At 40.3% G+C, this 288358-nt stretch overlaps 11 protein-coding genes across 16 annotated transcripts; 7 read left to right on the top strand and 4 right to left on the bottom strand.

The window, feature by feature from the left end:
* The first annotated feature begins 79558 nt into the window (after positions 1–79558).
* Positions 79559–103062, top strand: irag2 (inositol 1,4,5-triphosphate receptor associated 2). Its single transcript, XM_087787872.1, has 39 exons — positions 79559–79648; positions 80331–81055; positions 81690–81800; positions 82625–82805; positions 82882–82940; positions 82999–83074; positions 83251–83409; positions 83477–83594; positions 84418–84468; positions 84535–84612; positions 84729–84785; positions 85017–85076; positions 85207–85268; positions 86324–86417; positions 86687–86833; positions 87142–87231; positions 88117–88268; positions 89868–89979; positions 90200–90434; positions 91177–91214; positions 92181–92280; positions 92397–92559; positions 93780–93867; positions 96305–96351; positions 96974–97050; positions 97128–97279; positions 97672–97747; positions 97823–97874; positions 98137–98164; positions 98292–98432; positions 98493–98627; positions 98699–98846; positions 99271–99314; positions 99389–99448; positions 99517–99575; positions 99688–99786; positions 101124–101228; positions 101941–102077; positions 102425–103062. Exons 2-39 carry the CDS (start codon positions 80386–80388, stop codon positions 102565–102567), a joined length of 4404 nt encoding a protein of 1467 aa, XP_087643998.1. The 5' UTR covers positions 79559–79648; positions 80331–80385; the 3' UTR covers positions 102568–103062.
* A 9-nt stretch (positions 103063–103071) lies between these two features.
* Positions 103072–107269, bottom strand: dnai7 (dynein axonemal intermediate chain 7). Its single transcript, XM_087787873.1, has 15 exons — positions 107135–107269; positions 106980–107068; positions 106635–106739; positions 106424–106561; positions 106215–106340; positions 106037–106140; positions 105611–105769; positions 105407–105548; positions 104830–104917; positions 104595–104758; positions 104239–104389; positions 103977–104185; positions 103765–103923; positions 103593–103706; positions 103072–103363 (listed from the first exon to the last, which is right to left on the bottom strand). The coding sequence occupies exons 1-15, from the start codon at positions 107235–107237 to the stop codon at positions 103088–103090; spliced, it is 2127 nt and encodes a 708-aa protein (XP_087643999.1). The 5' UTR covers positions 107238–107269; the 3' UTR covers positions 103072–103087.
* A 191-nt stretch (positions 107270–107460) lies between these two features.
* On the top strand, positions 107461–108242 carry lyrm5a (LYR motif containing 5a). The gene is made up of 3 exons (XM_087787871.1): positions 107461–107582; positions 107697–107763; positions 107832–108242. The coding sequence occupies exons 2-3, from the start codon at positions 107719–107721 to the stop codon at positions 108042–108044; spliced, it is 258 nt and encodes an 85-aa protein (XP_087643997.1). The 5' UTR covers positions 107461–107582; positions 107697–107718; the 3' UTR covers positions 108045–108242.
* Positions 108089–113809, bottom strand: slc5a8 (solute carrier family 5 member 8). The gene is made up of 17 exons (XM_087786079.1): positions 113576–113809; positions 113174–113293; positions 112735–112800; positions 112627–112678; positions 112498–112565; positions 112037–112075; positions 111598–111713; positions 111372–111512; positions 111178–111307; positions 111017–111105; positions 110053–110162; positions 109917–109984; positions 109760–109846; positions 109507–109678; positions 109108–109254; positions 108954–109042; positions 108089–108883 (listed from the first exon to the last, which is right to left on the bottom strand). Exons 1-17 carry the CDS (start codon positions 113807–113809, stop codon positions 108770–108772), a joined length of 1842 nt encoding a protein of 613 aa, XP_087642205.1. The 3' UTR covers positions 108089–108769.
* Positions 113810–114861: 1052 nt separating this feature from the next.
* utp20 (UTP20 small subunit processome component) lies at positions 114862–138561 on the top strand. Its single transcript, XM_087787847.1, has 60 exons — positions 114862–115019; positions 115586–115666; positions 115733–115799; positions 116079–116211; positions 116278–116466; positions 116530–116611; positions 116683–116820; positions 117379–117534; positions 117612–117764; positions 117857–117991; positions 118068–118145; positions 118397–118563; positions 118633–118782; positions 118878–118966; positions 119091–119196; positions 119264–119414; positions 119728–119790; positions 119923–120087; positions 120378–120454; positions 120527–120606; positions 120885–121134; positions 121886–122053; positions 122167–122257; positions 123404–123489; positions 124072–124197; positions 124335–124501; positions 124569–124777; positions 125076–125219; positions 127802–127881; positions 127954–128189; positions 128285–128429; positions 128503–128590; positions 128714–128911; positions 128976–129128; positions 129405–129560; positions 129638–129778; positions 129843–129980; positions 130049–130188; positions 130255–130337; positions 131877–132169; positions 132259–132398; positions 132651–132807; positions 132876–132974; positions 133045–133212; positions 133275–133441; positions 133557–133704; positions 134105–134221; positions 134283–134453; positions 134520–134651; positions 135421–135531; positions 135590–135739; positions 135797–135979; positions 136652–136783; positions 136862–136994; positions 137101–137282; positions 137352–137423; positions 137491–137757; positions 137855–137981; positions 138051–138196; positions 138265–138561. The coding sequence occupies exons 1-60, from the start codon at positions 114969–114971 to the stop codon at positions 138418–138420; spliced, it is 8361 nt and encodes a 2786-aa protein (XP_087643973.1). The 5' UTR covers positions 114862–114968; the 3' UTR covers positions 138421–138561.
* Positions 138562–139383: 822 nt separating this feature from the next.
* On the bottom strand, positions 139384–142838 carry arl1 (ARF like GTPase 1). Its single transcript, XM_087787846.1, has 6 exons — positions 142760–142838; positions 141969–142106; positions 141306–141387; positions 141011–141122; positions 140184–140362; positions 139384–140110 (listed from the first exon to the last, which is right to left on the bottom strand). The coding sequence occupies exons 1-6, from the start codon at positions 142761–142763 to the stop codon at positions 140080–140082; spliced, it is 546 nt and encodes a 181-aa protein (XP_087643972.1). The 5' UTR covers positions 142764–142838; the 3' UTR covers positions 139384–140079.
* A 449-nt stretch (positions 142839–143287) lies between these two features.
* Positions 143288–148436, top strand: LOC148084702 (DENN domain-containing protein 11-like). The gene is made up of 9 exons (XM_087787844.1): positions 143288–143886; positions 144284–144383; positions 144513–144671; positions 145394–145550; positions 145608–145746; positions 145807–145938; positions 145998–146152; positions 147187–147251; positions 147635–148436. The coding sequence occupies exons 1-9, from the start codon at positions 143496–143498 to the stop codon at positions 147828–147830; spliced, it is 1494 nt and encodes a 497-aa protein (XP_087643970.1). The 5' UTR covers positions 143288–143495; the 3' UTR covers positions 147831–148436.
* Positions 148437–148563: 127 nt separating this feature from the next.
* Positions 148564–155594, bottom strand: LOC148084701 (FYVE, RhoGEF and PH domain-containing protein 4-like). Its single transcript, XM_087786078.1, has 15 exons — positions 155435–155594; positions 154601–155141; positions 153507–153900; positions 152909–153054; positions 152513–152669; positions 152099–152237; positions 151965–152023; positions 151743–151886; positions 151510–151682; positions 151372–151402; positions 150989–151072; positions 150805–150930; positions 150598–150741; positions 150395–150526; positions 148564–148845 (listed from the first exon to the last, which is right to left on the bottom strand). Exons 1-15 carry the CDS (start codon positions 155592–155594, stop codon positions 148639–148641), a joined length of 2637 nt encoding a protein of 878 aa, XP_087642204.1. The 3' UTR covers positions 148564–148638.
* Positions 155595–160507: 4913 nt separating this feature from the next.
* Positions 160508–163731, top strand: trmu (tRNA 5-methylaminomethyl-2-thiouridylate methyltransferase). Its single transcript, XM_087786009.1, has 11 exons — positions 160508–160673; positions 160799–160964; positions 161033–161139; positions 161281–161403; positions 161481–161653; positions 161936–161989; positions 162070–162136; positions 162201–162301; positions 162578–162722; positions 162801–162883; positions 163319–163731. The coding sequence occupies exons 1-11, from the start codon at positions 160592–160594 to the stop codon at positions 163451–163453; spliced, it is 1236 nt and encodes a 411-aa protein (XP_087642135.1). The 5' UTR covers positions 160508–160591; the 3' UTR covers positions 163454–163731.
* A 797-nt stretch (positions 163732–164528) lies between these two features.
* Positions 164529–220287, top strand: celsr1a (cadherin EGF LAG seven-pass G-type receptor 1a). 5 transcript variants are annotated; one of them, XM_087787841.1, is made up of 37 exons: positions 164529–168140; positions 188658–189013; positions 189458–189746; positions 192215–192437; positions 193285–193400; positions 194437–194525; positions 199077–199157; positions 203408–203565; positions 204116–204279; positions 205139–205264; positions 207352–207518; positions 207639–207824; positions 207948–208061; positions 208136–208310; positions 208377–208518; positions 209721–209841; positions 209905–210088; positions 210604–210705; positions 210775–210869; positions 210979–211188; positions 211254–211437; positions 212059–212202; positions 212274–212454; positions 213160–213327; positions 213394–213520; positions 213585–213785; positions 215518–215692; positions 215797–215909; positions 216054–216133; positions 216415–216541; positions 216625–216750; positions 216822–216958; positions 218090–218190; positions 218249–218392; positions 218705–218962; positions 219028–219400; positions 219784–220287. In XM_087787841.1, exons 1-37 carry the CDS (start codon positions 164726–164728, stop codon positions 219809–219811), a joined length of 9180 nt encoding a protein of 3059 aa, XP_087643967.1. In that variant the 5' UTR covers positions 164529–164725; the 3' UTR covers positions 219812–220287. The 5 variants fall into 5 exon arrangements, with proteins under 5 accessions (XP_087643967.1, XP_087643968.1, XP_087643965.1 ...); XM_087787842.1 differs by having other exon boundaries at positions 212271–212454; positions 216822–216916; XM_087787839.1 differs by having other exon boundaries at positions 212271–212454.
* A 3751-nt stretch (positions 220288–224038) lies between these two features.
* On the top strand, positions 224039–260727 carry gramd4a (GRAM domain containing 4a). Of its 2 annotated transcripts, XM_087787830.1 has the most exons (20): positions 224039–224316; positions 234106–234319; positions 237370–237490; positions 252343–252463; positions 254018–254076; positions 254711–254849; positions 255091–255116; positions 255227–255318; positions 255759–255850; positions 256290–256338; positions 256408–256479; positions 256539–256582; positions 256642–256751; positions 257721–257875; positions 258035–258052; positions 259408–259552; positions 259636–259729; positions 259834–259924; positions 260006–260074; positions 260322–260727. In XM_087787830.1, exons 1-20 carry the CDS (start codon positions 224288–224290, stop codon positions 260430–260432), a joined length of 1851 nt encoding a protein of 616 aa, XP_087643956.1. In that variant the 5' UTR covers positions 224039–224287; the 3' UTR covers positions 260433–260727. The 2 variants fall into 2 exon arrangements, with proteins under 2 accessions (XP_087643956.1, XP_087643957.1); XM_087787831.1 differs by lacking the exon at positions 258035–258052 and having other exon boundaries at positions 224040–224316.
* The last annotated feature ends 27631 nt before the right edge of the window (positions 260728–288358 follow it).

Here is a 288358-nt window from a genome sequence, read left to right as displayed (position 1 = left end):
TGATTGTACGTGTAAAATGTATACAAATCAAAAGTTGTGTACGATTACATGACATTTCAAGTTTTACCATTAATTAATGCAAGGAATAAGATGGGATCGAAATAAACAATAAACAACAACCTGCCAAATTGAACTTGATCATCTAAAATGTGAACAGTGTGCAAGCTGGTGTGGCTTCTTGAAATCAACTAGAGTAGACAAAAAACCCCCTTCACAAAACCTAGAAACCATGACACAAAGAAAGTTGCTGCATATATTTGGCTGCCGAAATGTAACGAGCAAGGATTGTTGATCATGTTTGCATTTAGTCTCAGATGCACCACAACAAGACTTCACAACATTGAACTCATTCAGTGAAAACATGGCTTGAAACAAAAAGCAAGTTAAAATGTTATTTTAAAATGTTAATTATAATGAGTTTGAGAATGGCGTCTCTAAAGAAAATGAACACAACGAGGGTCCTACATAGAGTCATGAGATCCGGACATTGCTGCCTGGCCCCTGACTTGAAAACCAAACCAACACATAGTGATTTCTTTCGAACTGATGGGTGAGCATTCCATCAATTCCAGGTGTGTGTAACGTGTCTGTTTTTATGTGAGGTCTTCTCCTTCTGGTCTGTGTTACAGACAGGAAGTGTCTTTACTGTCCTTTGGCGAAAGGCACTTCCACACAAACTGAAGAGCACGCACACACACCTGACAGGGCCCGGGGTGCCATCTCCACATCTCTTTGGGCGCCATTGAGCAGCGCCAGCTCACCGAGGGCTAACGAGGGAGGATCAAAGAGCACATTACCATGCCTCCTCGCTTCCTCTCACCACGTCTTTCTGTCTCCATTTCTCTCGCCACTGTTCACGAGCAATAAGAGGCCTGCCGGCCGCACGTCCTTGTGCTTGTTAAGCAGTGACAATAGAACGTGCCCTGAGCCAAAGGAAATGAATTATTTACCCAGCTTTCACTTGTACTTATAAAATAGAAAGAAAAACCTTTTCTTGTTTTACCATTGAACTTGCTGCCTGTGTGTTACACATAAGCCTTGTTCTGCAGCCTTGGATGTTAAACGCTTGAAATAATTCTCTGCTCAACTGTCAGTGAACATATCCGTCCCTGGATCGCACACGCACACACCAAAGGACAAAATGTACATGTATTATGTTACGAAAAACTTATGAGCTCTTCAAGGTTTTTGCGGAATGTAACCTTGTTTGCGCCGAGGGCAAACACGCCACGCAACACAGACGCAGATGAAGCGAAGGCGATACAATGGAGGTTAGAGGGTAGGTGTCGTGGGCGGCTATGTGTTTGAGTGCGCGCTCAGCAGCCGCCCCTGACAAGCATACGCCTGCTAATTAATTTGATTATGACGAGACAATTAAATCCATCATGAGGCTTCATATCCCATGACCCTCGGCACTGCAGCAGGACCCTCACTCACCGGCCTTGCGCCGAGCGCTGACACGAGCTGACATGAGTGTGTGTGCTTAAAACTACTTTCTCCATGCCCTTGGTCAAGTTCTCTCCATAATTATTTTAGCTGTCCCCCTCCCACACCCTCCCAATCACATCTTCCCTCATCACAATTCTCCATCACCCCCATTCCTCTTCTTCTCCTTCTCTCAGCCAGCCCTCTTCTTTTCGGTCTCCACTTATCTTCCCTTGTATTTTCTGACCTCTGATGGTATGAAGAATCACTGTTTGACCAAATGGATTTTGGCTTTGGCAAGGAAGGTAATGGGCTGTTTAACCAATGAGGTGAGAGAGGTCTGTATTGACCATGACCTGATGAGAAAGGACATGATTATTTGGATTGGGACAGTAAGGAGGAAATGAAGTAGAAGATAAAAAAAGGAATGAAGGTCAGGAGAGAGAGGCAGGATTATGAGGAGTGTATACATAGTTAATATTTGAGGTATTTCATCCAGGATAAGGGACAGACACCAAGGAAATACAGTAAGAGGGGATGCATAGGCAAAGAATGTCATTGGGACAAGATCAGAAATTAGAGTATACTAGAACGACAGCTCGTGTGGAAGTTTCAAGATGTTAAGGAGAAGAGAAAGTTTAGAAGGAAGGAGACGAGAAACACAGTGGAACCAACCAGGTATGATAGCAGGTGATGGGTGTCGTACATGATGGCATGAAGAGGTGGGTTTGATTATGAAGGATGATCAAGAAAGGTGAGGGTGGAGGGGGCTTTTGTAAAGATTTGTTGGAAATATTAAAGAATAAATACAATTATTCTGTTCCTATGACATGTTTCTATGTCCAGTTTTGTGTGTCTACACGTGTAATGACTGACTCAATGATAAATCACTGTTAATTCCCTTGCCATGCCCGCAAGGAAATCGTGCTACACTGTAGGAATCAAGGTGGGGAACGCTGGTCCATCTAAGGATACATGCAAACCAGTAGCCACTCACATACACATATCACGTCCTGTTAACTTAGCCCAAAACCTGGAGCTGGGTTGAAACATTCTTATTGTAAGGCGGTATCATGCTGCTGGTTTCTGGGATGTACGATGACAATAATGCAATATGTGGTGTGCCTGAGCTGTCGGCTTTTACATAGATAATAGTTTGATCTATTAATTTATAGATAAAAAAGATCATATTGCGCTCACCCAGTTTCCACTCCTGACTGTAAATTAACAAAAGATTGTCTTTTTGTCTAACTGTTTAGTTCTATCATATTTCCCTAGTCAGATCAATACTCCTGTGCTGGGAGACACACTGGGGTTTATGTGGGCCCCAGACAATCCGTCTCTACACATGTCCACTGGTGGGGGACATGAAAGCGCCTTCATTAGCCCCACCAAAAGACTCATATATTTCTCACAGGGCATAAAAGACCATTGTAAAATCTCCCTCTGTTCTCTTTCATACATAAAATGTGTCAGACAGCACAAAGGGATTCCAGTCGTCACAGCAAGTAAGGATCATTACCAAACAAGCCGACGGACGAATGAGAGGCGAGGGGACCAGTGAGAGGAAATCATGATTGTAGTTGCACTTGCAGATAGAAAAAAAGGAGTAAGAGTTCTGACAAGCAACCCTAAGAGAACGATACAGATGCACAGAAAACTAGTTTCATAAAGGCTTTTATTCTGTTTCTTCGCCTTCCTCTGTGTACAAACCTTGAGTTCGGGGAGCATCCGCTCTAAAAGCTTCTTTCAGGAGTCCTTGGGCGGATAATGACTGCACCGCTTATCTATTATCCAGCGCGTAGGCTTTGCTTGCTGCTGTGTCAGACACTCCCAAGCAAAGCCCTCACAATAGATCTGGCTCCGGAATTTTAAAGCGAACTCCATTTACAGCGCACAACTGCCCCAAAAGTGACCCGTCGCCCAACTGGCAACAGAACTCAATTACTGGTATGTAGCCGTGTGTCAGAGGTGCCTCCATTTCCCAGTGCCCAAGCTGGCATTGTTAGGAAGCAAATCACTCACTTGTTGTGGGGTTGCCCCTCTGGAAATATACTCGGAATTCATGTATGCAGAGTTCTACAGAGACAAAAGAGGAGTAAAATGGCCCTTTGGATATCAGCATGGCGACCCCGTGCCCTTGACAGATTGAGAATGACCTCTGAGATATATGCAGCGTCTCTTACACAAGCTCTTTTATGCGACCAAACGCAGAGAAAAATGAACTTACGATCCACAGCAATATTCAACCGGAAATTATTTTCTGCTTTTAACCCAGCAGAGTTGTCCGCAAATAAAGGGCTGCAGGAGAAAAGGTGAATGAAAGGATGAGGAATTTCAACAAATAGGGGAGATAAACAGTCTGGCGTCAGCTTGTTTTTAAGTGCAAAATACTGCTTCATTCTACTTCCTCGTACATCCAGTCTGCAGAAGAATTGTGAAAGATAATTAGTTTTATTCAATATTTCTTGTTGGTTATAGCTGGATTTCAAGGCCGGTCGCCCTACTGATGGTCAGCTTTTGGTAAATTAAATAATAGCTTGTGGTGTTCATGACTCTAGACCAGTAAACCACTAAAGAAATCTTAATATTTGTAACAAAAACATGACATGGTTCTTATTTGCATCATTAGTTGGATTTCATAATGTTGTGAAACTCAACTTTGTTATTATTATTATTATTAGAACGTTTTTCTTCCTCATTCCGAAATCAACATGGTCCTCATTTAGTTGTGTGACTTTCTGTTCGGAAAAGAACTCAGAGAACTATATAACATTTGAAGCGAAGGAAGTTCAAAACAACTTGTTTTCTCAGCAGCTCCGTTTGACTCATGGGATCCACATTTCTTGGTAGAGTTGAGGGAGTTGGTCTCAAATGATTAAGACAATAACGTGTTTCTTAAAATCGCCCACTTCCTTTCATCTAATTGTGTCTTGTACCTTCGAATTGACCTATTTAGAGAAATTAGTGCGGCACTAAGACAACAAAAACAACAGGAAGAGGAGGGGTCAGGGAATGAGCTAAATAAGTTCTCATATTTGTGCCATGACGGATCATCTTGTCTGCACAGATTAAAAGACTCATTACATTGTTAAGCCACACTGCTGTGATTTGTTTTCAAGTACAACAAGTTGTTCTGTGCTCCACATCAAGTGCCCCGCAGGAAGAGGAGAGGAGGAGGTAGCAGGAAACAAGCATCTCTGCAGACATGTTCAAGATGGGAAAGCCACAGCTGACCCGTATTGGGAAAGACACGTTGTATTAGTCCAACAGCAAAGATTACATTCTACTTACACAAGGTCACAGCCCTGGGAGAGTGTGCAGAGAAGGAAATCAAAAAAGGGGGGAAGGGTTTTGGACGACGTAGTTACTGTTCTGAGTGAAGGATTAGTGAACGTCTGCTGGTGATTGTAACTTGTCAAATATGAATAACAGCTGGTACACTCATAATGTGTCAAGTTCTGAAGTCTTTTTTATTTCTTGTAAGTACAGCTTTGTAGCTTCATATTCTCACATGGAAGATTAGAGGCTGGGTTACGAGTTTAATTCAGGGAAGTGAGGATCAAATCATTCTCATCAACTCTTGTCTTTCACTGTGATGGAATTTCATCACTCATTTAGTTTACTTTACTCACCTTGACCTTGAGATAACATAAGGGGTAACAGACTGACAAAGACATGTCTCTAGTACAACACTGCAAAAAACTGACCAAACTGTTTCCTTCAACTGAGAAAAATCTCTTAATTTTGGAAAATGATGTCACAACATCCCAACTGGTGTCAGGATATTTAACTCTTTACTTTAAATATCCTGATGCTAATCCGTAGTGTGTTTTTCTTCTCGTGTGTTTTTTATTTTATTTTTTTTCCGTTTTTTATTTCTATTTTATTTTATTTTTATTCTATTTTATTTTGTTAATAGTGTCAATTTCTAATTTTGTAAATAATTTGTGTATTTTTAAGATCGTTTTTATTTTATTTTGTATTATCTCTTGTATTATTTCTTTTTCCTTGCACTTTATTTTCTTCCAACTGCGATGTTGTGAAAGTGTGTTTCCCCTCTGGGGATGAATAAAGCTTTTCTATTTTCTATTTTACAACATGATCTGGATCTTATAATCCATGCGTTTGTGTCTTCTCGTCTGGACTATTGTAACAGTTTATTTTCGTGCTTAAACAAGATGGAGCTGTCTCGCCTGCAGTTGATTCAGAACTCTGCAGCAAGAATTCTGAGACGCTCTAGTAGAAGAACTTACATTTCTCCGATCCTCCGACTCTGCATTGGCTTCCATTTTCTTTCAGGATCAACTTTAAAATCCTGGTTCTCACTTTCAGAGCTATTCATGGTCAGACTCATCCTTACATCACTGATCTGACCCAGCCTTACACCCCAGCTCGGACTCTGAGGTCTGTGGATCAGAATCTACCGATGGTTCCTCGCACACGGTTCAGGACCAGAGGAGAGAAATCCTTCCAGTCTGCTCTTAAGATTTGGAACAATCTTCTTCTCACTCTTTGTATGATAGATCTACTGACTCCTTCAAGAAACATCTTAAGACCTTTTTATTTGTGCAGGCTTTTTCCTAATTAACTGAGACTGCTGTGTTTGTCTTATGTGTCTTGGCCATTAAGAGTTTTTAAATATGTATGTATCTTTAACTGTGTATTGCCTTCGATCGTTCAAGCGCTTTGTGGCCCTGGTCTAGAAAGGCGATATTTACAAATAAATATTATTTACTTACTTACTTACTACTAACAAAGTTTATTCTTGAGGATAAAAAATAAATGCAAACAAAAATGACGAATGAAAATAAACAATCAATATTTGGAATTAAATTACAATAAAATACAATTGACATGTAACTAGCAGATATTTTCCATTAAACAACTTAATAACAGAATAAACACTAGTCATTATAGGCCACACTTTGCCCAGAGGATCCTTCTAGAGGAAACTCTTCCAACAGTTGATTTTGTGTGACCACCAAAGAGAGTTGACAGTTGAGAGTTGAAGTGGACAGGTCAATATACATCTTTTCGCCGAGAGCGTGTAACAAGAACATTAAAGAAGTTTTAAGCTGAAAATCTGCTAACTAATTTGCCTCCATCTTTTCCCCAACTGCCCGTATCTCTCTCTTCTGTATTTTCCTTTACGTTTTCGCATCTCCTTCGGTCCAGGTAAAACCAAATTTCTTGGCCCAGCTGTGACACCCATCACATCCAGCTCTGCCGCCTCCTGGCTACACCACTGTCACTGGAGGGGCCTTGGAACGCTTAAAAGTGGAGTGGAGGGAGAAATAAAAGACAACCGGTGGGGATCAGCAGGTGTTCCTTCATCGTCAAGCCTTTAGAGGCATCCCTAAAATAACCATTTCCTTTAATGAGTGCCCAAATCCTTTTACAGCCCCTGTCTGGCCAAAAAGCTGCACTCACAACTTTTTAACACATTTTTTATGTTGACTCTAGTGAGGCGTGTGCAACATGTGACATCATGTGTCCTGCTGCAACTAAATTGTACATGGACCAGCTCAAATGCGCCTTTGTTTGGAGTATGTTGCTCTAATATCACGTCATGTGGTTTTTTTATTGCATGAATGTCGTGATTGTTTCCACGTAAGTGTTATCAGATGACAATAGGGAACCAATGGAGCTGCTGGCGAAGTGTGTGATGTTGAAAGTGCAGGAGATGATGAGATCACCACGCTGGTCCAGGGAATACTTCTGTTACTTGGCCGGAGCCTGCGATGTGGAGCATAAATGCAGATTCTATCATCTGCTGGGGAGTCGAGAAGCTTATCAGGAGTTTGCAGCAGCGCTGCAATCCACCAGCTCCTGTTGAAAAGAGTCGCTGTGTCTGACGGTAACAGGCGAGCAAATTGTGAGTCAGTTTTAGTGGCTGTGACAAAAGAAGTTACAATATTAACAATTCTTTGACCTGTTGGGAGGAGGAATTAGCCAGACTCGGGACAAGAGGCGGACGTCCAAAATTCAGCAGCATTGACTTTTAACATGTTTTAACACCTCCTTAAGATTACATTTTAAAATGTTACTTAATACATTTAAAGCTCAACTTTGTCTGGCTCCTACCTTTCCAGTATCTCCAACATGTCGACCACCTATGAGCCTAAATCTAAAGGGTACTGAGCCTCTTCCATGTGGGCAACCCGACACTGGAACAGCCTGCCCGAGGAGATAAGACCGACTGAGTGTGTGCCTTCTTTTAAACCTCTTTAAAAACACACTTTTATAGACTGTCTTTTATATGATGTAGTCTTTTAACTGTTAACTGGATTCATCAATGGGTTTTAAGTTTCTTTCAAGCGTTTACCGTGTTTTACCTCAACATGTTATTTAGTTGTGTGGATAGTATAATTAAAATATAAATTATTTATATTTATATTCATATCCTTACAATAGTATGCATCTTTTTTATATTGTTTTACTATTGTGCTGTGTTGTTAATTGAATGTGCCATTTTTTAGTTTATTTTTATTTATTAAAGCAAGTTGTGACACTTATTGTTGAAACATGCTCTGTAAATACAGTATAATTTATATTTTATTATGATTGTGCAATGAAACAGAACCCACTTGTGAGTCAAGTCAACCTCCCCTAAAAATAAATGCACTTTTGTCTTTTAACCTCTGAATAAAATATATCTTTGCATAAAGTTCCTTTGGTGAAGTCTGGTTAATGGAATGCCAGGCAGAACACATAACATGTACTTCATCCATTTGAACACCTCATCGAGGAAAGAAAGCTGAGCCAAGTCATGTGTCACATACAGTGGGAGAACTGTGACAGGAAGTGGTGACATAATTAAGGATGACTTTTACTTTTTTGATTTGACAAATAAAGACAACTTGATTGACGAATGAGCACTTTTTACTTCGTTTTCTTCCTAAAGTGAGTCACATGACTGGTTAATCTTCAAGGGGTCAATTGAATGAACTGTGGTGTTTTCATATTGGTCACAAGTTGAGATGGAATTTCATCATTATTCAAGTTGACTGGGCAGAGCTGTCGTGCTGAGTCGTTTGCAGTTCTCTACCAAGTGAGTTTGGGTGAGAACATCTGCTCTTTGAGAACTGTCATTACGATGGCTTCCAAACAGCAGCGTCATGCTAACTGTTGCGAGCGCATCATGATCCAAAACCAACATTCCCTGCTTTTGGTTGGAACCGAGACTCATTCTCACACTCTTGCAGTCCCCATCTGTCTCTCTCCTACTTCCACGTTCTCCTGAGCGCTCCTTTTCTCCCCTCCTACTCTTGTTCCCACATCTTTCTCTCACTGCGCCCAGGGCCATGTGTCCAGGCGAGGTAGCAGGGTGACAGCAGCCGGACCCTTTGGTGTCACAAGTTCCTTATCTCGCTTATGAGGTGCCGCCACGCTTGTGCACTGTGTGTGTGCGTTTGTAAGAATGTGAGTGTGTGTGAACGCGGCGCTGTTCTCGAGGGCAAAGAGAAGTGTGAGAGGATGATGCACTTGATACACTGTGAGGAGAAGAGGAATAAGTGAGGGAAAGAAGGGAGGGGAGAAGGGCAGGACTGTGGCGCTCGCTCTAAGTACGCCTCCTACTGGACGCTCTTTCACGCATCATTAGGACTCAAGTACGCTTTGAGCTCAGTTCCACCAACACCTGAGTTTACAGAAGCACCGCATCAGGATAGATGAGGAGACCACAGGGCAGACCCACAGCAAGAGCAAGATCCTTTTAATATGATGATAGGACTTTTATTTGCTATACCACACAACCATCTCTCATAATTATGTTCTATTTATATGAGGACGTTCATTAAAAAAATGTTTTATCATAGTCAAGACATGTATTTCATATTAGTCAAGACATATATTTTCAAGACAACTGTAATAGTGTTGTAATTATAATAATAGTTGAGAGCTGTGATAACCATTAATAGTGGTAATTACAATATATGTTCTTGTATTTCAAAAATATGATTTCATAATCATTTCACTGAGATATTATATTGATCATAATTGTTTAATTAGATTTTATATGACAACACTTCATAACAGGAAATATCTGTTATAAGATATCATTTGAATTCTAACCAAAATTTAGCTTAACTTCTACTAAATTAAACAATCAATGATCATCTGTTTTTCATTTCCATTTTATTAACTTATTTAAACATCCATCCTCACTATCATATTTGGCACCGTGTCGTGATTTCACTGACAGGGAGAGGCTTCAAGTTATGTGCAATTCTCAATTTCTCTGAAGTGCCTCAGTTATCTACTGATAAATGTATGATTAATACATCATAACAATACATCATTTTTCAGTAATTCAAATATCAATTCGACTTCCGTTGATCTTTCATTACCAACTAAAATGATGTTATTAGTTAGGTATTTATGAAATTGTACAAATATAGATGTATATCTTGAATTTAATTCTCTACAACGAAGCACAAAAGCTGGTGTAAACACGCAGTGTTGCCCAACACTAGTGTCTCACCAACCTAACTATCTGGACTTCCCATAAAAGAAGTAGAGTAAGCTCATTAGTTACGTGTCTCCTTAACTTGGTTTAATTACAAGTCAGATCCATTGAGGAAGCGGGTGAATGCGAGCAGGACCAGAGGTCTTGTGCTGTTTTCCAGCCGGTAGCTGACAGACAGAGCAGAATGTCTTGACTTTTGGATTCGAGCCCTTTTGTGTGCGGCACAGACGCTGAGCAGACATTGCACAGCCGTTGCGTGGACGTGGAGGCCTCGGGTCGCGGCTACACTGTTATTAAAAACAGTGTGATAGCATGTGGGCTGTTCCCGCTCCTCTCCCTGTTGCTGTTTACTTGTCTCTCCACTTGAGCATTAACTGTCGTTTCTCTTTTGCCCTCTCTTTTCGCAGAAGATCTACACGGTCGCCTGTCTTTCATGGTGTTTAACACGTCTTTCCATCCGCAGACCTGTTGACTTTGTTTCACGGAAAACATCTCTGGGGCTGCGTCTCTAAACGTACCTTTCACTGACTGTTTATCTCTGATGCCTCTCCCATCATCCTCCGCTTGTCTCGCCGTTTCTTATCACAACACACTCGGCGTTCAAACATCCGGGCTTGAAACAGGAGACCTGTTTTGAGTCGACTTGATCACCCACACACCCCCAATTGGGAGACAAGTGCTTTTCAAAGACGCTCTCTTGGAGGTCCTTGAAGAGAACGTCACAACTCCAGACACGAAACAACTTGGATGGTTTAGAGGAAAATACGCTTTTTTCAATCTCTGTTGGTATTCCTGTAAAAAAATACCAGACGCCATCCACAGTGTGTTTTCCAGAGTCAGATACTAAAAAGATGAAAATTCACTGCTTGTTGGTTGTGGGGTTTTGAAGTCCTTTCACTTGGGGAATGACTGCCAGTATCTAGACGAGAATGTTGCAGGCCTTGTTTTACTCTCAATTTCTACCAAGAGACAATATTTTCTATCACAAAACCGTCACGTCAGGAGTCATTTTAAACAACTTTACAGATGACTGTACACATAAGTATCAGGACCTGCAGTGGATTAAACACTTAATTTTGGTCCAGGTCTCCCGTTTCAACTTCCTTGATTCTACATTCATGATATACAATTTTCCTATTGTAAAACATGAATCAGTACGTTCTTTGATCCCTTTTTCCAGTCAAGTCAAGCCCATTGTTCATAACAAATTTTTTTCAACTTCATAACATGGTAAAGACTCTAAAATGAATGGTTAAACAGATGCAGCAGATTCAAACATTGAACAATTGAACAAATTTTAAATAAAGATACAGTGCCGGTGTTTTATATTTTTATATAACTATTATATATTATCTCATTATAAGTGCAATGTGTTGGTGTGATTAGCTTGACAAACAGGCTGATCAAATGACTCATTCAGATCTCAATAAAGCAGAGATTGTAAATCATGGAATAAATCCTCTCTGAGAAGTTTTCTTCAGCCTCTACTTCAGTGTCTAGATACCTTTTTAAGAGCCACAACTATTTGAGGAAGCCAAGAGTCAGTCAGATACTGATCATCGAGGAGAGGATTGCAGTAACCATGGAATTGTAGAACCTGTGACATGCTTACAGTTTCATGAGTCTTACAGGCTCATGGAATTGATGAGTCTGACTCATTTCAGTGAGTCTGTTTGGAAGGAAGTCACACAGACTCACAAGTGTGAGCAAGATGAGCAAGTTCGAGAGAGTCACAAGAACCAATGATGGGAATCCCGTCCGGATTAACACCACCGCTGGAAAACTCATTTAAGGTGGGACCACAATGGATCTGATCAAGCTTCAAGTGCTGCTGTCACACGTCTATCCCACCACCCGGAGCCGTCCCTTTTCACTGTCCCTCTTGTTCTGTGACACTTGTTCAATCTCACTTACCTTAATCTCCCCCTCTCTCCCCTCTCCCGCTCTCTCGGCCTAGAAAGGGGAAATCAGATGTAAATAAAGCCCAACGCCAGCTACTAATTAAATAGATGAGCGGTATTAACATAACCTGAAAGCCCAAGCCAATATCCCCCCGCTCCTCCCCACACACCTCCCTTTAATTCCCCTCCCCCTCATCTCTCCATCCATTTTTTCCCCTTGTTGTGATCCGAGCAGTGAGCGCCAATTGTGGGCAGTGTAATTACCATTAGGACAGAAAAGCCTAGCATGTCTTTGATATGCTAATGATGCTACATGTACACGCTGTGCACCTTCCAACACCCTCCGTCCCAAGCCGGCGCACACACATTCAAAATTACCTCCCTATCTGATCGACTTCTTACGTCTCCTCTCGCCGTAATGACAGACTCAAAATGAACGATGGACAGAAAGTTTTGTCAATGGCAAGTATTCGCATCTTGTCTACGGTAGCACCAGAGGACCAGAGAGCCAGGATGCAGCATTTCTGGAGAAACTAGCGAGGAGGTTAGACGGTTGAAAAGAAGTCCAGTGTTCACTTCAGTGTATTGTATGTGTTGTCAGATCTAGGCAGGACGCCTTCCAATGCAGAGCCGTATCAGTTGAAATTGACCATAAACAGAACTAAACAAGTGTTTCAGTACCACAGCCGCTCAAGATGATTTGTGTAGCTGTGAATGTCATTTTACCAAACCCTTTCGATAAGATTCCGACATGTTCTTAGCTGTAATACAGGTCAACTCATAGGTTTTTCTAGAAACTATACAATTCTAAGATTGAGCCAGCAAGTCTCAGCTCAAGGACAAGGCATGAGTAATTCATGCGATAAGCTGAGGTGCTTCCTGTGTAAGAGGATTTTGCAATATAAGGCTTGTGACCAAGGATCAGGGTTTAACTGAATATATATGCTATGTAAGATCAGCCATTTTAACCTTAGCAGCTGGACACTTCACTGCGTTAAAATTCTACTTAACTTGATCATGTGTTTTAATTTTTGCCATGGTTAGTGTTTTTAGTGTTTTAGCTTTGTCATTCCCCAATGATAGGTTCCATAGCAAAACAGGTGATGTGTTGCCATCTTTTAAATCTGGAAGACAGTTGTAAAAACCAAATCTAGACATTGTTTTTTGTGTTCATGATAAGCCTCTCGTACCAGGGCAGTGCAGGCTGTCTCGAAATTGTCATCATATGTGCTGACCAGTCACATTGCTGACAGTCATGGTTCCCACTCACAGCATCTCACAGGGCAGATGTTCCTTTAGAGAGAGTGAAGTTGAAGGTGAGGTGTCAGAGGAGATCGTTAAGGTCAGAGGTTTTGACAGGTTACACATGGAGACAGACCCATAGTGGCGAACCATTTACAAAGTAGTCATGAGCGAGGTGGAAGGACAGCTTGAAAATCTTGTTAGACCTTTTGTTAATTATGAATATGCTTGTCAGGCTTGTCAGCGCAACAGTTCCAAGACATCACTATCAGGGACATGAGGTTTGTGTTAACCAGGAAAGACCAGCCAGCTGATTTCTTTATAGTTTAGTGTTTTTGAAGTTTTAATATTATGAATCATTATTTAATAAAATAATTAATAAATAAAAAACACTCACAATAGTAAAAATAAAATTAGAAAAAAATTACAAGGCTAAAAAAGAGGCCACACATTTATTATTTTATTTGTGTTGTTCTATAATAGAGACAAAATAGAAGTGCCATAAAAAAAGCATATATTTTTAACATTTACACAAAATAATTAAAATAGATCATTCTTTTTTTTTTTAATCAGGGAAACATTTTTGGAATAAATAAAAATATTTAGATAAGAGTTTAGAAAGGTGGTTTTTATTTTTGTTTTGACAGGGAGCTGTTTCAGGTCAAATACAGGCTGTTTAAAAAAAAAACTTTCTTTAGAATTTTGTCATTTGCTTTTCTGTCTATACTAGGGGGCCCTGGGCCTCTATTATTCCCTCGTCCTCTATGTCCAAGCTCTGGCTTCAGGCCCACCAGTGGAACAGGAACAAACCGACCGCCCAGATCCCTGCTGTCTCTCTCTCATCCCGACTACACAGACCATCCCTCCCTGGTCTCCATCCTTCCAAATCCCACAGCCTTTCCCCTCCTCAACACCGCTCTGCTTGGTCCAGCCACTCAAAATTGCCATAGACCTGATTTCCATGAAGAAGAGAGCGGGAAATCTCCCGGGGACACAATGCACGATGTCAGTTGCACACAGTGTCCTGTACATTCAACCCAAACCCGCTGGCGCGCAGACATGAAGCCGATGCCAATAAAAAGATTGGACGCAACACAAAAAATGACCCAATTAAACTTCAGAAAGGAAGCTGTGTATGCACAGCATGCCGTCATACATGAACACTCACTATAGCTGGAAAAAAAGCCTTATGCTTTTATTGAATACGTAGCCATGACTAGCGCACAAGGACGGTGTGATAATAACACAAGGACTGTTGTAATCACAATACTACGTCACTGCAACCATGAAAAAAAAAACACTATTTAAAGAAAGAATTAAAAATATGATATATTTCCTTTAAGATGTGAAGGAACATTATTCCACTATTGTCCCCTTGACGCCTCCATATCCTTTTTTTTTTTACTTATAAAGAATCTCATATCGATGAAAAATCACAAAACCCGTTAGTAGCAACTGTCTCTTCCTCCTACACTCCGGTTTCCTCCCGTATTTCAAAGGACACCTAGTCAACTGATGACTTTGTCGGTTATATGTGAAGGTGTGTTTAAGTAATTGAGTTTGTGTCACTCTCCAACTAGTTTGATGGATTAAAACATTTGTTTGTATTAGGGGTGGATTGACCTGGGTCTTATTTATTTCTGAGGTATTTATTTAGTTTTAATTTTGGTGCAATTTTTACATATGAAGGAGCTTTTTTGTTAAAACACATACCTTTACATAAAAACTATATCAATTTAAACTCAGCTTATGCCTTTGTGGCTTTCCCCCTTGTCCATGATGGGGGGCTGTGGGTGGGTCGGTCTTGGGGTGGATGCCTGCTGCGGCAGTGGCTGTGTCTCTCTGCATGTGCCCGGGAGGTTGTGCTGCACAGTGGGCAGGGACGTGGCATAGCAGTAAATAATAAACCATGAATCCACAGATTAAAACTTTGTAAATATTGATATCATGAAAAACTGTTGTTGACAATTCCTCTGACAGGATGAACACAATATAAATAATAATAAAATAAAATAATCTCAGTATTGTTTCAAATGTATAGGAGAAATTACAATAGTGTTTAGATGCCATGCAAATTGAACATTCAGGTGGTTCAAGGGTTGAAAAAAGGGAAAAATACCATCAGAATTATATATAATTTGAGTTCAATAAATAGTATGGAAATGAACAATACAATAATTATTGAATGTTTGAATAAACAATGATGGACTCAGCATTGTTGTCGACATAGTAAAGAGCCTGCAGTCGTCAAAGACGCTGAACAATAATCCTAATGCTACATATGAAACCATTCCACTGTAAAGGTGTCAGAGGAGGTGAGAGGACGGAGGTCTCATTCTGCTGGCTCCCCAGTGGGGCTCGGGAGAGCAGAGGGAGCCCCGGCCCGATCAGAGGGGAGCCCAGATGGACTCGCACTCTAACACACACACACATACTTGTTCAGTCACTCACATGTCATATGTTATCCCATCTGCACTGTCACCAAGCTGCCTGTAACCCCAGGGCCGTGTGGGGAGTACACACACACACTCGAGGAGTATATACATAGACATAAACACGGTCAAACATTCACACACAAATGTGTTGAGGCACGGACACACACAGCAGAGGTCTAGCTTTTGTGTGTCGTGAAGTGAATATAGAAATGCACGTCCTCTAGCATACACATTGTAGCAGCAACAGTATAGTATAATGCAATAAAGACAAAGTCTACTTTCATTAGTTGTGGGTATCGGCAGGTCTAGTATGTAGTCACAATGTCATTGATTTAAGTGTCTCTTAAATAGATCTTGGACCTCTGTTGTTCTCATCAGTATGTGTCTGTTTGTACAAAACTCTCTTTGCATTGAAATATTTACAATATTAACATGGGCCAAAGGGCTAGTTGTGTTAACAAAGCAGGGTGTGATAACCGTTGGCTGGAGGAGGAGTGAAGCCATATTACATCATAATGGATTTCACTCTCGTAACCTCTCGTTCGCCCACATTTCAGACGGGGGAGAACTTTATAAAGTAATTACTTCAAACAAGGTCATAAAGAGAGACTTACTGCATCTTTGAGAGGAAGACTTCAACATTCCAACAGCAAGATGGTTGCATGGTTTGCTTCCTGGTAGGGAGGGAGGCAACTTGTGACCTTTCTGTGTGGAGTTTGTATGTTCTCCCAATGTTGTGTGCAAACACAAAGGAAACTCTGGTTTCCTCCCACAATCCAAAAAAATACAGAGGTCGATTGGGAACTTTGGGATATTGTCGGTAAATATGAATGTGTGTGTGAATGGTTGTGTGTCCTCGTGTGCCCTGCAAGAGACTGGTGTCCTGTCCAGGGTGTCCCCCCCTCTCACCCGAAGAAACTGAGATAGGCTCCAGTCCCCTCCCTCTCCCATAAGGGAACAAGCGGTAAAGAAAATGAATGAATGATGACACTTTGACATGCGGTCTAGACGCACTGGCCAATGCTGTTCAGTCTTTCTGAGCATCAGACTACTGCAGGATATTGGAAGAGAACTATCCAAAATCCTCTGTGGTTTATTTCCACCTCCTTCACCCTCCAACGCTAATCCTTGATGTGGCAGGTCTCTGATGTCCGGCTAGCACTGCCCCTCCTCTGGTGGTCCCCATGTCCTCTTTGTCCAGTACCTTAAAATGTGTTTAAGGAAGTCTAAAGCTTATCATGCGTTGGATTATGTCTAGTCCTTTTTATTTGGCAAAACTGGTAAAGTACATAAAACACACAGACTGATTTCCATATGTTTCCAAAAATATTCACTTCCATACTTCAGCATTTTAAGCTGAGCAACAAAAAGTTAATCTGTTGAAAAAGTCAAGTGACAACGATTACGATGCAAACATTCTAGAAAGGGAGAATAAATAGAGAATGCTGCTGAACATTTGAACACTGTTGTTCACACAGATGTGAACACTGACTCCGTCCCAGTTAGTTACCATCATCCGCACAAGAGGAAGAGCTAAAGGGCCTGGAAAATTTACATGCCGAAACAAAACACGCGGGCCTTTGTCTAACAGAATGAGACGAGTAATCTCTCCTCCACTTATCTTGGATGCGTCAGCCAAATGGGAAGTGAAAAGTCAAATATGAGATGTCACATTCAGTTTACCTCCCTGCCTACTCCCTCACTCCCTCTCTCTCCATCCCTCCCTCTTTTCCATCCATCTCTGGTTTTGTCCTGCACATCTCAATTTGATTGCATCTGCCTCCGCCTCGACACGATGCTCACACAATACACTGGCTGCCTCCATCTGTGGTGCGTAGTGGTGTACTGAGTTAATGGATTTTACACAGAGCATGCAGCGATTAATTGGAGCATGGAGTACCGTGGTCTTAAGAGAGTGACAAAAGAGTGGGAAGCAAACAAATGAAGGGCGCAGAAACAAAGCTGATGTGCCAGTTAGCTTGTCTTATGAATAGCTGTGTCCCAGATAAGCTTTATACTGTCATGGTGGTGTTAATAACATCGTACAATTTCTATATCACCAATGGTGAACTTCAAGTTTAACCAAGATTCTTCGTTTCCAACGTCAATGTATTCGTCTCATTGAATTTGTGGACAGAAATTTGACTCTTCTGACTCTTCTCTTCAAGTTTTTGTAAATATGGCTCTAAATGTAAACTCAAGAAATGGAAGTCAAACCTCAAGGGTCTGGTCCACTCCCTCCTGAAGTGTTCTTGTGTCTAACTTGGAGGAAGCTGATCAAATATATCATTGCCTTCTCTGTAAAGTGGACTATAACATTTAAGCATTTCCTTTTTTTTATTGTTAACACCCTCTATCACCCTCGCACACTTTTAAATTCCACCTTCAGTTAAAGACAAATCTTACGTTTAACTTTGATAAGTAAAGCCAGGAAACCATCTCCTCTATTCTACACTGTTCCTCGGGATCTGAAATAAAATATTGTAGGTGCTCCTAACTCCATTTTGTGACTCATACCAGGGTATTTTAATGGAACACAAAATAGAACCAGAACTGGAAATATGAGCAATTTGAAGTTATATTTAGTATTTATAAGAAAAAACATTTTGAGGATGTTCTGCACAAGTAATTTAGAGAGAAAACCCACAAGATTGGTATGTTTATTTTAGGCCAAAAATAAACTGAAAAATAATCCACCAAATAACAACTTTACAGAATTATACATTTTTGTCTTGAATGTCGACCATGCTTGTGTATCAATACAGTTAAGTTTGCCATTCATCAGCCGGCCTGTCGATCCTCCTCTCCCTCTTTTCTCCTGAGCGATTGTTTCTAAACTTGGTTAATTACATAACACTTTGCAGGTGTAAAAAGCACCGCTGTGCGCTGAAAGGTCCCTCTGGAGACTCCATCCAACAGGAAAATTGCGGTAAAGAGTTTAATTGTAGAAGTGAGAACACTGGGAGGTATAAACTCTTTCTTCGGCACTCTAGAGAGCGTTTTCTTTGTTCCTGTCTGTGGGAGAGACATAACAATTCCTCCCACCGCTAACTACCTGCCTGCCTGCCGACCGGGTTTTGTTGTGTTTTGTTGTTGCTAATAGGCCTAATTGGCCATAACCCAGACACCCGGAAAAAAAGGGAGGGTGGGAGGGATAATGAATCTACCTGCTTTTTACCTCTCTCTTATTTTATTCTTCAACTTTGTCTATGGAGAATGGGAATTCCTCAGAGGGTCTGCATTAAGAGGCTCAGGAGAAGCCTCTCACACACACACACACAAACACACAGGTAGAGTGTAGTACCGGGAGAAAGTCGGCAGGTAAAACACAAGAGAAGCCATTTTTTTCCCGCCCGAGAGAACAAAGCGTGTAATGTTTATGGATGATGATCTTAAAAGGCCTGCCGTTTTTGGAGTGCTACTTTGATACTAGAAAGACCCCCGATTACCATGGCTCTGTCCATAGGATCCGAGCTCTTGATGTTTAATTGATGTGGCTGTTTTGTGGTGGTTAGCGACGTCACGCACCTTTTGTTTTGATCTCGGGTCCACACGACATCCTATGTAAGCAGCGCGAGTAGCTTTTCAACTGGTTTGATCTGCACGTGTGGGGTCAAACCATCCAGCTCATCTACATACAACTGAACTTTTGTTATCGAGGGGCCTCTGTTAGAACTAAAAAAAAGGATCCAGTTAACAGCTCATCGGGCGCTTAAAAGTACATGCCAAACCTCTTATTTGAGTCTCTTTTTTTTCTGTTTTCATGATAGAAAATAGTCCGAAAATATTAATAATATTCATTAATTTATAATAATTTAACATTAGTCAAGTTATTCTTTTTCTTCTAACCTATAAAGCTGGCAAAATATTATGTTATTTGAAATATGTGATTAGGTTACAAATGAAAAGACAAAATGACACTGCATTAAATCAGCCAAGCATCCATCACCTAATGCTAAAGAGTACTAAAGCACATCAAGGACAGTATAAGTGATACAACAGCAGACAATCGTGGTGGGTGATGATGGACTCAAGGTGCCAATAAGTTCATCATAGCGAGAGAGGGTTGTTCATAATGCTGTGTCATTCGTCCCTGGTCTTCCTCTCCATCACCTCCTCCAGACTTTCTTTTTAGGTGGCCAATGAAGAAGGGACAGTGGTCAGAAGAAGGACCTTGATCTCGATTTCAATTTTGAAAAGAGTCGATCAGATGTTTGTTCACATTCTCATGTCTCTGGCTCAGGATGGATGCTGGATGACTCCTGTTTGGCTAGAAATCCACCTGCTCTGGAAGAATAAAACCAAGATGGTTTCTGAGATAATAAAGGACATGAAGAGAACACATTTGATACGATGAGAACACAACTTATATATATTGAGACACACATTACGGCTTCAAGTGGTTAATCAGAAATCACATCATCTGTCCACTGATCTGCTCTGTTCAAAGAAGGGTGAAGGTGCTTCAGAACTCCAAAGTTATGTGCTTCTGTTTTGAAGGAAACTAACATTTACACTCAGAAAAACAGGGATCATGATTAAAAAAAAAGGACATTTTTATTTCCGTTTTATACAACACTTCAGGCCGACGGACAAAACGGGGCAGACCAATCATAGCAGCATCAGCCCTAAAAATATGTACCTCATTTACCAAGCTGTTTACCCGACTCGTTTTTAAATCCCAGACATTTATCTTCAGGGGCCACAGCTTGTTATCATAGTGGGTCTTAATGTAAGACCAGTGCTCCTGATTTAATGTATTACACGTAGAGAAGCAACACCCAGATTACATTCAAAACCATAATGCTAAAAATAAGACAGACAACCACAAGTATGACACCTCGAAACCGAGACACTGTCGATCCCAGTGTGTAGAGTTAATGCTCCTCCGAGATAAAGGCTACAAGAGCGTCCTTCCTCAACACTCCTGGGGAGTAATATGAGAGCAGCATGGCGGCGGGCAGATTGTTTGTCTGTGTGTGCATTTGGTTTTCTTTATCAAGCATGTGTGTGTCAGGAGCAATGGGACCTGAAGGAACACCGCAAGGACAATCTGTCGCCCCTCTGCCCCGGCCCTGGGTGACAGATGATGTGCTCCCACTGTTGCGAGTGTGTCTTGTGTGTGTGTTGGGGGTGCACAATATGGAGACATGACAACAATAGCTTTATACTATAAAGGTTTTCACATGGTACATGGAAACATAAAAGTTGACTAAATAACTGCAGAGAAGAGATGAATTTAATGTGGTCTGAGATTACTTTAATAGTTGATATTAGTAATGTAGGAAAACAGAATAATATTTATATTAGATTAGGATAAATTAGAATAACATACATTTAAAATAAAAACATGATTATTACTTTTATTTAAAGAAAATATATTATTTAATGTATTGCTCTATAAAGAGAAATTGTATAAATAAAAATTAATTTAATTTAAAAAATATTTGTGACCATTTCTGCCATTATTGGTTTGATTTTTAAATAAAAAGTAAAAAGGGGAGTAAATGGTAAAAGAAAAAAAAAAATAATAATAATAATAATACAATGTTAAAGAAATAATGAAAGTAAATATTATTTCTTTAGATAATAAATTAAATGTGATGTAAAACATGAAATAAAATGGAAAATAAAACAAAAGACATCAAGAAATATGAATGATTTAATCCATACTTGTAGTGCCTGTGAAATTACTTGTTTTGGATAATAACAATAATAATATGAAGTTGTGAATCAAAGTTGACGGTATATGAGTCATTCAACTAGTTTTAAGTTGATGTTCATCACAAGTTTTATGAAAATAATTTAGTACAAAAATATTATTATGTACCAAAACTACCCACAGCTGGTTTAATAGTGAAAATACAACTAAACCTCAAAAGAGATACTGAAGCAGACCAGCTTCTTTTTATGGTTTTGTTGGTAAAAGCGCCTCTAAAAGTAGTGCATCCTTTTTAAAGTCACCTTTTCTTCTCGTCCACGGTCTTTGTGCGATCTGCTGGTGACCACAGGCGAGTCTCTGCAGCGTTACTCACTCATTGTATTAACAGTGAGACCCTGCAGTAAACTTGCCCTTTGTTACTGAGCACTTAGGACCTGACGTGAGCCGTACACACACAACAGAGCGGTGTATCTTTGTGTATGTTTGTGTGTGTGTAGCATGCTGTTGAGCAACTTCCAGGCTGCAGTTTGTCTCTTAAACTCAAACAAAAGAGAGTTCATCCTCCATCATAGTTTTATCTGTTTATGCCATCAGTTCCTCAGCACCCACGTGTCCGTAAACATATCCACCCACCCACCGTGACACACACACACACACTCACAAACACTTGGTGTGACACAAGTGTGGAAGGTCTATGTCGGCCTCTTTGAATTGTTTGTTGCCTCTAAGCTTGGGGAAGATGGTTTGAATCTTTTGGATCCCTATATTTCCACTGGAATCCCTTTCTCTGCAGGTTCTACAGTCCTGTGACTCTTATAACCCTTAACATATTCGAACAAAGGTACCAAGAAAGTTGACTTGTCACTATGAACTCCACACACAGGAAGTTACTTTGACCTTTGATTCTGACCCAGAACGTGAGAGCGGCAGCCCAGTTAGCCAGGGCCCTGGAGTGTTGCTTGAATGGAAACTGGACATTCTGGAAGCTGTCAATCACATAGGGCTCCACGCTGGGCTTCCCTACCCCGACTTGTTTCCTGGACGATCTACAGAGTTGACCCCCATATCTTCGACCCCCAAGTGTACCATGTCGTCTATATCTGTCTGGGCTCTACAGTGCGCACTCTGGCACACTATCCACATTTATATGTGTTTATTAAAGTCATCTAATCATAATTTTCTTTTATCCAATAAACACCTAGATCATCTTTGCTTCCCCTGTCTTCTTCCTGCCCTGGCCTTCCCTTTATATAATCTAGTAATTGTCCGACAGCAGCCATATGTTCTAAAAGAAGAGCCAGCCATTACATCTCACGCCTGCTTGACCATTCCAAACCTGCCTTTGCTCTTGAAAAACCATTCCCCAACTTTCCCAAACTGAAGAGTCCATTCTGCCGCTCTCATCAAGTGACCTCCATCTTTTGTCTCAGCTGTCCGTTTGATTCCCATGGCCTTCCCTTCCTGACAAACAATCCCTCCGCCCCTGACCTCCATATGGTGAACCACGTCTGACCATCGCGTTCTTTTAAAAATAATATATATTTCAGTCGCAACATCACCTCTCCAGCTCCCAGTGTCCCAGTTTAACTCCGGGCGGCTTAAAAATTCACTTTGTTTCACATTGTTGATGAGAAAAGTTAATTAAAAATATCTTTCTTTTTAGCTTTAGTCCTAAAGTACTTTACATATTACATTAAAAGGCTAATTTCTGCTGAATAGTTTTACAGATTTAGTTACAGTTTGCCTGGCTGCATGAGGGGAAGCATGAACTTCTTGATGAATCCCACCAAGGTCCCTCAATGTTCATAGAACTTGATCAATATTTAAAAAATAATAAAACAGGAATTAAAAAAATCACCTCTATACTCTAGAACAGGTGTGACCAACATGTTCATGGCCCGGCCTCCAGATAATTAAAAAAAATTTAATCGTATTGAGTTTGTTTTTCTCTCATTTTCACTTGTTTAAACAATTGCCTTGACATGTTTTTTTACTTTAAAGAAAATACCATATTTCTGTCAAGACAAAACACATTTCAGAGTAATAATCAATAATCTCTCTGCGACCCATAAACAATTACCTCATGGACCGGTCCCCATTTATAATATATATATATAGTATAGGAGAGATTGTAAAAATGTTATGTGTTAATAAAGGATGTTTTATTTTTAGTTTGGGTGGTCATGCGGTACATCTCCGCAAGTTGTGGTGGTTTGATACCCTAATATAGTTTCACGAAAGTTACTTGCTTTTGTTTAAATAGGAGAAAAGTTCTCTGCTGTTTCAAATAAGTGAGATTAAATACATTATTATATTATTTAAATACTATTCCTGCCACTATAAAGTCAGTTTGAACCAAACTTCTGTCGGACATTTCAAAGCACGAGCATATCTGGTGTCTGTTTTTTTGTCATCTTTACTTAGCTTGTTACTCTGTGTTAAACTGCCCACGTCCGCATTTGAATTTAGATCCTCGCCTTCTTAGATACCTAAAACATCAAGAAGGAACAGCTTTGTGATTGAAATTTTGGAGATTTGAAAGGTCTCTGAACGGATGCACGCAGCAGGCCAGATGTACAGATACGCTGCTCACGGAGGCCAGCTGAGAATGCAGATTGGCTGGATGCTGACCGTGTCGCCATGGAGACGGACTTCAACCTTGTGCATGAACCCATGATGGCACATGAAAGCCGTCTGAGAGAGAGGACGTCGAATTTTGTATTGATCATTCGCTGCTCTTGTTAATAGCAAGTTCCGAGTGACGGTGGAATACTGTACTTGTGTGTGTGTGTGTGTGTGTGTGTGTGTTTTTGTTTGTGGGGTATGAAAACAGCAGCTGACCTACAAGATTCCTTGGGGAGATGGATCTGTGCAGCAGTGGAATCCCATCTGACAGACTATTCTATTAAAGGGAAACAAATGGCAATTTAGCTGGATTTCCCAGCCAAACATCCAGGTCCTCATGCACACACACACCCCCACAAACTCACACACAGAGCAAGACAATAAGCGATACTGCAGGGATGTTACTGTCAGAGATAAGAAAGTCGACAGGATCATCAGAGAAAATGAAAGAGCTTGCAGAGCTCTGCGCTCAAGAACAAACGAGAGGAAAATCAATGAGTAGAGATGAAGACGGAGAGGAACTCCTTGTGAAAAGGGGAAGGAGTAAACACTGAAGAGGAACATCAAAATGTGTCAGAGGCTTAATTTGATCTTGAGAACGGATACAAACCTATAAATTTAGAGGAGAATTATTTCTGGTTTTAATCATGATCGTGGCTTCACTCTGATGTTACTGCAGGTCATGACCTCTGCACTGGGGAACATCTCTCCTGTGCTTAAGGACCTGAAGACCTGGATGTGTCCTGACGGCCAGAAGCTGAGATATGTTGGAAGAAGAATATCGGATAATGGGGGTACCAGGGAGAAAAGAGAGAACACCAGTTAGATTCATGTTCAAGTTACACAAACCAACAAATAACTTGCACAGGTCAACAAAACATGTATGAGTAAGATAATCGATTGTTAGCAGTCCTCAATCCCTCCTCAGCCATCCGGTCAAACAAATAAACGCACACCGGTCCATTTATTAATCTTACAAAAGGTCATGTGTCTGGCTAAGTGCAGGGCACTATTGATAATGTTATGCATAAACAAATGGCAAATATGCAGCACATAAATATGCATTAGCGATTAATGACCCTGGCGTGTGTGAGGGGAAGCCAGGTGCTGTGCTGTTGGCCGGCTGCAGGTCATCAACTGGTGCTCTTCTTCTTTTTTTACGCTGACTAGACACACTCTTACTGGAGCACACACAAGAATTCCTCGTGGTTCCCCGGATTGCAATCCAGACCCCGACAGTCTTTGGAAGGATATGTCAATCAGGACCATTTGCAAAACTGCTTTGCAAAAGGTTTTTTTTCCACTCAACTAAGCACAGAAATATTATTTTCAAAATAAATCAGTAGAAGCATGGGTCAATAATGAGTTGTTTAATGAATGTTGAAACTAAATAGTCAAACATATGCAGAAGTAAACTTTTTATTTAAAAAGGAGACTTGAACCCCTTTGGAGACACATGACTCTAATTGTCTGTCTCTCAACGTCAAAGAGCTTTAAAGAGTCTCCTTCTAACAGAGCCGCAGATAAAGTGTTCCCCCAGTGAGAGAACTTATCCATCAGGACACTTTTCATCACATTTCATTGATCAATTTGACTTGGATTTGCCCTGGCTAGCTGGGGCTCCAGATGATGTCTTAATACTACTGCTCATTGGCTGTGATGAAGGGATAAATTATCAAGGTAGGAAAACACTGAGAGAGATAGCTTTATTTCAGGCAGTGAGAAAAACAGATATTTAATAAAAGATGTTGTGAAAGAGTGTGTTTGTGTTTGTGTGTGTGTGTGTTTGTGTCCGTCTGGCGTGGAGAGAGCAGGCTGGCTCCCCTGTAGAGCACAATCACTCTGCTTGGCTAAACACAATCACACAACCTAAACCCTGCATACACAACCCACTGGGAGACACAGGATATATTGGATACGTACTGACTGTGTGTGCGTAGGTGTGTGTGTGTGTGTGTGTTGTGTCAGCGAGTGCACTTGTAGGACAAAAGGCGAACCCATCTGTTCCATTGTCACAGGGTCTTTAATACGGATCAGAAAAACATGACATTTGGGATGAGTGGCCCGGCTCAGATTATAATCCCCGACATCAGACCTTCACTCAGGTGTTCACTCGTGTTCCGTCTACTCACAAAATCAACAACCGGGAACTGATTAAAACTGAAGAACACAACTGTGAAGTCCACTCTTGGGTAACGTGTTCTGGCGACGAGACGTGCGGGCCGCGGCGACACACCCTGAGAGGATTAAAGGTCCATTGGCCTAATCAGAGGAGGTAATCAGACGGTTCTGTCTCTCATGACAACAATCAGCCCAGAGTGACACACATCTGCCTACTGAGCTGAGCCCTAATGCCATAATAGTGATGAAACATCTGCTGGTTCTGGACATAATCAGGAGCCGGGACTGGGACAGATGGCAGACCTGTGGTCATTATCTGCTCACAAGAGGCTGATATACTGCCATAACTAGATTTGGGTGAAGTTAAGACGGATCTGTGAGTCATTGATCTGCTCTCCACTGACTCTGATTCTTTTGAGTCACACACACAATCGGAGAAAGTTTGTCTACCAACAGGGGGCACAAGACATGGACAGAACCACAGCCCATAGAAGAAAATATACAGTTGCTCACAGAGCAGGACACATGGTTCTTTGAGATTTACTCTCACTAGAACCAATGTATGATACATCAATAGCTAAAGTTTTTCCTGCATGGGTTTACTCCTGGCACTCCGGTTTCCTCCCACAGACCAAAAACATACAGGGGAAATTGTCCATAGGTATGAGTGTGTGTGCCCTGGAACAGACTGGCATCCTTTCCAGGGTGTCCCCCACCTCGTGCCTGATGAAACTGAGACTCTAATCCCCCGCAACCCCATAAGGGATTAAGCGGCATAAAAATCGAATACATGAATGTTGAAATATTGAAATTTATCATAGAACACCAGATACTTTTGCAATGGTATCAGGTGTAAGATCAGTATCATACATGAAAAATGATCATGAAGCCATTCATGAGTTTTACATCCATTGAGTCCTACACATCCAAGTCCTGCTGTCAAAAACAACCATGCTTACTTTTAAGCTGACTTAACAGGACATCTGATGGAAATGCAATTATTTTGATTTAGGAAAGCTCAAACTTTTCCTGAGATGAGTGTGAGAAATGTTGAGGAAGAAGAAGAAGAAGGGAAAGACAACTAGTGTGGTTTATGTGTGTCGTGCATGAGGTCCATGATTGGAGCATTCCTTAAAGGGGGATGAACAGTCTTCATGTGTTCATTACCAAGTGGGTCGTCATTTTCAAAAAAGTAATAGTCTACTTCAGCCCCTAAATCCAGCGGCCCCGACAATAGCAGGCGATGTGCTTGTATCTTGATGGCAATGTTGCCAGGTTGGTTATATTCATGACCAAACAGACCTTTTCTAAATATGTTGTTTTGGGAAAAACTACTTCATTGTGTTTTAGTGTTAATTTATTGTAACACAATAGCAGTTGTGTTTTCATTTAGCTCTATTGGGCTGGTTTTATGTTGTTTTTGGGCTCGATTTGGAAACCCTTTCTAGAAGGAAAGATTTGACAGTCTGGTATGGTTGCTGGTTTTTAGAATTTCCTTCAAGTAATGTTTTCTTAGATAAAGCATTTATTTTTGTTGTGTTAATCAGATTTTTATCGATTACCAATGTTATTAACGTTGCAGGTTGTTTATCATTCTCTTTGCGCAGCTGTTGAAGCACAGCAATGTCACATCTAAAAAAGGATTGGTCCCATTTATGCAACAAAGATAAGTGCGTCTCAAAAAACTGAGTATTCATTATTCACATCATTTCCAGTTAGTGCGTAGCAGCAGTGTTTGATTTGAGACATACTATCTGTAAAGAATTTGCGTGCTAGTTAGTACGTACACTGTCCTGATGCATACTAAACGCCAGTGCACTAAGAGAAGAATTGAGATACAGCTATAGATCTAGATCATGGTCATATGTAGGGGTTAGATTTAAGTGGAGTTTGTGGTCACACGCTCGCAAGAAAGCGACATCTGAATGGAAAAAGAAGAGTAGACGAGGTTCAACAACACAAAAACAGTGACAACATTTACACTGAAAAGACTGAATTAAAAGACTAAAAGCTGTTCATTTGATTGTTCAGTGTGAAGTTTAGCTTGAAAAATCTTTCCAACAAAACAATGAATACTATACAAATACATTACATTCAACATCTACACTTGTGTTCACCCCTCGTTCTCGAGTCTGTCTGGCTTCTGTCTCATGTTGAACATTTTAATACCATATGTTTTTCCTCACTGTCTCACACAACTGCTACCTATTTCCACTCTGCAGATCACAAATTACCAACATCACACACTTGTTAGTCGTGTACGTGTGTGTGTGTGTGTGTGTGTGTGTGTGTGTGTGTGTGTGTGTGTGTGTGTGTGTGTGTGTGTGTGTGTGTGTGTGTGTGTGTGTGTGTGTGTGTGTGTGTGTGTGTGTGTGTGTGTGTGTGTGTGTGTGTGTGTGTGTGTGTGTGTGTGTGTGTGTGTGCTCTCTGAAACACAGGGTCCAGTCAAACGCTTAGTGCCATAAAAGAGCCATTGTTCACCCAGGTGGTCCCAGGAGGACCTGGTCAGGGACCTCCACACACACACATGCACAGACGTGCATGTACTCACAGACACACAAAGTCTGACAAAAGCACACAGTTTTTAATATGTCATCATAGCTGCTTGTTGGAGGCTTGCAAAGGTAAATATTTGGCTGTAGGATGTAAGAGCTGCTCTGTAAATCTCTCTCTCTCACACACACACACACACACACACATCTGTGTAATTCAGACACGGCTACTTCCTTCCTGTGGGGTGATGATGTTTAGTCTCCCCGCACCACAATCTGATTGGTCGTTTTGATCACTTCCTGTTTAGTGCCAAAGCTCAGCTGGTTCGTCTGTGAGCAGAATCATGAGCAACACATGTGAGCCGGACCTCGCCACGACCACCTGTCTGCTATTGAGTCAAGTCACATGATGTAAGATGAAAAATAAATGATGCTTCATGGTCATCAAATAGTTGTCGGGTTGCTTTAAACATTGTATCATTCATGTTAGCTTGATGAGGCTCACAGACCTGCTTGACCTCTATAAGGTCAAAGTAGAATCAAAAGCAACTGTGTAAAGGGATCTAGTATTTATTTTTTATTTTTCTATTTTTTGCGCTTGGGTAAAGTTTGTTTAATTCTTTCCTCTATATACTTTGTTGACTATTAATCTTAATAAGGGGTACTTAAAAATATATATATATATATGAAATTATAGTATTATGTTATGTTTAGTTTTGTGATGATGTTTACCAATTGAAAACTATTACTTTTTAAATAAACTTGATGTAAAATGAATTCAGTATATCCATTTTTTAAATGTTTTTTAAAGCATCTCCTTTTTCTTCTTAAATACTTTTAACTTCATTTTGATTATGTTCTTTATTTAAAATAGAATTCTCAAATTAAAATACTGACCTATTTTTTTTTTTTATGTATTAATGAACAATTATATTCACAATATATAACTGTTCCTCCCATTCCCTTTCTAGTATAGTTAGCTGATTTGATTTTTTTTTTAAACAAAGTTTTTATTTAAGACTTTTTTTTCTCTCATTTTTCTGTTATTCCATGCTCCTACAATATCAACATATAGTCATGTAATTCTTAACTTTAAAAAAAATATTATTTGTTTAAGTTTACGTAAAGCGAAACGTAAATGTGGTCATTATTTATCATTATATATAAATATTTCAATAACAAGTTCTATTGTGAGATTTATTTTAACAATATAGAATCAGACTCTATTTTGTCTCTACGTTGTCTTGGCCCTTTTAAAGTATGTATTTTAACTGTGTATTGTCTTTGATTGTTTGAGCTCTTTGTGACTCTGGTCTGAGAAAAGCCCTTTCAAATTAATTTACTTACTTACTTACTAACTTACCCTTTTTAATCTATTTTAGTAAAAGTAGAAGATGCAAAAATATAATGTGCTGAATCTCAAAATCCCCAGTTTTCTCGCCAGACACTTTAAAGAAAAAGCCCACAGTGATCAACTTTAATAGCTCTTCTGGTCAACTTCCTCCTGTTTTACTTATGCTCTGTCAAAACGTGATCAAATAAGGAGAAGTTTGGCAAATCCACACAGCTAAAAGTGTTTGTCTGAACACACCCTTTAATGTAACTGGTTATGTTCATCATTTAAATAAAGGAACAGAAGGTCAGGACCTCTGTGGTGCTTTAATAAAGAAGCTATATTTGTTTTATGTGAAAATAAATATACATCGAGGGGGTTCGTACATTCAAAGTCTTGACTTTCATAGACGATACACATCAGTTATGAAAACAATCCTGTTTTCTAATACCTGACTTTGCAACTGCTAGTCCTTGAATCATGGCCCCTGCTGACCCCCTGGACCTAACCCAGGTGTGGATGATCCCGGGGCACCTCCGCCTCTCTACGACTGCCATTACCTTGAATAAGCAGTAGGAGATGAATCGATTCAATAAATACAAATTATGCACAAAGAACATAATGGGCATTATTTTAAAACTCTTATCGGTCAAATTTAAGAACAGGAAGTGGAACATGTTTATATGTTTCAGAAAAACAATGAGTTTTTCTGTCAATCACACTTCCGAATCTGCCTCGTTGTCAAGAAAAATTAAACACTCAGTTCGAAACCTCGAGTTCCCAAAAAGAGGAAGTGCAGTTAGGCCACAAAGGAAGGTCAGTGCTGCGGTTTGACAACGCGTTCTGAGAAATAACAAAGAGAACATTACAGTCAAAGCAGAGGTTGGGAGACGCCCCAAACATGACACCCAGCATCAAGCTCTTTTTTGTAGACATTTGTCTTTCAGAATCGAGTAGATGGTAGAAAAATGTTGGAATTCTGTTTGATTTATTTGAATCAGGACTTTACTTTTGTTCTCTGATCCTGAAATGGATGGATGGATAATGACAGGGTAACACAGGGTAGTTACTGTTCAGGTGCTTGTGCTCGAACTTTTGAAGCAGGTTTGAAAAAGTGTCAGTGGTGGAGAATAATATGTTATACATTGTCAAACCAACCAAAGTAATGTCTTGCGTTGTATTTAGTCTTTATTCATGTAGACCGATATAATGTTTTAAATCCCCTTCCCTGTGTTTGAAGATACAATAAATACACCTTTTGATTGGCTGGCAACTTGGACACTGAGTTCACATGATTGACCTCAGCATAATTTTCTAAAAGTATCTGAAACATGGCTTACATCTACGAACTAACTCCTGACCTGTCGTCAGCTGATCTTTAACGCTCTCTTTTTTTCTCCCACCGAAGATGTGAATCATTGTAGCAGCAGCCTGATATTTAACATATCAAGTGTTTTCTGCCAATAAATTCCGTGCAAAAGCTGAGAATCCCTGACGTGTGTTTCCTGTGCAAGAGCACAAAAGTGCTTTCCAAGAAGAAAAGTGAAACTATATGGAGATATTAGAGACACAATTGAGCCATTTGGCAAATATTTGAAAACGATTGTGTGTTGTCCTAATATCTGTGAGGTAAAGATCTTGAAAGTCAGAAACCCGCAGCAGAAAGTGATAAGTAAGTGCTAATTCCTCTTCCAAGCCTTAATCAAAGAATTAATGAAGACAAGAAGCAGTTGTTATGATGTTCTCGTCCTCCTACTACAAACCTGTTGCCTGTATTTTCCTGCCATCGGCAGAAACAAAGCACGCAAGTCTGGGAGCGCGAGGATATGAAGGAGGCTTGATAAAACACTTAGGGCTGTCTCGTCGCTGACAGGGTGAGTAAAACACACCGAGCACGTATCTCCCCCGGTGTCCACACGAACACACACTGATCTCTCTATTCATTTAGACTGTCACACTCACACACCCCCGAGAGATCTCACTTCCTCTGTCAGTCAGCTAAATTACAGCTCTCCTTCTTCCTGTCGTTTTCATTTTCTCCATCTGTCTTACCTCTTGTCTGGCAGATCCGCTGCAACAGAGACGCAGTCGTGTTGTCCCCAGATTCAAACCTTTACATGTGATGCTAATGTCCTAACTCGATTTGATGACCCAAGACGACACGCAGCGTCAGAGGGAGAAATATTGTTTTGCATGGGTTGACAAGTCACTGTCCTGGTCTGGCCTCGGAAGAAAGACCGCCACTGTCTTCTCAGCCGATTCCTCAATTACAATGATCAGACGCCCCCTGACTGTCTGTCTCACAAATTATAAAAAGCAACAACAAATTAACCTATTATGTTAGAATATGTAGAGTTAGACAGCTCTAAGGTAATCCTTTAAAAAGTTGTAGAAAATGTTTTTGCTACACCAAGATCTACTTCTTTTCCCTACCATTGTCTGGGACCAACAGACAACTGACAGCCAGTATTGTGCCTGAACAGTTCAGTTTTTTTGGCAGAATGTGAATTAGACATAGTGTATTTTGCTTGATTAACTCTTCTGTAAACACCTTCATCCTGGTGTCCGTGAATGTCGCACTCTCTCCGTTTATAGTCGTACATTAGGTTGTCAACACAAGCCACCGGTGGCGCAAAACTGCTTACATCATCAAAAAAACAAGCATTCAGGCACGGTAAAGCTACAGCAGCATGTAGTGGATACACTCGACAAGGTATCAAGGATTCTTTCTACAATCATTTAAACAAGTTTCATGACAACCTCGACAAGGATTGAAAACATTCTACATTTATTTGCAAACTTGCCCGCAGACTTTAAAAAATATATAATTTTGCAAGTCTGGACCATGAATGCATCACTGCTACTGTGGACTGAATAGATTTCTGATATAAGGAAATCTGATGAATATTTTTAATTTTAAAACAAATATAATAACTGCTGACTTGGGTTATACATGCTTAACTTATGCTTTGGCAATCATTTTGAAAAAAAGAACCTCATAGAAATATATATGTTAAAAAAAATAAATAACAACTACTTTGTGTGGTAAACTTCAAAAAAAAAATTATTAACCAGTTTAGTTCAACAATTATAACTAAACTTGAACTAGTTTAAAAAGGGAACTTTCGCAACACTGGCTACAAAATCCTATCAGATCAGATTTGGAAATTGGAAAAACTGAACTTTGTATGGTTGCTGGAAAGTGGAAGTGTTTTAGGCAGAATTAGAAAAAGAAAAAAAATTTAATGTTGAGGAGTTGAAGTATCTTGGGATCTTTTTCATGCGGGAGAAAAAGGAAAGAACACAAAATGCAAAGTGTCTTCTCTGTTTCCTCCGGGAGACTCAATTCTTGTCAGACTAGGCCACAGACTTTGTTTTAGTTTCTTTACGCTGTGTCTTTGATCCAAAATGGATTAGTATTGTGTTGTTTTTTGTTTTATGTGGTTTCACTGTGATTTTGGGTCATTTTTATTTGATTTTATGAGTGATTCTGTTTGCAAAATGTGTTTCATCTTAATTACATGATCAAAGTGATATAAATGATATGATTTCATCTTCATTCCTTAACTATCTGACACGGCATTAAAACTTAGAAGTCAAATGGAGGGCAGCAGAATATCACTGGGTAGTGACCAAAAGAAAAAGATCGCAGACACATGAGGCTTAAGCAAGTTTTCCCCAAATGGTGTCTGGACTGTCCCTTAGATATTGGGTGAGGAGCTTGGTGATTCAGGAGAGACTCGGAGTAGAACCTTCTCATTAAGAAAAGGGCCTCTTTGCTCCATCCTACATATGTTGTTATATATGGATGCTTTTATATTCAGCAGCATGCGTTTAAATTCATCTAAATATTCAACATGTTATTTCTTTAAGGCTTGTGTCACATCATTTTCATTTTCTTGTATGTTTGTTAGGCTGGTTTTAGACTATATCCAGCAACATGCTTCTTCCTCTGTGATCTAGAGTCTTCCATAATTCTTCTAGCAGCACTTTCACAGAAACACAGAAGTGGAACATGAGCTTTAATTCTATCCCAGCGTGGTAACAAACGCTATTTAAAGGAGATTAATTCCACAAGAGGATTATTCTCCACATTGCAGATAATAGGAAGGAGGGTGGGAGAGCGGGGGGCAACATTTGATCTCACAAACAGCGATCTAATCCCAGGTGTAATTCGTGTTCAAAAGACTCTTGAATGAGAGCGCTGCATCCTTGTTTTGTGTTTACCAAGCTATTGACGCATCATTACACGTAAACATGTTGGAGAACAGAAGGTTCAGCAGGATGTTCTGATCCGTTTAAGACTTGTTCTCTAATTTTAACGGGATTGTTGCTTGTTTGTTTACACAGCTCGAGACCTTTTTTAAATGTTTGAAGCTCCGTGATGTGAGCCATCTATATAAATAGATGATGTGTCACAGAGGAGGGCAACTGAATCTCCGTCACACACCAGGGCTGACGTGAGGGACCAGCGTTAGATCTACTGGAACCACATATTGGTGCCGTCCAGATGTTGGACTCCTGACAAGAAATCTCTGCATGGTCACTTTTTAAAACTCAATGTTGCAAAAGTTGCCATTACAAGGCAGTGTGACATTTTCACTTGACTTGATGATTCGATGAACCTCTGGCACACGACGGAATAGGAGTGTGCTGTTCTGGACTCCTGACACTCCACGCTGTCTGTAGCTCATGGTAACCATGGAGAGACAGACTGCATTTTAACTATGTTTGTTGGAAATAACAGAAATAATGTTGCTTACAAAATCAACCAACATCACCTTTATCTTTAGATATATTTGCAACGTGAAATAATTTGCCTCAACCCTTAAGTAATGGTTAAGAATCGGAATCTATTTGCCTCAAACACCTATGAGTCAGTGGTAACTATTGCCGCAGATGTGCATTGCAAGTGTGTGTGTATGTGTGAATGTGTGTGTGAACAGGTTGCAGGTATTGTGCGTCTGAAACAGCTTGAGTGAAAACAAACTGACAGAAAACATTTGAAGCAGAAAAAAACTGGGTGGGAAGCGAACACACACACACAACAACCTGTCAGGAGCGAAATGCCTCTAATTTTTCTGTCATCTGCCAGACGTTAAACGGGACGAGCGCTCTGCCCCCACACAGCACAGGAAGAGGGGGGTGAACGAGGGTGGAAGGGAGGCGCAGGAAGACATATATTTTACCTATCGCACATCATTAAACTTTTTCTCCCTCTCCAGGTTGTGATTTGTCTCTTTGTTGCACCTCAGACAGAACAAAGTGTATATTTGTAAGTGTCAAGGGAAGCAGGCTAATAAGCACTTAGCCACCGGCCTCGTCTCCCCACCTGTCGCCGTCTCCCCCCTTGCTCAGGGAGAATGGTGTTTCTATGAAAGGTCCTGCTCATGTTAATTCTGCACATTACGCTGATGCTCCTGTCAACGTGCACGCCACTGGTGTGTTTAAGTTTCTCAGCGTGTGTGCCGCCAGTTCCAGTGAGACCGACGATTGGCGGAGACTTAGCATGCAGAAGAAATGTTTAAAAGTTAAACATTTCGTCTGCATGTGCTATTTTCATGTTTATAGGTGTCGTCACTCTCGCAGGAAATGTTTGTCAAAGACTATCTGAGGACAACTCAATGAGGGTAAGGTAAAGGGGGCACAACGTGTACAGAAGATTCCTGCAGAAATACAATATTTTTATGAAATGTATTCATAAGTGTAATATACTTCATATGATATTTAATGTCCCAAATATAATTTTTAAGACCCATAATCTACATGAACCTGCATTAAACTCTCTCTTTAGAGTTTTCATTTCTTATTTTCACCCAATCACTGCCCGGTATTTGCAGTTGGTAAGAAGAAGAGTTGCTCCTTCAAGATATGTGTGGATCCAGATTGTTATTACAAACACCACCAACATTTAGTCATTTAAACATTTACCCATTATTACCATTAATAATTTGAATTGAATTTGGTCCATCCATTAACACTGAGATACTAACTATAAAACACACACATTACCTCCTGAGCGAGGGTGAACCGTGCACTAATGAAGAGGAATGAAAAACATCAGTTATTATTGTATATCATGTCTGTAAAATGGACAAAAATATACACTTGTCCACATTACACAAATGAGAATGTGAAAATCACATATTGGCAGAACCATTAAATCAAAAACTACAAAATGACCAAAAATAAACTAAGAAACCCAAATCGATAGATTCATTGACGGATGGAAACCGCACGGGGCCACAGACTCACAAAACAAAGGTGAGGTTGTTGACAAATGGAGCTGGACCAAGTTTGTGAATTAAATGTTTAACCATGAGAAGAAATGCAAAAATACTGAGAGGAAATTGACAAAGATAATGGATGTATGTTAACATCGACCAATAATGGATTCATACCAAACAGTGTTTTGATGGTTGCTCTTGACTTCCGCTGTGTTGTGCAGCCAGACTACTATTTGTTCTGATTATCGCGATTAAAGTGTCAAGTTTACACTTCTGCAACACTTATCATCATGCTTGGCTTCCAGTTGTATCCCCAAAATGACCACAGTCTGCTGCTCCTAACTGGATAATGAAATCATATCACAATGGTGCTTTTCGTTCACATCCAACTTCTGAATGCTGCCATAACTTTTCTTATTTAAACCAGTTTTCTATGAATCAAGGGAACAGTTAATTGACTTAATAAATAAGTCTGCCGGAAATAGTCATTTATCAAGACAGAAAGACAGATGTGGAGTCAACTGTAGCTCCAAATAGTCGTATGAAGACACAGGAAGTTCAAAAGTCAACACAAAGCCTGCTAATGGATTAAGCTCCATCTAGAATTGATCTATTGGCTCATGCTGGTCCACTACCATGTTATTCAATCAGTTAGTGCTGCTTCAACTAGCTTCTCTTGGAGTAGAAATGGCTCTACTTTGAAGCTATTCCGGAGGATTGGGCTTCACACCAGAGGAACATTCATGGACTGGGAATTATGGAGCATTACACAGTGAGGTCATAACATGTCACAGACCCAGATAAATGGACATTAAACAAAGATTTGACAAGGCCATTTTTAAGCGTTGTAGAAAGTCTGAAACTGATAAGGCTGATGCAAGTTGAAATCGTTGACACAATATTATGTTTGTGACACCATCAATAAGAAAATCTAGGAAACAAGAAGGAGATATTATTCCATTAAGGAAGAAGAGATTGCGACTGTAAAGAAGGAAGTATGAAATCCAATTTGGAATTTAAAAAAATTAAATGAGGAAACACAAAAAACCATGAGGAAACTGCACATATATAGAAAGAAAATTATAAAAGGCATAGTAAACTCTCACCATAGATACAATAGATAAATAGGAACAAGAAAACAACCACAGTTCTTGGGGAACATTACTAGGTACTGAGTGTACAAATAGACATGCCAAAGTCTATCTCCAAGTTTGTATATGATCTCTTGGGAACTGGGGTTGCAAAAAACGGTTGCAAGTAATTACCTCAGACCAGTTCAGGTTGTCTTTATATAGGGCAGGCTAGCTGGTGGACGGTGGTATAACACAGCCACAACATAAATTAAGTTCCGGACAGCTCAGAGCAGTCCAGCTGAAACGGTCCGCTCCCATTCTGTCACAAAAAAAACAACAAAAGCAGAATGGTTATCTTGACATTGGGGATCATTAGTACAAGTGTGGTTCTGTTGGTACCAGCATGTTAGTCGCTGGGTGTCTGGGAGTCCAGTGCTTGTCGGAGGGAACGAAATTTCAGTGGAATGGACGGTGTGTTTTCTACTGTTATTTCAAAAAACTATATTTGTAAGGTAAGGTAAGGTATAAATTAACCCTCATGGTTTAATTTTTACGATGTGTATGACCATACTGGTTTGATTTAATTATTTCTTCGTAAATGCTTATTTGTGTATTTTATTTAGTTTATCCATTCGTTTTTTTGTTCATTTGTTTATTTAGTATTCATTTTTTTTCTTTTGGAAAGTATTGTTTTGTAAGGAAATAATCGCTGTTTTCTCGATGAATGTAAAAGAAAGTAGAAATAATTATTCAGGGGTCGATGATTAAATGCCTTACAGCAGTTAAACCTGATGTTTAACATATGCAAACCAAGTTGAATTATATTCAGTTAGCCAAAGGTGTGTTATTATATTATGTATACAGTATATCCTTTTATTCACCTCGAAAATGAAGACGTTGTCAGCACCATGTTTTTCTAATGTTTTTCTTCATTTTTGCAAACTCCAATTTTTCTTTTATTCTTGGAAGACAACATTTTAGGAGTGTGTTTACCTGTTAGTGTGTGTGTTCTTGTCAGAATATCTGAATGACGTCCAGACAGAAGATGATTAAGTCAAGAATCATGACAGCTGTCAGTTGGACCTACATCAGTGTATACACACACACACACACATACACACACACACACATCTATGTACGTACACAGAGACTCGTACATGTGTGTGCACGTACACACGCACAAACACACACACAAACTTACACAAGCATACAGTCATGCATATACACACTCATGGATGTACACACACACACAGACACATGCGCGCACACACACACCAATTAAGAGCCATGTGGAGCTGAGCAGCAGTGCGCTGATGGGTCACATGTTCACCCCCTGCAGCCACTGTCAGAAACACACTGACAATACAACAGACGTCACATGACACACACACAAAGAGAGACGAGTGCACGTCCATCGCACACACAAACACACATCTCAGCGTGTGTCGGGAGAACATCTGTCAAGAAAACACATATACTTTTCATATGTGCAAACAAATACATGGCAGGGAAATGCATGTTTCCTCTCATAGATCCCACAGATATGGTGAAGAACTGCTGAGTCATTATAATAATGAGTGAAATGTGGCAATGACCTAAAGTATGCAGCTCCCTCGTAGAAGAAGACCCCCCTCAATGTACCTGCTTCAATCAACCGAGATTAACTGTCATAGAAAGATAGTTTTTAAATATAACAAAATTATTTTATTTTTGCATCACCAGTTCAATTGTCTACAGTCCCCCAAAGTTGAACCTCTTTACCTGAGAGCTCTCAGCTCATTTTATCCTGGTTTCTGATTTTATTTTCTATTCATATGCATCCTCTTGGAAAGATTTAATCCCACTATCATGTCTATTATAATGCGTTCGCGCACAACAACTATATACTGTATATGTTCCACTTAGAGACTCTCGAGGCCTAGCTGCTGTTTTGCCTTGTCTGTGACCAGTTGGATGGCTCAGAATTCTGTTCAACTCCATTTCTGAATTCCCCCTCTTCAACCTCACGCTTCTCAATATTAAACTCACAGCCAGAAACCTTGGTGGCATTTTAGATGAATCCTTTTCATTTGGCCTCCACATAAGGAAAAAAGGTATATATATATATATCAAATTAAAATTATTAAATCCAACTCATGTTAATAAACCCAATCATGCTGGCATCTCCCAAAGATCTCTCTCCTGCCTGCAACTGAATTCAGCAGTTAATATGTTCACATTGACATGTTCACAGTCTTAGATACTCTGGTCACTGCTAGATAGACCGACTGAGTCTGAGGCTTCTCTTAAACTACTCTTTTATAAACTGGCTTTAACTCTTTACTGGAGTCATCGAAGGGTTTTTACTTTTTTATTGTTGTATTGTGTTTAACCTTTATATCTTAATATGTTTTTTATTATGTAAATAGATTCATATTGTTTTATCTTGTGTTACTAATACGCTGTTATTAATGTACTGTGCCATATTTAGAACGATTGTGTTTTTTATGTAAAGCACCTTGTGACACTACCCTCTAAATAATGATTATTATAGCCAACAATACATTTAACCACCACAGCCAAATGGAAGTTTTTTTCTTATAAAAAGGGCTTTCTTCTTTTCCTCTTATTAAAGCACCGCAGCTGTTGGGAGAAATAAAAAAAAATCAGTGATAAATCCTCCCGAGAACATCTGGATCTGCATGGTAGTCGAAACAACCAAACTAAAAAGTTCAATTAAAATATTAAAGACCTCGTAACTTTTCAAGTTATTTTTCCCGACAGGGTCCTTACAAACGTATAGTCAACCTCACTATTATTTTTCTGATACAGTTTGAGGTTGAAGACCAGACAGGCCGTGGATGTGCTGCATAGTTCTAATGATATACAAACTCTGGCTTCTATATCAAAAGGCTCCTTCAGGTGTTGTTTAGCTTAAATCTGTTTGATAGGGTCGTTGCAGCTCTGTCTGCAGAGCCTGGTCGTTGAGGAAGAGTCGAAGGAGAGTTCCTCAGTCTTGTCTGAAGATTTTTAAAAGACATCCAACATCTAGAACTTTTCAAAAACTTCTTCAAAGGTGAGGGTATATGTGGAGGTTGAGCTGAAAAGAAGCTGTTGATTTGCAGATGAGCAAAACAATTGCTGCTTTTCCATGTCCAGTGGCTGTGACACTCCATCCCTGCAACCTGCAGGATTGCCAAGTGTAGGTTGGCAAAGTGTGAGATGGAGAGGCGTTGGTGTCCAGCGGTGAGCGGCATGGGGTCGCGTCATTAAAACAGAGCAGATCAGACATGCAACTGACAAAAAAAGACGAAAGCGGGGACACAGGAAGAATTAAGAGAATGTGGGCAACAGATGGAAGAGGGTCACGTAACAATGCAACAAAAGACTTGAAGAGAGAACCAGCCATTGCGGGAGACAGAGTGATGAACCGTGTGTGTCTGTTTGTATTCATTATAAAAGTGTTCTGATTGTTTTGGCGTCCTATCAGGTGGCATCAAACCCGTGCCCGATCAGGAGGGGGAACTACAAAGTGGATCCTGGGGCCCGTGGAAAGAAGCCTTTTTGATCGCGCTAATTAAAAGCCATTTTGTTTAAAACAAACAGACACAAGTCTAATTGGCTCCTTTCCATAAGAAAGAGATGGATGTTGAAAGTGTAAGAACGTGTGGAGGAGGGAGGTGGATCAGAGGCTCAGTCTGGCACATGCAACGCTTTCAACACGCACACACAGACGCTCTTCCTGCATCCCACTATTAGAGGCGACCATTAACAACCTGAACATAGAATAAACAGCCAGTGCATAACACATTCACAAAAGCCCAAAATTCAAAGGAAACTCTTTTAATGTGGAGTTAGACGACCGCCAACTGCGCCATTATTTGCTCTTTTCTCAAACAACAACATCTTGTCAACTTGAAGTTTCCCTGTGTCTGCTCGTCCACCTCAAAGGGAGCAAACTTTCCTTAAATCAGAAATCCCGGAGCCGCCGCTGGACGGCTCTCGGCCATTGAAGATGAAGCCAAGTACAGTCAGCTGCAATTGTTTGACTTCACCACTAAAGGGTAAGACCAGTTTCGCCATCAATGTCTTTCCCTGTGTCACAGCATTCCAGGGTCACGCCAGGACACCCTGGATTCATGCTGGGATGCATGGGCTGTTGGCAAAGGGTGTTCGCTCAGTCTAAGTTTATTCAGTATTCTATTAAAAATTCTCTTTTTTTTTCTTCCAAATTTGGTATAATTGTACAAAACTAATTTTCTCTAAACAATCCATATTCATTTTTGTCTTTATATTTGAATTCCCTTCGTAAAGTCACATCATTAAAAGTGCCTAAAAGGGTCTTTACTCAAGAGCGCCATACAAGAGTATCTGACTGTGTGCAATGTTGTGTTAACAAACAAAATTTCTCAACATTTTTGACATACAACCTGTGTACACACACTCGTGCGTCATAAGGAACATAATGTCTTCTTCAATATCTGAGTCGTTTTCATCTCAGCCAAGCAGTCTGCTTGACTTCACGCTGCTCTGCCTAAAGTGACTGAAGTCATACTAAAGTGTGTCGGATCTCGAGTGTAAATGACACATCAGGTGCTAACAGAGATTCAAACATCTGGCAATTACCATGAGAGGTCCAAATATGAACAAATCAGTTCCTGTTAAAATGTATGCAGAGTTGCTTGTCTGCATTAACACATGGACTGCTGGTTCAATAATACACGTGTCACTCAACACTGGATTCCACAGAAAGCGGACATCATGTGCTGATGTGACACTTTGTGACAATAACAAGCATGATTTTGCGAATTATGGCTTCCCACTCTGAGAAACCCTCTTCCAAGCCTCATGAAAGCCTCCACTAATGGGCTTAAGTGGTTAGTCCCGACATTGTCTCCCTCCAACACAAAATATTTACAAAGAAAAAGAGTGAACTGAACCCCCCTTCCTTTATTTCTCCTTTTTTTCGAGGTCAGGATTAAAATTCATCAGACAGAACAGTCAAGACCCCCCCCTCCCTAAATTATAATCTAAGTCATCTTTAATGAGGTGTGGAAATCTATACTTAAGAAACTCTTATTGTACTATCATTCACGATTCACGTCTTGAGAATCATCGGCTTTAATCCAAATATCCTCCTCATCCCGGGAATATTCCTGTAGGTGGTTTGACCTCATCTTTTAGTTTAATGACTGAAAGATTTTGTAATTCCAACTCTGATTCCATCTTAAGATGGAAGATGAAAAATCCAACATTACTGAAAAAAAACATTTTGAATGATACATTTTAGGATTTAAACCCTTTTTCTCTTGACTTTATTTTCAGATTCCTTTACTTATTATCTCCCACCAGAATCTTGAAATAAAGATTTTGACTTTCAAATTTTTATATTGTAATCTAATGGTCAATGATTTCATTGCGATTGTTATTTCATTCAGAGGACTTCAGAGTCTCATTCTGGTTCTGTCAAGTTTGTGAATTTGGACATTTCTATGCCCTCGGTGGTCCTAAGTCCTACATGGCTCAATGTATGGGATTCAGAGATCTGAATCTACAATGTCTGGTTCTGGGTTCAGATTAGGGAATAGTCTTAGCTGCTGGTCTTGGTCTCTGAAGCCCCGTCTTAGATTGTCTGCTCTTAACTGTGCCTAAATTAACAGCTGAATGAAATTAAGTTGAATTGAATCAAACATTTCTAGTACGCAGAGCTCATCCTAGGTTATAGTATTTCGAAAAATAAAAGTAACACCAAAGACAGGTCTGTACTAGCAAATATTGTATCCAAACTGAAGCGCTAGAAGACAGAAGATATGAGATACCTGTGCCCCAAACCCAGACGTGGTGTTCTTGTACACATGATGATGGGAACCTCACAAAACCGCAACTTCCACTAGTGTGTTTACCACTGTGTACCAGCAGACTGATCGATGCTCACACGCGATCCAAACACAAAGCACCAGTTTACAACCGTGCTACTCTTGTCGCCGAGCACAAACATTCACTTATCCATTTGATAATAGCGGGTCGTGGATCTCCCCCTGACAACGAGAGCACAATCACGAGTGGCGCCGGGAGACACAAAGATCTGAGATGTAATCGTCTCTGTGGAGAACAAGAGCGAGAAGAAAGGGAAAGAAAGATCACCGCTTTCTAACACAACACAATCCGTAGTTGGATTGACAACAAAGCTGCCGGCGACAAAGTGGAGACAACAGCCTATTGTCGGGTGCGTCTACTTGATGGCATTGGCGATGCAGAGTTGGGGATGAAAGAGAGGAAACAATGTGGCAGACAATCTTGGCAGTTCTTACAATAGCAGCCAATAGTGGAAGTGGAGGATGATGATAGATCTGGTGCAATCAGCAGGAATAACTGTTTTCCTGTTACTGAATGTGAGTGGGGATGATGGGAAAAGTGGGATTGCAAGCAGACGAAAGATCACAAACATGGACATACCATGTGACACTCTCAAATTAACAATCCTACAAAAAGGGGAGTCATTTCCTCCTAAAGAGTTTCCAAGAAGGATTGGAATTTGGTGACGGAAAAATATGCTAGTGGAGCGTTTTGAAGGTCCTGTAGCATCAATTTAAAGCAGCTCTGGGTAGTTTTGGTACCTTAATATTTTGTACTTAATGTTCTTAATGTACTTAAGTTGAATGACTATATATCGTGACTTGAGGTGTTTTGTGTGATTTTAATTTTCACTGTAAAAGTTCTTGGGAATGGTGTAAACATGCTACATATGGCGCTGGTTGTGGTGGGGGAATACTTCATTCAGCCATGGGATATCTGGAAACAGAAAATCCGTCCAACTGCTGCAAACCGGCACATGGCAACTTTTGTGACGCTTAGCGAGTGCTCATGGGAAATGTGGTCTCCCATCGGGCTAAACACTACCACTTTAGTCCACTGGCGTCGCTCGACTTCAAATCGCATAGAGCTACTTTAAGGTAAGATTGGTATGGGAATTAGGTATATATAACTGCTCATATGATAGTGATTACATATTTATGTTTAATTAGATAATTCATTATTAGTAAATAAGTAAGTAAGTATTTTTATTTGTAAAGCACCTTTCACAGACCAGGGTCACAAAGCACAATACACAGTAAAAATACATTTATACATTTATTTCGGATAAAACTTTTACAAAATATAAAATTCTTAAAATGCTGATTATTTCAGATTTCTAAATTAAATATCTATTTCAATCAACCAAGTCTATTGAAGCAAGACTACCTAGACTATTGACATGAGTGGGTCAGAATAACTGTCTTCCTATTGTAGATTACTTTAAGTAACTTGGTATTTTGTTTATAAGTCGAAAAAGGGTGTACAGTAACAGGTAAAGCGGCTCCAGTAATGAGCCATTTACCCTCTAAGTACCACCTTGTGTCATTTCTCTTGGAGAATCTGCCATCGCTGAGGGACTTGTAGTAGAACTGTTCCTCCTTCACATTGAGAGGAGTAAGTTGCGGTGTCTCATGAATCTTATGTCTCCTGGACGCCTTCCGATGGTTTAGGTACTCTAGGCCTGACTGAGGCCAAGAACACTGGAGAAATGATGTCTCTCAGATGAGCTTGGATCACCTCAGTATTACACTGGAGGATCCAGAGAATGATTCTGCAGAGAGGGAAGTCTGAGCCCTGAGATGGAAGTCAGAGATTAAATTCAGTAACTCTCTTTAACTTTAAGGTCACAGACACTCAACAAACGTACGGAACGGAAAGAAATCGCAGAGGACTTCCACTTTCTCTCGCACTATGTGATCTATTATTAATCTAATTTGGTGTGGACCCTGTAAAAAATTTGGGTTTGGAAAGAGGGGGGGCATCAGAAATTAATGAGGTAAACGTAATGATCTGAGATGATCAAAGGATATCAGTGTTGGGCAAAGTATAGCCACCAATTAGTAAAACAAGCGCAGGAAAGGGACTAAAATATGCACCACTATGCCTGATGAAAAGACAGGGTCAGAGAGAATGGACTAATTTCACAAATGAAACACCAAGACGGGCCCACGTGTGTGTGTGTTCCAGGAAGGAAGGGGGGGTCTTGTTTAGATTCCCCCTGGGTCGACGAGCACAGAGGTCCCATAAGAGCAGCAGGAGAGGAGCTGGCTTCACTTTGATAACAATAATAAGGTATTTCTCTCTCACTAGCTCTGCTCTGCGTTGGCACAATGAGCCCTGACGCTCTCGTTTGATCCATAAAAGAAGCTTGTTATGTTTTTTGAAGAGTTTGATGCACAAAGGAACAAGAAAATACAAAAAAAAAGTTTGCAAGTAGCCAGCCTCTGTCCGACTTGGACTGGAGTTCATTAGGGAAGCCTCCGGGGGTCTACTTTTTTTTTTTCGAGCTTGATTCGTTAGTTCCATCTTTATTTTCGGGGATCTTTTCTGTCTTTTGGAGCTTTGTTATGTCTGATATGGTGAGTCTTCAGAATACAGAGGAGATGCAGAAGTGTTCTGGTTATTTGATTCTTACTAAAACATTTAATATAGAACTGCTCTGGGGTGTCCAGAATGACAGTTTTCTTCCTAACTTTTTGGTGTTATTACTTGAAAAACTGTAAAATTTGCCCATGACTTTCTACTAATATTTCTACCTAAGAAGACACCTATAAACACTTTGAACCATCCTCTGTGAACCCTCTCCTGTGTGATGCCATGACACTGCAGCCAGGGCTTCAATACAGTAGGATCTGCTCCCCTCCTAGTGCTACCAACACACACTGTCAAGGCCCGTAAACTGTGGTGTCAACAGGCCGTATTAAATATTTGACGGGAGCTTTTTGTTACAGTTTTGAAGCTAATCTGTGGTCAATCAGTTTTTCATCATTGCCTTCACTTTTCTAAATGGGACGATGTCACTCAGTTGCGTCACACAAGAATCTTTTACTTAATTTTAGGCTCTTGTGAGGTTTAGTTTGACACCACTGTAATAAGGACATAGCATTGAGATTTGATGTTATTTTGCGTCAGCAACAATTTAACATCAGCCCCCACAGTCACATGTCAAGTTGAGACCATGCCTCAAAATACTTCAGAACACAATTCAAGACTTGTTTTATTTATATACCAATGGTTGATCAGCAATGTTCCCGAGATTAAGCTGGAGCACCTGCTGTGATTTATACCACGCAGGTGCAAGAAGGCCAAATATATATTTGTTTTGACCATGAACAAGGCAGAAATGGAATATCAAAAAGAAACTTAAGGAACAATTGCAAGTGAACGGCCTCAGCTTTACTTTGCATGTTCTGTCATTTACTTTGAGTGAAGAGTGCAATCAATAGTTCTGACTTGTTTATGGTTCGCTCACTCAGTTAAATTTCTCAAAGCTCAGCAACATATATTTTATTGTACTTTATTTGTTGTGTTGATGACTGCTGAGTGAGCAGGAATATTTTGGCGTTTCCCTGCCGCTTCCTGGTCATTACTGTAAGTGAAAATGCTGTTGAGTCAACACATTGAGCGCTAATTGTTATAGCGATAATTAGAGTGAAAGTGTTAATGGATTCTGACGCTCGCCTTTCAAGGTGTCAACACTCTTTTGAAAACCTTTATTGTTAATGCGGAAGTTGAGAAATAACTCATTTATGTTAACATTCAATTTCAGCACACTTTTGCTGTTTTTTCTAATGTCATAGCAAACTGTACGATCCTGAGGTGTTTTGTTTTTTTGCAGAAGGATGCATTGATACAAATGCATCTGGCTAGTTCTGGTTGCAGGACAACCACTGTTTCCTGATGAGTTCCACTGACGAGGCTAGAACTAAGAGTTGACAAGAAAAAAGAGAGATTATGGAGTATGATTGCTTTCTTGACACATTCAGCGCTGAAGGCCAAGTTCTCACTCACCATCCTAGATCTTAAGGAGGAACTTCCTCATGATATGTCACCTTTGCAGTCACGAAAGATATATAAATATTGGACAATCTACTTAATCTGTATGTCATATCATGGTTTTCATCATCTTTAAATACAAGACATGTACTTTTGATGATACAGTGTCTTCTTCACATCCCCCCGCCGTGGACGTGTCCCACTTTGATCCTCAGTTTTCAGTTATCAGTATCCTCTAAAGTCAAATATTGTCAGAGAGCTCCCTCACTGGGAGCATCCGCTGGGAACAAAGTCTCTCAGCACCTCAGTTTAATAACAATAGATCACTTTGCGCTTTGAAAGCAGACAGAGATGGTAGCGTGGGGAGGGGGGGGGGATCTTGACTGTTCTGTCTGATGAATTTTAATCCTGACCTCGAAAAAAAGGAGAAATAAAGGAAGGGGGGTTCAGTTCACTCTTTTTCTTTGTAAATATTTTGTGTTGGAGGGAGACAATGTCGGGACTAACCACTTAAGCCCATTAGTGGAGGCTTTCATGAGGCTTGGAAGAAGGTTTCTCAGAGTGGGAAGCCATATTTTGCACATTGGAATCATGCTTGTTGTTATTTTTCAGTTAAAACAATACATTTAACCGAGAACACGCCACAATGAATACTTGAAACCTTCATTTGATAACTTGTTGGAGAAGCTATAATAAAGTTGGTGCAACTTTGAATTGGTAAAAGAGAGGTTCATGGAAAGTATTTCAAACATTTATATTTAGTTAGCTAGATAAAAGAGGATTGAATAGTCTGGTCAAGCTAGATCAATGAAGTTATAGTATAAGTGTACTTCCTATTTTACTTTATATTTTTCTTGGGGGGGGAGTTGTTTTTCTTTTGCCAAGAGAAGATTACCGGTACGCTTCCAGGTCGGAGGGAGGCAACTTGTGACCTTTGTGCTGCGTTTGTTCTCCCTGGGTTGTGTGGGTTTACTCCAGGCACTCCGGTTTCCTCCCACAGTCCAAAAACATAATGATTTGGAGATTGTCCGTAGGTATGAGTGTGTGTGTGTGTGTGTGTGTGTGTGTGTGTGTGTGTGTGTGTGTGTGTGTGTGTGTGTGTGTGTGTGTGTGTGTGTGTGTGTGTGTGTGTGTGTGTGTGTGTGTGTGTGTGTGAGAGAAAGGTTCTATGTCTTTTTGTGCCCTGCGACAGACTGATGTCCTTTTCGGGGTATCCCCTGCCTCTCTCCTGAAGAAAATGGAAAAGGCTCCAGCCCTCCGCGACCCCCATTAGTGGAATAAGCGGCAGAAAAAGAAAGAATGTTGTTTGGTTCTACATTATTTAGTGACGTATTCGATTCATCCGAGTATGTTTTGTGTAGTTTTTTTGTCCATGGCTAAATAACTCAAACTTTTCTTTTTTTCTAAGAATTCCTATTGTTAATCTTCAGTTTTTATGTGAGTTTTCTTATCCACTGAGTGGATATTTATAAAGTATTGAGTCTATTTTTTTCGTTAAAATGTTTTATGTTTACGGTTGATAAAACAAGATATATATTGCTTTGATTAGAGGCAACTTACTTACAATGAATCACAAACATTAAGTTAACATTGTTGAGATGACGCAATAAGAGCCATGTTTGACTCACTTGTTGCCATTCCTCAATTACATCTAACATCACTAAAAAGTTTATTACATTATTAATGACATTATTAATCGACAGAACAAGAATCCATTTATTTTTCTTTTCAGTTCAAGCGTTTATGATTTATCCAGCCATCTTCTACTTCGTTTTTACAGTTGTGTCGTGGGGGTTAAGCAGGAGATAAACAGTATAAAGTGTATACATTTTACATGACTTTAAGACAAACAGGTGTGGAATAAGGCTCAGGTGCGTTTTCTGACTTGTTTGTTTGGAAAAGTTGTGTGTGAAATATTATAAAATTGAGATCAAAACTCTGACACAAATTGTTTTTTCATCAACCAAATGGATTGTTTACACAGTTTAAACAAATGTCATTGAGTTATCTTGCAAAACATTTTTTTATTTTATCTTCTCGCTTATAATATTAGCATCAGACAAGAAAAGTAAACGGAAAAGTTTTGTTTGACTTTTTTGCAGGAGATTTTTTAAAGTTTGTTCATAATTAGCTTCATTTGTCAGGAAAAAGAAAATAAGACTAATTTGCTAACAGCTGCTGTTGACAAGACTGGATGCAGACAGAGAATATTTTTATTTAACTGTTGTTACATTTGTGACTTGAGCTTCACTTTTCCCATCACCTCCCATCAGAAAGTTATTTTTGACAAAAGCCTCCCCACACTTGTCAAAACTCCTATTAGTGTGCCTTCCTCACTAAACATGTCAAACAAGTTCCCAAACATATCTGTATCATTTCATCTGCCTCACGAGTCACACAGACATTGACAGAAGAAGAGCGCGGCACGCTCCAGAAAGCCTCCACATGTCCACCAATTTGTTTACTGCCTGTGTGAGATCAACACCCTGTTAGAGCAGCAGCACACACATGCACAGCTGTCTCACCTGTACCTGTGTGTATGTGCTTTATTTTGCTCATCAGTTGCATTAAGAGAAGACCTCTGACTGACACATGTCCATCCGTCCATTCCCTGCGTCTAACAATGTGTCTCGCCTCCTGGCCCCCCGGACATTGTTACAACCCAGCAGAAACACGTTCTGATGTCCTTATCCCATCACTGCCTAAAACGGAGCGGAAACCGTTCCCTGATGCTTTGTTCCGATAACAGCCTCCGCCAGTGCCAAGCTCTCAGGATCTGAGTGAAGAATGAGTCCACGTCTGGAAATAGCCAACAAACTCAAGCCTCCAATACAGCTTAAGAGGTTGACTTAAGATGGATGTGTTGGCAAGAAAAAACCTTGTGTTTCGACCACTAACATCTAGAACTGGTCATAGTTTTCTTTAATTGTAGCAGACAGAATAAACATCAGCACATCTTCTGGTTCTCAGTCAGAAGTTGGAGATGAGGTACTTTCAACTTTCAAATGCTTGTACATCCCACAGAGTCGAGTGCTGGATGCTCAACCAAGAAGTACATAGAAAAAACACAGGTGAAGTTCAGGTCCAAGGCCTTCATCAGAGGATGGAGAGACTACCCTTCGTACTGAAGCCATGGTAGAAATGATTGTTACCGCTTAAAAAATATCAAATACAATAAATTATGTAAGAAATGTAGCATAGTGTTTTAATGTAGCCATTAGTTCAACAATGCCAGATTGCACAAAGCTACTAATGCTTACCACCACTTCTTTGCTATGCGTTCAACTATTCGCAATTAAACATTTATTAAAGATTGTTAAAAAAAAAAACTTTTAAGTGGACAGTTCTTTCCAAAACCGGTGCAAGAACATGAAATAATCAACTTATTAACAACATTCTTAACCCAGTAACAGCCTCAAATATTAAAAGCTAACTTGTGGTTCCTCTTGCTTCGCAGACACCTTCCAATTATTAAAGGTCTATCTTATGATTGGAGGATAACAGCCACCAATCCTGTAGCCTTGTCATGGGTTTCAAAGAGCTGAGCAGTGGCCTGAGAAGAAGCTTTTCATTAGAGTTTAAGGACTTACTTCTGGAGATGCTGGTCATCACCGTAGACCAGGAAGGTGCAGGTTGCTGTGTGTTTTAGAGTGATGATGGAGACGATGACGGATTCAAGTGATTTGTGTCTCATCCTTGTGCATCTTGCAACCTCTTCCCTGCCTCGCTCGCTCTCTTCTGCTCCCATCACTTCACATATCGCACACTTGCCTGCACACACATGGAGATTTGGACCAGGGACAAGAAAGAGAGTCAAGTATTTGAGCTTCATAATTTGTTTTGTGTCAAAGACAGGATCTGTAGGCGGAGTGCGGAAAAACAAACACGGCTTCTGTGGAAGACAAGTCTTTTCAGCTCTGATGCTCAGTGCTGTGATGAAGGGAATCACCTGTGGCGGAGGAGCAGTGATGAAGCAGAGTTTGTCAAATATGAGCTTTGCCCATGAGCAAGACTTGACAGGCTCTTTTAGCTAAATCTTAGAGTGTTTCAAAACTCTTTGCAGACACATTTGTCAAAATTAGTTGTGAAAGTCTGAGTTGGATACAAGGATCCACAGAAAACATCCTTACAAACATAAAATTGATGGAGTGATCCCAGAGATCTGACCCAGCAAAGGCTAAGGGGTTGACGTTTAGTCTAATCTTGTGAGACACTGACTCCTCTGAGCTTGTGGCTTTTCCTCCCAAACACAGGTCATTGTTTTATCGACTCCTTTATTTACTCCACGCACTGTTTCCCTCCAAATGATTCACAATTGCCTCGCTGTACCCCCCTCAGCCCCTCTGAGCTTGCTCGGGTCTAATGCGCTTTCTGCTGCCCACTGTACCTTGTAAATGCCACAGTGTGCCTGTGCTGCGGAGAAAAGTGCTCCGGGGCAGTAGGCAAACGTGCAGGGGCCGATTGATGCGCTTGAAAGGCTGTTAAAACTGTATAATGTGTTTGATCCCGGTCCAGTTGACTTTCACACTCCAACAGCTACTGTATGTTGAAGACAAAAAAGACCTAAGTAAAGTTAGTGTGTGTATGTGTGTGTCCAGCTCTGACATATTTCAGTCACCTGGAAATAAAGTGAATTATATGTGGGGTGTCATAATCATAATTATTTGAAAATGTATATTTTATAATGTTTTTTTAGAATTTATATTCATTTGATTTATTTCATACACCTGTGTATAACATGTGTAACATATTTTTTTAAATACCGTGTGTGTAGTTGTGTGTGTGAGAGAGAGAGAAAACTAAAAGAATGTCTAAAAGGAGTGACCACATAGGTCGGCTTTGACACACTTTATTATTCATTTGCTGTCTGTCCTCAGCTGTGCTTAGCTCATCAGTGAACACTCTTACTCTCTGTCCGTCTCTCTTTCTCTGTCTTTCTTTCTCTCTCTCTCTGGATGTGCCAGAATGAAACACAAACGTCAGAAGTTATCACAGCGCCATCAGTCCAAACTGTCCTCAGTTCAAAGACCTGTCTGTCTGCCTCCTGTCTCCCTCCTTCTCTCTGTGTAGATTGTTAGATATTGATGGCATAACTTACTTTACACCACCAGAACATTACGGAGTATTCAGATTCTATTGTGGCTACTTTTTCTGCACTGATCAAAAGTCACTTGAACCCCACTATTAACAGTAAAGGTTTAAGTGATCTTGGAGTGTTGAGTCCATGAGGACCAAGTCCTTGGATATGGACAAATTTTTAAAGTTATCGAGCACCAAACATGGAAAAACAGTTGTGTTAAAGTGTCACCCAACTTCCAGTAGTACAATGAGTTCATCTTGATCTGGTTGTGATATAGGACAGAAACGTGTTCACACAATGTAAAGAGGTGAGCATTTATCTGTTCATTTCACTGCGTTAATTTGTGTGTCAATGTTGTTTGGGTCTTAATGTAATTTTGATGTCCTGTTGAGGATTATCTTAATAAAACACTAAACAATGAGCTTTTAATTCTGTTTCAAGCATTCCATTACACCTTTTAGATTATATATGTTTATGATCTTGGTGTTTAAATCTGATAACTAAACATTACTGCAATGTTTACTCTACAAAGCCTTTCATACACTTGTTTTGTTTCCCCCAAAAAAATAGTGTTCTGGACGTGCCCCTGGGTGAGAGAAGGCACCCTGAACAAGTCTTCATTCCATCGCAGTCAAAAGTAAACTCAAACAAAGCTGAATTTGAACCCAGAGGTTTCTTGCTGTGCCTCACAATATTCAAGGTAAATTAAATAAAAACAACAAGAAAGAATGTTTAAAAAGAACATAACATACATCAAAACAATAATGTCTGCAATGGTTTCTGTTGGAACAAGTTCAGAATCATTTGGTCGACATGCGAATTGTCCTACTTAACTTGAGGTTGACCCACATTGGGATCATGTGCCTCACTCTTTACTTTTTGGGAAGACTGTGTTTTTACAGAGAAATCTTTTTTTAAAGTTGCCAAATAATTAACTTATATGTGATGCATGGATGGATGGCTCCATAAGGTTTATCTATTCTATTCTATTCTATGAATGGAAAGATGAATTAATGAATAAAAGGATTGATGGAAGGATATATAGAAGAATAGATCTGTGGGTTGAAGGGTGAATGGTAGGAACAGTGAATAAATCCATGGATGGATGGAATGAGGGATCAAGCAAGGATTGATCCAAGGATGGATAGAGGAATACAAAGAAGGCTGGATCCATGGGTAGGTGGAAGGATGATGGAAAAGGTAGATATATACTCATCACTGCTAGCTTATTTAGAATGAGTTTGTTCAACATACATCCAAAAAGTCAGATTAAATCCACATTAAAAGCCTTTACAAATGTACCCGCTGTCATCAAGTTTGACTCCCTCTAGTGTGAACAGACTGCTACTGCAGTTGGGAAGCAGACATTTCTGCTCAGCACCAACACAGCTGCTCCAGACTCATACATCAAGCTGTGGCCACTCTGCTCTGCTCCGAAAAATGCAGGAAGTCGTTTTAACATAAACAAGGCGCAATGAAGGAAGCGAGGGTCAAGGTGCCACTTCCTGTTCCGAGCCACCTCTGCTCAGACACACACACACACACACACACACACACACACACACACACACACACACACACACCAGCCGGCAAAGACATAATGATGTGAATGACCACACACTTTCACTGTCTTATTTATGTGATTAGTCCTGATTTTGAAATTGTCAGAAGGCAATTGGTCATGGAAGAATAAAGTAAATGAAGTAGTATGAATGACTCATAACATTATGACCACCTGTATCACCTCTACCACTGTTTGAGATGTATGCCATCCACAAGACTGATCCTTAATCCATTTCTTTATTGTTGTTTTTTGGATTTGATAATGTGACATTTTATTGTAGCAGCTTCTTTTTGTTATATTTGGACCATTATAATGATAAGAAGAAAATGAATTGAATTAAAACCTTATTTGGACATTTTACATGTTTTATTCATAACAACCACTTAGGTTCTGACTTCAATAGATATGACATTTGATGATGTTGTCCGTACCACTTACGTTGCCACTGATCTGGACAAACATTATATGACCCCTCTGCCCCACCTTCTCTATGAAAACAAGTCTAGATAAGATGATGTCCACATGTCAGGTAAGAAGAGGAACTCAGTGTACAAATCTCTTTCAAGACATTGTTACTGTACTATCTATCTATTGATCCTCTCCTTGCCTCCGTCTTTATTCTCTTCCTTAACGGCATCAGAAATGACATTGACGAATGACAAAAAAGAGATTTCAAACAGCGTTGATATCTTAGAGATCCAAGGATAATGATAGCTCAATAATGAATAGATTAAATCTTGTGTTTTTCTTTCGGAAAGAAAACAACTACTTGCTACCTCCTCCATATGACTTGTGACCTTAAATACCCTTTCTTGCTGTGTCTACCACATAGAAACACACCGCAACTATAGCTTGTGTAACAGTCCCAAAATCAAAGTCATGGGTGTGGTGTAATAACCTCCATTGTCAGATGTCCCTCTGGGATTAGGTTTATTCGCAGTATGGACACAACAGCGACATCTGGCCGGTATTATTACAGCATATCATAATGAATTCATAATCTGGTATTATTGGAGCATTTTTGATAATTGTCTGGTTCAATTACTGTAAAAGGGAAGCATTTTTATTCCCACGCTCTGAAGTTTGACCAGATGTTCTGGATTCAAAGTGACTGTTCTACCTCAGCAGTGAGTGACAGAACTTCCAGGTATCTTCTATCTCCACCCAGGAAAGGATCTTTCCTCCAACCAGGAAGGACAGTGCTTAAATCGATGTTAGGTTTCCTTGCTCCAATTGAGCACAGTTATACTTTTTCTCTCTAGCTCAGGAACGTCCTACGACTCCATGTAAACCCAGAAATTAGCTTCAAGATATTTCAGCATTAGCACTAGCTGCATCAGTACTATAATGCCCATCATCTGTGGTGCACCGAGAATGTGAATGCTCTTCAAAGAAAGGACAAGATAGCATTTGTGTCCCATCAAGCAGCGTGTAAGATCCGGAGGAGTAACGAATATATGTATTTGGTCGCCAGCTTACATCTGTCTGCTTATGGATTTGGAACTTCAAAACTATTTGGGGGGAGGGAGAAAAAAAGGAGCCCCTCGACAGAGCCAGTGACTAATAACTAAAACCGACAAGTGTGGCAGGCACAACACATGCACATTTAAACACACACACACAGACACAGAGAGAGCATAAGGCTTTGCGACAAGGAACAAAGGAGTCAAAATCTGACACATTCTCTCTGACAGAAGGATGAAACTTTTTCACCCCTCGAGCCACAAACACACACTGACGCACACATTGATGCTTGAACTAACTTTTAGCTCGTCCGGTATATAGAGAGCTTTGCCTTTTGGCTTAGCTCTCTCTTCACCATCATGTATCGGAGTTGCTGATGCCTCACCCATCTGCCTGTCGATCTCACGCTCCATTCTTCCCTCACTCGTGAACAAGGCCCCAAAATACTTCAACTTTGACACTTGAGACATGATCTCATTCTCAACCTGGAGACGGCTCCAAAACTTGTTCCGACTAAGAAACACGGACTTGAGTTAGGAGATGCTGATTTTCATCCTTGCTGCTTCACACTCGGTTGCAAAACTTTCCGGCAAGAGTTAAAGGTCACGGTCTGATGAGGCCAACAGGAAAAAGCAGTGAAAAAAAAGCAGTGACCCAATCCCAAACCCACCAAACTGGACCCCCTCAACATCCTGGCTACACCTAGAAATTCTTTCTATAAAAGTTATGAAGCTTTTGGAAGCTCTTACTACTGTCCATTTAAGCTGCATTCTCCATCTTAAAGCAATAATACGCAAGTTCTAAAAGGTTTTTTCTGGCTCCTCCATGAACAGTGCAATTGCACCATCACATCTCTCTCGATGTTAGTGAAAATTAATTAAAGAAGAAATAAAGGGAATGTGAAGAAACTCGAGCCAGAGGTATCATCCAAATATTTTTCTTTATTTTTTTTACACTTCCACTTTAGATAAAGGGCAACCATTCTGCAACCTTTATTTACCATTTTTACTTTTCACTCACCTCTTGCAAGCACAATATGTCTCTAAATCACCCTTGAACTCACAGTTATTGCTACTCCAGAGTTGACGTCATTATGTTCCACCCTTGCTGCACTTGCTTCTTCACCTTTGATAATTGAAGGAGTGTAGGTTAACTTGATGTTATTTTTGGATCTTTTAAAATGCATTATATATCGTTATAAACCCTGTTCTATGAGACACAGAATGTCGTGAATGGCTAAAGGACAACTAATGTGTCAATTTAAGGGACTCCTTAATAGATCTTGGACCTCTATTGTACGTATCAGTTTGGAGAAAGAGTGAAGTCAATTATTACGTCATTGGCTCCCGTTCTGTAACCTCTCGTTTGCCGAGATTTCAGACGGGGGAAAACTTTATTAAGTTATAGCTTCAAAACATGGTCATCATGAAAAACCTGCTGCATCTTGGAGAGCAACACACTTGAAATGTATTTAAAATGTAAGTCAGGAGACTTGCCTTTCCACATTAGTTGCCCTTTAAAACCTGATTAGTGCCTGCACGTAAAAAATGGTAATTTGTCCTTAAAATAAGGACATTTAGGATAAGAATCTCTTGATGCCCAAGAATATTTCCATGTGTATTAACAAAATGTAGCGTCTACTCCAAGAGAGTGTAGAGCTTCTATGGACTTGAAAGTTCAAAAGAGTTGTCCAAAAGATGTGTAAGGCGTGATCAGTATGGAACGGTGGATGGTGGCCGCACAACTGCTGCAGACTGATAATAATGCATGAGGATGGTGAGATGCAGAATTTGGCAAAAAGATGAAAGAGTGTCGAGGACAGAAACAGAAGGGGTGAGGAGCAGTAGGAGGTGGAAAGGTGAAGAAGATGAGAAGATGTGGAGGCAGATTGTGTGTGAGAGAGGCGTTTAATCCCCAGAAGCATCCTGACAGCAGCTGCTCTGTACAGATGGGGATGGAGGGAGACTGAAGCACACACACACTCAGTAAAAAAAAAGGCATTGTCGGGTTTTAGAACCCTCGAGGATCAGACAAAACATAAGGTAAGGGAGTTTGTTTCATTTTTCCCTCTCCGCTCTGGCCAGCGGCACCGTGTCATCAGCTAATTAATAACAATGATGCCTTTTCTTTGTGCTCCAGAGTTCCTCCACTTAAAACAATGTTTTTGGATTTCTCTTGTGTTCACGCACGGTTCCTCTTGCTATGAGCTCCCACCTGTGTTAAAATGTTGCTTTACTAGTAGCAGCAGGCACATTAAAAGAGAATATTGGACCCCATCAACTATCAGAGATGATCTTCCCTTATGTTCGGAGAACCTCCTCTGAGTCCATATAATCACAGATGCTTCCCAAAAAATACACCCTCGCGCCATTGTTAGTTGGTTCTTCACATGGCCCCTGCTGTTAGGCCTGGGCAAATTTTACAATGTGCACTGTTTACTCTTATTACCGCAATTAAACATTGGTTCCTCATATGCAGTTCTAAACTGAAATAGCAGAGATGTTGAAGATTTCATTTATTGAGTCTTTTTCCCAGCAAGTGTCTGTTCTCAGAGCCAGTATTGTTGTCAAGAGGGAGCAGTAGTGTGTCGGGTACAAGCCCAATGCTCCCACTCCTAATCCAATAGATGGTGACCAAATAGTTGAACTCTTCTTTTCTTTTAAACTAGCTTGAAAAGCTTCACACCAATATACCTTCCAAGGAAGTTCTTACACATGATCAGTAGGAATTGCTATTGATACTGTGCTAGTCAGTAATAACTAGAAAAGCAACACATAATTTGGTCTTTCAATTCTTCTTTGGTTTTATTCATGAGATATAAATCGTTATCTTAAATACACACATGCAATACATTTCTAGAGGTACAGTATATCACGTTAGAATCATCTGTAACAGCACCTGGACCTGGAAGTACCGCGGGTAATATCACGAGCGCTTCCAGTGTAGACGGTGGACTTGACCCTGAGATAATACAAGGGTAAACACTAGAACATGGTAAATAATTAGCTCAGATATTCTTTATTACACAAAAATAAAAACAACAAATGTTGATTCTTCAAACTTGTTGATTCTTCCACCATATTATCTTCATCGTCATTAACTCTATTTAATGGAAGTAAAACATGAGCTCAACACACTTGATATCGGCTTCTGTGTACTTCCCTGTGTTTTACTTTTACTACTTTCTAAAGCAATCCCTGGAGTTTACCTGTGGTTTTTCCCTCTGCTCCAGCTAAGTTTCCCACGACTGTCCCTCACAGGGAAACCACCCAAACAATGACCAACAATACCTGAATGCTAAATGTTCCATTTTCGTCTGAAACGGCACTATTCGAGAATCTTTTTCACCATCGCTAGTTCGGCGCCGTCACCTTGTTAATCCATCACCGCCGTATCCTTTTTTAAGGTTCTGGATTTATTGTCAGCTTAGACGTGGAGGTGAGGTCATACCGTATCAGGGTGATGCAGTCGACGACAACAGCTATTGTGGCAAGGACCAAAAGGAAGTGTCTGACTGGGACTTCCTGCTGCTGATTGTGTAGCGCTAGAGGGCACTGAGGTGTGTGGCATAAGTGAATAGAGTCATGGTATTGTGTTTTTATCTGAGCTTTTGTTGTCTGGCTGTACAACAGAGCTCAACAGTTTCTATCGTGGCAACTATGGAGCCGTTTATATTTCTCAACTGGTGGGTCGTGGACCTACTTTTATGAGCCTAAACACCAGCTGGCGATGTTGGCGACTTGGAAAAAGAGCTACCTTCGGACCACACCCATCAGAAATCAGATCCAAGGTGACATCGCAGACGAGGACAGGCAGGTTTACTGGCTTCTAGCCTGGAAAAGAATATGAAGTTCCATTGGCCAAAAGGACAAGAACATAATGAACACATCATTAGCGTCATCCGCCCTAGGGACTAGAAAGTAGAACAGAACTTCAAGTGATACTGATGCGATAAGATTGAGGAGACAGCATCTTGAGGTATGAAGCTTAAAGGTCGATGTTTTATTTTTTTTCAAAACAAAATGATGTTTCGGTAAGTTTTTAATGAAGGCTAAATAAAATCCTCTCATTAAACTAATCTATTCCTGTGCTCAAGATCTTTATCTCTCAAACATCATTTCTTGTCAAATATCTGTTTGGATGTCCCTATTGAAGTGAAAAGAACGTAAGTCACAGGACCTTTTACATAAAGACTTTAATGACTTAAATGTTCTCAGATTTTGGAACTTAGTGAGCCATGAAGGACATGTTTGTGAATCAGACCCAGTGAGGGGAAAACCTCATGAATTTCAGAAGAATGTCATATAGTTTTATCCTGACAGATCGGTTTGCACCGAGAAAAATAACCACTTTACTCACTGTGTATCACCGGGCCTGACTTTACAATAAAGGATCCTGTTCCCCCTCTTCTCTTGCGCTTGTAAAATTATAGATCAATTTTGGTAATGCAAGCAAGCGCTCTATCCCAAAAAAAAATAACCATCATTATTATTCGTCTTCAATAAAAATTTCTTTCAATTTCTCTACTTTCTTTCCTGCTCCGAGATAATGGGAACAATTTTCTGCCCTTATCGAGGCCCTTTTGGTGATATGTTTATCTGTTGTCTCTTCTCTGCGTTTAGTTTTCTGAAAGCCTTTTGACCCACAAAGTAGGGTTTTTGCTGACAGATTGATACTTTCACACTGACATTAGCTGAACCGCCGGTGTTCAGGGACCCGCAGTGCCACTCAGGAACAAACGCCCCCAGAATTTTCCCAAATAATCCGCTTGTGTGCATCAGTGTGGCATCCTGTTGATCTCCGGAGGAAAATAGAAGGCATGTATCAAATACCTGTCTACGCGGTCGGACTGTCAGCTTTTAATCATTGTGAGGAAAGAGGTTAAATGTTTGTAGGTGCTGATGTCTCAACAGTGATTCCCTGACAGGCGATGTTTGAAGAATTAACCATTTTTTGCTTGTTGCTGGATTTGAGATGTGCATTGAAATCATTTCATCTTCTTGTTCAATAGTGGATGAGTCAAGTGCTTCATGAGCAGGTATGATACCGTTTGTTTGGATAAACCAATCTATGAGCTGTGTTTGTATTTTTGTTTTATATCCTGTTGCCTTGTCTCAGTCGGATTTTAGGAAGAGAGATGAAGGAAAAGAAAACCTTTAATGGAAGTGTGATGAATAATTTGTTAACAAAATCAAGACATTCGAATGCATTTATGAGGGTTTATAGATTATAAAGTTATGACGGTTAAGGATCATGTCAAGGTATAACAAGGTTTATAAATGATTGTGTTCACATTTTATTAATCGATGCCAAAATGATAAAAGTTGTTTGAAAACGAAAGCGAGCACATTTTAACATTTATATAATAATGTCATGTAATTGTCCTGTATGGTATAAACAACTTAATATGACATTTGTAAAGTGACCTGTAAACTGCAAAGTGTCTTGAGAATTTTTTTTTATGATTTGACGCTTTAAATGAAATTGAATTAAATTTACAGCACCACAATTACTCTTATGTAGTGGAATTAATCAATGAACACCGGACAACAAACTTGAATAGGACTGTGGAAGGTTAGTGCCAATGGTAAAACAAACAGGATTGCTCAGCGAGACAGAAATATGAGTTGTTTTGGAATTGAGAATCACTCTCTCATCATAATTTTTGTTTGTAACTGACTTTTTGTCCAACGAAACCAAAGAGTAAAGAAATGGGAGTTTTAGACCCTTTTTTTTTGTTTATAGTTATGTTCACTAATTTGTTCAGCTCTGAGAATTGTCAGTTAATATCTCATCGATACTTAAACCTCACCAGCTGGGGGTCACAGTTGAGGTGGAGTTCACAGGGTCCAAGACCTGCACCCAGAACCCCCCTCTACCCAAACACACACGCCGACATCGGCGTGTCAATGGGCTCTTTGTGTGCAGTTGTTTTTACAGGGAAAATACTCTCTTTATACCTCTACTGAGAGCACGGAGCAGAGATCACCTAATCACGGAGGGACCAGGTCGAGCCCGCACACACACACACACACATGCAGCACTAAAAATACATATGTTCAGCAGTGACACCCCCCCTGCACACCAGCATCACAAAGACTCATTAAGGTCTTGAGCTTTGGATAGTCTGGTGGTGGCGCTGTTGTGCCTTTCTTGTATCTTATCAAACCTCTCTCTGCCAAACTAGTCATATTTACTTTGTGTCATACTAGAGGCTTTTATAGTGACCTAGGAAGGCGGAGAGGAGCAAACAGAGCGAGCAGAGATTTAACCTAGAAAACCTTCAGGTGCCCGAAGGCAGAGTGTAATATTGATGGGATGGTTTGAGAAGCACATCTCAGGTCTGTGTCAAGTAATGACTCAAACATCTGCTATTTTCGGAGCTTTAGTTTAAAGGACAGTGTTGCTCAAGTGCACAAACAATAACCAAATAAAAAAAATCTATAAAATATACATTCTATACTATAACTTGGATTACTTTTATCTGAACTTTTATATTTCTTATTTTTACAGATGGTCCAAGTCCAGATGATATCTCTTTTTAACGTGTAACACTTTATTTTTGTAGCCTCTAATTAAAATTGATAACAGCGTCTTTTCTGCATTTACATCTATTTTTCTAAATATTATATTGATTTATAAACTTGGAATCATCTTTTTGTTATTGAGCATTACTGCTGATTGTTGCTAAAACACATCACTTCTTCATCTTTGTTTACCATTTCACCTGTTAAGTCCATTCCATATCTAATATGTCTTTGTTTAAAATATGAAAAGTAATGAATCAGTGGATGATTTAATTGACTCTGAGTAACAATAAAGTATCATCAAACTTAAAACCATGATTGGAAAGGTTGAAAACAAACTTAGACATAAAAATCTCATTTTTACTGCACCTAACCTAAGGGGGTTGTGGCATTATTTTCAAAAAGTAATCGTTAGAAAAAAAGAAATACTGTCTCTATATTCTGTGTTGACAAATGTTTTTTAACAGGGGATTCAATCAACCAGAAGGAGACTCTTGATTTCTTATTAAATTATTTAATGTTCACATCACAATGAGACAACACAAACAACTTTGTGGATGATTTAAAAACATTTCATATTTTTTTTAGAAAACATAAAATGAATAGCTAAACACATGTTCAATTACAGTCCAGAATGAAAAAGAGTATACTGTTAATGTTAAAATTCAAAAGGATCCATTAAATATCATTATATTTTATTTTTTTAATGAAACTGAAAAAGAAAATAAATCATACTTCACCTTGACTTTCTGGGAGGGTTCTGGATTCCCATGATCCTCACATCACCAAGATGGTCCATATTCAAACACCTGAATGAATGTTACGCTAAAGGAATACGTGTGACGTACAGAATAAGAGTGTTTGACTGACTTGACGTCTCGCGGGAACACACCAGCGCAGCTGAGACCAAACAGCAATTACTGCGTTTAAGCATTTTAGCTGCGCTCGGAGGCGAGACCCCGGTACATGGCAGGTTCCACCGAACGTTACGCAACAAACACACACACTGTCACATCTCGTCTGGGGGTCCTCCACGCCTGTCACATCCTCATTGCTCAACTCTGATGGAGTGATACAAACACTGGCAGACATTTAATAATAATCCGACTCATGTGATGTCTAATCAGGAGGTGGTGGAGATGGAAACACGATATAACTCCAGTAAAACAGGTTTCTTTTCTCCTATAGTTAGTGTAATGGGCCCCCATCATATGAAACCCTTTGATGTGATAGGAAGAGCAAGAACAAGGTAGGGATCCGACGTCAGTTATTTTGATGGATAGAAAGAAAAAGAGGTGAAGAAGGGAATGCAGTCAGTGAGATTTGACAGTGAATGTTGATCATTTATTTCATTTTGCTGGTTATTTATTTGTATTTATTTTCTTGAATGTCTTAATGTCTGTTTAAGTCTTTAATTGTTGAGTCTTTAATTGTTTTAATTGTTTAATGTCTGATGTTAAGTAATTTCAATGGTATTCTTGTTTTGCAACGTAGGTCAGAGAGGACCACAATTTAATTTATGCTGTATGTCTTAATACATGCATATTTGACAATAAAAGAACTTGACTTGACTTGACTTGAAAACTCTGTTTACAGGACAGCGATTTAAGGTCCAGATGAGGCGAATGACAAATGTTTTGCGATTTTAAAGAAAGGTCACAGCACAGGAGCCTGCAGACAAGCAACAGCCATCATCAACATTTTAGGACATTTTCTTGAGTAATAATTACAATATAATTAATGTTTAAAGTTGAGGTTTGAGTCAGACTGGAGAGATTTAAAAAAAAAAAGGTGAGCTGTTTTCACCTAAATCTAAGTTGGCATTTGACAAAGACACGTGTAAGACCAGTGTGAGTAATGAGAGAACCAATGTGTGTTTTTACGAGTGTGTGCTGCTGCGGTGGTATTTGCTGCTGCTTCACAGACAGACAGTCGTTCTCCGGCCAGTTGGCTGCTGCGTCCGCTGGCACGTCGAGGTGGTCAGCATGAAGTGTGTGTGTGCCTGTGTGTGACTCACTCCCCACCTGCAGGGGGGACAGAACAGTGCCAGCCGCCAGGCCTGGAGAACATTACTCACCGTCAGGACCGTCCTCTCCTTCTTCAAACACATGTACACAAATATTCAGCACATCAGTGAATAATAATCCAGTGTTCCAAATGTGACCACCTGCACACTCCACTGACCAAGAAATGTTTTCACTTACAGTACTTCTATGAATCTTTTCTAGAACATGTAGAGCTTTCCATTGAACTTTTAAGTAACTATCAACCCTTATTGGAAAACCCTCAGAAGCTTTAGAGTCATCAATTAGTATTAGTTTGTTTCATGACCAAACAAAAGACCCAGATTCCCTCCAAGCCTCAATTGTTTTAAATCAAAATTTAGTTGAGACATACAGTGTAGACAAGAGTTGCAGAATGTCTCTACACTTGCGGATTTATAGCATCTCAGTATTTCGGGCAGCCAGTGATAATATAACAGCCGCTGAGAATAGAAACTAGTCGCACACAAAGGGCGTCTCATAAAGTCAAGGCACATAGAGATCCACCCTAGCTTGCTAGTAACACCCACTATACCTGTGATGAAGAGTCAAGGCCAGAGCCACTATTATAACGTTGTGTTTTTGTGTTTTTGTAGAGGCTGATATGAGACTATTTTCTGTTGTCGAAAATAAAGGCTAAAGGAAATGTTTATTTTTATGAAAAGAAGTTCAACAGTTTAAAGGTTGTGAATGGATGAGAGTCATAAACCATTTAAAAATGATCCTGCGATGTTATTAAATAAAAATAAATGAAAAAATGTTAGTGTATTATTTTTGATTTTCATATTATTTGTCTTGAATGATCAGTGTTTTTTATCACATACTAATTACTAGAAAACCAGGTTAGGTTAAAAGGCAACTGATGTGTTGATTTAAGTGTCTCATGGATTGGACGTCTATTGTACTCATCAGTATGTGTCGGTTTGTACAAAACTCTCTTTTCATTGAAATATTTACATTTGAAAATTTACTTAGGCCCCACCAACTGAAAACACTTCCATTTTTCAAACTCCCACAAGAAAGACTTGAAGAGCTGAAACATGTGAGTGAGACAGGAGAGTTGGGTTTTCACTTTAATTGCCCTTTAAACCTGAGGGAAAATGTTGCTTTATTTTGGTTCTTGGTATGGCGTAAAAGATGGCAGGGGCCCCAGCAGGGAGAGCTCCTACGCAAATAATGCAGCATCTACAGGGGGATTGAGTTATACTGTTGATTTGGAACAATGCTAGCTATTTCTAAGGGCCTCCAACAAGCCAGAGCCAGCTAGTAAGGGGCCCCACACAGGGGATTTAAGACTTGTTTTCATCAGCAGCATGTTTTGTCATTAATAGACGGACAGATCTCTGCATTGGCAGCATTGTGACTCAATACCCAGACTGTAGGGAGGTGGTAGCTTCAATGGATGTCGGGTTATTATTAACTAATCGACTTATTTGGATAACTTGGCTGCTCTCTTAAACATGGAGGGTAGGTCAGCCGAGCTAAAAGCATCAGAAGAAAGTCAAACTTACTTAAATGTGTTTGTCATGTTTTGGGTGCAGTTTTGTAAGCAAAAAGTTGCAAGTAATTATAAAAACCAAAAGGATATTTTTACAAATAAAAATTGTAAATAAACAGAATGAATACATGATATCGTTGTTGTAGTTCAATTTTTCTTTCTTGTCTCCCACTGTTATCTGAGCCATGAGTCTGGTTCTCTAAAGGAGTTCAGACCTCACAGTCGGACGTGTTAAGTTACTTCCATTCTTTATACAATTAAACTGAATCACAGTAACACAGTATCCGAACATCAAAATGGCTGATTCTTTTTCCCCAGCTGGTCTTGAGAATGAAGCGCAGCTTCAAGTGACAGCCGAGCGTCTCCATTACACACTGATGAGAAGTAAAACAGCTTTTAGTACAAAGCGAATCAGACTCTGACACCGGCGCTGTTTGAATGACACTGATCTATGCGTGTGCAAAAATGTGTGTGCACCACCGTCTTCATCCGTCCATCTATCCATCCATCCCTTTAAGCTCTTAAGCAGCGCTGCTGTTTAAAAGTCCCCTAAAACTCTAAGCTAAGAGAGATAACATGAGCGGCAGAAGGATCACGTTGATGTAATGTCAGACACACACAACTGACACCCAGTGTTACTTCCGTGTTAACAAAACCCATCAGCGCTCTGTCTGTCCGTCTGCGTGAAGGCGAGCCTTAATCTGCTCTTAATCACCGGCTCTTATTTACAAAAAAATACATTTTTATTAATGCTCTGGAGGGGGAGGGGAGGGCGCTGGTGATGATGATTTTGTGATTAAATGATGCCATCGTTGTGTTGCTGGATTAGGGCGAGCATGGAATTAGATTAGTTCTGCAATGGGTTTCCATCATGATTGGCAGGTCTCCAGTAACAATCCTGTTGTCTTTTTGCTTTTTTCATCCTTTCTCTGGATCTGTGATGGGTTCGGTTTGTTGCCTGTGAGCACCACCTGTCGAGGAGGGGATGCATCGCGCCTAGAAGGCCTGGTTTTACGTTATAGCTCTTTTGGGAGCTTTATGGTTTTTAAGTTTTTAATCCCAGGATGTTTTTTAATGATAATTAACATTATAGCTTAAAGACTAACAGAAACTGATGTGAAAATATCTGTTTACATTATTATTTTAACTATCGTTACATAATGATTACCCATTGAAATACGAATATATTACAATACAATGTTGATATTATAGTCAATCAATGCACTTTCTGCCTCGTTGTATTGCCTTTTAATAAAAGTAAACTTTAGTGTCTAAATAAGGGGTCGCGATATTTTAGCCGATCACAAGTTGGCCCCCATGCTGCCATTTGATATCCGTGTATGTGAAATATATATATATGATTTAGCTTAAACACATTAATAATATTGTTCATGATTATTATTTTATTATTAAACTATAAATAAATAAGATGCCATAAAATTGTATTTACCGTATTTACTTATGTTAAATTATTTGTAGTTAATATTTGTTCTTCAGCTTCAGCAAATACAATTAAGTGGAAACACAAATACGGAGGGAACAGCTTTATGAAAATTCTAGATAACGTGCTAATGGTTAAATATTAGTCAATTGAGTAAATATTTACCTAAAATTGTAGTTTGGCTGCATTATTGGGGATTTCGGATTATTCAACCTTCTGAGGTGTTTTGAGTCTGTCCGTGGAGTGTTTGAGACTAAGATCCAGGCGCAGAACTAACGTTTAAAGAACTTTCTAAACCTTCGTCTTTCTCTTGTTCTGATATGAGACTTGACCAATTAATGTTGTTCAGAAGAGGGAGGGCGCCCCCTTCTGGAAATATGAAAATGACACCACAGGTAAGGAAGGTAAGTAAACAAACGCGGCAGTGGATAATATTTTGTTAGATCGATGTAAGAAATATCGTTCATTTTATTTTCGAACATTTTAGAAAATTGAAATATTTTTAATACATGAATATACAGTAATGATAAAACATCATGTAATGGTGGTTTGGGACTTTTAGGTTGTAGACTGTATATGGACAAAAGTGGTCAAAACAATGTATTTATTATAATTACAATTACATTATGAACCATTTTTTATATTTCATTGTATTTGTTTTGTGTTTTGCTAACCCTAAACATTGCCTTTTATTATTTTCATGAGGGAAAGTGTTTGTGGAAGATGAAGAAGGTGGAGAATAGTAATGATCTCTGCTCATTATCTTGTTTATCGGATATTAAAATGCTGACATACAGTGTTTCGTTCTTCTGCCAATACGTACGGGTTGTTGTTTTCATAGAAAGTAAAAACTAGTTTGCTGACCTATATGTTGTTTTATGCATGATTGTCCAAGTTTATCCTCGGAGGCCGAAGTGTGCGATGTCCTCAAAACTGAGACCCATTCTCCAGCCTTCAGAAACCAGCACATTTCACTTTCTCCCCGCTCATTAGCAATCTGTGCAAATCGGCGACAAACGCACACATAAAAGCAAATGTGGTGCAGAAACACAGTTTGACTCTAATTGGCTGACCCAGAGCCATTGATATCATCTGCGGTGGTGAGAGACCACCATTTCACCCACAGCAACTGGCGTCTGGAGGAAGGAAGGGTAAAGAAAAGACAAATAGAAGGCAAACCATCCTGTGATAAGAAGAACTAAAAGTGGTGCAGAGTTCATTAATTATCATTTCAAATTGGACAAACTGAAGATGACAGCGGTGTGCTTGTCAAATCAGATCATGCTCCGCAGGGGTGAAGGGGAGGAGGACGCACTGCTCTGAGCCAAATACCACTCTTCAAAGCTGAATGGATGACACACATAAACACCAACATCAACCTCATTCTCTCTCTCTCTCTCTCTCTCTCTCTCTCTCTCTCTCTCTCTCTCTCTCTCTCTCTCTCTCTCTCTCTCTCTCTCTCTCTCTCTCTCTCTCTCTCTCTCTCTCTCTCTCTCTCTCTCTCTCTCTCTCTCTCTCTCTCTCTCTCTCTCTCTCTCTCTCTCTCTCTCTCTCTCTCTCTCTCTCTCTCTCTCTCTCTCTCTCTCTCTCTCTCTCTCTCTCTCTCTCTCACACACACACACACACACACTCTCTCTCTCTCTATCTTGTCTTCCTCCCCCCTCCAAGCCTCCGTGAATGTCAGGGCTGCCTTAACCAAAAGTGACAATTACAACATCATCTGTGTCTCGTGGGTGAACCACGGAGGTCTGACGCTGCCTCTGTCATGGGGAGACGGAGAAGGAACAGAGAAGCTAGAGGCACCGAGATGGGAAAAGTGACAGGTGAAGAGAGAACATTTGGCAATTGTGCTTCACTTGGTACTCCAGGTCCATCCATCATGTTGTCGGACATCAATAGAGTGCTGACCGGATTACACACAGGCTCCAACTGGGAAAGCTGGACTAAGATAGTCTAGCTGCTCCCAAACATAATCAAATCCTCCCTTTGGTTGTGATTTTCTGCTTCCAAATAATATGTTTTAACAAACACAGATGTGTATTGTAGGCCTTTTAGGTCTTCTTTAGAGACCAAGCAAAATAATGTGCAAAATACCTTTTGTCACATCACATCCAGGACAGTGGTTTTTGTGCATTGTATGGATAGTGAAGTGTAGGACCAACTCTTAAATGATGATAATGGTATCACCTAGAGAAGCCAATTCAATTCAGTTAAATTCAATTTAAGGTGACTTATCATAACAAAGTTATCTCAAGATACTTTACAGTTTAAGTAAGACTATATTGGAGAAAACTCAACAATGAAGGCAGAAACCTCAAGCACAACCAGACTCAGTGTTGACTGCCTCCTGCTGCACTGCGCCTGGAGGGTTGATGGGGGGGGGGGGGGTAGACAGATGGACGGAGAGAAGAGTGAGGGAGGATACAGTGAGAGAAAAGAGGAGAATATAGAAGAGTCCATGGAGGTGCTGGAAAGAAATCTGGATCTGTTGAGATGTTGGAGATCATGGATCCAGCAGCAACTCTGGAGGTGGAGCCCTGGAGCTCCAGGAGAGAAATAAAACGTGTGGGTTTAAACTGCAGGATATAAAAAAGGATATACAGAGAGAGAGCTTGGTGACTGAAGCCTATAGCAGCATCGGAAAAAGGGCTGGTTCAGGCAGAGCATGAGTAAAGTTACACCAGGTATGCTAAGGTGTTGTCTGTGGTGCTACTGTAGCATGTTAATAAAGGTTATATTATTTATGATTCTTTCCTCACTGCAGAAATGACTTGCTCTCATGGAGAACATGTAGGTACCTGTCAAATAGGAGACTCTCTCCAAAGAGCCCTGCGTCTGCTCAAGGTCTCCACCCAGCCCTTACATTGGAGTGTGATCTAAGAAGGTGTGCATGTCCACCCAACTGGCTTCCCTCCGTGTCGAGGAGCGTCTGTTCTTCTTTGAGTGTCTCCCTAATGCCTCAGAGTTTGGCACGTGAATTCTGGACGGTTCATAAGTTATCTCTACTACACCTGACCAACAATTTATTTTTTTAATGTTATGTAGGCGTAGAAAACCCTGTAACCCCCAATATTCAAATGCAGGCTTATTCAACTGAAAGCTACATGAAAAGGAGTCAATAAAATGCAACCCTCCAAGAATGAGAAATTATATTTTAATTAAAGAAAATCAAGAACTTTGCGGTAATAAAAAGTGGGAAAAGTTTCAAATACGGTGTTGTCTTAGCTCTGTAAGTTATTATGCATTATTGCATTAAATTAAATTTTCTTAATTATAGTTTTTAATTAAAGAGTAACAAAAGTTCAGTGCAAATCCATTGCAGTCGCACTGAAACTGTTGCGTGTGGTTGATTGTTAAATGGGTCTTTCGGCAGCTTCAGACGTGCACACCAGTGTTGTGTACAGAAAGAAAGCAAATGCATGTTTTGGACCCAAAAACTTGTGTCACTGAGTAGCAAACTTGACTCCCTCATAAACCACTTAATTGCAACAAAAACTTTCAAAGCAAAAAAAGCAAACCTCAAATATCCGTCAGCAAATCTGCAAACTCACAGCAGATAATAAAAATCAAAACAAAATGTTCCCCAATCCGTGACAGCCGGCAAGACGAATCCAATTATTTGCGTCTCATGTTGCAAATTTGTTCTAATGGTCCGAGTGAGAAAGTAAATAAACGCCTGCGAAGGGGAAACAAAAGGATGCGATTTCTAATTAACTTGAAAAGAGGAACAGCAGGGCGACTTAGTAAACCCATCTTTCATCTCCTGCCTCAGACCACTCATTTGTTTGTTGCACAATGTTGTCGTGGCGAGGGCCAGGATAACGCTGTGCCGCTTCCCTGCAAATGAAATGTCAACAGATTTAAGAGCGCCATGAAAAGAGCGTGGCGCTTTCCAGCGTTTTGTCGATTTTATTGTTCATTAAGCTTAGCGTCCCTCCTCCTCTTCCTCTCTCACTCAGTACCAAGCTTCATTTGCAGTGTCTTGGCTTTGAAGATCACAAAAGGCTGAGGCAATTATTGGGTTTTTGCAATTACACAGCGCTTAATGAGAGAGCTGGAGTTTGTTTCACCACCATCAATGGCTCGGCTTGCTCAATAGTTGACCATAGTGGGAGATTATATAAATTATGATCGTGTCTTATAAATACATGAGAGAATGGCAAAGTTTTGTGTAGTTTGTGTGGCGCTACTTTTGTACTTGCGGGACATGGAGGTGCAACCCCAGAAAAACTGAAAGAAAAAGTTAAATTAACTGTTTAAATGTTTCATACTATGACACTAAGACTGAGATGCCCTAAGAAAAAACCAGAGAGAGCTGCATGTCCATGGCCCTAAATCCTGTCACAGCCTGGTCAGCCCCTAGTGAAAAAACACTAAAGAAAACAATTAAATGACCAGACATCCATGTGATAATGGTAAAAATAACATTATCCATAGTGAGAACAAGAGAACAAGTATTATTATTATTGTCTTTGGCTTTTTCGTGTTAAGGGTCAGCCAACACAGGTAAGGGTCCCGTGTTGACATACACTAAATGTGTGTTACTGCTGTCGGGAGGATACTGGTGTGCCTGGAGGAAACCTCACATCACCCACTCATCACCACCAAACAATATCAAAGGCAAAACATGAATCAAGTTGAAATGAATGAGATTGTTAAAACAAGAAATAAATAACCAATAACAGTGTTGATGTATCCAATAAGTCATTTTGAGGACTCCCCATTTAAGTAAGGAAGTAATTTATATTTGTAGAGCACTTTTCCAGACCAGGGTCACAAAGCGCTTAAACAATCAAAACAATATTCAATAAAGTATATACTTTAAAGTCAAGATAATACTGAGAACAAGACAGGAGTTCCAGAAAATCAATGAAAAGCCTGCACAAATAAAAATGTCTTGAGATGTTTCTTGAAGGAGTCAGTAGATCCATCAATTGCAAAGAGAGAGGAAGATCATTCCAAATCTTAGGAGCAACAGCCTAGAAGGATTTTTCTCTCCTCTGGTCCTGAACCGTGTGCGAGGGGTGTCTGATAATAATATAAATTTAGTCAGAAATATAATAATGTTCGCAGCCTATGAGTTGCGTCAGCAGCAAAAGTGATTTTATTTTTAAAGACAGCCCTTTACTGACCTGCTGTACAATGAGTCCGTGTGCCCTACCCAGTTGACTGGGATTAGAAAGGACCCTTATCTCCTTGTGCCTGCTGCACACAACCTAATCCCAGATTACAACACAGCAAGCATCCACGACATGGGAGAGTCAAGTTATCATTTCTCCATTTACAGGGTGATTTGAACAGTATGCACTTATGTTGGCCTTGCTTCAGAAGTTTAGTATTGCAAAGCACAACTCACAGGTATCTGCTGTTTACAGTACACACTTGTAATAAATCAGATTAACACTTCTCACTTTCACTTCATGTGAGGTTTAGTCGGTGTTATAAATATGAGCACACGTCTTATCTTCCTGTGTTTTTTCGTGAGAAAAAATGATTAAAACTAAATCCAACCAAAGACAGGAGGAGAGCTCTGACAGTGAGTTAAAATGTGAATTATTGAACGAAACCCTGATGGTGATGAAAGAAGAAAAAAAAAAAAAATTGAACTCAAAGAACTGAAGGAGCCTCTTCAAAATGCGATTGATGAAATCAAACAGATCCAGGAGAACGACACAAAGAAAGATCTGCTTTTTAAAATTTTGGGGAACAGAATCGAGGAGTTGGACCATTAGGGAAAAATCAACAAAGTAATTGTGACTGGACTAAAAATCCGGCCTCCAAGTTATGCGAGAGCTGCAGCCGCAGCTACAGAGCCTGATGACTCTGAGATCAAATCTGTGGAGATGCAGGTGTCCGAGTTCCTGAATGGAAGAGGCATCGATCTGGATTTCAACAACGTTAAAGTATGTTTCCTCTCACCCAGAAAGAGAGAGTCTGGTATCCGAGCTGTTGTGCTGAGATTCACCAACAGAAAAAACAAGTCTGGATTGCTTAAGCTGGGACGAAAGCTCGAAGGTTCTGATGTTTATATCAATGAGAAAGCTCGCCAACTAAAGAAGGGAGGCAAGATACAACACACCTGGACAGCAAACTGCAGGATCAACATCAAAACCAATGGAGCATCAGCAGAAGAAGTATAAATAATCTAGATCAGGAATGAGGAAGATTTTTGTGGAGCTTTTTTTTTTTCATCAACATGTGAAACATACCTTATCTGACCGGAATGAAGGAATTGATCCAGATAATCACTTCTATTATAACAAGTCTGAGAAATGCCACAACTACACTGAAGAACAATTCAACGCCAGCATTGACATGGATGGGAAACTATCTTTAATTCACTTTAATAACAGGAGTCTATACACCAACTTCAGTCACATCAAGAAATACCTAAATCACTTCAAAAGACACTTCAGTATAATTTTGGTGTCGGAAACATGGATTAAAGAAGACAAAGGGACATATTTTTTTCTAGATGGATATAATCTTGTATGTGTTAACAGGAAAATAAAGGTGGAGGAGGAGTGGCCCTATTCATCTACCTAAGACCATCAAGTATGAGACTTTACAAAGCATGTCAAAAGATCTTTTATGAAAGAGAAAATAAGCCGAATCTCAGAGTAAATATGAATTTAAGACGAAAGAGGACTACTTTAAAATCCTTTTCCATGTCGGTCACAAGATGTCAAACATTCAGCAACACTTAATGTCTTCAAGAAAAAGTTTAAAAATTCAACCATTAATGATAAGCTTCTGCTTCTCCCGCTTTCCCTTTCAGAACATGCATGTTATATGTGAACTACTATGAAGTGTGATGTTGATGATTTAAACTGCATGCTGAAATAAACAATATTTATTCATTAATTCTCATAGAGTGGTGGGGAAATAATCCAGATATCAGGGGCAGTTTTCTAAACATTAATGGTTACTCAACTTAATCTAATCACGATCATTCATTTGCCGATTTACAACAGCTGGAACACGTGTGAAGTTTAAATCCCGGGGGCCAAATCTTTAATGTGGGACATCATGTTGTTGGCAAAAAGTCAAAGTTGATAAAAGTTTCTGCCGAAATAGCTTTTTTATTTCATAGAAAATATGTTTTTAGGATCGGAAGGGAGAGGAGAAAGACCTGTTTATGTTATATCTGCCCCTTAATATATATTATGCTCATATCACTTAAGATATGAGCTCATATCACTTAAGATATGTCTCAAGCATCACGGATCTATGATTAGTGTTGTTGTTCGAAAGAACGAATCTTTTGAGTGAACGTACTGAACCGAATCACTTCATGAAGTGATTCGTTCCTTTCTAAGTTCAGTTGAAGTCACTCAGCCGCGATCGTGCCGGTGGGAGGATTCTATGATGATGATTATCATGATATGATGATGATGATTCTATGATTCTATGACTCGCTGAATCCTCGGCGTCAGCGAACGACGCAGCTACTCGTGGGTGCGGGGGGAGGGACTGAGGAGGGAGAGAGGGACTTCGCTACAGAACATTTCGTTTTAAAGGATTTATTATTTTAATATTTGTTTTTACTTAAACGAGGCCTTTTTAATTTATTGTTGATTGCATTTAAGTTTATATTACATTTTATTATAATTATTATTATTGTTTTATTTTGAACGAGGTGTCTCATCCGGGGATTCTCAAAAGAGTCGTTCAGTGAAAAGGATTCTCTTCCGGTGATTCGCGCGTCAGGGATTCGGTCAGTGAACGAGGATTCAAGTTCGGCTGTGATCACACCTCAAGATCTTCTCTATTTGCTAATTCCTCGCGAATGTCACTCGTCCTTGTCCGTGAACGCACCGGGCGTCTTTTTTTTTTTTTCTTTTTTTTTGCATTGTCCCTGAAGTGCAGTGAACGTGAACCTCGGGTCTGAATCATTGAAACTAGTAACGGATTGTTTGGCTGCGTTCAGGAAGTAGAAGAAATTGCAGTCAGGGCTCCATAAGCACAGAGTTATTGATTTGATGAATGAACGAACTGAACGAATCTTTTGAACGAATCATTTTAATGAACTGATTCTAGTGATTCAGTACAGTCAAAAGAACTGCCGTGCCCATCACTAGTCAGGATGAGACGCGCAGTCGCGATCGCGCGGAAGAACTCTGACGTCATCGGACGTCATCGATGTTTGATCGACATTCCTCTCGCTGAAGAGCGTGACGACACGTCAGCGCTGCCGTCTGCCCAGACCTCAACGAAAGGTGGTAAGATTTTTTCATTTCCTCTCTTTAATTCGGCTTTTTCAACCGAGTTGAACATGAGTGACAGCTGGTACTCACGTGACCGCTGTTCGCTTCAAAAGATCCCGCTCTGCGCGCCTGTCAGTGACGTCATCGGTGCTGAATGTAGGACTTCTGAATGTTCGCTCCATTACTAATAAATTCTTTATTCCTAATGATATTTTCACAAGAGTTAATTTGGATGTATTATGTCTTTCTGAGACTTGGCAGAGAGAGGAAGAGTTTATTCATCTGAACGAACTCTGTCCAGTAGGGAGCGCTGTCCTGGGAAAGCCTCGCCTCTCTGGTATTGGGGGAGGTTTTGCTACAGTCTATAAGGAGAGTTGTTCTTGCAAAGTGATTCAGACACAGGAATTCACTTATTTTGAGTCTCAGATGATCTTGGTTGGTTCTACAAGACCTTTCTATTGTGTGTCAATCTACCACCCGCCTGGTCCTGCGGCGATGTTCTTGAAAGACTTTAGTGACTTCTTATCTTCCATTATTCAAATGGAATCTATTCTTATTCTTGGAGACTTTAATCTTCATGTTGATGATGTCACATCTTGCTCTGCTAAATAACTTTTAACTTGAATCCTTTAATTTTGAGCAACATGTTTCTGAACCCACTCATCAAAAAGGCCACATTTTAGACTTGGTTTTTACTCTTGGCCTGGACATTTCTAATATATCTGTACATGATGTCCATCTGAAAGATCATTCTCTTGTCTTGTTTAATCTGGACTTCATCCCTGAACCTAAGCCTTTGAAAGTTAGGTCTCAGAGGCGTGTCATCTCAGCTGATACTGCAGACAGTTTTTCTGCTCTGTTTGACTCTCTTTCCTTTGATGACTGCCCAGACGTGGACAGTTTCATTCACTGTTTCACTACTCATTGTGTTGAAATACTGGATCAAGTGGCACCTGTTAAATCTAACTTGAAAATTCAGAAAAAAACGTGCCCTTGGACAAATGAAGATCTCCTGAGTCTTAAGAGACTTTGTCGAAAGACTGAGCGTCTCTGGAAGTCCACTAAACTTGAGGTGCACAGACTTCACCTCAGGGATCTGATGTCTTCTTACAATGAGATTGTAGAAACTGCTAGATCTGATTACATCAGAAAACTGGTAGCAGCAAATAAAAAAATTAAAAAAAGTTTTGTTTGACACGATTAATTCTCTCGTGTCTCCTGCTCCTCAAATCACGCCTGTCTTCTGTGAAGCTGACAGCAATTCATTGTTGAGATTTTTCATTGACAAATTAAATTGATCAAAGAGAAAATCTCTCCCCCTTTGTTTGGAACCCCTACTGTCTCTGAGCCTCTCTCCTCCTCTTTGTCTTCCTTCACTGCTGTATCTTTGGGTGATATTTCGGCACTAGTGAACAAGATGAAACCATCCTCTTGCTCAGATGACGTCCTTCCTTGTAGGCTTTTTATCAAAGTATTTGATGTAATTGGCCCCTGGGTTACCAATATGGTGAACCTCTCCCTTTTCACAGTTTTTCCCAATGCATTTAAACATGCCATTGTGGAGCCTCTGCTCAAAAAAACAGGCTTAGATCCAAGTGACCTCAGTCATTTCGGGCCTATTTCTAAGCTCCCTTTGTCCAAGATCTTGGAGAAGGTGGTGTCTGAACAACTCTCTTTGTTCCTGGATCAGAGCGACATCCATGAGAAGTTTCAGTCTGGCTTCCGTAAACATCACTCTACGGAGACAGCTTTACTGAAAGTGTCCAGTCACATCATGATGTCGGCTGACTCGGGTAAATTCACTGTTCTGGTTCTCTTGGATCTGTCCTCAGCCTTTGACACAGTTGATCACCAGATCCTGCTGAGAAGACTGAGGGATGAAGTGGGACTGTCTGGGTCTGTGTTACAATGTATCTGCCAATCAAATGAGGTCTGAATCGGCAGATCTGTCGTGTGGAGTCCCTCAAGGTTCTGTTCTGGGTCCTTTTTGTTTTTGCTGTACTTGATTCCCATCGGTAAAATCATTCAGAGATTTCCTGATGTTTCTTATCACATTTATGCTGATGACATCCAGCTCTACTGCTCTTTTGATCCAACTCAGCCCCAGAGGCTGAACAGCTTAGTCAATTGTCTGCTAGAAATCAAACAATGGCTGAGTGAAAACACTTTGCAGCTAAATGTGGACAAAACTGAAACTTTGGTGATTGCTCCTAATGATAAGGTTCCAGGGTTGAGTCAGTACTTGGGTGACTTAAGTCAGTCTGTCAAACTGAGCCTGAGAAACCTGGGTGTTGTATTTGATAAAGACATGTCTCTTGTTCAACACTGCAAGAAACTGACCAGAAACTGTTTCCTTCAACTGAGAAAAATCTCTAAACTTAGGAAAATGGTGTCACAACATGATCTGGAGCTTGTAATCCATGCGTTTGTGTCTTCTCGCCTGGACTATTGTAACAGTTTATTTTCATGTCTTAACAAGAAGGAGCTGTCTCGCCTGCAGTTGATTCAGAACTCTGCAGCGAGAATTCTGAGGCTCTCCACTAGAAGAACTCACATTTCTCCGATCCTTAAAACTCTTCACTCGCTTCCAGTTTCTTTCAGAATCAACTTTAAAATTCTGGTTCTTACTTTCAGGGCTATTCATGGTCAGGCTCCTCCTTACATCAGTGATCTGATCCAGCCTTGCACCCCAGCTCGGGCTCTGAGGTCTGTGGATCAGAATCTACTTATGGTTCCACGCACACGGTTCAGGACCAGAGGAGAGAAATCCTTCCAGGCTGTTGCTCCTAAGCTTTGGAACGATCTTCCTCTCTCTTTGCGCTTGATGGAGTCCTTTAAGAAACATCTTAAGACGTTTTTATTTGTTGATTTTCTGGAACTCCTGTTGTATTATCAGTTTTATCTTGCCCTTTAAAGTATATACTTTATTGAATATTGTTTTGATTGTTTATGCACTTTGTGACCCTGGTCTGGAAAAGCGCTATACAAATAAAAATTACTTACTTACTTACTTAATGTTACAGATTGCTGTCTTAACCATGTCCTTTGGTCATTTACTTGGAAGATTATATGAACATTTCATGTTAGCTCATTTTTTAATGCCCACGACTTTTTAAATATTTACGTCATTTGTATCAATTCGACACCCCTGAGCTACAAGGTCTGTTATGCAAGGTTAGCTTGTGGAGTTCGAGGAAATGCCTTGACAAGACTGTATCATCCAGGATGCCACCCATCTTCATGGTCATGGGAGCAGCAGAAGACAAAGTTTCTCCATTTGGGTCTCCTCTAATTAAAGACATTTCGTAAACAAAACTATTATAATCTAAATAATACTAATACTGCTCAAGTGCCACACCTTTTATCAATATTACTTTAAAGACAGCTTATATGAATACACAATCTTCTGCGGCTGTAAAAGTCCATCTGCAGATCGATCTGTAGATAAAGAGCCATGAGTAAAGATGCTGCACTCTGTTAAACAAGCAAACAATAACCCCATCACCCTCATGAGGTATTGTTCCAGTATTTACTGAGGTCAAAAAAGATCAAAGAAAGTGGTTATAAAAATTTCACATCATGTATTTTTTTTTAAACCTTCTTTTGCTAGAAAATATGCACCAAATTAAACATCACATTTATGCCTATGAAAAGACCAGTGTGTGTGTCAGGGAGAGTGAGAGTCCAGTCTAATCTCCACCTGCTACACGCTGTTCAGGCATTCAGGGTCAGAAAACAAGTAAAGCTGCAGGTACTTAGCGTGAGCTGAGAAGGTGGATTCCTCACAGCACGGGACTCTTGTTGCTTCGGTCCTCTTCAAAGCGGCCACAACAGTGAGAACATGGTCAGAGTCTTACTGGAAATGACATAAAGAACATGTAGCTGTCACTCAAGATGCTGAATTTAGAGCTGCAATTATGGGTGAGTGTCATCATCAAGACCCTGTGAATGTAGACCAACAAAGTACACCCTGAAACACCCTGAAATAAGAAATGCTTTGTGCACGATTCCTATTTTAGCTTGTAGGTGTTTAGTGGTTGAAGTCTAGGTTTCAAGCAAGAAAGCATGAAGAACTATCGTCTATTGAGTGCCACATTCATTCTACCAGCTTAACCCTTGCTGCAGTTTGTTATTAGAAATATAAAGGACTTTTAAATATTTCATTTGCTTTCCTGACATACTAGCCTGCTGTCTTTGTAATCTTCATTGCAGTTTAAAGCTAAGCTTGTGCCCAGGCTGTTGGCCTGCCTGTGGACGATATAGCTGAAATGAGCCTTAAGGGACAAACAAATATTAAGATTTCTGCAGTTGTTCACAGTATAAACATAGACCTACAGGTGGTTTTGTTAACAGGACTTGATTTTTAGAAAGGACAAAAGACTCATTGCAACATAGCAGACATTGTTTAGCTAAGACTTCAGGTTGTTCAAGGAAACATCTTCATGAACCTGACTAAATAGTATAAAACATTTACTTTTGCATTTCTCTGTGTAAACCAGGACCAATAATATCATACATTAAATTACATTAATTAAAACAAAATACTTTAAAATCTGAATTGATTCCTAAAATGTTGTAGCCAGGACCAATTAAGTAAATCACAATGATGATATAAAGTGAAATTATGTAACTATCTGTATCTATCTTATTTTAACAAACAGAAACACGTTTTTAAACTCACAACAATATGATTTTTCACCATTTCACTTGTAGATTAAATTCAATCATTTCAGACATAATTAAAACAGCTGGTAACAAGCGGTTTTTTTTACCCTTGACACAAGATGGCGCTACTGCACCACTTTCTCTTACTGACCAATCAGCGCTCTTTAATTTGAGACGTGTGGCCGCGCGCTCTGCATCTGCTGCTGCCAAGACGCAAACATTTGCTCGTGAATTTGAAGTCTTCGTTAAAATAACTCCAACTCAAGTGAGACTCAAGAACAAGAGCCGCTCAGGAGCAGCATCACGACGAGTCATACCCGCAGGTGTGTTCGCTGGTCGCCGCTCCATAAATGATGACCATTTTGAATGCGTTTATTGAGGCTTTACTGAGGAGAGTTAATGCCATGTTGAGTTATGGTTTCTGTTCCTCGATGGTAGGAAAATGTTTGGTTTGGTTTCATAGTGTTTGTGTGTTGATGAGCCGAAGCTGAACACCTACAGCAGAAGCTTGTCACTGAGGTCTAAGAATAAAAGACGCACATTTGCTATCTATACCTTTTAGTTCGCCTCCATCCACGGAGTGTCTGCTTTAAAAACGGTTTCAAAATGACTAAATTAAATATTTTTTATGGTTCACAAAACACAGCTAAAATCTCGACTTATCCTGAAGGATATATGGTTTGATTCACAGTTAAAGTTATAGATTTAGATGTATTTAAATTGTTGACTGGAGATTTCCTTTGTTACTTCTGATGGTTTGGAGGAAGTCAAAGAACGTACCTATAACAGTGATTTAATCCCCTATGACCCAAATGTAAGTATAATAATCAAGCAACTGTTCTGTATAACAAAACAAAAATGCATTGCTGGTAAAGAAGTTTAAACCATCTCTTGTAAAATAGATTTAACTTGGGCTCAGTTTCTTAACATCACAATCATTGACCTTTTACTTTCCCTTATTTATGTAAAACTGATTTTTAATTTATCTTCTGTCTTCTTCTTCAGTCTTCAGCCTTTCCTCGTACCAGGAAGCCCACCTCCCAGCCTCTGCACCAGCACCATGGACTACTACACCCCACAGCCAAACCGTCGCCACAACCCGGTCGACAGCATCTGCCGAAAGTTGCAAACCATTCAGTGGCGTGGTGACCGGGAGCCCAACTCGCCGTTCCAGATCCCCAAGCTCTCTTCCAGCAACTACGACAGTCCTCAGAGCGGCCTTCACCACAACTTGGAAGCCCTCTTGAAGAAAGGGTCTAAATATAGAAACGAAGACGGTAACGGTAGGGAAAAATCAATGGGGATGCCATGTCCTCCATCATCTAAGAAAAACCCTCAACCCTCCGTCCCACATGCTACCCCGGCCACCCCGGCTTGCACTCCCTCTGTCCCTGCCAACATCACCTACACCATCACCAGCACTTTGGGAGAGAGGCGAGGGGCTGATGGGAGCGATTTAACACGTATCAAGACGTGGAAAAGGTATTGCTCAACGCCTACCGGCCAGACCAAAGACTCTCCTTACTTCACATTCACACAAGGACCTCAGACGGTGCATCAAGACAATGAACAATCGGACAAGACTCCCAACCTCCATCAGACATTCACCCCATCCAATAGCACCCTTACATACAACCTCAACTTCACATCTACCGACACAGGAAATGCAACAGAGTACGACGTTCCGTACCCGGCTCTGGTGGTCAAGAGGCTGTCTTTGGGTGACGCAGGTGAGTAGACCACCAGTCCAACTTCTGTTATTTTACACAGTGTCCCATTACGACATTTTGGATAGCCATAAGCCTGCATAAGACTTTTCCAGGATCTAATGCGTTTGTGGTTTAAAGGTGCAGATAAAAAACTGCTCAGCGTAAATGCTGTCTATGTATTTGTAACACAGAAGAGAATAATGACAGTAGGTGATTATGCTATCCTGACTCAACTATACATCATTTATAAAGAAAAGTTTTTTTTTTCTTTGTTTTGATTATAATTTTCAATATATTAATATATAAATGTATACCTTTTAAGTCTGTAAGCACATGCACAACTTTACACACATCCCGTATTTTAAACTATTCTTACTTCAACATCCTCAATGCAGACATCAGCTGCTATTTCACTGACCTTTCTCACATCTTTGAGTTGCGTTTATAAACTTAATCTCTTTATAATTGCCACAATCTAAGATTTGTTATTTATTTTATTAATAAGGATTACTTCAACACAGTTAGGGATTTTTCATGTGCTACTATCAGATATCAATGTAGTGTCTTGTTAAGTTTACTGAATGGATGTTTTTGTCATACTTTGCCTTAAGGACAACGTGTCATGTGCTTGTGATTGTGTGTCTCTTCTGCTCAGGAAATTCTCAAGCCAACAATATTAAGAAGGAAAATATGGCGGGGATAAGTCTCATCTGCGAGGAAAATCTGCTGGATACAATTTTCCACGCGTGCGATACACAACGGAGAGGTACAAAAGCGCACACACACACGCACACACTATCGTAACAATCTGAAGCCTGTGATACTATTGATATCCCCGGTCGGTGGTGATTGTGTAAAAACACATTCTTGTCACACAATCAAATATTTGTTCAAGGTTGGAAGTTGATTTGTGAACTCTCTGTCATAGACAATAAGTGTGGATTTGTTGTTAACTGTCAGCGTTCGGTGTTAACTTGACATTTTGGTCAACATTGTTGAAACTGGAGAATAGGTTTGGATCTGAAGGGATTTAGTTAATTGATTATTTATATTTCCCAAACCTTAATGTGTAATGAACATGTGGTTACCATCAACACTTATTAACAGATGTAACTGATGAATCTTACCTGGCTCAGTGTTATTATTCAATACTATTGTCGGCTGAAACTTAAGCCAGAAGAAACCTGGATTCCAAATTAGCCTGTGTGTGTGTGTGCGCCTGTTTGTGTGCGCACGTGTGTCCGTGCGCGTCTGGTTTCTTGGAACTTCAGTTTTCTCCCATTTTCAAATTGTGTAGGGAAAATTGATAAAATACATTTGAATCTTGTATGATTGGTTGTCTATTTATATACATTTGAACGGAAATGCCTTGGAGAATATTTTGTGATAGACTGGTGATGACTGGCTATGTTAGACTCCAGCACTTTCGTGAAAAGAAAAAGCGGTATGAAATGAGTAGTTTGTTTACTGAACTTATTGTGCTCCAACAATATTAAGTCAATGTTTCTTTCCTATTTAATTTATTTGCAATTGTCAGTTGGCGTGGTGCAGGTGATAGAAACATGTTTTCAACTTATTTTATGTGATTAGGTAAAGTCTACGTGTCTCACATCGTGGACTATCTTCGGCACACCACCAGTCGAACCTCTGAAGACAGTGGTTTGGAGGAGCTCTGCAACATGCTGGACCCAGAACAGAAGGACGTTTCTATTGACCTCGACACATACCATGCAGTGATGCGTGAGTGGATCGAAGACTGCCGCAACAACATGTATGAAATGGTAGAAGTTGAATTTGACGAGAGTTAAGTTTGGTCCCTCTGAGTGCTTCTCCTGTTGTTGTGCTAGTGAAGAGTCTTCACAGGACGTGACCCAAGATTCTGTCAGGTTGAAAGACTGTCTCTCTGGTGAGTTTAACATTTTGAGCGTTTCTGGAAGGTTTTTCATCTATTGCTGTCTTCATAGCAAAGAGATCAATGCTACTCAACATGACCTCAGGCAGCCTGGAGGCCTTTGGGGGAGAAGCATCCAGAGTAGAATTGTGAGTAAATAAAAACTAAATTAATTCATCAGCCGTAACATATAGACCACCTTCTTTGTAAATAGTCAAGAAAACCCCTTTACTGTGGTCTGTAATTGTTCTCCAGCTAGCACACGCATACGTTTCACTTCCGAGCCAGATATCCTAAACCCTAAGGTCAGAACTTCTCTTCTCAGTGAAACCTCAGAGTTGGTGCACTGCGTCTCTGACCTCCAGATGAGCAACCAGAAGCTCCAGGAGGAGGTGAAAAGACTGAAGCAGGTTGTGGAAGGAATGGAGGACAGCAACCAAAAGCTGGCTGAGGAAAATGAGGAGCTGCAGAACCAGTCCAGGATGTGAGCTGGACCATGAACATTTTTTTCTGTTCATAGCTCCTGAGTCACCGTCAATCTTCCTCCACAGCCACCAGCAGCTTGCTCAGAAAGAAAAGATGCTGAATGACGAGGTGGAAGAGATGAAGGCCACTCTGAGTTGCACAGAGGAGGGACGAGCTCGTGCGTCTGCTCACATTAAACATATGGTCAGTCCAGACCTTCCTGCTTCTTGTTGCGTAATAGAAATAATTGCATAGCTCTGGTCAAGGGAAAATTGGAGCAAATTAAAACATGTTTTATGGTTAAGTTAATTGATGGTTTAGTCCTTTTCTACAGCCAGAGCACCAGAGTTGCTATTGCTAGTAACATCCCTGGTGTTGCCATAGCAACTATAGATTTACATGCATATGAAAACATCTCTATAAGCATTAATTCTCCTTTCTTTCATCATTTCCATTTAGATTTTTCCACCTCCAAAGTATTTTTCCTTTTAAGACTTCCTCTTTATCATGCTACTTTACTATATCAATTCTCCTGATACTACCGAGCCCAACATTCTATATTAAACGTATCCACCGTCTGGCCTCTCTAAACATTAGTGTGTCATGCCTTATCCAAATCTCTCATGTGCTTTTGCCTTTATGTACTCAATTATGCTCTAACCTTTCCTATTTACTGACTGTGAAAAAAATCTCTGCATACATCATGGTAGCTCTCTCTGCTTTTAGAGCAATACTGTAATTGGTACAAATGTGTTTACAGTTAACATTTTAACCATTAATGAGCTAACAGAAAATGATTTAAAGGCATTAAACCGACTAAATAAAACTAATTGTTTGACCTTTTATTGACACTTTAAATTTGTCAGGCTAATTACAAGTAGACCAGGGGACAATTAAATAGGAAGAAAATGACATGCCAAAGAAAAAACCCCAAAATATAAACATTGTTCTTTTGCATCAAATTAAGGTATACAAAATGAATACATCGGTCAATAACTAGACCCCTCTGTTACTTTTTCCACTTCAGGAGAAGGAGAACCAGAGCCTTATCGCCAAAATCGCTTCCCTTCAAGAAGAGGTAATCGCTTAGCAGCCGTCTATCCTGAGCTGTCTAGGCATTTCTATCATTTCAATGTTTTCCCAGAACTTCAAGGTCACCATGGAGATTGACGGGTTCCAGAGAAGAATCGGCGGACTGCTGAACATCAACACTGACCTCGAGGTGAATTTTACATTGCGCATTTCTCTTCTTCCTTCGTCCTCCCACCAGCTGTGCTTCACACTTCTAACATTTGAGACTGAAAACACTAACTTCTTGTTGAACATCTTCCTCACCAGGTGCAGATTCACTCTTTTGATGGCGTGATCAGCGACAAGGACTCTCAAATTCAGGAGGTCAGTGCTTTGCTGAACTTATTCACTGCCTGTACTGACCACTGCGGTGGGTTAAAACCCCTTCAAAACGATAAGATGCAAATATTGAGGATTTTCAACTTTTTTTGAGTTCATATAATTTTCATTTCTGCTTAACAGCTGTGGCATGTGTGGAATGTGACAGATTAAATGTCATGTTGGTGTATTTCTAATGCATCTGTGGCTTTTACATCAAATGTATTTTCTCTGCAGAAAAACCGACAAATGAATGAGTTGAAGGTAGCTGTGGATGAGTACACCTCCCTCACAGAGGTCAGTGTTGCAGCATATTTTTAGTAAATAAGTGCTTATATATATATACAGTGTATATATATATATATATATATATATATATACTGTATACTATGTTTACCGTTTTCTCATTTACTGCTCCTGCTACCAGTTGTTGCGGGCGGACAAGAGCAGGCTTGAGTACCAGATGCAGATGTTGTACCCCGACCTTGCGTGAGTATACAGAAAAGAAGTGTTTATTAAACAGTATTGAAATATTATGCTTTAGCCTAAACCCTGCAGTGTTAGCAGCTAAGCTCACAATGTTTACATTGATTGCTTGTGTGTGTGGGAGTAGTTTGAGTATGAAATCAGCTGGGAAAAGTGAAGGTGAACCAAGTGAACGCATGGTTTGGGGGACATGGTTTTCTGTGCAAATAATAGGGCAACGAATGAGTTTAATATCTAATGAATACAATTTGAATCTCTCTCGAATAGATCTTGCAACTCTATTGTACTCATCAGTGTCTTTTTGTACAAAACTCTTAATTAAAAATGCACTTGAACCCTGGCCACTGTAAACTATTGTTTTTTTGTTGTTTTTTTTATTTTATTTTCACATCTTCTCTGCTGGGATAATAAAAGTGTTGAGGTTTTGACATCGCGGGTTATCAATTCCAGAAGTCTCCACCTAACGAGGGACTTGGGCGTGATTACAGCTGGCTGGAGGAGTGAAGCCCATTAAAATGACATCACGGGCTTTAATCGTGTTACCTCTTGTTTGTCGAGATTTTAAACGGGGGAAACCTTTATAAAGTGAAAACTTTAAAACAGACATCAACTTGCTGCATCTTGAAGAGGAAGAATTCAACATTTTGTGTTTTAAAACATTAGTTGCCCTTTAATAATCCTCGAATGTTTATGAGAGCCGAAATGATAGGCTTGCTTTACCATCAGAAGACGTTTTGAATATTTTCAACAACTTCCTTATGGAGTGACCGAGACGAGCTTTGTTGCCCCTTAAAATAAATCAGTCAATCGCTTGCACTGTATCGTGTACAACTTTAGTTTGTCCAGATAAGTAAGTTTTATTTGTAAGGTGCGTCTCTAAACAATATTGGTGTGTGTATATATATATATAGATATGTCCCACCCCACCTCCTATTATTATGCCCATGAACTTGGAAAATCTGCAGAAAAAGTTGCATATGGATTAATTTTAATATTGTGAACATTGTTAATTGATTGTTGTTTTCAGTCGTCATATCTTTACTCTCACCCTCTCCCAGAGCTGGTCTGTCTTTGTCGGTGGCCTACAGGTTGAACCAGAGCACATCTGGATCTCTTCAGTCTGAGCTTGCACTTGCCCAGCTGCCGACAGAGGTCAGTGCTTCTCACTTGCAGATCTATACTTGATGGCTATATAACTTTTGACTTACTGTATTTGTCCACTATCAAAGGGTTCTTGGAATTATCAGTACAGCAATGAGTAGAATGCACCTCATTTTATTTAGCTCATAAAAGGGTAGTCAAACTATATTGTTGTATAATTTGCCATTTGGGTGATGATTGACCACTCAACTACCACACAACACACATATTGTCTCTCATGCTTTTATGACCAATTTTCTCTTCCTCATGATCGTTTTTAGACGGCTTGTGAAGGAGAACATTTGTCAACCACAATGAGCTTTGTCTCGCCGCTGGATGAGACTCTGGACAAAGAAGTTCTTCTGATGTTGCAGGGGCCCAACCCTGAACAAATGGCTCTTGAGTTCAGAAACCTCCTGAATAAACTGGTAATCTTCGGATTGAGATATAAAACATTGTTTTATTAAGTAAAAAGGGTCAAACTCGGTCAAACCATCTTATTTGCTGTCTTTGTATAATTTGTTGACATGGATAATCTGTTCCTTATCTTCTGTTAAACACTTGTATCTTTGCAGGTCACTAAGCAACATGAACATTAAAGTACTTTAATTAGAGACAACCATCCAACATGTCACATAAAATGACTTTTAAGGCCAGATTTGTCTTCTGTGGCTCTTATGTGTTATTAATCTCTTTTTGTGTTGCTGTATAATCAAATTGTCTAAAATTGTTTCAGAAAAGAGAGTTCCTTGGAGAAGCCAACTCCGCCTTGTCAACTGCAGGAGTCATCCTTCAGCCTAAAGGCAATGATGAAACAAGACATCAGGTTTGTCTGAAAGTCTATCGTTCTTGAAAAATAAATCCCCTTACCTGAATGTGGCTCTTCGTCGTGGGTCATTTGACAATGTAACTCTTTGAATTAGTTGTTGCTATTGCTATGTTTCCGTCTTCTGACCCACTGCTAAGAATTGGGATTCAATTTAATATTGTAAAGCATTTCCATGTTATCCTAATTGAACTTAATATTTACCGTATGTTAATGGGTAGAATTGTGCTAAGCAACCCACTTTTGGCAGAAAGTCAGTGCACATGCTGGTAAGGACTTCAGATCAGAGAGATCAGATTCACCAACTATATTCAGAAATCACTGAAAAAAAGAGGCAATTTAGACCAACAAAATCAATGTTATCCATTCTCTCTACTCTTTGTCTCTCAGCTTCTGATTCAGCACTTCCATCCTCAAAATGCAGTTGCACCAGTTATTTATTTCAATAGCTAGTAAGGACAAAGGTCTGTTGGTAAACTAATGGATCTCAGTAACATACATGTTCTGGTTTGTAAGCAAGTTAGTTTGATACATATTTTGTTCTTTTCTTATCTGCATTTTTCTGCAAATGTGTTTTCACTGCAGTACACTCTTTATCTACCACCCACAATCCATCCACTGCTCGTCTCTCTCACTTATGTAACTCTGGTTTGTCGCTCCCATTCCTAACTGTGTTGTACTGTGAACACCCCCTCCCTCTCTCCCCCTCCTGATTGTTGCCACCGTGCATTCATTAGTCACGTACTTCCACAGAGCTGTAAAAGCAGAGCGAGACCATTAGTGGACCACAGCTTAGGGCTTAACGGAAATGCCTCGGAGCATTTATGTGTTGTGACACCTGAAAGACGCTGACCCCAAGACTTGTTGTATTTTTCGACCCCAAAGAGGCTGCAGGCTGAGCTGGATGCCAGGAGAACCAACTGGGCCCAGAGTCTGGACCAGTTGGCTCAGTACACAGATTCTCTGGAGAAGGAGCTGATTAAAATGGCCAGTAATATGAGGAGGTCCAGAACGGAGATGCTGCACCTTTCAGTCAGGTAGGAAAGTCTTCAAAGTTTGTAGGAGTTTGTCTGCTGAGTGGATGTGTTGCAGAAGGTTTTTTGATTGATGGCTCTGCAATGATGAAGTTAATAGATCAGCAGTGGTCGGTACCTATCCAACCAAGGTCTTAGAAGCTGTGGTTGGGCATTAGTTATATACGTCTCTATGGCTTAATTGTTGGCTTCGCTAGCAGTCACAGCTTGTCATGCAAGAACCTATCATGGCCCAATGCAAGCATTAACATATAAGTCCTTTGCAAAATTCTGTATCCTTTCTACTTGTGCATGTATAGGTAGGTATTTAAGAAATATTTGGAAACTTTACAATACTAAAAAATGGACTCAGGAACTAATAGTAACAGACAACATTTGACAAAAAGAATTTGAAATAAAAGTGCAAGAATGAAGATGTAAGAGTTACCATTAAGAGTCAGATATTAGTGTGTCATGGGAACTAGTAATGTGTAGACAAATTAAATTGGGACAAACGCTTTGGACACGTGGAGGGGTGAACTACCAAGAAGGCAACCAATGATGTTTATGGAAGTGGTAATTAAGTACAAAAAGAAAATGGATCTTAATAGAGGGGAGTAATACTGTATCATTGGTACCTTTTTAAATATGATATGCTATCCATAAAAAAAAATTTGATCACTAAAGTTTTGGGTATGATAGATCTTTTAGAATGCTTCACAGAAAGTTACACTGATGCAGCAGTTTTGTGACATGACACCATCCATTCTCTTCAATATCTTTCATGCTTAAAAAATGTGTATCCTTATTTTTATACATTATCAAACCTTTTAGCCAAAATTTGACCAGTTTGTCTAATAGTTCTGGATTGTGTTGGTCAGTCCCAAACTGCTAATTCACCTTCCCAACCAACTAGATGCATGGTAGACCATACATAGCAAGGGTTGGCAAATGTTAGACATTAGTTGCTTTAAAAAATGTTCTTTCTTGTTTTCCAGTGGTCCCCAACCACAAACCCGGGGCTTATTTCAAATGACCGACATTAACCTGTGGCTCTTGACACATGGAGACATACATTTTGGTAAAATTTGTTAGGAAAAAAGTAAATTAAGAAAAACAAATTTTTAATGTATTTTATAGAAGCTGATGAATCAACATATAATGTTAAATGAATAATAAATGACAAAACGTTTAGTACTTTAATGAAGGTCACTGTGCCTTTTGAGTTCTTGCCCCAGAAGGTGTGTGTATGCACGGTTTGTTTTAGATGATTGAGTGTGTGTGCTGTAGACGGACACCCCCCTCTGATATATAACGAGAGTTGCTGGATCAGAACAGAAGCTAAACGGCTCCAGCAGGAACTTTAGTTGGTGGACAAATAGGAGGTATCCTGTAGAGATAGAACTGTGAGGGCTGAGATTACTTTGGCTCTGGATTTGTACTAAGGGAGACAACGCTGGGCCAGTCGGAGAACTGGCGCTGGTCACCCTGGGCAACAGAATGGGACACTGCATGGGCCTGCGGATTGGGTACAGTATGTCCACTGTGTTGTTGTGTTCTCCCTTTGCCTGGACACAACTGATCCAAAGTTGAGTTTAGTTAAAACGGTTATCTGCGCCGTAGGGTGCAGGAGCAGGAGAACCAGAAGCGGCAGCTGTCAGAGGAGTTGGAGCAGCTAAAGACGCCTCAAGACAGCAGGGAGGCTTCATGCCAGACCCCTGTGCCAGAGGAGGAGGTCAGGTTATCAGGGTCTTTATGTATCCATCTTCATGAAAAATATTATAGATCTTTGAAAAAAATAATTCTCACTGATCGTGAGGACCGTTTTAGTTTCATGACCTTAAATGCTCTATTACTTTGGTAAATAAACATCATTAACCTTTTCAATTAAATTTGGTCTTTATAATTTGTTGTCCTTTATCTCAACTGAAGTCTGATAATCATGTGGTCTCCAGGCAGGGGATGACTTGGACTGGGATGAAGAGTTTGCCCTTCAGGATTTCCTAAAAAGCCAAGTTGCTGAGAAGAATTGTGGTGAGAAGCAAGCAGATGGCCGGTCCGAAGAACCACTACATAAAGTGACAGAAGGAGAAGAGAAGTGGACTGTGGTAGACGCACAGTTAGACCAAGAAGTTAGGGACACATCCACTCCAGTCACAAAGGAGCCTGTAGAAAGTCTGGTTGGAGCAGGTGAGTGAAGATGGTTGAAATCTAAACTAAAATATTGCACTTAAAGTGAAATACTGGCCTCTCTTATAACTAGCATTTACAGCAGTTTATTTTTCACAATAGTATGTATATTCTTTGCATTGAGTGAGTACTGCTATTTTTAAAGCGGTTTCTGGTCCTTGTCAGCTATGAACTTTGGTTCTGTACAGTTCATTCATTCCATAAATTTTGTTTTGAGCTAGTTGAGCAAAGTCTGTTTTAAAATGTTTCATTCAGTTGAACTCTGGGCGATCTTGTCCAACAAGCTGCTTCACTTGAATGACCCTGAAAAATGTAATTATTTCCTGGTCAGACAAGCCTCTGAGAAAGAGAGGTTGGATTATCGCTTTGTAATCCAGGAGTCACGGGACACCCGTTCACCCTTGACTCATGCACACACACTGAAGATGCACTCAAGGGGGCCCATGAAGCGGACCCCTACCTTCTATGGCTGTTGTGTCTCTGTTCCTGTTGAGGTTTTGTGTGCAAAGAAAAAAGTGTGGGGAATGTGGCCCTGAAGGTCCTTCTATGGCCAGGTGAGGAAAGTCTGCAAAACTGTGTGCATCCCCCCCACTGCTGCTGTGGACAGTAAAACCAGATGTGGTCAGCAGTGCCACTGTGGTTGCTGCTGGTATTTTAACCCATCCTTCACTGATCTTTTTGGTGGATAATTCTTTGAGGACCCACAGTGTTCTAGCTCTCATTCCCTTTTCTATCTTTGCAGGTTGCAGCGTGTCAGAAGGCAACAGTCAACTCGGAGAGGTAGCATCGGAAAAATCTCTTCAGAATTTGTTTTACTTTTGTTTTCTAAAAATGTACTGTTTATTGCCCACAACTCATGATGAAACATTTAAACATTTACTAGCCACCAAGTTATAAAATAACATTGATCACTGGTCACATCTAGAATGTTTAATGAATATCTATGGTGTTATTGGAAAAGGTGCCATGCTAAAAATTTGATTTCTTTTACTTTTGGTTTTCCAACATTCTGTTGCAACAAACAAGCTAAGTTTAGCCATAGACCTTTATTATTATTATTGTTCACTTTTAATGTTATTTTTAGCCTTGGGTAGTGAACCAAAGATCAAGGTCACACGAGCAGGCATGACATTGGTTTACTCAACAGAGTCTACTTCTATTAGAAGTCATCACCTTAAAGTGATACCCCTGATAAGCCGGTTAAAGTGGCTTGGCATCTTGTCAGGGTCTCTTTTGGACTCCTCACTTGTGAGGTACTCACCTGAGTGGAGGTCCCAGGACATACTGGAAATGTTAATAAAGAACCACTCAGGGCCATGTTAAGTAGCACCAGACCTTGCAACAAAAAAGTGTGAATATGGCAGAGAAAAGTTTTTTGAGGGGAAGTCTAGACCTCTTAGCGTTGTCAACTGCACATCTGGGGTTGAGGTATAGGGGCAGCATCCTGTCAAGTGAGAGATTTTTAGGAAGTGCATTTTGTGGGAAAAATCTGAAGACATGGTACAAATAATGCACATCAATGTAAGTGACAATATGTTTGTTTGATCAGCAATGAAAGGTTTAAAACATGTTTGTGGAATGTACAAGTGTTCAGAAGTCAAAGTGAGAAGTGGTCTTTGTAACGTAAAGTACAAAAGGTAAATGTGAAAGAAATGTCATCTGCTTCTTTTTGCTTTCATTAGATGAGTCATTCTTGATCCCTTCACCCTTTATCTAACATTCAACATATTCATGACTTTTTTGCAGAACGAAGCATCGGAACTCATGCTCGCCCCCTCACAAGCTGTCAGTGAAGCTCCCACTGAAGTGTTCGCGCTCGCACCGCCATCCCACTCAGAGGACTCCAGTAAGTCTCTTCTTCTTCTTTGTTTCACTTGTGATTCACTCCTTGACTGATTTGGAAAAGCTCATGTTATTTTACTGTGTCATTATCATTGTATTGTTTGTCTTTGGATATTGCAGCACAGGCAGAAACTTGTGATGCAATAGGGTTGTCTTCCAATGGTGCAAATCTGAGCAGCGCAGCGTCCCCAAACTCTACATCTGATCTGACCTCGGACCTTTCAGCAGAGGTTGTTCCTGCCAGTACCTTGCAAGCTGGACAACATGACACCCAAAGCGAGGGGTAAGTCTTCAGACATGCACGTCAAAACCTCTCAATACTGAATAAATGAGTCATTGCACTCATTATTCACTCATTGCACTAGTCTCAGTATGAGACCTGCATACTAACGATGAAAGTTTAAGTAATTATATTATTCATTATTTTAGTAGTGTGAACCTGTTGAGATTTTCTATACAGAGGATCTAACAAGTTTAAGGCAACAATATTGGAGAGGGTGCTCACTGCAGAGCTCTCTAACCCCCAGGCCGACCCCACTTGGCTTCCCAGATCAGACGAGATCTGCTATGTCTGGCTGGATTTATTAAATGTTGAGTTTTCTGCAGTGATCCTCACTGACCATTATCAGATTCATTTTCAACATGATTTAAAGTTGGTTATTGATTTTGATTTAACGGAGTGGAGGTGCTTGACGGTGCTTATGTCAAACACTGAACTGAGTTGTCGTTTACCCTTTATTTAACCAATGTTAAACACGGATTAAAATTATGAAGACAACGTAAACACTGATCCATACTAAGGCAAGTTAGGTGAGTTATAGGCAGAGTGAGGTAATCGAAAACAGTTTTCCAGTTATTTAAAAAGGCCATGGTAACCGTAACCATCTGGAAATGTATTATATAAATATGTATTCACTAAAGTCTTGCATCATTACATTTCACAAATACACTTTATCTTAATATATTTGATATTTGTGTTGATGTAAATATACAGGTATAAGTGCTTAGTCAAATGCCTCTCAGAGGTGGAAGTGAAACTAATGGGTGAGATTGGACCTGATGCAAGCTGTCCCATCGGTTCTGCAGTCAGCAGCACCTGCTTTATTTGCTTCATCCTTATTGTCATACTACTTTACCACTGACTTGTGGTAATATGGCTCCTCTAGCAATCATATCTAGTTTCAATCTAGTTTCCAGTTAACATGACAAAAGGACAGCTAAGAACAAATTTTCAATTTCCTGTTTGCTTCAATAGTCTTTGAATGGTTTTAGATTAAACTAACCTCAGATGCGTCATAAGTTTCTCCCAATGTGCTCATTTGACAGTCAAATTGTATTTGCCTCGAAGTAGGTGGAGCCTGTTGTCAAAGTGTGCAGAGGTGTTTTGCATAACCACAGAGTTACAAGGCAGAATGTGAAGCTGTTCCTCATCTTGGCCTGTTTAAATTCTCAATGTCATCAAAGTCCAGGTCAATAATATTGACCTTTTTGACCTGTGCCCAGCAGCCAGCCTACCAGTGGACCAGAGGTAGAAGAGAAGAAGAAAGACGACGCAACAGAACCATCACTCACAGACATGAGCTGCACTAAGGTGGGTCATGCACATACAGGAAGCAGTTGTATATGAATGAAACTTCCCTAAATTCACTTCTGACTTCACTTCCTGTTTTGTTTCTTTCACTCAGTTCATATATATACTATACAACAATTCTTAATTTTGAGTATATCAGAAATTACAAAAAAGAGAAATCAGACTGTTTTAAAAAAGTCACCTTTAAACTGTTTAATTTTTATTTTTAAGTAGTGAAAATTAGTATTTTGTGCAACTCTTTTTAGTTGAAACATTCAATTTCTTCACTACTTGTGTGTGTCTTGAGCAATTCATCAGCCATAATTAGGGTTCTAACCTGTCTCAAGGTCATTGGAGCTCCAGGGTCAAGTATTCTAGTTTCAATATAAGGAGGCCCGGCGTTATGCCGAATTTGGTCCACTGCCGGATTTTGTTCCCCCATTACGCCACTTGTGTGTAAACAATGTCACGTGACTCGCGTTTTACCAAATTTATAATTTACTGGACTAATAGTTGCTTGTTGGCGCATTTTTTCACTTTATTTGATGAATAAACATATACGTCTAAAAAAGTTCTGATTGTTTTCAGTCGAGTTCTCATTCTGGAAAAACGAGTGAAGGAGGTCCTGAATTCCAAACGCCTCATTTGCATATTGCCGAAATGCTCTTCCCCAGAGAAGACGCTGAGACAGAGCGTTTATAGTTGAACTTTCATGGTTGAAAACATGAGTACATGATGAACTACTTATTTTAATGTTGCCTGAATCTGTTTCCTCAGCTCAACAAGTGTTGTGAAGCAGACAAACTCTTCATGGAAACTTTAATATTACATTATAATCTTTTGTTCATTAACGACTAAGTGATCCACGTTATGTACATAAGTCCCATATTTGGTTGTTTTGGGCTTTTACTGGTGCGTTCTCCATACAAGATACTCTTGTGACTAAAACCCTACTCTGTTGCTGTGCATTTATTGATGAAAATAAACGTTAATATCCTTCCCAACTTTCATTTGACTGCCAGCTGTGTTAGAAACAATCATGGATAACTATGAACAGGTGTCCACTGTTAAATTAACCATGTCAAAAACAAATGCAAAATAGCCATGCACTTATGGGGGATTTTACAAACGCATGATTTCTTAATCGCCAAAATGTGTTTCCCTGCTCAGGGTGTGGCTGTCTTTATTGATGAACTTTAGCTGAACATACAGAAGATCCCATCATCTTGGCTGTCTTTAATTTAGCTGAAATGTGGTGATGAAGATATTTGTCAGAAGCTCTTATGGTCACATAAGTCATACAGGGCATTTCATGAAGAAGACTCATTGTACGTGTTTAAATAATGTTCTTTTATTTTAGATCAAGTCAGAGTTTTTCTGCTTCAGACACTCGTTGAGCTGAGGAAACGGATTTAAGCAACATTAAAATAAGCAGTTAGTCGTGTACTTGTGACACACGATGGTTGATGAACAAACGCTGATACCTTATGTATGATTAGTGTTTTCAACCATGGAAGTTCAACTATAAACGCTCTGTCTCAGCATCTGCTCTGGGGGAGCACATTTCGGCAATATGCAAATGAGGTGTTTGGAATTCAGGACCTCCTTCACTCGTTTTTCCAGAATGAGAACTCGACTTTAAAACAACCAGAACTTTTTTTAGATGTATATGTTTATTCATCAAATCAAGGGTTAAAACGCGCCAACGAGCAACTATTAGTCCAGTAAATTAAAAATTTGGTAAAACGAAAGTCACGTGACATTTGTTTACACACAAGTGGCGTAATGGGGGAACAAAATCCGGCAGTGGACCAAATTCGGCATAACACCGGGTTCCTCGGAACAAGTATCCCACTTTTACTTTACAATGCAACTATATATTAATTGCGAAGGTTCTTGATGATTCACGACAGCGTGGGACACATTTGAAAAGGATCCATTAACCATGACTGTAGGAGCCCTTTCTGGTGAATGAGGTTTGTGATTCTGATGGAGCAGGATCACAGTTGAAGGGGGAGTTTATGTATTCTGCAGTGTTGTCTACTTTTGTTTAACATAACATGAAATCAAGATTTATGGGTTCCCCCCCCCCCCCCTCATCAAATGGTTGTTCACCTCTTCCTCCCCCATTACACAATATCCTATTGCTTTCAACACTCACCTTATTCAATCATGTTTTGCATCGCTGCTCACCATCCGCCTCCACTACAGAGCACTTTGCCAGTGTTAATGTGTTCCGTTTCTCTTGCACGCACACACACATTACACACACAGTGCGCTGCAGGGCTGTCCATGAAGCTGAACATTACATAAGAATTCAACACGATGGTTGCTCTCCTCACTGTTTGGACTTCAGATTGTGTTTATCTGCAATGGGACAGGTAGCTCCATGTCTCTGCATCAGTGTGTGCTCTTTCTTCTCCCCCTTCCAACCTTTTCATGACTTTGTGCTTTTCAGAATTTGGCCCAGGACGTTCATCTGGACAGATCTGCAGTGGAGGACAGGTAAGTTTACACTAATTGAAATTGAAAGAGGTTATTGAGACTGAATTATTTGTAGCATTACATTATCACCGGATTAATGAAACTAAAACATTTGTGGCCAAGGGCTGTCGAGATCAAAATTATAATATGGTTTTTAATAAAGGCTACTGTGTATCAATGTATTTAGCTTCTTGGAAAACATTTGGGTACTTTTAGTTGTGAGAATAAATTGAGGGTATTAGTAGTTGGTAGATGGACCATTGAAATTAAAATGATTGGTAGTTTAAGAAAAGGTGACATTTTGAAAGGAGATGACTTGTGAATTTGGGACATGTACTATGATTTGATTATGACATACTGTAGGTCATATTTCGTCCAGCCAAAAACACTATGAAGGATTTGAGGAAATAAACAAAGTTTTTGGTGAGGTTGCTGATGCTGATTTGTGAAGCAAAAAATTGACACTATGGTTAATGAGATTATGTTCAAATTGGAGGCAGGTCGATGAGTGGTCTGGTGATGTAGATGACTGTGCATGATTGTAAAAAAAAAAGGAATAAAGTTCCTGATTTAGTATTTCTACACCCTGATATGTCCTTAGTTGCAATTGCACTGAAAACGTACTCAACCTTTAATTTGCTAGCACCAGTTTGCTCCCGGTGGTGATGGAAGAAGAGGAGAGTGTCCAGGACACTGTTGCAGCAGTCCCCAGAATGGAAGGTAGAGAAGATTCAACATTTTAGTCCTGCTTATTGAAATACCCAAGTGTTTCACCACTCACACATCATCCTCTCTAGCCAACGACCCACTAACCAGCAGTAGAGCGAACGTCCAGTTGGGAGATGGCTCTTCCACACCAACAGGTGAAGGAGGCAACTTGACCTCAGACATGGACGTCACTCCAACTGGCACGCTTGAGTCAACCTCCAGTAAGAACAAGACCAAACAGGTGGGATGTCTACCCTGCTGGAGGCTAGCAAACAAACTAGATTAAAATGATCCTAAAGTAAATCCTAAATTTATAATATATCCTATGCTTGCCCCGGTTTCTCCAAGCCGCTTGGTTCCCAAAGTACATTGACCTTACCCGTAGTTTTACTCATGATCCAGGCTCATGTTGCACTGCTCTCGGAGTGTTCCAATCGGGATAGCTGGGAGGAGTGAATAAAAGGTGGTTGTTTCCCAGGGTGGGTGTCAAAGGGTGATGAAAGTAAGATGTTCTGGATTGTAGCAAAAGAGGGAGGGCAGCTACTACTTTGACTATAACAAACGTCAGTATGTAAACAAGGAACTGAAGCTGGAACTTGATTGTTGACGGTGGTTATTGTTGGCTCTCTGCAGACCATGTCACCGAGAGTGGAGGACGCAAAGATGCAGGAAGACCTGTGTGAGACCAGCGTGGCTTCAGAAAAAGAATGTATGTCACAACCTCAACACTTTTTTCCAATACTTTTTCAACATTTTTAAATTGTGCTGCTTTGTTTGTTGGTAGCTGAGACCTCTGTGGTTTCTGCCTCTGGGGAAAACAAAGAAGACAAAAGCGGGTATGTTTGCGACAAGCAACTTCTTACTCTTAAAGTTTTATCGTAAGGCTATAATATAGAATAAAAAAAAATGGATGCCTCAGCAACTTTTTTTTTCTTTTTTTTTTGCAACTTGCATTGTACAAATTCACAATTCAAATTCATTAGCCATCCCAACTATTCATGTATGACTTGCTGGTCTTAATGAAGCCTTAAAAGATCAATATCGTTTTAAAATAAATGTAAAGCACTGTTTCAAAATAAATATTTTTTCTTTTTGCAGTCTTTCAGCCAATGAGAAGGAGATTGAGGTACGTTCTAAATGTATAGCTCTCATTATTCAGGGTGTACAATAAAAGTCTTTAAGATGGTGTAAAACCCAACAGAGAGCTCTTCACCTTTTACATTTCAAGTCATTTGGTTGCTTTTCCTTGTTAGACGGAATTCCAGCGACTGGCTCTTGGTTTCAAGTGTGACATGTTCACACTGGAGAAGAGACTCCGTCTCGAGGAGAGGTCACGTGATCTGGCTGAGGAGAACGTCCGCAGGGAAGTGTCCAGCTGTCAGGGTCTTCTCCAGGTCTGTGTCTCCGTTTGTGGACTTGGAACTTGAGGTAAAGTCTCAGTTTTTGTGCATCAGGCTCTGATTCCTCTTTGTGAGGACGACAACCAGTCGATGGAGATCATTCAGCGGCTCCAAAAGAATCTGGATATCCTCACACAGTCCATGACTAGAGTGTCCAGTCGCTCTGAGATGCTAGGGGCCATCCATCAGGTACGAGTCACTCTGGTTTCGATTAGTTAATGTATAGACGTGAAAACTAAATTGTTCACTCCTGACACCAGGAGAGTCGAATTGGTAAAGCAGTGGAGGTGATGATTCAACACGTGGAGAACCTGAGGAGGATGTACACAAAGGAGCATGCCGAACTGTTGGAGCTGCGAGAGACGCTCATGCAGAACGAACGCTCATTTGGATCACACACAGAAAGAGGTTTGAAAAAAAAAAAAAAAAGGAAGTAGTTGCTGACTCTGTAGCTTGATGCACTGTCAGGTCATGTCCAATTATTCAAATTTAGGGGCTTAACCTGTCTAAAATTCCATCAAGGGTCTAATACTTTTAAAGCTACTTTGTATTACTGCTCCACTCGATTTAAAATGTTAACTTTATTTGAGAGTTGCTATAACAGGACTACAAAAATAACTTTGTGAGTACCTTGGTCAGACTTTATCAAGCACAACCAGCCATCATCGTCCTAATGCGAGGGAAAAGAACCTGAATTATATTTGTTTGTGTGAGAGTCTTAAATAGTTTTGCCGCATCATTTATTTCTTGTCCCATTACAACTTTGAATTGCTTTCTTTCTTTCTAAACGGATACTTGAGTCTAGGTTAACTATTCTTAATATATATTCCAGATGACTTCCGTGGCAAGAAACAGTTGACGTCTCAGTACTACAAGGTCAGTTCTGGTGACGTGTGATGTCGTAAAGGGTTTCTTTAGGTGTGCTCTAATTTATTTATTTTTTCCTTTAGCCATCATCTCGGAGAGCTAGCATTACAAACTTGCCTCGCTCAAACATGCACTTCGACATTGTAAGAACACAATCTCTTCTTCACAAAGTTTTGAATTGAGCAGAACTCAAGGGTTTTTTTCTTCACAGTCCAAAACTCAAGACGGATTTGACGGGGAATCAGAAAGACTGACCAGGCGGTCTCCATGGTAGGTTTTGTGTGCATGAGGATGTCGATGTGACATTTACGGAAGAGTTACCCACAGGTGTTGATCACTTCAAGATTGTTATATGGCTGATGTGCAACAACATGGTTTTCAGGACGTTGAGTGGAAAGAACTCAGCTCGTCCTCCCTTAAAACGCTTTGTTAGCTCAGCTGCCTGGATGGAGAGTGAGGATTCTTCTTTCATGGTGAAGGGGTAAGAAAGGGAGAAGCCAGCTTGTGTTCCACTCACTGTGTCGCGTCAAGATGGTGGCTCTCTTAAATGTTTTGATGTTCAACTGATCGTATACATGACAGCAAATAAAAGAGGCGCCATCTTTTACGCATTTGTCCGTTAAATGTTTGTCAAAAGCACAAAAACGTGTCCTCAAGAGAGCGTAGAACAGTTCTAAATTCATAAATGTGATGATGTCTTGTTGTTTTTATATTGTTCAGGGCTGCACAATATATTTAACAAGTTCTAGCGGTTTCCTGCATTTTCACACTTGGAGTTATTTATGAGTAATTTATGAATGCATGTTTGCTACATTTAGAGCTATTAATTTTATTCATCATCAAATTAATTATGTTTTACATCACATGATGATATACTTGATGCATCACAGAAGTTACACCCTCTCTCAATACATCTTGTATCTTTTGATTATTTTATGATCTGGCACTTTAAATAAAATGTAATGTTTATTTAAAGATTCAACTTTAAATTGCCATGCTTGCATTCATTCTTTAACTTGATCTGACCCTTTATAGTAGTAGTTGTTGTTTTTTTTAAGAAAAAAAGTAATAATCTTTTTTTCAAGAATGACTACAATTAATATCAGAAGCTATGACTGTTTAAAATACACAGTAGAAGTAAAAACTGTAGAATTTTTCCTACTTCAGTTGACATTCATTATCATATATTTGGAGTTTAGATGGACAATTTTCTGCAGACTGTAAGAAGCAGAAGAACATTCTTATGCTAACTTTTATTTTTCACTTAACAAACATTTACTATGTGGTTTAAAAACTCGTTTTATTTTATTTTTTAATCCATGTTGTAGTTTATGATTTTATTTTTCTGAATAATCATTCTGATGTTATGGGTGTTTTATAACTTGGTGACTATACAGCACCACTCAGCTGATGAGTTTACGTCTTAATTTTGACACTAGATGGCGCTCTCTGTATTTTGTTTGGCAAGTTTCATCTAGTGTCCTTTAAAAATCAAGACACCGCATAGTGATACTGACTGACTCAGTGATGGGTTGATGAGGCCTGTTATCGGTTTCAACAGTTGTCACATGCAAGTCCCTTGACTAGATCATGGACGTTCTAAAATGTCACTGAGGTTGTGAAAAATATAGACTGTTTAAATGAGATATATACTGCTTAAATTCATCTCATTTGTCAAAACTCATTTTTAGATCATTTGATCAAGACCATGCAGCTACTCTTTGTTTGAACGCGTATCACTAAGAGCATGAGCTGCTGACTGTTGGCTTCTGTGCTGAAATGACCCCTCAGTGAGTGTGTGAACACTCGTGCCTGCAGGACGCCGGCAGACGAGGAGAAGGACGAGCAAGTGGCAGAAAGCAGGAGGTCCAGTCTCAGTGAGCTGGGAAACAAACTCACCTCCCTTGTGCTGCCGTTCAAGACGTTAGTAGCTGGAAATCAGGAACTTTTCTGCACGCGAGCTGCTGTGTCCTGTGGAAGTCTGTCACTTGTATTGTAATACGATCACTCGACGCTTGAGGGCGCCAGACATGAGCTATTCTCCTCCGTGACTCTTCCACAAACGCACTGATCTGAGGCACTCGTCTCCTCTGCTTCTCATCGACCGCGGCACGATGACGTCATGCATTTTAATAACCGCTGCTGCTACGTCAGCTCGACGTGTTGTTCCGAAACATCTGCATGAGTAACTAACGCATGAATCAACTTTTTCTCACTAACCAAAACCGTCTTTTTCTGCCTACTGCTAATGGCTCAGGACTCAGGATGAGCTGTTTGTGGTTCTGTAAGTGTCACTGCTGGTTTCAACGCAACAATCTGCTGCTTTTTCAAACATTTCATCCTGAAAATCTACAAATGTGTAGTAAAGAAATCTAAACTTTTACTGTAACTCAAGGGACTTTGGTATCCAAATCTACTGCACAGGAACATCTGCATGAGTTATTATGCATGTGACCTTGACCAAATCCAATTATCCAACCGCACATCTGAATCATAATTCCTTTTCATTGAACTTTAAACACGATTCTAAAATGATCAACTTTCTCTCAAATCTGTGCTCTACAACTGCCATTATCTCTGTGACGTCTTTTCATTTATTCAAACACATGTTCTTCTCTGGGTCTTGTTTCTACAGTCCTGGTTCAGCATCCAGCCCAGCGCCCACAGATCTGGTCCACGGTCTGTCCACGTCCAGGACCGCCTCGGCAGCAGCTGTGGCCAGAGGCAGCAGGGGAGTCTGGCTGTGGCTGGCTATGGTGCTGCTGCTGGCAGGTACAAACTAATGAACCATCATCAGTCAGAACTGGGATGATTGTTTACCCTTTTTTTAATTTGTCCTACTTATTAGCATATTGCAAATATTTCCATTTTGATTTTTAGTGTTACCGTTTCTTCTTCAGAAAGATAATTTATAAATTAGATGTTTAAGAGTTGTGTAAAAAAAAAAAAAAGTACTTGTCATCAAATTATATATTTTTTAAATGATCTCAATTGGTTCCCCTTGTCTGTTTTACAGAAACATTGTCTAAATCTGTATTTTTCTTACTTAATTTGATTCAAAGTTTCTTGATCTGTTCGATATACTCTACCCTGAAGTTTCTGACTACCGTGTCCTGCAGGTCTGCTGGCCTTGCTGGCTGGGCTGATGATGCAGCCGGCTGTGGATGCGGCTCCTGTGGGGACCGGAGACTCCTGGATGACCATCCAGCAGCTGCTGTGGCCCTACACTGGACTGAGGCACCACGGTCAGCCCCCTGTCTAGACCCAGTGGTGTGTCAGAAGCTGCTGTTCACTGGTGCCTGAAGATACTCAGGAGGGCCAGGAAACCCAACCGGGGCTTTTGCGCATCAATCACGTTTGCAGAGCTAGTTAGTGTGTGAGGTTTTGAAGAAGCTGAGTTTTTAATATGTAGTACCAGATTTCATCCACTTGACACTGATCATGTGACCAGTTCTCCATTGACGGGCATCATGGACACCTTTTAAAACAGTTTTTGCACTTGAAGATCCACGAGGACACCAGGAGGATGTCTTAGCGCTACTTCCTGTTTGTGGAGGACGTTTTATAACTTGAGTCTTAAACACTGGTAATGAATCTATAAATATACATTTATGTTTTTGTGGGAAGGGAGTATCTTATTTTTTAGTCTGTCTGAACACCAAAGCTTTTTTTAATCCGTTTGTGCTGTGACTTGTCACTGTTTTTAACTTGCACTTTTGTACGTCCCAGAGTCGAGTGGAATAAATAAAGTAGTGGACTCTACAATGTGTCAGACCTTGTCTTCAGGAGAACACCAGCAGCCTGACAGAGCACAGTACATTCTGGACCGTGTCCACAAAGCGGAAGTCTGCACTTCTGCTTCTGGCCACACCCTCTGGAGTCATGTGATCCTGCAGCATGTGGATGAAGGTGGAGTGGAAGTCTGTGCCGGGCTGGTGCTCTGGAGAGAACGTCTGGCTGGTCTCGGTCATCTGCATCTTCTGAATCCTCTGTGCTCCGATGAGGTACAGTCCCCATGAGGTGTCTGAAACAGGGTTGGGGTCCTGGTGCTCACATGCCTGTGAGAGAATATTCACAATAAAGGTTTCAATGTTTCATGGATGCTGGTTCTGCCTCATACTTCACATCCTGTCTAGTGATCAGCGTCAACGTGTTGACCTGGTTTCTACTCCTGAGAGCTATAGATGCTGTTTGGTTGTGACTCTGTAGATCTTTACTCTTGATTCAGAGGGTCGAAGAAGTCAGATCTACTCTTGATTCTGAAGAACTTCAGATATGTCAACCCACCTGCACCACCAGATGTTCTGGGCCACATTTGGAGTTCCACTTGCTCCAGGAGAAGGCACAGGAGGAGGAGTAGAGCGCCATCTGTTCGTAGGCAGCATGCTCCGTAAGCGGGTCCTGTCAGGTGGAGGGTGTGAGTGGAGAATGCTTGAAACGCCAGCTTCCACATCGCTACCTTATCACACATGCTGACATATTTCTCTGAGTGCTCGTTCACAAAAATGTTGACTCCCGCCTGGACCATGGTTCTCTGCAGGACGTCGACGCTCATCCACTTCCCCACCAAGTGTGCCGGCCCAGTCCTTCCATGCAGCTGCAGCATACACCGGCTATCCTGTGAGAGCTGCTTATTACTATCCCATAATACTCAAAGCTTCAGTCCAGTACCTTAATGGTGATGCTAAGCTCCACCTGTGCTCCTTTTATTGTAAGCAAAGCTGAGTTCTGGTCCAGTGGTTGCAGCGTCCAGCTCTGGAGCGGGAAGTTGCAGTAGATTTGCTGCATCAGCACAAAGGTGTAAAAGGAGTCCATCTTGAAGGAGATATTCTTCTCCTCCTGAGAGAAGTCTGTGATGCCGTCCATCCTCCAGTGTCTCTCTGGAACACAACGCCTCGTCAGCCTACGTTCCATACCATCTATGAGCATGTACCTGCAGCATCCCAGCGGGCGACTTGAGGCGTCGTCCAGAAGAAGACGGACGTAGGAAGCGTGACAGAGACCTTGACGAGAGGGAAGGCGAGGCTCTCTGGCTCCTCCAAGTCTGAGGGATAATGGAATGTTTCCAACCCGGAGACCAAGATCTGTGAAGGAGGGGATGTTTAAGTCTGTTTGTGAATTGATGTTGGATTCCCTTGAGTGACTTTGTGTAGTAAACACCATTGTTGAGATGACGATTGTTGAGATAGAAAATCATTCAACTTAAACTAAGAAATTGTTGCTTTTTTCTTTATCTCAAGAGTTTTATGATGCCTTTCACAAGAGTAAGCGTTTCATCAGTAATGTTACCTGTCTCATCTCCCATCCGTTGACCTGACTGGCTTGTGGAGGCAGTTTGAACACGTCAAAGTAGAAAACACCACCTAGCGCTGAATACTTCTTTAGGTCCACAATCTGGATGCTGCTGTTCCCGGTATCTGGTACTGGATCAGGGGATGTAAATTTCCCAGCAGCTTAACAGAGTCAGACACTTTTAGTCAGTAAAAAAGTATCGTCAAAAACCAAGATGCTCTCCAGGACAGACCCTCCAGTGCCTCCATCTGGGTCTGGATCTGACTTCTTCGACCCTCTGCAGGTGGGTCACTTTGTCTGGACCAAACACTGGTGGCACTCTGGGTCAATGAAAGAGGCAGCTCACTTAGATCAATTTGAATCTGCTGGAGTGTATCTTACCTGCTAATTTTTGCACTGTTGACTTTTGAGTTATTTTGTCTCTAGAAGTTTTACAGCAATCTGACGAATCATTAATGCCAATTTAAAGACAATAATACTTCACTCAGTATTGGAACCCTAATAATCCAATCAAACCAATAGAAATAGAGATTCACTTTAGCATTTCCCCTTTTATAAATGCTGGAAATTTGTATTTCCGTTAAGATTCAGTAACATTTATTGATTTCTGATTTTTGTGTGAAAATATTTTTGTACCAATTAAGAAATGGTAGAACTAAATAAATTATTTTGCAGTACTCAGTGATCCTAATTGAATGTCTTTACTCTTGCATAATGTGACTTTATTCTTGATTTTGTCTATTAGTTTTTGTATTTCGAGACGTTAAACTACACATCTTTAGCTTTTATTTTTATTTTCAAATTCTTACTTTGCTGCTGATCTCGTCGCCAGCCTGCACTAACTGCTGTCCGTCTGATGGTAGCTGCTGAGTGATGATGTCATCCGTCACCTCCTCAATCTGATCAAGTTCTGACTCTTCAACACAGACCTGATCCATGGCAGACAAAGATCTGCAGCAACAAGTGGAACATCAGATGAGAACCACAGAGCAGACCAGCTCTAGTTATTAGACCTGTGGCTTAGGTTGTGAATCCTGAGTTGAGCGAGTGTGGCCAGCACAGTCAGGTGGTCATAACAAGTGTGGAGGATCCGTACAGCAATCGGCCTCGTAGCTAAAGGTCTTGGAAGTTCAAAGCTTAGTCCGGCATCGTCAAAGTTCAAACTGTTAAACCTAAAGCAGAAAATGGATTTTAGGTTAAAAACTTCTTCTTGAACCAAATAATACATACTAGTTTCATTTATTTTCTCATGAACTATAAGAGCACACAATTTTAACTTTTTTAATTTAATTATTCATTTTGTATGTTAAACGTATTTAAAGTAAAGTGGAAAAGAAGAATTAAAGAAAGTATTAATTTTAATTGAGATTATTTTTTGAGAACATCAATGTGAGTGGAGGTGTTTATCAGTTCTTTGTGAGGACGACACGTTGACACACCTCAGGTCTTTCCTCAGGTTGGCCCAAAGACACAGTGTTACGTCGTTTTCCTTCACCAGCGTCTGCATGTTTCCTGTCTCTGTGTCAATGTTGCAGCTCGCGCCCTATGGTCAAACATTCCCAGGAGGTTGGGTAACAATTGAACAACTTATTGTGTGTGATTGTGACGGATATTTACCTTGAGAATCTCCAGTGCTGTCAGAGAGTGTTTGCTGTAGACCAGCTGAATCAAGTCAGTCAGACACTCTTGATATGTCAGACCCTTGTGTGGATCACTTACTTCTCTAAGCAAATCCTCAACCAGCTACAGAAATCAAATATATTTCATAAATATTAACAATTGAAAGTGTTTCGAGGCAGGGCTGCCACGATGGATACCTTACAGACCTGCAGAGCCAGATAACATCTTTTCAGCACAGCAGCAACATTGACCTCTGGGTCATCCCTCCACAGGCTGATGAAGGTGTTCATTTGCTTTAGATCTGCTGGGTCTGGACTTCCGTCACACCTCATGTAGCGCTCCCACTGATGGTCAGGTGTAAAATGACTCTTTATTGCCACATCAACGTGAATTAGCCGAGCTAGTAGATGAACTTACCTTGCCCTGCTCTGCAGATTCAGACTTCCATTGTTCAACTGCAGAGTGATTCTGCTCCAGGACATGAGCAAGTTCATCCAACTCTATGGACCTGCGCTGCCTGTCCTGTCAGTGGTGACCAGATATTAAACAAGAAAAACCTTTAAATAAGCCACAAGAGCCCTTTTCACCGTATCTTAATCATGTTGAGCTGTAAACTAACATCATCGTGGTTCTGTATGTGAGAATAAATGCTCTAAACAAGTTGCATGTTATATGACACTTGAGTTGTGTTGTGTTAAATATTTCATTAATAATGAAGTGCCTGGTTACTGTCTGGTGATTGAGGATCAAACAAAGACTTGCCTTCAGCTCAAGTCGTTGAAGCTCCTCCTCCTTTCTGTTCCTCTCCATCCTCTCTTGTTCTTCTCTCTCCATCAGCAGCTGTGCTTGTTCTTCAGTGGATTTCAAAAAAACTTTCTTCAATAACTTTTTTTTCTATACCTTTTCCCTCATAATACCTTCTTCTCTCACTCTTCTGTCCTCTTGCTCCTGCTGCTGCCTTGCCCTCTGGGCCTTGGTCATTTTAGGAGCCTTGGCGGGGGCCTGGACGTTCAGAAGCATGAAAAGGTCAACGAATTACCACTACATTGTTAATAACAGATATTAAGAAACATATATAATGTATACAGTTGAATGAGAAACAACAAGTTTAGCTGCTTGTCAACGAATTGAGTTTTTTTTAAAGAAAGAAAGCTAGTTTGCATAAAAAACTGTCCAAACTCACCATGCTAGAGAATTCGTCTGCTTTCTGTAACCATAGAAACAAACGCGCATGCGCCCCTTTTAGTTTATTTTTTGCGACACAGACGCCAACAAACGGCAGCAGCAGCCGTAAACTGCTGTCAACAAAACACGAAGGACACCAAATAAAACATATTTAACAGACACTCTGGAATAAGTTCTCCGGTGAGTTCGTTTATTTCTTGTATACCGTTTACGGTAGTTCGATAAAGATAATATTTTATCTAACCACAGATTATTTTGTCATAACCTTTTCTGACCCCAACTATTTTCTTCTAGTGACATTTACTATTTTTCTCACATGGCCAACCCCTTGAGAGCGGAAGTCATTCGGCTGTACAAGAACGTAAGTTACAAAATAAAAGCGTGTTTGTGTTTTCATGCTTTCCAAACGCCCTCCTGGTCCATCCACAGTTGCTGTATCTTGGTCGCGAGTATCCAAAGGGATCCGTTTACTTCAGAGAACGCCTAAAATCCTCCTTCATGAAAAACAAAGACGAGACAGATCCAGAGAAGATCCAGAAACTGGTGAGCCGGGGAGATTTTGTCATCAAGGAGCTGGAGGCTCTGTACTTCCTGAGGAAGTATCGAGCTATGAAGAAGAGGTATTATGAACCTGAAGAGTAAAATACGTCATGAGCCAAATGTCAGCGTCCAAATATTGATCACAGTTTGATCTTGTGATATTGTTTTAATTGTCAAACACTGGACAACAGATGCTTTGAAATGTGCCTGTGTCTATAAACTAGTGCAAACAAAAGTGCTAGATTGAATAATTGAGAAATGTGTATAATTGTAAATACAGGTTTTACCTCCTGAAATATGAATGTACATGAGCTGTTGGAGGGGAAAATAAACAATTATCTCTTGTTCACCTTGTTTTATGATTTTCAATATCAATCATAATACAGTCCTGATGGATATTTACAGTCACACTCTTTTAATTCTCAGCAATGTGATATTTTTGTGGTATTCTATTGTTTTAAATAATGGAGATGAGGTGATGATGCAGAACATCCTGACGCGATTCAGCCATTATTATTATTATTGAGTTCTGATCTTAACAGGTTTTTCACCCAAAATTCCAATTTTCTTTTTATTTCCTACTCACCCTCATGTCAACTAAAGTTTGGGATTATTAGTGATCTGTACTTTTTAAAAGCTATAGGCACAAATGTATGTCTGTTTTAATGTAGCAACTGGAGTTTAGTTGTCTTTGGCCTAATCTTTGTTCAAATGATGCACTTAAACTATAACTTTAAGGTTCTAACGCTAATAACAAAATCAATTATTTAAAGTGCTGCAAAAAATGTTACTCAAGAAAAGAGTTTCTGCACAATATAAGAAGCAATTCAGGTGCTAATATTGCTTGTGGTCATCTCAAAATCGCAGTAGTCCGGGTTCATGTTCCCATGTTTCTCTGCTCTGACCCTTGTCAGGTCCAGCTTTCCCCGTCGACCCAGAACCTTCAGAAACACATGTATGGCATGTATTTACAAATGTTTATTTGTTCATTGAATGTTCTGGGTTTCTTACCCTGCCTTTGAGCCCTGTGCACAAACAGTAAAAAGAGCTGTCTGCTCGTGTCAGGATGAACCTGGAGTCGACTTTGCCTGTCCAACCGCCTAAAATATGAATCAAAATTATTTCATATTATTAGGAATGTTTTCTTGGCAAAAAGTCCAGTTACCTGTGCCGACACTGACCATCATTCCCACTAGGATGGTTACTAACGTTCCGAGCGGGCTGAAGTAGAGATACGACAGAGAGTACCAGTGTGCAGCCACAGGATTTCTGGAACAGGTTTTTGCAACAAAGTGTAACTTGTTTGTTTGTTCTTGGCCCCATTGGATTGTGCCAAGAACGATAACTTAGTTAGAAATGTACACAAGACACAAGTTTAAGCTCAACCTTGACATATTTTATGTATATATATTGTTAACCAGAAAAAACGTCCTTCTATGTCAGATTCCCATACTTGTTTACTTATGCAGGCCTTCCCTGTGCCCTGTATGATCATTTCCTTAAGTAGACTGGTAGCACCAAAAAACCTGCCTGCTGCCCTGAACAGCCATCTCCATGATGGAGCTGGTCTCTGTGACACTGAAGGTCCGGTTGAGGTCTTGTGTGGTGTTGAAGTTGCAGCCTGCAGTGCTCAGTCCCAGTGGTCGACTCATCTCTGGAGGAGGCGGGTAGATCTGTGCTCCGATGCCTACCCACAGAGAGACCACCAACCCTGTCGCTAGACCAAAGAGAGCCCCCTGTAGGAAGGGAATTGACAATTGGCTCTTATTACTTGTCCCATATCAACACATCAGTGCTACAAATCCAAAATGGGTTACTTTGGAATTTGCAAATGGACAGAGGATTCCCAGAGTAAAGAGTCCAAGTAGAGGACCGCCGATGACCCCGAAGATGCTGACGGCCGCCTGAGGATCATCTTTATTAATCTTTATTGTGACAAGGATGAGTTGCTCACAACCGTGACATAACACCGACCTGTAATATTCCTCCCATGATGGACGCAATTCCGGCCATGCCGATGCACAAAACACCGTAAAACAAACCTTGACAGAAAGACCATGTGAAGCGTGAATGACTGGACTGAACTGATGTGTTTGTCTGGGGGACTCACTGAGAGTTTTAGAAATCAAGGCAAGTTTCTTTTCAGACATCTGAGTGTATGGTTTGATCAGGTCTTGCAGCGTCACTGCAGCGAGTGCGTTGATACTGGACGACACGGTGCTGCAATGAAGAAAAACACTGTTTAAGAACAGGTTTTTCAGTCAACCTTCATGTGTGCCTTGGTATGTTCCAATGGTAGAATACAAAAATGTAATTTTTATATAACATTTTTGTGTTATGTATATTAGTGTCTTAAACACGAGTTTATCAATTTTGTTTCTTTTGCTATGTTTTAATATTTTTGTTTTTTGTCTTTGGTTTTTTATGTATTTTTGTCTTGAGTGAAAACATGTGTCAGTTTTAATGTTTGTGGGGTTTCTCTTTTTTTTTTTATTTCGTACATGAAAGTAACATTATCATAATTTTTGTGTTCATTTCTATTATATATATTTCATTTTGTATATTTTACAATTTTAACTCTTGTATGAATTTTATTTATTCGTGTAACTTTGATTTTAATTCATTTTAATGCAGTTGTATTAATATTTCCATATTTTAATATTTCAGTTTGATGAATACAGTTTTAAATTTTTTTTTTGTACTTCTGTAATTGTTTTGGTATATTTCTCTGTTTTCTGGATTAATTATGTATGTATGTTTCTGTGTTGTAGGTTTAATGTGTATCTATGTGTTATTTTAATAGATTGAATATTATGTGTAACTTTTTTTAATTTCTTTTATATGTTTTGGATTTGCTTAATTTTTTACTTTCAAGAATCTCTCCAACATTCAAAAAAGATCTGAGCACAGACAGTTTTGTTCGTATTTCGAAGGTCTTTTGTACAAATATTGGAGTAATTGTGTTATACTGGGTGATCAGGTAAACTCTCAGGACTTCAATTTTCGAAGGTGGATTTCAAATGATCAGTTTTGACCTTACAGCCTAATGCTGAGCCTAATAATGAATAACAAACCTGAGAGATCCACTATAAGCTGCAGCCACAAACAGACCAGGAAGACCTGGGAAGTCGCCCAAAATGTCCATCACCAAGTACGGCATCAGCTTCAGGGAGAGAGGTCCAAGCGACTTGAAATGTGTCAGTTAATAAAAATATGCAGGTAGTTTTTTACTAACCTGGTCTGGAGCTGAAACCTGGCCGGAGGTCCATGGGTCACATGTCTTGTAAACCGAGTAGAGACACAGGCCTGCAAAGACGGAACACAGTAGGATGGACCACAGACCCAGCAGGTTGAGGAACAGGGACCTGGAGGAGCAAAATGTCTTGTTATACAATGATGGTTAAGAATATATAACTTGTCGAGGCTCACACTCTGGCTTGAGAGAGGCTCTTGCAAGAGATGTATCTCTGAACTTGGGCCTGGTTGATCCCATAGATACTGGCCCAGACGAACGCCCCTCCAAAGGTGATGGTCCAAAAAGTGTGTCTTCTCAGAGGATTGGGGTCAAAACTGCAGAACCAGATCATGATGAAGAGGATTCAGCTGGAGTCATCATTAATAAACAGGACATTATGTTCTTTCAACATTAACTCACTCCCACAGATCGAGTCTGCCTCCCTGACGAGAGTCTGAGATGATCTTCTGAACGCCTCCTTTGACAACCACAGACCTGATGATCACCGACAAGAATCCTGCGATCATGACACCAACCTGCAGAGGGCGACAAACGTGAAGCAAACAGTGTGCACGCAGCTATTTCTAAAAATGAAAATGAAAAAAAAAAAGCTCAATACTTATTATAATAATGAATACTTATTTAAATAATAAAAACAGAAACATGATTGCCAATTATTATAAACAGCTCTTTCTTAAATGTTTCTATTTTTTTCAACAGTTATTATTATGGTTGTCTTCAGTTGTCACCACTATACTAATACTATTACTGAACGTGGTTTCTAATGATAGGTTTAGCTTGAAACCACAATGTACCACGTCCTAACCCTTACTTCTATGCTGTGGTCTACGTTACCCACCTGAAACACGTCGGTCCACACCACCGCCTTGAGACCCCCCTGCATGGAAGAAAACCACACTGAGGTAAGTCAACCAAGTCAAACGTCTGTCATGCTAGTGCAGTAAACCCTACTGAGTCATGTATCTACCCATGAACCTTGAATGAGATTGAGAGATTGAAATGATGGTGCCATTTTCACCCACATACCAGTTGGACTCTGTCCCAAGTATTCAGTAAAATAACAATCCGAACACTGATTGGTTGATGGTCTTCGGGAGGCATTTGTTGCCATCAAAATCTCAGCATTGGCAGCAAACACTGACAAGCTTTGAAGACCCACGTCTGAGGGCGATCCCTGGACTAGTGATTTCACATTTGGATACATGAGTCATGTCTAAGAATCTAGAAAAATAATGGTCAACAGTGCCAATGAAGTATAAGAATAGCATGTTTATACTGTCTGTATCAATCACTACTCACCACTGTGCAGTAGAAGGTGCAGACCACTCCGGTAGAAACCACGGCACCCCAAAGATCCAAACCAGTCACTGCAGACAGAGAGTCCATATCAGCAGAATCATCAAAGTACTCCAGGTACTCCCAATCTACCTTGATTCAACGCCAGCGCAGGAGCATAGATGACAATTCCGGTGTAGAGGATCTGCACAAGCACAGCGTCAGAGTGTGGTCATTGCATAGGTTTGGTTTTGTACTCACAGTCTGAACGATGAAGAGGACGGTTCCGAGGAGGCGTGTCGCTCTGTTGAAGCGAAGCTCCAGATACTTAATACAGAGAAGTTGTGTTACATTAGAAGTTTTTTACGGGGAAGTTTTGATGTTCAGAAATTGTGATTTGATGATCCACAGCCACTTTCCACATAGCAAGTAAATTGAGGAAAGTTCAACGACAACTTCAGAACATGTTTGAGCCTGAAACAGGCTTTCTATCTATTCTTCTCTCTGGTGTGCACACATCTTTAACAATGACGTTGTTTGTGAGGGAGAAAACCATCAAAGAGTCTCCACAACGACTGATGCACTTGTCTTCGGTCTGTAATATTTAGCATGCACATATTTCGGTGGTACCAATTGGTTTTAGGAAAACTACTGAGACTGCACTAATGCAGAGTCAGCTTAAAATGTCGAGTCAACTCACCTCGTAGGTGCTTGTTATGGAGAGTCTGTAGAAGACGGGCAAGAAGATTTCCGATGTCACCAACATCGTCATCATGTAGGACACGCAGTAAAACGCTAAACTGGCACCATAACGGTACACCTGAGTGCATGAGAGGATATTTAAATAAAACATCAGTAGGAATCACATTTAGATGCCAGGTTACTAGACATTGGCTCTGAGGAAGAGGCAATGTTTGGTTGGTAAAAAGTTTTGGGGTTAAAGAATAGAAGTAGTAGATGCTTCACATCTTAATTTAGATTTAAATCAGAGTACTATTGTATTACAATACCACAGTTATAATCACCACAGAGTCTCATTCTGATGAAGAAGATTAAGAGAAATATTTCCAGAAGTTTCTTATTACTGGACACATCATCTTACCTCAGCTGGGTTGGAGAGCACAGTGATGGCTGACATAAAGCTGGCGGTCAGAGACAGAGAAACAGGCAAAGCCGTCAGTTTCCGACCCCCCATAAGGAAGTCCTGTGAGCTTTCCTGCCGACGGTCTGTCCAGGCATAGTAAACTCCGATCACAGCGGAGACCAACAGCATCAGGGCAAAAACTAGATAGTCAGCAGCCTCAAAAGAGACAACCACAGTGGAGGTTACTGACATGTTTGAAGTACAGTTGGCTCTCACTGGACCGGACTAGTCCTGGACCAGCAGTGATCAGTGGACAAGGGGCTGTGTTTGTGTGTGTGTGTGTGTGTGTGTGTGTGTGTGTGTGTGTGTGTGTGTGTGTGTGTGTGTGTGTGTGTGTGTGCGCTTGTGTGTGTGTAAATTCCTATCAGGTACTTAGGTAGTCTACCGCGATGATGTCTTGTTTCCTGTGGTTCTGATCTCTTGGCTTCTTGACTACCTAAGTACCTGTCAGGAATGTACACACACACACACACACACACACACACACACACACACACACACACACACACACACACACACACACACACACACACAACCCGTTTCTGACCGTTTCTATCAACATTAATAAATATATATATAATATTGATATAATTCAAAATAATATTTTATTAAGAGTATGTCTTTTTTTTCCTTATTTTGAATTAAATCAACAATCATCTTCAATTTTCGCCTATTTCTTAATTGATTAAAGTTTCAGATAAATATTTTTTTAATTATATCTTTCTTGAAATTACGATACAAATACCAAGTACAAAAAAATGAATACAGCATGTAACACGGTGTAATTTGAAATATTGGTTTCGCTTCTTTCAAATCCAATCTTATTTTTACATTGCAACTCATGAAAACAAGTCCAATTTTGCTGACATTACTTTCAAACGTTGAGTCTTCCTCTCAAGATGCAGTAAGTGGTTGTGATTGGAGTGAAAAAGAGTTAATCTCCACACGATCAGACAAAACGAAGCGTTTTCAGTGGGCTGTGCTTAAAAATAATTTATAATGTAAATATTTCCATTAAAAGATAGTTTTGTACAAACATACACATACTGAGTACAATAGAGGTCAAAGATACATTTAAGAGATACTTAAATAAACACATGATCTGCCTTATTTAAACAAAAGTAGTTTAAAACGAAACCGGAAGAAAGTTGCAGCTCGACGAACGCGGAAGTAAAGGAGGTAAACCTTCTTGATTTGCTGTTCTCACGTGGACTTCCCATGATGCCTTGAACCAGCATGGCCGCTCTCTGATATGAACATGTGTCCAAACACTCTTTAGTTTTAACATGTTAAACTCTCTAATCAGCATTTGAAGGATAATTGTAATCGCAAACCAAGCCACGGATCAAAGATGAAGGTCAAATCTAAGTCTTCGTATCATAAATCGGAGAATAAATACCGGGTGAGTGCTCGAATACAAGCATGTTTAAAACACAGCTCTTCTGTTTATATATATTTAATGAGTAAAATACATGTGCGGGTCTTAATCATTAAAGGGGATATTCTTTAATTTATTCATACAAATGTGTTATACGTGCTATGCTTATATAACTGCAATACTATGCAACATTCTGTTTGTGGAAAACTACTGAGGTACACACACACACGAAAATTGCGACTCAGCCCCGACACTGCACCGAAGGATCCGAGGTCAGCGAGAGGAACCTCCCTGTTTCATAACCATCGGCATGCCAGTTGATAACGGTACCCTGGTAACCGTCAGAACAGGAACATAACAATTAGACTTGGGGCTTGACACCGATGGATCCATTCCATCCGTAAGGGGGAGCAACGGCGAAGGAAGGAAACTTTTAAAATTCTCCGACTGTCTGATTTCCAAATTCACAACATATATATATATATATTTCATTTTAGCAGAATTAAACCGTAATATAATTTTCTGATAAACCATTTAAGCAGTACTATTTTGAACATGTAATTGTAACCATGTAAAATTATTTTTTTCAGTTTCGCACGTTTTCTGAACGACTTTCCAATGTCAACATTGACGTCATTCATCGGATTGACAGAACTGGTGCATATGCTGAGGTATTAAAAAAAAAGTTATAAATCACATGTTTGTTTGTAAACAACTTGTATATTGTTGTTGTTTAGGATGTAGAAACATACTTCTATGAAGGACTAATAAAATGGCGAGACCTCAACCTGACGGAAAACTTCAGTGAGTATATGTTCCCACGAAACACAATGTCCTTTTAAATCTGTGTTTTTTGAAAAGTCAACTTTCAAATGTAACTGCTGTGCCAAAAGGTATTCTGGCTCACAAATGAGCAGACAGGTATTATTAGTCATTACTGTGTTGTACAAGTTCAGGTTAAAGCTAACATGTGAATGTCATTTAATTCCAAATTATGTTTTAATCACGGTCAACTTGGATGAAGTGAGCTAGCGCTGCTTTGATGCAGCTTTTTCCCCACTAACGGTTGCTTCTGTCCTCCAGCCACATTCCTGAAGGAGGTTTTCAACAAGAGTCAGTCCTTCAACATGCTGGTCTTTCATCAGAAGTCTATAGTGGAGAGCCTGAAGACACATCTTGCGATCAAGAACAGCATGGCCTATGAGCCACTTCTCAAGTAAGTCTACCAGAAGATCATGATGTGCATTTATCAGAAATAAACTTGACGTGTGTCTTTCTTCAGTCTGGTGGTGCAACTAGCCAGAGACCTGCAGACGGACTTCTATCCTCACTTCCCTGACTTCTTCCTGCTGATCACATCATTGCTGGACACAGCAGATACCGATCTTCTGGAGTGGGCCTTCTCTTGTCTGTCTTACCTGTACAAGTACTTGTGGAGGGTGATGTTGAAGGACATGAGCAACATCTACTGGTGAGTGTGCAATGCTGCAGGTATTACAGGAAATGGCTTGAGAATGTAACTGCTCTTCTTCAGCCTGTACAGCTCCCTGCTGTCCCACAAGAAGGAGCACATCCGGAACTTTGCTGCTGAGAGTTTCTCCTTCCTCATGAGGAAGGTGAGTGTCTGGTCTCTGGATAGTTCTTCTGTTCTTTAAATGTTTGCATAACTGAAGTCTGCTCCTGCCAGGTTCCAGATCTGGATGCCCTGCTGACCCTGGTCTTCTCGGACCTTGAGCAGCACCCGGACAAGGCAGAGGGAACGGGACGGCTTCTGTTCGAGATGTGTAAAGGAGTCCAACACATGTTCCACTCCTGTGCCACCACTGTGAGTATATTATACGTTTGTTTGTGATGAGTACTTGTTGTGCGTGTCTGTTTACTATATATACACTTTGATACAATTTATTTGTCTGTGTTTGTGCAGATTTGTGTTCATACCCTCCTGGGCTTTCTATTGTTTAGTTTTTAATTTACCATATTTTAAATATGTATGTACTTGTGAGATTGTTTGCCTAATGTGTCTTCCTTACGTGGGTTTTCATATATGTTTATTTTTGTTATCTTCTGTTGTCTGTAAATTAAAATTTCTTTAGTAGAAAATGTGTTTAATGTTTTCTTTTTGCAACTTAAAGTATTAATGCGTGTGTGCTATATTGTTGTTGTGTTGTTGATGTATTTGTGAGCGTGTTGTAGTTGTTCCCGTAATTTGCATGTGTAACAATAGAGGGCCTGTATCTTGTCATTAAACTTAAAAATTCACAGCATAAAATCCAAATGTACTGTAGATGTTTAGAGATTTACTGTCACCCTCTGTCTGTTGTTTCTGGATCCATCGATAAGTTGATACTTGAAACAAATTGAAGACTCATTTTGTTCTACTCAGGCACTCAAAAAATTTCTGCGGATGCTCGGAACGACCACCAGCCCAGGACTGAGTCTTCCCTGGGACACGGTTAGAGACGCACTGGACCAGACCGCCCAGGCTGCTGCTAACCACGTGTACAGAGAGAACTTTCTGGTTTTCTGGGAATCTCTTCAGGTCAGGATTGAAACCGTTTGATTGCCATTTCATGTCTTTTATCTGTGTTTGAGTCAACGTCATGTTTGTGTCTCCAGGCCTGTGTGTCTGAGGTACTTGTGGTAGTGGACTGTCATGGAGGCGAGTCTGAGGAAGCTGCCCAGCAGCTGGAGAGACTACTTTTCATCCTGCACACACTGGTGTCTCACAGAGAGGGAGCGAAGATCACAAAACCAGATATGGTCCAGCAGGTCTGAAAAAACCTTAACCTTGACTCCGAACTTTGAATTTTGTCTAATTTTGAACTCTAATTTGACCTTTGACCTTCACGTATCCTCACCAGTTATTGCTGCAACTGATTCAGAGCTCACATCTCCCTCCTCCGTGCTCCCGGCTCGTGCTTCAGATCAGCTCCTCATTGCTGCTCGGGGTGACCGTTAATCTGCCGAAAACTCTGGTGCAGGAGCTGATCCTGGCGGTGAGCAGACCTAGCATATGAAGTCACATTAAGCTTCATAAAAAACACTGTTTTATATTCCTGGTCTTTTCTTTAGGTGTTCAGCGGCACGGTGGGCCAAGATTTAATTCTGGAGTTCACTAAAGAATTATTCACCATGAGGGACTTCGAGCAGGTAGTGAAACAAAACTTTTTTAGAATGTCTAGTAACTTTTAAAATTGAATGTATAATGAAACTTCACAAATTCACACAAATGTATGAGAACAATAACGGTAAGATATTAACAAAAATGTAATGAGATATTTCAAGATGTATCTTGGTGAAAAAATCTAGAGTTCATGAGTGAAGTGCGATAAGATCTTACACCAGCTTCCACCGGCTTCTCTGTTTATCCTCGTCTTAAGCTCATCCTCTCCTCTCCCCAGCTGTTCCTTCCCTCTCTGCTACGCTTCATCACTGGTCTGCTTGCACAAGACGACCTTGCATCACGTAACTGCAGCCTTGAGGTTCTGGTCCAGCTGATCCTGAACAAAGCCCCGCCCCCTTCTGACGGCTCCATGGCATATGAAACCTACCCGCTTCTGTTCGCAGGGTGAGCCACAGAACCTCATCAACATTTACTCATTTCCACACAAGAATCTTACCTTTCCTGGCCCTGTAGGTGGCCCACTACTAAAGATGGTCCACAGAACACCGGGGCATTCGAGCACTCAGTACCAGATCAGGTCATGTCATTTATTCAAGTCCCAGAAGATTTGATCACAGACCTTTCCCTGCCCTGGACTGCTCTGGTGCTGCTGCCCCATCTCAGGTACTTAAGATACTTGAATATTTAAGCATTGGTGAAGATAATGGCAATAACTGGTTATTTAATTGTATTCATTAATATTTTCTTTGTCTTGTTAGGCCTCTGGCTGCTGCCACTTCAGTTCCTGCTGTCACCACTTTCCTAATTTACCTCCTGGAAGAATTGGAATCAAAGAAGATGGAAAAAGGTTCACTTTTTCCAGTTTCTCTACAGAAAAATCAATGTTTGACTATAGATCTCAAACCACTAAAAGAGGTCTCTGATTACTGGTTGTTGACCTTTTGTCACTTTTCTTTTTCACCGTTTTCTAGCTGGTTTGTTCGTGGCCACACAGGCGCTCAGCTGCCTCCTGACCCTTGATGCCTCCATGCAGCTACTCCCTCTGGTTCCTATGGAGAAGGTGGTGTGCCTCCTGAGGTATGTGTGACTGGATCTTCATCTCATGTGAGAGAAACGTACTGACAACTCTACTGTTGATTCTCAGGAACTTTCCCTCTGAGGTGTCGGCGCTGCTCTTTGCTGACCTCTACTACACTCGCCTGTCACTCAGCGGAGTCTCTGAACATCTTACCCACGATGCACTGTTGGATGTCCACCAGATGCTGCACAGGAACCTGTCCTCCAACATATCCAAGGTGCCTTTACTGAACTTGGTTCTTTAAGTCTGAATCATTTTAAACTGATGGTTATAATATTGTTTTATGTTTACATGGCAGTGATCTGATCATTCGTTTACTAACCTATTAATGTTTGAATTGTTTAATTATGCATGGATATTGTTCTTCAAAATATCGAAATTAGTTTAAATGAAAATGCATTTTAATTAAAAAATATATTTCAAACATTCTTTCGACAACAAAAGGTGTATTTAAAAAATATATTCAATGTTTTCTCTTGTGCAACTTCATGTGCAACTAATATTCAACCTTTCTTTTAACTGTCCTCCAGATCAGGCTGCTGACTCTGAGGATACTCTCTCATTTTAAGCCACAACTTTCAGTACAGATGGAGGTACTTGTTGATGACATGAGTACTCTTTTTATGTTGTAATTTTTATATTTATATTTAAATATTGCTTTCGTTCAATATTTAATGGCTTTAAAATGTGTCACCATGTTTCATCCTTGACTTGTTCTTATAAAGTCTGAGGAGATGGAGGTCCAGTCCGTGTTCGCTGCGTGTCTTCAGGCTGAGATGGTGCCGGCGACGGTCCAGGATTACAGAGAGAAACTGCTTCATCTGAGGAAGCTCAGGTTTGACCTGGTCCAGAGAAGCCTGCCACAAAGTCCTCAAGCATCCTTCCAACAGGTGACTGTTGGCTCCTGCTCTTCTGATGTTCATTATAGAGACCCAAGATCATTGGCTTTAATGGAAAATATCCAATTCTATATGAAAACCACATTGTTAATAATAATAATTTATGATGATATTTAAAAAAAAAGGGATTATTGATGGTGGATCTTTCCATTTAAAATATGCTCTTATAGTAGAGTTAGGCTTCACTTTAGTTGCCCTTTAACAAAGTTCCTTTTTCTGAATTTGAGCTAGAAAAAGTTGCTGTTCATGTCTAAATAATGTTTTTGCTCTAAAACTCTCAGGTTCCTCTGCGATATCTCATGTCCATGTTTTACATCAACTTCAGGCATCTATGGGATCCAGTTATCGAGCTTCTCAAGTAAATTTGATCTCCTGACCGAACTTTTACCCTTTTGTCGGGAGACTGAGAAAATGTTGACGATGTTTTCAGGAGCTACGCCACTGGGATGGAGAACAAAGACTTCTGGGCAGTTTATCATGAGAACTTGGACTTGATTGCAAAAATCATTGGTAAGAGAACTTAAAATGTCTAAGAGTTCTGTGTTTAAGAACCTTTTCAAAAGTTATCTAAACAAACGGGCCGAGCCTACTTGGGACAACCTGGCAATAGAGAGCTGGTTGGAAAAAAAGAGAAACATTTTTCTAGATTTTGTTGCTTTTCTATCAATTTTTTTATCCTTTTGTTGCAAATTTGAATTTTGAGTAATTAGATGGGTTACAGTTGTGGAGGCTTGCTCTACTATCCCAAAGGTGAACTACAGAAGAATATACTCTTTTTTGTTTGGCAGAGAGCGAGCAGGGCAAGGACCAAGATGAGGAAGAAGAAGAAGAAGGGGAACCTCTAAAGGAGCCAGGCTGTGATATTCTCACCAGTGGAGATGTTGGAGTGCTCTTCTTAGAGCAGAAAACCTTGACGGGCGAGGAAAGGACGGACTTTCCAAACTTCCGCTGCCTCATGTGGCAAGCCATGGCCGAGTTCCCTGACCGCGTAGAACCTCGTAGTCGAGAGTTGAGTCCGCTACTGCTGCGTTACGTCAAGTAGGTGAAATCTCACAGTAATGATGCTTTATGTGTTTCCATATCTTCGTCAATGTTTCTGTTTTCCTTAAATATTTGTCTTTGATATAAGTTAAATGTATTTAAAACTCATCTAAGCCATAAAACATTCTACTTTACTTTTTCAATTTTTACCTTTGTAAAAGTACTATACTGTACATAATTTTTTTGTTTGATAGTTTACATTATTATTTTATTTTTTTATCATTTAAATTACCCTTACTATGTTTGTGAATATGGTAATCTATGACTTCCAATTATACTAATGCATATTCTTAACAATTCGTAACAACACAAAAAAAATCAACATTAACTTTTGATGACGGCATTAATTATACCAGAATCAAAGCTACGGAAGGATCAGTCGCACCAGAATATTTGAATATAACATCACAAAGATTTTTTCAAGCATCAAATTATGATTATTAAAAAAAAAATTGAATTTCATAATTTCTATATTGAAAAGTTGAATTTATTTGAGGTTGAAAAATTGAGTTCAATAATTTATTCTTTTTTCGAATTTAAAATCTACAAATTGGTATAAGAATATTCTTCTTTCTTCCTCTATTGTATAATCTTCAGTAGAAAATTGTATACTGTATGTTAACCACAGATGCATGTCAACTGACGAGATTCTAATAAATAAATTGAACATTTTAAGTTTTGATGCAATATAAACTAGTTTAAAATTATTGTACGTTTTGAATTTGCTTACACACTGCTATTTTACCAGAAATGAGTATTTCACCGCTGACCTATTGGTGGCGCCGACTGAAGACGTGAGGAAGAGGAGCGAGCCAGCACTGGAGGAATCTATGATAGATGTTGATGAAGAGGACAAGGAGGAAGAGGAGGCTGAGGGGCAGCAGAACAAGAAGCAGACAAGAGGAAGCGCCACCAGGTACGACATGAACAAAAAAAAAAAAGATTTAAGTGGTTATAATGAACAGGGTTTTTATTTAAAATGGAGCAAGTTTATTCTTGGAAAGCTGACTCCTTCCCCCCTTTTTCCAGACAGTTGATTGCTCACCTAAAGGTTTTTGCCAAGTTCTCAAATCCACGTTCTCTGTGCCTGGAGGGCCAACTCTATGATCTCTACAACCAGGTATTTATTTTTGTACATCTGTGTGTATATATATACACACACACACACACTGTGTTCCAAATTATTACGCAAATTGTAATAAAGTGTTATAAAGATTTATTTTTTTGTTTTTCAATTAAACTCATGGATGGTATTGTGTCCCAGGATCTCTTTGGATCACTGAAATCAACCTCAGACACATGTGACCAATAAGTCTGAGATTGATCCCAATTAAGGAAAAACTACTTATGAAGGGCGTTCCACATTATTAAGCATATGAACATATAATTTAAGAGAGTGGGAGGCATTTCAAATCCAAACAGCAGCTCCGGGAGGCTATTCTGACACCCTGCAAAGAAATTCAAGCAGAAACTGTCGAAAAAAATCACAAGGTCAATGGATGCAAAATATTGTGAAGCTGTTATGTAACTTGACGTGTTAAGATGATTTTGATTCAAATAGCTTTTGATTTTAGTAACTATGACCTCCTTATGTTGCAAATTTAAAAAATAAGCATTTTCAGTTAATAACAACCCATATAATGTTATAAAACTCTGTTGTGCGTAATAATTTGGAAACAGTGCTTTTTAAGTTTTTTTAAATACAGTTGTTGTTTGGCGTTTTGTTCAATAACATTCTTATTCATTAAATAACAGTTGATGAGTTGAAAATGATGCTGACTGTGAATATATAGGAAAATCTGAGAAAAATACAATTTGGAACACAGTGTATATATACATGCATTTGAAAATGTGACGGTGTAGACTTTACTCTTGAGAAAAATAATAACATGAGTAATGAGTTAGATTGGATAAACAGACATAGACTATCTTTCAATGCCATTGTATTTGTTTTTTTTATTTTTTTTATGAATAATTTGCAATACTATTGATTCTGATTGAGAATTTGAACTTAAAATGCCTCTAAGATCATCACTATGTTTAAACAAGTACTCTCTGAGAGCAAGAGATTAGTTTTATTTAATTTCTTTCTTGTTAGCTCCTAGCCCTAACATGAGCTATAAGCTAATCTATGATAATTGTAAATTAAACAATAATCAGTCACAGAGTAAGTAGAATGTTACATTTCTTTTCAATTAAACCTCAGCAACTTGAGCTCGCAAAGTTGCTAAAAAACAGGAATGTTAAATCAAATGTCTGTTTTCAGCTGCTCTGTCACCAGGACAGTCAGATCCAGCAAGTCGCCTTGGCGTGTCTCCTCACCTACAAAGACCCGCACATCACGCCCTACAAGTAAGACTGATGAAAGATATTGCCCTTTAATCAGACTTTTATTCAGCTATCATGTTGCTGTTGCTCCGAAAAAGAAAAAAAAGAATCCGCTGACAGATAAATATTTGAAGAGTTCATGTTACGGATGGTAGTGAGTGAGTCTTTGTTCGACTAGACGGCATGTCTGAGACTAGAAGCAGTTACACTGAGCACTTGTAGACTTAACAATATGAAAAGACAGGATACTCCTAGTTTGGCACCAAAGAAACAATGACCAGAACCAGGTGACTTAAAGTCTCATCTCCTGTCACAAGATCACCCATAATTTGAATTAAGGGAGTTGAATTAAGGGAACCAAATCTAGACAGTTTGGGAGATTTACAGCAAATAAATCAGACATTAAAATAATGTCGAATAACAACACATGCTTTTTGGGTGTTTCAAATGCATGGAAACCTTATGAAACTTATAAACTTTATGAAATTAAATGTACATGAACAATTATTGTTAACAAAATACCATTTCACACTGATTTCTTATACAAACTGTCCTTATTTGGTGAACTCTAACCTACAAGTTCTGCTGGTCTGTTTGTGATCTCAGGGAGAATCTTCATCGTCTCTTGTCTGATAAAACCATCCGAGATGAAATCATCCATTTCAACATATCTGAGGAAATTGGAGTTGTTGATGCTTCACACCGAGCCACACTCATCCCGCTGCTCATGAGGTTTGTTACCTTCATCTGAGATTCTTATATTCTGCTACAAAACCTCTCCAAACAACAGTTGACTTGTATTAGTCTTCTGAAACATGATGATGAAAAATCATCGGACTTTTAAACTAAAACATGAACTTTCTCGTTAGAATTCTGTACGGCCGTCTGCGCTCTAAAGGAGGCAGCAAGTTCCAGGGGAAGTCCAACACCTCCTTTCGTTCCTCAATCATCCTTCGCTTCCTGGCAGGCTGTCAGTCTGAGGAGCTTGGAATGTTCATCGACCTCCTGCTGGAGCCCGTCAGCCACCACGCTCAAGGTCTGGACCTAATCATTGTGACATCAAGAGGTGGACTTATTCACCCTTGACGTTTCCGTCCCTTTAGGCTCCTGTCTGTCTGCAGTCCAGAAAGCTGTCCAGGAGACCCAGCTGAACTCGGTTCTGCCGCTCAGCCGCCAGCAGAGCCTTCTGAACATCATCGACGTGGTCATTAAGAAACTGGGTCACCTGATCGACGGCTACTTGTCCAAAGTTCTGCAGATCCTTCTGTGCACCACGGCCTCGGTGTCCTCCATTCTGGACCAACGAGATCAGGTGACACACGAATGGAGCCGATGACTTGATGAGCGCAGGGCGATTGGGGTTCTTAAGGGGCCACATTATATACTCGACGGCTGTGAGGGGCGACCGAAAAAAAAAAGGAAACTATTTTAAATATATATATATATATATATATATAATTTCCTAATGTCATTATTAAAACTAAAAAAATATTCTATTTCAATAATAAATACGTTTTCTAAATGCATTTTATATTGTTAATTAGTTTTGTGCCATAAGGGCCACATCTGACTTGCAGCTTGAATATCTAAACAATATCTTTTGTCTGTAGGTACGAGGCCGATGCGTCAGTCACCTGAAAAATCTAAGACGTCTGGGAATTCTCCGGATACTGGACTTCTTTGCAAACTTTGACACCTACAACTACAGTCCAGATGAACTGGATGGCGTCTTTCAGGCAGTGGTCTGGCCCCAGGTTTGTGCCAACCGATGGATAATTCTGGTCTTTAGTAATGGGTGTTAAGGGTGTAAGAAAATATAAGTTTTGTTTACTCATTACACTGTTTACTAACTTACTTTTAAAATGGTTGATCACAGATCAGATGATTCCTTTTTTTATATATTTCATATACTGTATATTTATATTTATAAATTATTATTATTAAAAGAAATTCGTTGACATTCCTCCGTGCCAAAATAACAACAAAAATGAAATGGCAGCAATGAGTGAAAAAGAAATGACACACCAGGCTCCAGCAGTTTTTACAGCTGATGTTTGGACTCATTTTGGCTTTAAGTTAAATTAAGCACTGACAGATACTGGATATTGCTTGTTGCTTCAGGTTTTTTGAGCCTGTTAATGCACTTCATTGTGTATTGTTCATATAAGTTTACATTTTTTGTTCATATTTTGAGAAGCACTTTCACATTTGATTAGAAAGCATTTGCCATTTTCTTTGCTGTAAAAGCCAGGAGAGGTTTTGTTTCTTTTTATTTTTCCACCCTTTTTTTATTCAATTTTACAGGAAAGAACATTTACAATATCACTGTAAACATTTCAAGTGTTCAATTTTCACAAAACAAATAAATTAAAGATGTACAATGTAGTACATTGTGAACAATCGCGATGATCCCAGTGACCCAGGCAATAGATGTAAAGCCATGCACAGCACAGCAATTAAAACAAACAAAAAAATATATAAAATAAAAAAACAAAACACCAGTAGTAAAATCTGTTCACACATAAACCCCAGTACCTCTGCAACATAACCACTCACCCACCTTTCTGTTTCCTAATCAACCTAATCTGGAATATTTGAAATGTTAATTTGTTTTAGAAAGTTAAAGAAGGCGCTCCATATTCTCTCGAATTTGTTGGATGATTGATGAAGAGGGTACCTTATTTTTAAGAAATGTAAAACATCTCTCACCCAATGAGAAAACGAAGGGGGGCTGACACACTTCCATTTTAAAATAATTAATCTCCTAGAAAGAAGAGTCACAAAAGCTATAATATCTGGAGGAAGAAAGAGAAGGTGAAGACGAGATCCCAAACAGAGCAGATAATGGGTTCGGTGACGTACTCTCTCCAAAAACCTGGGAAACGGTGTTGAAAATGTCTGCCAAAAACGGTCGAAGGGTCGGACAGAGCCAGAACAAATGTATCAGATTGGCAGGGGCTTGGTTTCATCTGTCCCAAATTGGAGAACTACCATCATACATTTTTGCAAGTCTCACCTTGGGCATGGTGTCATATTTTACATTAAATTATACAATGTCTAGCACAAATAGATGACTTGTGTACCCGTCTCAAAATTTCAGTCCAAATCTTCTCAGAACCATACCCAGGTCTTGCTCCCAGAGTGGTCTAATAGAACTCGAAGAGTTGTCTTGTAATAGACCAATTAGACTATAATGGTGTGAAATTAGTTTTTTAGTTTGTGAGACAGGTGTTAAAAACTTGTCCAAGCTTGTGGAAATTGGGAGGTTTGGAAACGTAGGCACTGCTTTCTGAACAAAACTGCGAACTTGCAAGTTTCTAAAAAAGTTCTGCCTTGAAAGCGAAAAGGTGTTGCAGAGTTGCTGGAAAGATGCAAAAATGCCGCCAATTAACAAGTCTTTTATTGTCTTGATGCCCGAGCTTTGCTACACCGAGAAGCCACTGTCCAGTAAAGAGGGAGAATAAGCATGGTTTGCAACTAACGGCATGAACGGAGGAGAATTTAAGACTAAAGTATTGCTTAAATTGACCCCAGACCTTTAATGAATCTTTCACCATAACCATATTATCCCCATATTATGGAGATGTAGCAGAGAGTAAAGGGGTCTGTACCAGGGCTTTTAAAGAAGTTGGTTCAACAGATTTGGCCTCAAGTGTTAACCATCCAGTGGGGGAAATTATAGTTTTTACTCTTAAGCATATCATTTAGGATTCTTATATTGGCGGCCCAGTAATAAAATAAGAAAGTTAGTAAGGCTAGCCCACCCATCTCTTTAGGTCTCTGGAGGAATTGTCTTTGTTTTCGTGGATGTTTTTTATTCCAAATAAAATCTGATATTAAGCCATCAATTTTGTGAAAAAAGGATAGAGGGAGAAAAAGTGGGATACACTGGAATAGATGGGACAATCTTGGCTGAAGAGGTGACAATAAGACAATAAACAATATATCGTTGTCCTACAGTATCGCAATATATCGTATCATCACACATGTATTCTGATACGTATCATTTCGCAAGATTCTTGCCAATACATGGCCCTAATAGGTATGGGAAGTTTTTATATCATAATTAATTAATTAATATACTTTTTGATTTGAAAGTGTATTCTTTCCCCAGGAAGCCAGTAGTTTGTGTCCCTCTGATTTCGTTTCTCAACTGTACCTGACGGGGTTCACTTGCTATCAAAAAGTCCCTCAAAACTAAGTAGTTTCAAGTCACCAAGAAGAACATGGTACTTCACAGGAGCCGTGTTAAGATTGGAAGTTAAAGTGATTTCTGGTTGACATACCATTTTGGTGTTTATCAGCTTGTTAAACCTGCCTGATCAATATTCCGCAGGTGTGCCGCCTCCCCACTGAGAGCCCGTACTCCCCGACCCCTCTGCTCAAGCTGATCCACGTCTGGGCGAAGACTAACAGGTCTGGTTCTCACTCCTTTTTGAGCAATTTGTTTCCCTGGTGTTTAGTTTTATTGTGCTTTGTATGCTTCAGGTACTTCCCCCTGTTGGCCAAACAGAAGCCGGACCATCCTGAGTGTGACATCCTTCTCAACGTCTTCGCTCTGCTCTCTGCCAAGAACACCTCCACTGCCACTGTCACCATGGTGATGAACATTACCGTGTCTCTGACATCCACTGCAGACTTTGTCCCATCAGAGACCGAGGTGGAGCTTGTGCCCAATGACTGCATATTTCCTCGGCCAGCAGAGGGCGGTCTGGTGTCAGCAGGTAAGGAAGTTGTTTGGCATGTCGCATCATATACTTTTTTTGGATTCCAGCTTGAGCTCCTAGCGAATGCTAACTCTTGCGCCGGCGCTCCTCAGACTCGCTGACTCAAGGCTCGTCGCTGCTGCTGCCTTACATCTCCACGCTGCTGCAGTACTTCAGCGGCGTGGTGCAGAACATTGACCGACTCAGGAGAAGGAAGTTCAGAGTTGAGGTGTCCAAAGAACTTAACATCCTCTCCAAGTAAGTGGACATGCTAGCATTTATTAATCACATCCATGACATCTGTCAATCAATACGTCCAAACCTGTCGCAGGATCAGCCGGCTTGTGAGTGATAACAAGGAGAGTTTGGTTCTTATCCGACTCCTGCTGCCGTACCTGCAGAGAGGAAAGAATCCTCCGGTAAGATTGCTATCCAAGATTAGACCCAAAATCATGTTTGTATCTCTTAAAACCCCTCATTGAATCCTTTTCTTTTCAACTTTATCAACATTTTTGTTATATACAAACTTGTTTTGACTCCAGGAGACAGAAATCGACGTCCTGGCGACGATTCAGAATCTGCTGCATGAGTGCGAGCAGCCGTCCACCTTCCTGCGACCTCTGAGCAAACTCTTGAACATCATTCATGAAAAACTTCCTCGCCAGGCTCTGATCAACGTCTTCCAGACGATGTCAGACCTTAATCCTTCTCTTGAATACATCACTTCAATGGCTACTAAGGTACTGAATCCAAATGAAACATTGTCGATAGAGGGAGAGTTCTTACGTTCCCTTTAAATCTCAGCTCAACGCCTTCGACTCGCGCCACTTGGACGAGATCCACTTTGATGTTCGGCTCATAGCTTTCCAAGACGCCGCCAAGAGAGTGAAGGAGATGAAGACTCTGGACCTGGACTTTATCTTCTGCCTCTTGCACAACTGCTTCCACACCTACGAGGTCAGTCCAGCTTCTCAGCGCTTTTGATTTCTTTTCACTTCAACTTATCTCTTCATTTTTTTTTTTACATTTTTTATCAGTTCAATTTGTTATATTTGAGTTTTTCAAAAATTATTTAGTTATAAATGTAACACTATTTCAGTGTCTAAATCTTACTTTTCCACTGTTGTGATTTCAGATGCATTTTGAAAATGTTCTCTTTAAATTATTACCTGTTTTAATACTATTGTTCTGTATATTTAAACAGTGTCTTAATTCTTGAATACCTGGTTCCAGATCACAGACATGTCCCTATCAGACAACGCCACCCTGTGTCTATCAGCTGTCATCACCCAGCTGGCTGAGCTCCAGGCTGGAGAACAGATCTACAAGGACGTGATCCAACACACCATCCTGGACGCCGTGCACAAAGGGCTCCGCAGCAAGACGGAGGTAAGTTGCACCAAAATAAAGTGTTATTTATAATATTAAAGCCTCACATTTGTGTCTCCTCTCTTCTTTTGCTTTAGAGCGTCCAGAACGAGTATACCAGCGTCCTGGCATGTTTGGTGAAGACCTTCCCGGATAGGAAGGAGTTCCGGGACCTGGTTCAACTCACCAACTACACTGACCCAGAGTCCGACTTCTTCGAGCACATGAAACACATCCAGGTAAGAAGCTTAACAGTAACCGCTGGTTAAGCAGGTCACTCACACTCTCAAACCTTCCTTTCAGATTCACCGTCGTGGTCGTGCTCTGAGGAAACTGGCCAAGCAACTGATAGAAGGAACCGTGAGGTTATCCCCACGTTCCCTCCAGAACTACATCATTCCTTACGCTCTGACCGCTTTGATGGATGAGAAGATGCTGAAGGTGCCGACCAGTTACTGTTCATATGTAGCCATGTTGCCCTCTGACATTCTCATTTTGTCACTCTCCAGCACGAGAACATGATCTCTGCATCAGTGGAGGTGGTGGGTGCCGTGTGTCGCAGAATGAACTGGTCCAAGTACCTGTTCTACCTCAAACACTTTGTCCACATCCTGCAGACGTCACAGGTGGAGCAGAAACTGGCTGTCAGGTGAGACCACTGGTATAAGCGCCTCACATCCTCGGCATCTGACTCCAAAGAGTTTTCTGTCCCCAGTTTACTGCTGACGGTCCTGGACGCGTTCCACTTCGATCACCAGACCCTCACCCAAGAGATGGAGGAAGCAAAGGCCAGAGAGGGTGAGTGTCCAGGTCCTCCCTTTGATCTCATGAGCAGCAACTGTTAAGTTGTATTTTGTCCTTGTGTCTTATTTCAATTTCCGATGGTATGCAAACGTTTGGGCACCGCTCTTAAGATTTTATGATAATTTGCTCTAACTTTATAAAAGAAGATCACAGCAACAAGATTTGATTTCCTAAAGATCTGGAGACATTTGAGTGTTTTCCAGACCAAAATTCTAAGCGTTGCCTTACATAGTTTTATTATAATAAAATTAAATGTAAAGAAATGGTATGTATGCAAAAGTTTGGGCCCCCTTTTAATCACATTTATTTCAAGACGTGTAGGGATTTATAGCTGATGGCACAAAATTGCTTTGAATAGCTTGTGAGAGCTTTAATTACAGGTGGAACCATTTATGAAAAAGGGCTGTTTAACTGAGATAATTGCTGTCTGTGCTTGTCCTAGATTCTTTTTTAGACAACATGGGGGCATCTAAACAACTCTCCACTGACCTAAAAACTAAGATCATTCATTATCATGAATTAAGAGAAGGGTACAAGAAATGATCAAGAAGGTTTGGAATGTCAGTCTCCACAGTCAGAAATGTAGTGCAGAAATGCACAGACCACAAGAACAGTCCTTGTGAAGGAAAGATGTGGTAGACCAAAAATACATGAAAGGCAAAGGCGAGAGAGGATGGTCAGAATGGTCACAGACAAGCCACAGACCACCTCCAGAGAACTACAAGAACATCTGGCTACTGATGGTTTAGTTGTTCATCCAATCCAGCGTACTTTGCACCAGGAAAATCTCATTGGATCATGGAGTCATGCAAAAGTACATCTTGACAAGCCAGAAGCATTTTAGAAAAGAGTTATTTGCTCAGAGCAAGAGGAGGTATGCATAATTTCCATGAGAAGAACCTATAGCCTACTGTGAAATTTGGTGAAATTCCTCTTGGTATCGGCAGATAGATTGAACAAGCATGTTCAAGAATCGGTCACAAAGTTGAAGGTACGCCGAGGTTGGATTTTTCCGCAGGACAATGATCCTAAGCACTGTTCAAAATCCACCAAGGAATTCATGCAGAAGCACAAGTACAATCTTCTGGAATGGCCATCCCAGACCCCCGAGACCTTAACATTATTGAAAATGTATGGATTGATTTGAAGCTGGAAGCACGGAAGCCAAGAAACCTGACTGAACTGTGGGCGTTTTGTATGGAGGAATGGGCCAAAATACCACCTGCCAGACTTCAGGGACTGGTCTGTGGCTATAGGAGGCGTCTACAGGTTGTTTCGTGCAGCAAAAGGAGGCTCTACTAAATATTAATGGAATTATTTAAGTTAAAATAAAAATGAATTAAGTTGCTGCTTCAAAAGCTCAGCAAGTGTCAAACCGATGCAGTGATTTTCCTAAGGGGTGCCCAAACTTTTGCATACCACTTTATTTATTTTTTAAGTTTGTGTTTTTTATTACAATGAAGATCCTTTTTTTTCTACATGTACGTGTAGCTCCTCCTTCTCGCATAAGTGAAATGTATCATCTTTGTTCAGCTGGAGCCATCTCTATAGAGGTTGACGAAACGGAGGAGGCAGAAGAACCTGATGCGTTAGATGAAGATGATGATGAAGAAGAACACATGGAAGTGGTGGCAGAAGCTGTGGACGAAGCGGAAGTCGTAAAAAAAGCACCAGTGCCTTCAGTCAAGAAGTTGTCCACTCCTAAACTCTTGGTGTCCAGCGGACTTCCACAGACCAAAGATCAGCTTGAGTTGCTCATTAGCAACATCAACACCACGGTCAATGGCAACGTGTTGCCCCGGCTGCAAAAGTGTCTCGATGCAAAGGTAACTTTGAATCGTTTTTGTTTGCTCTACATTAGCTCTAATGCTTAAACTTACTTAATGATCGTTTACTCTCTTTAAACACATTTCAGGTTCAACGAGACGAGGAGCACAAGGTGATGAAGTCGAAGAATGTCAAGGACGAGGAGGTGCTCAGGATCCCCATCGCCTTCGCTATGGTCAAACTGATGCAGACGCTGCCTCCTAACATCATGGAGGCCAACCTGCCCGGGTAAGCCTGCAAGCCTCTGCGCTGTGCTACCCGGAAGAAACTATGTTCCTTATCCCTCTTTCCCTTTGTAGCTGGGATTAGCTTTAGCCCCTGTTTGAATTTACCCTGAAATGTGTATCTTGATGTTCTATGTGTTTTTAAATCCAGTTCAAATCTGATTTTTTTTTTTTTTTTTATTAAGAAGAAGAAAGTTAGTTGTGGGTTTTTTTCCTTAAGTTTATTTTTTTCCCCTTTTCATCTTATTCTCTCCAGAATCCTGATCAAGGTATGTGTGATGCTGAAGAATCGCTTCCAAGAGATCCGTGACGTGGCACGGGGGACCCTGGTGAAGATCATGGAGACTCTGGGCTGCAGGTTCCTTCACTACCTGCTCAAAGAGATGCAGAGTGTTCTGGTCAAAGGTTACCAGGTGAACCAGGACCCATACAGCAGATCCAGCCCGATACTCCAGAACTCAACAGGCTCTGTCTTCTCCAGGTCCACGTGCTGACCTTCACCGTCTACCAGCTCATCTTGGCGCTCAGTCCGACCCTGAAGAGTGGCGACCTTGACCCGTGCATGAACATGCTCATCGACGTAAGAACTGCTCCAAGCAGTGCCTTTGATGTCTAGAATGTCTGTGACAATCTGGGTTTGTTGTGGTCAGATCTTCAACAACGAGCTGTTCGGGGCTGTGGCGGAGGAGAAGGAGGTGCAGGGGATCGTGTGCAAGCTGATGGAGGCTCGACACAGCAAGAGCATGGACTCGTACGAGCTGCTTGCCCAGTTCTGCAGCCGGGAGTCCGTCACCAAACTTATCCTCCCTCTGAAGGAGGTCAGTGTTGCTGTTCCCAGGATCATGATGTGTCTGAATGTAGCTCTAACTTGTGGGTTTAGATCCTAGAGACCACGTCCAGCCTCAAAGTCTGCACACGTGTTGGAGCTGTGCTGCGTCGAGTGATCCTGGGGCTCCTGATCAACCCTGGACTGAGCTCTCAGGACATTCTGGTGCTGAGCCACGGGCTGGTCAGTGAGAGCCTGCCGCTGCTGACCAAGGGAGACCGGTACACACACATGAACACACATCTTTACATACACACACACACACACACACACACACCTGTACACATGCACATACGAACAGACATGCACACCTAACTTTGTTAATTGTGATTTTAGGGACAAGTCCAAAGCAAAACCACCTCCAGACCCACGGCTGCCCCCTCCCAGTTGTCTGCTGCTCCCACCCACGCCCACTAGGGGGGGCAAGAAAGCTCTCGTCAGCTGCCGGACTAACATGCACATCCTGGTGGACTCGGGACTGAAGGTCAGTTTGAACTTTATGACATTAACAATCAAGCCTGTAAGAGTTATTATAAAAAGCAGTTAAAGTTATTAACGTGTATTCATATTGGTTTGAATTATATTTTTGACCAATTAAAACATTTATGATCGCAAATAACATAATATTTATTTTGGATTTTCAGTAGATTTTAGTAATATAAACAAACATTTTTGGTTATTATTCTCAACTTGTGTAAATAAAATTCTCATAATACATTTGCTGTCATAATACATGCAGTTAAATGTTATAAATGATACTTTATATAATTAGGTTTGTAAAGGGAGAATATATGCAAATATTTCAAATGTCTGAAAGTGTTAAAGATTCTGAGTCATGAGTCAAACATGCTGAGTCGGCTAACGCAAGTCTTTTATGTCGTCAGCTTCTTCACTTCAGTCTGAAAAAAGGCAAAGTGACATCTTCAGAACCGATGACTCTCCAGATGTTGGATCCATTTGTGCTTCTTCTGCTGGACTGTCTGGACTCCATGCACGTCAAGGTTGGGTTTCACAAAGGCACTTGAAGGTCAACCTTCAGAAATTATATATGATGAGTTACAGGTGATCACGGAGGCTCTGGTCGCCTTCACCTGGCTACTCAAGTTCCCTCTGCCCGCCATGGAGCAGAACGCTGCCAGGCTGACGGGGCAACTCTTCGTCTTGCTCAAGGACTACTCCAAAGCGGGAGCGGCCCGCGGGGAGAACTACCAGCTGGTCCAGAACTGCTTCAAGGTCTTCACAGAACCTCTTTAGATTTTGGACTGAAGGCGTGAGAGTGGCTGACTTGTGTGTCTGCAGGCCATCACTGTGTTGGTGGGCAACATCAAGAGCAACAAGATCTCAGAGAAGCAGCTGCAAGTGCTGCTGGGATACGCTGAGGAGGACATCTATGACCAGTCCAGGCAGGCCACTGCCTTTGGCCTTCTCAAGGTAACAATAAAACCATTCAGTTTCCTTTCGCTGCACTTTGAAAATGTAATAAGAAGAATTCAACGTTGCAGATTCTTATTAAATTATTATAAAAAAATATAATAAATTAATAAAATAAAAATAAATATTATTAATTATAAAAATATAAACGTATTATTCTAAAAGGTTTCTTCTTTTAATCAAAGTGGTTCCAATTTACATATTTTAAATTTTTATAAACATTCAATTGTATTATTAATTTAATTAATTTAATCAAAATGGAAGGGTTGAGTTAAAAGAGATGAGAATAATATCCAAATAGTGTATAGTAAAAAATTAAATAACCATTTTATGTACATTCTTAGTGTAGAGTCTTGGATAAGTATCTAAATTAATGTTTAGAATACAAAACAATATCATGCGTTGTTGCTTAAATATTTTTATTAAATATTTTTTCACATAAAAAAAATAGTAGCTTCATTTCTTTGCAATATAATCAGGAGTGTAGCTTACAAGAGACGCTGAACCATCAACTCTCTGTCGTGAGTCTGCTGACTCATCTAAAGCATCTTAAGACTCTCTTATTTGTGCAGGCTTTCTTAATTATCCCGGAGCAACTATGTGTATCACTGGGTTGTCTTTGCCTTTTAAAGTTTGTATGTTTTTTATGTTTTGTTTTCTAGGTGCCTGTGAAAGGCACTGAACAAATAAATGAAGCTTACTTACTTACTGTGACATATTTCAAACATTATATTTGTCACTAAAGTAGAAAGGTTGTTCCTCTCCTCAGGCCATCCTCTCCAGGAAACTGGTGGTCCCTGAGATGGAGGAGCTGATGAAGAAAGTGGCCAAACTGTCAATCAATGGCAGCAACTCCATGATCAGAGTCCACTGCAGACAGGTGAGCGTCAGACGGCAGCTCCTCGTGCAGGTAAACAGGAAGTTCATGTGTGTTGCAGATCTACCTCAGATACCTCCTGGACTACCCTCTTGGCAAGAAGCTGCGCAACCACCTGGACTTCATCTTGGCTCAGCTCACTTACGAGCACGACACGGGCCGAGAGTCCACGCTAGAGATGCTGGTGTTCATCTTCCAGACTTTTCCTCAGGTGAGGTCATACTAGCTAGAACCTCAGCATCACATGACCTGTTTTTTCTCGTTCCAGAGCCTGCTGCTGCAGAACAGCGGACTCTTCTTCGCCCCGCTCGCTCTTTCCATGGTCAACGACGACTCCGCACGCTGCAAGAAAATGGCCGCCATGGCCATCAAATCCCTGCTAACCAAAATGGACCCCAACCACCTGAACACCCTGTTCACCCTCGTCAACACCTGGATCAACGCAGAGAAGGTGAAGCAGCAGATCTGGTTCCTGACATGATGACCTACATCTTCACACCATATTGACTGACCCTTACATTCATGGCACTTAATCTCAACACTTTCTGTATGTTTTTGAAATAGTTTTTATTAAGAATACTTACAATAGCTCCTTTAATACAATCTGAAGCCTACATTCCATATAGAGTTTATACAGATTTTTACAACTGTTATTTATTTCTCTGTCTGATATTTTTAACCTAATAATTAAGATTTTAATCTCTATTTGTCATTTAAATATTTACTCAAAAGCTGACTAACCTAAATAATAATAGTTTCACATGATTTCAGCTTTAAATCTTTTATGTTTATTCAGACGGTTTTTTTTTTTTATTCTTGTATCTTAACATTTTAGATATTTCTTCACTATTTTCAAAACTTGTTTTTTAAAACGGATTCATGTTGTTCATCTTAAAAATGAGTTACTGTTAATTGAAATCTTAATAAAAAAAAATAATATTTATACCCAATTACTTGAGATTAATAATACATTTCATCTTTAATTTTAACTTTGTTTTGCATGGTTTTAACTCCTGTTTATTCATTTTTAATCCTGTTTTATTTGATATAATTCGATACTTTAATCTTAGAACTCAGTTCTCCTAACTTAAGATGAGTAAAACGCTGCTCCTCATTGGTGCAGGCTTCTCTGCGGCGGCTCGGCGTGCAGGTGTGTGGTCTGTTCGTGGAGGTGGAAGAGGAGAAGTTCTCCAGTCGTCTGGACAATCTTCTGCCTGTGGTGGAGAAACAGATTCACCCCGACAACTACCAGGAGGTGAGACCTAACGTTAAGTGCGACGGTTCAATTGTCATGTGACCCGTCTCTCTCTCTCGCTCTCTCTCTCTCTCTCAGATATGGGAGGAGAAGGATGAACGAGGATCCGACCGTCTACTCTTCAGCTTCCTCAATCTGCTCATCAAACTCTGTCAACACTGTCGACTGATGGAGATGGAGGAGCCACGAGAGACTCTCACTAAGATCTGGGGTAACGCACACTCGCATGCACTCGCACACACTAGCACAAGCTCGCACACTACCCCAAGAAAGTGCCATATGTGACCCCACAGACTCAGACAGTCGTGTGTTTGCAGGTCACGTGGAGTCTCACCTTCGCTACCCTCACTGTTGGGTTTGGCTGACGGCGTCTCAGCTCTTCGGGCTCATGTTCGCCGCTCACAAGGCAGAGGAGCTGGTCTCTGCGTGGCAAGGAAACGGTGGCACCTCTGAGCGGCCCGTGGTGACGACGTTCCTCAGCGAGCAGCTGGACCAGAAGGTCACCTAAGCCTCTTATGAAGGTCACGAGACCATACCTGTTGCTTCTCTCACAGTCCCTGTTCTGCAGATGCAAGAGCTCTCCTGGTCCTTCTACCACCAGCTGCGGTCCAAGTTCCTGGACACTGCCTCAGGCGAGCAGGTCAGAAGGTTCCAGATACTTTCCTAACGTCCAGAGAAGGTCAGTCTGACGCTGTTCTGCTCTGCAGGTGGTCAAAAACATGCTGTTCGTGGGCAAAGTCATCCACCTCTTGTCGCCCGAGTCTGAAGTCACAAGCTCTGTGGAAGAAGAGGAAGAGAAGATGGAGGAGGAGGAGGAGAAAGAAGAAGAAGAGGAAGTGGAGGAGGAGGAAGAGGAGAAGGAGGAGAAAGGAGACAATCGAGATGACAGGCCAGTGTCGCTTCTGCACCTCATGAAGAAACTGTCACACTTGGCCAAACGAGAGGCGGCCGACACTCCCAAAGTGCCACTCAAGGTCAGAGACCTCTACTGTAGTACCACCTCTGACCACTAGTCTGGTGAATACGTGTGAAAGGTATGAGTTCCTCGCTCAAGACTTGCGTGCTCCACAGAGAACGTGTGTGTTCAAGTTTCTGGGTGCGATGGCCGTGGATCTTGGCAGCGAGAGACTGAGTCCGTACCTGACCACCATCATCGTGCCGCTCTACAGGGAGCTGGACAGCACCTACGCTGACCAGGGTGAGTGACGGGCGTCCACAGCTGCACCATGGAGTGAGAAGACAGCGACTCACATGTGTGTGTGTTCAGATCCCACCCTGAAGAACCTGGCCCACGAGCTGATCGAGCTCCTGAAGAGACACGTGAGTCTGCAGAAGTTCTCTCTCGCCTTCTCCTCCGTCAAGAAAGAGTTTTCAGCCCGACGAGCGGCCAGGAAGAAACAGCGGGCTGTACAGGTACGACAACTAATCCACATCTAAACAAACCACTAAACAAACACACACTGACTGATGTCTCCCCTAAGGCTGTGTCGAATCCCGAAATTGCTGCGAAGAAGAAGATGAAGAAGCACCGGAACAAGATTGAGGCCAAGAAGAGGAAGATAGAATTCCTGCGTCCGAATTATAAGGCCAAGAAGCAGCGCAGCCACGCTCTGAAGGACCTGGCCATGGTCATGTGACCTTGTCACCTAACTCATCATGGAATCATGTGACCTTTATTTGACCTTTTGTGCTTCTGAACTCGTATCAATCATGAACTGTACATGTTTTGTAAGTAAACATTTTTACTCACCACTCAAATCTTGGTCTCAGAAGTCTTGGACCGGATAAAGGAATAGTTAAAGGCGAAACTTGCAAACTATTGACATGTTCAGTATAATTTAACCAAGTTAAAGTTTATTTTCATTAGTGGGCTGTTAAGCACAGCCTACTATTATTCCCTGGGGGTTGTCTTATTATTCATCCTCACACCCCGCACCGTTGAATGCATACAAACAAAAAATACATCACGACATTCGGCACGATCGCACTGATATTTTTCTCACCAGAATATTTATTGACCTGCGATACATTTCCCATAATGAATGAATGGGACGAGGTCAGAAAAGTCGCAAATCTGCTCTGGCATACGTTCACGTAAAAAACACCTTTCAAACTTTAAAAGTAGATAAAAGATCAAATTATCACTGTGGGTTCTGACTCTTGTAGCTTTCATAGTAGTTTCGTCGTGGGTCAAAGTGTACAGCCTACCTTCGCGATTTCCTGGCGGTGAATTGTCGAGTTATAATTCTAATCATTCCGATTTTTTATTCTCTAGAAAGAGCTACTTTCCCCAAAGGTAAAGATATGAATTTATTGATCGTTTCAACCAGACATACTTGGCAACACACAAGTCTGTTTGTATTTGTAAATTCATTATTTATTCTGTAATGCTACCACATAAAATTCCTAGTGTTTACAACACTGCAAAAAAACGGTTCTAGCAAATGATGTATAAATGGGAATGAAGACTACAAAACAAGTGTATGACTAAGTGAAATGAAAATAAATAGAACTTAATCTTAAACTTAATCAGTTTCAGTATATTCAGTAAACGAATTAAATCAAATATGAAACGGCTAAAAGAAACATGGAGTCAACCGTTACAATCACTGATGGTCTTTATTGGACTGTACAATGATATAAATATTCACCAGTTCATGTCGTGTCACCAGCGAAGCTGCACGATAGAAAAATTTGACGTAAAAACAAAGAGCGCTGACGTAGAGTCAACATCGGGAAAACTAACGGAATCGTTTAAGGATGCAGCGCCAGAACAACAGTACAAAAACTTGGGAAAACTCAGAGGAATTTGCACACACACCGACCGCAACGTCATGCTAGCCCAGATATGCTTCAACATTAAAACTCTTCTTGTGTTTGTCAGAAGTTGCAACATTTTACATGCTTAAAGAATTTGGGAGTTTGTATTTAGTGTTATTTATCACAAAACAAAATATTTTTTTCATAGTTCTCCAACCTTTTCTAAATTCAATTCTTTCTAAGTCATTGTCCATGAGGGCAGAGAGTGTTTACAAATTAAAGAAAACCTTAAAATTACATTTTTATTCAGTTTTTCTTCAATTTGCAGTTAAAACTTCCTTGAAAATCTCGAGAGGCACCTGAATTCCAGTGGTGGTCACATGACTAATGCATCGTGGGCGTGACCCGAGTCCACAGTTTTCCTACAGCCATCACTGATCAGTCCCGGCTAGAAGGCAGGCGAGGAGTGCAATCACTGGTCCGGAACATGACGGGGGGGAAAGGGAGGAGTATGTACAGGAAGTAGTGGGTGGGCTTTACTGTCGGCTCTTCAGAGACTCCACCAGCCTGTAAAGGGAGAGGAACCGTCAGTGAAGGACCGGGGAAAAAAAGTGCGTGTGATGGTTTGTGTGAAACCTACCACTCCATGGCCTCGTCCAGGCCCGTCCCCTTGGTGGCCGAGGTCTTGAAAATCTGCCATTTTCTGTCTTTGAGAGCAGGAAGACCCAGAGCGTTTGCCACCTCTGCAGGTGTCATGGCCTGCTCCATGTCCTGCTTGTTGGCGAAGACCACCAGGATGGCCTTCTTCAACTCCTCCTCCTGACACACGCACACACACAAGACACAGAGTTATCTTCTTTGAAGATTCTTTACAAAGTTTCTGTTTTTAATACCTTCATGTTAAAAAATATAACAAGAAAACCCTAAATAAAATGCATTCAGCAAACATCAACCAGGTAAGCAAACACATTGTTAGCAAACACGAGCAAGTAAACAAACTCCAGAGAACAAACGTGAACAAACACAAGCGCACACTTTTAGCTCAAACTTATAAGCTGCAAGTGAATTAATGATCTTCCATTTTTCTGTAAATTACACAAGCAGGCGCACACACATACACACAAAAGGCAAGCGATACACACATTCCATATTCACCCGCACACATGGAAAGGGGAACTCACAACTTAACAATCTCAAACAAATGATAACAGCAGAGCACACACATTATACACATACACATGAGAGTTGCACAACCTAACACACATTCTGAATCAAATTTGAATTCCTGCTTTTCCTGATGGACAAGAAGCGGCAGCTGCAGAAATGTTATTTCCACGACAACAGACTGCTCGTACTTCACAAGCAGACTAGACTGACCAACCTTGAGTTGATATTCGGGGTAAAGATCAACTCAGTGGATGGTCAGGACTGAACACAGTAAAAAAGTACAGTAAAAAAAACACTGACCTCCAACATGGCCACCAGCTCTGACTTAGAGATGCCCATCCTGTCCCGGTCACTGCTGTCCACCACATAGATGACGGCGTCCGTGTTGGAGTAGTAACACCTCCAGTACGGCCTGAGCGAGCACAGAGGTGCGGATTACAACACAGATCAAGGATAAATGATCCATCATAGTCGCCATAGTAGAATGAAAATCATGAATGCATGACAGTAATCGACAGAAGTGGTGTGTGTGTGTGTGTGAGAGAGTGTGCAAGTGTGGAGAGTATCTTGGATGATACATCTCTGTCCGACCCACCTGATGCTGGTCTGACCACCCAGATCCCAGACCTGGAACTTCAGATTCTTGTATGTGACAGTTTCCACATTGAAGCCAATTGCTGTGAACAAAGAAACACAATATGTATTAATTAACAGATTGATTTCTGTCTTTTCTCTGTGTTTCTACCATCACATATTCTTGGCCTCATTAATGACCAAGTATTTTAGTTTGTCTACACAGTGTCCTCTAGAACAGGGGTGGGCAATTATAATTATTCAAGGGCCACATTAAATTCTGTGAATGTTGTTAGGGGCCGTCAAGCAAAAAGAAAGACGAAAAAAATCCCTTAACAAGAAGGACATGGCCATGACATTTATTAAGATAAATAAGCTGCAATTTTATTATTGTATACATTAGTTTTTTTTAAACATTTCTTCAATTAACTTAAAAAAATGTTTTGAGGGATTAATATATTCACAAAAAATTACACACAAAAAGGAGGGAAGTGTTATGTGAAAATGTAAATAAATAATAAATACAAAATACATTTGTTAATACGTTAAAACCATTTATACATGATGATACTTTGACATTACGAGGGCCGCATAAATACAGTCAAAGTAACTCTAGAATTATTTATTAGGGACATGTTTCGTTATATTTCCATTCAATGAAAGATTAAGTAAAAAGGTGACGTACTGGGAATTGTGGTCACAACCTCGCCGACCTGCAACCGATACAAGATGGTTGTTTTTCCAGCGCCATCTAGACCCAAAATCAAAATCCTCATTTCCCTGGTGCCGAAGAGGCCAGAGAAGAGACTGGAGAAGAAGCCACCTGAGGACAAAAAAGGATTAACACACCAGCCCAATATAATTCATAATATTCTTTTAGAGAAATACATGTTTGACAGAAGCATCTCAAATTGTAACTCATGCCAATAGATGGGACTTTAAGAGTGTGTACGTTCCACGGGTCAGGCTCGTACTTTACTGCTGACCAGTACACCATTAAGATTGAGTCATTAGATGGAAAGTTTCTCCTTAGAAATAACAAATGTAAACTCATTCTACTCCTTTCCGTGTAGAGATAATCGAACCAACCAACGCATTGAGTGCATTTCAATCCAGACTGAGATAGTTTATGAAACGCTTCTGGTCATGCTAGCACATTCGACTGATAGCTTCCTTGTTTGTCAAACGGTTATACATATTGTTCAGCAGGTCAAAGTAAGATCCAGTCCAAGAGAGTGAAATCAGTTCAATAAAGTGTTTTTGTTTCCAACCAAAACGTTAAAAACATGATCATGTGTCAACATTGATGTTTAAACACGTCACAGCGGTGGATGCTGTGTGTAGTTAGCCATTGAACCACCTCCGAACGAAGATTAATAAGACAATTATACGATAATGGACGGATATAAATATAGTGTAAAATGTCCAACAGCACAAATGTGTGCCGTCAAACGTGGCATGTGTTTTATATCTCACCCATCTTGAGAGAAAGCTGTTCTTGTTCAGTACAAACAGGCTGGGCGACGCTTCCGTGTGGTGACGTGTCGAAGGGTGACGTCACCATAAGAGACAGGTCTCGCGAGAGTTTAGTCCCGGCGTGTAAATAAACTAAAACACGTCTTCCTAATTACTTTTTAGGTGGAAATATATGTATCTCTGTTAAAATGCTTTTTTTTATGATACTGAAGCGAAATTTGAAGGTGTGTTGACATGCTTAAAAAACATGTGACCACTCTCTTCACTATATTATTTTCTTAATGTACATATTACAATATTATTTCTCAGTATATATTCCTGCATACTGTATTTAGCAGACATCTTGTTATTGGAATGGCATATTTGAAGAATCATTAATTAGCAAATTTGTAACAACGAATTCCTAAATTAAACCTTTTTTTAAATGTGGGTTTTATTTGAATGAGATAGACTCATTTGAGCATCGTGGTGCGTTCACGAACTCCAACGCTTTTTTTTTTTACAACGCGGATGAGTGGTCTTGAACGCACCTCAGATTAAACGAAGGAGTAGCCCTCTCCTCCACACAGCCGCAGATTAATTCTCCACACGCGGATTAAGAGATGCGACGTTCAAGTACACTTTGGAATATATCGACCGCGCGGGTATAGGCTCGTCCCCGGATGGAGCCGCAGTTCGTCGGCTGAAACATTCTTCACGAGCCGCGCAGAGAGCGAGAGGTGGGGCCGCAGGCAGGATGGTGGAGCGGTCAGATAGAGCCCCGCTGCTGGACTGGGAGGAGGTTCCTCCCGCGGAGAAGCCGGTCGAAGAGGAGGAGGCGGCGGGTGCGCATCCCTGCAGAGACCGTCTGTCCAGTCCTTCCAACAGCCGTGCTTTAACGGTGTCGCCCGGGTACGGGTGGAGCGGGGGCTGCGGTCTGGGGGGTTCTGGACCCGCCGGGTCAGACGGCTGCAGCGCCCCGCCTGCGAGCCCCAACACCGGGGCAGACGACGAGGCTCACACCGGGGAAGAGCAGCATCCTTCGGACCTCGAGTCTCTGGAGGCTCCGCTGGAGGACCAGATGGTGAAATGGGAGGAAAACGACCAGATAGTGTCAGTGTTTGTGGTCACGTTCAACACCAGATCAGGTAAATGGAAACACACCTGCATGCATGGATGTTTGTAGAGAACTTATCCTGGGTCCTTCTGCCCACTATCATGTTATACATGGTCTTAAACCGAGAAACACCTAGTCACGAGCAAGCATCCCTCACTCCATCAACAGAAGAGTCTTCTCCTGTCAGCCGGTGTTTTCCGAAACAGTTGGTCCATCCATTTTTAATGAGGCCACAGTTAAAAGCGGATGGACGGTAATTAAATTCTAGACCCTCTTGTATTGATCTGAGGAGAAGATCAATTACTGCACTCTACTGTTGGAGACACTTGGTTTTATGTCAAGTATGAGTGATGCTGAAGCACTGGAGTGAGGTCAGGAAAGGTCAGGACAGAAGACACGCGTCTCCCAACAAATGTGATCTGTGACAGGCAACATGCTGGAGTGGTGTCTACCCAAAGACATGGACCTGGAGGGTGTGGAGTTCAAAGCCATAGCCAGCGGGTCGCACCGGGTCACCACTGACTTCATGTGAGTGTCTCTCTGAGCTCCGATAGCATGACAAGGCCCTGGTCAGGCTGACGGACCATCTGGCAGCGCAGTGGGATCCCCTGACTCATGGCCGCCCATCTCCCCCCCACCCTCCCTCCCCTCACACAGATACTTCCGGAAAAGCTCCTATTTTGGCTTGGCCTGCTTCGCCAACATGGCGGTGGAGAGCACCGCGGAGAGAGGGGCCAGGATGAAGTCGGTCGGGATCCTGTCGCCGTCCTACACACTTCTGTACCGGTACATGAGCTTCCTGGAGCACCAGGTCAGGTGAGAGCACTCCTGTGTGTGTCACCGCCGAAGGACTTAAAGGACCAAAAACCTCCAGAAACATACGTTTAAAAGTTTGTTTGTCGGTAAACTAGATACATTTTCAGGGTGTCCACCGCCTCTCACCCGTAATAGCTGGGACATGGATTAGGGATTAAGTAGAAGAAAACAAATGAATTAAATCTTCACGTCGTTTGTCTGACCTCTGCACTCGCCTGTCACGAGGGCATCATCTGATTCCCAATCACTCGCCTCATTGTCCTTCCCAGTGGAACGTACGACTTCCATATGCTCACCAGTCTGTGCAGGATTCCAAGTGTTTGGAAAACATTTCATTGATATCGACATGTTTTGTTTTCACCAGCGTAGCTCAGCTGTGATGCATTCGCTGACCTGAATTTGATGAGATCTGCAGTCATTTGGAAAAATGGAGGTTTCAAGATGTTCTCAACACTGGTGTAGTCGCACCATCACTTAAACAATTGTTTCTACGCACACAGACTTGGTGTTTTCACCTAGAGGTAGTTCTGGGTATTGTTTAGAATCCATAGATTTGGGCTGCAGTTCTTCCTATTCACTAGATGTTCGTGATTCAATCATGTCATACACCATATTATACTTTGTAAGTATTTCAACATAAACTATTACCTGCCCCAACTTTACCCCATCATCAACGTTTATGACGATTTATGGCAGAAAAAAAACGTTTTTTTCTCCATCAGGCTCCAGCTTCAGTCGCCAGGTCACTACTCTCCACTTGAAGCCTTCTACGAGGACAAGAGAGCAATGCTGCCTCCTAGTGGTGAGGACGCCGTGACCACATGTCCAGCCAGCGCCTGGGGAGCTGCCATCCACCACAGCATGCACCCGGAGATGAAGGTGAGGAGGCACCTACATATAGTCTTGGGTTGACCTAAGAGTGTTTTTTTGGAGCAGATCACTCATCCAGCCGGGTGCATGTCCCAGTTCATCCGCTTCTTCGGGGAGCAGATCATGGTGCTGTGGAAGCTGGCTCTGCTCCGCAGACGCATTCTCATCTTCTCGCCACCGCCTGTGGGCGTGGTCTGCTACAGAGGTGAGAAACACCAGCTAGAAGCTCAAGCCGTTGTCCTCACGCTTGCACGTGTCCTGACAGTGTATTGCTGCTGCTGCCTGGCCAACATCTCCATCCCTGGTGTGGGCGTGGCCGTGCCCGAGTTCCGTCCCTTCTTCTACGTCAACGTGGCTGACATCGGCGCCCTGGAGAACGAGCTCTCTTACGTGGCCTGTGAGTGAGCACGTCACGGCAAGATGTTGGGCGCTTGTTGTTCATGTGTGGACTTCCAGGCACCACGGAGAAGATCTTCGAGGAGAAGAAGGATCTGTACGACGTGTACGTGGACAATCAGAATGTCAAGACCTACAGAGAGGGTCTGAAGCCTCTGCTGCGCCTCAGCACCGCGGACAGAGAGAAATATCGCAAACTGACAGAGCAGAGGCAAGTAGAGGGTCGCTCTTCATGTAAGTAAGTAAGTAAGTAATATTCATTTATATAGCGCTTTTCGAGACCAGGGTCACAAAGCATGTGGAGGGTAATATGCCACAACATTATGACCACCTGCCTGATATGATAAAAGTAACAGCCAAAGTAGCTAAAACTGCTGCAGCCTTGACCGAGACATGCATCTGGAAAACAAACACCTTTTTAGAATCTAATCATCGTACATTTTAGTAGGATTTCATAGATTTCATAGCTATGCAAGTAAGAACTTTTGTGCTTTATATTGCCTTAACCCGCTCAAGTAGAAGAACTCACATTTCTCCGATCCTTAAAACTCTTCACTGGCTTCCAGTTTCTTTCAGGATCAACTTTAAAATTCTGGTTCTTACTTTCAGAGCTATTCATGGTCAGGCTCCTCCTTACATCACTGATCTGATCCAGCCTTACACCCCAGCTCGGGCTCTGAGGTCTGTGGATCAGAATCTACTGATGGTTCCACGCACACGGTTAAGGACCAGAGGAGAGAAATCCTTCCAGGCTGTTGCTCCTAAGCTTTGGAACAATCTTCCTCTCTCTCTGCGCTTGATGGAGTCTACTGACTCCTTTAAGAAACATCTTAAGACGTTTCTATTTGTTCAGGCTTTTCCTTGATTTTCTGGAACTCCTGTTGTTTTATCAGTTTTTTGACCTTTAAAGTTTATACTTTATTGAATATAGTTTTGATTGTTTAAGCGCTTTGTGACCCTGGTCTGGAAAAGCGCTATATAAATAAAAATTACTTACTTAACACTTACCTCAGGGTCAAGGTGACCCGGAGACCCCAAAAACAAATGTGTTTGAGGCAGCAGCACAAGAGATACCTTGAAAACATTTGTCTGACCCAGAGTCAAAACAAGGGATATTAAAGCCACCCACAATACTTTGTTTATTTATATCTTATTTAATATTGATGCATTTAAACAAGGAGCCAAATGCATCATATTGTGATCAAGTTTTGTCTTATCCATGTATAAACTGAAACTTATCTGCAGGCAGATGTTGCTGTACTCTCAGGAGGAAAACGGGGATTGCGTGTCAAGCGAGGAGGATTTATTTATACTGTAAGTACGAGAAACAATAGAACCCACAACAGTGAAGACAAGAAGGTTTTTCCTTGGTCGGTTCAGAATAAGTATTAGTAGTTATGTAATGACTGAGACACTTCGTTCTCATTTGGAAGGTTTTGCATTCGTAGACTCTCAGACATCATCCAGGAGAGACTCGAAGTACAACACTGAAGTTCATGTTTAACTTAAATAACTTTTTTTACGTCCTTAACTTCAGGAATAGAAATGTTAAACATTGATGACAGACATTAACTCGGAAATACATTTTGGGTTGATCTTTTAAATACAATTAAACGTTTGTCAGCTGTAGGCTGTGCTGAACGTATGTAGAATCTATTCCAAGTAAATAAATAAAATAACATTTCCCTCCACTATAGGTTTTTCTTGGAGCAGAACAACAGAATATTCCAGACGCTCAGCGAGGTGGCGGGCAGCTGCGAGCCCACTCTGACGCAGGAGAGCATGAGGGCGATGGGCTTGGACCCTCACGGCGACAGGCTGTTCCTGCTCCACCTGCTGGAGATCTACGGCTACGACACGCTGATGGTGTCGGAGCAGCTGTGTTGCAGCTGAGAGAAACCCACGCTCTGGCTGTTGAAAACCTGGAGATCCATCACCTGGCTGAGGGATGGAGCTTTGAGACTTTGACCATCCGTCTAAGGATCCGTGGATTAGTCAGGCTTGTTCCCGTTTTCCGTTGTGTTTAGTGGGACGTCTGCTTGTGTTGCTTATTGTCAAGATGAACACACCAAAACACGTGGAGAAGAGCAGCTCCTGCAGCTTTTTAAACACACCGTTAATGGTGACAGTTCACGACCATCGCAAGACAAAGTTTTGTTTCCATGGAGGATCTTTGATGTGAAGCTTCACAAGAGAACACCAACTGCGTCCATAACACGATCACTTACAAGATGTTTTTTACCCGATTAAATAAACCAGATACTACTCAGCAAATGATGGCCAAGATCAAGGAACCTTCACCATGTTCCACTCACTACTGAACGCCTTAAATCCACTTCCTTGTTTCCGAGATCTTGGAATATAAAGGTGAGCAAAGATTCGTCTAAAACGTGTTAGAGAGAAACAACTCAAGCACACATGCAGGCCGAAGGTGCCTGAAACTCTGTTGACACCCAGCCGTTTGTGGTGTCTGTTGTGACTTGTAAATATGTGTTTGTGCTGAAGTGAGATCCGGTGAATGTCTTTTCTAAAGAACCGAGTGCTCACCAAGATTCTTCTGCGTTTTCTTCCCTGACATCAGCACAGCTTAGCCGCGTGGCCGTAACCTGACAGTAGACCGTCCTACTCAATTTAAAACATTTATTTATTTTACTGTAAATCACAATTAAAGTGCAAGAAGATAAAAGTTTGTCGTCCACGCTTAGCTGTTGAAGGAGACTTCGTTGGTGCAGCTCATGGCGTCTCCGAGGAGAGTGAGCCAGTGGTGTTTGAGGTCTGTGGTGTCGCAGGAGAAGGAGTGTGTCAATGTTGGAGCCCTGAGGGTGAAGCCGGACTGGTCCGAGAGCTCGGGAGGAGAATCCTCCACAGTGCAGCCCGGCAAGGAGATGATGGAGAACGGTTTCACGTCCTGGAGAGAAGGAGGAAGGAGAGAAGTAAACAAGATGGAAGCATTTGAAAGAATCGTCACAGAAAATATGTTATCATATTGAACCTCATGTTGTCCTGCAGTCGTGATTTCTCTCTGTTAGATCAATAAAGCATAAATCTAGTTCGTAAGAAGAGGATGTAAACGGGTCTGATTTCAGCCTTGACTTTTAGTAACGGCTCCTTCTATTACAGCCCTGGAGTCTAATAACACAGGCTGTGACCTACATTTGAAACACTAAATAAAGACTATTTACATTTTCTTATCCCAGAACAAACCAAATTATTAATTCATTGCAGCTAGATTATAGTCAGGAATAAAAAAAAGGCCCCGTTTTACACAAAAAGAATGCACGTTTTTTTGCAGAAAAAAATGAATCATTTTAACATGATTGATTGAAAAATATTATCGACATTAATGTTTAATTTAGAAAAATATTTATTGATAGATGTATTAATATTAACTAACTATTAACTATTAACTATTTATGACATTTTTCCACTTTCTTTTATAATATTAGTCATAATAGTACAATCACATACAATCTTACTGATTATATAACTGTAAGAAATTTACCATTTGAAATAATATGGTGCTTTATTAAATTCATAATATTTAGAATTGTATTCCTCTTTCAACAACTATACTTTCTGCATTGGTAAATGCCGTTTTAAAAATGATTATAAACGCATTTTAATCATGTCAATTTCCTATAATAAAAGTCATTAAAATTACTATTAATAATCACACTCGCAAGATTCCAAAGACACACCAGACATCTACCTCTAGAGCTCGGGGCTCAAGAGGTTAAAATAAAACAAATGATAGAGACATGTTTCTTTTTGTACCCATTAAAGAATGTTCATTTCAGCATGTTTATGAGTGATTCAAGCTATGCCCCTCATCCTCAGGAAAAAAGGCTAATGTTTTGTTTGGTTGTTCCTTTTTTCGTCTGTGTGAGCATATCACGTCAACTGGTGCCTGAAGGTGCTTGTATACCCGAGCAAGAATAAAAATAGTAGGAGTCACTAGAAAGGCTCAGTGAAACAGCTTAAACCAGTGGAGGGTGAGTAATGAGCCTGCAGGCACACGATGAAACAAGAGTTACAGGAAGCAGAAAAAAAAGTCAGAAATGACAACATTCAAGGCTGAAATAATGATTTAAAGGCCTTTGCGTCCAGATTTATCTAAATTATAAGATGTGTGACATTTTAATACATGAACATGTGAACCCTGCACATAACTTCATCAGGTCATTTTAATCATTCATTAATCTGTCTGTCTACGGACTGTGGCGAGAAAACCAGAGAGTCAAGGGGAAACCCACACAAGCCCAGTGAGAATCTACAGATTTGCTCAAACTCAGGACTGCCTCTGGCTGGATTTTAACATGCAACCTTATGACACTAAAGCTGCATAGTCAAGTTGATGAGCCACAGTGAACAGTTAAAAATGGTTCAAGATACAATCTTGCTACAACACATAAAACATATAACATCCTACAAAATAAGCATATGAAAGTGTGTGTGACCTGTGAAGCCGTGGAGAGGCAGAGAGTTGGAGGCTCAGTTTGGGTCAGAACACACCAAACTCTCTTTGGATTGTTGCCATACAGCAGAAAGCTGCTGAACACAGCGTCGCTGGACACTGGAGGAGCTTCCAACTGAGAGCCACAAAGAAGAGAGACTTTAAAAAGAGAGAACATAAAGAGGATCCAGAGAGGTCCACACCAACCTCCATGGTTCTCCTCTTCGTCTCCTCCACTCTCTCCTCTCTCTGTGTGGTCAGGGTGGAGAAACAGGATTTACACACTTTGTTCAGCTTATTCCCGTCGTACTCCAAAGACACTTTGTAGTCAGAGCACTTCCAGCAGACCACCTAGAGAAGGGGGGGAACATGAGCAAGGGCCTCACAATTTTAGGGCACATCAGAGTCACTCACATAGCCGCAGGCTCGGCAGTGGTGCCTCCTTCTGGTCAGTGCGTTGAATGGCTCTTGGCATTTCATACACATCGACACCTCGTTATCCCGGATCCAGCGAGGCGCACGTTTTCCCAGTTCCTTCACCTACGACCACGCTTTGAGTTAGACGTCTGGACTTCTCAAAGTCTCAATGAAAACCCACCGGCTCTTCCAAGCTAAACTCTTTAGATGCCAACTTGAAGGTCTCGTTCTTTTTCTGGAATAATTCAACAGCTTCCTGAATCACCTGCAGAGGAATTAATCAAGACGCTCAACGAAGAGCAACAAAAAAAACAGTAAATACAGAATATTGATTAACTTCAATGGAATAAAATTCACAGAAAAATGAAAATGAAGTCAAGAACTGTGGTAATGGTAATTGAATGAATGTGAGCTAAATAAAGAAAAACTTAAATTCAAGCCGGAGAGAGATTTCCCAATGAATCACACAAAAGCGTATACAAACACAGGGAATGGAACATAAAAAAGAAAATGGTCAAACAAGAGATTTGAAGATGAGGAAAAAGAGATAAGAAAAATGTTGACCTTGATCCACTCGTTCAGTTCATGTTCAGAACTAATCAAAAAGAGCAGAAAAATGAATGATGAAATGAACTTTCCACATGTAAAATATTCTGTTGTTTTCATTTATTAACATTTAAAAATGTTCCAACAAAAACCCACCTGGCCTGCAGCTCCAGAGTCTTCTCCTTCCCGGACACCTGGAACGTGTGTGGGTGATCTTCGTTGGTGGTCGGCTGCACCTGCATGCCGTCCACTCCGATTCTGCAGCGCACGGTGAAGCGCTGACCCAGCAGGCAGAACTTGGGGGTGCAGCAGAGCAGGAAGTTGTTGAACTGTGGAGAAGAGCTGGTTACATTAAATGCTCCTATGACGAGCCATGTTTGATGTCTGACCAGGAAGAGGTGTCTCTCCATGGCCGACGTGTTGCGAGCCGCTAGCTTCAGCAGGCGACCCTCCTTCAGAAACTCATTAGTGGGATTGACCACTTCCTCTTCTCCCACCATCTCGTAGATCTCCAGAAGACGTTTCAGTCCCTCCTGTGAAAACATCAAGATAATGGTAGAATCCCAACACCTGTGATGGGACCACGGCCAGGTGGAAAGTAATACACGTACAGCTCTGTGGATGGCGCTGTTTGAGTGAGTGGCAGCCATGGATATGGTCTGCAACGACTCTGGAGAAAGAACCAGTAAGAAGAGTTTTAAATACAAATGAATAATTCAGTAAAGCATCGTCGCGATGCACCTACTCTGAGCTAGCTGGAAGTCTGGGTTGTCCTTGGGCAGAACCTTCAGATAGTCCCTGAGGAGCAGCTCATAGCGGGGGACTCTCTGAACGGGCTCTAGCATGTGATGCTGCAGAGACAGACTTCCACAAACCTCCTGACTCTGAGAGAACATGAAACAATAACAAGTTAAGAGTCAGATTTAATGTAAGGTCAACTACCCAGAGAGACAGATGGAAGGAGGCGAAGAAGAGAGTGCAGGGATGGTTGAGTTTGAGAAAATCATAATGAGCACGTCAGAGAAATAGGTGGAGAGGTGTGGAGGAAAATTTGGACATAGAATATGGAGACTCGGGATGGAGGGTGTGGAGGACGACTTCAGTGGAGATCTTTACTTGAAAAACACCAAAAGAAACGGAGGTAGAATGAAGCTGGAACCTGTATATCCTGAACGATGCTTCGGAAGGCAGAAGAGCGTTCAGTCCACGTCCTCACTTGCTCCATGGCCTGGTCGAAGTTACTCACATAGTCTGCATACATCCTCAGGAACGGAGCATGTCGGAGCAGAACACTTCCCAAACCTGGACTGTCGCACCTGAATAAGGTATAAAACACTTCAATATAGTAAATTATACTTTTCCTAACCTTTATTTTTCAATCAATCTTGTAGAACTCTTGATTCACATCTTTTAATTTGTATTCATTTGTGAACTAAAGCGATGATAAAAGACATTCACCGACAAAGTCAGACCTGACATGGAACACATGCTTTACATAACGGAACAAACGTGACCTCAAAGGCATTAAATGGTATCCGCTGACCCAAACACCTACCAGCTGCTGATGCACTTCTCCAGGTCAGGCAGCAAGAACTGGCTGTGAAAAGAGAAGATGGAGGAAATGTTGGAGAAGATGTTCTTGATCACTTCAGGAGGAAACGAGCCTCGGTCCGCTTCTTCTGACAGACGCGAGCGGAAGACCTGCAGTAGGAGAAGTTGATAGATAAGAGTTAATACTCAGATTCATCGTTGTTTAGGAAATGGTAGACATGCATCATCTCTGTGATCGTCCACTCAACATATGTACAATAAACCACCACAATCTAAAATCCTCCCCCACAAACAAACATTTGATCAATCTTGGATTATTATAGATTCTCAAATACCTGCAAGACAATACAGTATATCTTAGTGACTTCCATAGAGATACTAATTATAAGAAGAAAGAAAGAGCTCCAACTAAAGAAGAATGTCTGGATATATATATATATATATATATATATATATATAAATAAATAAATAAAACTGTGAGAATATAAGTCAATTTAAAAATGTTGGTTAATTCAACAATGCCCCTCCCCCCATCACAATTAAAGAGATAAAAAGGAAGAAAAAAATGATAAAAACATCTGGTACAGCACACAGTGACTGACCCGATCCAGCAGGTGGAGACGTGACACATACGCCCTCTCTGTCTGCAGAAGCTCAGTGGCGATCTTGAACAGCTTCTGTTCTGCTCTCTTCTCTGGCTCAGTTTCCTCAAGTTCACTCCTTGGCTCAACATCCGGGACTTCCCGGTTAGGAACGCTACCATTTTCCAACGGGGCCCCATTGGACGCAGAAAAAGACTCGATCTCAGCACTGGCATCCGTTCTGGGCGTGATGCCATTCAAGTGCCCTGGCGTGAGAGCAGAGCTGCTGATGGAGAGCTGAGGCATCCCTACGCTCATGGCTTGATAAAGTTTTGGGTGAGTTTTGCTCGAGACGGTGGTTTCACAGTTAGGCAGTTTCAGTGGCTGTAATGGAGAACGATCCTCTGAGGACATCCTGCGGAGACAAAAAGTGTTAATAAGCCAGACTGTAGACATTTAGATTATCTAATGGTTACATTATGTTTCTATTTTCTTAAATAAAATAGTTTTGGGGATTTACTATTTCAAATCATCACAATTTCATCCTTTTGCCAATATGTGTCAATTCAATTTAAAGTTTAAATGGTCGGAAAATACCTTCAACACTTATTATTTCTGCTCATTTTTTGTTCTAAATTACATAGTTTTATTTGTAGAATCTTTTTTTCCACTTTCCTATATAGGAGTCTTTTTCAAGAATCCCTTTTGCAATCGTTTTTGTTTTCAAGTCTGTTCACTCAAGTCTGTCAGTCAAGGTTGGCATTAAGCAAGTACAATTTTATCATTTTAAATGGGTTAAATCCTTTTTGGCAAATTGAGTTTTTCAATATATTTTACTCCTCTATTTTAACTGTACTTTTCTTGATTAAAATGCCATAGTATATTATAGTCTATGAATATCTTAAATTCACTATGTTTTTTCACTTTCCTTTCATTTCTAGGTAGAATTTCCTTTTGCTCCCAACACGTATTAACACATCCACCAGCATATCACTTTTAATTTGGAATCAAATAAAATAAAAGTATATTTGATCATTGATGTTCAGTCACTGCTAAGCTACATTGCACAGCAAACATTTGGTCATTTATTCATTCATAATGTTTCAAGAACTCACCCGCTCTCGTTGCAGTAATGGATCAGGTTAGGCACACTCAGAGATTTCCCAACCTTCTTGTCTTGTCTATCCATTTTGCCATGTATTCCCAGCCAGGACTTGGTCTTCTTGGCAGGACTGTAGCACCCGTGCTTGGGCTGAACTGGACTGGGGGTTCGCAGTATTCCAGCCAAAGGGCTGCGATTCTTCGGTGTGACCTTCACAGGACTGTATCCTTCGCCTCTCCCGGGGCTGTAACTTGGAATGCTTCTTCTCCTCGGACTGGGGGATCCCAACACTGGACTCGTCACACAACTGGGCACTCCTTGGGAAAATGAGCCTGGGCTAACCTGAGCTCTACTATAAAGGGGTCTCCCCTCTCTGAGGGGACTGGGAGAGCCGTGACCGTTCGGAGTTGGCTGTACAACCAGTACAGAAACTTCACAAACAGGAGTCCGATTCTGTTCTTTAGCTCCTTTACCTGGCTGTGTCCGGAATTTTCCTGATGTGGGAGTGTTATCTGTCCTCAGAGGACTCTGGAGGTGGGCTGGTTTAGGGGGAACTGTAATCACAAGGAATTTGATCAATATGTTGATTGACCATTTGTGTGCTCAATGTTTTGCCTACAAAATTGGACTGACAGACTTAAACTTTTGTGAATGTTTCGGTACATTCAAAACTTTGATTTGAAGAACAAAACTTTGAATGAAATTAAAATATGACAGGAAAATAACAATATCATGTTTTCCCCTAAAATCATTCAGACCCACCACACACAAAACTTGCTTTAAACAGATCTCCCCCAAGAGTCGGAAGACTTTGTAACTCTATTTTAAACACCAGAAGAGCTGTTACCCTGAGGTTTGTGTGGTGATCTTTTTGCCAGGGCTCCTCTCACAGTTGTCCCTGCACCATGATTTGCGTACGGTTCTGATGCACATATCGTGTCAGGGTCACAGCTGTACGATCCACACACTCCACTGGTCACAACTGGAAAAGAAAAAAAACAGAGCATGAACATCACAAACAATTCATGTCACTGACTTCAAATAAAATGACTCAAAATTGGTTGTGTTGAGCCTTACTCTCATAACTGTAAAGCTTATTTCTCGTAGCCAACCCTGAGATCTCTAGCACTCTCTGATGTCTGAGTTTCCACTTATTGTCATGCGTAGACCATTTCACTCACTCTTGATTCCCACTTCTGTGCACGCTCTCTGTTCTGCAAATTGAGTCTTGAACTAACTCTCCGGCGTTAGCGGTCACGCTCGCTCTCCTTCTGCTCCAGTAAATGGGGTGCTGCACCTTTGTCTTTTGCTTGGAAACTCTTGCCCGACAACACACTGGTGCTGCTCATGGAGATTAAGCTCTGGCAGCAATTGGATGATTCAGCAGATAAATGCAGATTCATCTTTTAAATGATTATTTGCATGCTCATGAAAGTTATTTGTGACAATTTACTAAAATTAACCCGTGTCGTCACACAACAGATCTATTCTTGGATGTCGCTATTTATTTGAAATATCGTTAATTTTTCCTTCAAAATTTTTGGTTTATTCTATTATTTTGATGGTAATTTGGAAACAATAAAACACTTAACACACATTAATTAAATTTGAAATAATATTTTTTTATCTACTCTACTTGAGTCACAGATGTTACTGCAAACATATGGATTTCAAACATTTTAATCTCGATAAAACAGGGCTTTTATATCAAAAGTACATAATTTTCCTTAAAAAAGGTTGTATGAAGCATGTGAATTTGTCCGTTTATAGATACAGGAAACTGTATAACGAAGTTGGTTTCGATTGAATCAGTTATGAAGAAACAACAAATTAAAAACTTTTTACAAATCCCTGGATCGCAGTCCTTCTAAAAGACTAATAAACATTATGTAACCAGACGATTCTCTTACCAGCAGATCATTTTCTTCAAATCAATAAGTTCCATCACACGTAGTACAAAGTCAGAGTTCCCAGATTAGTAAGTGGCTTCGTTGAAAAATTTAGATATTTACAAGTCATGTGGAAACGACCAAGAGAGACTTTCTCAACCGTGTTACACTTCCGCTTTCTCACTTCTGTCTTTTCATCACAGGATCCAACGATCACAGTGTATCCGTGTCTGTCAAAGTCACAAAACCACATTCCTTTTCAACTGGTTCCATACATGTACTTTCAAAGCATAGTTGTGATTATTTAGTGGCTTCCGTTTATTACATGAAAAAGAGCAACAGTGAAGCAGGTATGCTCTAGCTGGTCTTTGCAGATATGTGCCAGACTTGAGAAAGTGTAGTGAAGGAGAAGGGATTACTTCAAAATGCTGGATGAGTTCAGTGGCTACTGATCGTCTTGAATAACATCAAGATTTTTGCTACTGACATCAACCGACGGTATCTGAACAGTAAGATAATTAGTTAAACTGTGTTTTAAATGGAATGCAAGCATTTTATTGCCATTTTGAAAAAATTGAAGACAATGACAAACATCATTTGTTTCAGTTTAATACTTGCATTTCACAAGTGAAATGCCGACATCAAATGTTAAATTTACACAGAAAAGCATTGATACGGTGTTATCTGATTAGAGAGTGCACTGCCATCAAAGTGGCTTCCTCTTGAGATAAACCAATCATGATCAAGCACAGGTCACATAATGTATAATTGATTTAATTTCAAATAAAAACTTGCATTTCTAAAGCATTTCAGTTGTGTCATGGGATGCTGAAGAAATTCATTTGAATACAAGATTTGTTTAAATTTGTGAGAAAGTGACTTTTGCTACAGTTACACAATTATTTTCTTTAGGAAGAATCTTTCCTTATATGATGATGGTACTATAAAGACTCTGATTCAGATGCTCATGCCTTAAATATTTGATTAGAATAATGGCAACACTAAGAAGTGCACTATTGTGAATAGCATGAAAATGGCTTCAAGCCTAGAAGAAGAGACTCTTCCTTCATGCAACTTCCTCAATGAGGATCTACCAGTGAAGCAAGTGACATTATTCCATTTATTTTCTTTATTCTTTTTTTTTTTTTTAACTACTTGTTATACTTTCTTTTTTTTTTTTTAAACCTACAAACTGCTTCTTTTGCAGAGACAGATGGTGCTGAAGGACCCCTACTTTACGAGAGCTGGTGTATGTGGAAGAAACAGCAGGAGAGCAGTGATGTGCAACACTCACACCAACACATGCAAAAAACAGCCCAGACAGGAAGAGACAATTGGATTAGTAGGTTACATTGAGGCAGGCATGATCAACAATGACATTTCATTCTCAGCAGACCGGTTTCGGATCATTTTGTACCCAAAGAATCATTACATAAAACATTAAATTAAATAAAATGTTCTTTTTAGTGGGCCATCAGCCGTTTGAACCCTTTGGAAACACTCAATGGGATGAGTAACATGCTTTTGGTGGCTGACCACCTGAATCCATAAATCATTTCAACATCGCCACCTAATGACATGGTCTAGAAAGGCGCTTTACAAATAACCATTACTTACTTACAATAGATGAAGTAGTACGGTTTTAAATATACACTGCTAAACAGGAGATGCAAGATAAAAATAAATGTTTGATTCAGACTATGAAAATCTTTCTATAGACCATTCGATGTGATATAAACGTAATGCCATATTGACATTGGTCCTGCAAGAGCAGTAGATCTAAATAAATAGTTCAGTCCAGCTGCTGCTGAGTTGTATGGCTTCATTCAAGTTAGGCAGCAAAACAATGATCAACAGTTGTGTTTAGTCTGATTCCAGCAGTACCATCGGAGCAATAGACTGCTAATATAGAGGAGGTCCAAACAGATCGTGCTGCTCTCTGCCACAGGAGGAAAACAGTAGCGCTTTGTAAGAGCGATGATGGACTGAAGTCTCAGGAGACACGAGGCGAAGTCTAGGCTGAATCAGGGGGAACAGATTTCCGTCCAGTAATCCAACAAGTTCAGAAGAACACAACGTAAATAATGTTCAAAGTAGCATGTACACTTATGATTCTAAACCACTGACCAGTTGCATAATCTCAGCTATAGAATGGCTGGTTGTGTCTTTGATGACATTGGAAATCTCTAGCAAAATAATCGATCCCAAAAGTTATTCATTTTACCGGTTCCAAACACAAGGTAAGGTAGAACTTTATTGATCCCTCAGGAGGTCTCCTTCAGGAAATTGTTTAAAATGACAAACTATATAGAAGAGGTCTATATTTAGATATTTTAGATGTGATGAATGACTTAGTGTCACATTATCCCAGAGTTTAAAACATAAAAATGTTATCCACACAATTAGTTAAAACCACCTTAAAAATGACATTAAACCAAACCTATACTCTTTACCTTTAAAACAATTACAGCAAAATGAGTAAATTTAATATATAATCTTATATTGAATGGACACAATTAATTTTATGAAATAAAAAAAACGTATTGAGTTTCGAAGGTTTGACATAAGTGCTAATGTTTGAGTATGCTAGGTTCTCAGGCGTTATGAATGTGAATTTGTTCATCTGTTGGTTCCAAACATTAACCCATTTTTCTGGCCAATTGTCTGATGTTAGCCCACCAATGACGTATGAAAGTCCATTTGAACACATTTCAAAATAAAGAAGGTAGTACCTGTATGTTCTGATACACCTTTGACCTTCCGCCGGACTGCCACTCGCCTGAACTCCTCTGTGTCACGGTTGCAATTCAAAGTCAAACTATTCCGTTTCTTTCGGTCAAACATGGTTTGAAGTCGACGTGAAAGAGGATTTAGAGAAATAAAATCAAGTTGAATTCCACGTGTACAGCAGGAGCAGCAGCGGTCGTAGTAAGAGTTAAAGCCACACAGACCGCCAATCACTCAAATAATGAGGGTGTGTTAAGACCCGCCCACCAACTGTATCCTCGGAGTCCCATTGGACGAAATGCTTGATCTCATATTTGGATTATTTATTTATCTATATAATTGACTCTATTAACTTAAATTGGGAGGTAAATGGTGTATGAAAATTTGTTAAATTATATACAGAGTAAAATTAACTTAATATTAGGTTGCGGGGGCAGCAGATGAAGTACAGAGGCCCTGACGTCATTTTTACTAGAAACCTTTCCAAGCTGGTCTGGGGAAATATGGAGACAACAAAAGGCAAAAATAAAAAATCTCTCCTCACCAAGGAGGCATCCAAGAGACATCCTTACAAGACACTTGAGCCGCACAAATTGGCTTCTCTTGGGGGAGTACAACAACAAAAAACGAAATCCACAAGCTATATATTTTTGATAATGATATATAGTCCAGACTTTCTGTTTTTATGAGCAAAACAAAACAATCTTACTTTCTGTTCCCAGTCACGTATCCAAGGTGCTTCAGGTAAAGGCTGGTGCAGACATAGAATTTAAAGAATCTTTAGAAAATAAAAAAATATGATTTTGATTAGAATTGATGAAATTTCTCAAGTTATTGTTATTTATTTGTGAAATATAAAATTCCTGAATGTTCGTATACGAAGAAAATTATAAATTAATGAATGTACTTTTAAAATGTTTACAATATACTGTATGTGGGAAACAATATGTGTTGCTTTTTATCTTAAAATGAAAACATCTATTTTTGTTAAGGTTATCAGTAATTAATTTGAGTCATGCTCACACCAAAAATGATTAAAATGACTGGCTTTGTAAGTAAGTCATTTTTATATGTAAATCTGGTATTTTGAGTCTTTTCTTAAGGTAAATATTTTGTGAAAATTGCATGTTTTAAACAAATTGAGGAAGCATTATTCAAATGATGAAGTCTTAATTAAATTTTTATTATATAATAAAAAATGATTATCTATAGAATTTGGTTTGTACTTACTAAAAACGGTTCCGCTTGAAGCACGTTTCTAGTCGGAGTGTATTTTCAACTGCACACAATGATGGCGTCTTCCTTCAGTGGTCATGTGAAGTAACTATCCAAGTTTACGAATAAATAGTTTATTAAACGCGTTATTGGGACGTTTTTAATCTGAAGACATGGGTGTTATTCGACAAGTCGTGTGCGCGATGTCCGGTGGCGTCGACAGCTCTGTGGCGGCGTTGCTGCTAAAAAAAAGAGGTGATTGTTTAACAACAAGACTGGAAAGTAACGGAAATATAATGTTTACATTAACGTCCCTTCACGAGGAGGGCGAATTTTGCTTTAACATCATTGTTCAGGTCTCTGATCTGTTCTTCTGCAAGGTTATGGTGTCACTGGGGTTTTCATGAAGAACTGGGACTCACTGGAAGAAAGTGGAACCTGCTCCACTGAGAGAGACTTGGAGGACGCCCAGCGGGTCTGCCAGACTCTGGACATCCCCTTCCACCAGGTGTCTTATGTCAAGGAATATTGGAATGAGGTCTTCAGGTAGCCATTTCTCAAAACTTTCTTATTTACAACAATATACACTTCAAATCCTGATCTTTTTCCCCCAGTAAACTTTTGAGAGAATATGAGAAAGGTCGAACCCCAAATCCAGATATTCTTTGCAACAAGTACATAAAGTTCAGCCACTTCTACAAGTATGCTATTGACACTCTTGGTAAGTTCTGTTTACCTGAATACAAGATACAATATAATGACAACAGAAAACATAATTATAGATGGACTTGCAATGACTTGAAGGTTGTGTTGAAGTTTTCAGGTGAAAGTTAAAAATACATTTATTCATGTAATGCTTCAGGAGCGGATGCCTTGGCGACAGGTCATTATGCTCGGACGTCTCAGGAGGACGAAGAGGTTTTCCAGCAGAGGCACACTCCTGCAGAGACGTCGCTATTCCGGGACAGATTTGAGCTGAGAAACCGTGAGACTCGCTGCTCTCTTCTTTCCTTGTTGAAGTATTAGTATCTGTAAAACCCAATTGTGTCTGCTTTCTGGCAGCGGTGCGTCTGTTCCAAGGGGCTGACATGGTCAAGGACCAGACTTTCTTCCTGAGCCAGATCCCTCAGCAGGCCCTCAGACGGACTTTGTTCCCGCTTGCCGGACTCACCAAAGACTTTGTCAAGAAGATTGCAGCTGAGGCAGGACTATATCACATCTTGAAGAAGAAGGAGGTCAGCTGGAAAATGCAAAAGAAAATTGTGTTCAAATATTAAATAAAGTACATATCCAAATGCGCATAAAGCATATTTATAATTAGACCTTTTTACTTTCTACTTCATTTAATACTATTTTTTAATCTTGGTTAAATGAATATCATGTTAAACACTATGAATAAGTAAGTAAGTACTAATGTAATACAATCCTAATTCCAAGAAGAAAAAAAACTTTTTAAATGAAAATGCTGCTCATAAAACATGTGTTAATGATCAGAGGACCTTGTGTTTTTTCTACAGAGCATGGGAATCTGCTTTATTGGAGAGAGACATTTTGACAAGTTTATTCTGGAGGTGATTTTTATGTCCAACAATGGTTATTCTAGTTATTTAAATTTGGTATTACAGTTTAAACTTCTCCTCTTCCCTGTTAGTATCTGGAGCCAAAACCTGGCAACTTTGTCTCCATTGAGGACGGGAAAGTGATGGGGTCGCACAGAGGTCATTTCACCTGGTAGATGTGGTGTTTGTAAGAATGAGTGGCACTGACGTAGTTTCGGTCCAGGCTGTTTCACCCTGACTTTGGGTCAGAGAGCTCGGATCGGAGGACTGAGAGATGCCTTGTTCATCGTGGACAAAGATGTGACGACAGGGGATGTCTTTGTGGTGAGAAAGATCAAGTCTGAACACTTCCTGTTTGATATTTCGATCCATACTGTACATATACTTCAGAATAATGGTTTTAATTCAGCATCAAAGGTTCAAGTTTAGAATTACTGACATTAATGAATTTTTTTGTTCATGGTGGAGGGAGGGTTGTTGCAGTCAGGTCTCTCTATAAAAACAGAAGTGACACGAAAGTGTCATCTGTGTTCAAAATAAAATTGTGTTTGTGATCTAACAATAGAAACAAAAGTTGGAATTAATATTCCTATTTGTCAGGCTCCCACCACAAATCACCCGGCTCTATTTCGAGACACTATTCGTACCGACCGCTTCCACTGGATCACCGTTGACCCACCTGCTGACCTGGTCAAAACCAAGATGATGGAGTGTCACTTTCGTTTTATCCACCAGATGGCGCTGAGTGAGTTTGAAAGCAATAGCAGTACATTTTGAAATAAATAACAAATCTAGACCTGGGCTGTGATATTTTTTTCTTCAGCTCCATGTACTGTGACGCTCAACATGGACGGTTCGGTCTGGATCTCACTGTCTCAGCCAATCAGAGCGCTCACACCTGGACAGGTGAGTATCCTAACTGGATGCAAAGTGTGAAGATAGTGAGCATAAAATCATGGTCTGAGATTATTTTGTGAATGTTATTCCTTAGACCTACTAAAGATTTATGATCATAATGGGGAAATAAAAACAGCTCTAGAACGAGTCTCATCATCTATATAGTCTTTACAAATCTCCTTGACGGAGGTAGTAATTTAAAATCCAGGGCGTGATTATTGTTATTTTTGTTAAAGTATTTCTATAATTAATTTAATGTTTATCCAAACAAATGAGATTAACATGCTTACTAATGAATAAACAGTGTGGTTCTGATTAAGTTGTTCATTTATATTTAATGAATATAAAAAATAAATATTAATAAATTCATAAGCATTGTTAAAAGGTTATTTTATGTGGCCAAGAAACCGAGTTTGTTTTGACTGCGTCCTGTTTTTGGTTCAGTTTGCCGTGCTATACAGAGGAGACGAGTGTCTGGGCAGCGGGAAGATCATCCAGCTGGGACCAAGCGAGTTCACGCGGCAGAAGGGACGAGAGGCGGCCCGGTTCAGGGAGGAGACCTCCAAACCACCCAGCTGACAAGGATTTCATAGTTGAAACATCACCAGTGTTTTATTATGTAACTGAGTTTTATAATATATTTTTTATCCTCACTTAGCAAGAGACTGCTCCTTTATTACATATTGTTAATATGGCTCAACTATGCCAGTGTATGTCTGTGTGAATAGATGAATGTGTAAAAGTCTGACACAGATCTGATTTTCTTTTTTCTTTTCCTTTACCATGCTTCCATGATTTCACTTTTCATTCATTCTTCTATAAAATCGATATCATAAAAATGTCTGCCCCAGTAATGAGCATCACCGTTCAATATTTTATAATTAATTTTACAAAATTAGTTAAAAGAATAGCATTGTTGTTTTATTATTTATTTTATTGTATTGTATTTTGGGTATTTATTGTATCATATCATATGTAAGGGCCGGGGATAGAAGGGAAATTAGATTTTGGTTATAGATCATTTTAAGAGTATTAAGTTTAAAAGTATTTTATTGAATCTTAAAATCTAACAAACATTGTGTGTAACTCTTTTTTCCAAATCGATGGAATAAGCGACGACTCTTTATTAAAGTAAGAACTTAATTGTTTTATTATGGATTGTATTTAACATTCTCGGATCAAAATACATTACATTGAAAAAGCAGTACCATTTCTTGTGCTTAAATGGTTTTCACATGTTTTTTTAATGAAAGTCACAATATGAATTGTTTTTTTATCTTCATACAAAAGTCCTAGAGCAGATAAATGTACTTTTGACCTTATGTTATAAGTTAAATATTTTTGTATGCGATGTTTTTCTGTAGATTTGTCTTTAAAAAGGTAAATTGCAGTCCGTTATAGAAACTAAATGATTGAAATATAATCTTTTTGATGTTACAAACACAGTGACTTAGATAATGCAGAATAAATATTTTTAAGACAATGCAGTTGAAGGAGCTGATTGTAATGATAATAAATCACGTGATCCGGACTACTTCCTTACATCTCCATAAGAAAGAGGGGACTGAAGACCCCCCCTGCAAGAGCGTCCTGGCTGAGGGAGGGGGGCACAGCAGGTTTATGGTAATAAGTCTCCGTGGAGGAGGAGGAGGAGGAGGAGGTGCAGATCCACGGAGCCATTTTGTTCTCATTCTAAACTCCGGCTGCGCGTCTGGATACACGCACACTATGAAGACCCCGCAACTTTCCTCCAACTAAAGTCCCAGCATGAGGAATGATACCAGGACCAGTATTTGGCAAGGGGAGAGCTAACCTGTTCCTGGATGTGGTTCTATCGGGTTCTAAGCAAGCATGTCGCTGTTGTGGATGTTGGTTCTGTTCCACTCCGCTGGATGTTTGGAGCTGCACCTTCCTGCGGGTCTCCCACCCGGGACCCTCCTGGCTAACCTGTCCCTCGGACCCGGCTGGACCTACAAAGTAGAGAGGACTTTTGAGTTTCTGGAGACTTTCCTGCACGTCGGGGAGTTGAGCGGAGTTGTCAGTGTGACTCGGACCGTCCCGTGTGCGCCGACCAGCCCGGCGCCGGTTATGTTCAGCGCCACCTCTGTCACCTCCGTGGTTCTGATGCGTTTCAACTTTAACACACATGGACACACCTGTGTCCCGCAGCTCAAGACAAGCGAGCCGGACGTTTATATCAAACACCAACTAGACCGGACTTCCTGCTTGGACGCAGGTGAGTCGCTGCAACTTTTGCCCAATTTTACGCGCAGCGACTCGGTCTGCTCCGCAGAACACGTCCATGGCGTGTTCACACGCGGGGTTCTGGTCGTCGCCAGAGACTTGTGTTTTGACAGCAGAACTCCTCGACAGGTGAGGGTTTGGTGCACACTGCAGAGCTCCTCAGGTGCGCGCGTCTCTTCCCTGGTGACACTCGAACCCAAACCCGTCCACATTAAAACCAACAGAAGACGCAGACGACATGTCAACTCGTCTCCTCAGTTCCAGCTGACCAACTATCAGGTGTCGGTGCCGGAGAACGAGCCCGCTGGGACCCGGGTCATCACTCTGAAAGCCACGGACTCGGATGAAGGCGAGGCGGGCAGACTGGAGTACAGCATGGAGGCTCTTTTCGACAGTAGGTCCAATGACTTTTTCACGATCGACCCCCAAACTGGAAGTATAACCACGGTACAGTCTCTGGACCGAGAAGTTAAAGACACTCATCTGTTTAAGGTCACTGTCACTGACAATGGAACCCCAAAAAGAGCATCTAGTTCTTACCTGACAGTCACTGTGAGTGACACCAACGACCACAGCCCAGTTTTTGAACAAAACGAATACAGAGTCCAGATTAGAGAGAATGTGGAAGTGGGTTCTGAGGTAATGGGGATCAGGGCGACAGATGGGGACGCACCTATAAATGCAAACGTGATTTATAAGATTGTCAACGGAGAGGGAATCAACTCTGTGTTTGAGATCGATCCACGTACCAGCCTGGTGAGGATCCGAGAGAAACCTGACAGGGAGATCCAAGCCCATTACCAGCTCATCGTAGAGGCCAACGACCAGGGCAAGGACCCGGGGCCCCGGAGCGCCACTGCTACCGTCTACATCTCTGTGGAGGATGAGAATGACAACTATCCACAGTTCAGCGAAAAGAGATATGTGGTTCAGATCCCTGAGAACGTGGCCGTCAACACCAAGGTCATCAAGGTGGAGGCCACTGACAGAGATGAAGGCAACAACGCTAAGGTGCACTACAGCATCATCAGCGGCAACATCAAGGGACAGTTCTACATCCACTCTCCCACGGGTGTGATAGATGTCATCAATCCTCTGGATTACGAGATGATCCGGGAATATAATCTAAGGATTAAAGCTCAAGATGGTGGGCGACCTCCACTGATAAACGGCACAGGGATGGTGGTGGTACAGGTGGTGGACGTCAACGACAACGCCCCCATGTTCGTGAGCACACCGTTCCAGGCAACTGTTCTAGAAAATGTTGCCATTGGTTACTCTGTGATCCACATACAGGCCATAGACGGAGACTCTGGAGAAAATGCCCTCCTGGAATACCGACTAACAGACACCATGCCTGGCTTTCCTTTCATCATAAATAACAGCACCGGCTGGATCACTGTGAATGAGGAACTCGACAGGGAAACAACAGAATTCTACACTTTTGGTGTGGTAGCTAGAGATCATGGAGTTCCTGTTATGTCGTCCTCAGCTAGCGTTAGTATAACGGTTCTCGACGTGAACGACAATGTTCCGACCTTCACGGAGAAGCTCTACTCACTGAAGATAAACGAGGATGCAGTGGTGGGCACCAGCGTTCTGACGGTCACCGCAGTGGACAGAGATGTCAACAGTGTGGTCACCTATCAAATCTCTGCTGGAAACACCAGGAACCGCTTCGCAATCACCAGTCAAAGTGGCGGAGGACTCATCACCTTAGCGCTGCCTTTGGACTACAAGCAGGAGAGACAGTATGTGTTGACCATTACTGCCAGTGATGGGACACGCTACGACACGACTCAAGTGTTTCTCAACGTCACAGACGCCAACACTCATCGACCCGTCTTCCAAAGCGCCAACTATCAGATCATGTTTAGCGAGGAACGACCGGTCGGTTCCACTGTGGTGGTCATAAGCGCCACGGACGAAGACACCGGAGAGAATGCTCGCATCACGTACGTCATGGAAGACAACGTCCCTCAGTTCAAGATAGACCCAGACACCGGTGCCATCACCACACAAATGGAGATCGACTACGAAGACCAGGCGTCGTACACGTTAGCTATAATTGCAAGAGACAACGGAATCCCCCAAAAGTCTGACACCACATACGTAGAGATCATAATCCTGGATGCTAACGATAATGCTCCCCAATTCCTTAGGGACATTTACCAAGGGACTGTTTTTGAAGATGCACCTGTCTATACCAGCGTTCTCCAGATCTCTGCATCTGACAGAGATTCGGGGTCAAACGGTCGACTCAGCTACACTTTTCAAGGTGGAGATGATGGTGAAGGGGATTTTCTTATAGAGCCATATTCTGGTATAATCAGAACTGCTCGGAAACTTGATAGAGAGAATGTTCCTGTGTACAACCTCAAGGCCTTTGCTGTGGATCGTGGTTTTCCTCCTCTTAAAGCCGCTGTTTCAATTCACATTGCCGTCCTGGACATAAACGACAATGCTCCCGTGTTTGATAAAGATGTGCTTTACATAGACGTGAAGGAAAACAGCGAAGTTGGGTCGGTTGTTGCCCGGATCACTGCCAGCGACCCAGATGAGGGCACAAATGCCCAAATTATGTACCAAATTGTAGAAGGGAACTTCCCTGAAGTCTTTCAGTTAGACCTCTTCAACGGAGACCTAACTGCTCTCACCGACTTGGATTACGAGACCAGAACAGAGTACGTCATTGTGGTGCAGGCCACATCGGCGCCGCTTGTGAGCCGAGCCACCGTGCACATCCGTCTCATAGACATGAACGACAACCATCCTCAAATGCAGGACTTCGAGATCATCTTCAACAACTATGTCACAAACAAGTCCAACAGTTTTCCATCGGGGATTATAGGGAAAGTACCGGCAAATGACCCGGACGTCTCGGATAAGCTTCAGTACAAATTCAAATCAGGAAATGAGCTCAGTTTATTGGTGCTGAACGAAGATACTGGGGATCTACGCCTGAGTCGGGACCTGGACAACGACAGACCACTGGAAGCTCCGATGATCATCTCCGTCACAGGTAAGAGTTTTTTTCAGAAGAGGTTGTGCATAGAAGGAGGGCAGGTTTTGACTATTGACTCTGCTGCAGGCTCTGAGCAGGAGCCGGTTGTGCTGCTTTTCTGCTATTCAGGTGATAAAAGTATTGTGTTTAAGTGGTTGGTTCGGGTCGTAAAAAGAGGAGGTAGATCACAAGTTGAAACACACACATGCTGAGGCTCAGGATTTCTCTTCTGCAGACCGGGAAATGTTTGTAGTGCAAAGGCTGCTGGGAGTTTGGAAACATCGTTTGCAAAGGTGGTGTTGATCAAACCTGAAACGGGCTATGTGGTGATAATCTGGTTAATGCTTTGATTGTTTTATATCTGTCTTTAAATAAGTATGGAAATCTTTGTTGGCCACAGAGTTTGGCTTACTGGCTTACAACTGAGCTATCATGCATTTGGGCCAGTTAGGTTAGGTTAGGTAGAACTTTATGATCCCTCAGGAGGTCTCCTTCGAGAAATTTTTAGTTCAGGGTTTAATGGTCCAAAACTTCCAAAACTGAACCAATGTACTTGAGTGGAGGGATTTGTATGAGTGCAGACACAGTATGGGAGCACAGTCTCAGTATCTTTAGTGGACGTTACTCTGCACCCAAGAAAGAAAAGCAAGTTCCCGTATCGTTACCAAAGGTTTGTGCCAAATTTCTTCTCGCTCCCTCTGTCACCACAGAAGCAGACTTTGTTCTCACAAGTTAAAGATTAGATGCAAACACTCGGACATTCACACCCAAACCAGCTAAACTCCGGGCGAGCTCGGGCAAACATGATGAGAGAGCGCCGCTGCATTAATCAGGCAGAGAGACAGGCGGTAGAAACTTCCAAGCAATCACTTCCTCTGCTTGCTTAACTTCTCCTAGTTCATTGTAAGCCTCGACTGTCCCAAATGTGTGTTCTTCTGTGTTGTCACATCATCAACATTACATTTGAAAAGTTCAAATTAACCTTTTTTGTAGAATGATGTGAGACCCTCGAAGATAGATGTATCTTTAGTGTTCATTTATGCATGATTTTGTATTTATTTCTGCTGTTATTTTAACTTGTGTTCTGATATCGTACGATGTTGTGGTAGATTGTACTTGTTATTTATTTGAGTATTTAGTTTTTTTTAAGCAAAACACTTGCATAGTAAGTGGTTGTTGAGTGTGTAATTTGGGTCAGTTGTGTGTTTAGTAGTTACCGGTGTGAATTATTTTGTGTTATTGCCACATGTGATTGAAAGTTTGACGAGTCAACCACTACTCGTTCTTGAGTCTTTTAAAATATAATTTATACATTTATTTCAATCTCATCCTGTCAGTTGCAAAACACATTGTATAATATGTAATGACTTGGTCAGTCAAAGGTTCAGTCTGAGCTGCTAACCTTCACAGAAACTTAAACAAAAGTCAATCACTTCCCTTTTATGGCTCATGTTGACGACCCTCCAGGGTCCCCTCATAGCAACAACTGCAGTCAATAGTGGAGACCCCAACAGCTGACAGTAGTCACTGACCTCATGGTGGTCCCGCTGGGAGCCGTACCACTAACGCCCAGGCAAACTAGAATATAGGCTACGTGGTCTCAACCCTGACGCTGAGTGTCAGGCAGCTATTACAGATGATGACTTGAACTTTGACCCCCAGGAGTCTCTGCCGATGATAGCTGAAGGGTTGTAGTAAGTTGTCTTAACAAGCACTCTGCTCCTCTTTGTCTCAGCTAAATAGGAAGACTTTTTGAGTCTGCCGCTCTCTCATGACCTCAGATTACCCAGGTATTTGTGTACCAACAGATGCTGGCAGATCTGTCTTCATTCTCACTGAAGATAAAGCCAGAGACATTTACCCCTTTTTACATTGATCTTTGATTGATTTATGAATGAAAACAAGACAAGAAGGAAGGGATCTCCTAAAAGGCATTTTTTGGATCTTGACCTGTAAATATGTGCGTATCATGAGGCATCTGAAGTGTTGATTAAAAGTGAGTTTGAAAGGTTGACTCAACACAGATTTCCTCACCAGAGCTCCTGGGAAGTCTTGTAGAGAAACACCAGCCGCCTTATCACTGAGATACACTCATCTAACACACTGGGCTCGTCACAACACTGTTTTGTGTGTGTGTGTGTGTTCTTGTGTGTTGGTCTGTGTGGGTGGTTTAAGAGCTGAGGGCTAGATGTTCTCATTGTACCATCTCTTATCTTCACTTGTCAAGTTTCCTCTAAAAACCTCTCAGAGCTTTCACCCAACTAACATCTTGTCTGTTTTACCTTCTCGTTTCTTTCTCATGTGAGCTTGGAAAAAAATAAAAAAATCTTTTTCTATTTTAATGATCTGTGTTACATTTTTGTAAACAGACTTTTTTTTTAAGTCAACATCAGTTTCTTTTTTATAGTATAATAATAAAATGTTGTTTTAATTGTTTTATTATCATAGTAAATGGACTACTAAATCCTATGATTTATGACCATGTTATGACGATTATAAGGTTATTTCACTAATTCACAAAAAAAAAGAATTATAAATGTTTTTCGGTTTGTATATGGAGTTTCTTGTTTAGCTTTTTATTATGTCAGCAATCATGGATTATAATGACCATTTGAAAAATACTGGTTACATTTTCTTTTCTTTACGCATAATTGAGCGCTTTCTTTTTAAGAAAAAATGAGTGACGGTTAAAATTGTTGCCAAATTAATGATTAATTACAGCTACTTTTTTACGATCAACTTGATTGCAATTTGCTGTATCATCATTTTTCTCTCTTGATGTTTGTTTTTTCTCTCTCACACTTTGGGAACAACATGCCAGGACTCGCCTCCCACCTCCCACACCCCTCCTTCCTCTGTCTTACCCCCACAGGGTTTTTTCCCGTCAGTGCTTCTGGTTTAATCCCAGTGAAGGATTCCTGCATAGCTGATCCTTCTCCTCTCCACTGCCCACTTTCACTCTTTTCTTTGACTCCCTAATGAGATTTGGTTGTGACACCAGTCCCTGATTTAATAAGGTGCTCATGCACCCGCTGAACTCTCACAGTAGAATGGAGTCAGGATTGTTGTTTTCATATCTTTGCTATCAGACCCCTAACGGTGGTTGTTCCAGGTGTTCCCACACTCAGACCTGTGAGTCCTGCCTGAGGACAGGTGTTTTCTGCGGTGACTCAGGACGTCTCACCTGGGAGATCAGAGCGGGATGCGGGCGTCAAATGACTCAGAACACTTCAACATGTGCCCTGTGACCTCACCATGATGGATGGCACTTGTAGGTCGCTGTGTAAAGTGAGACGGCGACTGATGTCAGAGCAGGATTTACCGTCTCTTCCACCAAAGCCCTCATGCTTCCCAAAATCTATAGTTAACTCCTTCTTCAACGCACAATATTCAATAACTTTCTCTTCCTACAACTCTGCAAACCCTGCAATGCATTGTGGTTTTAACCCCATCCGATGAGCGTTACACTGCATCTGATAGCGTCATCCTCACAAAGTATTTTATCTGGTTAGGGACTTACCACACTCCATACAACTATCTTGCCTTTTGTACAATAAACAGCCAAATATATATGAATATATTCAAATAATGCTTAAACATCAACTCATGTGTGCATCATGTGAAAAGACAACATGGAATACCTGAAAGCACAGTTTTAATCCGTACAATGTCATAAATATTGATATATAAATTTAGGTGGTTATTATCAAGAAAAATGCTAAAATGGTTGTACCACACATTCAAATCAACAACACATTAACAAAAACAAAAACAAAAACATAAAAGAAAGTGTTCGCATGTGTTTTCACATGACTGTACATACACATCTTCATAATCTTGGATTATATTACTGTCAATGGAATTATATGATTATTTAATCCTCTTTTCCCCCACACACCTAGTGTACCATGAACACCATTGTCATACATTAAGGAGTAATCAAAAGTTTTTCGAGAGTCAGGAATGTGCCCGAGTCTGTTTCAGCTCATAATTTTCTACACTCGCTCCACAGCCATTCCCAGGCGTGTCACCCTGAGTAACTGATATTCCCAGATCCCATTCATTCCTGAGATATCACACACTGTGCTGCTTTTAAGCCACCCCACCACTCCCTCCCCACCCCGGAACCATTTACATCTTTTGTTATTCACTCGGCTTTGCTGCTCCTACAAACATGCATCCTGGTGGCCTTCCCGCTAAATCTGACCCCAGGAACCTTAGATGACTGACCTTGTTGTTCCCCCACAGTCTGTCTGCATTCTTGTCTGTGGTTATCACTACCAATGTGTTTGCGGGTTTTCTTAAAATCTTGGATTTTGATAATGATTTGATGCTGGTGCTTATGAGTGATGCGTGGATACTTTGCTACATGACAGCACTGACACTATCCTAGTCATCTCACCATCTACATAAAGCTCCAAATACCTTTTTATACATTGTCTGGTGTGATATTCAGGCCAGAATTCTACTTGTACAAATGTGGTCGAGAATGATTTTTTTGCTTTAGACAGAGAATCATAAACCGAATGAGTGACTTGACGTTGAAGAATCTTAGTCTTGTGAGTTTTCTTGAGACCCTGACTTGAGTTGTTCATGCTGTGATGTCCTGGCCTTTGAATATTTAATTGTTTTTTCCTGACTGAATTCTTTAAATCAAGCCCAATCAGTATTTATGAGCGGTTCTTGATGCTAAATCTTGTACTTGGTGTGATGGTCATGTTATTTTTCCTAATCCCAAATTTGTTAACAAGTAGTTCACCAAGTAGGAAAGAAAAAGTCAAAACAAGAAAGAATACACCCTTGATAACATTTCCCTCATTTCAGAAACGTCTTTGTTAAAATTGTCTGTTTGTCCTGATAGCTTTCCAGTCATTTATCTGATCACCTTCTCTAGCCTTTTTACTTTTTGAACCCCTTTTTCAATGTTGTAGAGTGACCCTTATTATTCACTAGCTGCTAACATGTTTGTCTGCCAAGATATGCATAACATTCCGTTTTCTTTAGCAAAAAGACTCATCATCAAATCTTTTTTTAATAGTTTGCTTAGCTGATTCATTTTCATTGACACAAAAGGAGCAATAAAAAATCTCCCAGACATTATAAGAATTTATAAATAAAAACATTTACTTCATTTAGTAACTGAAATATAACTCGGCACATACTTGAACGACCTTTGTTGAAGTCGTCAAAATAAGTTGCTATAAGTGCTATAATGTGCAGAGAGGGCCCTCAAACTCGTACCCCCCTATTGTCACAATGTCAGATAGTTTAGGAATAAAGGGGAAAAATGCTTTATTCTTTATTTTTATAGCTTTGATTAAATAATTAATATTGATCAAATAATCAAATTGACAAAAATTGCTCAGATTCACTGCGAAATCCTCACAACATTTAACAAGTGCTGACTTAGAGCATGAAAACAAGGTGTGGAAATCAGGTCTGATGACCACTGTTATCTCTGGTTTATATTCATGTTGACTTCAGCACGCTAACAGGTTCTCGCTGGTCGGAGGGTCGTACTTGATTGTAACCCGACGCACCTTTTTCTCAGTCACTCTGATGACACAATACCTGCCTTTGTCTCTCAGCGGCGGCTGCGGAGCCACGGCAGCTCGCCGCCGCCTCACGAGTGTGACATTACATGTGTGATGACCAGCTGTTGGAATGTCAAATGGTTTAGACGACTGCCAGAGAGATTCAAACAAAGTGGATGTTGATTTCATTGATATGAAGACTCAATATTGACCTATTGTAAATGTATTGGTGTTTATTACAAACATTTTCACAGCCTCTCTTTGTCCATCTCATGCTCAACCCTTGAATAACGAACGAGAACCAATGTACTTCTCCAACTGGATAAGGACAACCCTCTTAGAGCCATCTCTTTCTTTTATTCCGTCCTAAGTCACCCCTTTGTAATCAGAGAGGATCATGGGTAAGGGTAGAGCGTGACTATGAACATAAGAATAAACTCCAGAACAATGCCATTAAATCTATGGATTCATTTTTGGCCCTAGAGCTCAGATACCTAAAAAACAAGTACTTATACCTCTTTGTGGTAATGTCTCAGCTCTGGCTTCATGATCACTAAAGTTTGTGATGTAGAGATTCAAGCTTTGTGTGAGCTCTTCGAGCCTCCAGGCTTTCATCACAAAGCAAGGAGCACCGAAGAAGAGTAGCATATTGAGTTAGCGGCACCTTTTCTTTAGCTGTCAGGTCGTCTTTTCTTTGAACCCAGGCCGAGGTGACGCACGCATCTTTTTTGTACCGTCTTTTATGCCGCGTTGTAGTCGAATCTTAAGACGACATCTTTGGACCTGGTGGCCATCGATTCAGTCCCCTGCAGTGTTTTTCACGCAAAGATCTTTTATATGAAAAGCGTCTTCGGTTACAAAGAGACTAAAATTCTATCCTTTAGAAACAGATCTTGTCTCCTAATGTGAGTCAGATTTCAATTGTCATCTTTCTCTTTATGTGGGTCCAAGAATCTAGCTGGTGTGGTGTAGGATAAAAACCGAAGTAGCAACAAACTATTAATTTGTTTACATCAGAATTATAGACTCATAAACAGCTTTATCTTCTATGTATTCATATACACCAAAATAAACATACGAGAGGCTATGAGTTATCAGCTAACATCTTTATGAATATTGCATTATCTGCTTTTTCGGGTCAATCTGAGGTTAAAGTGATCCACTGTGAAGTGTCAGAACTACAATGACTCTCTCAGTCCAGTTTCTTCCCATGTGACGTTTGAAAATGACTTGCTTGCTGCTGTCGGGCTTTATCAGATTAGAGTTTGGAATGAAGTCTTTTTCTGGGCGTGCGGTCAGACCCTCAGCTGGACAATATAAATGTTTACAAGTTTTGTGTGCATGGTTGTCTGCCTATGTATGCCCTGTGCCTGGAGACCTGTCCAGGGTGTCCCTAGCCTCTTAACCCAAGAAGGTGAGGTAAGTTCCAGACTAACACAACAGCAGCAGGTTTATAAAATCTAAAGTTGAAAAGCTATAAAGTTTAAATGCTTTACATGATAAATACTATAAAAGGTTAAAAAAGGGTTTTGCAATAATATCTAATAGGAAACCCAGAACACTATGAATAAACTATGTTTCTCAGTTTTACAATTCCAATGAGAAAACTTGAAGTTGGCTTTGGAGAAGGAAGTCTGATGGTCTCAGTGGGTCTGTTTGTTATTCTTATCCGTATGTCTGTGAGTATTACCTGTAAATGAAGGGATGGAAGGTTGCTTTATTTAGCCTATATGGATCACTAAATCAATCATAATCTTTTAGCAGCTTCTTTACCTGAGATAAACCTTCATGGCTTCCTGTTCACTTCCTGGATGGAACTTTTCTACCTTAATGGGAAGCAGGTCGATACTGGGCTGTAGAGTGCTATAAAGTCTGAACATGAGCATTTCAACACATGGCATCTTCGAAAATACCACACCAGTGAATCGATGTGATGATGCATCCATCACTTCCTGATCAAGTATTCATGAGCAGAGTGAATGAATGAGTGGACGTAGGGATTGGACTAATGTCTGAAGATAAACTGCTGGTCTTTAACTGTTGACCTCTGACTGCAGCTACTTGACTTTTGGCTCTGAGGAGGTCAGGTAGTTTACTCCAAGCAGACAGAAGGGAGAAGCAACTGTTTGCGATCATATTATTAGAGGGACTTGTTTTCTTTAGTGTCTTATTTCATTTTTCTCTGTCCTAGTTGAAATGATATGTCAGTCGCTGGTGACGTACTGTTGGTCAGCCTCATCTTGGAAACCTGTCAAACGGACACACAGCAGGGGCAGACATCGTTTACAATGTATACCTGTGTCCATTTGCATAGTTGTTTGTCCCAAATATTGGTACGAACTATTAACTGAATGAAATAAGAGGGATTACCTACTTTTCCTGCTCATTTTGCTTAAAGGGCTTTGGTGTCTTCACCGGTTACTTCCTGTTGTCGGCTCATCACAGATGCTGGGACTCTCCACACGGCAGACAATCACTTTCACACCTGAGCACAAGAGCACTGTGTGAGAGGCGTCAGCAACTAAAGACCGCTTTACATTCAAACACGTCGTCTCCTGGGCTGGAGAGCGAAACCAAACAAGAGCAGATAGAGGTGCGATAAAGGGCAGAGCTTACCTTCAAAGCCATCATAGTGTTTGTTGGGGTGTGGCACCTTCACTTGTGTTGCGGGGACGAAACACCTCTCTGTTCTGAGACTCTTACAAGTCTTACATTGTTATGTTGATGACCCACTCTTATAGCAGTCAGTGAGTGAAGTTTTGAAGGTTTAAGTCAACATTGCTGATGAGCATGAGGTCAGACCAACAAGAAGTTCCCCTGTCAGGACGGACGATTCAGGTCCAGAGTGCTTGGGTTACTAACAGCTGGACATTCTGCTGCACCCAAAGTCATCCATCAGCACCCAGACATGCTGGAGCTCACATACCTCAACCAGAATCATGCTCCCCAAATACCTACTTTTTTTAATGTTTAATGGACACAAATGAAGATTTTTAATTCTTATATTGCAAAGTAACACTATTATGAAGTTTAAAAATCACAATAGTTAGATCAAATGTTTAAAATTGTTCAAGTAATTGAGGACAATCCTCAAGAGTGATGGACATGGATAAAGGTGATGAAGAGAGTGCAGGCAGGGTGGAGCTGGTCAAGAAAACTGACTGTTGATATGTTGGACAAGGAATGATGAGGAGAGTTGGAAAAGGTTTTTCTTTAACAGTGTTAACATAAATAATAATTAAAGAATAACCATTCAAGAAGAAGCAGGCGTTTTTAGGAGTCACACATATAGACACATGCAAACATCTATAGGCTGATCACGAGTCTGTTATTACTGACGCGGTGATGGAAGCTGCAGTTTCTCTTATCACATTGAGACATTCCTCAGACTCATATTTCATAATCATCCAAAGGTTTGGTTTTAGTGACATCAACCATCCACTCTGTATGTTGTTGTCTGTGGCTTTAAGATAATTCAATATGTTTTATCAACAAGATATCAAGTTCCTTCATAGTTTCAATTTATGAAAGGATCATTTTTTACAGCTTAGATTCATCCGTCACTCCACAAATTCATCAATGTGATCACATCACTTCCAACAATTTCCCAAATTACAACCTTTGTGAAACGTTTTATCGTGAAAGACATTATTCTTGACACTTCAAATCCTTCCTCTGAGTCCTGACATGATGTTTCTCCTCTAATAAAGAAGGATTTATTAGCAAGGTAAGTCACAACCTGGACTGACTTGTCAGGACTTGCTATGGAAACCAGAAGGGCGACAATTCAACTTAAAGAGAACCAGCAAAGATAAATAAAGAAAGGTCCAAAAGGTTTCTGTTGTGGAGAAAAACATGGTTCTTTAATTGTTACTGTGAAGTATTATGTTACATTTAAAGTGCTGGTTCTAATCAGAGAAAGTTAGCAACTTGATTACTTTCACCTAACTTACTATTTAAAGAAGTTTTAGTTTTACTCTGACAATTTACCCAACATTCTATTCTTTTTTGTTACTATTTTTGGATCTGTCTTTCTATAGTCAATTTTACCTTGATTTACACAGTGTATTCTATTAACTTGTTTAAAATTCTTTGTCGGTTAAGAAAGAAATGGTCATTATTTTGAATTCAAACAGTACATTTCTTATTTATTCTTTATGTTTTATTTTCTCCTTTTTCATTGTAATGTTATGAAAAAATAACGCAATAAATGCAATTCAAATAAACATGTTCTTGAAAAAAATATATATAAATCATCAAAACCATGATCACATAAATTCACATTTTAAGTTACAAATATAATAATATTCTCTTTTGAAAAATAAACAGTATATTTTATATAAAACATTCATTAAAAATGATTTTTAATAATACTAATGCAGTTAACAATATTCTTTATATTTTGATATATTATGACACTCTTTTATATATGAATATATACAGTACATGTATATATATTATAAGTCTTACAATTTTAACAACAGTAATATTATTGTCATTTTTTAATAAAATAAACATTGTTTTCCTTTTTGTTTTATTTATCGAGAGGCATTGACACATATCTATACTGACAAAGACTCCTGAAGCAGCTCTATAGACACTTTATTACTAATAATTGTTTCTCAATTATCGGTCTGAAGCTCGGTTTTGTTTTAAGGAATCTCAGAAACAACCTCAGGCGATGATGTTGACAACATTAGCGATCCTGAATGTAACTGTCATGTTCTGACAAAAGTATCTGAGCATGACTCAACAAGTTCCATCACCTGGTAATCAAACGAGTGAAGCGCTTGAAGTCATTCCTGCGGTTGACACGGCAACACAGACACCATTGAATTAACAAGTACGAAGATACAAATATGATTTTATTAAATGTGAGTCTGGCAGCAGGCGTTTGAAGTAGGGTGAAAACAACAAGTAAAGCTAATTAGTTAATATCTGTCTGTGACAAGTAAACTGGCTGAAATTAAAATCAGCTTTAGGACAACGTAATCTCATGTTCAAGCAAATTGTCATGTGAAAATGCTTAAAAACAGGATGCCTTGCCAGTTGCAAAACAGAAAAACAACAATTGTTAAAACAGTTTATCATATATTATATATATATATATCATATATAAATGAACAAGGTTTGGTTGATTCATGTTTCAAACTTGAGGCCTAGGGGCCAACACTAAGCTATAATGTGATTTATTAAGGACCCTAAGAGCGTCAAAACATTTCTCAATTCTTGAAGTGCAACATACATTAGACACTTGTTGATGTCATCTTTTTAAAACACAGTTTTGAGTTTATGTTTAACTGTTTGATCAGTAAAAGAAACTGAGAGTGATATTAGTCAGTGGTGAGGAGATGCTCAATGCTAACATAAGCCTTGATAGTTGAAACACAAGTTCGGTTTAGACTCGTTGGTCTCCAGATACCTGTCATCAATAACCGTTGTTTCAACTGTGTTATTCTTTTTTGGGGCGTGTGTTATACAATACTAGAAGAACATGATGGGTAAATGAAGCACAAGTAATAAAACAGTGTGTATTTAAACCTTTCTTACACTTTGATCATCGATCAACGACACTGAAGAAACACATTGTGTCGTCTCACAAGATGTGCGATGGAATCAGTGAAGTCAAAAGTGAAGCAGAAACTGGATCTATGGAGGAACAGAGACTCCTCCTGCTCATCTTTCCTGACTCATTATCACGCTGGGTTCTTGTCAGCCGCCTCAGCGACACAATACGGTGACATTTAACTGACCCGGGGAAGAAGAGAAGGGGGGTTAGGAGGGCGAGCGAAGGGGGAGATGCTCCATGATGTTAAGAAGCTCCACCTGAGATGTGAAATAAGGACAAACAGATAAAGAGACAGAAGATAAAGTCAGGATTCGGAAGGAGGAGGAATAGGAGGACTCTTGACCACCGCATTCCTCCCTTTACCCACTTCAAAGACACGGATGGTTTGGAGGAATTACATCGCTCTGCCGTGACCATTTGTTAAGATGTGGCCCCTCCAACTCCATTATTAATCACTTTCATCTTTTATGTTCATGATCGTCATTCTTTATCCTCTCACGGGAGGCGGCGAGACGATAAAGGCCTTTCACAACATACATATACAGTCTATATATAGATAGATATATAGATATGTTTACAGTTTATACACGAGGACTCCGATTTGTTGTGTGGACACTGATATAGACACGATGGGGTCACATCTCCAACCGTGCCAGTACCCCAAAAACCTACTGGCAGATTAACAAGATGCGTGAATAGACCCAGTGACGTGACGCAGACTGACGTGTGAATAGAAAAGTGAACTCATCAATGAGCAAATGAGCCGCTGTGTTGTCTGGAATCATCTGAAAATAATCCCAGACAGATTAGTGATGCTAATTCATGTGTGGTATTAGTCGAGTGTTAAAAATTAGATTCATGTTAAAAAATAAATCAGAATTCTTTAAAATTGTTGTACTTTGGATAAACTTTCTTTCACAGTCAGTGTCGAAGCTAAATTAGCACTATGTTACCATTATGTTGTCTTTTTCTTTACCGGTTTATATCTTAAAGAAATTGTATTATTAAATAAAAATCTGCTTATCATAATGAGTTACTTGAGGCTTAGTCAAAAAGGCTAAACAATCTTTAATTAGCATTTTCAGCAGCGTCTTGGCTAATTGCTAGTCTCCGTGTTTCCCTCGACAGCCGTCACATTAACTATTTATCGTATATCCTCGAGACTTCCTGAGGTCCGTCTGAAATGGAGCCTTCGGGCCTGAAGAACGCGACAGGAGACGAGTGAGCTCCAGGAGACGAGTGAGCTCCAGGAGCCTCCGCGGCTAATTAGGAACCAAGGCTACAATTATAGCTTCTGCTGCTAGTGCTGAGATCGCTCTTCCTGCTGTGACTTGACAACACTGACAACATGAGGAATTCCTGTTGTCCTGATAGAGTTTCAAAATACATTTTTGATTTAGTTTTAAGTTTTATAAATAAACAAGATTCCAAACATTCAAACGTCATGTTGCATCAATGCTGAATAGCTAATGCCGCATTTGGATATTTTACACATTTTCAGTCCACAGAAAGGTTTAAAACATATTTTATTATAATATATTCACATTGAAAGAAAGACATGAGGACAAATTAAAGCTTCAATTATTTTTGTTTTGACGATTTGGACTCATCTGCTGCTACTGAGATCTGGGAGTGAAAATGACATTGTTAAACCTTTCATTTTTATTTTTTTGTGAAAGTTTTCAGAGTCACTGCTTGTTTAAGGACAGTTCAAATCCAAGATTTTCAATCCAATTAACACTTTTGTGGGATATAATAATTTAACGCGTACAGTAGAGTAGACTCCATAGAAAATAATAAACAAATCCTATCCAAATCCAAATCATGGTGATCTCTAAACTCTTGATCTTTGTTTAACACTTTTGCATTTAGTGGAACACAACTTTAACAACTAGAAGCTCTTGTGTAGCGGAGGTCCAGCAAGAGTCAAAAAGCTTCTCTAGACTGTTCACCTTTAAGAGTTTGCCCGAGTGTCCCAATTAACATCAGAGAAGAACGAGGGGGCTCCGCAGGTGTCGAGAGCCATTCAAGGGGTGTCCAAAGGGTCGGGGTCTCCATAGTGACACAAATGGCCGCGCACTTGAACACACCCGCACAAGACTTTTTATTTAAATTGTCACAAGTCTGATGGTTACCCCGGGCGACCAGCCCCCCCTCCCTGCTCCCCCTTTTGTTGCAAGGAGCCAATGGTGAGTGTGCTGGTAACCAGGCACCCTATCTATCAGTAACCAGCAGCAACAATAACTGAAACCTGACACCTCCACAGAGAGGCGTAAAGACAGAGAAAGAGAACTGCTCTGAAGTCCAAGAGAAAGTTTACCCTGATGGAATTGAACTACAAACCCTGACTGCGCTTGTTAAAGCAATATTAGAGCAACAACTCATTTTTCCTTATTTAACTCATTCATTAGCCATCACATACCATTTTGTGATTGATAATTGTTGTTTTTTTCTTACAATTACATTTTTTTTTAAAAATTTGTTATAGATATATATATATTGTATATTTTTCTTATACCATTTATTCACTGGAGTAGGTTGACTTGTTGGGCCTGTCATAATGCGAACTGTTATTATTATTTTTTTAACATTTTTTTCTGTTCATGGTTTCTTTATCTCTTAAAAAAAATCGGCTTTTTTAAAATTATTTTTATTCATTCATACTGTTGCTTGAGTAATTTATTCTAGGGAGACATTTCTTCTAACCATTATTTCTGACCACCATATTATTGTGTAGTTTTTTCCATTGTTTTATAAAATAAATGATCAAGTTGCTGTTATAAACATCCCAAAATGATTGAAGAGTCTTTGTATCAATGAATTGTTCGACCAGAATGCTGGACTTGGTTCAAGTGTAACAGGATCCAGTTTCGGTCCAGTTACGTTTCAGTGGTTCTAAAGAGATCAGATCAGCTTTTTATTGGAACTATTAGTCCATTTCGGTGTATCAGTCCTCTGATCAGTGCATAGAACGTCTGATTCCACGTCGACACAACACTTGTGTATCACATAATTGAAAGATCGATTGTGCGACCGGCAGCCGAGTGCAACCGGACTTCTGTGCATTCCTGGTTCTGGTCGAGCGACTCCACTCACAGAACGTTTGACTCTTCACCTCACTGTGATCTCATGAATGAGGGCTTTTGAAAAAGAGCTAATTGTGCTAATACTAATAGGATGACCACACACAGAGACAGACACACACACCCAAACAATATGAAGAAAAACATTGCGTAGTCTGCAAAGTCAGACAAACTTGATGATAAATGTTTTGTTATTTGCTCCAGTTATATCTCAAGTCTTCCTGTCCATGCATCAACCTTGTATCGCCTTTATCACGTTGATAATGCTGGAAATGTCATGAAGTGATTTTGTATATGATAGATTTAATCCAAAATGGAACATATCCAAGTCACCTATTTCATGACCATGTGGTTTTCTGATGCATGATTAGATTTGAAATGTCACACACTTGTCTCATTGTGTCCATATTTCCTTTTTTGGATGTGCCAATCTTTTTTTTTTTTTTTTCCAAAGTGGCTATTAGCTTTTAATTATCAATAAAATATTTATACTTTACAATAAGGTTCCTAACTAAAAGTGAAATAATTTAAAACTAAAAAAATAGCATCTATGAAGTCATCTTTAACCCGATCATGTAATAATTGCTGATCAAAACGCTTAAATACCTACGAAAGAGAACTGTAGATTCTTTTTCAGTGCTTTCAAACTTTTATCAAATTTAGATTTTTCGATGTCTGCTTCAATTGTAAATGTTTTAATAGGTTGCAAATGAAACAGTGGAGGAAAAACTCTGATGAGGTCTGGTTCAGTATTGTCTCTCTGCCTCTCCTGGAGCGGCTGCCTTCCAAACAGAGCTGCTATTCTCCTCATAGGCGCTCTCAGGGTTCCTAAATGGGACATAGATATTCTAGCAGGGTCTGGCAGTCACTGGCCCCGAGTGCTCCGCTTAAGTGCAGCCATGAAAGTCCATTCAGCTCAAAGGTGGAGGTGAAGACGCTGAAGCGAACCACGAGGCACAGAGCTCATGTTGCGCTTGTGGTCGGTCCCGGGTAGAAATAAAGCTTCCTGTGATTCTAGAAAAGACGTCTTCCAGGTGTGGCCTGGATTGAAATAGAACTTGAAGGCAGAAGTGTTTCACTGACAGGATAATTTAAGGTTTCAATTCAAACGTCATGAATCATTTCCTACGTCTGGATGGGCGAGCAGAAGAATCTACAGAAGTGTGTGCCTGATGTGTCACTTCACACCTGCAGGCGCCTGCAACTCTCAAATTAAGACTGTAAAAATCTGCTTGTGTGATTCTAGACAAAGAACACAACGTTGAAATGATCCAAGTGTGAATAACTTTCTTCTGCTGTCCACTGATCAAACTGGGCTAGCTCACATCTGAAATGTCATTCATTCTAAACTTTGTTTACACATGCACGTAAAAAGAAATCACTCATACTTCGCCTTCAGTCCCTGTTGAAAAACCACTCAGCAAGTGATCGTTCGTTTCCCTCACTTGACCAAGACTTGGTTCCACCTGTTCTCCGTCTGCTGGACTCCATCCAGAGCCTGTGTGTAATCCCACCTGTTCTCTGACTGCAGCAGGGATGTTATCCTTCTAACTCCCCCTAGACCTCACCCATGCACGCTCCACTTCTGCGCTCCCCTCAGGTGAAAGGAATCTTTTGTCTTTCATTACGGTCAGAGGTGGAATTGGAAGAAGCTAATCCTGCTAGTAAGGAGGGATGAAAGCGGGGGATGGGGGGTCTGGTTCTGACCCCTGAAGAGCTGCAGGTGTTGTAGGGAAATTGGACTTTAGCAGCTGTGTGATGATGGATGATCACACATGCGGTTCTGAACCAACTTTACTCCAGAGTTCTGTCACTTTTGCAGAATCTGTGCTGTAGGAAGACAACTGTCAGTGAACAGGTGTGTCTGGCTACTATTGAATTAACTATGGGTTTAGAAGATTCAACTTGACCATTCAATTATGTTTAAGCTTTAAGTTTGCAAGAACTTTTTGCCAGTAAAAAAGATATTCATATTAATAAAGTATGTTTATGCAGCTGATTTTCAAGGAAGTCTCTTTCCTGATTAATTTAGGGATATGTTTTCTTTTACATGTATATATTTTTTAATATATGTGTTAATATATAATGCAATATATTGTATATGTTTTTACAGTAGATTCACACCTTACATAATTTACAACAAATTCAAATTTATTTTAAAAGTAAATGTAAATAAATACAATTTGAAGCATGAAAAGGTTCAGCGGAAAAAGGTAAAAAGATGAATAAACGAAACCAAGAAAACTTAAAAAGTTCAGAAATTATTGTAATAAGGATAAAATGCTTTAAACAAAAACAATTACCCAAATTAAACGTGACAGAAACAACAACTTCTACAAATCTTCCTCTATTTCTTTGATAATTCACTTCTGAATAGTTTTACTTGCTGTTCTTGTGGGCGTTTCCCTCTATAGTGTCTGCCCTCTGATTGGCTGAGGCCAGCTTGGCTTTCAGGTTCTGTATTGGTTTGAATATTTGAAAGTTTAAAGGCTGTTGTAAGTTGCAGCCCCTGAGCTGGAGAGTCTTTAAACGGTTTCACCTCCCAATAAAACGGTTGCCAGGCGGAAGAATGTGGACCTGACTTGTAAACTTCCGGACGAGTGACATCATTATTGTTTCTCAACACAGCTTTTTAGCAACATGCATGTCAGAAGGATGTGATGAGAACATTCAAATCTCAACAGCATTCTGTCGTGTGTGTGTGAGGGTTTGAAACTCTGGTGGGCTTGTCACCTCATCAGTCTGTTGTGTTAGTTTACGGTTGTTTACAAGGCTGTCATCCTGGCTAACTGAACAAACACTGCACGCTGTCGGCCACCTGAGTGGAACAATTGTTGATTCCAACACGTTTAGTGTGTCGTCTTGAGCAGTGTGTCCTCACTCTTGTGTGTGTGAGAGAAAGAGACTGCAATCGGCTTTTCATTGTAAAAGTTAAATCAGATAAATCTTATTTTACGACAAATAACATTTTTTTTAAATGTCTTCCTTATCCAGATTCATTGGAAAGCAAAATTAAAAGATCAAATTTTGTTTTCCTTTTCATAGAACAGTTCGATTGAAATTGTCTATCAAAAACGTGATTGACAGAAGTGTAAATATTGTGTGAACAGAATCAGTTTTCTCCACTTCATTGACACGCTCACAGTTAACTTCACAGCTCATTAACGTTCTTATCACCAGCAACAACAGACGCTAACTGTAAGGTCTGTTGACACGTCTGTTGACACGTCTGTTGACACGTCTGTTGACACGTCTGTTGCCTACTTCGTTCACACCCTCGTGCTTTAAGTGTCAAGATGATCATTTAGTTTTTATAATTTCTGGCTTTATTAGTGATGAAAAAACAATGAAATAATCATAGAATGTGTCTTGTGCTAAAATAGGGTCGAAGACTTAAGAGAGTTTGTTCAGAAGTTAGCACAGTAACATGTAGCCTTTTTTAACATTTAGTTTAGTCAAATCCATGAAAAGTTGTGGCTCTAAATAAAACCCAGCGTTCCTCTGACGCCCCTGTTGTTTTTATGTTTTTCTAGTAAAGTTATCTTTTTTTTTTGGCTTCGCACGTGACACGCCTTTTCCACTATGGAGCGAGAGTCGGCAGCTGTTGAGCTAATAATAGAGCCAATGGACAGAGGAGGAAATTGAACATAGTATAAATGTATCTGTGGAAAATGTTATTTATTTATGTGATAGCGAAGTAGGATTTGAAATCTCTATAATGAAGTGATTTCTTGAATCTGTGAATAGATATATAATTCTTACTTTTACGTGATTCATTTTTGTTAATAAAAACAATTATATATATATAAAACTCAGTTCTTAACTAAACCACCGATCTCTTCTTTGTATATTACTTTTTATTTATCTTTTTCACATGAATGTATTTATATAATTTTAATTCAGCCCAATATTTTGGTTTAATATTGACTAATCACTTATCACAGGTAATAATTATATTATAATATTATTTTATCTTAATGTATTTTACTACCTTCTTTTTCTATTTTTTTCCAAATTAAAGCCCCTATGTAATACCTTTGTAATTCATGAATTTCCAATGGTGTTGTTAAAACCTAAGTCGTTTGTAGGTTGTGATTTGACAAATTATTGATTGACAGCTGCGACCTCTGCTCCTTTTTCTGCCTTGACACTCTGGCTGGGAATCAGATGTGGAAGTGTCACTCTAGCTTCTGTCTGAGGTAGTTTGTGTATTCAGACGAGACGGATGACTGAGTGAGCGTTCAAACCTTGTTGTGATAAGACAAGTTTGACTGCCAGTTCGTGTCAGGACGCTCTTGAAGAAGAAACAGTTGGTGTTCATTTTAGGACTGGTTGTCACTCACTGCAAATTCAGACCCCAAATCATTATTGATCTTAAAAACCTTTTTCTTAGTTTCTTAACTTTACACTCTTGGTGTCACAAACAAATATGCTGTGCCTTGAACGGATTAAGACTAGAATTCAGTCTACATTTTGTAGAACTGAATAGTCATAAAGTAAAACCTGAACATGGTAACACTTGGAATTTTTTAATATATCTTTGATGCCTCTTCAAAAAAGCTCACCTCACACGCATCTTGTATTTACAGGGCAGAAGATTTTTGGTATTTTAAAATGTGGTTGTACAGCTATGACTTTTCATCAAGTGAATAATATATACATGCCTCTTGGTTCACTAAAATCTGTTTTGCATCTTTTTTCTGAGATGTTCCAAGGAGATAATCGACGAGGTATTCTGGTATCCTCCGACTTGTAAACGGCACAAAAGTGAAATGAAGCATCCAAAAAGATGCCTGACCCACCTTAAGCAAGATCTCATCTCCCATCCCTCCTTGCATGTATCTAATTCTAACCAGTTAACGTGTTAAGTGCTACGTCATCGTAATGTGAATCATCTGCTCATTAGAACATTTCTGATCTACTCCGGACATGTTTTGTCATTTGTATAGTAGACAGGTGTGGTCATGCGTACACTAGTCACACAGACATTAAATGGTACATCTGTTAGCGTGACGCCAGGCAGCTACATCGTTCACTCTTCAGTCTGGTGGTCCAGTTCGTTCAGCTGTCGTGCTGTCCTCACCGTCCTGTCGAATGACAAGTTAATGAGGCATTGCATTGTCTTGCTTTTGAGGGTCTCAGTTGGTTTTAGGAGTACCATGAGGGACGTAACGCTATCTTTACAGAATCAGAACTGTTGTTCCTCTATCTGTCATGAGACTAGTCTTCTGTCCACGCCATCCTTTCACACGCGACCTCATCAGCGCCTGAGAGTGACACGGCAACTGTCGATGGCCCACTCTTTAACCCTCGAACCCCACTGATCCACCACCCACACTAAGAATCCCTGCTATCTGACCCCCCCACCAACACACCGTTGGTTCAACAGTATTACCTCCCCCCTGCTCCCCGGCAGATCTCATGTGGTCTCACCACCTGTTGTCAGCTGTAGTTCAGCCACTTCTCCTCAATCTACAGTAGAAGTGGAGAATAGTCCCCATGACCCCCCCAGAGGAGAAATCCTAGACTGATCTAATTACTCGTGTTTGGGACCCCAGACGGAACTGACCCACAAAGATTCAATTTGGGACGCCTTCACGCTTGGAGGGCAGTTATTCAAAATACTCCCACACTCTGTTGCCCGCACTACTAAGATCCTTGAAGTGTTGAACAGTTTCCCTTAAGATGGCCCTTACTCCATTTACTACTATAACATCATCTATTGTTTGTCCTGAGTAAGGGTTGGGTATTGAACGTCGGTTCTTTTTTAGCACGACATCTTTCAGTGCCAATTTTTGATACCCACCCGTGATCAAAACTTGATAATTTGTGGATTTTATTGAGATAAACTAACAAGTGACTAAGGCAGGAAACATTAGATTAATTCTTCACTTGAAAGCAAGTTTTTTTTTTTTTAGCTTAGCTTGGAGTGTAAAATTTACATTTTTCTCAAGGATTGTTCTACGTTTAATGTAAATTTCTTATATATATAAAAAAAAGTATTGAAGGCATTTGTTACGGGTACCGGTATCAAAATGTTTTGATCAATACTCAGCTGTAGTTCACTGAGGTGACAAACAAAGAAAACATTCCGTAGTATAATTGGCAGCATTATTGGCAGCATTATTGGCAGCATTTTAATCTGTGTAATCTAATCAAAGTGAGAAGTTTAAATGAAACGTTGCAGGAAGAAAGTTCTCACGCGGTTGCTTACATCTATTTATTTCAGCTATTAATGTGAAATGAAATGTTTTGAAAAGGTTTGCCAGTTTCAGGTTTCCTCTTGAACTCAATCCGACCTTGGTAACGTGGGTTAGATTTTCATATTTCTCGGGTCTGTCCTCTCCAGACGGCTTACACGTGGTGGAGGCTCGCTGCACGCTGCGAGTGACCATCATCACAGACGACATGCTGACCAACAGCATCACCGTGCGCCTTGAGAACATGTCGCAGGAGCGCTTCCTCTCGCCTTTGCTCAACCTCTTCATGGATGGCGTTGCAGCCGTGCTGTCCACCAAAAGGGAGGCCGTGTTTGTCTTCAACATCCAGAACGACACGGACGTCCAAGGGTCCATCCTGAATGTTACCTTCTCGGCCCTGCAACCAGACGGTGTGCAAGGGAAGGGATCCTTCTTTCCTTCTGAAGAGTTGCAAGAGCAGATCTATCTCAACAGAACTCTGCTGCGGAGGATTTCTTTTCAAGAGGTAAGATGATAATGTACCTCGAGCAATACACTGTACATGTTTTGAGTCCTTTGTCCACTTGCTCTATATACTCTAGAGAGGCAACAGGGGGGTTCAATGACCATTATGTAAGTGACCTTTTGGGCGTCACTAACTAGACTTGGACTGATCCAGTAGAAGTGTATTTTCATATAACAGCCACTCCAACTCTATGTAAATCTTACCTAAACCTCTGACAGGTTCAGTTGTGTTTAAGATCCCATTGTAAACTGGCTCGGTAACTTTGTTATAACAGAATAACATATTTAAACATGGTGGAGGGGAGAAAAGCCCCCCCCCCTCGGAGACCAATCCAGACAAAGCCATCTGCTACTGTAATTCTTCAAGTTGTCAGAAACCTTTAAAAAAAACTTTCAATGCCACATCCTGATCCCTGAGATTTATCATGGTGATGCTTTCCTGTAGGTTTTACCATTTGACGACAACATCTGCCTGCGCGAGCCCTGCGAGAACTACATGAAGTGTGTGTCCGTGCTGAAGTTCGACAGCTCGCCGCCCTTCATCGCCTCGGACACTGTTCTGTTCCGACCAATCCATCCCATAAACGGCTTGCGCTGCCGCTGTCCAGTCGGCTTCACGGGTGACTACTGTGAGACAGAGATTGATCTCTGCTACTCCGGTCCATGTATGAACAACGGCAGGTGTCGTAGCAGAGAAGGAGGCTACACCTGCGAGTGTCAAGAGGACTTTACTGGTGAGTCTCTCCACGTTCTTCAACTCATGATGTGTTTTTTCTTTTACTGCAACTTCTCACATGCTGCAACTGGTGATATTTGATTGTGAAAAAAGTATATTACATGAAGGTCGTTGCAACCTTTACTAAGAATGTTGCTTCATCTTTCAGTCCTACTGTTCATACTAGTATCCCTACTAACACATCATATAGTAGATGTAATATAATACCATAACGGCAGGAGTTTAAATCATATATGTATGAAGAAAAAGCTCCAGTCGCTTCCGTTACTGAGAGAGATCGTATTTATTGCAACAAAGGCTCAAGTGAGGCGTACAAAACTGCAAAACCGCACTGACAGGTTGTACTGTTGAAGCTATTGTTGAAGACGGAGGTCGATCTCGGAGCACCATGTAAATGTTAACCCACAGACAAACATACACACCCACACACACAATTGATCAACACTGTCACCACTTTGCTCCAACTACTAGCTTAGCTTCTTCAGCCTTTCTTGTGCTCTAATTTCTTATTACGGCTACTGTAACTACTCCTGCAACTTATACTGTGCTACTACTACTGGTAACAACAACTTTTTAGCTCGTACTGCTATTTTTCATAGCACAATGGCAACTATAAGTTGGAAAGCCCCCTATTGTAGTGATATTTTATTAGTAAACCCATTTCAAAAACTAGCAGTATATGGCCGATAACTGATGCAGAAAACACCTTTAACTCATGCTTTTGACGTAATAACAACACAAATGCAATATTATAAAATTGAAATATAGCCATTTTTCCTTGTTGTTCTTACACTATAACACTACCATTGTGGCGGCTGCTGAAGTTAATATTGACACTGCTAGCTAGTATCAATACAAAAGTGTAGTTTATGATGTTGAAATACTCTTCTGTAAAAGATTGTTGACCAAGATTATCTTAAAATCAGGATCACTGATGAGAACATTTCAACCAAATATTTCAGCCTGTGTTCATCTGATACCTGACTGTCTCGTTCCTCTGTCTCTGGCTAATAGAGCCTCAGGAGCTTTGACAGCCCTCATCCCTGCTCTCCCAACACTCTCCTCCTCTTCCTTCACCTTATCTGATGCAATTATCCTATTATTCCAGCTTTTGTCGCTCACTCGCTTTTTTTTCTCCCGATCCCCACATCTATCCTCTCCACCTGCGTCTCCCTCTGTCGGTGAGGGTCACAGTTCAAGTTCTGTTAGGCATGACCCACCAGGAGCTCTTAATGGGACCGCTGACAGCGCCCTCCTTGGGTTTCCTGCATTATGGCGAACTAGATCCCTGTAATTCCCCCCTCGGAAAGAAGGATTATGTTGAGGAGAGAAGGCCTATTACCTGGTTCCACCTTCCCTGCTGATCACAGCCGGACAGTGAGATGGCACCAATAAATGAGGAATTCTGACAGATCCAGGGGACTTGGCCAAGAGTCCACAAGAAAGAGTTTTGCAGTGATTTAGGAGGAATTTACAGTCAGGAAACTGGATCAGATAATATGAAATAAAAATCCCTAAACAGAGCCCAGGGAGTTTGCCAGAGTTGGGCAGCAGCCAGCGAGTCCACAGCCTAGAGAACAAACCAAAGAGCTTCAGTGAAGCGTGCAATATTAAGAGTCACCATGATTTTGTTTCACTTTAGATTTCTGTGCAGAACCAAGTATGGCTTTAGAAGCTTATAGTTATAAGTTAGGAGTAATCTGTGACACCTGGTGTGTGAAGGATTCCAAAAGAAATCCTGACCAAGACAACCTGTTTAATGGGTTTTTCTCCTTAAGTTTTGGCCATAGATATTTGAGACTGGAACATTCGAGACATCCTGGGCTCCTCTATACAATAATACATGCTAAAGAAGCTTCAGTTTTTGCACATGATCTAATAACACATCAAAGGTTCTTTACTTCTTATTAGTCGTCTCAGTCCACAGACTCCTTAATCGTAAATCTTTCACCAGAATTTGTCTAAGAATTGTCCTCTGGAATCAAAGCATCTCTTTTATTTACGAGCTATTAGAGTAGAATCCTGCTCCACTTGACTGTTCATCTTAATCTCTGTTATTTCAAAGTTTCCATTAACCCTCCTGTACTTCAATCTCTAAGTCTGTGCCTGATTCCAAATATGGACACGAGTTGAGCACAACTGGACTTTTCTGCATAGGTCTGGAAATACACAGGCGCTGTTGTGTCTTGATAATGAAAATGTTTACCACGGCGTGAGGAAAGACAAAAAATAAATCCATCTCAAATCTGTAGAGAAATTACTTTAAATACTCATATTTGCAACTAAGATGTTGTTTCTTTAGTTAATGTTTGCACAACTTAAGTATTTATTTAATCCTTTATATATCTTATTTTAATCTTGTCGTGTATATAAACATTTTTTCAAGTAATAATATAATTCAGAAGAAAAATATCTGTGACTAATAATATAAATCTTAAGTGTCTTCATCATCTTGTGGTCTCTCAGGAGAACATTGTGAAGTGAGCACGTTCTCGGACCGCTGTGTTCCTGGTGTGTGCAAGAATGGCGGGGAGTGTGTGAATCGTCTGGCGGGCGGCTTCATGTGCCAGTGTCCGCCGGGCGAATTCGAGAAGCCGTACTGCGAGATGACCACAAGGAGCTTCCCTGGACAGTCCTTCATCACCTTCAGAGGTCTGAGGCAGCGATTCCACTTCACCATCTCCTTCATGTGAGTCCAACACTTTTCTCAGGGTCCCCAATTCCAATTTTCCACATTACTGCTACAGTTACATTGAACGATTTTAGATGTTGTGACACAACAAGTATATTCTCTAACTTCATTTTATGAAATATTTAATGAAACAGTTTGACAAAAATGTCCCACTTCATGGAAAGTTACAAAACTTTGCTGATTTGCAAAACTATTGTATACGCCTGACTGCTGGTTTGTCTCCATGGGTGTGTCTCGGTAATTTTGGGATGGAGAGTCGTAGTTTGCCTAGTGACGGTGGGAAAATTGGGAGGTGAAAACAGGAAAAGTTTTCCTGACGAGTTTCCCTTATCAGTGTTTGTGTGCAGCCGTCCTGGCTTCCTGTCCTGCAGCCTCTTTGGCATCTGCGATGTGACTCTTCTGCCCTCAAACCCACAATCCCGACCCAAACATGTGACCCCTGGCTTGCTCATTAACCGGCTCAGACACAGAAAAGTGTTTCCTCTTACTTCCTGCTCGACTTTCCAAACAACCTTTCCTCTGAAAACTATTGATGTGTGTCTGCAGAAATGTTTGATGTCATCAAAATAGTTAAACTTCTATTAGATTAAGAATTCAAAGCCCAACAACAGTGTGCAAGGCTACACTCCAGTCACCATTTGTGTCACAAACAAAATCTCAAAAGAACTCATGGGTACATTTTCAGGATCCTATCAGACTTTGTCTCTTGTTCCAAACAAAAAATACTTTTGCAACAGATCAGTGGTTAAACATGACTGAACACAACATTCAGGGCGTCACACAATGATAAATAATTAAAGAAAAGATGTCGCACTCCTTCAAAACATGTTTGTTTTCTTGCCAGGTTCGCCACCAGAGAGAGAAACGCACTTCTGCTCTACAACGGACGCTTCAACGAGAAACACGACTTTATTGCTGTGGAGATCGTCAACGAGCAGATCCAGCTCACCTTCTCTGGAGGTCAGTAGTCATAATGGCTCTTAATATTGAAGCAACTGTCAGATGGTAGTTGAAAGAGTTCCCTGGCCCTCCCATGGAGGATTCCAGCTCAATGCGATTAAAAAGGGTGGAGCAGAAAAGTTTGGAACTGGAGCCAAGCTCCGTAGTTCAAAAAATACAAAATACAAGTCTGTGAGTCATCAGGTTAATGGGCAATTATTGTTTGTGAAGTTTCTTTCCTTCGGTTAGAAATTAATGAGCAGAGGACAACAGAACATAGATGACTCATTAACTCAAACTTCTCCAGGTCTTCGTTGTACTGATTGGCAGGTGGATTCCTGCGCGGCTCCTTCCTTCAGTAAACACGTTCAGTTTGTGTTTTCTCGATGAAACTGCAGGTTCAAACCGGCTGTGCTCGTGATTTATGATGCTGCCGTGTGTGTTTGTGTGCAGGGGAGTGGTCTGTCAGGTTAGCACACAGACTTTAGTCTTCATCAATAATCTATATGGAACATACAGAGTAACTGATTGCGCAATGCTTCTTTTTTTTTTACAAGGAAAAGCTTAGCTGGCACAGGTGAGCTCAAAGAGTTCCTATTTAGTAACTCAATCACCCTCCTTGATTTGACACTTAATTGGACGCAAAAAGGAAAATTAAGAATCAAGAGATGGCAAACATGGTAAAATGTGCCAAATGTTTATTGAATTTTGCAAAACACATAAATGGCAGCCAGCAAAGGCCTGCCTAACAGAACTTGAACTGTGACCCTCACCGACAGAGGGAGACGCAGATGGAGAGGATAGATGTGGGGTTCGGGAGAAAAAAGCGAGTGAGCGACAAAGGCACCAGAGTCTACTACGAAACAAAAGCATTAACCACTCATGCGCTGGAATGCTTTTGATTGTGCTGTAAATTTCTGAAGCTTTTTAAATCATTCAGTGTGTTCATGAGGATATATTGACACTAGCTGATAGATGCCAGATTAACCTCAGTTTTGGTTCAAATTAATTTTTAAGATGTCTAATTCATTCATAATTTTTTTGTCTCTGGGTTCAGGGGAGACAAAGACCACCGTGACACCCTCTGTCCAAGGAGGAGTGAGCGACGGCCAGTGGCACTCGGTCCAGCTTCACTACTACAACAAGGTAAGAAGCTTGAGATCCGCTCGTATACAATAGTAGAAACTTGAAGGGATGAAAGTCAAGCCCAAAGGCTGATTCAAGCTTGATGAGGCGAACAAGTTCACGTAACTCTGGTGGGATTATGTTACAACCAGAGTTATTTTCATCCTTTTGAGGTGATTAAAAACCTGTTCACAAGGACCCATTCAAACCTTTTAGTATAAACAATGGCTCATAAAAACAGTCTTTGGTGCCATTCCCACGATGGTCCTCTTGCATTAAGAGAAGATTATTTCACAAGTGTTCTAGAATGACCGTTTGTCTTGTAATTTTATATTTGAACAGCTATTTTGCAGCCGATCAATGGTGTTACCTTCCAACCAGCTTCCAGAGCCTGCAGGGGTGTTGTCCCGACAGGAGCCAGAGAAACTCTGAGCTGTTAAAAGTATAAACAAGTTGATAGTTCTGCTTGTTTATTAGGTGTGAAGTAACTGTCTGGTGTGCTGAGATGTCACTGTCAATAGAGAACATAATGCCTTGACTAGCTATGTGTGGATGGTGGATTTGCCGATGCTACGCACCAACTCACTAGCCCCCAGTAAAAAATAAAGGGAAGATTATAAATGTGAATTTAGGATTTTGCATCTTTGTTAGATCATGATCATGATCTTCAAAAGATACAAAAATGCTACCAAAGAAGGTTGATGGTTCTGTCAATTCATTGAATTGTATTAAGGGAGATTTCAGGACTAAAATCTTAATTAAAAGCAACTTAGAGAATAAAATGAAAATGTAATTGAGTTCGGAAAATAGGGGCACTTGACGCAAGAATATTCTGGAGGCTAAGCATCGTGTTACAGCAGCACCTGTGTTGCGTAACATGTCAAAGATAGAGCCCCAGTTGTCGGGCTGATTGCTGTCGACAGCATCCACCGTCTCACCTTTCACAGGTTGTTCACCTCTTGTTTCTCTACTCAGCCTTCAAAATGCTTGACATGACAGGAGAACAATTCATCAATATGAGGATTCATGCTCACGTTTAGCTTCTTCACTTCTATGTTGTTCCCCGGGACTGATTGTGTGTGTTTTGGTTGCATGACAACAAGAGAGTATTTGTGTCTAAACAGACCCATGTGGTTATTAACTTTTTAATCTGATGTAGAAAGACAAGCAGAGATAGCAGATCACACCTCAGGCCAGGAGTTGGGTTTAAGACTTTCACTGTTCATGAGCTCCTAGCAGCACAGTAAGCCATCTAGGCACCAGTGTTAGATCTGAGGAAAGTATTGATACTCTGGATCATTCTTATGATTTCCGACAACCCCAGGGACATAGATCCACATGTCTCTGGGATTGAAACAACACCAGCCAGTGTAAACCCTCGAAGGAATTTGCACCAAAGCAAAGGGTTTTATCTGTTATATACTGTATGTGGAATAACTCCTAAATTGGGTGTTAGGTGTTGACAAGACCTCAAGGAATTCTGTGGATGACTCAGAATCTCATAGTACTGTGGGCTGTAAGTTCCTGTTCTATGCTTTGATATTTTCTCAAAGAGCACCTCCTTGTAATGCATTGACATATGGATTGACATGAGTTCTCAGTGGGAGCCAGTAAAAAATAATGAAATTAACCCAAAAATGGGCTGGTCTGTCATGTTCATGTCCTGTCACACTACTCTTCAAAGAAAGATACTAACACAGCAAACTTTTCCCAAACATATAAATATATCCCAGCAAACAAGTGCAAGAATACATGGGCTAAAGACAAACCAGCCAACAGCTCATACTAGTGGGATTGACAGATTGACTTGTGAGACTAGACGGTGTTGAGCAGAGTTGGTGACACATTCCGTCAAATTAGCTGGGGGCCGACTAACATTGGCACCAGGTCATATTTTCATCTAGTGTTGACTGATGAGGGAAAGAAATGATTGGCTGTAATTCGATCGGGCATCAGAGATCAGTGGAGGAAATCCACACGGTGGAAAGCATTTGCTGCGAGGAACATTCTCTCAAAAGACAAGATGTGTTGACATGTGAATGTGGCGACGAGTTCGCCGGAGGAGGTTTGGCGAAGACGATGAGAGATGGTTCTGATGGTGTGAGGTCATCTGGATCTTCTTTCTTAACAAGTTTGATGATGTTCCTGTGTTCTCTAGGGGCAACAAGTCTGAGAGGTTGTCACTCAGATAAGATGCTTCTTTACTCTTCCTCTATCCCCACCACATAGAGAAGTTTGGATCTCAGGAGTTGGTTTTCCTTTTAGTTGGAGAAGGAACAGCTTTATTGGGTTTTGGATATTGTCCGCATATTGTTGTCATTTTAAGCGTCATATTGTCGTTATGCTCAACACTTTGTAATGCAAATTGAATTAGCATAATACTCATATCTCATTTGTAGCGAGCTTTTGTTTACAAATATCACAACAACATTGTTTACCCCCAACATAAATATTTGGACCAGCCTAGAAGGTTGTTCATATTAGGTTCATTCAAGTGTGTGACAGTATTAGCCAGGCGCACACATGCACACACACCCACAGACACACAAAGACAAGGTATGGTTACTGGGTCAGGCAGTTGCACGAGTGTCCTCTTTTCTTGTTTGTAGGATTGGATGTGGAACTCTCTGCAGGGCCAGGGTATTTAAAAACAAAAGGTCAAAGGTTAGGGGAGCGTCACCACGGCAACAGACGGAGACTTGCTATTGTCCAAATGGTCTGAACAGTCGGAAGCTGCAAATGTTTGCATCATGTCTGTGTGTGTGTGTCTGTGTTTGTGTGTGTGTATACTTTTAGAATCCTCAAACAATAGATGTGGCAGGACATTTTTGAAATTCCACGCTACAAACTCTCAAGGACGTTGGGCTGTGTCAGCAGAGGAAACACACAGGGGCTCGTACAATTGTGTATCCTTGGATCATCTTAAATTTTGGGCAGAAGAGGAAATGATGCATCAGGTTGCAGGAAATGTCAGACACCAGACAGGAAGTGTATGATCCACCTCTAAGATTCTCTTCAGTGAACACAGTCTAATATTAATCCATTCTCGCTTAAATAGATGTCAGGACATTTATTCTTTTAATTAACAATGTGTTCACTCTACTTACTTATGTCATTCAGTGGTTCCATTGTGTCTACTAACTTGACTTGACATGTAAACTCATTGAAATGTTTGACTCAGTTGTTGTTGTGAGTCATATAATGTTTTTGTGTGTAGGTGTGTGTGTGTGTGTGTGTTATATATAGGTCAATGCTATTCATGAGATGTGTTTGACCTTCATTCTCATCTGTGTAAACCCTTGGCAGGATCAAGGATGGCTGTAGTCTATCCCTGCTACTTGAATTGCTTAATAGTGAGAGACAACTCATTAGTGTGAAAGAACAGACTCAATCATACTTTTCTTGTGTAGATGCACAAACCTGGTCTTGAAACCTGGAAATCAAACGATCATGTTGATGTCAGTTGGATAGATAGAACGATGGATGGATTGATGATTATGACTATGGTTTCATTTCGAGGGTAATGGGGGCGGGACTAGATAAGCTTCTGCTTCTATCGCTTTTCCCTTTCAGGACATTGACTCAGGAGACTCAGGAGAAAGGGCAGATATCCACTTGCATTTATAAGGGGCTGAATGCTGTTATGGGGATGAATAACGATACCAATAACAATAATAATAATAACAATAATATTAATAATCGTGTTAGCATAGCAATAACAAGTGGCCTCTTCTGGTTGTGTACATATTTGTTATGTACATTACTCTCAGTCTTGGCGCCTCATGTCCTCCACAACACACTTTCAATCATCAGAGCGCTAATGACTTCACACTAAGGGTTAAAGTGCCGTAAATAAACTCTGCTTCACTTCGGTATTTCACCTTTACTGGAACTGTAATGTGCTTCAACAAGTTCTCTAAATGTTACTGACAAGAATGCTGGGCTTTTTACAGTTCTTTACTGATCTCGCATGGAATCCATGCTTTTGGCCCAAATATGGAAGTTATACATTTATTTGTATGAGTTACAACTGATATATTTCCAACAGGGGGCAGTAGACAAGTTAATAGTCTACCAAACATCTGATGTGCTCAGTTATTATGTAGTTCTTAGACACCCTTTAAAACTGGGCTTAATTTGTCAGTAGCTAGCCAAAGATGACACTTTTTTTCCAATACAGTGTAGCACAGCAGACTCCACTGACCTGGCCTTTGTTGGGCAATAGGACATTTGAAACAAACAAGTACAAACCAGCTCATATTAACTAGAGACATAGGTACTCGGATGTGAGATTCACATATTATGGATCCAAACTCCTTCAAGACTAGCATCAGAGGTAGCATGGGTCATCTCTAGTTCTGCAACTTTCTGGAACTCATTTAATGTATTTCAAATTATCAAAGTTGCTGATTGATGACGCATTGCTCACTCTTTGAGGCGCTGGGGAGCCTTCATTTACACCGTTACACTTAAAATCATTAATTGATGGCTTTGATAGTAAATGACCTGAAATCTTGGCCCATGTGTTTGAGTCTAATGGAGCGTCTCTCTCTCACCGTGTGTCTCTCCCAGGAAGGGGGGAGTCTGGTGGACTCCAGTGGGGTTCTGCGGCTCCCGCTCTATACTGCCTGGCTGGAGCTCAATCTGAAGGAGGTAACCTTCAACCTCTAGTGTAGTCCCCACTGGTGTGGTTTTCTCCCCTCACTGGTGTTTTATCTCACCCCCTCTGACTCCTGAACAATCTCAAGGAACCACCACTGTGTTTCTGGATTGTTCAGTAGTTTTTTACTGGTGTTGTGTTTTGGTCTGGTGTATCTGTTTGGAGTCATTACTTTTTCCCCCAAGTCTGGCTCATGAAATTATTAAGTGCCTCGGAGTAAAGTTAGTCCTCATGTCTTACTTGCAAGCCGGGAATTGTTAAATCGCTCATATTTTAGTAATGGTGATGAGGATATTTAAACTGCCAAGAAATACTTCCCAAGAGACACTGGTCCTCTGATTTCCCCACCTTTCTTGCCAACTCTGCATATACTTTGTTGTAGAATATAACACCAGTATTGTGCTCCATTCTGCTTCGACACATCTTGTTTTCTAATAGATCCATAAAATCTTTTACTTATTATTTATGATTTTTCTGTATCTCTGTTCAATTCGGTTCAATTTATAGCGCTCACTAGCTGGTGAAGTCAGTTTATTGTTATTGGGTAAACCTACCAAAGGTACTTTTCTCCTGGCCCCTAACTCAAGGAGAAACGATTTGCACCTCCAGAAAATGATTGCGAAGACCTACTAACCTTAAATTTTGCTGCAGTTTAGACTTTGTTGGTTGAGTGGTTACGAGGGAGCTGCTAGTATTTCACAATATTTAAGTCATCAACAGTCATTATAACATCATCCTAAACTTTAAGTTAGTCAGTATCTTCCACACTTGTTCATCTTAATTGGAGCTTTTAAAAACATGATCAATGCTTTTGGATTCCATTGTTGACCTCACAAGTCTTACAGATAGGGGCGTGGAACCCCAAACCTTCAGTTATCATTACGTCAGAGATGAGTATGCCCAAATCTGATAAATCTGTCACTAAGCTCCGCCTCCTCACTTTGGTCTGTCAGTCCGTTCCTTCCTGTGCACTCACCCTGTTTTACCTCCACCTTGAACTCAAACAAGAGGACATTTAGAAACCAGAGAGGAACACTTAATGTCTTTGTTTATCTCTGAATCTGAGCCATCAAGTCTGTTTCTGTGATCTAGCTGCTTCTAACTGCAGACCTGATGAGTCTTGATGGCCTTTTACTGTATATCAAGATCAACAAGCCCTCTTAAGTGTCTTCCATTAAGGCCTGATCAAGAATCCTCCGTGCTGCCACCACCTCTCCGCACTTTATAATAACATATAATAATGTATTTAGTCAGTTTGAGCGAACAATAACTTACGTTTGAGCTGTGTCCGTATCCATGTAATCCTTTACAGAAACAAGCTGAGTTGAAAAGGGAACAACCGTGAAATGCTTGAGGATGATGTTGAAGTGAATCCATCACATGTTCGTCCCTCTCAAGTCTTATCTAGTTACCTGACCTCACTTCTGTGTCGTCCACACATTTGTTTCTCTTGTGAGGACAATAGCCGCTGTCCATCTGCTGCAATGATAGATGAAAGCAGGAGGAGACAGTGGTTACGTATGGGCTTGAACACATAGCAGGTTTTCTGTTCGGCCTCTTGGGAGCAAAGTGTGTGTGAATAATTGACACTTCTAGGTTTACACTGCCGCCGGGCAGGTGAGGTCATGATGGACTCAAAATCAGCCAGAAATTGTCAAAATGCATGCACAATGTTTTTTGGGATGATGCGTGTTCTCATCTTATAACATTTAACCCTGTATATTGATATGATTCTTTATTTCAATAATTACTTTTACTGTTACTTTTTTAGTAGCGATGGTGTTAGCATGAATGGTAACATCACCCATCAAAAAACATTTTTATATGATTAAAAAAGTATTAGTTCTAACTCATTTTAATATTTTATTAACTCAGTTTAATATTCTGGCATCCTGACAGAAGTGAGTGATAGTAGACCAGCCAGGAGGTGAAACAAGCATGAATCTTTACAGTGATGCTAACAGTAGGATTATAAAAAGCTAGATCATTATTTGAAATGTTATCTGTCTCAGATTATGTGGACCAACTAATATAACCTCAAACATGAAAGTTTGGGGTCATCCAGGACTTGATATCTGTAATACAGGCCTTTAGTTGTGTAATCTGATTGCTTCTATCTAGCTCCATTGATAAATATAGCTGAGTGCCATCAGCATAACAGTAAAATGTATAGAATGTTTTCTGATCAAATTGTCTGATGGAACATGTAGATTGTAAATAGGATTGGGCCAAGAGCAGAACCTTGTGGGGCACTGTTCTTTTTATAAAAGAAGTTGCGAAGATGTGGAGGAATGGACTGCTCTATAGAATTGTGGATCTGGGTCTGTCTGGCTACAGTGCTGAATGAAAATTAGGGTCATTCTTATTCTGTGTTAATAACAATGTAATAATGTTTTAAATCAATATTAAACTATGAGCCGAACACAAGGCGCCACACTATAAGCTAAAATATACTCTTTATATTGTATAGTTAAACGATTAATCAGGAAGGAAAACAATATTTATATTACTCTTAGATTCTATGTTTTACACTTCAGTGCTCTCAGAAACAATATAGGGTTTAGGGCCCCACGGATTTCTGCCCACAGAACTTTGGCACCTTCACCTTTTCACCCGCTAGACCCACACACTCTTGAGCCTACCACAAGTGTGATTCCCCAACAATGGTGTTTCCTTAGACCCGTCCAGATTAAACAAAAGACCACGCGCCCTTTTACCCTTAAGATTAGACCCGACTGCTGCTCCACTCTCTACTTCCTGCCTTTAAACACACTCTGAGTCATCAGACATCCTTCCGAAATACACACATCTGCATCGCCTCACACTCACACACAAAACATCCTGCTCCCCTCTTAAGGAGATTTTGTGTGTCAGAAAACTTTCAAACTGTCTCTATGTTACTCAATCAGGTTTCTTGTCGGCTCTCAGGTAAGTAGAGTTGTCATGTGGTTACCTGGTTATAGTGTGTGTTGGACCCCGGATTGGTGCAGCATGCATTGATTTAGAGTGTGACGGAGATTTGTGAGTGTGTCTTTGTTGCTAGCTGTGGGGATCAAGTGCGTTGCCATGGTGGTCGTCCCTGGAGATGACGCTGTAGAAAGAGAATCTTCAACCGTCCTACCGTTAGGATAAACAAGAGACTCCACTGGGGCCCCAAAAGTGAGGGCACTTTAAGACCCGCTCTTGCTTGGTCTCGGAAACACAAACTTGGTGTTACCTGTTGTGTGGGTCGTGAGGTGGTCATACGTGGTGATTATAGCTTACAAAAGCAAATGAACACAACACACTTGTGCGTAACATCAGGGGAATCCTGTGACAAGTCCAAACATGTTACATTTACACCTTCAATATTGCATGAATAACAATTGTTGTCATCAAATGATTGTTATTCTCTTCAACAATCCACATAGGTTGGTTAACGATTCAAATCTTGTTGTTTCATTCGGTTACCGTGGAAACCAGGGTTAAGGAACACTGTTATTTGGAAACACGAACCACCAGACAGAGCGTCCCACTGTCCATTGCTTTTGTCCCTGCCTGCTCATCTTTTTTAGCTGTCTGACCTCTTTACTTCACTGTGTAGTGTCTGTAGTATCTTCTTACTTGTGTTTTTTGTGTGTGTTTTGGCCAGATTTTATTCCAACTTTGTTGTTTTTAGTACATTTAGGCACAGGTTCTGCTCTCAGCTTTTATAAAAAGTGATTCTTTGATTTCATAAGCCGATCCAGATTTTCTGCTAACAGCCTTGATGGAGGCATTAGCCAACTATGTCATAGTGAGGTGTTAGCAACAAACAATGGAGCTTCTTGTCGTCTCTACTCACAAAGTCTGTGTTGTGCTGCTCTGTTCCCACGTCTGAGACGGGAAGTCATCAGACCAGACTTTTATTTGAGGTGATTTTATTAAAATTAGCTGCTAATGAGTTACAGACAGGACAAAGACTTGGTCAGCAACATGCATAGCAAGTCAGTTAGTCAGCATACCATTTTTATTTACATAAAAAACATTGCTACACTTTGAGCTAAAAGTTGATAAAAACAAACTAATAAAGTTCCTGCAGTCCCTGCTATACCAGCTAAGTTTTTCAACAGTATCATAATATAAATATCATTGTAATGAAAGGCATCATGGCTTAAGCTTAAGTGCTTTCTCAAGCTGTGCCAAATAAGTTGTTAACAGCTTCATGGTAACATGTTATGGCACGTATCGACTGAAACTAACAAATTTTCAACTCTTCTTTCAGCCAAACATCGGACGACTTGGTGTCCCACATGGCCCGTCTGGCGAGAAGGTGGCCGTTGTAGCAGTTGACGACTGTGACATCTCCATGGCCATACGTTTTGGAAGGCAGATAGGAAACTACTCCTGTGCTGCTCAGGGAACCCAGACGGGACTAAAGAAGTACGACTTTTACCTTAAATATATACAAACCTTTGACAAGTAAATTACACATAGGTGTATTTTATATTCAGTTTTTTATATGTTACAACTTCAAAAATATTTTTTACGGCGATGACACATGAAAGCGCAAGTGGCTCGTCATTATTTAGGATTCATAAGATTTATGATGTAACCTAAGTACTTCTTTGAAGAAACCACCCTCACTGGTATTTGAGCCTGAAGCGGAAACATACATTTTCCAGATCACACTTCTTCTGTTTATGGTTGGAAGACAGGTCCGAACCTACAGCAGATTTATTTCAAGATTTGCCCACCAAGACTAATCTTCCAGCACAAGCGACGGCTGTAACAACTTCTCGCTGCTGCTTTGTGTCACATTAATTCTCCCAGAGCTGGTTGAAGTTTAGGTTCGTAATCAGCTCCTACAATGACCCAGTTTTTGCTCCAGATCACCACACTTGTGACTAGATTTAAGTTTCACCTCAAAAAACCTTATTTTAGGAGTGTTGGTGCAAACGTGAGTGCTTATATCTTGTTATTTCCTTTACAGGTCACTAGATCTTACTGGACCACTTTTGCTAGGCGGTGTTCCAAACCTACCAGAAGACTTTCCAGTCCGCAACAGAGACTTTGTTGGTTGCATGAGAAACCTGACCATCGACAGTCGGCCGGTTGACATGGCAAGCTTTATCGCAAACAACGGCACCAGTGCAGGTCTGTTTTTTTGCTTTCTTTGAACTATTCTCTCTTTAGCTATTTGGATTTTAACGGCAAAGGTTTCCACAGTTAGTAAGTTTGCGAAAATTCAACACTTAAACAAGTAGGGTGGTGAGTGAACAACAACATTGCTATGTAGCTGAATGTTAAGCTAGAAACATGCTAACTAGACCAAAACAGCTGTGCTTCATTTATATTTTCTACTTTCCTTTTAGTCCCTTTTGCAAGGTTTTTATGTTAGCACTCAAGTAAGTAAGTAAGTACTATTTGTAGAGTGCTTTTCTAGACCAGGGTCACAACATGCTTTAACAAACAAAACAATACCCAATAAAATATATACTTAAAAGGTCAAGACCATCGAGAGTCTCAGAGAATCAAGGAAAAACCTGCACGAATAAAAGTGTCTTAAGATGCTTCTTATTTATGTTATTAATCCATTGAGTACTTAAAAATAATTCGGCTTAACTAATGTTTTGATTTAGTAACATATTTATTTAATTAAAGGATAATGAAACATATGCTAGAAGCCAAGATTATTGGCAACCAGTGCGAAATAAGTGACTTTTCATTTTGTAGTTCATTGTCAAATGCATTGAAGACGGGTGGTAAATATTAAAATAAGAGAGGCTGAACATGCTTTTTGTCGCTGTTTTGACCGGTAATGTTAAACTTAGTGAGCCATTAAGGTACTTGACTTTAGCTTGTAAGATCCTTATACTATGTTTTAGCCCATGTTAGCAACATGTAAATGCAGCTCTAACTAATCAAATTATTATTCAACACACAATATGTTGGTAGTTTCTTAAAAAGAATGACAACAAATTGTGTCTCTTGACCGCATCTGTTTTCCCTTCAGGTTGTCCGGCAAAGATAAACTTCTGCACACCAGGTGTGTGTCAGAACGGCGGAGTGTGTGTTAGCAAGTGGAATACCTATAGCTGTGACTGCCCGACTGGTTACGGAGGCAAGAACTGCGAACAAGGTGAGAATGCCCCCCCGGTCCATTTATTGAAACATTTTTGACACAGTATCCAGGTCACAGGAACTGTGTACTCTGCAATAATTCAGCTGATTAAGAAAACACTCACACTATTAACAGGAAGCAAGCATTGGTATCGCAAGTATGCACTAATGACTTCATTTTTAAACTGTGGGCAGAGGCAATGCAATGTAAACAGGGGCCATAAAAAACTAAAACAGGTGGATTATGAAATCCTAGTTCTGACAAGGCCAATGGTGGAGGTGACTCCAGAGACTGCGATGAAGAGATAATATTATGACTCGATGATATCAAACAGGTCCAAGTTTTTATGTCATGATGCAGTCAGAAGGAAACATTGAACTACGACTTCCGTCCGTATTGCAAATTAAAAGAAATCCATCACACACAAAGACACATGAAAGTCTCAGAAGCTCATGTTTTTCCTTTACTCATCCCATCTCAAGTTCCACCTGAAAAGAGATGAGTACTATTCTTCCTGCAGGGGAAATTTCCCAGACAATCGCAAAGATTTCTCTTCTTCTAGGTAGCCCCCTGAGTCCATGCCAGGTCCCAGATCTTGTATCTTAACTGGGCCTGGGATCACAGCGATGGTTTTGGCTGATTTGTTGCTTGTTGACACTTTTGGTTTGAGGCTTCACAAAGCTAGAAACTTTATCTGTGTTTTGACTGTGTTCGTCAACGACAGCCCTGGAAGTCCCGTCATGTATTCGGTATTTCAAAATTTCACTTGAAGTTCCGATTGATGGCTGGAATAATGGTTCAGAATCTTCCTGACCATTTTTCCGGAAGGATTGGTGCAATAGATGATTAGGTTATTAAATTCTTCAAACATCACCAATATCCACAAATGTGTTTGTGTGACAAAATCAAAGAAAATATCTGAAACGACTTATTTTGTTAACTGTATTTCACTTAAGAGAGGTTGTCCTAGGATGACGATGCATTCAATTCTTGGCAATCCCTTAGACATTAGAATTGGTCCAGGCTAAACTTAGGGTCCTTTGGATTCTAGATCAATGCTCTTGTCAGTTGAAACGGTCTATGGTAGAAAGGGAGTTTCAAACCCCAGATCCCCTACCTGGTCTCAATTTCTCTTTGTGGTTGTTTATCTGTCCACCAGTTTGATACTTCATCCTGTAACTTATCTTGCCATACCTGGATCTCAGTTTCCAAATCACCATTGGACATCCTCTCAACTTGCAGGCTGTTCACCCAATTCTCAATTCTCCCAGTTAAATTTGTTTTTCATACGTTAGTGATGAGTCACAGATGTCAAAACGTAATTTGACTTGTTGTTCATGTCACCTCTATGTAGTAAGACGCATATAAATAAACTATTGGATAGTACCCAAGTATTTGTTTGTTTCTGGGTAACTTTTTACTTTTAACTTTTTGGTTAATTTTCATAAAGAAATATATTATCATGTTCCTTTTTAAGAGTTGGCAGAGTTTTAGTGTGTTTGTTGGGATTGAATGCAATTTGAGCTTAAAAATGTTAAGTATACATAATCACCCAGAAGTTTTTTATGTGCCTAGTGTTCTTAACTTTATCCTGCTAAAACATTCTTAATGAATAGTGTTTGATCTTGTTGCTCAAATATCTTGAGTATCTGTAGTTGTTCTTAAGGAAGCCTAATCTTCTCAAAGCAGTAAGACTAAAACCAGGAACAAATATGTCCTTTGTCTCCTAATTACAGCGTGTGTGTGTGTGTAAGTGTGTGTGTGTTGTTGTTGCTGATCATTGAGAGTATATGTGGTAGATTACACGGCAGGAAGCACTGACTGTAAGTTGCAATGAAAGATCAGAATGCTGCAGTGTGCAAGTATTTGTTGGTGCTTCTATGTCAACACAAGCATTATTTTTACAACATATTGTCACCCCTACTGTTCGTATTAAAGTTGAGTTTGTGTGTATGAGTAAGAGGTGTGGCAATCCATTTACATGAAATTGTAATTATCTGTTTGAGTCATATTTTAAAAGAGGATTACATAACAAATCTAGGAATCTCCCTTTTACACACTTTCTCACCCTAAACAGCCTTTCAATTTTCCTTCCATGTGTTTAGTGATGCCATCGCCACAGTTCTTCGACGGGCAGGCGCTAATCTCTTGGAGTGAGCCTGATGTAACAGTTGCCATACCATGGTATTTGGGTCTAATGTTCCGGACAAGGCGACCCACTGGTACCTTGATGCAAGCCATTGCCGGTCCCTCCTCAACCATCAACCTGATGGTAAGTAAAGCTTCCCTTAGGATAGGATAAGTTTTTCAAGCTCAACCACAGAGAGAACAGAAAAGTATTCTTTAAACTAGTGAAAGCATCCATGTTAGAATTATCTCCTCTGTTGATCAGGTGAGTGAGCAACAGTTTCGCATGGAGGTCTCGATCCAACAACAGTTGGTAGCAACACTCAGCTTTCCCCAAGTTCGGGTCAATGACGGAGAGTGGCACCACCTACTTGTTGAATTGAAAAGCATCAAAGAAGGGAAGGATATCCAATACATTGCAGCCGTATCACTGGACTACGGCATGTACAAGGTATGAGCCAGGAAACTACATTTTAAATGTTTTAATTGATCGTATTATTTATATTATTATATTCTTTATTTATTATACAATTAATATTTCAATTTTTACTATGTGATTGTATTTGTTTTTTAGAAGTCTGTGGAGATCGGTAATGACCTTCCAGGATTAAAGCTGAAGACTCTTTACGTGGGAGGTTTGCCTGGTAAGGGGAACCAGGTCAAAAGAGGGTTTGTCGGATGCATACAGGTCAGTACTGCAGTTGTTACATGGCAATGCTCTTGAAAAGGTCACACAATAAAAATATTCGTATAACTTTTTAGGGTGTTCGCATGGGAGAGACATCTTCAAATGTGGCCAACGTGAATATGGCACAAGGGTTGAAGATCAGAGTGGAGGAGGGATGTGACGTGGCGGACCCATGTGATTCCAACATATGTCCCGAGAACAGCCATTGTAGCGACGACTGGTCGACCCACACTTGCGTCTGCGACCCTGGTAAGGCTCGAGGTCTGTCAGCATCCCTGAAGTATCGTTTGTTAAACTCTTCATCTGACCTTACAGGTTATTTTGGAAGAGAGTGCGTGGATGCTTGTACACTCAACCCTTGCGAACATGTGTCTTCCTGCGTACGTAAACCCAGCTCCTCTCATGGATACACATGCGAATGTGGACACAACTATTACGGCCAGTACTGTGAAAACAAGTGAGTGGTTTAAGCTAATTCAGATACTCATCTCAACTGGTTGTGAAAGTACCACAAGTACTTAAAATAGTGCAAAGTGATTGTTTTGTATTTCAGCATATTTTTCCCTTACCTCAGCAGTTTGGTACTTAAGTTTGTGTGTTATGGTGAGCACAATTTATTTCTCATTTGGATCAGTTTCAAGGAAAAATCGTAATAAAGTTGTTCCAAAAAATGAGCCGCGATAGCATGCTGATTGAAAAGGCATTTAAAACCAGTTCCCCCTGGTTCTTAAGCATAGTGGTGTCTCTAGCAAAATGGGGCAGCAAAAAATAACATTTATGGTGAGAAGGCTTGTTAACAAGGAAAGGTATAAAGTTGTGCTATATATCGGTATATCAGCTGAGCTGTGTATGATTTTGTTTGGAGCTAAATGTTGATCTTGAAAGGCAGGTTTTAGATTGTCCAGATTTAAAGATTGTATCTTCTCAATTTCTAACCATACTGTGGTATAATGGTTCAACGCAACCAACATATATCCATGTTATTAGTCAGGGACAGAAGTGTGTATTTGGGGGGAAGACAGGAGTTGAATACAAACTTTGATTCTTAAGCTTGCATCATTTCCTGTCTGCTGGAGGATGTGGGATTTCCTCTTCACGCCTGACAGATCCTCAAAAGATGTTTAGTCTCTGTAGCCACTTGGCATCACACAATCTCAGATAGGAGATTAGACATTCAGATTTTAGCGTTGAAGTTGTTGCGCTTCATTGTTGTCTCGAAGGGATCGAGGAAGTGTTTTTTAGATAACGATGATTTACTCAAACACTCAGTTATCTGCTCGATGTTGACGCTTAAATCTGAGGAACCATTGGCTTATACTTAAACAATGGCAAAAGAAAGTTGCTTAAAACTAAGTGTAGATTATTGTCAGAGACAAGAAGGTGTGTACTGTTGAGTTGTGGTGCTATTTATGGTTAAATAGTATTACATCATATAACAGAAAGAAAAAAAAAATGTAACTTAACATCTTTTAAAATTATCCCTAGTTATGAATGAGGTTACAGTGTGTCTATAATGCTTGATTAGCTTCTTTTAGTTCTATAATGGCTCTGTAATGGTTCAAAAGGCACATGCATCATTCAGCCATAACATTATGACCGCCTGCCATGTTTTTCCAGAGTTGCTTCCTGCTATCTAAACGTCGTTGTTTCTCTCCACAGAGTAGAGAAGCCATGTCCTCAGGGTTGGTGGGGCAGCCCTGTGTGTGGACCGTGCAACTGCCCCACCAGTCAGGGCTTCCATAGAGACTGTAATAAGACCACGGGTGAATGTCGCTGCAAGGTAAACACTTATAGAGGTTATTCATTCATCAAGTTACTTGACTTGTGACGTCTTGTCCTGAAGGATAATCACTACCGACCTGAAGGGGAGGACACTTGCTACCCCTGTGAATGCTTCTCAGTGGGCTCCGAGTCCCGAACCTGTGACCCGACCACCGGGCAGTGCCCCTGCAAAGGTGGAGTCATTGGGCGCCAGTGCAACCGTTGTGATAACCCGTTTGCTGAAGTCACTTCGACAGGATGTGAAGGTAATCCTAAAAACTATCAATCTTGGAGTAAAAGTCTAAAGTCTAAAGTCTACAATCTGTCAGTACCAGTTGCCGTGGCAGCGACACAACAAAGAACTTTATATTGACGGGGATTTGATGATCATTTGAGTGGGTTGTATACAAAAGCGCCCCACATATGAATCGATGCAGCTCGCGTCCACTGGTTCTACAGTGGAGCTGACTTCATGTCTTTGTCAGTGTCCAGTCGAGCAGAAGAGGCAAGTCACACTCTTTGGCGAAGCCACAGAAGACACACAATGCAGTTGTGATGAATGGACGACAGACAACACAAAGAAAGTTCTCTGTGTTTTGACCTTGTATGAATCTTCACACAGTCCTAGGACGTGCTCGGACTTGCAATGGCTCAAAGTCCATGGGAAACATGGAATTGATCTAGGAGTGAGAGTCAGAGAGAGTAGAGTCTACATTTTAGACAATGAAATATGACTTAAACAATATACATTTTAATAACCTCCTTTTTTTCCCTTTAACAGTGGTTTATGAAAACTGTCCTAAAGCTTTTGATTCTGGAATCTGGTGGCCCAAGACCAAATTTGGACGTCCTGCTGCCATGAACTGTCCCAAAGGATCTATAGGTATCATTTTGAAACTGTTTTACACTAAATGTTTGGCGCTAATTCTTATGGTCATTATGATCATGACAGGCACAGCTATTCGCCACTGCAGCAATGATAAAGGTTGGCTGTCTCCGGAACTCTTCAACTGCACCACTGCAAGCTTTGCTCCACTCAAGAAACTGGTGAGAACGTTATGGGCTATTGTGTTGAGAACATGAACCTAACACCTGCAGCTTAATCCCTAGAATGACTACCTTTTATCACATATCTGCCTCCTCTGCCCCTCTTCAGAATGAAGAACTGCACCGCAACAATTCTCGAATGGACAGTGAGCGCTCCAAGAACATTGTGCGTTTGCTTCACAGCGCCACCAACAGCACCACTCGGTACTATGGCAACGATGTGAAGACCGCGGCACAGCTGCTTAACCATGTGCTGGCCTACGAGAGTAGTCGCACAGGATTTGACCTCAGCGCTATGAAAGATGCTGAATTTAATGAGGTGAATGCCAGTTGATTGTATTTTTGGAATCTGCTGGATTTTGGTTTAATTACGTATTTCTCCAGAACCTGGTGAGAGCTGGAAGTGCGATTCTAGATCCAAAAATGAAGGAGCACTGGGAGCAGATCCAGAAGACGGGCGGGGGCACGGCACATCTGCTTCACAATTTCGAGGAGTATGCCAACACGCTCGCACAGAACGTTAGGAAGACCTATCTGAAGCCATTTACCATTGTAACAGAAAACATGAGTAAGTCACAGTATGAGTCGAATATCCTTGAAATAATAGAGATTGATTAACAGGAATCTCATGTTTATTTGATATTCTTATATGTAAGAAGGTTTTTCATTATCTAGATGTTTTGTTTCCCTGTTCTGTTCTAGTTTTTTTATTCCCTTATTGGTTTATATTTTTATTTCCAATTTTCCTGTTGTTACTATGTTTTTTTTTTTCCTGTTATTTTGATTAATATCCCAATGTTCTTTTTATCAATCTTTTTCTTTCTTCGTCTTTATGCACTTATCCGGAGTAAGGTAACTTTTCCTTCTCAAGGTTTTCATACGTACATTTATCTGTTTAGTAAAGTGAAAAACCAAGGGGTTCTTTTTCTAGGGGTTTTCATTGATATTCATATATCAATAGTCAGTATTTGTGTAGCTTTATCAATGTCTTTTTATGGAATCCTGCAATTCAGACAGTTTTTGGAAGTATTTTCTTCGATAAGGTCTCTTTTATTAAGTCTTTTTTTTGTTGAAATGTCGGTTTATCTTTGATTAGAACTGCTTGGAAACATATCTTTAGAGAATGAGGGGATTTTGTGTTCAGGTGCATTAATCTGATACTTTTTAATGTAGTACTTTTCTGTTCTAGTCATAACTGTGGACTATCTGGACGTGTCAGACCCTGAAAGAGCTTCATTCCCACACTTTCAAGACATCCACGAGGAATATCCGAAAGCCCTCGGGTCATCCGTCCACTTCCCTGAGTTTAACATACGACCCCCGGGCAACAAAGGTTCTTGAGCAAGCATGTCTTACAACATAATCTTCGGCATGTTACTGATTTTCTCTGTTGCTTCACAGCAGAACCGACATTAACTCCCGCAGCTCAGACTGATCCTCCACCACCTGAGGGTCAAACGCTGGCAGACAGGAAGCGGCGCCATCTTGAACAAGTAGCTCACATGCCAGTTGCTGTCGTTATCGTGTACAAAACCCTCGGCGACCTGCTGCCAGAGAGATACGACCCCGACAGAAGGAGCCTGCGGTATGTATTCGGGCAGCACTGTGAAGTGTAAAGGCGAGCGCCGACTCAAAGTATGAAATATTATCTTGGAAAGAAACATGACCACACTCTGTCTGAACCCTCTCTCCGACTTAATGTTGTGTCCGTGAATCATAGTTCTGAGGGAGACTGGAATTAATTCTTCATATTTCATCTTCAATGTGAATGGTTGTCAGAATAAGAATGTTTTTGGAGGCAGTCCAAGGAAAACACGTAGAGGAAGGATTTGTTGGATTTAGTTTGTCTAAAGATTGACTTAGGCAAGTTTAATTTAGTATATAACTTGACATATGCAGTTTACTTACACTCTGAAGTCAGTCAACACATTTTTTGTGTAAGCTGTACCACCTGAACCACCTGAACATTAACAGCATAAACGTGCAAGTGTCATGCGAGTAACAACTTCCAGACGGACAAGCTGACTTCAATATGCATTCAACATATTCTACTCACACATGGTACACCTGGTCCCGGTCGTAAGTAGCACCTGGAGGTTTGAGAAGAAGTTTTAGACACATGTCTTCATTTAACTTGGGAGGAAAGCAGAGTGTCCAGATGAGATTAACTTACTTTTCACTTCTGTCGTCTGACGTTTTTAATTTCATTTAATTTTTTACTAATTCAGCTATCTTGGAGACAAAGTCTACTTACAGTCGACCAATGTCTCGGTGTTGTTGTCTTTTCTAGAGTTCCAAACCGCCCGGTCATCAACTCTGCAATCGTCAGTGCCACAGTGCACAGCGAGGGTCCTCCCCTTCCCGACATCCTGGACCCACCCATCACCCTGGAGTACAGACTGCTGGAGACCAAGGAAAGAACCAAACCCGTCTGCGTGTTCTGGAACCATTCGCTCGCGTATGTAGCCTGGTTTATCTGGGATTGATGTTCGGATACTAAATCAGTTTTATTCATTGTCTCCAGGATTGGAGGGACGGGCGGCTGGTCCTCCAAAGGCTGCGAGGTGCTTCACAGGAACATCACTCACATCACCTGTCAGTGCAACCACATGACCAGTTTCGCCGTGCTCATGGACATCTCCAAAAGAGAGGTAGACTTGAAGCCTGGACCATGTGGCCTCGCTCAGACTTCTAACAGTGATTGTCTTCCTGCAGCACAACGACGTTTTGCCTCTGAAAATAGTCACCTATGCAACCGTGTCCGTCTCCCTCTTCCTCCTTCTCCTCACATTCATCTTGCTGTGCCTGTTGCGGAGACTCAGCTCCAACCTGCACGTCATCCACAGGAACCTGGTGGCGGCGCTGCTCTTCTCCGAGCTCGTCTTCCTGCTGGGAATCAACCAGACAGAAAATCCGGTGAGATTTTAGAAATTTTGATGTCCCAGAATCAGATCATTTGTTCCCAAGGGCTAATGGTGGATTAACAGATCTGTCAACAATATTTCATTCTCGTTAAACTATAGGAAAATAGTTAACTAAAACTATTAAAAAGCGCTCAAGTTGAAAAAATCTGAACTTCAACGACAAGTCATGGAGTGATAACCAATCAGAACCCAGATTTTGTAGTGATGAAAAAAGAGTTTTAAAATTCATCAAGATGTTACATCAATAATATGTGTAGTTACTTCACAATGAAATTCTATCGTATAATAATGTAGCTTTTTATTACCTAGCAGTGACATCACTAATGACGTAGCTCATGCTAGCCACTGTCACCAGCCAACGATCTACCACTGCTAGCCTATTAGCAATGTCGCTCTAGTCACAGCTAGTAATTGTTGTGCACGATAACACAAAACAAAAAACGCTAGCAAGGCAAAGCACTCAAAAAACAAACTTGTTATTGGTTTTACTTAACAAACGTCATGCTTGTCTACGGTTCTTCAAACGTTTGGCTGTAACGTGACAGTTAATCTCTTCGTTTAAGAAGTGTCAGCAAATAAGAGTCATATTTATTCACCATCATTCTTTCAATGACACTATTTGTCTATTTGGTTTACACTTCCATCCCTCTCTGATGCATGAGTCAGATCTTTGAATTGTAATCCATTCGAAGACATAACATGAGGTAATAAATGCTGCACAGTGTTTCTTGGATGTTGACATTAGCACACTGTTAAACCTCTGTCTCATTCACTACATGTCGTGACGTTACTTGTTTGCGTAACATTGCAGGCTAAAAGCAAGAGACAATAATTTCTACTTGACACGTCCATTGATCCTTATTTCTAATGCAGACCTTAGAAGGGTTTTTGGTGTGACTTGTCATAATTAGAAAGGTTGTGAAAATCATTATAATATTCATATCAATTATATTTTGTTAAAGTGCTGACACCTATGGGAGAGTTGTGGTTTTACTTCTACACTATTTATAAAAAATATATATATATTGATCCAAATTTGACTTAACTGTAATCAGTTTCAGTTTCAGTTTATTTTAAAAGGACAATTTGCATATATTGTATTTCTAAAAATGTTACTTGAATATATTTGTCCTATTAAAAACTTTAATTATTAATCATGATAATAATCAAAATAGTTTGAATTGTTATTGTGAATATTTTCATATAAATATGTAATTGTAATAAAGGTTGGAAGAGACAATGACCAACATGGTCACAGATCTGGACCGTGAAGCAACTTTCAGTAATAGACAGTTTAAATGTCATTTATTGGGATCGTCATAAAGTTAGGGTGGGTATCATAACAGATACGCATGTGTAACGTGTTTAAACTGAAGAATATGGGCTGTGATTGATGTGATTCGTAAATTACGGCCCAAGATTTTTAAAAGGCAATTTACATTCAACTTGACCTGAGCTTTTGAACCCCTGCTCGAGTCTCACCTCTCATGTGCGTGTTGGATCTGTGGAATTCTCCCGGCAAGTGCTGCAGGCCATCTGTGGGAAGATTTACAACTGTGTCAAAATAGTCTCCGCTTCCCTCTGATCTCCTTACTCATGAAACAGAACCAGCGAAATACAGTCTGAACATTCCGGGACACATTCTTCTACAGCTGAGCGCAGCAGATCAAGAAGCACCATGAAGTGAGACGGTGAAACTGATTGTTGGTTCTTTCCTCCATCAGTTTGTGTGCACCGTCATCGCCATCCTCCTGCACTACTTCTACATGTGCACCTTCGCCTGGATGTTCGTGGAGGGTCTGCACATATACCGCATGTTGACCGAGATAAGAAACATCAACCACGGACACATGAGGTTCTACTACGCCATAGGCTGGGGGATCCCCGCCATTATCACTGGTGAGACACATGTTTATTATCCAAGGTTTGGAGTCAATTAAGATGTGTCATTAATAACTGTTTTTATTGTGAATGTGTTCAATTTTCTTTCTATACATCACCAGGTTTGGCGGTTGGTCTTGATCCTCAAGGTTATGGGAACCCAGATTTCTGCTGGCTGTCTGTCCATGATACACTCATCTGGAGCTTCGCTGGACCCATTTTTGTCGTCGTCCTGGTGTGTACACCAATAAGCTGGTCTATGCATAAAAATACTTCTCAGAAAAGAACTTCTCTTATGTGTTAAAACTTACAATTCAACTAAATAATTGCATTAAATACAGGGTTTGATAACCAGATAATTCATTTTCTTCCACTCAAGGTGAACATTGTGATCTTCATTCTGGCTGCTAAAGCTTCCTGCGGTCGCCGGCAAAAGGCAATGGAGAAATCGGGAGCTATGTGAGTTTCTTTTTTTTCATTTTATGACATACTCAACATTATTGGCAGGAAAAAAATCAATTAGTAACAAAAAATAAAACAACAATTATATATATATTTTTTATTATAGTCATTTTGGGTAAAATGTATTTAATTACTTCTTTTACTCTATATCTGTGAGTGTGAGTGGTTGTCCAGAAATGGATTGGAGTCCTGTCCAGGGTGTCCTCTACCTCTCAAGTGCCGGGCATAAAAAGCCAAATCAGGGTTTAATTGTTCCATTCTGTCTTTATATTTTTCAGTCCAGCGTTGCGTATGGCCTTCCTCCTTCTGCTGCTCATCAGCGCCACCTGGCTGCTTGGTCTGATGGCAGTCAACAGCAACGTGATGACCTTCCACTACCTATTTGCCATCTTCAGCTGTCTGCAGGTAACACACACACACACACACACACACTGACACTTTCTAGTGTTGTTCAAATCCTCACTGCAGCTTCTTTTTCTTCTGTTCAGGGAGTCTTCATCTTCTTCTTCCACATCATCTTCAACAAGGATGTGAGGAAGAACTTGAAGAACATCTTTACAGGAAAAAAGACAATGCCGGATGAGACAGGCACGACACGGGCGTCCCTGCTCACAGTGAGTTTTCAACAAACCATGACGTCTTCTCTGGTTGACCTTCGCTGACCTTAGCTACTGTTTATCCTCAGCGCTCCCTCAACTGCAACAATACGTACACAGAGGATGGCCCGCTGTACCGCTCTGGCATCGGCGAGTCCACGGTGTCCCTGGAAAGCACCATCAGGTCAGCCAAGAGTCGCAGCAGCTACCTGGCATACACTCTCAGGTACCCCATGCTAACCCCTGCATGCTGCTGCTACTGCTGTGTGGTTGTGTGTCTTTTATACGTGCTAGTTGTCACCAGTGCATGCCTGATGCCTGACAAAGGCACTGGTGGCACTGGCATGATGTTGTGTTCATTTATAGTAGCATGGAACTGTATCATACTGTGGTGGCATGAGTTTGTGTTCTGCTGGTGCTTGGCTTATTACACAGTCCCTACAGACACTAAACAACATCTTCATTTTGAGCTTTTTCTACGTAAAATAGAGTGTTTTAATAGTGCTTCTTATACAACCAAATTTGGGACTCTTTCTACAACTGACTGTGGGACTCTTTCTACAACTGACTGTGGGACTCTTTCTACAACTGACTGTGGGACTCTTTCTACATTTTATTGTGGGACTCTTTCTACAACTGACTGTGGGACTCTTTCTACAACTGACTGTGGGACTCTTTCTACAACTGACTGTGGGACTCTTTCTACATTTTATTGTGGGACTCTTTCTACAACTGACTGTGGGTCTCTTTGTACAACTGACCGTGGGTCTCTTTGTACAACTGACTTTGGGACTCATTCTACAACTGATTGTGGGACTCTTTCTACAATGGTTTTGGGACTCTGTGTACAACTGACTGTGGGACTCTTCTACAATTGACTCAAGGACTCTTTCTAAAAAATTTTGTGGGACTCTTTCTACAATGATTTTGGGACTCTGTGTACAACTGACTGTGGGACTCTTCTACAATTGACTCAAGGACTCTTTCTACATTTTATTGTGGGACTCTTTCTACAACTGATTGTCGGACTCTTTCTACAAATGACTGTGGGACTTTTTGTACAACTGACTGCGGGACTCTTTCTACAACTGACTGCGGGATTCTTTGTACAACTGACTGTGGGACTCATTCCACAACTGATTGTGGGACTCTTTCTACAACTGACTGCGGGACTCTTTATTCAAATGACTGTGGGACTCTTTATACAACTGACGTCTAATAATGATACAGATGTATTTCCCGACTGTGGTGACACATCCATCTGTTGTCTCACAGAAATTAAACCCTAGGTTTTATCTCAACCTCTGCTTTCCCTTTCCCACCCTTCCTTCCTCTTCCCGTCTCTATCTATGTGCAGGGAGGACTCAGGCCTGAAGCCCGGAGGCTCGTCAGGAACTGCCAAAGGGCACACAGATCTAGACGGACCCCTATTCCATCGCAACGGCACCAAAGCAGATGGTATGTTGGAAGGTGAAGAAATCTCATTTGGGTTTTAACATTTTAATGTTTTGTTTAGACTCTGACTCAGACAGCGAGCTGTCGGTGGACGATCACAGCTCATCGTACGCGTCTTCGCACTCCTCGGACAGTGAGGACGACGACATCGACATCAAACCCAAGTGGAACAACGAGAGACAGCCGATCCACAGCACGCCTAAAGGTAGGATTGTTAATTCTGCGATAGCATCAAACACCCCCTTGAAGGAAACATATATTTAGCGTTAATGTATACTGACTGTTGAAAATATAGGCTCTATGGAAAATATTAATAAATGTAATATTCCTATTAAAGTTAAAATGCTTTCACAGATGTATATAATAAATATAAATGTGCTGCACAAATCCAAACAATAAAAGGATTATAGTATTATAATGTTGAATCAAATCTTGAATTAAGATGGACTATAAATAGATGTTACAAAAAATAAAAGAATGAACTTCAAAACAGACTATAATGTTGTGTTTCCATTAGTGGAATCGGTTTCCAATCACGTCAGGCCCTACTGGCCAACAGATGCTACTACAGCAAGTGATAGCGAGGACCCTGGCGGCATGGAACGGCTGCGAGTGGAAACCAAAGTCAACGTTGAACTGCACGCAGATAACAAGCTCAACCACACAGGGGAGTCGGACAGAGCGGCATCACTCGATCGAGACAGGCAAACGCCGGTTAAAGACTCGACGGCGTCAGGGACACCAAACAGCAACCACCATCCTGAGCAGAGGAAGGGTGAGTGTGGCGTTGATGGTTGTATCTCGTTCAGGGGAATGACAAGAGCTTCCTGTCTGTCGTAGGAATCCTTAAGAACAAGATTAGCTACCCTCCACCATTAAACGACAAGAACATGAAGAACCGCTTGAGGGAGAAGCTAAGCGACTACAGCTCCCCCACCATCACATCGCCTCCGCCCATCAACAACATCAGCACCTCCTCCCCGCACCCGTCAGTCAACATCATGACCTCCTCTTCGCCGCCGCAATCGCTAGCGCACAATGACGGCGGCCGCCCCGGCAACCAAGCCAACAGTACGTTCAAACCCCCGGTGGCACCGCGGCCGACACCCCAAGCTGGCCCGCCACCAGCCGTGATCTACCGGGACACCAATGGTGGAGTAGCAATGCACTTGAAGTCAGGAACTGTGAATGGAGGCAACGAGTCGGACTCAGAGTAAGTAGATTATGATGTACGAATTTTCTCGTAAAAACGTAAATGTTTGTTGTGATAAGCAGCTTACTAACTCAAAAGCATGTTCCCTCATTTGATGTGTCCAAATGTGACCACTATTATATATTATTATAGCATTGGTCATGATTTTTGGCTTTTTCAATACCTTAGTATCTGAGTAATGCAGGTCAATGGTAGTAGGCTCAAAGGCTGGTTAAATAGTTGGACCAGACAACCAACAGGTCATTGGGAGGGGGGGGGGTTTTAATTGCGCATGTTTGACCTTAACCCTGCATGACAACTATCATTAAAATCTCCTGCATGTCTTGTCCTCGTCCTCTCTTCACTAACAGCGGCAGTAACGAGACTTCCATCTGACCCGCCAGGAAAACCCAGACCAGCCTGCCGCTTTGAGGCAGACAACTTCCTTCTCTCTGTGGAGAGCAGTATTACCGATGCAGACGTTCGAACTGCCCAGAATCGTTGAGAAAAAAAAAGGGATTGTGCCAAAACTGTACGAGGAATCAGGACGGCGAGTCAGACCATGAAGAATCTTCCTGAATGTAGAACTCTCTCTCTCTATGCCCTCGGACCTTTGGGAGACCTGACGTCCATGTAACTATGTAGATATTATCTATTCCATCCTGGATCGAGGCCTTAGACACGTGAACGGCTGCAGCAGCAGATGAGTTTGCCCAGAGAAGCACAATGAAGCCAACTCGATATCCCATGATGCCTTTCTGCCGCCAGACTTTCTTCAGTGTTTTTATCCCTGCTGTTTGTAAATCTTTTTTTTAAAGCCAGACACTGGAAATGTTTTTGTAACATAATGTATATTTATTTTTTATTGTTTTAAAACACTGGAGAGAAGAATTAAGAGATTGTGATATTAAATGATGATTTTTTAAAAGTTGTGTCTCAAAAATCTTTGACTGTTAATGAAACGTTAAATCTTAAAAATATGTTTAAGTTTCACAACAGAACATATGTATGTCTCTGCGTTACATAATAATACATTATTGATTTTTGGAGGAATATCAACTAATACAGGACATTTTTATTTATATTTAGATATTAAAAATGACAGATCTGAATCAGAATGAATATCTTTTATTGCCAGTTTTGTGATAATATGGCCGGAAAATATCAAACAATATATTAATACATATATCCTAAGCTTTGGAACAATCTTCCTCCCTCTTTGCGCTTGATAGAGTCTACTGACTCCTTTAAGAAACATCTTAAGACGTTTCTATTTGTTCAGGCCTTTCCTTGATTTTCTGGAGCTCCTGTTGTGTTATCAGTGTTATCTTGATCTTTAAAATATATACTTTATTGAATATTGTTTTGATTGTTTAAGCGCTTTGTGACCCTGGTCTGGAAAAGCGCTATATACATAAAAATGACTTACTTACTTACTTACTTACATATGTATCAATTCAGTTAAATAACATTATTTAACTCTGCATCAACAAAAATGTATAGAATATTGATAAATAATACATCTAAATTAATCTTAATAAAAAAAATGGAGAAAATACTTACTATATATTACATCTATTATATTAATTTACAAATATCATATAACCTGGTCTGAGAAAGGCCCTTCACAAATAATAATTATTTACTTACTATCTTACCAAAAGAATAAGAAAAATATTTACACATATTTTTTGCAATTGCAAAAAGGCTTCATACAATTTTTATTCTACTATGATCATAATAACATTTTAATAATAATAACAAAACAATTTCCAGAAGGAGACCAGAGGGATCAATACAGTTTATCTTTCTATAATAATAACATAGAACTACTAGTAAAAAAGTAAAGGAATAACAAAAACAATAGAGTCGAAAATACAATTCGTTTTAAAAGCATACATATTATTGATGACCTAAGACAGCATTTAGCTAAGGGTTATGTGAGCAAAGTGAGTCTTGATGAGTGTTGCCTGAGTCCAGGTCAGTGAAAGATGAGAAGATGGAGTCCGTTTACCCTGAACTGGTGGGAGGTCGGTTGCCCTGGCGACAGAAACTGAGGATGTAAAAACTTCATTTGTAAGTTTTGTTCTTCATCTCACGTGAACTTGATGTTTCTGTTAACATTACACACGTTCATGTGACGCAAATGTTGTTGCTCATTGTCAAGTTTGTTATGATAAATATATGCACTATATAGTATTTATAAACTATAATTTAATTAATACCAAGTTGAATGTGTATAAAAAAAACTTTCTCTCGGACAACTCTGTACACGGGTCATTGATATATCAGAAGAATATTGTAGAATAGAGTCCTCTGCTGGTTGAATGGTGGCCTTTTATCCGGGAAGTCCAAATAGTAAGTAAGAAGTAAGTAAGTTTTTATTTGTAGTCTTCTTTGGATAGTCAATTATTTCTAATTCATAAAACACGTAGAGATAAGCACGAATGAATGAGTAACGTCACTGATTTAATTTCCATGAATGAATCCATGGGTCAAAATAACCTCATGAGGGGCCCAATAGTGCCCTCTGGCGGTCATTAGATTGAAACACACACGTGTTGAGCTAAGACTACTGTATTGCAAGACTAAAGAGGGGAGGAATTGCTGGAGGTCGACGGGAGAAGGTGATCATATGATGTCGTTTTGTAGGGGTTAAACATGGCTAAAAGTCAGAGCGATTCGCACCTGCCACGGGTGTCTCATCCCAGTTGGAATAAAATGTGGACACAGGAGACACCGGAAATGTCTACTTACTTACATCCTTACTTACTTTAGTTTCAGGGTATTTGTCTTTGTTGAAGTCCAGCCCAGTCGACCGTCAAGCTTGCGAGAAGCGTGAGTGGCCACCAGGGGGCAGAGTGAGCCACGCGTGAGTGAGGAAATCCCAGGAGGCTTCAGAAAGTTGTTAACTCAACATCAGAGGATGATGATGCATCTTCACACTGTAATCTTCATCCTCCTCTTCCTCCTCTTCGTGGCCCCCAACATCGAGCCGTCAGTTGCATAAGAAGAACAATGTTGTGCAACCTTCCACACAACTGCTGGTGTGTGATTAAAACGTCGGATTGCAAGTGGAGCACAGGGCAAGGATTTGGGAATTCTCAACGGCAGGACATTTGCTGGAAGTCATGAACAGCGTGTGTGTGTGTTGGTGTGTGTGGAGAGGGACTGGGGGGAATCCTGTCCAAAAGCATTAGTCCCTGTTTGTTGTGCAACCACTGCTGACGACTCTCAGTGCTCCCTGCGTCATCACTCACTTGGATCCTGGACCAGGTTCTGCATCAGCGGACGAAATTATACAAGACCCACAGATGCTCTAAATCTTCCAACATTCACGACACACACTCTTTTATCAGCTCATTTACATTTACATTAAAATGTATACTCTGATTCCCTAAGTAACACACTGTTGCTGTTTATCATAAGATTATGAATCATTTCTTTATTTCTGTTCAACCTCCAAATAACAAACAAGTAGCTTTATCACAGACGTCAAGCCTTCCACACTTCAACACTGCATACATAAAACTAATTTGCTTAAACAAATGTGAGCTGCTCCACTTCAGCTCTGATGGAAACAACAGAGGAGATCCTCGAGCATCTCCTTCCAACAACTTGGTTTACCTTCTGGACTGGACAGCACATCAGCATCTGATGGAATGGTGAGCTGAACAACTGAATACTAGTTTTGTAATGCTAACATGCAAAGTATCATTTTATTTAACAATGACACATTTGAGCAAACACAATGATACAGCAGTAAACTGAAGGCACGTGAACAACATATAGCTGACAAATGTCCCTTCATCACAAAGTCTAGAGAATATTATACGTTGATTTTTATGGCTCTAAATTAGGTTTAATTTGAATTCAAACGCAACAAAAACAAGGTCATCTGCAAATAATTGAAAAAGATGTTGAATTTACTGAAGTCTAAAATAAACAATGTATTTACAATACCAAAAGATGGATGGTACACTGAATTAAAATATTCAAAAATACAAATTAGAAAAATTAAAAGATTTTACAGAGTGTATAGCATAATGTATCACACACATTTAAATATTGACCTCGTCAAAACTATAGCATAATAATGTCTCAAATCAAATCTTAAAATTAGTGATGAAAGAAAAAAAAGAAAATGAAAAAGGTGTGTTGTTTAAGCACTGCTGTTGTTAGTCCAGTGAGCAACAATAAAACTTTCAACACTTTCAACACAATTTCACAATTGTATTATATTTATTATTATAAATGTTCAGCTTGTATCTTTAACAGTCATTTTCGTTTTTCATCCTCACGATTTTGTATTTTTATTTTTTGTATTTTTCAGTCTGACATTCTCACTTACTATTATTTGGAAAATGTAACATCTAAAAAAGATGAAATTAAAAATAACTTTTAAACATATTTTGGTTTTATTGGTATTGATTAATGAATACAACACATATCTTCCATGTTCATTAAACGAGTGTAAAAAACATTTATTATTAATTCTGTATACGCTTCACAGCCGCAGGGCGGTGGTATCATAACAGGTTCTAGTCCCCGCGTGTTGTCTGCCAGGCGTCCGTCACAGCAGACGGCCCCTTTAAGAAGCATCAGCGGCACTGACGCGTCTCCTCGGCCCTGCTCGCTGCCACACTCCGGGTATTCAACAAGAGACTCGACAGCCAGCGTGGACCTGCAGCTCCGGGACTCCCGCCTCGTCGCCTGTGACCCGGGATTTAAACCTTTGTTTCCGCGGCGCGTCTGCTGAACCGCCAAAGCACCGTCAGGAACTAGTCGTAGCCCGGGAATTTGGAGGACGTCGCGGGGATGGATGGAGCGAGGGAGCAGCCTACATCCTGGCGCTAAACTGGAGCAGCAGGTGTAACTGACGGAGAGAACCACAGACAACCTCTGTTCATGAAACTTTGCTACGATTTACGTGATGGGTAAGGAACACACAACAACAACAACAACAACAACAACAATAACCTCCTCACACACGACACATCTCGTCCATCACGCTGCTAGAAATCGCGCGTCTTACGTCTTCCACGTATTTCCCTCCATTATAGAGGATACAAGGTGACATTTAAATCCGTGTTTTTATCAAGGAATCCCCGTGAATTGTGCACAGAACACTTCTATAATCGTGCTCGTGATATATTCGGGCCTGTTTGTTGATGCGAAGGCTGTCATCTGTCAATACTTCTAGGCAACCATTGCTTGACCTGAGAAGATCTTCTGCAGCTCCGTGTTGTTCTGGTCACGAACCACTGGGACAGAACTTTACAGCAACCAGTGGCTGTTTGCTGCTAGATAACACAATTCAGTGGACGAGATTCAATGAAGCCATGAAACGTGTGGGTTATTGTTACTTTAGTTTTTTTTTAACGGCATTTATTTATAAAATAGTCCCTAGAAAAACGCCCATGTTTGTTGTTTCTCCGGTGACCTCGCAGATGACCTTTAAATCCACCTCCCTGACCAGACCGTGTCAACTAGAACCTGTGACTTGAAATTGAACTGTTTTCTGGGAAAGAACATCCGTGTTATTGTCACAGTTAACTGCATACATGTTTCTCACCAGAGACACTTAACAGTGTCACGTCTGCAACCTTCAACCTTTGACTCCCCTGCATTGTTTTAGGGCTGTTTCTTGAAGACTTTTGTTGTTGTCTTAACAATTGACTATTGTCCAGTTGTTGTGAGCGCTAGCAACAGACTGTCATCACAGGCACTCCTGAAACAAGGGTTAAATTTGAGACTCTTTATACTGACTATTTGCTGTCAATGTAATCTGTGGAGATTAAATCACGTTTGGTGTGGCCCCCCCTTAAAGGGCAACTAATGTGAAAACCTAACTTTCCTGACATACTGGCAGGTTGCAAATGTTAAGTTATCCTCTCCAAGATGCAGTAAATCCCTCATTATAGAGATTTTACTTTGTAAAGTTCTCCCCCATCTGAAATCTCGGTGAACGAGTGGTTACGAGAGGATAGTCCATTATGACATAATAATTGTTCAGGCTTCGAATTTAAACTTTTTAAGGTCAAGTCAAAGTGTTGCCTTAAAGAAGAAGAAGAACATGATAATAAACAACTGGATTATATGTAGAAGTAAAACGAGTTGAGATTTGGTTAATCTGTCGTTCTATCAATATTATCGTTTTCATTAGTGGCTTGTATTCAATGTTTACAAAAAGTATACAAATCCATGTATGTTACACTCTTGGTCGCTGACAGCCACAAATCAAAATAAACGCACATAAACAACATCGACAGGTTTAGGAGTTTCGAGGTCAAACGAACCACTAAATACTTTCAACACTGCATTTAAACAATGAAATAAACTTACCTAAAAAGTTGTGTATTTTGCTACATTTTTTCCCAACAGCCTGTAATTCTCGTCTTTCCTTTTTTTCACCCTTTCCTTGCTCGGCATTTTTAAAGTTCGCTGCCTGACCAAAATTCACCGGACACATAACCTTCTTGGAGACCCTGATGTAGCGAGTGTATCACTCAGAACTGCTCGGCTGTTTCCGTCGTCAGTTTACCTTTGACACAAGCTTCCAAATGGCTGTTGTTTACCTTTTACCGTTAAATATTGAACGGTTGAAAATTTGAAATAACAGTCAAGTCAGGACTATTTTATTATGTTCATTCGACAAAATAATACTGCCAGTATTCATTAACAAATGAAAAGCCAAGGGCGGTCACAGCAAGTTGTTGCCATAAACACGGGTACATTTTTCAGGGCAGCACGGCAAGTGTGAAGGGCAGTCACAGAAAGTGCCTTGGCTCCTCCTCCAGCCAGCTGTAATCATACTCCGCTTTGTTTATAGACTTCCGGGATTGGTGACGTGCAGTGACAAACCTCCACGCTTGGCCAATCATAGCAGAGTGGGTGTGGTTGGGGTAAACAAGATTTTATCTCCAAAAAAATAGTGTTGTCAGTGGGCATGTCAATATTTCAATTCTAATTGAGTTTTGTACGAACAGACGCATACAGAGTACAATAGAGGTCCAAGTTCAAGTTAAATCAAATTAGTTGCCTTTTAAAAAATGCTAAATTATAGTTAATCCCTTCATACTTATACGTCCCAAGATCGTAGTCTGTGGGGATGACCTGAGCTACTTCAATATGGCTTATTTTAGTGAGGTCCATGAGTACATAAAACCCATCCTGGGTTCATACTACACGTGACATGGAGTGACCAGGTTCTGGTTGCTTGCCCCTGGGTTGATCCGGTCAGGTTGACCTCACTCGGGTGTTAAGAGATATTAAACTTTTGTCATGTGGAAAACTGATCTCTATTGTCCTGCCGATTTGATGGAGAGGTCATGGCGAGCGCTTGAGGAAGTTATACAAAGGCGTTGGTGAGTGCGGCCACATGGAGGACAATGATGGATGATAAAACTTTCAATTCGCTCAAACATGGATGATTATAGCTAATCCGGTCATTGGAAGTTTGACTTTGCTATAACAAAACAATAATTCATTTAAACAAACTATGCTTAAGTGTTGATCGTTTTTGTTTTCTGTTAAATTGCAGTTTATATAGAATAGTTAAAATTTTACTTTCATGTTATCACTCATCCATAATAATTATAGTTTAAAATGGAATCATCGATCCACATACATAGTCCGCATTCTTCTGTAACAATTGCTGTGTCAGTAGTAAAATATTTATACATTTCTTTAATCCATGCATATAACGAATGTTTAAGGTACATTTAGAGGTGACGACAACAATCTTACTTGACACTTGAGTGTCATGTCAATCTAGATTTCATTCCTGATATATACAAAAGTGATGACAACGTCCTGTTGGTGGACTCTCTTTTCTATTGTGTTTTTATAGTAAAAAGTATTTCCTTTTCTGGACAGGTTTGAGACCCCTGATGTAAAAGGAGGTGCTGGACTTACATAGTTTCTGACTTCTAATATCATAACAGTCAAGTTAAGTTAAACATGCAAGATTCTCAAAACCTTTCATCCGTCCTAAGTCTGCGCTCCTTGACAGAGGTTTACGTTTATTATAAAGTCTCTTTTGCTGATATCGCTTCCTTTTCTAGGGGATCAAATGGTCAAATTATTTTGATACCATTTGCATCAGTGATTATTTCATTATTGTTATTAAATAAATCTGATGTTTGATCCAGCTGTGTGAAGTCATGAGATTCGGCTGAACTTTACCATGTATTCTTGATTTTAAACAGTGATGTTTCTGGTCTGTTCATGTTGTAAAGGTCCTGGGCCACACGCGTACGAGGTATCTTGTCAAACTATTAGGGGATTCGTCTACATACATGTCGTAGGAGTCACCAACCTTTTTGGAACTTCAAGCTTCACCAAGGACAGTGTTTGACCTAAAGGGATACCATCGGCTTGTTACACACTGCTGAAATAACTTGTATAAATTATATTATTATGGATGATAAATAATATTCCTCTAATAAACTTGTCACTCATCAAATAAAATGATTATTGTAAGAACAGACCAATTGGCTACTCCCTTGTGACTGCATGCTACCATGTTGGTGACCACTGAGAAATATAATGCATCTTCTGTTTTTCTTCATGCATTCATGTCTTCAATCAACAACACACTCAGACCCCAGGGAATAGAGCAAGGGTCTCTGAGCCATTTGCATTTATACCAGGGGACCAAGAATAACCTCTGCAAAGAGTTTGATCTGACATTTTCTCTCTTGAAAATCTCTTGTGAGTGTTAATATGTTGATGCTCTGGCCATATTTATGTTTAATCATGGAGACATTTGTCTGTAGGAGATGCCAAACGACCAGAGTAAAATCCACCTGGTGCTGGTTGCATACACCTTGTTGTACCATAGTGAGTCGGATGCTACATACCATCCACAGTTTAGCAAATGGTAGAGTCAATGCACACAAAAGGGAAACGGATCACTGGAAACTGGCGACTCTTTCCTGACCAATGTTATCACAATATGGGTGGAAATGATTTGACTTGTCGCAAGTTATGAGACATAAAACCGTCTGATGAAATGATAACGAAATTAATTGTGAAACTAGAACAGGAACATGATTGATAGAGATGTGTGATTGAACTATTTTTATGTGGTATGGAAGCAGAAGACGGGCGATCAAGATGTGCAGTTACAAATATTTGTCCTTTTATTAAGAGAACTTGAAGCCAACTGAGCGCACATAAGCACTCACTCTCCTGGGACCAGAACCTGCTTGTTAAAGCCCATCCTGTACATTATTTCAACCCAAAATAATATCGAGACAAAGTTTGTAAACATCTCCTGGAAATAAAAAATAATTTCAAATTTTGTGGGGGATTTTTTTTAGAACTTTAATTTCAAATACATAGTTAAATTTAACAGAGATGAATAATGTTCCATCTTATCTTCTACTTTTATTGAAAATATTTATTATAAAAAACTTGATGTATCAATCAATATTCAGTGGTATGAAAAAAAAGAAGTAATTATTTCTTGCCATATGGGGTGCGCTGTTGGTTTTTCTTGGAAAATTGTGTAAATTGAAAATTAGCCAGACGCTAAAGTCAGCTCGTCCTCGACTAGGGGGTTAAAATTGAGAGCAATGTGTTTGTACTTAGCCCCGGGATTTGCATTAAGGCCTTATCATCCAGGTCTGCAGCTTTTATTAACTTGCCAGCTAAGCGTTAAAAGGCTAAAAATAATCAAATTATGATCAGTGAGAGGCTTTCAGGGATAATCACATTTCCAGTCTGACATCACATGATGCGGGAATAACATATATTGACCAACATCCTGATAAGGATTGTGTCCTATAGGTTGCGTAACGTCACTAACTCCTTCCAGCACGCATACCCTCATGATGACCCGTGACCATCTCGGTCTATAGGGGGACTGGGAGATATTAGTGGCACTTTAACATACCCTGCAGTGTTGCACATCACCCATGCGTGAAAAGACTTGTGTGGTGGGGGTTTTCGGCCAATGCACTCACCAACACTTGAACAATACAGGCTTCACTTGTACAAATGGGACAATTTCTGGGACATTAGGGCAGCAGGTTTTCTTTCATGCGCCTCAACAATAATCACTTGTACCATGTTTGTATCAGGAGCAATACTATAGTTTGATCATGATGTGTTCTCAAAAGAATCCAGTTGCATACTTTACTTTGTAGTTGTTATTTCTGATGATGGCCATGTTTATTCACCAAATCAGTGACAACTTATCTTTCTGTATCAAATATTTAACCCTATTTTCCTTGTTTTCTCTCTTCGGTGTGATGTGTTTCGAGCTGTCAAATCGCAGTCTGGAAAAGTAAAATGGTTAGTAAATCGGCGCATTGGTGCTGATTCTGATATGCCACACCTCAACAAAGGCCTTAAGTGCGCCACCTATTGGGTTAATGTGGACATTGCACAGAAGAGACGACATGAATCAACGATTAGATGAACTGCTTAGGGTGAACCTTGATTAGCAATAAAGATTAGGAATGACTCTGTAATGTCTCTCTTTATGTGGTCTGTATAATAAACAGGTTAGTGGCCTGTCCTGCCAAGATCAGTGCAGTTGGTGTTATAGAAAACTCTTCCTACTTGTGGTTATTGTGAATATGCTCAAAAGCATTCTGATGGTCAGTGTCATCCGGTTTTTGATCTTTAACTTATGGTTACAACTTACAAGCCAGACAACAAGCAAGCATATTTTTTTGTCATGTCAACTACAGAACGTAATCACCAGTTTGCAGCAATTCAAAGGACCCCTACGGCAAAGTTTGCAGCCCTGAACCTAAATTCATAATAATTCATAATCATTAAAGCTTGTAACATTCCGAGACATCTTACACTATCATCATGATGGTCCCCCATTCAGAAATGTTCTTTTTTAGAAATTAATCATCCCATGTAGGGCTAAACGATTATTAAAAAAATAACATTGTGATTGTTTTCCGAAATATTGCGATTGTGATTATTTATCCAATTATTTTTTTAATGTCCTCATTTTTATGCATTTTTAAAAGATTTAATACAATAAATGACTAACTTTACATTATAATGTATTTCTCTTTGATTCTCAAGATACATTTATTTAGTATTTTTTTATGATAAAGGCAAATTAAGCATACCTTAAAATAAAGGGAGAAGGTTTATTTAGTTACTCTAATTACACTTGTAAACAAACATAACATATTCACTGCAAATACTAAAAACTTGCTAAAAGTGTGATGTAATCATTTATATTTATTAGTCAATAATAAATCATCCAAACTTCAGTGCAGCGTAAAGAAAATTGAAAACACTAGTCAGTCATTATTTTTCTTACTGCATATTTTTGCACAGTTTCTCGTGTGTTTAAGTGCATTTCCTGTCATACACAATAATATATTATCATTTATACATTTTGAATTGTGTGATGGCATAAGCACAACCTCTGCGATATAATAATCACATTCTTGAATAAATGCGATTTATCAGCCCTAATCCCATGGGGCTGTTCATCTTGAAACAAGCATCATATTAGTGGACTTGTCTTAAATAACTTATGCCTTAAATGAAGGATTCCTTAACGGATACTTTCATTGTCCATACTTTGTGGATGTTGTTGCATTCATTTGTTAATTTAATGAATGGTTGAAAGCTGTCCATGTGTGCCCTAGAGTAACCTCAGCCTACTACAAGTCATTAGCAGAGGATTATGAAGTCAGACGTCCACGGACTGGACATTTGCCTGAGGCCCGTAAATCTCCGTGGTCTTGATCAAATGTATGCTGTGGCAAACAGTCCTGTCCAGTGTGTGTGGGACATCTCTGAGGATCACTCTTGTTGATTCTCCGATGACCCAAAGGAGCCTTTGTGTTTGTACGGGTCAGTCACAGCTATGGTACCAGAGGGTCCTCAACCAGATGCGGAGATTAGTAGAATCAGAAGGAAATTGATAAATGGGTAGATCCAGTGCAAAAATTCTTCAGCATGATATGTTTCGACTAGTTGGAATGCAAAAAAGACTACATCAAAATATACAATATTCTGTTTTATGCTTGCATTACTTTTTGACGTCAAGTTAACTTCCAGTGTGTATTATTAAAACGTATTAAGACGCATGACCTGAGCGGATGTCAGCAGGTAATAACGTTACACAAGGAAATCTTTCATCAGCTTAGCCTTTAGCCAATCATCTGCAACCATGACTCAGATTGTCAATCAGATCTTGGCAGTATGATGACCAGTCATCCAGTCAAGAACATCAAGTAATCTCCAGGGATTACATTAAGAATAACATCAAATCCCCCTTACGAGTGACCGGCAGCACTGTGAATGGCATGATGGTTTTGTTTACAACCACTTCATATCCTTGCGTGCACTCGGCAGATGATGGACTGCCAACGCTTTCACATGTGTGCTTGCATCATGTGAGCTGGAAAGGTTGTGTTTCTTTATTACTGGCTTCAAGGTTGAATTAAACAGAGTTTCAAGTGTACAATGAGAATACTTATTTTATACTAATATTAAAGTTGTATAATTGAAGTTTATGTTTGACATCCGGCGGTGATGCAATAATATCTCCGGAGGAAACGATCAAGCCAATTCACCTTTAACCAACAGTCATAAATAGCTAGCTATTTAGCTTGTTAGCCGTTAATGTCCACATTAATGATGATAATGTAGCAAGCTTGTTTGTCTGCTCGAGATGCAGTGTCATTTGCTGCGCTCGCATCAACTCTGTGAGGATCATTTTCTGGACATGGATAAATGTAGAAACTGCAAATAAAATGATGACTGTACTGCTTAGATCTATACCACCACAAACCAGCGTAAAATATAGACTTATTTAATTTGTTCCGGAACAATTATTTTCGTTGAGGCTTCATCATAAGATGAACATTACAGACTGTAGCAGCAGTATAGAGTTCTATGGATTGTTTTTAAGCGTTGTTGAAGCAAGTCGCTTATTAAAATGGACTTACATTTTTGTATAACTCTAAAAAGGAATGTATTCATCTGAAAATAATTTCAATCCTTGGTTCCCTACATTAGTGTGAGTTGAAAATTAGTGAATTCTGGGTCAACTAACCCTTTAATTGTATCTTAAAGTAGCTTTTTTTGTTGTTCTATTGGTTCCTTTCAAGAGACTGGCATGGGTGTTATGCACATACATGACGGTCATGTTCTGTGCTGTCCTCACCACACGTTACTGTATGTAGGTAGTCAGCCAGATGACTTATCAAGTGAAAACAAGAAAAGAAAACCTTGAGTTTTTTGATGTACATGCAAAAAAAAACATTTAATACATAACAACAAAAAAAATACACTGCAACATTAACACGTTTTCTTGAACATTTTTTTAATCTAATTTGAATCAACTCAAAGACAATTTCAATGGCTGTGTCCTTGACTGTCTTTACTATGATGCATCAAAATATTCTACGTATCCAAACACTGGAATCTCCTGGTGACATGGTGGCGTTGTGGTCAGAGTGCATGTGCAGGAAACTTAAGGTTGTCCGTTTGCATCTGGGTCTGTTAAACTGTATGCATTTTGCCAAAAAAAACACAGTAGAGAAAAAGTATATAACTTAGTAGATTGGTGCTATAGAGAAAGTGTTCCTAATTCAGTTAGTTCCTTGGTTGTCTTGCCTTCAGTTGATACGAAACTCTTCAGCGAGAATTCTGACCCGCTCTCGTAGAAGATTTTTTTTATACTTATAGGTTAAACTTTAATTTTTTTCTTTTCTTCTGGAGATGAAATCGTGTTTACTGTAACCACAGCCACTCTGCTGTGATTAGTCAAGCATTGAGGTTTGTCACCATGCATCATCAATCCAAAAAATATACACCTCCACCTTTATAAATAAAGTGGGTCGTGATTACAGCCAGCTGGAGGAGGAGTGGAGTCCATTATTTCGTCATAATGGACTCCACTCTCGTAACCTCTCGTTAGTCGAGATTTCCGACGGGGGAGAACTTTATAAAGTAATAACTTTAAAACATCATCACGATGAGAGACTTGCTGCATCTTGGAGACGAAGACTTCAACATATGAAAAAATTCACATTAGTTCCACTATAAATGGCCTCTCACTGCTTTAAAAAGATGATGCCGTTTCTTCTGTAACAATGATACTTCTATGTTTATATACTGGAGGAACTTATGAACGGGAACGTTAGTGACTTTGGTCTTCGGGAGTTCCTTTATTGGTTTTTGGCAACTCTTCAAAGGTCATTGAAGCATTAAAGATAATAGGGACGGTTAGGTAACTACTAAAATGATTTTGGTAGCTAACCAAATAAAAAAATAAAAAAAGATACAACTCAGTGATGGGCTGTCTGGTAGCCTCTTGATGTATTAAGAGATGGTTGGTTAATGTACTGAAAAGAAAACGTCTTTCATCAACACTGAAAAATGAGATATTCTTTGTAGGGAAATGGTCCTAGTGATAATGCAAAGCTGCTCTTGCTGTACTGCTCTTGGGAAGGCAGGCTAATAGCCACTAATGTTCGTTTTACCTACTTGCGTGTCTTTGGAGGAGGTTTGCTGGACACTACTTGTAATTTTGCTTTTGTGGTAAGCTTACATTGCTCATATAAAAGTTTTACTTCTGTGTGTGTTTAATAAAACAATGGGTCTCAGATTATTCATACAGATATTTATTTTCACAACTATTCTAAACCTACTGTGGCCTCAAGCTTCTTGGAATCAGTAGAATGTTGATGCTTAAAAACAAATGATTATTTTCCTTCTCCCATCCACAGGGTTACCGTCCGCCATGTTAAGGTAAAGCCCAGGTGCGCGGTGTTGACCATGCTAAAGCGCTTGGACAAGATCCGGTTCCGAGGCCCCCGAACAAGGGAAGACTTTCCCGATCTGGCGGAGTCACCCAATGGCTCTGACAATGAATGTAGCGACGATGTGCCGCTAAAGCCCAGGTCCTCTCTGAGGGACGCCGAGGACATGGCGCGAGACCCTGTAAGTAAACTTTGTTATTCCTTCTCTTGACAGTATATGCTGCTAACACATTTTAAAAAGTTGTTAAGTTACTTTTATTATTGGTATTGTTTTTAACCCAAACATGTCATCACAAGAAAAATAATGATCAATCGGCGAGTTGCTGATTGATTAATAATCTCAATTGTTTAAACGGGGAACTGAATAAGGAGCCAGAGTTTGAGACTTGCTTAACAGTAGAACAGAGACTTGTTTTACTGTTGGATTTTCAAATCGGAAATTAAGGTTTGGGTTGTTGTACAGGAAGGGACTACGAAGTGTCTTGAGCTGCCTTGAGCTGCCTTAACCAGGTTTAACTAACCCTGCAGTGCTGAAGTGGAAAAGTTGGCCACGGTTGTGGAAGTGTAACTAAACATTGAAGTCTCACATCTCTGTTGGGTTGATAAGGGAACTGATTTCTTTCTTTTGAATGGATAGATGGTTGCTATTTTTAGTACTCTAGGAAGTGTTGCAGATAAATCTGTAAATTACTGGAGAGGAAATATGAAGATGTGCGGAAGTTGACTGTTTAGTAACAGAAGTGATGACAGCCAGGAGGAGTCTGTCAGTAGTGACTTTATCAGATGGTGGAGATGTTTATACTGCCTGTGAGAGAAGAAGATTAAAAGGAGGGAAGCGATAACTGAGACAGGAAGTCGAGATGGATTGGACTGCCAGATCTCCAGAGAGGAAAAACCGCCCTCAGCCATCTTCTCCAAAGGACTTGAGGTAGCAGCATCCTCCTACGCGACATGCTGTTGGTGTTGAATCTGAAGGATGCATTTCCAAAAACTTTCATCCCGCCGTTGACGTCAGTCTTCTCGTATCTACGGAGCACATCAAATAGTTAACGGTTAGTCAGTAGCACTATTGCGGGGGTCTTCTTCCATCATCATCTTCCATCAAAATCTCGTAGTCTTCTATGATCACGATGTCACTTAGATTGTCCCTTTTTTAGACTGCATGCAAGTGCAACAGATGAGCGGGTGTTTGTCTATCTGTTCGAGTCCTGTCCCACGAGACGACATCGCCCACAAGCTTCTGATGACTCATACTCTAGAATCCTTAAATTTGAAGCCATTTCAACTGCGCTCTGGAGGATTGTTCTGTGTTTCCCTCATTATCCCACCCTTACGGCTACAGTAGAACATGCTGGAAGTCTCTGATGGAGGAATAGTGGACATCGTAGTACATTCTTAACAAGGAGGCGTGTCATCATGGCAGATGGTGTCCAGTCATTCGCAGTGACATCACTGACCTCGCCTCATCTTTCCGGCTGCGTGAGCATCTTCATTGCCACTCTCATCACTTTCTAGAGACTTGAGTCTTAATGTTGAGGTCTTTGCCATTGAAACCTGCTCTTAGTTGCCAACAAACTAATAGACTATAGAGTTACAGATAAAAATGGTACAGAATAGATACTCGCAGAACACGGTTCTGACAAATGGTACTAACTAGACCCAAATGCAAAAAGATATTGGTGCTTTGATATGGTTTCAATTTCTAGAATCAAACTTAAATTTGGGAAGATACTTAAAATTATGTTTCAAGAATCAGTAATCGCATCAACTCTCTCTGCACTTTCTCTTGCAGAGCCCCTCATGCATTTCACTTACACCTAAATTAGTCCCGAAGCCTGTCACAATATAAAAACTTACATAGAAATATATTGCATACAAAATAAAGGTTTAAAAAGACAAAAAGTTGGCCTCACATTATAATGAATCCATTTACTGATTGAAAGATTTTACAAAAGCATAATTGCAGGGTTAAGTCAAAGGGTCACAAAATAATTGGTGTAGAAGGGATGGGTAAGACTGGAAAAAATGGTGCTTAAAATTGTCTGGTTAGATAAATAATTGCCATTTAAATGTCCACACTGGATTTAAAACCGGGTTAAATAAAATCTATAATTATGGAGTATTACTTTGATCTTCTCGCACCTTGTAGTCTGCCTCTTCAATCTACTATTATTTCATGTTACTGAAGGGGAGAAAAAAAATGTCTGTGGCTTAATACTGTATTAGGTCTTTTTGACTCGTGTCTAGCTTATGTCACAAGTCTGCAGTCTGAACATGCGTTAGCCTCGATAATATGAAAAATTGAGAAATGCAAAATGTGGTTTCGAGTCATCAGCTAATAACAGCTGGTGATAAACAATGGTTTAAAAAAACAACAAAACATCAATGACATCTTTGAATACCAAATCAAATACCTGATGATCAGTTCAGCACCTTTTAGTCATGGTGATTTTATTGCCCAAGTATTGCTGTACAAACCTATTATAAATATTCTCAAAACTAACAAACCACCGCGCCCTTCACACTTCTCACCCTTCAGGGTGAGTTGCAGGAGTGACAAGTCGTCCTTGCTTCCTCTGCCAGAATCGAATCAACATGTTAAGGTTCTGTGTTGTCGTTCTAGTTTTTCTACTAAAGTAAATAAACTATCTAATCACAATAAATTAACCAGGAGTTCCTGCCCCCACTAGTAAAATAATAAATGATTGTTTCCCCTCATCCTTCTCTGACTATTCTCGTTTACATCCTTTTTCCTCTCCGCCACTTCCACAGCGCTGGCTTTGTTGTTCCTCAGAAACTCGCCTTTATTTTCCATTCATCTTATTTTTTCAAAGGATTTGTATTTTCTGAACAAACATTCAGGTTGTTGCTTTTTTCGCTTCGACTGATGCACAATGCCACGCCGGTGGTTGTCGGGGAGAAGCTACCGCAGTGTCTGCACGCTCAAGCATGTGTGAATTTGTTTCTTAAAGGGACCTCGCTGTAGTTGAGCAGGCTGCAGTGATATTCATCCGCCTGCGCTGTCATTCGTTCTTCTCTCTTACTCCTGTATCGGCGTCACTCTCATGCAGCCAGAGATGTGAGTCATCGTTGTCTCTCAGGTCAGAAAAGGGGGTTCCTCTCTTTTTGCCTTCCTCACCGCTAGCAGGACTTTCACCGGGTGTGTTAGCATGAGTCATTGCAGGAGGGATTTTCCTGTTACTTTCATTTGCCCTTCTCTTGTGTTCACAGGCAGGTTCGGGGTCTCCAACCATGGCCGCGGCCATCCAGGACTTCCAGAGGTCAGAGTCGGAGCGACTCAATGAAGTCAAAGGTCACCTGGAAATTGCCTTACTGGAGAAACATTTCCTACGTGAGTTAAAAGAAACACCCGAATCAGATTCCAAACAAGTACAGTATGTTCTTCTCAGACGGTTCCAATTCTTCTCCATCACATCAATTGAGGGATATGTCTGTATCTAGAGATTATATTTTCAAGTATACACTAAATTTAACTCACAGTGACCATGTTTACCTGTGACTTTGTAGAAGTAGAAAATGTACTTACTTCCACTAGTCGCTCTAGAACTTGGTGAGTGATGATCTAGCAAATATCCTTGTCCAAAGTCTTATTAGTACTGGCGCTAAGTGCAGTGATATAAATGAAAATCTAGCACAGTCAGGGTCTTGTGATGGTGGGTCTTGAAGGCTCTGTGATGAAGTCTCTCTTAGTCTCTATTAGACTTGCACTCTCTGTCTTTCTTGAACTTGCTGTGTTGGTCTTTACAACTGTACCGAACAAATTGGTTTAATGTGTGGCTCATTCTTTGCTCTAGAGAAATCACCCTCGCTGGTATTTGTACAGCATAGTTTGAGGGGGAATCTCTTAAGATGACACACGTGAGAACTGGAAACAGTCTCTGTAAAACTCATGATGACATTTGATTCAAATCTTTCTCCACATCACCATCATTTCTGCAGAACTTGTTGTCACACCAAGAGAGGCTATGTTATTGAAGTCCTAGAGTGTTGTAAAATATGCAGTCTGATTCTATCCGAGAGGCTTGTTTATGTTTTCTCCTGGTTTAAAGTCTCATCTGGGGGTTGTTTTTTAAGATGACTCATTTGAATGCAAATACTGGTTGCCAGCTGCATTAGCATTAGTTTATACCTCAAGCTTTTTTTTTTTGAAAAGCCCATACCGTTTCTCAAATATGTTGAGTATGCTTATATCAACCCCTGACTTGTTTAGTCATCTTGTTCACAAGTGATTGGTGTGAGTGTGGGGTTGGTTGTGGAAGTGCAGAGGGAGTGTAATACAGTAGAAGTAACCAGCTGCTGACTTATTGGTTCATCAGCTTCTCCTGCTTCACCAGAGACTCATTATGGAGCAGTGATTCACAGATTACACACATAAATCTTCTCACTTATTCAATTATTATGTATTCTCTTATTTTTGCTGCCGTGTCGTGTGCTTGTGACGATGGCACCACTCCGATGTTTCTGAGAATGATGACTTGATGTATTGTTGTTTAAGCACTTTGTGACCCCGGTCTTGGAAAGGAACCTTCAAAATAAAACTCCCTTACTTATCTACTTACTTTACAGCCGAGCTTACATTGAATTATTACATTAAATCTGCACAGTCAAAGAAAGATGATTTTTTTTATGTCATAAAAATGATAAAATAGTTTATTTTAGGGTATTAGTTGTTTGGACTGGAAGAAATGTTGAGTGAAATCATATTTACACTTTTGTTATTATCATTCGCCCACATGAAGACCTTAAAACAATGAAGTCTTTTTCATGGAATAAATGTCACAAACAAAGTATTAATAATATAAAAAGGATACATAGCCTTGTATGGAGATCTTGTTCTTCAGACTCAGCATATTCTTCACAATGCTGCACACATTCATCTGGCGCCCATCCATCAGGACATAGCACCTTTTATAATACTAAGATCTGAAGCTTCTTGTAAATGTGAGACAGTGCATACATCTGCCAAGCAGCTCATTTCACATTACTTTTAGACATTATGTTTTTAAGCTATAGAGAGGGAGCAAGAGCGCGCTAGATCGATCGAGATTGAGATAGAGATGGATAGATCGAGACAGAAAGATAGATTGATCGAGATAGATTGACTGATATCGATCTTGGGTGAGAGATGTAGACCATAAGTCTTGCAGATATAAAAGTCTTTCACACATTGTATATGCACTTTTCTTTATCATTTTTTTTTACACTTCTATTTTCAACTCACGACAGGCATTTCTTTATTGATAATCCTTATTCTTTTATCAAGATACTTTTGTTTTATATTTTATTATTTACTTTCTTGGTTTCATTTTTTTTTTTTGTTTTCCCAAGGATTTGTGTCCTTTAGAAGTCATGGTTTCATGTCCCTGGCGTCGCCCTGACGTTGACTATAGCTGTTCTAAGCTCAGCAGCAGCAGCACGTTGAGGGTCTCGTGGCATGTAGTCAAGCGTGAAGTATTTTCTCCTCTTCAGCCTGTGTATAACAGCCAGGGAGTGTGAAAGAAAAAATTGAAGGCAAAGTCTTTGCTTATAAAGCCAACCTGAGTTATAAGAGTTGGTTTATTGTGACCATATCGAGATTTGCAAGTCCACCTCCACATCACATACTGCTGACCTTTTCCTGGTTTCTCTTCCTACACAGACTCTATGATCTTCCCTTCTATCTTGCACGTGGTTATATTCCTTTGTAATATTTTGACCCTCAATTCCTACTATTATATTTGTATCTCGGTAAAATAAAGAATACAAACTTTTTAAATCCTTATGCTTAGCAGTTCTGTGATCTGATCACCCAAACACAGGGAAGATTCAGAAAGCACATGAGTTAAGTTGGCTTCTCAGCGCTATGACTCCCTTGTGGTAAAAAACAATTTACAGCAATCATATTTCTGGTAAAAATTGCTATAGAGAAAATGTCTCAAATCCGTGTTAACAGTGAGTGTTGGGCTAAGAGAGAACTAGTTGTAGCTGTAGCACAGGTTGGCTAATTTTTATTGAATTAAAGTAATGAGTTCTCATTGATATGTTTCGATAAAACCATGCTGTTGCAGTCAGCCAGAGTGGAAGGACCCACCAGTCTGCTCAGCTCTATCACTCTAGCTTAACAGTCTTCCTCTACTAGATTCAGTAAGTCCCTCATCATAACAGTGCTTTGTTTTGAAGTTATAACTTAAAATTCTAATAATAACTGGGTGAGAGGTTACGAGAGCGGACGAGAGTCCATTAGGATGTAAAAATGCCTGGGATTGATGACACACGGTGACAAACAGAAATGTTTGGGTGTTGTTATGTTAAAAAAGATTTTATCTCCAGAAAAACGTAGTATTTTTAGTGGGAAGGGCTTAATCACATTTTCTGTTACATAAATAATTTAATGAAAAAAGTTTTGTACAAACAGACACATACTGATGAGTACAATAGAGGTTCAAGGTATATTTAAGAGACACTTGTATCAACACATTAGTTGCTCATTTAACCCTTTTGGAAAAAAATAATGGTTAATCTAATGCATAACATAAAGTGCAAACATTAATCTTAATGTAGTAATCCTTTTTTATTAGTAATGACTTCCTATTTTCCCTGGCTACATCTGAACTTCGCTCTGATATTTAAGCATTAATGCACTGACGTCTCTGCAGGGAACGCTTCTCTTCTCCTGTTACTCTGCCCTCTACTTCTGTTCCTCCTTCCCTCTACCATTTTCACTCACTGCACATAATTTAACCTCCTCGTTCTTCCTTCTGTAGGCAATGAGGGATCGAATTCTGCCACATGGAAGTGTGATTCTTCTTTTACACTTTCTTTTTCTCCCTCATGTGTTATGTGTGAACACCTGTCAGCCCGACAGAGGAAAGTAGTCTCAATGTTTCTCTGGAAGAAGTCACGATGAAGTCCACAAGCCTTTCCCTGTTAATTCTCAGATTTATGTTGTTTGCAAATCACTATCCTAAATTTGAAATGTGAAATTTATAATTTATATTTAATATAAATGAGAGAATAATGACACTAACTAAACTACGAAATATTGTTTTTGAAAACTGTTGAATAAAATAATTAACATTATATTAGAATACATTTTAAATAACAATATATATATAATGATAAAAAGTTTAGTGTCCAAAATGTAAAATAGATGATAATTAATAGGGTAAGAAAAAAACAGATTTTCACAATGGAGCATGAAATCTATTTGCTCGTAATCACGCATTGATGAGTTTAAGTCCGGTTGTAATCTTACAAGCCTGAAAAACGTACACCAGATTTTCCAAAGGGTATCCAGCCTGACGGCCGGTGTACCCCTCTACTACTCCTGCTGAATGTTGGACACATGGATGAAAAATAGATTTATGAATCAGCTATTTGTACTGAATGGCAACAGCACGTTATACTCCTTGTTGACAACACGGACACAAAAGGCACATGGTAGGTTGTGTCTGTCTCAGTAATCAGATTAACAACACAAACAGACGACTAGTTGTGTGTGACGAGGTTGTGTACCAGCTCCAGTCGTGTCAATCAAACGGTTGAAATAAGAACGCTGTGTTCACTTTCTTTTATGTCAAGAGCTAGAGGCCCGAGAGATCAACAACCTAGCATGATTTCATTTCTGCTCATTAGCAGCTCAGCAACACTTTTCTTCTTCAGACTCGGAGGAGCGTATAAATCCTGGAGGCGTCTGCTTGTTGTCTTTCTCACTGAATTTTCCTTTCCCCTCTGTTTCCCAAAATAGCGCTGGGGGCCCACGCTTAGTTTGCTAAGACAAATACGGTGTATTGTTTTCTCTCTTCAAAGGAGGCATGAGTTTCCATCTAAATACTAGTGTGTCTGTGTGTTGGCCCTGCACAGTGAACCGTGACCTTTTCCCTCTGACATCTGTTGTGATTACTCTGGCTATTTTAAGAGCTGTGATTGGTTAATTTTTAACTATATTTTTCTGGAAACGCACCATCTGCCGTTTGGCATTCATACTTTGTCCAAACCCATCATTTGTCACTATCTTTTCTTACTGGGAGACTGATGGTTGATGTACACACTCAGATTGACCTCAGCTATTCATTGTTTTGACATGTTGAAGCTTTATCATATCAAGACTCTGAATAGAGCTTTTGCTTCTTGACATTCATGTAGGAGTCAGTGGTTCATCATTAAAAGTCTTTGATGTACTTTGAATTAAAGTGAATTGCACAGTAAAATAAAATGGGATTTAATTAAGTAAGTAGGTTAGTAAGTAATGGTTATTTGTAAAGTGCCTTTCTAGACCAGGGTCACAAAGCGCGTTCACAATCAAAAACGATACACACAAAATATATACTTAAAAGATCAAGACAAATAAGACGGACACGAGTCCCAGAAAATCAGGGAAAAGCTCAAATAAAAATGTCTTAAGATGTTTCTTGAAGTAGTCAGTAGATCCATCAAACACAGAGTGAGAGGAAGATTGTTCCAAAGCTTAGGAACAGTCTGGAAGGATTTCTCTCCTCTGGTCCTGAACCGTGTGCGAGGAACCATCAGTAGATTCTGATCCACAGACCTCAGAGCCCGAGCTGGGGTGTAAGTCTGGATCAGATCACTGATGTAAGGGGGAGTCTGACCATGAATAGATCTGAAAGTAAGAACCAGAATTTAAAAATTGATCCCGAAAGAAACTGGCAGCCAGTGAAGAGATTTAAGGTTCGGGGAATTGTGAGTTCTTGTACTAGAGAGGGTCAGAATTCGGAGTTTTGTATTAACTGCAAGCGAGACAGCTCATTCTATTATTTTTCTAGGATTATTTGTGTTGTAATACTTTTATGTTCCATTTTAAATAAAATATACACTGATATATACTGTTTAGAGTTCACAATCTTTTTTAATTATTTTTTTTTATGGAAAAAGTCAAAATTATTTTCTAGTCATCTTATTAATCTAAGGACGTATCAGTTAAGGTTTAAAAAGATTAAACCAAAATAATGATATAATTAAAATTTAATATAAATTTAACGTTTAGTCATCTTTTTTTCAAATTTTGTATTGATCTCTTTTTGGTCTGTTTAGAGTGTTGGAGTATTTCCACAATCAGTGCAGACCTTAGTGATTCTGAGAGTCTCTAGTTTCAAATCAGAAGTGAGGAGAAACATGCTCAAAGTCGATGCATTTCTTTTTGGATGTTTACAGATTTGTGGCACTTCTCTGGCAGGCACAAACATGTGGTGGATATTAATAATGCAGAAGTTTTAAGTGTCTCTGCACAACACGAGCACCGCAGGAATATTCGCTATCTTTCTACACTCTATCTCCGAGCAATGATTTGCACGGTGTCGACCGAGCTGGGATGATAATGAGCATCATAAAAGCAGGATAGATCAGATCTTAGTGGTCCCACGAGGTGATGCGACCTGCACCGACCTCCTCTTAGTAATTTGAAGACGTGACGTCATCAAGACAGTGTCTGTGAGAGCTTTTATATGGCTTGTCTTTTTTCATATTCACTGTTAAATTACTCCTGTTTTGTAGGGAGTTGTCAACCTTTACCATGTGAAGAGCCATTAGGGACAATTACTCAGCTAATAAAATCCCACAACATTAAGATAACACAATATGTGGTTGTAATGTTATTTTAGTTTTTAAGTACTAAACAATACTACTAATGTATAGTAATATATAGTATAAGTATAGTATCGCCATTATACACACCTACTATTTTTTAGATATACAAGAATATAAAATAACTACAAACAATAAGTGATATACTACATTCTACAGCTGCATGATTTGTGTCACTTTGGAGATGCTCAAAACCAACCCCTCACTTCCTACGATGAGTAACCTTTTTTATAACCTGTGGAAAACTGTTTTAACACATTTGCTGCCTCTCTGTCATTCCGTTTGATTGTGTTGATCATTTCTAACACCTTTGGGGCCTTCAAGCAAATGGGAGATGGAAAAGATAAGACTAGATACATAAACTGTTAGCTGCTACAAACCGACTCTGTGAATTGCTTCAAAAGTTACTAAATCTACAAAGAACTGGCACATTTTCGCTGACCACACACTGACCACTGAAAATACAGATCAAAGTGACTTTTTTAATGGATATGATTTAAAATATATATATATGGTTGTTAACCTTCATGGCAGACATATTTATGAACTTTGTGTAGCTGTATTTAAACCACTGCTCCACTGTGGGTGATCCAGCTCTATTTTTAGCCTGGTGTTGAAGGTCAACGTAGGGGATCAGAACAGTTTATACTCAGAGATGGATGGATGGATCAATAAAGTGTTCTCACTGCCGTGTCCTACTTCACACTTAAATGTTACAGTTGTGTGAACGACAGGATGCAATAGAACACAATAAGAGCTGAGATAAAGTCAAGATAATTCTGTAATGAACTTGAGAAATTACTGTCTGGCAAACGGACTTGAAAACTGGAATATGGTTACTACTTGATAATAACACACATGACCACTGGTAAACACTAATCTTCACTGTTGTGTTTTTGGATTTTTTTTATATCATAGTGCAGCACAGATGAGAAGTGTAATGAACACATTGTTTGAACCTTCTAGCACTGGTTCTTCTGTTGTCTCCATTTCTGTGATGCAATCATAGTTTGCGTTGCCTGAAGTTCACCTCTTTTGCAGTAGATTTTATCCTAAAGAAAAGAAGAAAAAAACCAAGCTAAACCAAAAGGTTCAGAGAAAAAGTAATTTTGTTGTGTTCATGGAAATTTGAAATAATAGCTATCAAATATTATCTTAAATCGAGTATTCGTAAATGTAATCCAGTAATTAGATAGCAGTTTTAAATGGACTGAATTTCATTTTCTAATCGATGTTTTCCTTAACAAATAAAAGGAAAACTAATAGAAACAAATAATGAAATTAAGTTCAAGTTTCTATAAGCCAAATCAAATCAGTGAGTTTAAAAAAAGCATTTCCTGCAACTTCAACATTATTTTTGTGTCATAGAATTTAATAAAGTTGTGTAAAAGGGATTTTAAGCAGTATAGTGTCGTAAAAAGTATTCAGGTAAAAAACGGTTCACCCGATTACTCAAGACAGTTTTTTTTTTTATAGTGTTAAAATTATTTCATATTTGTTTCACATGTTTTGAATCCAAATACTACAACTTGAGAATTTATTTTACCTATGTATTAAATATTTTACAATAAAAAAATAAAATAAAGTGACAAAAAGCCAAATGTATATTCTAACTTCATTTTAATATTAAACTAAATACATTCAATTTCTTTCTTTCTTTTTTTGGTTGGTGATTAGTATTATTATCTAACTGTTTGACAACATGATGGCCTGCTGTCATATTAGATCTCTTGCTGCAGTGTATTTTTACTTGGATATCTGATCTGACCTCTGACCCTCCAGTGTGCTCTGTCTGGTATGAAGTCAGCTGTTGCCGGTGGTATCGAGCTCTGGAAAAGTCATTGATGAGTTTTCCCGGAACACGCAGCTTGACCCGATTGTCATGTAATAATGAGATCACGCTGCTTTAGACGGAGCGAAGCCTTCCTCCTAAATTAATAAGCAATTGATTGATGAGTCACAACTGTCCGTCGAGGGCTGTCCATGTGTTTTAATAAGCCGGTCCAGCTTTGTTGTCATGTACAGGTTCATACATTTATCAATAGCCTCTTGTTAATCCCATCACCACGTGGAACGGTAAGTCCTGATCCACGTGTGGGTGGTAGCTCAACTTCAAGGAGACCATCAGCCTTCAGCTTTTATTCCGGCTGACATGTTAATATCTTGAAAACAAGAGATGTTTCACATCTGCACATGAAAACTCAACACTGTGTTTGGCTCAAGTCATTTTGTATTGAAGGCAACACACACAGTGACTTGAGCCCGGGTACAACAAGAGGCCGCTGTGAATTAACAGAATTTCACTCTCCGCCTCTCCCTCTCTCTCTCTCTCTCTCTCTGGACTCTTGTTCCCTTCACCTACAATGAAAAGAGCCATTGTCTACAGTCTGGACTTGAATATTACTTCTCTGCATAGTACTAACTTCCCCACGGCTTTAAATTGAGCAGGGATTTATTATGTTTGCGGCTTGCAAATATGTACACTCAACAACAACTTCTAGACAATTGTTCATCTAACATGCACAGCACAGTGTTAGAAACCTCAGATTCCAGACCTACTTAGTCAGCTGGACCCTTGCAAAGCTCCACCTCTTTCTACCTTCCCTTTCTTCTCTCACATTAGACCCATTATTGGAAAGTCCAGTACAGAAGTTAAGTAGAAAAAATAAATTTGAGGGAGGTTTGTGGACATGTGAAGGATCTCCTGCAGCCGTGGCTCAACTACCAGATAGACCTGGTCCTTGTCCCAAGAGTTTTTGACCGGACAGTTGCAGAGACGGATGGCTGCATGCAGGTTGGAGGACTTCAGTTTCGACAGCTTCGAGCTGCTCTACAGCGGAGCTGTGGACAAACTCAAGAGGCACAAAAGTAACCTTAACCTCAGTGAGTCTGGCTGGCTTGTTATCATTGTTGGTTTCTTTTGTTGGGATGACGGTTGGATTGAAAATGAAATGTTTGTCGAATGTTAGCACTTCATTTTTTTTTTTGATGTTAGGACGACACCATGATTATTCAGAAGTTTTATTGAGAACCAAAACTGAAAATGGTTTACTGGGGGGTCCTGCTGGTTGTGGCTCCCAATGCTTGTTTCTTTGGATTTTATGGTATGTAACCTGTAATCTCAAACCAATATATTTCTGTTGTAACATTGATTTCATTTATGAGCGATAAGATTCAAGTGGGTGTCCCATTCAAACCCCAGACGTTTTTAGCTTCATTAAAAATATTAAACCTGGCGGTGAGTGTGAGCAAGTCATGTCCGAGAATCATTTAGAAATAAATGGTTTCTGAAAAGATCTGTGCAAGTGTTGCTGAAGTATTCGCTACAAAAAAAAGCCCTACTGAAGCATCCTGTAACAGGATGCATATTATTAAGCAGTTTGTGCGGTTTGCATACTTTTCATATCCCCCCCGATTCATGCGACAGCGATCGTAATGTAGGTCGTGTTATGAAACCGCTCATAAGACTGTCAGAGATGTTGTTGATCGTGTCACCTGAACTGCTCGCTCAGCAGAGTTTCAGGTTTGCTTCAGCCTGTGTAGATGAGATGTTCACAGTCACTGTGGTAGTATTGACATGATGGGTGGACACCAGTACACAATCCTACATTGCTTTTCTGAGTTCAGGCAAATTTTCAAAATGCCAAGAGGGTTGCTAGTGAGCTAGCATGTCCAAATGGAAGGAGGCCCCAGGGCAGACCTGGAACATCTTTGTGCTCCTGCAGAAAAGGGTGGTGAAGAATTCTGAACAATACATTTTTGGTCGCTTACCTTAGATGACATAACATGGTTATTTGCTGTGTGTGTTGTGGGGTTGTGTTTAGCTTTACATCATTACAGAAGAAGGTTGCTGGTTCACTTCCAGCTGGAGACACAGTTTCCTACGATGCAGGTTGATGGAGCACTCAGAACTGTAACTGGGAGTGTTTGTAGCAGAGACGTTCATGGTTGGTGAGGCAACGACTCCTTTAGTGTCAGATTTACAAGTACCGGTACATAAAAAGGTGTAGCTTATACAAAAGGCTACTGGTTATTTCATTTCTCATCAGCTTTCTTCACACACGCACACATGCACATGCACACACACATGCACATGCACATGCACAGTCTTGGGCGTGATGTTGATTATTTTTAATTGATGGTTTCTACGATCTTATTAGACTGATGTCCTCACCACAATGCCAGTTGTAGCATAAATCTGTCATCTTTGACAATATCATTAGAAGATAGTTAGAAATATGATTTAATTAATAACTTCTCTCAAACACTATACTAAATTGTTGTGATATTTTGTTGGATATATGGCATCATAAACCTTCACCGTCATCTTTGTCATTGGCATAAGAGTCATAGCTGAAATATTATGTTTTAATTATCAATTTATTTAAAATGATATATCCAAAAAATGTAATTATCTGAGACCTTCAATTTGTTGAAAATCGAAATTCGTTTTAAACAATCAATAGATGTAGAGAAAAATAAATGAACTTATAAATAATTTAAAAGCACAGTATTTGTATTAAAATGTTGTTAAGTTACGATGACTTGATCACACGTTGTTGTCAGTGTTAGACTAGTAATGTTGCTGTAGTGAAAGATAGACCCTCATTTTGTTGCTTCTGATTGGTTAATATTGTACATGATAAGAGTATTAAATGTCTCAATATGTGTGCCCGTCTCGCTTGAGCTGGAATAGCTTCCATCCCCTGGTGACTCTTATTAGGGACTAAGTGGTAGCAACTGAATGAATGACTGTTTGATACATGACATAAAATGGCGTTTAATTTAGTGTTAAGACGTAGGTCTAATGACCCTAGGGTCATTATTCCGTTGTGCTCATTTGTGTTTGATAACAAGTTTGAATGTGTTCACTTAAACCTCTTACTGTGGTGTTGGTATAAGTACTACAAAGTTTTCTTGCATATAGCATTTGCATAAGGTAGCATTGTCCTAAAGGTAAATCTGTGCATGAATATTTAAAAGCTTTTCAGGCTTATGAAGCCCTGGATTTACTTGTCAACCTCTTTTTTAGGATTTCTCAACCATTTTTGACACTGTGTTTCTTACCAGGAGATAAAACATCACCTGAGAAGCATATGTCAGCAATGATTTCCAAAAGCAGGAGGACAATAACAATAATATTTGGAGGCATTCTTGCTCCTCAAACCAAGATTAAGTTAATCTGACAGCAGAATGATCAAATTCACAATATTTATCACCCCCATATATTCCAGCCGTTCTACGCCCCACACTGATGTTAATTTACTGATTTTTTTCGGGGGAGGATTAGCGGAGGAGCAGCTATTAAAAGTGGCATTTAGTTAATCCTGTCTGTTACAGATAACTGGACTAGTTACTGGGCCGGAGAGGGCGGATAGACCCCGTGATACAGTAACCCAGGAGGCAGGTTTATATTTAGACCAATGCTGTCCAATTTTAGCATCAGCACAGAAGCAGTGACAGCGATATTAATATTCCATCTGATGTAGAGCAGCCCAGGGAAGAGGCGTATGTGTCTCCTCTGCGTATGGATGAGTTGTTTAAAGGGAAGAGGAGGGAATGCTGTATTGAAGGACTGAAGAGTAGATGGCAGATTATTAAAAAGGCACGGGGAAACTGAGCAGAGAAGGCATTTTGTTAATTGTCGCCAGTCTGCAGTGGTCAGTACGTGTCAAAAACACTAGTGAATATGTTTGAGTGAAGCAACCAGAGCTACCATGACTATAAGCCAGGCTGCTTTCCTTCTTCTAAAGTGTCCTCAATGGATGAGAATCGATCAAAACAAACGTACAGAAGGCTACTATGCCCTGTCCAAACACACCTCAAATAGTCTACAGTTTGTCTGGAAGTCTCACACTCGTTTTCATTGCAACAGGCATTTTGTTGAGTTCAGTATTATTTTGTTGCTCAAATTGTGTGACCAAGAGAGAGAGTGGATGCCAGGAGTTCTCTTAATAAAACTGGGCAATGAATGTGTTCACCATGCCCGTAAAAGCATTATTTCGAACCTTAATAAAATATAGTAGCCTGGGAAGATTAAATAGAAATGAATCCACAAACTGACTTGACTCTGCCGTCTGTTATCCAAGTATGACCACCAGTTGTTTTGTCATATTCCTTGACCGTCTTTCTTATATTCATTTTTAAGTCTTTCCTCATTCTTTTACAACTTGCTCCTCAATTTGCTATAAGACTCAAGTGAAGGTTTCCATTCTTTGCTCCTCAGGGTTAAGGGTGTAGTTAAACTAAAGTTGCTCTCATTATTTCTCTGAGCCTGTTGTGTTGTTTTTTGCCCCTCCTGACGGTGCTCTGTGTAGTTTCCCAGGGTGCATCACTGGTTATTTTTCTAATAGGGTTACCGATGGCTGCATATCTCCTGGCACAGAGCAACCGCGTCGTCACTAAGCCGCTTAGTCAATAGAAACCTTTGGCCGACCTCGTCTCTCCATCCAGCAAACACTAGGATTTCAACACAAACACTGCACATAAATAAAGTTGGTAAGCACTCAGAGGTGCCTGAGACAGGGTCAGATGATAATAAACTTTGTTTGGTGCAGTATTCCTTCACTCATTAAGGTTGAGGTGAAGATCTGCAGTGGGACTCATAATGAATGTTTTATAAGTGTTAATGGGAAGAGATAAAAAGAATGAGCTACGAGATGAGGCGCCAAGAGAAAAGGCCAGAGAAATCCTGGTTTTATCGATCCTCTGTTGTTCCCCACATAAAACAAAGAACTGAGCCAGACACAGCCATTATGATTTCACTTTCATTGCAGGATAAGGGTTCCTAAGTTCAGATAGGAATGTTAAAATTGAAATGTTTATAATAATAAAAAAACTATAAATATATATAATATAAAAAACTCTTCTTTTTACACATTAGTACCTTAGACCTACTAATGACATGTTCTGTCCTCATGTTAAAGTTTGCCTGTGCATGTGGTTGTTGCTTCCTTTAATATTCATGCATGCCCTCTGTGGCAGACAATGGCCTGAGCAGACATGCAGCTGATGTTGCACCAAAGCGTTTAGAAAGTCCCGATACCTGAGACCACCTGGCGCCGAGAACCGGAGAACAAGTGAGGGAGGGGGGAGGAGGTCAAAGAGATCAAGGCTTCACAAGGCCTGTGCATCCCTAAACCCACATTCTGAGAGATCGATTTATTCCGAAATGTATAACTGTCTCTTGTCTCTACATTTATCAATGATACCCACAAACCGGTCACCTGTGGACCTACAGAAGAGTGGCCAAAATATATTGTTGTCAGTCACGAAGAATGAAACATGAGCAGAAAAAAATGTGTGTAAAACCTGAGCAGCAGGAAATTTACGGGCTTTTGGCATTCATTAAGATGTTAGTAGCTTGATCTTGTCTTGACTATTCGCAAAATCTAAACCTCCTCCCGACCATGTGAAGAGATTGTGTAAATTCAAGAATGCATTTTAATCGAGCTTCTCTCTATTGTAAATGTGCACTTTATTCATGTTACTAGTATTTACTGCACACAACAAAGATATTTATTTAACACACTTGATATAAACATGACAAAAAAATAAAATAAAACCTTTAGTTAAATAAGTTGGGAATAAGCAGGTTTAAAATCCATATTATTTTCATGATTGTGAATGATCCATATAAATCAAATATAATAGATTATACATTCTTTCTGCATGATGAATGGTTATAAAAAATACATTATCAAATAAATATTATATAATAGTAGGCTATAGGCAAGAAGGTCTCCCTAAAATATAAATAAAGAAAAAAGATTTTTACACGTCTTACGATCAGATCTAATATGTATCATGAATGTCGGTTTTAGTTTATGAACAAGTCTGTGTATAGATTGACTTACATTTCTCATCATAAATTAAACCCAATAAAGTTGTGCAGAAAGTCTAGCAAGAGTTCTTGGAGTTGGTCACACTAAGGAGTTTTACATACGTACAAGGAAGTAACAATTATACCAGAGTCAGTGTGACAGCCACGGGAAATGACTTCTCCTTAGTCTGGTGGTCGCGCCTTTTATGTCTTGCAGCCTACAGCCAGAAGTAAGAATGAAAAAGTCCTTGAAAGAGTTGTGTTTGAATCGTGCACACAATGAATCTTTATAAAGTTGTTTAGAATTGTGTAGATGATTGTCAAAGCGTTGCACCGTGACAGTCTAGCACAAATACTTGAGTCTAGAGCTGAGGTCAGAGCTTTGCACACATAATCTGACTCGTGTATGCATTTTTAGTGCCTTACACACGCATCTGGTCTTGCAGAGTTTGCAAACATGTCGTCGGTCTTGAAACCACACAGCATCATGCACTTCCTCCTGAGCAGACTGTTGTGGGTTCGGGTTTATGCACACACTAGGCCACTTATATTTTAGCTGGAGCTTGTAAAGAACATTTCAAGATGCAAAAATGGGAAATGTAGAGAATATTGAAGCGCTAGTAAAAGTCAAACAAACTCATGATGCACATGCTTCTCTTTTCAAGGCGGAACTGAAATCAAAACCAAAGAACTGATATGGCAACAATGAGATTTGAGCTTGTTAACCAAGCAGATTACTCAATAGATGCTCATCTCGAAGATTTGTGCTTCTTTTATTCCAGAGGAAGAGCTGAGGAAGCTGCGGGAGGAGACCAATGTGGACTCTTTACGACAAGAACTGGACAGAGAGCGGAACAAGCGGTTAGACCTGGAGCAGAAGATGAGCGAGGTGCTCAAGTCCAGGTGAGGGGTCAGACACAAGAGCCGGGCGACAGGATGCAGGAAGTAATTACGAGGCAAAGACGGAAAAGGGGAACCTCGCATCTCGCTGTGTGTCCTTGTGTTATAAATAGAGAACTCTGGAATTCCTGAAGTGGGTGTGTGTTTGTTTATTTATGGAGTAGGAAGTTTGGTGTTAAACAATGTCACAACAAATCTAAGAGAGCTCTACCTGGCCGAAAACTACTTTTGTGATCTAACTGCCTGATTACAGGCACATAAATGTAACGTTAAGAATATCTTTCCAAGATTTACCAATGTTCTAGAGAAAGAGGCCTGGTCAGCTGATAGTGGAAATACTACAGGGTGGTCATTGCTAGCTCTAGTTTCATGTGTCATGTGTGGAAAGTTCTGAATATTCTAATGTGTCAGTAACATCCCAAACAAACATGGTTGATGAGTCAATTTCAACTTCTTTGGTTCCTTCCCAGTAGAAAGCGCTTTCCAACCCTGCTCTAGAAAGGCACTTTACAAGTAATCTTTACTTACTTACTTATTGACCTGGGTTGATGATGATGATGATGATGATGATTTTGATGCATCTTGACAGCCCTTTTCAGGATTAAAATGAATTAAAAAAACACGGTTGATGTTGAGATGGTCACAGCCTGACTATATTGTCAAGAGATGAGTCCAGGCGATGGGTCAGCAGTGGTACCACAGATCTGCCTTACGAAGAAACTGCAATGTTTACACATTGACTGTTTCTTGAGAAAAGGGTGGTGCCCTATGAGAATAAAGAGTAGAACACATCGTTTTGTGATGAAGAGTAAAAGAAGAAATCAAAGTGTAAGTAGGATTACTCGATAAACTACGATGTTTGCTGATGATATAGTGATCTGTAGCTGGTGTGCAGAGGAGGTTGGAGGTATTATCTATAAGAAAGACAATAAAAATATGAAATAGTTTGTGTGTCCATCGAAAAGAGCTGCCATGATGCTTGCTCTAAAGACAAAAAGATCAGAAATGATTCTAGCCAAGGAAGAGCTCATGTGGTAGAAGTGAGACTAAGTTGGGAAGGCAGGATGCCTGGAGAATGAGAGGAGAAACTTGTGATGAAGGAGGATGTGAAGAGAATGGAGTGAATATGGAGGTTGATTAAGAAAAAACGTATTCACCATATTACCAAATTACAGTATAAGAATAACAAAACAACACAAATGTCTCAGTTGCAGTCTATCCATAGTTGAAAAGAAGACTTAGTGAGTATAAATGAAAATAAAGGTACTAAGGTTCAGACTACAAAGTCTTGTTTGACAGAAAGAGGTGATGGTTCCCAGTTACAACTGCTTTCAACTGCATTGTTGCACCTCTCTTCGGCAAAATCTGCAAACATTTGTGTGATTTCTCAATTGTGGAACTGCTCTCTTCCTCTCTGCTCCTTTTTGCCCAACTCTCCTGACCGGCGGTAAACTCTCCACACACCGACATGTGATTCCTCTCCCGCTGCTGCTCCGACCACAGGGAAGTGAGACCTACGCTCCACTGAACCTCTCATGTTTTTCTTCCTCCCTTCAGGCTGGAAGACTCTCCTCCACAACCTCCCCGAAAACAGTCACCTTCCAACAATGGAACAGGTGAGACACTAGAGGCAGCACCGTGGGAGAGGAGGGCAGGTTTCATTTGACAGGAAATGAGAGCTGGATGTCTGAGTGTGAAAGTAGAATCAAGAGTGTTTGGAATAGAGCGGGGTTACTGTAGGACACATCACAAATAGAGACACGTGTGGAATTTAATGGTGCAGCTACATAATAAATTCATAATGTCAGTGACATATTCACACTGGAGACAACATTTAAAGTCCATTCTTACAAAGCCATCCAGGAAATTAAATGAAGGTAATGTGGTCACATTAGTCTATTGATCAGTAGACTTTTTTTATTCATTTAGTTGGTGTTATTCTGTTGCTACTAGAAATAGTAATCATTATCACATATCACATTTTTCTGTATGATTACAGTTTCTCCCTGAATCATGTTAATGTAGATTATTTAATGTTTCATTCAGTCCCAGATCCCCTTAAGGTCTTATACTGATCCAGTGATCTTTGAAGTTCCTTTTCTTCTTCTTAGCACTGGTTTGGTTTTTCATTTGAGTTTATAAGGAGTAACACTTTTTTCACTCCTTGAATTTCATGTCAAATTAAAGTCTTATCACAGAGTAATACTCGCCATAAACATCAGGTTAAGCTTCTCCTCTTTCACATTCTAGCGGAGAAACAGCAGAAGGAAGTGTGGAGCTCGCGGCTACAGAAGTGGCTGTACGAGCGGTTCGGAGTTTACATGGAAGACTTCCGCTTCCAGCCCGAAGAGAGCACAGTGGAGGCTGAGGAACCGCTAAGTGCTAAACGGTGAGTGACGGAAGAGAAGAGCAGTGCCTCAATGTTTGGTGGAGATGTTGACATGGTGGGCGACACAAAGAGCTGAGGCTGTGTTAAGGGAATAAAAAACGAACCAAGGCTTTCCTTACACCGTCTGTCCTTGGTGATGTAACCGTGTGACTCACCAAGTTCTGACGTCTCTTCCTCTTCTCACATGCTCCCATGTGTTTGAAGGAAAGATTCTCCTAATCCCTCGCTGTTTCTCTTCCAGGTTGACAGAAAATATGAGGCGACTCAGTAAGTCATGATTAAGATAATTCTTTTGTGGAATTCACATGAACAAAAATGTCTTTTCACGGCTTAAATCACAACATTTCCAATGATCTGCTGTTCTACTTCGTTGTTAGAGCGAGGAGCCCGGCCTGTCACCAACTTCTTAAGGAACCTGTCCGCCTTATCCAACTGGCACTCTGTCTACACCTCAGCTATTGCCTTCATTGTGAGTGACCATTCCTCAAAGTATCATTTAATTCTGTACAAGGTGGTGTTAAAACACATATGACACTTTTGTTCCAGGTTAACTAGAATAATTGTGTCTGTTGCTCTTAGATGAACATTATCCTGAAGGTGTTCTATAGTCAGTCGGCCTCATTAGTTGTTCCTCATCTAAATTCTTAGATGTTTTGGAATCAGGGTGTGGTAATTTGATAGCCATTATATCCTTGTAACAGTAGATGCATTCAGGATAAGAGTTGAATAACGTATTTTAACGCTGCATTTCAAAGTCTCCATCAACTTCAACATTGAAGAGAGTTTGGACAGAATGTCTACATTATTACTAGCAATGTCCCTATTAAGTATTAGACAGGCTGTCAAAGTGTTGTGGTCTCTCATAAGCTTGAGGACCCAATCCAAGATTTGTCTCTGTGTTCTGTTCAGATCTACATGAATGCTGCCTGGCATGGCTGGGCCATTCCCATGTTCCTCTTTCTGGCCATCCTGCGCTTGTCCTTAAATTACCTCATTGCCAGGTAAGCATTCAATATCATAAAAATAATATTTTGTCTAGGTCGATTCGAGGACTGTGAAAGAAAGTTTATTAAATAATTATTCTATGTTGAATGGATGGATGAATAGATAGATGGATAGATAGATAGATAGATAGATAGATAGATAGAGATGGAACATTACATGATGATTATTTTTTTCATATGTAAACCAAGAATCTGGGACACTGATGGTTTAATTCAGAATGGTAAAAAGGAGAGTTTGGGACAGTTGTGGAGACACTGCTGTAACCAAAGATAGACTTTATTAGTCTTGTGTTGTTTCATCAAACACTTGACTGGTAAATTTGTATTTCTTCCTTCTAGGTCTTCCTCATAGTTCTGCTGTCAAATACTTACATTTCTATCATCTACTTGATAAGTTTGCATGACATAACGCTCTCCTATTCCTCCTCTTGTGCAGAGGTTGGAGGATCCAGTGGAGTATTGTGCCTGAGGTGTCGGAGCCAATGGTGAGATCGCCCTTCATTTCCAACACAAACGCCTTGTTCTCACCAACATTCTCTCTCTGTGTCGGGCAGGAGCCTGCAAAAGAAGATCTGACTGTATCAGAAAAGTTCCAGCTCGTCCTGGACGTGGCTCAGAAAGCACAGGTGCTGACTCATCATATCACTGAGCGAGACCTCCTCACTCACTGATGCTGTCTTTGCAGAATCTCTTTGGGAAGATGTCGGATGTTTTGGAGAAGATCAAGAAGTAAGCAAGATGCTTGAAATGTGTGCTGTCCATTTGTACTGAAAGGTTTTGTCTTCCAGCCTCTTCATGTGGGTGCAGCCCGAGAGCACTCGTAAACTCTACATCTGCCTGTGGGTGGCGTTCATCAGCTCCTGCCTGCTGCCCTTCAAGCTGATGGGATTCATGATGGGTGAGATGAGTTCTCATAATGGGGAACATTCCTCACATTCCTCCTCAGACAATCGGAGGCTTCTCAGCCAGCAGCTGTTAGTGAATGTTCCGTACACTAAAGACGAACAAGTGACGTCTATTTGAGCAGATAGACAAACCCCTGCACATCCCTCCTCCTCCTTGTAAAGTTCATCAATCATTCCATGATCTATCCTTGTCCATTTGTATGATTTCATTCATCCAAATGTTTCTCTCTCATCTATACATCCATCTCCATTATTCTCTGGGTTTATACATTCATCTACATGCTTAACAAGCCATCAAAAACATTTCCAATCCTCTCTGTTAATACGTCCATCTGTGTGGCGCTGGGCAGTCATTTGGTCATTCATTTATCCATATGGTCATGAATATAGCCATAAAACTGTGATCATCTGTCAATTAATTTTATTTATCTGCTGTATAATAACCCATTAATCCATCATCACTGTGCAAATAGATTTTCTGTCCATCCATCTTTCTTATCTTGTTTCAATCCATGTGACGATGATCATCCATCCAACTGTTTAGTTATCCATTCATTCATCCCTCTCCATGTGTGCTCATTCATTCATTATCTTTCACAAACTCTTTCATGATTCTATCTTTTCATCCATCCATCCTCCCCTGTCCATCCCCATGTTTGATTTCAATGCATTCATGTCCTTATCATTCCATATAATTATTCATCCATCAATCTATATGATCGTACATGATGTCATCACCCTTAAGTATATCTATTGATCTTCTGATTTGTCTGTATCATCTATCATTTATTCCTGTTCTTATCAGCTATCGTCACTCTGCATTCATCCTTCCATCAGTAGTTTCATTCGTCCATTCATCAGAAAAGCCCCTTGTCTGTTCAGAAGATAGTGGAGCACAACTTGCTGATTCTGATTGAACAGTTTCTGAATTCTCATCAACACTTGTGTTTTCTCTCCTCCAGGTCTGTATGCCGGCATCAAGTTCTTCATCATAGACTTCCTGTTCAAGAGCTGCCCCAAGCTGCGTGACAAGTACGACACCCCCCACATCGTGTGGAACAGTCTGCCCACAGACCCCCAACTCAAAGAGAGGACCAACGCCACCATGTCCCGAAGGGTGAGAAAGTCACTGCTGTAATGCTCAGATTAAGAACTTCTCGCTCTTGATGAATGGCAGTATAGTGTCATAGTGCAGAGTTTATAAACAGATTGGTCCACAGGTTACTTCAAAGCTGGTGAGTTAGTGTGTGTCACAGATGTTGTTTCTCTCTCTCAGCTCTCTGTCACAGAGAAGGTAGGACTCTGATGTCTGCTCCTTTTAGCTCCCCATCAATACCAGGGACCTCGTAGTGTGTCTGTGTGTGTGTGTCGTTCACCTCCGGACTAGCCTTCTCTGAAGCAGCAGATGAAAATGTCATGGTGAACTTTAAACTTCTGTCTGATCCCAAAACATTTTCATCTGTTAGCTCAAAGAGACAGTAGCTGAATAGTTTAGTCTAGAGCAGCAGTGAGCTATACAGTTATGTATATATACACTTGTGTACCGTGACTGTTCTCAGGGCAAAAGACAGATTGAGACAAATCTGCCTTTAGATAAAGTACTTATTGCATTTTTGAATGATACATTATTTTATATTCTTTTGAAACAAGTCATAAAAAACTAGGAACAAAATATTCAGATTTAAAAATACATTCCTTTCAATTTATTTCATAGACAACATAGTAGTTATTGTTTAGAATTGAGGTGAAGGGAAGGTAAACATTGGATAATTTGTAAATGGCGAATAATCATCATGTGAAGCTTCACATGGGTTTCCCTGCACAGTTCAATGGGAGCTGCTCCCATTTAAAATACAACATGCTTAATAACTAGCTTTTGTAAAATACTTTCAATGATTTCACAGACTCTTGGTCCTTGCAAAGTTTCCCATGCACTTTCTCATCATGCCCTAAAAATAAACCGGGTCTCTAACACTGTCTTACTATTAATGCACCTTGTTTTCAAGTCACTTGAGTTGCCGTTCAGGTAAAACTCGGTAAACCATAATTGACATGTTGTTGCCTGTAGTTCTAACTAGTTTCAGTTTAATTGTTATTTCCTATTGAGCAAGTGTTACTTGGTCAACAGTCTGAGCAGCTCATGTTCCGTCAGCTGAAGTCACTTTATTAGTAATGACTCACTTAAATGTTGTGAGTTATTTTTACCATCCAGCAACAGGCCACTAGATGATGTTGGAACCAACAGATCTATGAATCCTGCTCACTGCCTGTCCCGCTGAGTCACATGTGGTGATGTCCATTCAGCAACTCATGTGAGAAAAAGACCAGCATGAGGAGAAATTTGCTTTAAAGAGAGACAATGTGTAACATTCTGACTAAATAAAATAAAAAAAATTGAGTGGGAATATTTTGTATATTCTTCATGTCAGTCAGTGTGGAGTCGTCCTCCCTACAGCTTAAGCTGTGTGCTCACCTGTTAAACTTTGAATGAATAATTTTTGGAAACAACACTGACCAAGGTCAAGTGCAGGAAGTGTTATCTTACATCCTCAGTGTTTAACAATTTCTCCTCTCATGTCTCCCTTCATCTGTGTGCGTTTGTCGTCTCTGCATCTCTATCTTCCTCCTTCCTCTTCCACACCTGTCCAGGTCCAACCTGTGGCGTCCCGCAGCAGCCTGGCCGCCGTACCGTGTGGGGTGAGTCGAGAGGAGGAGGCAGGTCGCTCCCACAGCACCAAGAAGGGTGCGTTTCACGAGATCTTCAATCTGCCAGAGTTGGAGCGCCCCCTGGCGGGTGAGCTGTCTTACTACTACTACTACTACTAGTTCATAGAAGCCGTTTCTCCAGCACGTCTAACGTTTCTTGTTGTTCTCCAGTGTGTGAGAACGGCTGGAGGTGCTGCCTCATCAACCGGGACAGGAAAATGCCAACAGACTACATTAGGAATGGAGTCCTCTACGTCACTGAGAAGTAAGTGGGACATTTCCTCTCATGAGGCTCTTCGTAATGTGGAGCAGAGACGTTTTAAAAAATCGGTCTCTGGGACGTCATCCCTCATTTATTGTATCCTTTAGTTACTTGTGCTTCGAGAGCTCCAGCTCCAGGTCCGGCTCATCCAAGAAGAATAAAGTGATCAAGCTGCTGGACATCACTGACATACAGAAGGTGAATACAGCACAATAATGTTAACTGCCCCTGTGTTTGATGCTAACTTCACTATTATGGTGATGTCTGATCTCTCCTCAGTACAAGGTGCTTTCTGTCCTACCAGGAAGTGGGATGGGCATCTCCATAGCAACACCTTCCACCCAAAAGGTACTAGTAACGTGTGCAGTTGTGCAAAGTGTGGTGACAAAAGCATCACCAAGTCCAGTGACTTGAAGTATCCTACTGTAACAAAGTTACAAAGCATTAGAGGTTCAGTAGAAAAGTAGAAAATATTGAAAAAGATCTATTATGACAAGGCATCGCAGCATCAATTATTTTTTGCAGACATGGTAACTGATAAACATCCAATACAAGTCAAACTAATCTGTTAAACACTCGATTGTTTCTCCTACAGCCGCTGGTTTTCGGCGCTATGATCCACAGAGATGAGGCGTTTGAGGCCATTTTCACTCAGTACCTGAAGATGACAGCCAGCACCAAACCTCCGGCCACTCCTGAGATCTAGCTGACCGCTCAACTGGAAGATTAACCTTTCTCTTCCTCCACTGCGGTTCATCCCCTGCTTCACGTGGAGGAGCGAGGGCGGTGGTTCTGTCAGCAGACACTGGCGACGAGGCTGGATCTCCTCCTCCTGCTGACTCATGACCTTCCTGTAGTTGGCTCTCTGTGTGCACATGTGTGTGGTGAGAAGATGTCTTCAATAGTTCTCTACATTTCTCCACTTTAACTGGAAGGATTTCAAATACCACAACAATGCGAGTCAGTAGTACCAAAATAAAAGCCTGGAATCACATCACAAATATTTCTAGATCTGGCTCATGAAGCAGGTGACACGTAGAGATGATGCTACTTGTTGAAACACATTTTGTTTAGTTTCTATGTTTCTTAAAGGCCTCTTGTTTTGGTCATCAATGGTGTTTGTAGCAGGTGCAGCAGTTATGTTGCCAGACAAGAGCACAAGACAACGACTGCCAGCCACAGATGAGGCGCAAATCTGTCATCCTTGATTATCATTTGATCTGAAGTGGAGTTGAAGGTCTTCAAGATTACATCCATCTCAAAGAGTGATTCACACTGTGAGCCTCCAACTTAGTATGTACATCAACAACACTGTGAGCCTCCAACTAGATGACTAGATGAGATGACCGACTCACTGCGTGACTTCATTTTTCTACAGTGAGCTTCATCTCTAAGGACAACAAATAAAAAAACAAGTCATTGGATACAGTTGCTAACTGAGTGCTAACCGTGTCCTTCACGACTTGTGTCTCAGAACGTTTGTCTTTCTTTATTAGCTTTTTTAGTAATGACGTGTCACCGACCTACGCCTGTCATTACCAGTCACGTCAGTCATCTTGAATTTGAAAATTTAACTCATTTTTTTATTTTTTAGCTACAAGGTTGTAGTTCAGCACTTGTCTCATATCTCTAGACTAGCTTTGTCTTACTACGATAGTGCGGCTCATTATTAGCCCCCCATCTGGAGGTGAGCTATGTTGCTAGTTACCATTTCCATTGCTTTAGACCTGGTATTGTTGGTATAGTCTCTGAAATCAGCTCCTCTGGCTTGTGATTGTTTGATCGTGTAACAACTTTTTCATGGTCATTTATTTAAAAATGTAAGCTACCTTCATAGCGAAGGACTAGCTACACTGCTCAAGACTAGCCTTATTGTTCATGACATGCTTTTTATTCAGGACAAGCTTCATAGCTCAGGACTAGCTTCATAGCTCAGGACTAGCGTCACAGCTCACAACTAGCTTCTTAGCTCACAACTAGTGTCACAGCTCACAACTAGTTTCATAGCTCACAACTAGTGTCACAGCTCACAACTAGCTTCATAGCTCAGGACTAGCTTCATAGCTCACAACTAGCGTCACAGCTCACAACTAGTTCATAGCTCAGGACTAGCTTCATAGCTCACAACTAGCATCACAGCTCAGGACTAGCTTCATAGCTCACAACTAGCTTCATAGCTCAGGGCTAGCTTCATAGCTCAGGACTAGCGTCACAGTTCACAACTAGCGTCACAGCTCACAAGTAGTGTCACGGATCACAACTAGCTTCATAGCTCACAACTAGCTTCATAGCTCAGGACTAGTTTCATAGCTCACAACTTGCTCAGACCTAGCATAATGGGTCACAACTAGCGTCATAGCTCAGGACTAACATAATGCCTCTCTACTAACTTCATAGCTCACAGCTAGCCCCATAGCTCACAACTAACATAATGGCTCCCTTCTAGCTTCATAGCACACGACTAACATAATGCCTCTCTACTAGCTTCATAGCTCACAACTAACATAATGGCTCCCTTCTAGCTTCATAGCACACGACTAACATAATGCCTATCTACTAGCTTCATAGCTCACAACTAACATAATGGCTCCCTTCTAGCTTCATAGCACACGACTAACATAATGCCTCTCTACTAGCTTCATAGCTCACAACTAACATAATGGCTCCCTTCTAGCTTCATAGCACACGACTAACATAATGCCTCTCTACTAGCTTCATAGCTCACAACTAACATAATGGCTCTCTTCTAGCTTCATGGCAAATGACTAACATAATGGCTCTGTACTAGCTTCATAGCTCACAACTAACATAATGGCTCCCTTCTAGCTTCATAGCACACGACTAACATAATGCCTCTCTACTAGCTTCATAGCTCACAACTAACATAATGGCTCCCTTCTTGCTTCATAGCACACGACTAACATAATGCCTCTCTACTAGCTTCATAGCTCACAACTAACATAATGGCTCCCTTCTAGCTTCATAGCACACGACTAACATAATGCCTATCTACTAGCTTCATAGCTCACAACTAACATAATGGCTCCCTTCTAGCTTCATAGCACACGACTAACATAATGCCTCTCTACTAGCTTCATAGCTCACAACTAACATAATGGCTCCCTTCTAGCTTCATAGCACACGACTAACATAATGCCTCTCTACTAGCTTCATAGCTCACAACTAACATAATGGCTCTCTTCTAGCTTCATGGCAAATGACTAACATAATGGCTCTGTACTAGCTTCATAGCTCACAACTAACATAATGGCTCCCTTCTAGCTTCATAGCACACGACTAACATAATGCCTCTCTACTAGCTTCATAGCTCACAACTAACATAATGGCTCCCTTCTTGCTTCATAGCACACGACTAACATAATGCCTCTCTACTAGCTTCATAGCTCACAACTAACATAATGGCTCCCTTCTAGCTTCATAGCACACGACTAACATAATGCCTATCTACTAGCTTCATAGCTCACAACTAACATAATGGCTCCCTTCTAGCTTCATAGCACACGACTAACATAATGCCTCTCTACTAGCTTCATAGCTCACAACTAACATAATGGCTCCCTTCTAGCTTCATAGCACACGACTAACATAATGCCTCTCTACTAGCTTCATAGCTCACAACTAACATAATGGCTCTCTTCTAGCTTCATGGCAAATGACTAACATAATGGCTCTGTACTAGCTTCATAGCTCACAACTAACATAATGGCTCCCTTCTAGCTTCATAGCACACGACTAACATAATGCCTCTCTACTAGCTTCATAGCTCACAACTAACATAATGGCTCCCTTCTTGCTTCATAGCACACGACTAACATAATGCCTCTCTACTAGCTTCATAGCTCACAACTAACATAATGGCTCTCTTCTAGCTTCATGGCGAATGACTAACATAATGGCTCTCTACTAGCTTCATAGCTAAAAACTAACTTCATAGCTCAAGACTAACACAATGGCCCACAACTAGCTTCATAGCGCACAACTAGCTTTATAGCTCAGGACTAGCTTCAAAGCTCATGTCTAGCTTCATAGATCAGGGCAAGCTATCTATATAGCTCAAGACTAGCTTCGTAGCTGACAAATAGTTCCATTGCTCAGGACTAGCTTCATAGCTTCTAGAGCTCACAAGGATCTTAATATTGTCAACTTACTAACTTACTTCCTAGCTCTTTTCTGTCTACAGGGTATTTAGTTGTGACTTCCATGATGACAGAACAATTAGAAAACAAAAATGTACAGAAATCAAGAGAGTTTTGGTATTTAACAGTTTGGATTGTTTTCAAACCTAAAGCTTCCATAACGTTGATCATATTTTGGTGAAACTTTTGTTTGCAGGCTCACAGTGTGAACGATGAAAAAATTGCTATTTTACTCTGAGACCAATTCAAGTCAAGTATTTCATGTTTTCTTGAAGCCTGGAAACTCTTTTTGTATGTTTGTTTTCTCTGCACTTAATTTGTAAAAGCTTCTTTGCGTTTTTGCGCTGTTGATGACATGTGTAGCTAAAATGTCAAAACTGGATAGGAAACTTCAACGTCACTTTATTTTGAAGGGCAGGTAGTCAAGAGCACAAGCTGGTCTTTGCTCTCATCGCTCTGAACTGTTGTGTAGAATACGATGCCAAACCACGTTAGACACTTTAGTGTGTTTTTGTGAAGAATTCTGAAATGCAGCGGCTTTAGCTCCCTGTCAATCTCACAGAAATCAGCAGGAGCTGAAATAGTCTTGGTGTGTTCTTTACTGGATATGAAGTCGCCATTCAAACGACAGACCAGTTAGAAGTTGCACCATTTTTAAAGCAACACTTCCTTTGTTATCCTCAATTTTCCTTTTAGAGTAGCATCCTATTAAACCTGGAAGCCATCCTAGCGCACTGCTAACACTTTAAACATTTGATCGCAAATTTAGCTTCTGAAGATGATACACAACATAGACAAGCAAGTTTAGTTGGTGACACTGAAGAGTGCTTTGTGGGATTCACTGATGTGAGTTACGAAGGGAAAACTACATTTAGAACAAATAAAGCAATTTTGGTTTCCAGCATCTATACCGAGCTCTAGCCACTAAAGCTAGCGTTTCATATTTTTATTTGAATCAATCAGAGTTAAAAATGAACACACAATGTCCATATGACCAACTAGTCCAATGTCAATAGGCGTAGTGTATCAACGTATCGACAATAATGTGTATATTAAATAACAGAAACCCAAAATAACAGAAAACATTGGTTTAATAAAAAATGGATATTTTTGGCTAGCTGAGTAACGGCTGCGTTCCCTCAACATGGATCCCTATTTTTGTTTCATGATAAATGTGATCCATGAGCGGGGAGGCCGGGTGGTGCCGATATCTGACAGGGGGGGGAAAAAGCTTTGACCCGCGAGCCTTTTTGTAACGTGTGAAGGTTGTCCCGGTGGACTGAAGCACCAAAAGCAGAATGTAACAAAGTTCTTCTGTTTGCCAAATTCTAGTTCCGTCCGCCACATTCTGCCTTTTTTTTCTTATTTTGTAATCCCAGTTTGAATTCCTGTTTTACTTTTGGAGTTATGAAAACTGGTGAGTTCATCTGGGGATAAAGTCTCTGATTGGCTCATTAACAGTCACATGACCATTTCTGCCTCCACATGGGGATTTAGCAGCTGACAGATTAACATCAGTAAATGTCAGGAGTAAAATTAGCGCCACATTCTGGAGCAAATTTTTTTGGGATTCAAAATAATTCATACATGACCATATGTGGGCTCCATTTCTTTTTAACTTGTTTTCTTAATAGAGTTACTATAAAAGCAGCTGGTACAGAGGACCAATATTTCTGACCTGAATCCTGTCCTTGTTAGTTTTCTCTTATTACAAATGTATTTTTAATTATTTTATAAATTTAATTGAAAAATTATTACGAGTCTCCCTTTCTTCTGCCAAATTCCCTTTTTTCTTATAGTTTCCTTTCTTTAATCACGCAAGAATGTTTCTTAATTTCTTAATTAGATTTCCCTTTTAATCAAATATATGTCTAGAAATCCAGTTTTTTTTTTTTTTCTTCATTTACAAGTTTTTTTTTCATCTTTATTTATTATGTATGTATATATATATATATATATATATATATAAACTTTTGACTTAAAAAAAATATTTTTTCTTCCCTTTCCTCATTTGGAAAATTCAATAATTTTAAACTGAAGGCATGGGTATAATTGCTATTATTTTCTTAATTTTCTTTCCCAGATGTGGTGCTAATTTTGTCTCTGCATGTTGGTCTAGTTTTGTCACGTCACTAGAAATGCAGGTCAAAACATCACAATATCATTTTCATTTGGTTAAGGTAAGAATTACTGTCGGAAGAATGTCGAAACAGGAATAGGAAAGGTATAGAACTTAACTTCCAACTTAAAATCTAAAAACTGTGATGTTGCAGAGATGCTGTCCTCACTCTCAAAAACCAGCATTTCCAAAATGTTTCTTTTTTGTTTCACGGCGAATGTACGATTTTTTTTCGTCTGTTGCTGTCAAGGTAAATTCTGGATTCTAACCTGAACATGATTTTTACAGGTGTCTGTAAACTACACATTGGTTTAAGTTTTTCTTTTCTTTTTTCTTCATTTGTATACAAATGATTGATCTGTACAGTGACGTCAACACAGTTTCTAAAAGTATATTGTAAAGACAAATGTGATGTACATTTTTTTAATTTAAGTAAATGAATTTAAGCTATTCATGTGTATTTTTTTACTCTTCAATATGAGAAAAATATGGTTGTGGAAATCTTTTACAACAAAAATTAGAATTCTATATAAGATATTTAAAGGGTAGCTAATGTATAAACCCAACTCTCTTTTGAAGGTGTTACTTTATAAGGTTATTCCCCGTCTGAAATCTCAGCGAACTAGAGGTTACGGTAGCAAAGCTGATGGAATAATGGACTTCACTCCTCCTTTAGCCAGATGTAATCACGCCTCACTTTGTTTATACAACGAGTCTGTTGGAGGCGGAGACTTCTGGGATTTAAGACACTTGGTGTCAAACCATGCTTGACCAATCACAGTAAAGTGGCCGTGGTTTTGTAAACAAAATGTAATCTCCACAAAAAGCATTTTAGAGGTTGAGGCTTAAGTACATTTAAATTTTCTAATGCAATTGAATGTAATCCCAATGAAAAGAGAGTATTGAACAGACACGTACTGATGAGTACAATAAAGGCAGTATGTTGCCGATATCGGAGGAAAAAAAGTTTTCTGAACATTTAGAGGTCCAAGATTAATTTAAGACGCTCTCAAAGTTCACCCAAATTTACTCATTTTCTACTCACCCTTAGGGTGACTAAGTGGGGATTATTTTAGAGTGATCAGTTCCTTCTTTGAGTTATAGACAAAAATGTATGTCCATTTTAACGTAGTTCATTGAAACACATTACAATTGTTAGTGTGAATGCACAAGGTTTAGACCGTATTGAAGTATGTTTTTTTGGGAGGAAAATGAAAATGACGACACCTGAGCTACATATAAAGTGTAAATATATGTATATATAATTTTTATTTTATTTTTTATTTTACTTTATTTTATTCTGTTAATAGTGCTAATTTTCTAATACTGTAAATAATTTGTATATTTTTAAGATCGTTTTATTTTTATTTGATTTTATTATCTCTTTTACTATTTCTTTTTTTTCCATGCACTTTATTTTCATTGCCCTGCTGCTGCTGTTGTAAAAGTGTGTTTCCCCTCTGGGGATGAATAAATGTATTCTATTCTATATATATATATATATATATATATATATATATATATATATATATATATATACACACACAAATGGACTTGCACAGACTTACAACTCTGAAAAGTAACAGATTTCAAATGATTCCAAGCCGTCGACATGAGGGCGAGTGGAAAATGAGTTCTCTTCTGATGGAAAAACATCTTGTACTAATTTTTCATCTTAAATAAATATAAAAGTTAGAAAAAATGTATGTTAAGCATGCTTTAAATTTGAAGTTGTACTGTTGAGATTTAAAAAACAATAATAAAAGTGAAAGTGAATAGAAAATGATGCTGGTATACGATCAGAAAACTATAGGTAAAGGCAACAAGGTAAATGACAAATCATGCATGGAAAATGAAAACTACATTCATTTATTTCATAGGAAAATGACTAAAGGTAAAGACAAATATATTTAAAAAGCAAATCAAGAGCAAGAAAACGTTTTAAAGTGTTACATTTAAAGAAATAACGCTTCTTGGTGCTCAATTATTGAACGACATGCAGTGACATGTATGGCCAGATGAGGGCAGTGTCAGACTTGTGTTTGCACCAGAGACGCTGGTGCTTCTCGTTCGGTTTAACAGTTTTCAGGTTTTGGTTTCACTTTTTGCGAACATTTCCTAGACATCTGGGGACTTACGGTAAGTAGGAAACTTTAAAAATATGTTAACAAACTTTAGTGTTATATTGTGTACTTGCATTCTATTTGTCAAGTGGATGTGTGTGACTTACTATACAACTAAGTCAACTTCCTGTCAGCTTAAAGAGTCACTTTTTGTTGCTGTGTCTCAAATCGCATACTAGCGTACTCAAAGTTAGTATTTTTAGTGCGTAAGTGCGTCTCAATTCTAAGTATGCAAAATGTAGTGCGCCATGCACACTAAATTGGCGTACTAACACGCCCACAAAACTGAGCAGGTTCGATGGACACTACACAACCCTAAACGGCCGCCATCTTAATGACGTTGTAAACGGAAGTTATGTCATATATATGCATAAATATGCATATACTTACAGGTGCATTTTCAGCAGCAGTAGGATGATGACACGTCTTCGGTGCTGATACCAGGATAAATATTTCGCGAATATTCCGATTCTCATATTTTTTCTTTATTTATTCTTCCAACGTTGCAAAACGTGCTGCCAGCAGGTGTCGGCGATAGCGTTCCAACAGTTGGTTGCAACATCGTTAAATAGAAGTAGAAGAAGTAGCTGTCGCGTCATTTCCTGTTAGTGTGTAGCAGCAGTGTTTGACTTGAGACATACTATCTGTTGAGAATGTACGTACTAGTTTGTATGTACACTATCCTGATGCATACTAACTTCTAGTATACTAAGAGAAGTATGAGATTTGAGACGCAGCTTGTGTGTTGAATCACACTACGGCGGCTGGAAGGTGCAAAACTAATTAAAAACTGAATCAAATTCAATGTGAGTTTGAGAATTAGTTTTGAACTTCCCGGCCACCGTACAATCCAGAGCGACAGAATCTACTCTCTGGACCTGTCGCGCCACCGTTTGCAGTTTAACGTCAGACTCGAGACTCGAGGTGTCCGGGGGTGACTCTCTAACGGTCTCTAATAATAGAAAGACTAACATTAGCGCCAGATGAACCAGCGACCGCCCGCCTCGCCGACTCGGCTGATGAAACACCCCAGAAAAAAGTGCAATCGATTTCCGGGCCGCGACGGCGGGCAGCGTCGTCGAGTATTAAAATATGCAGGAGAAATGAGAAGGGGCTGAAAAACGAGAGCCACTTGAGCTACTTAACGTCGCCCCCCGAGTCCGCAAGATGTATAGACTGGAAGTCGTTATGTTAATGAGGTCATTAATTAAAGCTCATTTACATTCATTAGCACATTCGTCCGTGTCAGCACTAGCCCCGCCCCCCTCGATGACCACCCCTCACCCTCAGAAACACACCATCATTCCATTAAAGGACTCCAACTGGGCGGGTCAGGAAGCGTGCGGGCCAGAGGGCGCCATTCATATTCACGCGTGGTTCCGACATGGAAAGAGTTTGCGGGAACGTTTGACACACCAGCACCAATTAAGACCAGAACCTTCCCTCAGGACTCTCTCTCTCGGGCCGCGGGAGTGAATGTGGACACTGGAGGCAACTGTTCGTTTGATCCACACAAGTTTGCGCATCAAAAACAATTTAAATACAGTCTTTCTCACTTCCTGTTTGGTTTATTTTTTTACCCTGAATGTATTTGAACGAATGACTCGAGCAGAACCAGAACCTGGACTCACTTGATAAATTAAAAATGATTATACACTATACGTATACGCCATACTTAAATGAATGCTAAAAGATAATCAAAATATAAAGTATAAATTACTAGCTTCATCTAAGAGCTTAAACGTTTGAATAAACATTCACAATCAACATTTTACTCCAGACTGACGCACTGTTTTCAAGACAAGCTTGGAACAGAATTAGAGAAATGACACCGGTTATTTAAACATCTGTTCGTCTGCCTTTTCACACCTGGGGTCGTGAAACAAAGAGCGAAGCGGGACACACCCAGGAGGGGGGGGGCTGGAAGACAAAGGCACCCACCCAAGCAAGAGGGAAAGCTAGGAAGTTTCTCTGCAGGTGATCGAGACACAGACAACTTGAAAGAACCATTTGCCGGAAAGAGACGACCCCCTGGCCAGGGAAATTTGCCTTAAATATAGCGATGTTTCTACAGTTCGAGACCGTTTCTCCCGGAGCTATTGAACTATAGAGCTGCCGGCAGAAAGCACGTCTGATCGATCGTAAAGCTTGTATTTTGTTTAACTTGAAGCGGCGAATAAACGACCCGTGACACACTGCATTGACCATTTATCTCCACAAAGCAAAGTATTAAGACCCGGAAGTGACGCCGTGTTGGAGCGACCGGAATGGACTCCAGTTTTGACCGTTTTACACTTCAGGAATAAAACCAGTTGTGGCTGGTTTTTAAAACGTTGTGTGAGTGTGCATGAGCAGCTCCTCTCCAGAGACTCACACACACGCACAAACACACACTCTCCTCCAATACCAGAACCCCCCACTGACCATCATGAATATTTGATCTGAAGTTTGTGTTGATCACCAGAGCATAAAAATCACACACGTCTCATGAGAGACGCACACACACAGTAACTCACTGTGAATTACACTTGTGTTGCGCTTACACACACAAACACACACCATTGATTTTACATGCTAATGAGCTGTTGTCCTGTTTGTGGACACACTCAGTGTTATGTTGATGCTAGTGTGTGTTTTAATGAGCTCCATGTGTGTGTCCAAGCATGAGTGTGTGTGAGACTGACAGATGGTTCGGAGGCTCGTCGTTCAGTTGCTGACGTCGGAGTGGAAAGACGAGGGGAAAACGAGAATCATCACCTCCAAATTAGAAACTGTCAAGGGCTCGTATGGTTGAGACGTGAACTTCAGCACTTCAGTCGTCAGAGACTCTGTGTAGAGCAGACGAGAAATACAAGATCATTCATGTTGTTCAGGGTTTGAAGGAGTTCAAAAATGATTGAGAAATTTGACTAACTTTATATTTTTCAGGAAAAAAATTGTGACAGGGCAGTGTCCCTAGAGGGAGCCAGAAACACAGTTTTAAACCTTATAGATAGGGGCTTTATAAATACTTGTAATTTTACGTAAAAAAATTGAGATTGAATAATTATGTTAGGAGATGCAAAGTAGAAATTAAATTCCATTTGACATGACAAGGAAGTACAAAACTTAAGGAATACATTTAAATGACTACGCAGAATAACAAGTTTAATTAGAGATAAAAACATTTTTAACAATTTATTTAAAAATATAATATGGCATCAATGTTTAACATTATTTGGGTAAAGTAATAAATGTTGAATTAAAAAATAAAATAATATCTAAAAAAAAAAAAGAAGAAAAACTAAATGATGATAACATTTTTTTTCTTGATACATTTTTTTATGTTTAGTCATCATTTAAAAATGCTGTTAAATCATAGATACTAACAATACTAAAAAAAACTAAACAAATTAAAGTTTTAATTAAACAAAATAATTACAGAAATGATGTAATAACAAAGATGAACTGATTAATGAATGAAAAGCAAAAATGATCTGATGAAAGTTTGTAAAGTGTGGACCCATGAGACCCTAAGAAAATGTCTCCTCTCTCGTGTTAACATCAGACGAGCTGTGGTGATTCACGAGGAGTTGACAAGTTAATTTCATGACTGTGCGATATTATCAAGTACCTCGACTCCCTCTCACGGTGATACTGTCTCACTTTTAATTACACAAGTCTCCGAGTGGGAGGTCGGCCCCGCCGCTGAGGTGGAAGTGATCGGCCTCCTCATGTCGCCACTGACGAGGAAATTGATACAAGATCCTGAAGTGATGAGGTTCTTGGAGCGGCGAACATGCTGTCACTCACTTCTGGTTTTAACTTTAACTTCAGGGGTCCTCACAGCGAATCAACCTCCTCCATCTGACCCTGTTCTCTGTGTCGCCCTCTCTCATACCAACCAACTTCATGTCCTCTTTCACTTCATCCATGATCCTTGTCTCTGGTCTTCCTCTAGACCTCCTGCCAGGCAGTTCCATACTTGATGTTCAATCAATTCTACCAAGACTTTCAAACACAGAGAAACTGATGTGTTTGGTTAAGAAGGACACACCTATAGTTATGACACCTCTGATCGACTGTGTAAAATAGTCCATAATATTAAACCACAATATAGTATCTCTCTCCAGAACCTAATATACACAACCTACACACAACTACACAAACCTGAGGTTCATTCTTCTCCCGTCACTTCTTGTATCTTTCATTATGCAGGCATCAGTGACGCGAGAGGAGGAGCTGATTCATTCAAACTGCAACCAGCAGCACTTTTCATTCTGGCTGGACGTTCTTTTGTGTCTCCTACAAAATACTTGATCAAGGCTGACACCATGATGACCATTATTGATGAGCGGCTCCTCTGTAGTCTCTCAGGGGCCACAGCTCCAGCTATTCTGAGGGAATATTTTCATGCCCTTCTCCAATTATTATTGTTTGTTTTTCAACTTTAAACATCGCAGGCGAGGAGAAAAAAAGGACGTGTGTGACAGTTGGACGCTGCAGTGTCAGTTCCTGCAGCTGCCACATGGTGGCGCTAGAGTAACACCACCATCCACGATGATGCAGAGTCTTCTGTGAAGGTTCAGTCGTACTGAAGAGACTCGTCTGAATGCGTGTTCCTCGTGTTTTAAATGTGAATAAAATAAGGTCACTAAAATTATTTTACTTTCCAAATAAGAGCATAGATGAACGTTTGAGATTAAATATAAGAAAAACAAATGTGTAATAAATACTGAATCAAGCGAATACATAAAAAACAATCGAACATATCAATCAAACACATTAAATAGATTATTTAGGATGTTTAAAATAAAAATGTGGAACGCACTATTTATTATCATATTGTTATGTATAGTGTAAATGTATACTAAAACAAGCCACAACATTAGAAGAGGCCAGTTTAAAAGAAAATATGTTTGAAGTATAATCATTCTAAATCAAAAACTAAAAATGTTCTGTCCAGAACTCTGGAAGTCAATCAAAGCCAGCATGTCAGTGGGGGTCGTGGGCTCTAGTGCCGACTGAGATGCATGTGAGGGAAGTAACATCCTTGATAGGAAACAACCAAAGAAGACTGAAACAGCTTGATGCCCATTAGTCGTCACTCGTTTCTGTCGACCACAAGGACTTTCTGTGAGGATCCCTGAAATGCTGATTCACTTTTCATTTATTTTAATCTCCTCCAGCAGATATCGAGTATTTCTCTCAACTACCAAACCTCATATCCTGAAAGGGAAGGCAAACGTCTGAGGAATTATTACAAGGACCTTCCTTCCTCGCTCCTCGAGTCATGGCGGCGGCGTGCTCGCAGCTCCGACGCTCAAGGTTGTAAATTTCCCCGTCTATAAATCCTGCAGAGATTCGGCAGCTTCCTCGCGCTGCAGAAGTTTCCAAAGTTACATTCGGCTTTTCTAAATTTAAGACTCGTCAGTTTGGGTCGGACTGTCGACGGAGCTGTGGGACTCAACGGAGTTCTGTGTGAACAAACACAGGATCATTCTGCTGTTCAAAGAGCAGCGTCTCTCGGCAGATCCAGGAATGTATATTTGGAACATCAAAGTTCTCGTTGTGCGTCTCATCTCCGGCTTCTATTGAATGAATTATGACCAACAAGTGTGTTCAGGATCCTCATCCTCCACCTAGGCCACTCCGACGGTTGGAGGTTACCATGGCGACCTGTGACGCGGCGAGCGTCGAGATGAAGATGAAAGGAGGTAATCATGTTGTCTCCTACGGTCGAACTCTGGATCCATCTTCACCCCTCTGCCGGGCCCGCTCGCCCCAATCCTGCCGGCACATTAATCACAGACCGGTTTGAACCGGCTCGTTCCACAGCTGCCCGAAACATCGGCTCCGCGGTCCTCCACACTTCCAGAAGACCCTCAAGTTGGCGCTGTGATGACGGAGGAGGAGGCCCCTGGTTTGGCCTCCTTATTGACTTCATTTAACCAGTGTTTGCAGGCGCCCCCTGCAGGGCCGGACCCTCGGACTCAAAGTGGTGGAATGAAGAAGATAATGAGAGCGCGGCTCATAATTACAGCGCGGTCACGGACCACCGGCTCCCTGAGCCGCCCGACATGGACCGGCGCTCTCCTGCAGCGCGGCGTCTCCTCGGAGAGGTCAGGCAGGAGTCGAGCCGAGAGCAGATGCCGGCGCACCAGCTGGGCGCTCCGTCTAAACACCATTAGTCATGATCAGGGCCGAGGCAACATTTGGACTACATTAGGAGGCATGTTGGTATCAGAGGCGGAGTCGTGTGATTTGTGGTTGTTATCCAACTTTTGTTCAGAGCAAGAAGTTTGTCAAACCGTGAAACACTCAAGTTCACTGACCTTGATCCATGACTCACTTGGATCATGTCGGAATCGCCTCACATGTGTCGGACATCAATAACCAAAGAAAGTTTCACTTCAAATAAATATATCCAGCACATATGAAAGGTGGAGTCATTGAGTGAGGAGGTGCTTCATGCTAGCTCCACCTGTTCCTCTGTGGGCCTCGCCATAACATTTATCTTGAGACTGGCACAATCTCCACAAATAGCAACAATAAACCACTTTTCTTCTTTATTACCACCTGCTCATGTTCACTCTTCTGTCCCAGAATAGAATGTTGACTTTCTACACGCTGCTCTGCTTACAACATGTTTCTATCATTCTGACATTGTGTGATCATGTCTGTCTGTTTTGAAGTCGCCTGGGTTGATGCTAATTTCAACTTTTTGGAAAACGATGTTGTGAGCACAATTCCTGGGGATAAAATACTTTTTCGAAATGTCAGTTAAATAACAAACATGTTTAATGTTAAGACGATGCGGTATATGGTTGGTAAGAAAAAAAGATTGGTGACACATTAAAGCCAAATAGTGTGTTGATGAAAGGGTCTTATATAGATCTTGGACCTCTATTGTACTCATCATTAACTCTCTTTCATTGAACTTGTAATTAAGCCCCGCCCCCTGAAAACATTTTGATTTTCTGGAGATGAAATCAAAAAAATAGTTTACCATCACCTCACCCACTCTGCTGTGAGTGGTCAAACATCGAGGTTTGTCACCGTGCGTCATCAGTCCCGGAAATATCCACCTCCAAGTTACTTATTGTATAAACAAAGTGGGTGTGATTACAGCTGGCTGGAGGAGGAGTGAAGATCATCATTACGTCAAAATGGACGTTTTTCTCGTAACCTCTTGTTTGCTGAGATTTCAGACGGGAGAACTTTATTAAGTAATAACTTCATAACATGATGAGGGACTGTATCTTGGAGAGGAAGGATGTGAGTAAGTCAGAAGAGTTGTGTTCTCACATGAGTTACTTTAACATTAAAATCTTGAAAAATAAATCTTCACATCAAATAGTGCATCATCAAGCCAGAGGAAGCTCAGCTATCTTTGACTCAAGCAAGCCTGTAATGAGGTCTGGAGATTGACAGCTAGCAGATTTTGATCATCCATAAAGTCATTAAGTCATTCTTAAAAGTCAGAAGGTGAAAAAGTTGGAAAAGGAAAGTAGAAAAGTCTGTGTGGAAAAAGAGAAACTTAAGGAAAATGTAATCCCTGATTTGGTTTTTCTGTTTCTGTCTGCATGACCTTCCAGTGTCCGTGATTTCCACTGAGTGACACGCCGTGTTGGCCAAACCACATTTTGACTCATGATTGCATCCCAGCGACAACGAAGTGTCCCGAGTCTCTCCTGTAATTGACTTGACATTCTCCCGAAGACGACGATAAACTCATCACTGTCCGAGCAAACTGTCTTTTGGCCGCTCGTTTCCCCCGTAATTCAATCCAGATTATATTTCTTCAGCTAATTTATCTTTGGGTTAGAAGCGCCGCTGGTTTAAATGTGAAATATGACTCCGGGTCGCTGCCACGTGGAGGTGTTTACGCGGGCGGCTGCCAAGTGGCGACCAGCCGGCATGCCCGCAGGTTTCCTCTTTGGCCTCCGTCCCGCCGGAGACGCTGGAGCGTGTCAGTCACGGTGACCGGGGTGAGGAACATCTGCCGCGGAGATCAGATGGAGCCGTCTGACCGACATATGGACGTGAAGCTCTCGCTTCCTGCAGGTGCCGCTCCGGCTCGCTGGCTGCTTCTCCTCTAATGAATCACTTCACCTGCTCTCTGGGAAAGATCTCAGCAACATAGTTTCACTGATTTAAAGACTTAAAGGGTGAAATAAAATTGACTGTTTTTTGGGGATTCAAATGTTGATGTCTAATGAATGACAAAATTACCCTCATTGATGGACATCAACCCTGATGACATTGAAAACTGCTTGGATGACAAAATTGCCCGTAAAGTAAGATTTAATTGAATAAACTTTCTTCAAAAAACTAGTACTTTTAAAAAATAAATCTGGAAAAACTTTTCTCAGATTTTCTCCCGGACAACAGAGAACAGAGACAGGTGTTAGAATAACAACACAGTCAGAATCTAGATTTACTTGCAGCAAGGAGTGGAGGCGCTTCTTACAGCTAGACCCAAACCACTGAAGGTCTCCACTCTGTTCTTGCCTTTTTTATTAGATAGCGCAGATCATTACAAACTTGGATACAAAGATTTTGTTCTCTTGTTGCTGGACGCAGCCAGCTAGAACCGGATTTGTGTATGAGTCGGTGAGCGCGGTACAACAGCTTGCATGGGAAGATAAGCTCTTATATCTTGGTGCGGTCACTGTATCTTAAGCACAAACTGTCATTTCTCGAGAAACGAAACTCTACCTGGGTAACTTTCCTCTAAGCTTATTGTGGGCTGCAGTTATGATTATATGTTTATTGTGATAAGACTATAAAAGCAACATAAATTCTTGAACATTTTCTTCATTAATGAGGCTTTTTGGGCATCTAGTCATGAAAATAACGTTGTAACAAATATTTTTGTTCAGGCACTAACCACTGCAGTCCGGCGTTATCAAGATTCTCTGGTGAACATGTTTGTTACCATAATTCCTAAATCTCTGCAGAGCGTCTGCCCTTTTCACCGTCGCCCAAGTCAAATGAGTCTAAGTGTGGGTCGTTAGCAGTTTGACCTTTTAGCTCCCAGCTTGATTTATAGCTGTTGACACGCAATCTAATTACCGATCTCCTAAAAAAAAAACTCCCATCAATCGGCTCCCAATTTTTTCCCAATAAGCAGAAACCCTTAGCGACTCCGTGTCGGCTAATGACTCCCAGGGTCTCAGTAGGACTCACTGTTAGCCGAGCCGAGCCACAGGAAGTGGAGGAAAGAGGTTTATCGATTGTGTGGGTTGATATTCTCTCACTCCAGCATTTTAAAAGACTTTCCAGCCAATACCAAGAACTGATATGTCAGAGAAACAGGTATTCATATCATCACAAATACTTTGTTGCACTTTTTTCTTTTTTAACAATGTTGATGACGTATTATTGTTTCAAGTTTTCTTGTGGATTATTTCAAACAAATGTCATTATTTAAATTATGTATTTTAATTAAGTGTTAGTGTTAGTTGTTTTCTAACGCCCAGACAAAATTACAGCATTTTCATATTTTTAAAGATTATTTAAATATTCTTAGGTCCAGATCGGTTTTGTAAGTCTGGCTGTTTTAAATTTTCAATGATAATTAATTAATTATCATTGAATATTTTAAGTAATTCATTGTTTAACCCAATATTTGCTGTTTTATTATTGACCAATATTAAAGTCTCCAATCAACCAGCCGCATAAAAAACAACATCAAAAGTCTTTTGAATATAACTCTGAAGTAGAGACTTTTATTAACTAAATACTTCAATCACATCAGCGTCTATGAAACGATCCTGCAATCAAACCTTTATCTAATTAATGAGCTTTGCTGGCCCGGAGCCTCAACTTCTAACTCACTCTCAGGTTCACTTGATTCATTAACAATAAAACAGAAATAATGAAAGAACTTCACTTTACTACGAGAACTCCAGGCTCTATGATGTTGCTCACATATGCAGCTAACATGAGTTAATGCAGGTGACATCAGCTAACAACAACACAATGAACAATGAAAGGGAGAAAAAATATAAATGTTGCTTTAGTTTTGAGTTGTTCTGTCATATCATAATCTTAAGAGACTTTAACTCTTCAACAGTGTTTCAACATTTTTCATGCCAGAATCACTAGTGTTTACATCTTTTTTTCCCTCTTCCCCTTTAAATAAAACATGAATTATGAAAATAGTATTATTAAAAAAAGTATATTCATCAGAAGAAAGACATCCTTAATGGAATAAACACATTTAATAATAAACAATATATTGGTATAATTTTGATTAAACAGGGAATAAAAGTGATTTAAAGAAAAACTGTAAGTCATAAATTAATCTCAGATTACAGTCACTCAGGTTGTTGACATGGTTTAAAACAAACAGTAACGTGGTAAAAAATGGAAATAATAATGGAAATAGCTCTGGCAAGAAACTAAGAGTTTGGAAATGTCTGCCGCAGGAACAAGAAGTACATTCAGCTCTCAAGTATTTTTCTGCTGGCAGGTCAACTTTTGTAAAATATTACCATAGTCAGTCAGGAGATCTTTTTACCTGAGCAGCTTCTTCTTCAACACTGTGTGCATCAAACACAGGACTGGAGCGCATGTGAAGCCAGTACAAAGTGTGTGCTTCCTTTCAGAGACGAGCTCCACGTTTTGGCACGTTGTCCCGTAGACTCTCTGAAGTCCAGATCCAGAAGTGTGAGTGTATGTGTGCTAATGGTTTTTGGCAGCCTCCATGAAGCGCAGTGGGTTTATTATCTGGCCTTTCCCACCTAATTCTGCTCCGGCGCTCACTAACGCACGACTGTTTGATTTACAAGAGGCCGTTAAATATTCATGTGCCTCGCAGACATCAGCCAAACTCTTGTGAGATCATCTCCAGATTTATGGGCCTGATGCGCTCCTCGTCATCAAACTTGTTTTCTCAAATCTAACCGTTTTGCATCTCAATCATCCAAATAGCATTTTTATCTTTTATGTTTTTGTCCCAAAGCCTGGTTTGAAGGTGTGTGATGGGGCCGCCTCACTTCCTGCCTGACTCTTAATGACCTGCGTGAGCCTTCAGGGAATCACCAGCAAGAGATTAGAAACAGAGAACATATATTTCAAATGTCATCAGCTCTGCATCACCAGCAGCCCTGCTCGCACCCGAGGAGCTGCATGTCCCCTCACACCTAAATGAAAAAACAAATTGAGCGGACAGAGCATGAAATCAACAGACTATATAGCATCTTCACTCATCAGGTCTGTTGTGGTGAAGAAAGAGCTGAGCCAAAAGACTCTCCATCTACCCGTCGAAATCCCGAAGAAGTACCCCAGCCGTCTCAGCTGGCCGATTCTTCTGTTCATCTCACGCTCCATCTATCCCTCACTCATGAAATAAACCACAAGATACTTGAACTCCTCCACCTGGTCATTCCCACTGAAGACAATTGACTCCGATGAAGAGACTCTGATCTGAATGTTTTGTTCTAAATCTTTCAACGTTATATGCTCTGATTTCCTTTCCTCTGCAATGCATGCCGGGCGCTCAGTTTTCAAAAATCTACTTTCTTTTTGAATCAAGCTACTTTTTAAGTTACTTCAACTTAAAGTTTGTTTCAAATTAACCAAAAAGTATATTAAAACTACAAAATAAAAAAAAAACATAACATTATTTCAACTCATTAAAAATAAATGAATGCACAAAAACAACAACAATTTAGTTAGAGGCAAAGATAAATAAATCAAGGTAGAAAATAAAAAAAAAATCTAACTTAATTAAATTGGTAAAACAAGAGACGGTTAGCGAACTTTGTAAAAGTTATATCAACATTTTTTTTAATAGGATAAGTAATAAATTACAAAACAGATTGGCTTAATAGAAATCTGCTCACAGAAAATATAGTGATTTTATTTCAATCAGCAATATCTTAATTACAAACTCAAGTACTTTGAATCATACTTAAATAAAACAATTGTAGTGCCAATGCAGTTTAGAAAACATGACTGACGTGTAAACTGATGTTGTTTTCAGCAGAAGGAGGGCGACTGCAGCTGGTACCAGGGCATTGATCTTCTTTATTCCAACTTGAAGGACGCGTACAGAGTCAAACCTCTTCCTCCACTTGGAAGGTCTGATCCTAACCTGGTCCACCTTCAGTCACAGTACACTCCTCTGGTGCAGAGACAGACATGGTGAGGACATCGAGGGTCAGACACACTGTCTAACGGATTATTTAAATTTCTGCTAAGACTGTCCGCTGTTAATAATAAACCGTCGGTAACAAAGGAGGTCAATGATGTCCTTAACAGGAAGAAAGTGGTTTTCAGGAGCAGGGACAGGGACACCATGAGGTCAGCACAGCAGGAGGTGAAGCGATGCTTGAGGGAGGCAAAGGACACCTACAGGAGGAGATTAGAGGAGAAGCTGAATGGGGACAAATAAGAGAGGTCTGGGATGGTGTTAAAACCATCACTGGACACAAGACCAAGGCCTTTCTGACTGGTGGACATGGTGGAGGAGGCAAACGGTCTTCAACAGGTTTGAGCAGGTCAACTCACACTCACTGCTGCCTGCCTCAGGACCTGCCCCACCTTAAAACTCCGATCCTGGCTTCCAGTTTCTTTCAGGATCAACTTTAAAATTCTGGTTCTTACGTTCAGAGCTATTCATGGTCAGGATCCTCTTTACGTCACTGATCTGATCCAGCCTAACACCCCAGCTCGGGCTCTGGCTGGGGCAAGTACCAACTCTGTGGAAGACTTCCTGTATCGTTCCAGTCCCGAAAAAGATCCGACCGAGCGAGCTGAACGACTACAGACCGGTGGCACTGACTTCACAGCTGATGAAGACACTGGAGCGGCTGGTCCTCAAACGTCTCAGGCCATAAGTCCAGCACGCGCAAGACCCCCTGCAGTTTGCCTACCGGCCAGCAGTTGGTGTGGAAGATGCCATCCTTCACCTCCTGCATCGGACCTACTCCCACCTGGATAAAGGAAGCGGTTCAGTGAGGATCCTGTTCCTGGACTTTTCTAGTGCCTTCAACACCATCCAGCCCACTCTGCACCAGGACAAATTGACACAGATGCATGTGGACCCTGGTCTGGTCTCCTGGATTATGGATTATCTTACTGATCGACCACAGTACGTCAGGCTGAAGGACAGCAGATGAAGTGCACGAATGCTCATTCCCAGGTGCAAAACAAATAGACTCAAGGACTCATTAATTCCTCGTCATATTAGATTGTTTGGGGGCAGGAAAGGTGAGTCTATTCTATGTTCATCTTTGTATCCTTTGTCTGTGTTATTTTTCCTTTGATCTATGTTCTTTATCTTTAGACTTAGATTGTGTCATCTTGCACTTTCTTTCTATAGAAACTTTGTTCTTATTCTTTTATGATGCTGTGTGCTGACTGGAAAAACAATTTCCCGTAGGAGACCTCCAGAGGGATCAATAAAGTTTTATCTATTTATGACCTCCTGCAGCTTCTTCAGTCCATGATCATCCAATGATCAGTCTCATGCTAGACATTAGACACCTCATCACTTCAATCATTAGTCCTTTTCTCTCCATGCATGCTGCTTTAGCGAACATGTTTTGTTGCTTTGTGTTCTCCACCTGCACGAGTGTGAGCAAGATGCAGTGAAGTAGAACCATCATGGATTGATCAATGTCTGGTCATTAGCTGCAACCTCATCAGCATTATCCACTTTAACCAGCTGGTATCTAAATAAAATACATTTTCTTATCAATATTTAACTTTAGTCACACTGACTGTGTTTGTGTGTGTGTGTGTGTGTGTGTGTGTTTCCAACCTCATATTTTTAGCACAGGTGAGGCCTGGTATAGATTGGCTGGTGGTTTGTGCCCAAATTCTGCACCTCGTGTTTGCACTGGGACCAGACGTAACCTTTTCAATGTCTGATCCTGCAGCGCCCACACACACACTCACAGTGACTCACACATATAAATACACACATGGGATTGAGACCTGAGACGTAACTGTCAGCAGCTCCAAATCATTTGCGCTATCGCCGGTGTGTGTGTGTGTGTTTGTGTTTGTATCGACTGTGTTGAGTGATTGCCTGGTGTCCGTGGGCGGCAAGCCGAGCCAGTTATCTCACAGTAAATTCTGGAATTCTTAATGGAACGCCGGCGCTGTCGGACCTCAAAGTGTTGTTTGTGTTTTCGGTGAATGATGACTGACGCTCTCACGTCGACCGGTGTCACGTCCGTGTCATGCTAGCATGTTAGCTACGGTGTCAGACGGCATCAGAGACCCAGCAGGTCCTTGAAGGTTCCTAATGACAGTCACACCACGTGAAGCTGAAACTGTCCACTCACTCGTGAACACATCCAAGTCTCTGTTGTGTATGAAGTGTTAGCCACCTGTCACAGGAGAACACACCTGTCTGAAGCACGTCCTTGTTCCTGCACTTCGGCGGTACTTCTCAGAGGAGAAAGAGAGAGAGAGAAGCAGATCCGTTTTTGATGGTCTGGATGGTTCAGCGAGGCGACACACAAGATGGATTTTTGATTTGCTAATGCAGAGCTTCAGAGGGCGCCGACTCAGCCCACGCCTCTATTTTTCTCTGAAACTCCACGACCCATCGGGGACATCGCTGATCAATGCGGTCATTATCGCACTCGGATGGACGTGGAGGACAAATGAGGGAGAGATGCGTTATGACGGGGTCAGAGCAGCAGCAAATGTAAATGTGTCCAGGAATGTCGCACCATTAGCTGGGAAGCAGAGCGAGCCACTCTCAGGCCTCAGGAAGGATAACTCGCTTCTCTTTCTGCTGATTCTTCATCTGCCTTCACTTTTCTTTCCTCCAGACAAACCCTCTTTTTAACCCTGCCTGCAAAAACTTTGAAGACTGAACCAAAAAGGACATGAGCCTGGAGAGGGAACCGTTTTCCTTCTGTACATCACAGTCTTTTCTGTTGCATCAGATGTTAGTTTTCTGTCCAGGATCTTAGGGTCTTGTTCACGAGTGAGGGCCCCTTTAATACAACATTAGATGGTCATATGCATTAGTGACCTTAAGTGATGGAAAATGGACGGAATATTATTTTCTTTTTGAGATGCACAAGTTTAGCATCTTTGTTTTTTTTGTATTCCTTATGATATGTTATGTATTCATGAGTTTTTATTTTTCACTCTTCTAGCGCAGATGGTTTTAAAACTAAAAAAAAAGTTCTTCTATGTTCATTTAGTCTTGGTCAATACATATTGTTTGCTTTTTGAAGAGATTCATTAATTAATTAATCTTTTCTTCAGCAACCATCACTGTAGACTTCATTTCCATTCATAACAATGGTTTGCGGTTTCTTTTTTATAAGCTTGATTTTCTATTCTTCAGTTTTTATTCATTTTTTGAAAATTATATTACATATTAAAATATATATTTTTTATTCTTTCGTTTTTCCTTTTGTGCCAAAGAACTGGTTATGATGAACAAGTTGCTTTATCCGTGAAAAGAGCTCTATTGGTGATTATGCATAAAACTCCAACAAGGAAATTATTTATTGACAAGACTAGACAGGAGATGTGTTTTATTTCAGGTAAATCGCAGTACTCTAACTGAGCTGACGAGGACAGTAGAGGGCAAAAAACGGGTGCCTGTGGCGCTAACGCTAGTACAGGTCTCGATGGGAATGAATGTGCTTACAGGACATAACATTTTTGCCGGATTCATTGTTTTGTGAAGTTGTCAGTCTTCTGTTAAGCTTCAGTCGATTGTTCATTTCCTCATTTCATGTATATACAGTGTGTATACACACACACACACACACACACACACACACACACACACACACACACACACACATATATATACAAACCACTTCCTTGTTTCTGTAGGACTCACTCAGACTTCTGTGTCTCCAGAAAATGCGATCGATAGTCAGAAGATTAGATTGATCACTTGAGCAGCTTCAAATCAGTCTTAACGAATACCAACAACTGAAGTCATAGAGACTCATGCACATCTGTGGGGCTCAATGCTATTAACCTGTTCTAGCAAGTGTTAGGGACCTGCACGAATGCATAGAGCTTATTTAACGGGTAGGATGTGTGGGACTCAAGTTGTAGTGACTTTTTTTGATGCACAATTGTGAATATTTTGCAACAGAACACTGTATAGAAGACATACATGGATGTGTTTCATCTTTTCAAGATCTTCAACACCATCTTTCCCTTGACATGCTGTTTAGCTAGTTTAAATATGTGTGCGTGTCGGAAACAGGTCCACAGTTCTTTCAATTTGAGAGACAGGAACTCCAAAATTTCATGCACCCATTCATATAAATCAAACCCAGTCGAAGAGACTCACATTCAAGGACTCGCTAGCACACACACAAATGTAAACACATCACTACTCTCCCCTGACAGTTGAAGCCTCTCTGTGTCGTGTCCAGCCCTGGCCGGGAGCAGAGGGAGATCTTCTCCATCATCCCGAGTCGTGGACGATGAAAAAAGAGACCCGAGACACCAGAAGTACCAGAGGAACAATATATCCCTGCAGGAGTTAGAGGTTCTTGTGTGTGGAGGATGATTGGAGACTGCCATGGAGAATCAGTCAGAGTTTACTTCAGGGCAAACAACAGGGCCAGTCATTTCACTCCCACCGGCTCACTGCACTAATATTGTACTTCTGTAGAGTTCTAGAGTGAAACTTGATGTTTGAGATTAATGTCCGACGTACAATTGAACTTGGACTGCAGCTAATAATCGCTAAAAACGGATTTGATATTTTCCGTCCAAGGTCAGGTCAAGGAGGCAGCAGCCGTAGAGCACTAAGGCGTTGAGACATACAGTAGTTTCTCTAATGTGTCTCAGGTCTGTCTCAGACACAACCTCCGCCGGACCCTGGTAGTGTATTAAGAAGAGCTGAATCCGCCCGGAGGGGTCCATAGAAGAGTGGTGACCTAGCTTCTTCCTACGGTGCTGACAGGCTTCCACCCTAAGCACCTGGACCACGACATGGACCTGATCTCTCGTGGCCCCACCACATTAAGCAGATATAAAGGTTGCGTGCAGTGCTGGGATTTCTCAGAACAGCTGGAGTGAACTTTTTGAGCCTCAAGGGCAGAGGGGCCGAGTGAACATCAATGTTCACTCCAGAGATGTATATCACCGTCAATGCACAGCACTGGGGCATGAAAAACACATCCATGCTGAGTCAGTCATACGGTTGTCTGTTTCCCACCGAAGAAGAAGAAAAATGTATTTATAGAGAGGAAGCGAGGATTGATACTTATTGTGCAAATGATGGTACATGCCAATAGGAAACACCAAAAAATTATTAAGTTATAATAAAAAAGTAATGGATTATATTTGTATAAAAAATGATCATAATAAACAAAACTTGTTATTTGTACGTTGGAACATATTCTTTAAATACTTTCTCCATATGGTTTTTATATTGATTGTTTGGATCAGTGCTCCTCCAGCAACATGTGTCTGATCCATGATATTTTGGTCTGTTAATGAAGAAAGGATGGTTTAATTTATCTATTCAAATCCACCCCACCACTTCCCCTCCAATCCTCTAGCAAGCAGGGGGCATAGGGCAAGTGAGCGACGGCCACTTATACTGTTATTGAAGCGCGGCCAAACACTCTGCTGTCATGGGTCGAGGCATTAACTGAGAATGGTTCTTGGTACTGTGAATGATTTAGATCAGATTCGACTTTGCTGCGGTTCTTTCTAGTCAGTAGCTTTGGGTGGTGACAAAAACAAACTAATATAGGCAGCTGAAAATAGTTTTCCCAAAAGTGGGGTGCAGATCTCAGTAGGCAACTATTTAAAATATGTATTTTGGATTCAGTTCAACATGCTGTAATCCTTTGATCTCACTTGAAAAATAATTGACTTTATTGTCTTTATTTAGTCTTAGAGAATGTTTTTTTCAAACCTTGGCAAATGGAACCAGTGACCCAGAGTTGTGAAACAGAGAAGCCTTCGCTTCACTCATAGCTGGTGTTGTGAACACCAACTTGTGTTGGGGCGACACTTCCACACAACGCTGTAGCATCTGCCTTCTGGCTAATGGTGTTGTTTAATGGAGAACGGCGACGTACGAGCGCGGCACTCGTGCGCCGCCACCGCGCCGCTCGCTGCCACGGCAGCTGATATTACAGGTTGTAATTACTTCAAGCACCATTAGGGAGAAAATCACGCAGTCCCACAGGTGTGAGCGCACACACACACCAGCGAGGAGACGCACACTTAAAACACTCTGTGTTTGCTAACAAAGCACTTGCAGAGGTAATGACGTGTCGCTGCAGAAGCACTCGGCAGACACCCGCTGCTAGTGCGGACGCCGCAACTTCTGCTCACCTCGAGACTGGAGGAAGAGAGCGAAGGCGGTGAGGTCACGGTGTTCGTGAAGGCTTTCCTTATCTCTTTGTTGCCTGTAAAACTTTGGCACCACCTAGCATGATGCTACATGTAGCAGAAGATGACACAGGATATAAGGTGAAAGATAACACTTTATTGATCCCTCTGGAGGTCTCCTTCGGGAAATTGTTTGATAGGATATGAGATTTGCTTTAAGGATATTTTAAGTGACTCGCGAGCTTTTTGCTGCCGGACTTGAGTCACATTCTTTCCTAAAGTCATTTGAAGTATGCACTTTTAATGATTTTAAATTTCAACAGTACTTCAATTTACTTCAACATTACTGAATTCAACGAGCCAATATCATGTCAAACCTGGGCCAAGGTTTTTTTCTTGAGTTTATATTTTTTTGTTAAGCTTGCGACGCCTTGTACAAATGACACAACATGCTTCCAGGCTGTTGCTCCTAAGCTTTGGAACGATCTTCTTCTCTCTTTGCGCTTGATGGAGTCTACTGACTCCTTTAAGAAACATCTTAAGAAATTTCTATTTGTTCAGGCTTTTCCTTGATTTTCTGGAACTCCTGTTGTGTTATCAGTTTTATCTTGACCTTTAAAGTATATACTTTATTGAATATTGTTTTGATTGTTTAAGCGCTTTGTGACCCTGGTCTGGAAAAGCGCTATATAAATAAACATTACTTACTTACTTACTCTGTTTGTCTACTGAGATACTCCATGTACCCGTGGGCCATCTGGTGGACACTGACGATATTACGTTTGTAAAATGTACAACAATCATGTTATGTACAGACACACTAGTGGTAAATCTGACTCAGTGGTGCAGCCCATTCATGTCTCCAGGGTCATGGATCACAGAAAATACTGTAAGCAGCACGACAGGGAACAGTGGCTTACACAGCTTTATTTTTGAAGTGCTGATCCACCCCTGCTCCTGCAAACCATCTCCACTTTTATTCTTCTGTGTGTTTGGCAAGCCCACCATCACTACCTCCCCCGGAGCTGGAATCTCCACCCCAAGCTGGCATTGACTTGATTTGCCTGTTGATCATTTTTTGTTTAGATAATATGAGCCAAAAAGGGAAATTATAGAGCAATCATGAGGCTTCATTTTCACTGTAAAGTCCCCAGGAGGCTTAAATGAGTCGATATCTGAGTGTGTGTGCGTCTCACTCTGAAACACAGTGAGAGATAAAGGGTCGGTGCCGGCTCCTGACTGAGAAGATGGACTGTTATGGCCTCATTGATCTAAATCTCTGGCCAGGAGTTTGCAGGGATCGATGCGGCCAGAAGTGGGTGCCCTTCTGCTGTCTGGACCACCGCCCCATCTGCAGGATCTACTCCCTTTCCTGCGTTTGGTTTTCTCAGCGCTCCCACATCACTCACAGCTGCAGGCCGCCCACACCAGCAAACATGTCGATTGTTGTTTGTTTGCCGACGCCGCAGCGGCGCTGTATTTATGGCTGTCATACAACCTTGGCTGGTGTAATCCACCTGTCACCCGGGCACATTTCCTGACCTCACACTTTCCTATACGTGCTGCAACTGCTGATGACTCTGCTCAGAGTGTGGCGCTGTGACTAGTAATGTTGCATACAGGTGCCCCGCCATCTTGAAAGAATGTATTTTACCACCAAAGAGATTATTTTATTCACCATAGGCTGAGTTTAATCAACATTTAGGGATAAAAGGCTGCTATTATCTGCAGGTCCCTTGAGGTTTGCTATTGTGACGATAAACAAGCTGTTGTTGCCCCTCCCAACCAGGCAAGGATGGCAAACCCCAGTTGTATTATATCTTATAAGGTTTCCCTGTTAAGACAAAGTGTTGACAATTGAAATCCTTTGGGATAAATGACTGATATATGAATTCTGACGGGGACCAGAGATTACAAAGGCTGACTTTGACACTGACATTCAAAGAGT

Source organism: Callionymus lyra, chromosome 3 (genome assembly GCF_982586985.1).
Source record: "Callionymus lyra chromosome 3, fCalLyr1.hap1.1, whole genome shotgun sequence".
Taxonomy (NCBI): domain Eukaryota; kingdom Metazoa; phylum Chordata; class Actinopteri; order Syngnathiformes; family Callionymidae; genus Callionymus; species Callionymus lyra.
This window is presented reverse-complemented; position numbering and strand designations above follow the sequence as displayed.

Coding starts and splice junctions, on each gene's coding strand:
- irag2 (XM_087787872.1), top strand. CDS start 80,386: ATGGACTACTACACCCCACAGCCAAACCGTCGCCACAACCCGGTCGAC. Junction 85,077..85,206: donor AGTACACCTCCCTCACAGAG/GTCAGTGTTGCA, acceptor TCCTGCTACCAG/TTGTTGCGGGCGGACAAGAG. Junction 96,352..96,973: donor AGATCTGCAGTGGAGGACAG/GTAAGTTTACAC, acceptor TTAATTTGCTAG/CACCAGTTTGCTCCCGGTGG.
- dnai7 (XM_087787873.1), bottom strand. CDS start 107,237: ATGCTTCTGAACGTCCAGGCCCCCGCCAAGGCTCCTAAAATGACCAAG. Junction 104,186..104,238: donor CGCCCGCTGGGATGCTGCAG/GTACATGCTCAT, acceptor GTTGTGTTCCAG/AGAGACACTGGAGGATGGAC. Junction 103,707..103,764: donor ATGTCAGCATGTGTGATAAG/GTAGCGATGTGG, acceptor TCCACCTGACAG/GACCCGCTTACGGAGCATGC.
- lyrm5a (XM_087787871.1), top strand. CDS start 107,719: ATGGCCAACCCCTTGAGAGCGGAAGTCATTCGGCTGTACAAGAAC. Junction 107,764..107,831: donor TCATTCGGCTGTACAAGAAC/GTAAGTTACAAA, acceptor GTCCATCCACAG/TTGCTGTATCTTGGTCGCGA.
- slc5a8 (XM_087786079.1), bottom strand. CDS start 113,809: ATGTCAGTAACCTCCACTGTGGTTGTCTCTTTTGAGGCTGCTGACTAT. Junction 112,801..113,173: donor CCATAACAAGCACCTACGAG/GTGAGTTGACTC, acceptor CTCTGTATTAAG/TATCTGGAGCTTCGCTTCAA. Junction 112,076..112,497: donor GCACCTTCTACTGCACAGTG/GTGAGTAGTGAT, acceptor TCTTCCATGCAG/GGGGGTCTCAAGGCGGTGGT.
- utp20 (XM_087787847.1), top strand. CDS start 114,969: ATGAAGGTCAAATCTAAGTCTTCGTATCATAAATCGGAGAATAAATAC. Junction 128,190..128,284: donor GGGCGGTCTGGTGTCAGCAG/GTAAGGAAGTTG, acceptor GGCGCTCCTCAG/ACTCGCTGACTCAAGGCTCG. Junction 129,561..129,637: donor GGCTCCGCAGCAAGACGGAG/GTAAGTTGCACC, acceptor CTTTTGCTTTAG/AGCGTCCAGAACGAGTATAC.
- arl1 (XM_087787846.1), bottom strand. Junction 141,123..141,305: donor GGTGGTCAGACCAGCATCAG/GTGGGTCGGACA, acceptor GTGCTCGCTCAG/GCCGTACTGGAGGTGTTACT. Junction 140,363..141,010: donor AGCTGGTGGCCATGTTGGAG/GTCAGTGTTTTT, acceptor TGCGTGTGTCAG/GAGGAGGAGTTGAAGAAGGC.
- LOC148084702 (XM_087787844.1), top strand. CDS start 143,496: ATGGTGGAGCGGTCAGATAGAGCCCCGCTGCTGGACTGGGAGGAGGTT. Junction 145,747..145,806: donor GGGCGTGGTCTGCTACAGAG/GTGAGAAACACC, acceptor GTGTCCTGACAG/TGTATTGCTGCTGCTGCCTG. Junction 147,252..147,634: donor GAGGAGGATTTATTTATACT/GTAAGTACGAGA, acceptor CCTCCACTATAG/GTTTTTCTTGGAGCAGAACA.
- LOC148084701 (XM_087786078.1), bottom strand. CDS start 155,594: ATGCTCTGTTTTTTTTCTTTTCCAGTTGTGACCAGTGGAGTGTGTGGA. Junction 153,055..153,506: donor GTCTCCACCTGCTGGATCGG/GTCAGTCACTGT, acceptor CTCCTACTGCAG/GTCTTCCGCTCGCGTCTGTC. Junction 151,073..151,371: donor AACTGAACGAGTGGATCAAG/GTCAACATTTTT, acceptor ATTCCTCTGCAG/GTGATTCAGGAAGCTGTTGA.
- trmu (XM_087786009.1), top strand. CDS start 160,592: ATGGGTGTTATTCGACAAGTCGTGTGCGCGATGTCCGGTGGCGTCGAC. Junction 161,654..161,935: donor ACATCTTGAAGAAGAAGGAG/GTCAGCTGGAAA, acceptor TTTTTTCTACAG/AGCATGGGAATCTGCTTTAT. Junction 161,990..162,069: donor TTGACAAGTTTATTCTGGAG/GTGATTTTTATG, acceptor CTTCCCTGTTAG/TATCTGGAGCCAAAACCTGG.
- celsr1a (XM_087787839.1), top strand. CDS start 164,726: ATGTCGCTGTTGTGGATGTTGGTTCTGTTCCACTCCGCTGGATGTTTG. Junction 203,566..204,115: donor ACCCAGACGGGACTAAAGAA/GTACGACTTTTA, acceptor TTTCCTTTACAG/GTCACTAGATCTTACTGGAC. Junction 205,265..207,351: donor AGGCAAGAACTGCGAACAAG/GTGAGAATGCCC, acceptor CCATGTGTTTAG/TGATGCCATCGCCACAGTTC.
- gramd4a (XM_087787830.1), top strand. CDS start 224,288: ATGAAACTTTGCTACGATTTACGTGATGG. Junction 234,320..237,369: donor AGGACATGGCGCGAGACCCT/GTAAGTAAACTT, acceptor TTGTGTTCACAG/GCAGGTTCGGGGTCTCCAAC. Junction 256,752..257,720: donor GCTGATGGGATTCATGATGG/GTGAGATGAGTT, acceptor TCTCTCCTCCAG/GTCTGTATGCCGGCATCAAG.